Raw genomic sequence first — 288,358 nt, forward strand, 5'->3', positions numbered from 1 at the left:
CAAACATTTGGCTAATAGCAGGCAGATGCTTGGCAATATGCGGTCTCTCAGTAGTTTCAGTTCCTTGCCTGGGATTTCTGATAGTTTGTATCACGGTCACAATGACTCCATCTGCTGTGAGAGCCGGTGTGTAATACTGATTGAGCTTGATTCTATCAGTCACAAAGAACTGGCATGAAAAGAACTTCTCAGGCAATCTTAACGCAATCAGTGTTTCAAATCTCACAGGATCAGTCCATTAAAGCTCCATATCGGTTCTATTACCGAAAAGAAAAATAATAATTTCATTTCACTTATATATTTAGTTCCTGCTCTTTTTTCAGTTGGGTAAAGAAAGAAGAACCCGAGCCATGGTATAAATGAAGTCCAGACCTCCACAGGAAAGGTGAAGACCTAAAGATGTTTTAATAATGAAAACAGGTAGAATGGATTGAAAGCTAAATTACTATACTTGTACATACTGTAGTGTTAGATTAGTCAGCAGATCAATGATAGATGCAGTCTGCACATCTATGTCTTAAAAACATGTCAACCTCTCACCTCATCCCCTTACTTATCCTACTGAAATCATTCTGCTACAACGTGGTAATAACTTAAGCAGAAGTTTTCCTGTAGTCTCTCTCCGATTCCTCTAAAATGACATTTTTCTATTTAGCAAAAACTTCCTGTTTTATAATGTGGGCAAATAATATTGATATCGAGCTCAAAGACATATAACGTTTCCTTGCACAGCATTATAGTCATGGAAACTAGGGTGCCAGCCAGGTACCTCCATATAAACATGGGCCCTCACAAATGAATTGTCCCTCCTGGCACACAATTTGACACGATATCCAAGCGTTACCAGTTCCATCACCTACAGTCAGTGCCGTAACTAGACATTTTAGCGCTGTGTGCAGGAAACAGCATCGGCGCCCCCCTTTATGTAAATAGGGGCAGTGCGCGCCGTAGGCGCTCACAAAAAATATAGGGGCGCGGCTTCATGGGGAAGGGGTGTGGCCACAAAATAATACCAATTCATATTACGGTGCACAGTAGTCTCCATTATTCAAATTACGCCACACAGTAGCGCCACTACACCAGGTAGAGCCCTTTTTACACATTACGGCGGACAGATTCCCCTTTTTACACATTACGGCAGAGTACCCCTTTTTACACATTATGGCGGTCAGTCCCCCTTTTTACACATTGCGGCAGACAGCGTCCCCTTTTTACACCTTACGGGAGACAGCGTCCCCTTATTACACATTACGGCAGACAGCGTCTGCGTTTTAGATATTACAGAAGACAGTCCCTCTTTTTACACATTACAGCAGACATCGTCCCCTTATTACACATTACGGCATACAGTGTCCCCTTATTACACATTATGGCAGACAGCGTCCCCTTATTACACATTACGGCAGACAGCATCCCCTTATTACACATTTTGGCAGATAGCATCCCCTTATTACACATTTCGGCAGACAGCGTCCCCTTATTAGACATTTCGGCAGACAGCGTCCCCTTATTACACATTACGGCAGACAGACAGGATAGATAGATAGATAGATAGATAGATAGATAGATAGATAGATAGATAGATAGATAGGTAAATAGATAGATAGACAGACAGACAGAATAGATGATGAATACTTACTGTCTTTCCGCTGGCTCAGGTAGTCAGGCTCCTCAGTGCAGCAGCTGCTGGCAGATCTCAGGCAGGCAGGAAAGGAGGAGGGAGGGGGACTCAGGAGCTGCAGCAGCGCACTGTAATTGGTGGCTCTGCCGCATGCAGCTGTCCCTCTCCTTCCACATTGGCTGGCCGCCGCCGCTGTGAATGCTGGGATGGGAGAAGCACATGTGGAAGGAGATGGACAGCTGCAGCATCGCCGCCACCAATTACAGTGCGCTGATGCGGCTCCCTCCTCCCCCTTCTCACCTGTCCCTGGAGTTGCTCCTCTCCTCGAGCCGGCACACACTTGTAATGAGTCAATTGGGACCCATTATAATGCCGCTGACTTTAGGGAATGCGGGCAGTTGTGCCCTCATGGCGACTGTGCTGTGTGCCAGGCACACCTGGCACACATGTAGTTAAGGCCCTGCCTACAGTACTTCACAGCTGCGATACGGAAGCAGCGACGGAGCTTAAATAGGTCATTGCCAGGACCAACTGGAAGTGCGTGTTTTTCACAATCTTTTTATTTATTCATTCCTTTTGGGCAAAGGCGTAATCAGAAATTTGTGGACCCCATAGCAAAATATTGAAGGGGCCCCTTTTCCAATGCTTCTTGAGACACAACTCCGCAGCAGTTATTCATTTTATGCCCCATAAGAATTCCCTAGTTCATTTTCTGAACCTTAGTAGTGGCCTAGTTAATATTATGCCCCATAGTAGTGCCCTAGTGTATTTTATGGACAGTCATAGTTCCCTAGTTTACACAAAGTCACATTGCAGGGCTGCCAGTACACATTATGCCAGACAGTATCCTCAATTCACATTGTGACATATAGGAGTTAATACTATGACCCACGAAAGGTAATAAGACCCCTTGTTTGGAGCACTTTTGTGCAAATTTGGGCCGCCATAAAGTACGCCCACTGGCGCGATGATTCACACCTGTGAGATAATCGAGGCTAATAGGATTGATCCCATATTCTCCCCAGTTCATATTATGCCACATTACAGTGCCCACTGTTCATACTGTACCACATTAGAGTGCCCGTGATGCGTGCTCACGTGCAAATGCATCACAGCTACAACGAGGGGGACATATCTGTATACAGTATTATGTTAACAATACCAACCTGAGATCAAAAGACACGCTAAACATTTGTTGCATCACGAAGCCAGATGTCATCTGACTAGATGAGTTAATTTATTTTTTTACAATAATGATGTCATTGAATGAAGTTGTGTGTATGAATTTCTTTTTATATACAGATGTGCTTCATATATTATTGCTGCAGTCACACCAAACAGCCCCTCTCATTGCTCAAGGTCTTGTGAAACTCTGCTAGTGTCAAGTATCGTTTTCACATTTTTACACAAAAATATATCTTTGTCACAATGCAATGCAATTAGGATGCACTAGGAGAATTTGCTGATTAATTGGTTAAGTGGCACTTGTTTGACTTCTGAATCTGTATATGAAGTGCTATGATGCAGCAGCAGCTGCTTATTTCCATGCCAAGTTCTATTGTGCTACGTACTGTTTACAAACTCAGTGTTACGCACACCAGTGCTAACAGGAGTATACCGGTGTATGAACAGAGAGGGAAGCGAAGCAAACGAACTCACAGACAGTATAACATAACATACACAGGAGGTGATTGTCAGGAATCCGCAGTCTCCATTGCGTCACTTCCAGTGAACAGGGGTCTCCTGGCTTCAGTCCTCTGTTTTCAGAGTATTCCCTGTGAATTGAACCTGTGGAACTACAGGTTCCAGCTGTTCCAGTCTGCAGTCTCCTGCAGCCCACAGCTCACTGTGCTCCACCTAACCAGTTCTATCTTTTGGTAACCACTGGTTTCAGCCAGCAGCCTGGGGTACACAGTGTTTCTAGTTAGACAGCATTAACTCCCGGTGCACTACTGATCCCAGCCAGCAACCAGCAGTGCATGGCATTAACTGTCTACAGTGTTATTCTCCCGGTTAATCACCAGCTCCAGTTAACTCACAGCTGATCTGAACACCCAATCCAGCAGGGTGTGTTCTCACAGAGATCATCCAATCATCACAGACCAAGGTGTTTAAACTCCAGTTCCTGGCTCAGTCTCATCGCCTTGGACAACACGTCACATTCTGTGAACAGGCGTCTCCTGTTTGCAGTCCTCTGTCTACAGAGATATCCCTGTGTATTGGACCTGTGGAACTACAGGTCCCAGCCGTTCCAGTTCTCCTGCAATCCTGTTTGCCTTCCAGCCTGGTCTGGATCTGGTACCTGTTCCTCCGTGTTCCTGGTTACCTACCTGTTCCTCCGTGTTCCTGGTTACCTACCTGTTCCTCCGTGTTCCTGGTTATCTGCTTGTTACTCCGTGTTCCTGGTTATCCTACTACTACAGCTCCGTGGAACTACAAGCATCAGCAACTCCTGCATTCATTTACAGGCTTCACACCAATCTCCAACACAGTGTGCTTCAGTCTCAGCTGTAGAGACTCCTTCTCCAGGTGCATCTCATCACCTCACCTGTGAATCGGCTTGCAAGCTGCCTGTGCTTTCCCAATAGCACTGTGAACCCTGCATCAAGTCTTCTGCATCTGCTACCAGGTTTGCTACCAATATCATCATCTCTGCTGGCTCCACATTTTAATAATCTCTGGTTCCCATACCAGCATATTGTTTCCTTGTTCAACCATACAGCTATACTGCTATTGCCATAGACTCTCATTGCTATTGCCATAGACTCTCATTGTTATTGCCATAGACTCTCAGCTTCCACGCTGCACCATATCCATTGCACTTGTTATTATTTATTCTTGCAAGTATTTCTGCTGCCAAACTGTTTAAACTTTTCATTTAATAAAACACCATTGTGCACATGCGCAGAAATCCAATCCAGCCTTCTCACTTCTTCCATCCTACCTCCACTGACCCACTAGCGCCCCCTCCGGGGACACAAACCAAACCAAACCTGACAGTTTGTCCAAGGACCATGGACCCGGATGGTGGTCAGAGTGTGGGGTCAGTGTCACTCCAGAGTTTGGTGTCACGACTCAATGATTATGAGGCTGCATAACAACAAGTGATCCTGTTTCTACAGGGAATGTCTATCCATTTGGATACCTTGCAGCAATCCCCTCCAAGTTCTGTTGTTTCTCCAGTTCCTGTTCAAGTCACTCCTGCTCCAGTCATTTCAACTTTCCCTGCACAATCCGTTCCTGTGGATGGATCTTGCTCAAGTCAGTCCTATGGCAGTCCCTTCACAGCTAATTCTCCTGAGAGAGCGACTTCCTCCTTTGAAAGCTTCAAGACTCCTTTGTTGTCTGCTGTAAACTCTGAACCAATAAGCACTCTTTATCATCTATTGGAACAACTTCAAAGTCTCCTAACAAAAATCATTCCAATGATGCCAGAAATCCTGGGTGGTGCTTTAAACGCAGTGAAGAGTACTGCTCAAAGTATTGAGACTAGTGCGACCTCCGTGTCAACTTTTCTTCGAACTAAAGTCTCTTCTCCTATGCAGAGAGAGGGCAGATTCCAGAGCTACCTGCGCTCCAAACTCACGGAAGCTGAACGCCGGCATCGCAAGCAGCTTCACCTCTGCTTTTACTGTGGGAGTTCTAGTCATCTTATTAAGGACTGTTCCTTCCGCAACTCAAAAGTTGGTGACAGGTCCCAACATCACACTGTTTTCACCTGCAAACCTTCCAACGTATCCTCTACAGTTTCAAGTTCCTTTACCCCGGACAGGAGTGTCCAAAAAGTCTACGATTGGGGTCCTGTGACAAATAGACCCAAGCCCAAGTTCAGAAATCAACAGAGACTATCTATGTTACCCATAACTAAAGTAGTATCTGTGTCTACAGCCCGAGAAGGGGCATCTGTGTCTACAGCCCGAGAAGGGGCATCTGTGTCTACAGCCCGAGAAGGGGCATCTGTGTCTACAGCCCGAGAGGGGCATCTGTGCCTACAGCCCGAGAAGGGGCATCTGTGCCTACAGCCCGAGAAGGGGCATCTGTGCCTACAGCCCGAGAAGGGGCATCTGTGCCTACAGCCCGAGAAGGGGCATCTGTGCCTACAGCCCGAGAAGGGGCGTCTGTGTCTACAGCCCCAGGTGGGGCATCTCATGTTGTGACCCCAGAAGGGGTATCTGATGTTCAAGTTCCAGAAGTGGTATCCGGGCATGCAACTCAAAGAAGTGTGTCTGATCTATTAACCCCAGGAGGGGTCTTTGGAGTTTCAGCCTCAAGTGAGGAATCCAGGGCCAAGATCCCAGGAGGAATTCTTAAAGCCACAGATACAGACATGAACTTTTGTTTGCCAACTTCAGAGAGTGCTACCAGCTCAGTACCACTCCAAGAGGGATCATCAGAACATCCGAATTCTGTCTATACAGAGTCAAGTGTCAATGGACCTAGCCCAGTTCCAGCCGTCGGTCCAAAGTCTCCACTGGTTCCAGCCAGCCTGAGTGGCTCCAATGATGGGCAGCCTCCTTCGGTTCCAGCCGATTCCAGTAAGCCTCCTTCGGTTCCAGCCGATTCCAGTCTCTTCGGATCAAATCTGGTCCTATCCGTCAGTCCGAAGACTCCTCCGGTTCCAGCCGGTTCAAGCTTTTCTGGACCCAATCCGGTCCCATCCGTCTGTCCAGATCAGCCTCCTTCAGTTCAAGTCAATTCAAGTAGTCCTGTACAAATCCTGGATCCATCCATTTGTCCAAAGTTGCCATCTGTTCCTGACGATTCCAGTTCCTCTGAACCCGGTGTGGTTCTCTCCAGTGTTTCAAGTAAGCAACTCCTGTCGCTATGTCCAGAGTCTACAGTTCTTGCAGATATTGCAGTTGCCTCAACCCAGATGGAGGCTCTAAGCATCTCACCCCAAGATGAAGCTTCTAGCGTTCAGTCAACCTCAGCTGAGAATTCCCGTCAGTCAATCCAGGAGATGACGTCCTCTCTCCACCCTCGAGCATTTCAAGTGGATTCTACTCCTGCTTCTGAATGCTTATTCCAGTCCTCTACTCTCAAGTGTCTTACATGGTCTTCCGAGACTACAACTGACATTCAGCCTTCCAAGTGTCCACTAGATACACAAGCTCTAGTCTACTTTGATGGTGACTATGCTCAGTTCCGTGCAGTGGCGAGCCAATACCTCGCTTTTACTGAGTCAGAATCTTCAGTGAGTATTACTCCAGCTAATGCAATCAGATACTTCCTCCTGTTCTTCAAAGGTAGAGCACTGGACTGGGCGAATCCTCTCATTGAATCTAAAGATCCGCTACTGAGTGATCTTCCCGCTTTCTGCGAAGCCGTAAAACAGGAGTTTGCTCCAAAGTTTATGCATTCAAAGTCATCTGGGCATTCTGGCCAATTTGTCAACAGTTTGTCTACTGCTAAATCCTCTCCAACATCTCTGTCTGTGCAAAATCAGGATACATTAGACCAAGCTATTAAAGATTTCCAAGCTGCAAAGTCAAGACAAGGTTCTCAGACTTCAGATTTGAAAGTTGCATATACTTCCATGTCTCCATCCTACAGCAACACTACTGAAAGTATTGACTCCCCGGATTCAACATCTGCTCAGTCTTCTGATCAGTCTTCCAGTTCTCAGTTTTTCGACTCAACTTTTTCCAAACACGATCAGGTTCTGTTGAATCAATGTATCGGAGATTTCAAGAATTACAAGAATTGGAGAGCTCAAAAACCAGTTCAAAGTCTACCATCTGTTGATGTAAGTATTGGCTATGCTGCTATTACCCCTAGTCCTGGTGTCTCATATAGCTTCAAATTCACTGGTCCACAGGTTGTCTCAGATAATGTTATTCCTAAACAAAAGGCTCCCATGACCACACTAGACCTGGATGTTGACTCTGAAAGTGAGTTTGTTGATAAAGATTTAAGTTACATTATGGGAGGTTCTATCCTTCCTAGCTATGCCTTTTCCCAGGAAGTAAATTCTGTCTCAAATGACCATGAATGGTCTACTTGTTCTGACGAGGAAAATATGTCTTCTGAAGATGAAAGTTGGGAAGACTTTTGAGAACCTCTGCTTTTGTGTATTCCTAAGTTCTTTTTCAAGGTTCCTCCAAGTTCCAGCGTGGGTGTTCGGTGCCCACCCATAAAAGGGGGGGTACTGTCAGGAATCCGCAGTCTCCATTGCGTCACTTCCAGTGAACAGGGGTCTCCTGGCTTCAGTCCTCTGTTTTCAGAGTATTCCCTGTGAATTGAACCTGTGGAACTACAGGTTCCAGCAGTTCCAGTCTGCAGTCTCCTGCAGCCCACAGCTCACTGTGCTCCACCTAACCAGTTCTATCTTTTGGTAACCACTGGTTTCAGCCAGCAGCCTGTGGTACACAGTGTTTCTAGTTAGACAGCATTAACTCCCGGTGCACTACTGATCCCAGCCAGCAACCAGCAGTGCATGGCATTAACTGTCTACAGTGTTATTCTCCCGGTTAATCACCAGCTCCAGTTAACTCACAGCTGATCTGAACACCCAATCCAGCAGGGTGTGTTCTCACAGAGATCATCCAATCATCACAGACCAAGGTGTTTAAACTCCAGTTCCTGGCTCAGTCTCATCGCCTTGGACAACACGTCACATTCTGTGAACAGGCGTCTCCTGTTTGCAGTCCTCTGTCTACAGAGATATCCTTGTGTATTGGACCTGTGGAACTACAGGCCCCAGCCGTTCCAGTTCTCCTGCAATCCTGTTTGCCTTCCAGCCTGGTCTGGATCTAGTACCTGTTCCTCCGTGTTCCTGGTTACCTACCTGTTCCTCCGTGTTCCTGGTTATCTGCTTGTTACTCCGTGTTCCTGGTTATCCTACTACAGCTCCGTGGAACTACAAGCATCAGCAACTCCTGCATTCATTTACAGGCTTCACACCAATCTCCAACACAGTGTGCTTCAGTCTCAGCTGTAGAGACTCCTTCTCCAGGTGCATCTCATCACCTCACCTGTGAATCAGCTTGCAAGCTGCCTGTGCTTTCCCAATAGCACTGTGAACCCTGCATCAAGTCTTCTGCATCTGCTACCAGGTTGTTCTACCAATATCATCATCTCTGCTGGCTCCACATTTTAATAATCTCTGGTTCCCATACCAGCATATTGTTTCCTTGTTCAACCATACAGCTATACTGCTATTGCCATAGACTCTCATTGTTATTGCCATAGACTCTCAGCTTCCACGCTGCACCATATCCATTGCACTTGTTATTATTTATTCTTGCAAGTATTTCTGCTGCCAAACTGTTTAAACTTTTCATTTAATAAAACACCATTGTGCACATGCGCAGAAATCCAATCCAGCCTTCTCACTTCTTCCATCCTACCTCCACTGACCCACTAGCGCCCCCTCCGGGGACACAAACCAAACCGAACCTGACAGTGATGGAATAACTAATAAACACAAAGTGAACGGAGAAGCCCAAAGGCTCAGGAATTGGGTGTCTCCCTAGTGTCAGGAATGCTCAGATGGAATAGAGCGGACAATGAAGCGATGTGTAGTGATTTAACATGTGGAGCACCTGAAATGATGTTGCTAAGAGCAACAGAAAAAACCCCAAAGGGTTACCAACGGGTGTGGGAATAAACTCCTTGGTCAGAGATAGAAATATAGACACAAGGAGAGTATCCACAATCCTAACCCCCACTTGCAGGGCACAGGTTCAGCTTACTGCCACTAAACTGACACCTGGACGCCCTGCACAGTGAGGGAGGATTAAGCAAGCAGGTCTGAGAGTACAGCCACAAACCTGCTGGGTTCACAGAATAGCAAAAGAACCCCAGCAGGTCAAACAACTGACTCCAGTCTTACTGCTAGGTCCGGATTGGCAGAATGAAGTACTGAATCCCAAGGCCTATTCGCAGTAAGCAACAAGTAAATACAAAGTCACACAGTACTAGCTAAGTCTCTGGAACTGACAAAAAAACAAAGATTCAGCAGCATTTGCCTAGCCTGAGAGGATGGTTTATATAGCAGGTGCTGTCCACGCCCCACTCAGACCTCACAGACTGTGAGCACAAAACCAGCGCCGGATTCCCTGCCGTGCACAGAGCCTGTAACCACTACACAGTAAAAACCCGGACCGGAGTATCAGCTGCGCTCAGGTTACTTCGCTAACACTTGCCTCCCGGTTGCCATGGCGACGTGGCAGCACAGAGCAGGAGATCCTAACACTCAGATGTATAAGTGTTGCGTATAAAATTAATCAGCACAGTCTCCTGGTGTGTCCTAGTCATGTTGCGTTGCTATTCAGATGCATTTTAGGGTAAAAAGGTAAAAAAAACTCCTGTCGCTAGCAGAGTCGCACTGGACCTGGCACATCTGTATTTTCCATAACAATCTTCCTGCATCAGTTTGATAAGAGTTTTATATTATTACTGAGGGACTCCTGTACTTTGGACACATTATATAAAAAATACTGCTGTAAACTGTAAAATGTGCCCATAAAAGACACAAGTCTGTGCAAATGCTGAGGAGATGGGTCTCAAGTTCAGTCCAGCTCTGCAATAGTAGCATATAGGGCCAGATGCATCATCACTTGGAAAGTGATAAAATGGACAGTGAAAAAGTACCAGCCAATCAGCTCCTAACTGTCATTTTTCAAAGACCCCCCCCCCCCACCACCACCACCGCGGGACACTGTGGCCCGCGGGAAGGACAGTGGGACAGTCCCAAAAAAAGTGACTGTCCCTTGAAAATCAGGACAGTTAAGAGGTATGGCAATAGTAGCATCTAGGTTACAGTATCACCTGAGAGATTAAGATTTTTTGGGGCCAGGGACATTTAAAACAGGGGATCCATATAAAATGATATACATATGTGAGTCTCTGCCCCCCCTGCACCCGGCCATAAACGTCTTGTCATTCAGCCATGAGCTTTGCTGGTTTTCCAATCAGTCCATCACTGTAGTGGGAGCTATTGGATGGAGGGGAAGGGGGCGCTGTAGGCATGCATCAATGGTATAATATTTTTAAAACCTTTAAAAATTACAATAAAAAGGCTTTATTCAAAGAATAAAACTTCTTTTTTCCGAAATGATTTGTTTTTTAGGTATTGTGGTGGTACAAATAATGCTCTGATACCACTGATTGGCCCTCATTCCGAGTCGTTCGCTCGTTCTTTTTTTTTCGCATCGCAGTGAAAATCTGCTTAGAGCGCATGCGCAATGTTCGCACTGCGACTGCGCTAAGTAATTCTGCTATGAAGAAAGGATTTTTACTCACGGCTTTTTGTTCGCACCGGCGAACGTAGTGTGATTGACAGGAAATGGGTGTTACTGGGCGGAAACACGGCGTTTTATGGGCGTGTGGCTGAAAACGCTACCGTTTCCGGAAAAAACGCAGGAGTGGCCGGAGAAACGGGGGAGTGTCTGGGCGAACGCTGGGAGTGTTTGTGATGTCAAACCAGGAACGACAAGCACTGAACTGATCGCACAGGCAGAGTAAGTCTGGAGCTACTCTAAAACTGCTAAGTTTTGTTTGTTCGCAATATTGCGTAAACTTCGTTCGCACTTTTAAGATGCTAAGATACACTCCCAGTAGGAGTAGACTAAGCGTGTGTAACTCTGCTAAATTCGCCTTGCGACCGATCAACTCGGAATGAGGGCCATTGTCTCCAGAGTCAGATGGACCAGCATACGGCTCCGCCTCCCGCTTCACATAGTCTGTGACTCCAGCCTCAAGAATTGTAATGATTGATAGGACCTTGTACACAGGCCCACTAAGTTCTAGAAACGACCTGTGACCCTGTAAACATTCTAAACAGGGTCAGCTATCCTTTCTCTCTGAAATGATGGTGTCGTAGTCTTGGGAGGTTATCTTAAAAGAACAACAGAACTTCTGGTTGATGCCTCAAGACGGTGTGGATTGTGTTTACCATAATGTGTTTACAATACGATATCTAGCCCGCAGACTCTTGGGGGTATATTTACTAAAAGTCGATTTTGGTCGATGTTGAACGATTTTTGGGCGATGTTGGGTCGCTTTTTGATCAATTTTCTGTTTCAGGGTCTAAATCACACATTTACTAACAGATGATCTTTGATATTGTTTAAAAAAAATGTCAAAAATCATCTATTAGTAAATGTGGGATTTAGACCCTGAAATACAAAATCAAACACACATCGACCAAAAATTTACCCAGTTCGATTTTTTGTAAATATACTGTACCCCTAAATCCCACATTTACTAACAGATGATTTTTTACATTTTTGTTTTAAAGGGTGTCAAAAAACATGTTAGTAAATGTATGATTTAGACCCTGAAACACAAAATCAATCAACATTGACCCAAATTGCCTTTGAATAAATATACCCCTTGGTATTTAGCGTTTTCTTTCTTTTCTCACCCTCATTTGGTTATCTAAAAATTAGCTATTTTTCATAGGCATTTATAAGCTATGGTGAAGGGTGTTTAGGAAAGGTGGTTGGTCAGCCCATACCCCAGCATACTAACCATAAACTATAAATTGTGGTCCCACACGAACAGTAGATGGGGAAATTGAACAAATGAATGCTACAAGACCCGTATAGTATTTCCCACCTGGAGAATGCTGCTAATGAATTTACTGATCGTATTGACTCACAAGATACAGTACCCTACAAGTGATTCATTGGGAGGCTTATGAGAGGTAAACCTAATCAATTGGGCCTTACTTAAGCAACAACGGGGGTAATTCAGACCTGATCGCTGCTGTGCATTTTTGCACAGCGGGCGATCAGATCTGAACTGCGCATGCGTATGCACAGCAATGCGTCGGACAACTGCACCCGGCATCGGTGCCTATCCACAGGATGGTGCGAAAAAAGCAATTGCACGGGTGATCACAAGGTGATTGATAGGAAGAGGCTGTTTGTCTGTGGCAACTGACCATTTTACAGGTGTGTCCGGAAAAACGCAGGCAGTATCTGTCGTTTTCAGGGAGGGTGTCTGACGTCAGCTCCGGCCCCGATCAGCAGTATCACATCACAGAGAGTGAGTAAGTCCTGGGCTGAGCAGAGCTGTGCAGCTCTGCTCATAAAGTGATCGCACACTTGCAGAGCATTTTCCCCACCCCCTGTAGGTGGCGACTATCTGATCACAGGGCACCAAAAAACACAGCGCTGCAATCAGGTCTGAATTACCCCCAACATGTAATGAATTTGAAACTTACCATAAATTCTTCCTGGCCACAGGGCCGTCTTAACGGCAGTGTAGGCCCCTGGGCACAGCAATGCATTGGGCCCCCTACTTATCCTCCAGCGGTAGGGGTGGGGTGTGCTATCAGTGGCAGCTTTGATGTCCCACGGGCGGTAGGGGGTGTTCTATCTTCCGCTCAGCATGTAGGACCTGGAGCAGTAATTTCTGCTAATTGCTCCTTTACTGCACAGATGGGGTGGGAGTGAGAACACTAAACTGTAGAAGGGGGCATTGGGCTGAATGAAGGCACCCTGGTACATGACTTCCGGGGTGGTAGGGGGTGTTTAATACGCAGGGGAGGGGTGGCTAATGGAGTGGGCTTAATATTCATCATTTTCTGGTGGGAGGGCAGCTTGCTTGACTGCAGATATCTCAAGTTCCTGAAAATATATTTCTTAGCTTTGAATGGGATAAAAAACTAGAGAGTCCCACCTTTCAGAAGGTTCTGTGAACTTGGGGATCAGAGGTCAGGAGCCAGAGCAATCCTCCAATGAATATATAAAACTGTATACCAGGCGTGTGGAGCTGGAGCAGGGACCAGCTGCTGGAAGGCTGATATCTCTGGTTCTGGGCACAGTAGAGACAAGCTGACAGTGTCCAGTAAAAGGGGAGAGTCTCAGCTTTTGGATTATACCCTCAGAAAAACTCTAAGTCAGACAGAACCTGAGATATCTGGCTGGGAAGAGCAATTAACAGGCTCGGATGGGGACCACTGCTTTCACGTTGAATATCTCCGGTTCCCCAAGGCCGATTTTCAAAAATCTGGTACCCCTGGAAAGAGGGGACCCTCAGCTATCAGCCTAGGGCCCTTATACTCCTGGGGCCATTGGGCAAGAGCCCATTGAGCCCAATTGAGCCCATACGAAAAGACGGCCCTGCCTGGCCAATGAGATACTAGTGGAATTAACACAATTGAGAGCAGACATTAATAAGATTTCAAAAGATAAGATGATTCTGTCCTTCAGGAAATGCTAATTAGATTTTTGCAGCATTTTTTTTTTCATAGTCACCAGGAAACCATCTTTAAAAATGTCCCCTTAAATGTTTAAATTAGTCTCTAGGTCCATTTTAGGGAATGACCCAATAATGCTGACTAGACTGAATGCTGTACAGTATATTTAAGGACTGTGATCCAATTTACGTGCTGCTGGGGACAGAAAACAAACCTCCATCACCTTTTGCTCCACGAAGGAAAGGGAAGTAATAGAAATAGCTGGAATTAGTGATTTCTGTTGACACATTTTCTTAAAGGCAATAGCACAAGTCTTAATTGTTCTTTGAAAAAACGACAACCCTGCCTCTTAAAGTCCCTTGTAAATCTATCAGATTGCTCTCTCCTCATACTCTATGGGGTAAATTTACTAAGATGGGAGTTCTATTTAAGATGGGATGTGCCCATAGCAACCAATCAGATTCCAGGTATTATCTTCAAGAAGATGCTAGATAACTGAAAAGTAGAATCTGATTGGTTGCTATGGGCAACATCCCATCTTTAATAGAACTCCCATCTTAGTAAATTTACCCCTATGTATGTGTCACTCAGAGAACCCTTAAATTGTGCTGTCTTACTATTACAGGTTGAGTATCCCATATCCAAATATTCCGAAATACGGAATATTCCGAAATACGGACTTTTTTGAGTGAGAGTGAGATAGTGAAACCTTTGTTTTTTGATGACTCAATGTACACAAACTTTGTTTAATATAGAAAGTTATTAAAAATATTGTATTAAATGACCTTTAGGCTGCGTGTATAAGGTGTATATGAAACATAAATGAATTGTGTATATGTACACAAACTTTGTTAAATGCAGAAAGTTATTAAAAATATTTTCTAAAATGACCTTCAGGCTGTGTGTATAAGGTTTATATGTAACATAAGTGCATTCTGTGCTTAGATTTAGGTCCAATCACCATGATATCTCATTATGGTATTGTCACAACTGAGGGCCTGAGCTGACGGGAGGCAGCCTCAGTTGTAGGGGCTGAGATGTACCGGAACCTGGGAGGTTGTATCAGACCCCTGGACATGTAAGTAACATGAATAATAACTGCCCGAAGGCGTGACCACGACAACTTGGATAAAAGTCAATGATGTTTATTATGACAACTCCACAACACAGCAGCAGTAAAAGAAAACGTAAAAGTCAGCAAAGAATAAATACAGTTCCTGGGTACTACAGGATGGCAGGAGCCACAGGGCACTGGTAGTGTGAGATAGTTCTTATAATCTTCTAGATGGAAAGTCCTTACCAGGCCCGACTGTAGCAATGGAGATAACCCAGGATTGTGCCAGCTGGTGTTCCAGGAAAAGCTGGGTTGCTGAAGATAAAACGGCTGCTGTGGATACTGGCTGGAACCAGACTGTTGTTAGCACGGAGTGGATACTGGCTGGAACCAGTTAAATAATAAATGAACTTGGGAGCGATGAAATATGAACTGAAATGTAGAACTTGAGAGCGGAGAAATAATAATACCGGTGGAGAGTGGTAAAGTGTAGAAAGGACACCGGCCCTTTAAGAGAAGCTGTACTCTGCTGGAAGCTGAGCTGGAAGCAGGTAATGTTGTAGCTGGAAACAGATGAATCCACAATGGATTGGAGAGTCAGGCTACACCGCAGGTGGAATGCTGGTGCGGGTCTCTATGGTGGAAGTCTTGAGACAGGAGCTGGAACCTGGAAGACAATCACAGGAGAGAGACAAACAGGAACTAGGTTTGACAACCAAAGCACTGACGCCTTCCTTGCTCAGGCACAGTGTATTTATACCTGCAGCAAGGAAGGGATTGGCTAGGCAATTATGCAGATTATCAATACTGAGAACAGATTGGTGGAAATGATCAGCTGACAGAATCCAAGATGGCTGCGCCCATGCAGACACTTGGAGGGAAGTTTGGTTTGTAATCCATGTGGTAATGAAAACAGTAATGGCGGCGCCGGCCACCGGAGACAGGAGGCGCCAGGCTGACAGATGCACATCCAACCACGCGGACACAGCGGAGGCCGCGGCTGACGTAATCGCCACTCAGACACTCTGCATGCAGAAGTTCAGGGACGGCGGCGGAGGCCGCGGGAGACGCCATGCCAGGTGTAATATGGCGTTTACTGTGACAGCGTCCCAGAGTGACAGGAGAGGATACAGGAATGTACACATCAGGATAACAGATGGGATCCGGTCCTGGAGCGCTGAGCCAGCCTTAGGAGGCATCTGATGGGTAAGAAATGGCATCCAGATACCCGGATCGTGACAGCACCCCCCCCTTTAGGAGTGGCCCCAGGACACTTCTTTGGCTTTTGAGGAAACTTGGAATGGAATCTCCGGACCAAGGCAGGAGCATGGACATCAGAAGCATTGGTCCATGAACGTTCCTCAGGACCATAACCCTTCCAGTCAATAAGATATTGTAGTTGACCGTAACGGTGACGTGAGTCCAGGATCTTGGCCACTTCATACTCAACGCCTCGTTGAGTTTGGACTTTCGGAGTTGGAGGAAGTGAGGAATGAAACCGATTCAAGATCAGCGGTTTCAACAGGGAAACATGGAATGTCCTGGGTATTTTTAAGAAGGGAGGCAACTGGAGTCTGTAAGCAACAGGATTGATGACTTGTTCAATCTTGAAAGGACTGATATAGCGAGGTGCAAACTTCATACTGGGAACTCTTAACCTCAAATTCTTCGTGGATAACCATACCCGATCACCCACCTTGAGAGCAGGAACTGCTCGACGCTGTCACAACTGAGGGCCTGAGTTGACGGGAGGCAACCTCAGTTGTAGGGGCTGAGATGTAACGGAACCTGGGAGGTTGTATCAGACCCCTAGACATGTAAGTAACATGTAGAATAACTGCCCGAAGGCGTGACCACGACAACCAGGATAAAAGTCAATGATGTTTATTATGACAAACTCCGTAACACAGCAGAAAATAAGAAAACATAAAAGTCAGCAGGGCAATAATACAGTTCCTGGGTACTACAGGGTGGCAAGGGCCACAGGCACTGGTAGTGTGAGACAGTTCTAATAATCTTCTAGTTGGAAAGTCCTTACCAGGCCTGACTGTAGCAATGGAGAGAACCCAGGATCGTACCAGCTGGTGTTCCAGGAAAGGCTGGGCTGCTGAAGATAAAACGGCTGCTGTGGATACTGGCTGGAACCAGACTGTTGTTGGTACGGAGTGGATACTGGCTGGAACCAGTTAAATAATAAACGAACTTGAGAGCGATGAAATAATAATACCGGTGGAGAGTGGTAAACTGCAGAAAGGACACCGGCCCTTTAAGAGAAGTTGTACACTGCTGGAAGCTCGGCTGGAAGCAGGTGATTGCTGTAGCTGGAAACAGGTGAGTCCAGAATGGATCGGAGAGTCAGGCTACACCGCAGATGGAATGCTGGTGCGGGTCTCTATAGCAGAAGTCTGGAGACAGGAGCTGGAACCTGGAAGACAACCACAGGAGAGAGACAAACTGGAACTAGGTTAGACAACCAAAGCACTGACGCCTTCCTTGTTCAGGCACAGCTTACTTATACCTGCAGCAAGGAAGGGGTTGGCTAGGCAATTATGCAAATCAACAATACAGACAGCAGATTGGTGGAAATGATCAGATGACAAAAACCAAGATGGCTGCGCCCATGCAGACACTTGGAGGGAAGTTTGGTTTGTAATCCATGTGAGAATTGAAACAGTAATGGCGACGCCGGCCACAGGAGACAGGAGACGCCAGACTGACAAGCGCACATTTAACCACGCGGGCACAGCGGAGGCCGCGGCTGATGAAATCACCACTCTGACATTCTGCATGTGGAAACTCAGAAACAGCGGGATCCGGTCCTGGAATGCTGAGCCAGCCTTAGGAGGCATCTGAAGGGTAAGTAATGGCGTCCAGATACCCGGATCGTGACAGCACCCCCCCCTTTAGGAGTGGCCCCAGGACACTTCTTAGGCTTTAAAGGAAACTTTGCGTGGAAATTTCGGACCAAGGCAGGAGCATGGACGTCTGAGGCATTGGTCCAAGAGCGTTCTTCAGGACCATAGCCCTTCCAGTCAATGAGGTATTGTAACTGACCGTAACGGAAACGTGAGTCCAAAATCTTGGCCACCTCGTACTCGACTCCCCGTTGAGTCTGAACTTTGGGAGCTGGAGGAAGTGCGGAATGAAACCGATTCAGGATCAGCGGTTTCAACAAAGAAACATGAAATGTCCTGGGTATTTTCAAGAAGGATGGTAACTGTAACCTGTAGGCAACAGGATTGATGACTTGTTCAATCTTGAAGGGTCCGATGTAGCGAGGTGCAAATTTCATGCTGGGAACTCTCAACCTCAAATTCTTCGTGGACAACCACACACGATCACCCACCTTGAGAGCAGGAACCGCTCTACGCTTCCTATCGGCAAACTTTTTATACCTGAATGAGGCTTTAAGCAGGGCTGCGCGGACGTTCTTCCAGTTATTTGAAAACTGACGCAAGGTGACATCCACTGCTGGAACAGAAGTTGCGGGAAGCGGTTGGAATTCTGGGACTTTAGGGTGGAATCCATAATTAATGAAGAATGGTGTAGAAGAAGATGAGGAATGGTATTGATTGTTGTGGCTGAACTCGGCCCAAGGAAGGAGTTGAACCCAGTCATCTTGAGAGGAAGACACATATATACGGAGGAAGGCCTCCAAGTCCTGATTCACCCTCTCGGTTTGACCATTGGTCTGAGGATGGTAAGCCGTGGAAAACTTTAACTTGACTTGGAGGGCTTGACACAAACTTCGCCAAAATTTGGCTACAAATTGTACTCCACGATCCGAGATGATCTCTTCAGGAAGACCGTGAAGTCGGAAGATCTCTTGTATAAACACTTGAGCCAACTTGGAAGCTGACGGAAGACCGGTGAGAGGGATGAAATGTGCCATCTTGGTGAACTGGTCAACTACCACCCAGATGGTATTAAACTTGTTGCAGATAGGTAGATCGGAAACAAAGTCCATCGACAAATGGGTCCATGGTCGACGGGGAACAGATAATGGAACCAGTTGCCCCGCAGGCGACTGGCGGGAGACTTTGTGTTGGGCACACTTTGGGCAGGAGGCAATAAATTCCATAACGTCCTTCTTCAGAGTTGGCCACCAGTAGGACCTAGAAATAAATTCAAGGGTTTTCTGAATGCCTGTATGTCCAGCAAAACGGGAAGCATGGGCCCAATGCATGAGCTTCTTCCTTAGAACTGGCTTAACAAAACTTTTCCCTGGTGGAGGCGTAGAGTCCATCCCTACCGTGGAGAATGCCAACGGATTAATAATAGGATGCTTGTCTGCAGACTCGGACTCATTTTCTTGCTCCCATGAGCGGGAAAGGGCATCGGCCTTACGATTCTGAGAACCCGGACAGAACTGGAGTTTAAAGTCAAATCTGGAAAAGAAAAGTGCCCATCTGGCCTGACGAGGGTTGAGACATTGTGCGCCTTTGAGATATAAAAGATTTTTGTGGTCGGTAAGTATGGTGATTGAGTGGGAAGCTCCCTCCAACAGGTATCTCCACTCCTCCAGAGCGAGCTTGATGGCTAGCAACTCCTGATCGCCAATGGCATAGTTGCGCTCAGCTGGGGAGAACTTCCGGGAGAAGAAACTGCAAGGATGTAGATGTCCATCTTTGGCCCTCTGGGATAACACTGCTCCTACTCCAACGGAGGAGGCATCTACCTCTAAGATAAAAGGAGAGTCGGTGTCAGGCTGTTTCAGAACTGGTGCAGAGATGAACCGTTGCTTCAGAAGGTGAAAGGCCTGTGTAGCTTCCTCGGACCACTTGGACGGATTAGCACCTTTCTTGGTTAATGCAGTGATAGGCGCCACAATGGTGGAAAAGTCTCGTATAAATTTTCTATAATAATTGGCGAACCCTAAGAACCTCTGGACCCCTTTGAGGCTTAAGGGTATAGGCCAATTCTGGATTGCTTGGAGTTTCTCAGGATCCATCTCTAGTCCGGAACCGGACACAATGTAACCTAGAAACGGAATGGTTTTAACTTCAAACACACACTTCTCCAATTTACAATAGAGGTGATTGACACGGAGACGGGAAAGAACCTCTTTTACCCAGAAACGATGATCTTCGAGATTATTAGCAAAGATGAGGATGTCGTCTAGATAAACCACGACATGGCGGTACAAGATGTCCCTGAAGATCTCATTCACGAAGTGCTGGAAGACTGCTGGAGCGTTGCTCAATCCGAAGGGCATGACGAGGTACTCATAATGTCCGTCACGGGTGTTAAAGGCGGTCTTCCACTCGTCACCCTCACGGATTCGGATGAGATTGTAGGCACCCCTCAAGTCCAGCTTTGTGAAAATGGTTGCACCACTAACTCTATCAAAGAGCTCAGTAATCAGGGGTAAAGGGTATCGGTTCTTGACGGTAATGTCGTTCAGACCCCTGTAGTCGATGCACGGACGCAGACCACCGTCTTTCTTCTTAACGAAGAAGAAGCCTGCGCCGGCTGGAGAAGAAGATGGTCGGATGAAACCCTTCGCCAGGTTCTCTTTGATGTACTCTTCCATGGAGTGTGTCTCGGGCAGAGACAACGGATAAGTTCGGCCTCGCGGTGGAACCTTCCCTGGAATGAGGTCGATTGGGCAGTCCCATTCTCTATGAGGAGGAAGGATATCAGCAGAGGCTTTACTGAACACATCCGTGAAGTCTTGATATGGAGGAGGCGGAACATCAGTTGACCTGGGGAAGGAAGAACAAACAGGAAGAACTTTGGCTAAACAAGTCTCAGCACAGGAGGGACCCCATGCCAGTATTTGCGTAGTCGTCCAGTCAATTGATGGGTTGTGGAGACGGAGCCATGGAAGGCCTAAAACCACTGGATGTGTGGCTCTTGGAATCACTAAAAAAGAAATATACTCAGAATGAAGAACTCCCACTCTCAGACGAACTGGAAGAGTCCTTAAGGAAATGACTGCGTCAAAAATCTTGCTGCCATCCACGGCAGTCAAAGAGATGGACGAGGACAGTCTCTCGGTGGGTAGGGACCACCGTTTAACATAAGCTTCGGTTATGAAATTCCCAGCTGCTCCGGAATCAAGGAGGGCAATGACGTTCCTGTAACGTTGAGCAATTTGGAGCGACACTGGGAGGTTACAGTCATGAGGAGATGGAGAGGAGATCATCACTCCTAGCCGGCCCTCTCCTTGGCGAGCTAGGATCTGGAGTCCCGGACGTTTGGGACAGGCATTGATAGTGTGCGACGGAGCTGCACAGTAGAGACAGAGAGACTCAGAGAGACGTTTTCGGCGCTCAGCAGGAGATAGACGGGAACGACTAATTTGCATAGGCTCATCCTTGGATGGAGATGGTTGACGAGAAGGAGGAGCAGAAGATTTAGGAGTAGATGATCTTCCTCGCTCGGTTGCTCTCTCTCTAAAACGTAGATCAACCTTCGTGCAAAGAGAAATTAGCTCATCCAACTTAGAGGGCAAGTCTCTGGTAGCTAACTCATCCTTGATGCGTTCTGATAAGCCATGCCAGAATGCAGCATACAGGGCCTCGTCGTTCCATGCCAGTTCGGATGCCAGGATTTTAAACTGTATAAGATACTGTCCCACGGTACGTGTTCCCTGGCGTAAACGAAGAATCTCAGATGAAGCAGATGTTATCCGGCCTGGCTCGTCGAAGATGCGCCTGAATGTAGCTACAAAGTCAGTATAGGAGGATAGCAGGGGATCAGACTTCTCCCATAAAGGTGATGCCCAGTCAAGGGCTGAGCCACTGAGAAGGGAGATGATATAGGCAATTTTGGTACGGTCACTGAAGAAATTGCCAGGTAGAAGCTCAAAGTGGATTTCACATTGATTGAGAAATCCCCTGCAGAACCTTGGAGATCCATCAAATTTTGCTGGCGTTGGAAGATGAAGATGTGGACTGGAAATGGGTAAGGTGGGTGGGGTTACAGCTGGTGTCACTGTAGTGGACGCACCGGACGTGCCAGGTCCACGGAGGGTCGTTTGAATCCCATCCAGCCGTGTGGAGAGATCCTGGAGACAGCGGATGATGTGGCCCTGTGCAGCCTCCTGATGTTCAAGTCGGGCTGCCAGTTCTTGCATCGGCCTGGCCGCTTGATCCTGGTCTCCGGCTGGATTCATTAGGTCAGTGCTTACTGTCACAACTGAGGGCCTGAGTTGACGGGAGGCAACCTCAGTTGTAGGGGCTGAGATGTAACGGAACCTGGGAGGTTGTATCAGACCCCTAGACATGTAAGTAACATGTAGAATAACTGCCCGAAGGCGTGACCACGACAACCAGGATAAAAGTCAATGATGTTTATTATGACAAACTCCGTAACACAGCAGAAAATAAGAAAACATAAAAGTCAGCAGGGCAATAATACAGTTCCTGGGTACTACAGGGTGGCAAGGGCCACAGGCACTGGTAGTGTGAGACAGTTCTAATAATCTTCTAGTTGGAAAGTCCTTACCAGGCCTGACTGTAGCAATGGAGAGAACCCAGGATCGTACCAGCTGGTGTTCCAGGAAAGGCTGGGCTGCTGAAGATAAAACGGCTGCTGTGGATACTGGCTGGAACCAGACTGTTGTTGGTACGGAGTGGATACTGGCTGGAACCAGTTAAATAATAAACGAACTTGAGAGCGATGAAATAATAATACCGGTGGAGAGTGGTAAACTGCAGAAAGGACACCGGCCCTTTAAGAGAAGTTGTACACTGCTGGAAGCTCGGCTGGAAGCAGGTGATTGCTGTAGCTGGAAACAGGTGAGTCCAGAATGGATCGGAGAGTCAGGCTACACCGCAGATGGAATGCTGGTGCGGGTCTCTATAGCAGAAGTCTGGAGACAGGAGCTGGAACCTGGAAGACAACCACAGGAGAGAGACAAACTGGAACTAGGTTAGACAACCAAAGCACTGACGCCTTCCTTGTTCAGGCACAGCTTACTTATACCTGCAGCAAGGAAGGGGTTGGCTAGGCAATTATGCAAATCAACAATACAGACAGCAGATTGGTGGAAATGATCAGATGACAAAAACCAAGACGGCTGCGCCCATGCAGACACTTGGAGGGAAGTTTGGTTTGTAATCCATGTGAGAATTGAAACAGTAATGGCGACGCCGGCCACAGGAGACAGGAGACGCCAGACTGACAAGCGCACATTTAACCACGCGGGCACAGCGGAGGCCGCGGCTGATGAAATCACCACTCTGACATTCTGCATGTGGAAACTCAGAAACAGCGGGATCCGGTCCTGGAATGCTGAGCCAGCCTTAGGAGGCATCTGAAGGGTAAGTAATGGCGTCCAGATACCCGGATCGTGACAGACGCTTCTTATCCGCAAACTTCTTGTACCTGAACGATGCCTTGAGCAGAGCTGATCGTACGCTCTTCCAGATATTGGCAAACTGATGCAAGGTGATATCCACTGCGGGAACAGAAGTTGCTGGAAGCGGTTGGAACTCAGGGACTTTAGGGTGGAATCCAAAGTTAGTGAAGAATGGTGTTGAAGCAGATGAAGAATGATACTGGTTGTTATGACAGAACTCGGCCCAGGGAAGTAATTGAACCCAGTCATCTTGAGAGGAGGACACATAGATGCGGAGGAAGGCCTCCAAGTCCTGATTCACCCTCTCGGTTTGACCATTGGTCTGAGGATGGTAAGCCGTGGAAAACTTTAGCTTGACTTGGAGGACTTGACATAAACTTCGCCAGAATTTGGCTGTGAATTGAACTCCTCGATCTGAGATAATTTCTTCAGGAAGACCGTGGAGTCGGAAGATCTCTTGTATGAATACTTGAGCCAACTTGGAAGCTGACGGAAGACCGGTGAGAGGAATGAAGTGTGCCATCTTGGTGAACCGGTCAACTACCACCCAGATGGTATTGAACTTGTTGCACATGGGTAAATCTGTAATAAAATCCATCGACAAATGGGTCCAAGGTCGACGGGGAACAGATAGTGGAACCAGTTGCCCCGCAGGCGACTGGCGGGATACCTTATGTTGAGCACACTTTGGGCAAGATGCAATAAACTCCAAGACGTCCTTTTTCAGAGTTGGCCACCAATAGGACCTAGAGATAAACTCCAGGGTTTTTTGGATACCTGTATGTCCGGCAAAACGGGAAGCATGGGCCCAATGCATGAGCTTCTTCCTTAGCATCGGTTTCACAAAACTTTTCCCTGATGGGGGCGTAGAGTCCATCCCTACCGTGGAGAATGCCAACGGATTTATAATAGGATGCTTGTCTGAAGACTCTGACTCATTTTCTTGCTCCCATGAGCGGGAAAGGGCATCGGCCTTGCGATTCTGAGAGCCCGGACAGAACTGGAGTTTAAAGTCGAACCTGGAAAAGAAAAGTGCCCATCTGGCCTGACGAGGGTTGAGACATTGTGCGCCTTTCAGATATAAAAGGTTCTTGTGGTCTGTAAGTATGGTGATTGAATGAGAAGCTCCCTCCAACAGATACCTCCACTCTTCTAGAGCGAGCTTGATGGCTAGCAACTCCTGGTCGCCAATGGCATAGTTGCGCTCAGCTGGGGAGAACTTCCGGGAGAAGAAACTGCAAGGGTGTAAATGGCCATCTTTAGCCCTCTGAGATAACACCGCTCCTACTCCAACGGAGGAGGCATCCACCTCTAAGATGAAAGGAGAGTCGATGTCAGGCTGTTTCAGAACAGGCGCAGAGATGAACCTTTGTTTTAAAAGATGAAATGCTTGCATGGCTTCTTCAGACCACTTGGACGGGTTAGCACCCTTCTTAGTGAAAGCAGTAATAGGCGCCACAATGGTGGAAAAGTCTCGTATAAACTTTCGGTAATAGTTGGCGAACCCTAAGAACCTCTGGACCCCTTTGAGGGTTAAGGGTACCGGCCAATTTTGGATTGCTTGTAGTTTCTCAGGATCCATCTCTAGTCCGGAACCGGACACAATGTACCCTAGAAACGGAATGGACTTGACTTCAAAGACGCATTTTTCTAATTTGCAATAGAGATGATTGACACGGAGACGGGACAGAACCTCTTTAACCCAAAAACGATGTTCCTCTAAATCGTTGGCAAAAATGAGGATATCGTCTAGATAGACCACGACATGACGGTATAGAATGTCTCTGAAGATCTCATTGACAAAATGCTGGAAGACAGCTGGAGCATTGCTCAATCCGAAGGGCATGACGAGGTACTCATAATGTCCGTCACGGGTGTTAAAGGCGGTCTTCCACTCGTCACCCTCACGGATCCGGATGAGATTGTATGCACCTCTCAAGTCCAGCTTTGTAAAGATGGTAGCTCCGCTAACTCTGTCAAAGAGCTCAGTAATCAGGGGTAAAGGATAACGGTTCTTGATGGTAATGTCGTTCAAACCTCTGTAGTCGATGCACGGCCGCAGACCACCATCTTTCTTTTTTACAAAAAAGAAGCCTGCGCCGGCTGGAGAAGAAGAAGGTCGAATGAACCCCTTTGCTAGGTTCTCTTTAATATATTCCTCCATAGAATGCGTCTCAGGCAGAGACAACGGATAAGTTCGGCCTCGAGGTGGAACCTTCCCTGGAACGAGATCAATCGGGCAGTCCCATTCTCTATGAGGAGGAAGGATATCAGCAGAAGCTTTACTGAACACATCCGTGAAATCTTGATATGGAGGAGGTGGAACATCAGACGACCTGGGGGAGGAAGAACAGACAGGCAATACTTTAAACAAACATGTCTCAGCACAGGAGGAACCCCATGCCAGGATTTGCGTAGTCGTCCAATCAATTGTAGGATTGTGAAGACGGAGCCATGGAAGGCCCAGGACCACAGGATGTGTGGCTCTTGGAATCACTAAAAAAGAAATAAGTTCGGAATGAAGAACTCCCACTCTCAGACGAACTGGTAGAGTCCTTAAAGAAATAACTGCATCAAAAATTTTGCTGCCATCCACGGCAGTTAAAGAAATGGACGAAGGAAGTCTCTCGGTGGGTAGGGACCACCGTTTAACATAGGCTTCGGTAATAAAGTTCCCAGCTGCTCCGGAATCAAGGAGGGCAATGACGTTCCGATAACGTTGAGCAACTTGAAGCGAGACTGGGAGATTACAATCTTGAGGAGATGGAGAGGAGATCATTACTCCTAGCCGGCCCTCTCCTTGGCGAGCTAGGATTTGGAGTTTCCCGGACGTTTGGGACAGGCATTAATGGTGTGAGACGGAGCTGCACAATAGAGACAGAGAGACTCGGAGAGACGTCTTCGGCGCTCAGCAGGAGTTATACGGGAACGGCCAAGTTGCATGGGCTCATCTTTAGATGGTGACAGTTGACGAGGAGGAGGAGCAGAAGATTTTGGAGCAGATGATCTTCCACGCTCAGTTGCTCTCTCTCTGAAACGTAAATCAACTTTCGTGCAGAGTGAGATTAGCTCATCTAACTTAGAAGGTAAGTCTCTGGTAGCTAACTCATCTTTAATACGCTCAGATAAGCCATGCCAGAATGCAGCATACAGGGCCTCGTCGTTCCATGCCAGTTCGGATGCCAGGATCTGGAACTGTATCAGATATTGTCCTACAGTACGTGACCCCTGGCGTAAACGGAGAATCTCGGATGAAGCTGAGGTTACCCGGCCTGGCTCGTCGAAGATGCGCCTGAATGTTGACACGAAGGCAGTGTAGGAAGATAGCAGGGTGTCGGACCTCTCCCATAACGGTGATGCCCAATCAAGGGCTGAGCCACTGAGAAGAGAAATAATGTAGGCAATTTTTGTACGGTCACTGGGAAAATTGCCAGGTTGTAGCTCAAACTGAATCTCACACTGGTTGAGAAATCCCCTGCAGAATCTTGGAGATCCGTCAAATTTTGCTGGCGTTGGAAGATGAAGACGTGGAGCAGAAATGGGTAAGGTGGGTGTGGTTATAGCTGGAGTCACTGTGGTTGACGCACCAGACGCGCCTGATCCACGGAGAGTTGTCTGAATCCCATCCAGCCGAGTAGAGAGATCCTGGAGACAGCGGATGATGTGGCCCTGTGCAGCCTCCTGATGTTCTAGTCGGGCTGCCAGTTCTTGCATCAGCCTGGCCGCTTGATCCTGGTCTCCGGCTGGATTCATTAGGTCAGTGCTTACTGTCACAACTGAGGGCCTGAGCTGACGGGAGGCAGCCTCAGTTGTAGGGGCTGAGATGTACCGGAACCTGGGAGGTTGTATCAGACCCCTGGACATGTAAGTAACATGAATAATAACTGCCCGAAGGCGTGACCACGACAACTTGGATAAAAGTCAATGATGTTTATTATGACAACTCCGCAACACAGCAGCAGTAAAAGAAAACGTAAAAGTCAGCAAAGAATAAATACAGTTCCTGGGTACTACAGGATGGCAGGAGCCACAGGGCACTGGTAGTGTGAGATAGTTCTTATAATCTTCTAGATGGAAAGTCCTTACCAGGCCCGACTGTAGCAATGGAGATAACCCAGGATTGTGCCAGCTGGTGTTCCAGGAAAAGCTGGGTTGCTGAAGATAAAACGGCTGCTGTGGATACTGGCTGGAACCAGACTGTTGTTAGCACGGAGTGGATACTGGCTGGAACCAGTTAAATAATAAATGAACTTGGGAGCGATGAAATATGAACTGAAATGTAGAACTTGAGAGCGGAGAAATAATAATACCGGTGGAGAGTGGTAAAGTGTAGAAAGGACACCGGCCCTTTAAGAGAAGCTGTACTCTGCTGGAAGCTGAGCTGGAAGCAGGTAATGTTGTAGCTGGAAACAGATGAATCCACAATGGATTGGAGAGTCAGGCTACACCGCAGGTGGAATGCTGGTGCGGGTCTCTATGGTGGAAGTCTTGAGACAGGAGCTGGAACCTGGAAGACAATCACAGGAGAGAGACAAACAGGAACTAGGTTTGACAACCAAAGCACTGACGCCTTCCTTGCTCAGGCACAGTGTATTTATACCTGCAGCAAGGAAGGGATTGGCTAGGCAATTATGCAGATTATCAATACTGAGAACAGATTGGTGGAAATGATCAGCTGACAGAATCCAAGATGGCTGCGCCCATGCAGACACTTGGAGGGAAGTTTGGTTTGTAATCCATGTGGTAATGAAAACAGTAATGGCGGCGCCGGCCACCGGAGACAGGAGGCGCCAGGCTGACAGATGCACATCCAACCACGCGGACACAGCGGAGGCCGCGGCTGACGTAATCGCCACTCAGACACTCTGCATGCAGAAGTTCAGGGACGGCGGCGGAGGCCGCGGGAGACGCCATGCCAGGTGTAATATGGCGTTTACTGTGACAGCGTCCCAGAGTGACAGGAGAGGATACAGGAATGTACACATCAGGATAACAGATGGGATCCGGTCCTGGAGCGCTGAGCCAGCCTTAGGAGGCATCTGATGGGTAAGAAATGGCGTCCAGATACCCGGATCGTGACAGGTATGCAATTATTCCAAAATACGGAAAAATCCGATATCCAAAGTACCTCTGGTCCCAAGCATTTTGGATAAGGGATACTCAACCTGTACTGACTATTGCGTAAACAGCACCACTGGCCGCTATCAGGTGACAGGAACGCAGGGCCATAACAGGTGAAACATGAGGTTAGAAAAAATAGAATGAATGCAGTGTTAATCAGGCCTTATGCACCAGGCTAAAAATTGTGGAATCTACTGAAATATGTCAAAGCAGAAAATGGGTTCAGTAGGCTTCTCACGTCTAATCTTTTCATTCATCAATACACCAGAGTAAGGTTAATTTACAGTGTGTAATCCTTCCGATAAATACAAATTAATTGCTACGCGCTTGTCACTAAACAGGTCTTGACACCTCTGTAATACCCAATCTATTACATATGACACTTCTGTCTGTTGCAATCTATATAATTCCAGGTGACCATTTCATATACTGTATAGTTTGCTTGTGATACAAATTGCAAATCTACATAGATAATAATGGGCAGGGGTAGTCAGAGATTAAACGTTCCATGTTTGTTAGTTAGAAAGTCTCCGTTAGGAACACTTGGTAAGGGAGAAGCTCTTAGTTTAACGTTTCCTGTCCAGCACTGCTATTTTCAGGTGGGCTGCGCTGTTCTTGGCCTGTTACAGAATTCCTGATTGTTCCTGCGTGCCTGCATGGATGCAGCCATGTTGTTTCCAAGTCAGGTGAACAAACCTTCCACCCAGATCCTGCTGTTGCACTCACATGATCCTTCCAGTAACTTGCTATTTAAACCTGCTCCTGTGGCCCAGCCATTGTTGGAATAACTCACTTCCTAAGTTGGTGTGCTCTCTGACCCCAGTCACTCTATGTGATTACCTGCCCACAGCGCCTGTCTCCAGCTTGTGCCAGTGCTCCTGTTGTCAGTACTGCAACCATCTGTCTGCATTTGTATTAAACCACTAGTGGAGTGTCAGTGTGTGGTTCATACCTGTTTCCCCTGGACACTGTCAGCTGTCCCAGCCTTCCGGATGCCTCCTGGCCATGCCTTTCCTGAGCTTCAATGTTGTAGAAAGAGAGATCGGGTAGGACCCCCCAGAGAAACCCCAACACAAGTCACTAAACGTGAGGACAGTGACTAAGGGGTCTATTTTCTAAGCCTTGGATGGAGGTAAAGTCCATGGAGATAAAGTGCCAGTCAATCAGTAACTACCTGGCATGTCACAGGCTGCATTGAAAAATGACAGCTAGAAACTGATTGGCTGGTACTTTATCTCCGTCTACTTTATCTCCATCCAAGGCTTAGTAAATAGACCCTTAAAAGTTTTATGAACTGGAGAAAGATGTCACTGATTTGGTATTTAAAAGGTTAATTTTGCAGCAAATATTCACAATAACATTAACATTATTACTGGTTATACATACAGTAAAGTGTAGGATACAGTTTAGTATTCTGAATACCTCTCAGCAAGAATGATGAAAATTTCAGAATATTAATACACTCGTAACCTGTCCTACAACTATTTTTGCAGCAAAAATACACAAATGTAAAGGTAGAAGGCGCTATCTCAGTTCCTGTGCTATAGGCCTTTCATACTAAGGGGCTGATTTATCACCATCCGCATCTGAGGATTCGGATGTAAGGTGATAAAATCGTCCCAATCCACAATGCGATTGCATGGATGTATCAATAATCGCATGAGGGACAGAGCTTGCGAGAAAGCTGGTGAGCTGACTTGATCACTGTCACTGGCTGGTACAGGCTGGTACTGGCAGACTGGCTATTTTTGACTCTGGCTGTCTGTCAGTGGCTGTCTGGGGTGACTGAGGGAAGACTCTCTGCCTGTCAGCTTCCCTAATAGTTGCCCATCTTGGCCAGCCAATCTATGTCCTCAGACGCCACACACTGTACGCGCGCTGTCTGGGATGCCAACTCTCCACCGCACTCTGATGGCTCACTTGTGTGGCGACCAATAACAAGGCTCCCACCACTTTCTGCATGCACTCTGCTCCGGCGGCTCCCTGTCAGCCTAGCCCTTACTCAATCGGATTCTTTACTGGATGATCTCTCAACAAGCTCCACCTCCCAGTTCCGCGGTCAGCCAATCGCGGTGGTTTTTGGGCCTCTCAGTCACATTGCTGTGGCTGTGCTCCCCTGGGTCCTGGTGCCTCCTGTGTTGCCACCGATGTCACCCGGTAATGGGGGTTAATCCCTTTGAGCCTTAAGTGCTCCAGCCTGAACTCAGTGACTTTCACAGCACTTCTAGTTTTGTCATCTCATCTGCTCATTGCAGGTTCCTACAAGTTCCTTCACTATCAGTACTCAGGTTCTGCTCTATCTGTCAGCAAGAATACATCGGAATCATTGCAAGCTTTTGAGATAGACTTTATCCATTGGGCCATCTGTGGTACCATTGGTGGTGGTGGTTCGTGTTCCTGGTTCTGTTGATTGGTTGCTGAGGCATCTGCTGAGTTTCTGGGGGTTGGACCAGCCCTGGGTGCTGAGGTGTGGTTTCTGGGTTGTGTCCCTACATTAGGCACAAGTGTCGCAAGAGGGGTGCAGGCCACACCTTGGTGTCACTCTTGGAGGGGGTGATGCCAAAAGACCGGCTCCTCCGCAGTGACAGGAGCCTGGTGCTGCAGTGTGACATTATCCTGCAGCAACCAGCTCATGTCACTGAGAAGGATCCAGCATTGCAGGCACAAGTCTATGGGAGCAGCCCAGCATCTCCGGGGATACTGGGCATGCCCCCGGAATTATGGAACCTGGGGGGCTTCCCACTAGGCCACACTCCTTAGTTAAATCTGCGGGGGACACCTGCGAGGCCCGTTTTCCAGTTGTACGCATCACGGACACATGAGGGAGTTACAATTCACCGCACCGGGTGACACCAAACTCTGGGCCATCACTGCATTAGTGAATATATTTCAACTGCCCAGCCTGGGTTCCTGGAAAGTGTGCAGTTTATCAGATTTCAGTCTGGTTCAGTTCCACTAGTTCAGTTTCCACAGTTCCTGGCTAAGGCTTCCAGCTTCACAGTTCTGGGGTTCAGGCCTGAAGTCAGGTTCCTCTCACTGGTTGCAGGTGGTGCGTTCCAGTTTCATGGTTCAGTAACCATCGTGGGCCAGAGTCATCCCCACTTGTTGACTTATATGCAGAAACCATATCAAGCCTTCCATGTTTTACATCTCCTCGTCAGTCTAGCCTAAGGATCCTGGCTTGGTCAGAAACCCCCAACCAGAATGGACTGCTGGCAGCACACCATTTCTCCTCCACTTCCTTCTGAAAATAAAATATTCTTTACAGTAAAGGTGACACAATTATGGGAGTCTGTAACTGAAGCATTGTGGTGGCATATACAACTAATAAGTTCAGCAATGAGCTGAATGGCTTGTATAAATGTTTCTTTCTTTATTTCTGTAACTACGGGGATTGTTGGGAAAAAGCTCCACCTAAATAAATATATATATATCATGGGAACATTATATACATTGTAACACTTTATTCCTTCTTTTATTTAGGTTCTAAACGATAATTCCTGCAGAAAAAGATGAACTGGCGCAGTCCCTGCATAGGATGACATTATTTCCATCCCAATGGCCAATCACCTACATACTACATAAACTCACTGTTATCTCTACTTGTACCGGGGGAATTATAATGTTGTTGTGGACGGTCCAGCAGTAAAACCTGTAATTTATTCACTTGTTATATATAGAGCAGTTCTCTCACTAAGCAGTCACGCACAGCCTTCAGCAGTTTAAGGGACTTAATTAGGCATGCTATTTTTAGGAAACTACATTTTGCAGAGAATAATTTGAATTAGACAATTTTCATTCTACTTTGCACTGTATTGATTTCTAAGAGATTGTTTTTCATTAGAATCTGCAGCTCTGAAGCAGTAAAGTATGTCAAGGACCAGTATAGCCCTGATGCAGCTCTGTGCTAAGGGTAATGATACAGTAGGCCTTATTCTGAGTTAGATGGAACTGATCCACGAGAAACCAGCATTCCATCTGTGCCTGCCCTCTCCAAAAGTGCTCGGTACTCTGGCTACACAATGACGGCATTCTCCCAAGATGGATCAGTTCTGTGCTATTGCACAGTCGCTTCCCAGAAACACCAATCTCATGGAAAGGGTGTGCAGCCTGGGAGTGCTCTCTACGCACAGGATGCTTCTACATTTGGACTTGCATCCGGCTATGATCCAGGCCCTATGTGTATGCCTTCTCATTAGATTAGCTGTGGCAAGTAGCAGTTCGCTAAACAAAAGATTGCTCACCTGTCAGCATACAGTACAACTAAATACTTTGCTTGCTATAAAATGCTATGGTACAACTTGGCGCAACTCATGTCAAAATCAACCATTTACAAATATTGGGGTCTATTCATGAAGCAGTGAAAAGAGTGGAGAAGTTAGTCTGTGGAGAAATTGCCCATGGCAACCAATCAGCTGCTCCGTACAACTGTATAGTATGCAAATTATAAATGTTACGTCAATGCTGATTGGTTGCCATGGGCAACTTCTCCAGTGGCTCACTTCTCCAACCTTTTCACTGCTTCATGAATAGACCCCATTGTCACCAAGGTTGTTTTAGTTATTAAACTTAAAACACAAATTCACAGAACAATGGCTACAAATTTTGTATTTAAATGACCAAAAATTGATGTTGACTGGGTGGAGTGGCAAATTAAGTGTTCTTCTTACATAGATGCAGGGCTGAATTTAGCACAGAAGGATTAGCCTGAGGGTGGTAATACCCCTGCACATTGTGCATGTAAAACATGTATTTCCTGTCAGCATAGAAAAATCAAGGAGAGTTGATATGAATTGATAAAAAGCGCACATATGGCTTTGTAAGTTTCCTGGTGAACCTAGAGAATGTTTTGTGTAAAAGAAGTGTAGGAAGTAAATAGAGCGGGCGATACAGTGCTAAGTATTGTCAACCTATAGGGTCTAAACATTTTCTTTCCCTCTATACTGTATGTGCCTGCATGCTTTATACCAGGTCTTGATGTAGTCAGATATTCGTTGGTAAGACACTTACATACCAACTGACTGGCTTGCAAATTTTGAACAAATGGTTGGAATTAGCAAACACTAAACATAGGGGTGTTCCATCCTTTTGTTCCACCTAGGATGGCAGTCTCAGTCACTAACCAAACGCTACTGTGCCTTATTGGCATAAACAATAGAAAAAGAATACTTTTTTCCGGGTGTAGTATGGTATGCCGGCGGTCGGGCTCCCGGCGACCAGCATACCGGCACCGGGAGCCCGACCGCCGGCATACAGACAGTGTGTCGAGCGCAAATGAGCCCCTTGCGGGCTTGCTGCGCTCGCTACGCTGCGGGCACGGTGGCGCGCTACGCTATTTTATTCTCCCTCCAGGGGGGTTGTGGACCCCCACGAGGGAGAATAAGTGTCGGTATGCCGGCTGTTGGGATTCCGGCGCCGGTATACTGTGCGCCGGGATCCTGACAGCCGGCATACTGAAGACCACCCCTTTTTTCCATCCCTTGCCAGTTCTCCACTCTCATAATCAATTACTGTGGTGACAGTACACTGAAGGGCAATGAAGGGGCAGTATGAATGGTGTAATGGTCAGCATTATTGCCTCACAGCTCTGAAGGCATAGGTTCAATTCCCACCATGACCCTGACCATGTGTAGTTTGTATATATTACCTCACAATTCAAAAATATACCGGTAGGCTAGTTGGCTCCTGATAAAAAAAATTAACCCTAGCGTGTAAGTGTACATGTGTTTAGTGCAGACTAGGTGGGCCAAGTGGTTCTTCTCTGCCGTCAAAATTTGTTTATAATTATGCTATAAATGTTAATAATAATGATAATCTAATAACTATCAGTTGATGTTGAGCCTTGCTGATGATCACAGAGGCAGAGGCTGATCCTACTATGCTCTGTGCTAAATTCTGCTTTGCATCTATTTAAGGAGAACACCACAAAGATTCCACAAAGACACCACAAAGATTGGGCAGTACAGATGGTGTAATGGTTAGCATTACTGCCTCACAACACTGAGGTCATGGGTTTGATTCCTACCTGTGTGGAGTTTGTATATGCTCCCCATAGTTGCGTGGGTTTCTTCCGGGTACTCCGGTTTCCTCCCACAATCCAAAAATATACTGGTAGTTAATTGGCTCCCAACAAAATTAACCCTAATGAATGTGTGTGTCTTTACATGTGATAGGGAATCTAGATTGCAAGCTCCCCTGGGGCAGGGACTGATGTGAATGGGCAAATATTCTCTGTAAAGCGCTGCAGAATATGTGTGTGCTATATAAATAACTGGTAATAAATAAATAATAAAATTCTGAGTTGGATGTAGTTACAGCTTTCCTAAGTACTTTTACATCTGCATCTGCCAGCCCCCTGTAACCACCCAGAAGCACCCAACACATTTCTAACACCCTTCTGAGGGTAACCACCATATCCAGATACACAAGCAGTGCACACTGGGAAAGGGGGACAACTAACTGTGGTTGTGTTTATTATTTATATTTCATCTTTATTTTTGACAATGCAGTTTTTGCTTTGTAAGAAAAAATGTAATTACTTGAATTGTGTTGATGAGCTGTGATGCTATTAGTATTCTGATTTGAACCTCAATGCATTTTTATGTTGAAACTGTGAGTGGAAGCTTATGGGTCCAGGCCAGCCTATCAACAAGGGGAGTCAGTCAAAACAGGACTACAGGACATCATTCCCTCCGGGTCTCAAGACAGAGCAGGGAGAGCCTTGGCTTATGTCTCTCCCTGTGGTACAATGGCATAGGTTCAACCCCTACCCAATAGACACACTTACAGAGAGGAGTCAGCAGGAGATCAGTGATCCACCCAGTGGATGACAGAGCAGCTCCTGGCTGGAACTGTGTATCATGTGCTGAGTCAGGGCAGATCGTCATAGTGCTCCTGGGCTGCTGGTATGTGGAGGTGGGGCTGCTGGGAGGTGGGATTTCACGGTCAGCCACACACTAGAGCAGGCATTCCCGACCACGGTCATCAAGGCACACTAACAGTGTAGGTTTTAGTGATATCCAGGCTTCAGCAGGGGTGACTTAATTAGTAGCTCAGTTATTTTGATTTAACCATCTGTGCTGCAGCCTGGATATCACTAAAACCTGCACTGTTGGTGTGCCTTGAGGACCAAGGTTGGGAATGGCTGCACTAGAGTGTCAGAGCCAGCAGCAGAGCTATGAGGGGAATGTGCAGCGAAAGCCGCTTCCCTCACACTCACATGAGGTCCACCTATTCTGCAGCAGCACAGGAACACAACAGCCTAGCCGAGGACATCCCTCGCTCATCTGTTATAATAATTGGTGGCAGAGGCACACAGCAATTTCATCACCACAGCTCCGGCTTGAGCTGCGGCGGCCATAATTACCTGACATTGGGGGAAACATGGCCATTATGGAGAGCAAGGGGGGCCGGCCCACCAGCAATCCATCCCAGCGGACCAATCCGCCACTGACTTGGGGCCTGAGTCAGAGATATATGGTAATGCCTCACAGCTGTGATCCTGTACCCAGCTACTGTTTGGATATATGCTAATGCTGTAGCCACCTGGAAATGAAGTCCGACGACCAGTAAACTTATGGTCACATAGAATGGCGATCGCTATATTTTTGCCGCCACTCCCAGTAACTGCCACAAAACAGATCCTGACTGTCAATCACTTTGCAAATAAATCTTCACTGTGAGTGACTTTGCAAAATTGCCTTGGCACGTACGCAGTGCGACCGTGATGCATGCACAGCCGGATGATAATCACTCAACTGTGTAGACAATGGCATTGCGTACATCTCTCATCAGTGTCTTGGTTCACTATTTCACGGAAAAATATGTTTCCACTGTACCATGGCAGTGTCACTATGCAGTGGCGTAACTACTGCCCCCGCAGCCCTCGTGGTGGCTTGGGGGGAGGGGCTGCGGGGGCGCCACTGATTTAGCGCAGATTGACATACGGATGAGCGTCCGCATGTCAATCTGCGGTCTTCTCCTTCCCTCCGCTGCTGTAAGGAGGGACGCGGAGGGCACAGCGCGCGCCTCTCCTGTGTCCCTCCTGGGTCTCCGGCGGGTCTAATAAAGGAAGTGCCGTTCGTGAGCTCTGATTGGCTCACGAACCGGCACTTCCTTTAACAGACCCGCCGGAGACCCAGGAGAGGCGAGCGCTGTGCCCTCCGTGTCCCTCCAACACAAAACAGCGGGGGGGGGGGGGCACTGGGGGAGCATATGCGGCACAGAGGGAGGGGGCTTATGTGGCACTGGGTGCATATGTGGCAAAGGGGGAGGGGGGCTTATGTGGCACTGGGGGCTTATGTGGCACTGGGGGGGTATATGTGTACCTGGCACATGGGGGGGAAGGGGGCTGTGTTTGGCACTGGGGGCATGTGAGTACCTGGCACTGTGGGGGAATATCTGGCACTGGGGGCATATGTGGCATTGGGGGGGTATATGTGTACCTGACACATGGGGGGGGGCTATATTTGGCACTGGGGGCATGCGAGTACCTGGCACTGTGGGGGAATATCTAGCACTGGGGGCATATGTGGCACTGAGAGAGCACAGCCCTAGCAACAAGCACTACCCCCTGGCAACGAGCATGACACCCAGTGCATGAAACCCCTGGCAACGAGCATGACACCCAGTGCATGAAACCCCTGGCAACGAGCATGACACCCTGAGCATGAAAACCCCTGGTAACGTTCATGGAACCAAGAGCATGAAACCCCTGGCAACGAGCAGGTAATTTAAAAGTAATTAGAAGCCTTACTGTAGGACTTAATGTGTAATGGGCATTACGGTGTGTGGCATAATGTATCACGGACATTGCAGTGTGTGTCATAATGTGTCACAGGCATTACGGTGTGTGGTATACTATATCATGGGCATTGTGGTATGTGGTATAATGTCTCAGGGGCATTGCAGTGTGGCATAATGTATAACGGGCATTGCAGTGTGTGGCATAGGGTATAACGGGCATTGCAGTATGTGTCACAGGCATTACGGCGTATGGTATACTATATCACGGGCATTGTGATATGTGGTATAATGTCTCAGGGTCATTGCAGTGTGTGGCATAATGTATCACGGACATTGCGGTGTGTGGCATAATGTGTCGGGCATTACGGTGTGTTGTATACTATATCACGAGCATTGTGGTATGTGGTATAATTTCTCAGGGTCATTGCGGTTTGTGTCATAATGTGTCAGACATTGTATGTGCTATAATATATCAGGGGCATTGCAGTGTGTAGCATAATGTATAACGGGCATTGTGATTCCTGTCATAATGTGTCACAGGCATTACGGTGTGTGGCATAATGTGTTGGGGGCATTACGGTGTGTGCATTATTGTGTGTGGCATAATGTCTAAGGGCCATTGCAGTATGTGGCATAATGTATACTGGGCATTACTATAAGGAGGAAAAATGACAAATAATGTAAGGTGCATGAATCAGGGTTATTTTTCTTTCCTGTGGTGGCCAACGTCTGGGCGTGCAGGTTGCAAAATTGGGGTATGAGGTAGTCTTTTCCTGCAATGCCACGCCCCTCTATGCAAAGCCACGCCCATTGTAACGAAGCCACGCTCCTTTTTTGCGGCGCGCACATGTTTATCCCTTTACTAGTGCCAATTATGGGGGATGGGGGATTGGGGGTGGGGGGCCAAGAATTTTTTGGTACGCCACTGTCAGTATGAATTGTGCAAAAATGGACTTGGCCACTTTAACTCTGAACACTCCAATTATTACAGCATAACGGGGTAAATGCATGAAGCAGTGATAAGAATGGAGAAGTGAGCCAGTGGAGAAGTTGCCCATGGCAACCAATCAGCTGCTCCGTACAATTGTATAGTATGCAAATTATAAATGTTACTTCAATGCTGATTGGCTGCCATGGGCAGCTTCTCCACAGGCTCATTTCTCCACTCTTATCACTGCTTCATACATTTACCCAATTATCTGTTACAGCAAATTATCTGTTTTTTTCATTTATGACTAAACTGAACCCGAGGTTTGTGAATGACACAAGCTACTTCAGTCAATGGCTTATCAGCTGGTACTATTCCTGTTTCAGTACAGCTATATGACAGTGTCCATATTTTGTTTATTATGGTATGGTGTAGTGACACTGTTTAAATCAATTAGGATGCAATCACTGGAGCACTTAAGGACGTTTTCTCTTATTAATCGATCATATATATGACAACACAGTGGGGCAGATGTATTAGCCTGGAGAAGGCATAAGGATGTGATAAACCAGTGATAAGTGCAAGGTGATAAACGCACCAGCCAGTTTGTCAATTTGCATATTAGAGCTGAGTGGCTGGTGCATTTATCACCTGGTGCATTTATCACCTTGCACTTATCACTGGTTTATCACTTCCTCATGCCTTTTCCAGGTTAATACATCTGCCCCAGTGTTACAAAAACAATTGTATTTTTATTCATCATACTTGCCCATTAATGTAAAGTGTAAAGACTGCTATTCATATGGAACATGTCCGTTGATGGGATGTAGTTGAAATCCCGATCGTCAGAATCCCGCTGGTCAAAATACTGACGCCAGAATCCCGACCACCAGAATACCGGCAGTGCCGCCACAACTATTCCCACTCCTGGGTGTCCACGACATCTATAGAGTAGGAATAGAACCTGTGGCAAGCCACCAAACCCGTGATAAAGCTAAATATTTATCGTATATGATACCCTTTATGAGGTCTAAGAACACTGTACGCTATTTATGTATGAAGTACCGTAAGGGTACGCTAGTTGCGTAACAATCGCTTTGCCGTGATCGAGACGCTCAAGCGTCACGTTCACTCACGGCCAAGAGATCACAGGCAGGCACGTTATTGGCTGTTAACTAAAGTAATGATTCGCTATAGCGTAGCGAACGCTCGGGACCACGAGGAGATCACCAGCGGAGCTGACGCTCACTATATTAAACCTTTGTATCTAAACCATAAACAGTGTATTGTGCAGTAAAACCTTAGTGTAATGTTAGAGAGTAAATGCAACACAGTATAACCTTATTACCTTAAAAGCTGTTTGAGCGTCACCGACGCTCTGAGAATACTTAATACTATAAGAAATACACAGATACCGTGCTCAGGGTCCAACGCCTAAAATATATATTATGAATGCTATACTTGCAAAAGAGTTAAACACAATACAAGTCATACACTACAATATAACATAGACTACCTAACCAGATAACTACACAGGAAATACAATACAATACAATTTAAGGGAAAATGAGTGAGAAAGAGAAGGAGAGAGAGAGGGAGAAATTGAGAGAGATTGGCCCACAATAACAAGAGAGAAACAGTATGATTACGGAGAAAAACTTACGCACAAGGGGAAACGATCGCATGCGCCTCGATATCCAGCTCCCGATTATCAGCAATGAGAACCGTTGAAGAGAGTGAACTGGATATGGTCGGCCTGCCTATTTATGCCCCACACACAATGCAATTCAATGGTCCCTACAATCTTATTGTTCATTGGACACAGGAATTCGGCTTCGCATTATAACAAAAGGTCATAGGTTGATTCATACAGGTGGGCTGTGACTATTTCCAACAGCTCAGGTGGGAGGGAAACTGGGTTTCCCGCCGCATGGGTAATAAAGTGCAAATAAAGTAAATGTTCATAAACTTCTTATGTCCATAACTATTCGCACGAGCGATTGATCTGCTTCAAACCAACACCGGAATATTTCTAATTAAATATTCTTCCGATGGATACTAAACACCACTGTATTACTCCTGTCTGACCCTTCGTATCAAACAAAGAGGGATTTCTCTGTTCATGAACATTCTATATTAACCAAACTTGCAGAATCTATCAAAGGGACCATGATCTACAAAATACATTATATAGTGAAAATATGTAATGATTGAGTCGCACGCTACGATCGCATAAACTCTACCGTAAATACGCATACCATGCGCCTGCGGGTGCCCGCGACTGTGAGTATGCGCACGTACGGGAGAGCATACGCACGCGCAGCACGGACCTGTGTGAGGTGCAAATATGGTAGTGTGCATAGAGATATTTTTCTGACTTTGACACCCGCATGGGGCTTCGTTCCGCTCACCCCCCTGCTGGCATTCTGACGGTCGGGATTCCGTTTTCGGTATTTTGACTACCAGGATCCCGTACCCAACCCCTGTTGATCTACTACTTTACCTGCATTTGTTGCTATTAATAGTTTATTGAAACTAAATACACAATGTGAAAATGCTGACACCCAAGATATTAAATAATAAAATTTATTTTAAAAGATGATCTTTTTCTGCTGCTTATGTGTTAACAAACCAGACCCTAAAGTACAAGGAGAAATGTGTGCAGGGTCTTTGATGCAATGGAAGTTTCTCATACATCTGTCAGTGTGAGGGGTCACTACTTCCTGCTCTCTGTCACTAAACAGCATTTCTAGTGTGCTGCTGGCCTGGAAGACTTCAACCTTCTGTATAATAGTAATACGTCTCAAAACTGTCCTGATTTTCACTGGAAAGTCCTGTTTTGTGGGCACTGTCCCGCAGGAGTCCTACACCATAACTCTATGATAATATACAGGACCCTGCTGTGCTACAGTCGATGCGACCAAATGACAAATCTCAGGTGATTGATTTATGCTTTGTAAAGGATAAACTGCACAGCTTTAACTGGAGTGCATGTATGCCACAGTCACAAGTATGGCACTATGCTGCAGAGAGCATCTGTGAAGTGAATAGAAATCATTCCCCAAAACGATTTAAAATATTTCCCCTTATTTGATTGGACTAAGGTCTTAAAATATGTGGTGGATGATGTGGAGGGTTATGAGGGGTGGGGGGAGCAAGGAAACTTGAAAATGTTAAGTAGAGATGAGCGGGCTTGGTTTTCCAAAAACCAAGCTCACCCGAACTTCAGTAATCCAAGCACGGTGCGGAAAGAGCTGTGTGCCTCCAATGTCCGTGCTGACTCCAAGCTAGTGCCGAGCTGCATTATCTGTCTGCTCCAGGCTGAGCTGACCTATCTGTCCATCCTCCACTGCAGAGCTACTGAGCTGATCTGAATGTCCACTCCAGTCCCCTTAGTGTAATATTGGCCTATATAGATATACTCTGTAGGCAGAGCAAGCCATTGTTTATTATTTTTTAGAATGTGTGCTGTATCCCACTATATTCACATCACATAAGCAGTGTGACTGGTCATTTTTGAAATAAAGTTAAAATAAATAATACTATTATACTATACTTGGTTTTTGTACAACTTGTGTGCTGTACCCCACTGAATTCAAATAAATATAAGCACTGTGACTCCAGAGTGTGAGTTTTCATTTGCTAAAAATACCAAAAACTTTTTTTTTGTATGACTTGTGCATTCAATAAAGCCCAGTAAGTGCCATGTCCCACTGCATTAATAAATATAAGGCAATATGGATCACGATAAGTCAATAGAAGAGTAGGAGCAGCAACCAGGTACTAGTGCTGTGGCTATTGCCAGTCATGATGATCGTGATGTTAATATGTAGTACTTCAACATCAACTAAAGCTGGTGCTCAAGGGCGTAGAGTATCGGTCTTTACCCTGTGGCCCTCCAGCTGTTGTGAAACTACACATCGCAACATGCCTTGCCTCAGTTTTAGCATGCCTCAATAGCAAAACTGTGGCAGAGCATGCTGTGATGTGTAGTTCCACAGCAGCTGGAGGGATGCAGGTTTAAGACCCATGGTGTAGAGGTTTTAAGATAGGGCACCTGAAATCAAAACAATACTTGACAGTGCTAAAGAAAAAAAAACACCTCTAATAAAGGGAAAGTTTACTGTTGAAAAATATAAAATTGCTAACACTGGAATCCACCATTACAGAAGTCTCTGTACTTTTTTGCTGCATTGGACGGCAATTCTATCCTTATAGAATTTGTAGTTCATTTTATGAACATGAGTCTTTTTTCACATTTCATAAATTGCTATTTCAAAAGTTTTTCAATAGCTTGCTAAAACAGAGAGTATTCTCCAGTGTGTGGGAGTAGGGTACATACCCCCTCTTCTCCCTATGTTATAGGTTATTGTGTAGGTTTTGATGGCTTGTTGCTGTTCCTCCATTTGCTAAAGAATATAAAGCGTGCAATAACACCTGGTCACTACCTATGCTACAGATGGAATCATGGCAAATGTAACTGTTCTTTTACATGCGGGTGCTGAATAAATGCCGAAAATGTCCAGACATTTTTGGCCCACAGACAGCATCTCCTGCACACCTCGGTCATTTTTAAGAATAATAGAATTGTAAGTTGTGCACAGTGCAACGTAAAAGCAATCTACAGATTTGTGTGGCATAGAGTTACAAAGTAAAATGCCATTCAGTAAATACAAAGCTACATCAAGCAGTGGTGACAAGGATGAAATGGGCTGGGTTAGTTTTCTTGACATTTATCATGCCGACAGTCATAGGACAGAATTCAATTGATTATAGCGCCCGACCTCCTGTCTAAAGTGACGGGAGATTGCGGGTTGTGCTATTCTATTGAGTACCGTTATCACGCCGATAGAGGTCGGGTTTAGCTGCTTTACACGTGAATGAGAAAAGTGCTGTTTCAGTGCCCAACAGGTCACTTTTTGTGCATTTTAGCTCGCCAGCCCCTGGGGAGTGCCAACTGGAATGCAAACGGCGGTAGTCATTGTGCTCGAATATAGCTACAATTGAATAGCGCCATTTGGGCGCCATCTAGTAGCAGCCGGCAGGATTAGATTTGAAATCCACCCATAATGTCATCATGAGAATGTTGACATTGACCATGTCTGCATTAATCATGTTGACAAAGCTGTGTGTCCTGTTAGGGCAGAAATCACTTACCTGGTAGCAGCTAGGTGGCTTCAGCAATGCAGCAGTGTCTACTGGGTCCATTAGTCAGCTGATGCAGAGTTCTGATGAGGTGGCATTGAGTAGGGTATTGCTATCCTAATGCTCCCATCCTGCAGCCTAACACTAACGTCATGTTCTGCAGATTTGTGAATATGTTGAACTTTTACAGAAGCCAGCATTGTTCCATGGGGTCTATGTACCCTGGAGAGAGATAAAGCGGATGGAGATAAAGTACCAGCCAATCAGCTCCTGTCATGTTATAGTCTAGGTTTGAAAAATTAGTTAGTAGCTGGTTGGCTGGTACTTTATCTCTGTCCACTCTATCTCTCTCCAAAGCTCAGTACACAGACCACCATGTCAACATTTTAACAACTGGTGACATTATGATTATCAGCATGGTGATGATGAAACAGTTAGGGAACTAGAGGCAGCTGCCATTTGGAAAGCACGATGATCATATAAGAATGACCCACCAATTGCAGCGAACACAACAAAACATTATACTGTACTGAAAAGCGTCATTTCTCATAAGCAAAGTAAAACCGATAGGGGTACTAATGGGAGGCAATCACGAGACTGCCTGTCGGGATCCTGGCGGTCACAATGCCGATGCCGGAAACCCGACAGGTCTTGAAATGCCGCCGCTGGAATCCCAGAGCCACAGGCTTTTCTCTATCTGTGGGTGTCCACGACACCTATAGAGGGAGAGTAAATCTTGTGGCAAGTGCAGCTAGCCACCGTACCTGCAGCGTGGCGAGCCTGCAAGCGGCTTTTTAGCGCTTGCCCTGCTGCCAGCATACTGGTGGCTGGCATCCCGCTGTCAGGATCATGACACCCGGGATCCTGGCTACCTGGTAAAAATTATGTATTCTGAATCTGTACTAATACATGGCAGTAGTAAGGCAGCTATTTCTTTATTGCCTACTACCCAAGAGTCACTCGATCTTGCTAGGGAACAGCTCCAAATATTTAACCTGATCTAACATATGGAAAGGAGTCACAGTCTAGTGTGGGAATCCTGATACATTGTACATCTAGCTGATGCAGGGCAAGCAGCACTTGGAATCAGCCCCACAGTTAGCAGTTGTTGCGGAGTTGAATGCAAGCTGGCAGCAGATCCTGAAAGCTAGAGATGAGCGCCGGAAATTTTTCGGGTTTTGTGTTTTGGTTTTGGGTTCGGTTCCGCGGCCGTGTTTTGGGTTCGACCGCGTTTTGGCAAAACCTCACCGAATTTTTTTTGTCGGATTCGGGTGTGTTTTGGATTCGGGTGTTTTTTTCAAAAAACCCTAAAAAACAGCTTAAATCATAGAATTTGGGGGTCATTTTGATCCCAAAGTATTATTAACCTCAAAAACCATAATTTCCACTCATTTTCAGTCTATTCTGAATACCTCACACTTCACAATATTATTTTTAGTCCTAAAATTTGCACCGAGGTCGCTGTGTGAGTAAGATAAGCGACCCTAGTGGCCGACACAAACACCGGGCCCATCTAGGAGTGGCACTGCAGTGTCACGCAGGATGTCCCTTCCAAAAAACCCTCCCCAAACAGCACATGACGCAAAGAAAAAAAGAGGCGCAATGAGATAGCTGTGTGAGTAAGATAAGCGACCCTAGTGGCCGACACAAACACCGGGCCCATCTAGGAGTGGCACTGCAGTGTCACGCAGGATGTCCCTTCCAAAAAACCCTCCCCAAACAGCACATGACGCAAAGAAAAAAAGAGGCGCAATGAGGTAGCTGACTGTGTGAGTAAGATAAGCGACCCTAGTGGCCGACACAAACACCGGGCCCATCTAGGAGTGGCACTGCAGTGTCACGCAGGATGTCCCTTCCAAAAAACCCTCCCCAAACAGCACATGACGCAAAGAAAAAAAGAGGCGCAATGAGGTAGCTGACTGTGTGAGTAAGATAAGCGACCCTAGTGGCCGACACAAACACCGGGCCCATCTAGGAGTGGCACTGCAGTGTCACACAGGATGTCCCTTCCAAAAAACCCTCCCCAAACAGCACATGACGCAAAGAAAAAAAGAGGCGCAATGAGGTAGCTGACTGTGTGAGTAAGATAAGCGACCCTAGTGGCCGACACAAACACCGGGCCCATCTAGGAGTGGCACTGCAGTGTCACGCAGGATGGCCCTTCCAAAAAACCCTCCCCAAACAGCACATGACGCAAAGAAAAAGAAAAGAAAAAAGAGGTGCAAGATGGAATTGTCCTTGGGCCCTCCCACCCACCCTTATGTTGTATAAACAAAACAGGACATGCACACTTTAACCAACCCATCATTTCAGTGACAGGGTCTGCCACACGACTGTGACTGATATGACGGGTTGGTTTGGACCCCCCCCAAAAAAGAAGCAATTAATCTCTCCTTGCACAAACTGGCTCTACAGAGGCAAGATGTCCACCTCATCATTATCCTCCGATATATCACCGTGTACATCCCCCTCCTCACAGATTATCAATTCGTCCCCACTGGAATCCACCATCTCAGCTCCCTGTGTACTTTGTGGAGGCAATTGCTGCTGGTCAATGTCTCCGCGGAGGAATTGATTATAATTCATTTTAATGAACATCATCTTCTCCACATTTTCTGGATGTAACCTCGTACGCCGATTGCTGACAAGGTGAGCGGCGGCACTAAACACTCTTTCGGAGTACACACTTGTGGGAGGGCAACTTAGGTAGAATAAAGCCAGTTTGTGCAAGGGCCTCCAAATTGCCTCTTTTTCCTGCCAGTATAAGTACGGACTGTGTGACGTGCCTACTTGGATGCGGTCACTCATATAATCCTCCACCATTCTTTCAATGTTGAGAGAATTATATGCAGTGACAGTAGACGACATGTCCGTAATCGTTGTCAGGTCCTTCAGTCCGGACCAGATGTCAGCATCAGCAGTCGCTCCAGACTGCCCTGCATCACCGCCAGCGGGTGGGCTCGGAATTCTGAGCCTTTTCCTCGCACCCCCAGTTGCGGGAGAATGTGAAGGAGGAGATGTTGACAGGTCGCGTTCCGCTTGACTTGACAATTTTCTCACCAGCAGGTCTTTCAACCCCAGCAGACTTGTGTCTGCCGGAAAGAGAGATCCAAGGTAGGCTTTAAATCTAGGATCGAGCATGGTGGCCAAAATGTAGTGCTCTGATTTCAACAGATTGACCACCCGTGAATCCTTGTTAAGCGAATTAAGGGCTCCATCCACAAGTCCCACATGCCTAGCGGAATCGCTCCGTGTTAGCTCCTCCTTCAATGTCTCCAGCTTCTTCTGCAAAAGCCTGATGAGGGGAATGACCTGACTCAGGCTGGCAGTGTCTGAACTGACTTCACGTGTGGCAAGTTCAAAGGGCATCAGAACCTTGCACAACGTTGAAATCATTCTCCACTGCGCTAGAGACAGGTGCATTCCACCTCCTATATCGTGCTCAATTGTATAGGCTTGAATGGCCTTTTGCTGCTCCTCCAACCTCTGAAGCATATAGAGGGTTGAATTCCACCTCGTTACCACTTCTTGCTTCAGATGATGGCAGGGCAGGTTCAGTAGTTTTTGGTGGTGCTCCAGTCTTCTGTACGTGGTGCCTGTACGCCGAAAGTGTCCCGCAATTCTTCTGGCCACCGGCAGCATCTCTTGCACGCCCCTGTCGTTTTTTAAAAAATTCTGCACCACCAAATTCAAGGTATGTACAAAACATGGGACGTGCTGGAATTTGCCCATATTTAATGCACACACAATATTGCTGGCGTTGTCCGATGCCACAAATCCACAGGAGAGTCCAATTGGGGTAAGCCATTCCGCGATGATCTTCCTCAGTTGCCGTAAGAGGTTTTCAGCTGTGTGCGTATTCTGGAAAGCGGTGATACAAAGCGTAGCCTGCCTAGGAAAGAGTTGGCGTTTGCGAGATGCTGCTACTGGTGCCGCCGCTGCTGTTCTTGCGGCGGGAGTCCATACATCTACCCAGTGGGCTGTCACAGTCATATAGTCCTGACCCTGCCCTGCTCCACTTGTCCACATGTCCGTGGTTAAGTGGACATTGGGTACAGCTGCATTTTTTAGGACACTGGTGACTCTTTTTCTGAGGTCTGTGTACATTTTCGGTAATGCCTGCCTAGAGAAATGGAACCTAGATGGTATTTGGTACCGGGGACACAGTACCTCCAACAAGTCTCTAGTTGGCTCTGCAGTAATGATGGATACCGGAACCACGTTTCTCACCACCCAGGATGCCAAGGCCTCAGTTATCCGCTTTGCAGTAGGATGACTGCTGTGATATTTCATCTTCCTCGCAAAGGACTGTTGGACAGTCAATTGCTTGGTGGAAGTAGTAAAAGTGGTCTTACGACTTCCCCTCTGGGATGACCATCGACTCCCAGCAGCAACAACAGCAGCGCCAGCAGCAGTAGGCGTTACACGCAAGGATGCATCGGAGGAATCCCAGGCAGGAGAGGAATCGTCAGAATTGCCAGTGACATGGCCTGCAGGACTATTGGCATTCCTGGGGAAAGAGGAAATTGACACTGAGGGAGTTGGTGGGGTGGTTTGCGTGAGCTTGGTTACAAGAGGAAGGGATTTACTGGTCAGTGGACTGCTTCCGCTGTCGGCCAAAGTTTTTGAACTTGTCACTGACTTATTATGAATGCGCTGCATGTGACGTATAAGGGAGGATGTTCCGAGGTGGTTAACGTCCTTACCCCTACTTATTACAGCTTGACAAAGGGAACACACGGCTTGACAAATGTTGTCCGCATTTCTGGTGAAATACTTCCACACCGAAGAGCTGATTTTTTTGGTATTTTCACCAGGCATGTCAACGGCCATATTCCTCCCACGGACAACAGGTGTCTCCCCGGGTGCCTGACTTAAACAAACCACCTCACCATCAGAATCCTCCTGGTCAATTTCCTCCCCAGCGCCAGCAACACCCATATCCTCCTTATCCTGGTGTACTTCAACACTGACATCTTCAATCTGACTATCAGGAACTGGACTGCGGGTGCTCCTTCCAGCACTTGCAGGGGGCGTGCAAATGGTGGAAGGCGCATGCTCTTCACGTCCAGTGTTGGGAAGGTCAGGCATCGCAACCGACACAATTGGACTCTCCTTGTGGATTTGGGATTTCGAAGAACGCACAGTTCTTTGCGGTGCTACTGCTTTTGCCAGCTTGAGTCTTTTCATTTTTCTAGCGAGAGGCTGAGTGCTTCCATCCTCATGTGAAGCTGAACCACTAGCCATGAATATAGGCCAGGGCCTCAGCCGTTCCTTGCCACTCCGTGTGGTAAATGGCATATTGGCAAGTTTACGCTTCTCCTCCGACAATTTTATTTTAGGTTTTGGAGTCCTTTTTTTACTGATATTTGGTGTTTTGGATTTGACATGCTCTGTACTATGACATTGGGCATCGGCCTTGGCAGACGATGTTGCTGGCATTTCATCGTCTCGGCCATGACTAGTGGCAGCAGCTTCAGCACGAGGTGGAAGTGGATCTTGATCTTTCCCTAATTTTGGAACCTCAACATTTTTGTTCTCCATATTTTAATAGGCACAACTAAAAGGCACCTCAGGTAAACAATGGAGATGGATGGATACTAGTATACAATTATGGATGGACTGCCGAGTGCCGACACAGAGGTAGCTACAGCCGTGGACTACCATACTGTACTGTGTCTGCTGCTAATATAGACTGGTTGATAAAGAGATGTAGTATGTATGTATAAAGAAGAAAGAAAAAAAACCCACGGGTAGGTGGTATACAATTATGGACGGACTTCCGAGTGCCGACACAGAGGTAGCTACAGCCGTGGACTACCGTACTGTGTCTGCTGCTAATATAGACTGGTTGATAAAGAGATGTAGTATGTATGTATAAAGAAGAAAGAAAAAAAAACCACGGGTAGGTGGTATACAATTATGGATGGACTGCCGAGTGCCGACACAGAGGTAGCTACAGCCGTGGACTACCGTACTGTACTGTGTCTGCTGCTAACATAGACTGGATGATAATGAGATGTAGTATGTATAAAGAAGAAAAAAAAAACCACGGGTAGGTGGTATACAATTATGGATGGACTGCCGAGTGCCGACACAGAGGTAGCTACAGCCGTGGACTACCGTACTGTACTGTGTCTGCTGCTAATATAGACTGGTTGATAATGAGATGTAGTGTGTATGTATAAAGAAGAAAGAAAAAAAAACCACGGGTAGGTGGTATACAATTATGGACGGACTGCCGAGTGCCGACACAGAGGTAGCTACAGCCGTGGACTACCGTACTGTACTGTGTCTGCTGCTAATATAGACTGGATGATAATGAGATGTAGTATGTATAAAGAAGAAAGAAAAAAAACCACGGGTAGGTGGTATACAATTATGGATGGACTGCCGAGTGCCGACACAGAGGTAGCTACAGCTGTGGACTACCGTACTGTACTGTGTCTGCTGCTAATATAGACTGGATGATAATGAGATGTAGTATGTATAAAGAAGAAAAAAAAAACCACGGGTAGGTGGTATACAATTATGGATGGACTGCCGAGTGCCGACACAGAGGTAGCTACAGCCGTGGACTACCGTACTGTACTGTGTCTGCTGCTAATATAGACTGGATGATAATGAGATGTAGTATGTATAAAGAAGAAAGAAAAAAAAAAACCACGGGTAGGTGGTATACAATTATGGATGGACTGCCGAGTGCCGACACAGAGGTAGCTACAGCCGTGAACTACCGTACTGTGTCTGCTGCGACTGGATGATAAATAATGATATAAAAAATATATATATATATATCACTACTGCAGCCGGACAGGTATATATTATATAATGACGGACCTGCTGGACACTGTCTGTCAGCAGAATGAGTTTTTTATAGAATAAAAAAACACCACACAAGTCACACGACGAGTGTTTAACTTTTTCAGGCAATCACAATATAGTATACTTATACTATACTGGTGGTCAGTGTGGTCAGGTCACTGGTCAGTCACACTGGCAGTGGCACTCCTGCAGCAAAAGTGTGCACTGTTTAATTTTAATAATATGTACTCCTGGCTCCTGCTATAACCTATAACTGCTCTCCAGTCTCCCCCACAATTAAGCTGTGTGAGCACAGTCAGATATTATACATAGATGATGCAGCACACTGGCTGAGCACAGATATGGTATGTGACTGAGTCACTGTGTATCGTTTTTTTCAGGCAGAGAACGGATTATATTAAATAAAACTGCACTGGTGGTCACTGGTCAGTGGTCAGTCACTAGTAAACTCTGCACTCTCTAGTACTCCTAAGCTCCAGTAAATCAAGTGTCTCTGTCTCAATCTCACTCTCTCTCTTCTAATCTAAATGGAGAGGACGCCAGCCACGTCCTCTCCCTATCAATCTCAATGCACGTGTGAAAATGGCGGCGACGCGCGGCTCCTTATATAGAATCCGAGTCTCGCGATAGAATCCGAGCCTCGCGAGAATCCGACAGCGTCATGATGACGTTCGGGCGCGCTCGGGTTAACCGAGCAAGGCGGGAAGATCCGAGTCGCTCGGATCCGTGTAAAAAAAGCTGAAGTTCGGGCGGGTTCGGATTCCGAGGAACCGAACCCGCTCATCTCTACTGAAAGCATTGCATGCTTGGAAATAAATGCGCATCTGTGCCTGTTTTCAGAGCTGGCTGTATCTATTAGGTCACACCGCCCCCTATTCACCCATTTGTAAAAGTAGCAACACGCATCTACAACAGCCATATCTATGCTAAGAGATCCATCTGTTTATGCTCAACTCTGAGTAGCCCACAAAATCATCTACATACAGTACCCATGATACACCCTCAGAACAAAACTTACAGAACATGCAAAACCCAGTTACACCCACTCATCCGCATGTGTACGGCCTTAAGTTGCACATGCTTGGCTATTCAGCATGCGCGCTGTAATATTTCAAGATCTGTTAACAAAACAGACTTGCATGCGACTCTCAACCAGCCATTGTCACTAAAAAGTTTTAAATAATTCCAAGGAAAAATTCCACACCAACCATGGCTATGGCTGTCTACCATCAATGCAGGAAGTATTAGTCAGAGGGAATAGTACAGCAGGACACATTCAAGAACAGTGGTTCCCAAACTCAGTCCTCAAGGCACCCTAACTGTCCAGGTTTTAAGGATATCCATGCCAGAGCACAGATGGTTATATTAAATTGACTCTCGAGGTACTAATGAAGTGATCTATGCTCATGCATGGATATGTATAAAATTTGGACTGTTAGGATGCCCCAAGGACAGAGTTTGGGAACCACTGTTCTAGACCATGCAGCCTAAATGTGCACTTGGCAAAATGAAAGACTTGCAAATTACACCTTTTAAGTTAGTTCAATTGGCATAATTTAGGTAATTCTTTGTACAGACGACAAATGCCTAGTCTGCATTAAAACAACCTTGAGGAAGCTCCTGCTCAGCTGAGCCTTACCCAGAAGAATGACATGGCTTATGTGGATACTGGTGGCCTGAGACACGAAAGTTAGAAGTGGAGTCTCTGGACCCAAGAACTCAGGACTGGAATCTGCAGCAGAAAACTCAGGACTGGAACTGGTCATGGGACATTTAGGTGCACAGACCAGGAACTCGCTACAGGGAATTCAGAGCTGGAATGAACAGCAGAAGACTCAGAACTGGCACCTGGTGATGCAACCAACAGGAGACTGGATCCACAATGGCGTGTGTGATATGGATGCAGGAGGATGCCATGGAGAGGAGCAGTGTCACTTGGTACTGCTGACTGTATACATCAGTCAGAAACAGAGCCCTTGGTAATGCTGGTAGGAGATACTGCAGTCAGGAACAGAGCACTTCCTAATTCCGCAAAAGGATCAGAGCCAGGGGACCTTCCCCTGAGTTGTTCTGCCAGTGTACCACCAGCATTTCCTGGTTTATACAGGGAATCGTGTGCACCAGTTGTTGGAGACTCGTTTGTCAGAATGGATCATGTGATGTAGTCCAAAATAGCCACGCACATGGAGCAGAACAGCAGGGAGCGTATGTTTCCAGATAGTGACATAGGACTCTGTGGAGTGCCATAGGCAGCTGTGAGGTGACACCACCAGACCAGGTAAGTGGGGCTAAGACCCCGATGTGTGACACCTTGTTGTCCATGCTTCTACAAATGAGGGTATATTTATAGGTCAAGACATTTAAAACCTTGTGCTAAAACTCCATGACCACTAGAAGTTGAGGTACACAATAAAGACCAGGGGGTAAATTTACTAAGATGGGAGTTCTATTTAAGATGGGATGTTGCCCATAGCAACCAATCAGATTCCAGGTATTATGTTCTAGAAGGTGCTAGATAAATGAGAAGTAGAATCTGATTGGTTGCTATGGGCAACATCCCATCTTAAATAGAACTCCCATCTTAGTAAATTTACCCCCCGTAGTAAACTAGGTGACTGGTGTGTCATTCCTTTCTATGTTCATACAGAGAAGTATTTGAATTCTCACTTTTTAAGGCAGTCTACAACAGGGATGTCCAAACTGCGGCCCTCCAGCTGTTGTGAAACTACATATCCCAGCATGCCCTGACAGTTTTGCTATCAGAGAATGCTAAACCTGTGTCAGGGCATGCTGGGATGTGTAGTTTCCCAACAGATGGAGGGCTGCAGTTTGGACATGCCTGGTCTACAACCATCACTGATACAAAAGCTCTCCATTTTATTTTACATTCCATTCACTATTACATGGATGAGTGAAGATAGTCAATTTGGTAAGTTATCTACATGTTTCAAGGCTAAAAGAGGACAGGAGGATAACTATTATTCTTAAAGGAAATCTACTGGTGGCTCACAAATATGATTGTATATTGCTTAAATGTGATATTTTATACAGTAAATGAACTTAAGCAAATTAGTGTTGCATTCCCAATGGAGAAATACGAAGCACTCTGCATTCTCAGTGTAGATCAGCATAGAGCAGTAAGAAAAAGTGAGCATGGTTAGCCAATTGCGTACCCCCTACTGAACAGCCGTAAAAATGTGCAAGCATAAGTGACTCACAGCCTGAGACAGGCCCAGTAAGACCAAGGCAACATATGGCAGCACGATCTCAGCAGCAATCTATTCATTCCAGTGAATAAGTACACTTCGTACATTATCTGCCACTAAGCAGAAGACATTCTATTCCCCTATCATAGCATATTTGGAGTACACATTGGACGCCCCAGGAGAGATCAAAACAATTTATGACAGATCACAATAGCCTATTTTTTGAAAAGCAGTAAATAGTAAATATGAAGCTCCAGAACTAGGCTACACAACACAAACATCTGACACAAATGGGTGAGATACAAAATACCGGTGGATGGGATGCCAGCGGTCATAAGACCGACAACGGCATGACGATACTCAGAATTTCGACGGGTCTCGTAGGTATGCTTTCCCTTCCTCCTAACCCTCCCTTCCTGCAGCCTAACCCTCCTTTTACGGCAGCCTAAACCTAACCTCCCCACCGCGGCTTAAAAATAAGATTTTACTTTCCGGTAAATCTATTTCTCGTAGTCCGTAGTGGATGCTGGGAACTCCGTAAGGACCATGGGAATAGACGGGCTCCGCAGGAGACAGGGCACTTTAAGAAAGAATTTGGATACTGGTGTGCTCTGGCTCCTCCCTCTATGTCCCTCCTCCAGACCTCAGTTAAAGAAACTGTGCCCGGAAGAGCTGACAGTACAAGGAAAGGATTTTGGAATCCAGGGCAAGACTCATACCAGCCACACCAATCACACCGTATAACTTGTGATAAACTTACCCAGTTAACAGTATGAACAACAACTGAGCATCAGATCGAACCTGATGCAACTATAACATAACCCTTATGTAAGCAATAACTATATACAAGCATTGCAGAAGAAGTCCGCACTTGGGACGGGCGCCCAGCATCCACTACGGACTACGAGAAATAGATTTACCGGTAAGTAAAATCTTATTTTCTCTAACGTCCTAGTGGATGCTGGGAACTCCTTAAGGACCATGGGGATTATACCAAAGCTCCCAAACGGGCGGGAGAGTGCGGATGACTCTGCAGCACCGAATGAGCAAACACAAGGTCCTCCTCAGCCAGGGTATCAAACTTGTAGAACTTTGCAAAAGTGTTTGAACCTGACCAAGTAGCTGCTCGGCAAAGCTGTATTGCCGAGACCCCTCGGGCAGCCGCCCAAGAAGAGCCCACCTTCCTTGTGGAATGGGCTTTTACTGATTTTGGCAGCGGCAATCCAGCCGCAGAATGAGCCTGCTGAATCGTGTTACAGATCCAGTGAGCAATAGTTTGCTTTGAAGCAGGAACACCCAGCTTGTTGGGTGCATACAGGATAAACAGCGACTCAGTTTTCCTGACTCTAGCCGTTCTGGCTACATAAACCTTCAAAGCCCTGACCACATCTAGTAACTCGGAATCCTCCGAACCACGAGTAGCCACAGGCACCACAATAGGTTGGTTCATATGAAAAGAGGACACCACTTTTGGCAGAAATTGCGGACGGGTTCGCAATTCCGCCCTGTCCATATGGAAAACCAGATAGGGGCTTTTATGTGACAAAGCAGCTAATTCTGACACACGCCTAGCTGAAGCCAAGGCTAATAGCATGACCACCTTCCACGTGAGAATTTTAACTCCACGGTTTTAAGTGGCTCAAACCAGTGTGACTTCAGGAAACTCAACACCACGTTAAGATCCCAAGGTGCCACTGGAGGCACAAAAGGGGGCTGAATATGCAGCACTCCCTTTACAAACGTCTGAACTTCAGGAAGAGAAGCCAGTTCTTTTTGAAAGAAAATGGATAGGGCCGAAATCTGGACTTTAATGGAACCCAATTTTAGGCCCAAAGTCACTCCCGACTGTAGGAAGTGAAGGAAATGGCCCAGCTGGAATTCCTCCGTAGGGGCATTCCTGGCCTCACACCAAGCAACATATTTTAGCAAAATACGGTGATAATGTTTAGCCATCACGTCCTTCCTAGCCTTTATCAGCGTAGGAATAACCTCATCCGGAATGCCTTTTTCTGCTAGGATCTGGAGTTCAACCGCCATGCCGTCAAACGCAGCCGCGGTAAGTCTTGGAACAGACAGGGCCCCTGTTGCAACAAGTCCTGTCTTAGAGGCAGAGGCCATGGGTCCTCTGTGAGCATTTCTTGCAGCTCTGGATACCAAGTCCTTCTTGGCCAATCCGGAACAATGAGTATTGTTCTCACTCCTCTTCTTCTTATGATTCTCAGCACCTTGGGTATGAGAGGAAGAGGGGGAAATATAGACCGACTGGAACACCCACGGTGTCACTAGTGCGTCTACAGCTATCGCCTGAGGGTCTCTTGACCTGGCGCAATACCTCTGTAGCTTTTTGTTGAGGCGGGATGCCATCATGTCTACTTGTGGCAGTTCCCACCGACTTGCAATCTGCGTGAAGACTTCTTGATGAAGTCCCCACTCTCCCGGGTGGAGGTCGTGCCTGCTGAGGAAGTCTGCTTCCCAGTTGTCCACTTCCGGAATGAACACTGCTGACAGTGCACTTACATGATTCTCCGCCCAGCGAAGAATTCTGGTGGCTTCCGCCATCGCCACCCTGCTCCTTGTGCCGCCTTGGCGTTTTACATGAGCCACTGCGGTGATGTTGTCTGACTGAATCAGCACCGATCGGTCGCGAAGCAGGGTCTCCGCCTGACGTAGGGCGTTGTATATTGCCCTTAGTTCCAGGATGTTGATGTGAAGGCAAGTCTCCTGACTTGACCACAGACCTTGGAAATTTCTTCCCTGTGTGACTGCTCCCCACCCTCGGAGGCTTGCGTCCGTGGTCACCAGGACCCAGTCCTGAATGCCGAATCTGCGGCCCTCGAGAAGGTGAGCACTCTGCAGCCACCACAGGAGAGACACCCTGGCCCTGGGGGATAGGGTGATCAGCCGATGCATTTGTAGATGTGATCCGGACCACTTGTCCAACAGATCCCATTGAAAGGTCCTCGCGTGGAACCTGCCGAAGGGAATGGCCTCGTATGATGCCACCATCTTTCCCAGCACTCGCGTGCAGTGATGCACCGACACCTGTTTTGGTTTTAATAGGTCTCTGACCAGAGTCATGATCTCCTGAGCCTTCTCCATCGGGAGATAAACCCTCTTCTGGCCTGTGTCCAGAATCATGCCCAGGAAGGGCAGACGAGTCGTAGGAATCAACTGCGACTTTGGAATATTTAGAATCCAGCCGTGCTGTTGTAACACTTCCCGAGAGCGTGCCACGCTGATCAGCAACTGCTCTCTGGACCTCGCCTTTATGAGGAGATCGTCCAAGTACGGGATAATTGTGACTCCTTGCCGTCGCAGGAGCACCATCATTTCCGCCATTACCTTGGTGAATATTCTCGGTGCAGTGGAGAGACCAAACGGCAACGTCTGGAATTGGTAATGACAATCCTGTACCACAAATCTGAGGTACTCCTGATGAGGTGGATAAATGGGGACATGAAGGTAAGCATCCTTTATGTCCAGAGACACCATAAAATCCCCCCCTTCCAGGCTTGCGATGACCGCTCTGAGCGATTCCATCTTGAACTTGAACCTTTTCAGGTATATGTTCAGGGATTTTAAATTCAATATGGGTCTGACCGAACCGTCCGGTTTCGGTACCACAAACATGGTCGAATAGTAACCCCTTCCCTGTTGAATGAGGGGAACCTTTACCACCACCTGCTGAAGATACAATTTGTGAATTGCAGCTAACACTATTTCCCTCTCTAAGGGGGAAGCTGGCAGGGCCGATTTGAGGTAACGGTGAGGGGGCATCTCTTCGAATTCCAGCTTGTATCCCTGAGACACAATCTCTATAGCCCAGGGATCCACCTGGGAGTGAACCCACTTGTGGCTGAAATTTCGGAGACGCGCCCCCACCGGGCCTAGCTCCGCCTGTGGAGTCCCAGCGTCACGCGGTGGATTTAGTGGAAGCCGGGGAGGACTTCTGTTCCTGGGAACTAGCTGTATTGTGCAGCTTCTTTCCTCTACCCCTGCCTCTGGCAAGAAAGGACGCACCTCGGACTTTCTTGCCTTTTTGTGATCGAAAGGACTGCATTTGGTAATACGGTGCTTTCTTAGGTTGTGAGGGAACATATGGCAAAAAATTTAACTTTCCAGCCGTAGCTGTGGAGACCAGGTCCGAGAGACCCTCCCCAAACAATTCCTCACCCTTGTAAGGTAAAACCTCAATGTGCCTTTTTCAGTCGGCATCTCCTGTCCATGGCCGAGTCCACAGGACCCTTCTGGCAGAAATCGACATTGCATTTATTCTACAGCCCAGTAGGCTAATGTCTCTTTGAGCATCTCTCATATATAGGACAGCGTCTTTTATATGCCCCAGGGTCAGTAATATAGTATCCTTGTCCAAGGTAAGAAGTTCCTCAGATAAGGTATCCGTCCATGCTGCTACAGCACTACACATCCAGGCCGACGCAATCGCCGGCCTTAGTAAGGTACATGAATGTGTATAAATGGACTTCAGGATACCCTCCTGCTTTCTATCCGCATCTTTTAGGGTGGCCGTATCCTGTGACGGCAGGGCTACCCTCTTGGATAAGCATGTTAAAGCTTTGTCTACCCTAGGGGAGGATTCCCAGCGTAACCTGTCCGTTGGCGGGAAAGGATACGCCATAAGCATCCGTTTGGAAATCTGCAGTTTTCTATCTGGAGATTCCCAAGCCTTTTCACATAACTCATTTAACTCATGTGAAGGGGGAAAGATCACCTCTTGCCTTTTTTCCCCATACATATAAACCCTCTTGTCAGGGACTGGGGTTTCCTCTGTGATGTGCAACACATCTTTCATTGCTATAATCATGTAGCGGATGGCTTTAACCATTTTAGGCTGTAACTTTGCATCATCGCCATCGACACTGGAGTCAGAATCCGTGTCGATATCTGTGTCAACAATTTGGGATTGTGGGCGCTTCTGAGACCCTGACGGCCTCTGCGACATAGGATCAGGCATGGGCTGAGACCCCGGCTGTCCCACGGCATCAGCTTTATCCAACCTTTTATGCAAGGAAGTAACATTATCATTTAAAACATTCCACATATCCATCCAATCGGGTGTCGGCGGCGACCCCACATTCATTTGTTCCCGCTGTTTCCACATAGCCTTCCTCGTCAAACATGCCGACACAAGCGTATCGACACACCACAGTAACTTAGTGTTCACCCAGTAGCTGCTGTATATACTGTTTTTGCACCAAATTTATGTGCCCCCCCTCTCTTTTTACCCTCTTCTACCGTAATTCTGCAGGGGAGCCTGGGGAGCTTCCTCTCAGCGGAGCTGTGGAGAGAAAATGGCGCTGGTGAGTGCTGAGGAAGAAGCCCCGCCCCCTCAGCGGCTGGCTTCTGTCCCGCGTTTCTGTGTAAAAATATGGCGGGGGCCCATGCATATATACAGTACCCAACTGTATATATGCCCACTTTTGCCAAGAGGTCTCTAATTGCTGCCCAGGGCGCCCCCCCCCCCCCTGCGCCCTGCAGTGACCGGAGTATGTGGGTTTAGTGTGGGAGCAATGGCGCACAGCTGCAGTGCTGTGCGCTACCTCATATGAAGACTGGAGTCTTCTGCCGCCGATTTCGAAGTCTTCTTGCTTCTGCCACCGGCTTCTGTCTTCCGGCTCTGCGAGGGGGACGGCGGCGCGGCTCCGGGATCGGACGACCAAGGGTGCGATCCTGTGTACGAACTCTCTGGAGCTAATGGTGTCCTGTAGCCTAAGAAGCAGGACCTATCTTCAGTGAGTAGGGCTGCTTCTCTCCCCTCAGTCCCACGTAGCAGAGAGTCTGTTGCCAGCAGATCTCTCTGAAAATAAAAAAACCTAACAAAATACTTTCTTTTTAGCAAGCTCAGGAGAGCTCACTAAGTAGCACCCAGCTCGTCCGGGCACAGATTCAAACTGAGGTCTGGAGGAGGGACATAGAGGGAGGAGCTAGAGCACATCAGTATCCAAATTCTTTCTTAAAGTGCCCTGTCTCCTGCGGAGCCCGTCTATTCCCATGGTCCTTACAGAGTTCCCAGCATCCACTAGGACGTTAAGAGAAATTAGGAGATCCCGGCATCCTTATGTTAGGAATGTCGGCGGTTGGGATTCAGGTATCAGTAGCCCAAGTGACAGTATTTGGAGCGCCGGCATCTCAACCGACACAGATGTGATACAAAATACTGGTGGTACTGCAACCTTCCTCGTGTCATTATTCAGGTATTCAATTGCTTGTATCCTTATTGTGAGCACTCAGTGTTAATTATTTGGCCTTGTTACGGTGTACACAACAGTTTTACGTACCTAGTTTGTACTCTTGCCATATAAAACTATATTAATTGTATTTGATACGGTGGTTGATCAAATGTTCTCATATAAAATATGTGACTACAAACTTTACTAATGGATACAATACATATTATTAAAAAACAACTTATATCTGGCATAGAGAGGGTTAAAGAAAGGCTGTAAAATGTCTTTGGAATTTCAGGGACCTTCTAGACCTCTGAGCAGCTGTCCATGTCTGGAGCACAAAGCTCAGGCCAGGAGGAGAGCTAAATACACTCGCAGCACAGTAGAGGCTTGTGACACCGAGCAGATGGTGAAGATCCTTGAAACGTGCCTCCTTGCATGCTACTGCTGACGAGGGAGTGCTCTTCTCTGGCTGTGCTGCAACAATACAGCCAGAAGTACTTGTAGTGTGACATAGAAACATAGGATGTTATCTTCATAAAATAGGATTTTGGTACTTACCAGGTAAATCCTTTTCTTTGAATCCATAGGGGGCACTGGAGTACTCTTGGGATATGGACGGGCTTCCGTAGGAAACAGCACTGAATATTTAAATTAGTAACACTCCACCCCTCCATATCCCTGAGCACTTACTCAGTGTTTTTTACTGAGCCGAACAGGAATTAAGAGAGGTTAATAATGGAGTATTACATATAACATAACTGACAATAACGAAGTTAACACATAACGTTACTGACAACTAACAGTTGACACTCTAACCAGCACTTGTAACTTGAACCAGTCGGTGAAAGTGTGTTACCATAAGATCCTCAGAACTAACCACAAGTAGGTAAAACTGCTCTGGGTGGGCGTCCAGTGCCCCCTATGGATTCAAAGAAAAGGATTTACCTGGTAAGTACCAAAATCCTATTTTCTTTTTCATCCACTAGGGGTCACTGGAGTACTCTTGGGACGTACCAAAGCTTCCCCCGTGGGCGGGAGAGCTGTTTGGCACTTGTAACACTAGGCGGCCAAAGCTAGATGCTGATGCCGCAAAAGTATCAAACTTGTAAAAGCGCACAAACGTGTGCACTGAAGACCATGTAGCCGCCCGGCAAAGCTGTGTCGCAGAAGCCCCACGACCAGCTGCCCATGAAGTTCCCACAGAACGTGTGGAATGAGCGGTTACTGACGTAGGCGGTTGTAACCTAGCATGAAGGTATGCCTGGCGTATGGTCAGTTTTATCCATCTGGATAAAGTTTGTTTAGATGCTGGCCAACCCATCTTGGCAGCATCATAGAGAACAAATAACGTATCCGTCTTACGAACTGAAGACGTTCGGGATACATAAACGCGTAATGCGCGAACCACATCCAGAGTTCCAGAATGTGCTGTCAACACAGGAACTACTATTGGTTGATTGATGTGAAAAGATGACACTACCTTTGGTAAGAAGGCGGGATTCGTCCGAAGTTCCGCTCTGTCATCATGAAACACCAAATACGGTGGCTTGCATGACAAGGCACCCAAATCTGAAACACGCCTTGCCGAAGCTAAGGCTAAGAGAAAAATTGTTTTCCAAGTGAGAAACTTTATATCCACTTGTTGTAAGGGTTCAAAATATGAAGACTGTAAGAACTCCAAAACCAGATTCAAGTCCCATGGCGCTGTAGGTGGAATGAATGGAGGCTGTACCCTGAGTACACCTTGTAGAAAAGTGCGTATAGACGGCAATAGAGCCAATCGTCTTTGAAAGTAAATTGACAAAGCAGATACCTGCACCTTTAGTGTAGATAAACGCAATCCTCCATCTAACCCTGTTTGTAGAAACAACAAAAGGCGGCATAACTTGAAAGCTGATGTCGGAAATTTCCGAGCTTCACACCAACCTATATAGGCACGCCATATTCTGTAATAATGAGCTGCCGTAACCGGCTTCCTAGCTCGTAACATGGTTGGTATAACTGAATCTGGAATGCCCTCTCTTTTTAAGAGGGCGGTCTCAACAGCCACCCCGTCAAACGCAGCCGCGCTAAATCGGGGTAAAGAAACGGACCCTGTTGTAACAGGTCTGGACGTATCGGGAGCGGCCACGGATCGTCTGCGAGTAATCCTCGAAGATCCGAGAACCAAGCTCTCCGAGGCCAATGCGGCGCCACTAGTATGACTGTGAGCGACTCTCTTTTGATCCGTTTTAGCACCAGAGGGAGCAGCGGAAACGGTGGAAACAGATACCCAAGACTGTACGGCCACGCGACAGTGAGAGCATCCACCGCGACTGCCTTTGGATCTCTTGTTCTGGACACATACTGGAGCGTTTGATGATTGTGTCGAGATGCCATCAGGTCCACCTGAGGATAACCCCATCGCTGAACCAACATGTGAAACACTTCTGGATTTAATGACCATTCGCCTGGGTGAAAATCCCGACGACTGAGATAATCCGCTTCCCAGTTGTCCACTCCCGGAATGAACACGGCCGACAATATCACCTGGTGGCATTCCGCCCAATTGAGGATTCGAGCTACTTCCCGCATTGCCATGCTGCTTCTCGTTCCTCCTTGTTTGTTGATGTATGCGACCGCCGTCGCATTGTCCGATTGCACTTGGACAGGCTGAGAGCGAATCATATGCACTGCTTGTCGTAGCGAATTGAAAATTGCGCGGAGTTCTAGAACATTTATCGACAGCAATTTCTCGTGATCCGCCCAGAGACCCTGGAGCTGACAATTTTGAATTACCGCTCCCCAACCTCTGAGACTGGCGTCCGTAGTTAGAATTATCCAATTGCAAACTCCGAACCGTCTTCCTGCGGTTAAATTGTGTTCCTTGAGCCACCATAGCAGAGAAACTCTTGCTATTGGTGACAACCTCACTCTGTGGTGAATCTGCAGATGCGAGCCCGACCACTGGGCAAGCACGTTCAGCTGAAATGGACGAGAGTGAAATCTCCCGAACTGAAGCGCCTCGAAAGCTGCCACCATTGTGCCTAACAGGCGAATGCACAAGTGTACCGACACTGTGCGTGGTTTGAGTACTAATTGTACTAGATGGCGTAGCATTTGTACTTTTTGTTGTGGTAGGTAAATCCTTTGATTGACCGTATCGAGAATCATACCTAGGAACTGAAGGCGTTGAGACGGAATCAGATGTGATTTCTTGAAATTTACAATCCAACCGTGGTGAACCAGTACATTGTAAGTTAGCAGCGCATGTTGGGTAAGTATCTGTTGAGACGGAGCTTTGATGAGCAGATCGTCTAAATACGGAACTATTGTCACTCCCAGGGATCTGAGGTGAGCTATCATCACCGACATTACTTTGGTGAATACCCGAGGCGCTGATGACAGGCCAAACGGCAGAGCCTGAAACTGGTAATGGTTCTGGCGTATTGCAAATCGTAAGAATTTCTGATGAGGCTGCCAAATTGGAATGTGTAAGTACGCATCCTTGAGGTCTAGCGCAATCATAAATTCCTTGGTCTCTAACCCCGCAATCACCGAACGTAGAGACTCCATTTTGAATCTGTAGTAAGTTACGTACTGATTGAGGCCCTTTAAGTTCAATATTGGTCTGACTGAGCCATCCGGCTTCGGGACCGCAAATAGACTTGAATAATAACCCTGACCCTGTTGGTGTACAGGGACCGGAATCAACACTGCCGAATCCAGTAAGGACTGAATGGCAATTTGCAAAACTGTCCTCTTGTCGTCCGACAGAGGCAAGCCTGTCTTGAAAAACCGCAGAGGCGGCAGACAGTCGAACTCTATTTTGTAACCTTTTAACACTAAATTGCGAATCCAGCCCTCCGCGGATGTGTGGAACCACGCCCCCTGGAACGTCTGAAGGCGTGCTCCCACAATTGGAGAACCGAGATGGGCTGGTAACCCGTCATGCCACTGGCTTGTCGGTAACCTTAGCGTCTTGGCGAGTTGTGTTGGTTTGATGGAAACCACGTCCTCGACCACGTCTAGCAGGCGTGGCTGATCCTCTGCCACGTCCTCGAAAGGGCTGAGGTCTAAAGGATCTGAACGAAGGTCCAGCGTACCTTCTTCTTGGCGCAGGTGGAGGCAATGGTAAGAACACAGACTTACCTCCCGTAGCCTCCTTAATCCATGCGTCCAATTCTGGCCCAAACAACTTCTTGCCATCGTAAGGCAACGCCTCTATACTTCGTTTGACCTCTGCCTCCGCCTGATAAGTACGCAGGTAGAGTGCTCTTCGTGCCGTAACTAGCGAAGATGAAATACGAGAAGTGAGCTGACAGACGTCAGTGGACGCTGTACAGAGATACTCTACAGCAGGCCTGGCCAACCTGTGGCTCTCCAGATGTAGTGAAACTACACATCCCAGCATGCCCTGTCACAGTTTTAGCATTCCCTAATAGCAAAACTGTGGCAAGGCATGATGGGACTTGTAGTTTTACAACAGCTGGAGAGCCACAGGTTGGCCAGGCCTGCTCTACAGCCTCAATCATTTGATTTACCTGAATTATCTGGTTTTCGTCCTGTAAAACAGATTTGAGTTCTGTAAGCCATATTATGAGCGCCTTAGTTACCCAAATGCCAACCAATCCAGGTCTTAGCATCACACCTGCTGCTACATACATGCTTTTTAGCATAGTTTCTATCTTGCGATCTGAAGGATCTTTAAGCGTAGTAGCTGCTGGCACTGGTATGGTTAATTTCTTGGTAAGCTTTGACACTGAAGAATCAACTATTGGTGGATTCTCCCATGTACACGTTACCGAGTCTGGAAAAGGATAACTAGACTTAAATCTGCGAGGTATAGAAAACCGTTTATCTGGATTCTGTCTTGTTTCTACTAACATCTGATTTAGAGAATCCGACACAGGAAAACTTACTGGCGTCTTCCGTCGTTTAGTAAATACGACCTGATCATTGGTGAGAGGCTGTTCAGCTTCAGGAAACCTTAGCGACTGCCATACCGCTCTGATGAGATCATCAATGCCGGAACTGTTAACATCCTCGCCATCTGACTCCACTTCGCCCTCCTCACCCTCATCGTGTTCCGTGAGGTCTGGGATGGAATCGTCAGAATGCAACATAGCAGACACTGGAAAATCATAAGACATATGAAAATTATCCCGTTTGCCCAAAATGGATTTGGACCGTACGCAAGGCTGAGACGCCTCCGGTAGTTCTGGCGGTCTCACCCTAGACTCAGATCTTAACGTTTCTCGTTCCAGACGAGCCGCGGTCATTTCTGTCTGAAATCTCTCCAGTACATTTACTAACATACCCCACGGAGGGTCCGGTGAGGAAATTGGTTGTAAAACAGGAGGCGAAATGGTATTCTGAACGGAATCCACAAAACATACTTTACATGTGGCAGATCCATCCGGTAACACACTGCCACATACTTTGCAAATATGCTTTTTAGTTTTTGCTGGTGCCTTACTCATTATGGCGACAGACAATACAATACACAAAAAACAGACACTTGCACGACTCAGTAAAATAGCAGTAAGGTGTCTCTGTATATAAATCTGGCCAAGTGCAGTACACGTGGCCAGTACTATGAAATTTGATCCCAAATTCCCACTAACACCCCTGTGCCTCCGGTGGTGTAGAGATGTAAGACAGGAATCTTCTGGAATCACAGAGGAAGATACAGGAAGCATGTTAAAAATGGCTGCCATGTTATACTTATACATATAATCACAGTGCTGGTTACATTCACTGATTATACTGTAACAATTCCCCTGCTGCTGCAATATTTCTCTGCTTTATTATTATTGTCCCCCATGTAAAGGCTGCCTGCTCTTTTAGCTTATTACAGCGGCAGCGCAGCGTGTGGGCCCCCAGCGGGTATCGTAGAGCGCTATGTGCCTCGTGTTTCCCAGCGGTGGGCTCCTGTATAATAGCTGGCGGTTAGCTAATCAAGCTAGCGCTGCGGCGGGCGGCGGCCTGTGAGAGTCGATCAGAGGTGCCTGCACGGAGGTCTGTGGCCGAACGTGCGGGCGCCTGAGCGGGGAGAGCCGCGGTGCCTGCACGGAGGTCTGTGGCCGAACGTGCGGGCGCCTGAGCGGGGAGAGCCGCGGTGCCCGCACGGAGGTCTGTGGCCGAACGTGCGGGCGCCTGAGCGGGGAGAGCCGCGGTGCCTGCACGGAGGTCTGTGGCCGAACGTGCGGGCGCCTGAGCGGGGAGAGCCGCGGTGCCTGCACGGAGGTCTGTGGCCGAACGTGCGGGCGCCTGAGCGGGGAGAGCCGCCTGAGAGGGGAGAGCAGCGCGTCATCAAACACTATGTCCCCACACGTCGGGGCGGCAGCGGGAGCTGACCGCCCCGTTTCACATACCTTACTCCTGCAGACGTGCGGAGGCTCCGACGGGGCTTTTCAGTAAGCGCCGGCCAGCCAGTGCAGGAGGATGTGAGGGCTGTGAGGGAGCTCTTTCAGAGAGGCCCGACACGCCCGTGCTGCTATCAGCAGCTGCACTATCCCTGACCCTGCCTTTTGGAAGGGGGAAAGGGATGTGTACAAATAGTAGAAAAAATAAAAATAAAAAGTTTCTTCAACAAAACCGTGACTTCAGGTATTAAGCTGCTACCACGTTCAGCACAGAAAAAACACTGAGTAAGTGCTCAGGGATATGGAGGGGTGGAGTGTTACTAATTTAAATATTCAGTGCTGTTTCCTACGGAAGCCCGTCCATATCCCAAGAGTACTCCAGTGACCCCTAGTGGATGAAAAAGAAACACTAGGCAGCACAAGCTCTCATCTATTTTACATGCTTACCTCAGCACCACCGCCTGTGGTGAGAGCAGGGTGCTGGGATGCTTAAAATAGCCATGGCTTCTCAATGAAATTTGGTATGCCATAATGCAGAGGTTCTCAAACTCTGTCCTCGGGAGCCCACACAGTGCATGTTTTGCAGGTAACCCAGCAGGTGCACAGGTGTATTAATTACTCACTGACACATTTTAAAAGGTCCACAGGTGGAGCTAATTATTTCACTTGCGATTCTGTGAGACATGCAAAACATGCACTGTGTGGGCCCCCGAGGACCGAGTTTGAGAACCTCTGCCATAATGTATTTGTATGTTAATGCTAGTTACATTGCTCTCAAATGCTGCTATGTTGGCGCCCTAAAGGAGCTACTATCCCTGGCAGAGGCACCCAACGCGTGAGGTTTAGTCATGTCAAGCTGGCAGTGTCAGTAAGACCCTACCATAGTAGCAGAGGAGCAGAACATGGGACTCCATGAATATAGCGCTTTTCATTGGGCTATTTAGTTGCCATGTTTTGCTGTTTACTTCATGGTGATTCATCTTCAAAGTAGTGATTATTTTGTGGGGTTTTTTTTGCAAATGTTCCAGTTAAACTCCATTGCTAAATAAGGGTGAGCAATGTTGGATCAAAGTGGTAAAAGAACTAAACTCCCATTCTCACTTCAGTATCAAAGAGTGTGAAACTCACCGCCATCTTGGAAAAATTGTCACTTTATCCCTGAAATTACTTAAATATAAATGCACTGTGATAGATAGGAATAGTTTGCCCATTATCTGGCTATAGGGAGTCACAAAACCTGGACACAATCCTTAGGTCGACACTCAATAAGTAGACAGACATTTGGTCAACACCTGAAAAAGGTCAACATGGCAAAACATGTGTAATGTAAGCTACCAAATGTTTTACACCAAAGTTAAGTTTAGGCTAGCAATAACTAGAAAATAGAAAGTTACAAGAAAGGTCTGTTGTAGGGAACACGTAATTTGTTACGTATACTGCTCTGCAAGAATTGAAAAAGAGGCTTGCCTGATCCATGAAGCACAGCCAGGGGCTGCTGATCTTATGATTCAATTCATAAGGGTCTTATGATTCAATTAATCAAAATTTTAAAATTTGGGCTAATTACGCAGGGTTTCTGAACACTGTCCATTAAGCAAAAGGCTGGTCATGTGTAAGGTGTTTATCTATGAAGTGGCATCTAGTAAAATTCTCAGCTTCCCAGGGTTTTTAGCCCAAAATATAAAAAGACAATAATTTAAATATCAAAACACCCAATGCGTTGCTCTTATAAGCAACTGTTTAATAAATAACTCCGGTGGCACTGTCAAACAGAGGCAGGCTGAGGCTTAACCATGGTATGGGCTTTTGCTGCTGCCACCCTGAACCAAAAGGGCAACCACAGCATTTTATAGCACCATGCACTCCCATACGACTAGTTGACCAAGGGTTTGGTTCACCATACAGTAAGATAATGACCCAAAACAAACTGTTGGGGTATGACTGTGGTTCCCAAAACTGTGTGCCTAGTCACCCTGGGGTGCTGTGTGTTTGTGGTCCAGGACCAAATTCAATTATTTATGGTCAAAGTTACAGGCAAAACCAGTGCTAGTGGCTATCAATCATAACACGTGGACACTCAGAAGCACAACTGTACACCAGTACATAATTGAACCTAAGGATTAACTGGTACAGTAGGCACAATTTAATATATTTTTTTTCAAAATATATTAATAAAAAAACTCTTATCCTAGGTGTGCCGCGAAAAATATGCTGACACTCTACTTTAGGGCACTATGATTCAAGAAAGTTTGGGAACCACTGCCATTCAGGCTTTAATTTTTGGAGCGGCCAGCACAGTCTCAAGACTTAAATCCGATCGAGCTGGTTTGTGATAAATTTGTCAGACGGGTGAAAGCAAAGCAAATCTACAAATGCAATAAATTTGTGGGAACTTTTGTAACAGTGTTGGGAAGACCTTTCAAAACAATGAGTTATTTTTTTTCTTCTAGAAAGAATGCCACGAGTATGTGTGGTGGTTATATCGGAAAGGGTGACTTCTTTGAAAAGCAAAAAATGTTGACTACATTTTGTTATTCAAAATGACTGATATATTTTAATTTCCAATTGTTTGTTCTATGCTTTGAGTACACTGAAATATTAAACTGCATAAATTGTAATAAAAATGTTAAAATGAGGGTGTTCTAAAACCTTTGACCAGTAGTTTACATATGTCAGTAATCTAAAGGATGTCAGCACATTTAGCCATCAGATGAAGATGCCAAGAGCTTGGTCTGTCTCGCACTGCAACAAAATCGACCTTTAGTAAATATACCCCTTAAAGTCCAACACAAAGCTGAACTCTGGTCCACTATCACTAAATGCAGCCTTTTCTGTCACTGAAGACCATCACCTCCTTTTTAACCCACAATTCTCTAAATTTGGCCAAGATTACTGCCTCACCTAGTACTTTCAAAAGGTGGAGTGAGTTGTGGAACTGATGATTGTGTGTACAGGTTTCTTGTAGGTTGCATTTCAGTATACGGCCTTGAGGAAACCGCCGACAATCTGAGGTGGAGAAATGCATCAAGGATTCTCATTTCACCCTGTGTGGTTATTCAGTCTGGGGCTGCATTTTACAGACATAGCGATCAACATCAGGTTTTGGGGCGGTAGCGTTGGCAAGCGCATATACACTTGCCAATGCCGGCAGCAACAGCCATGCTTCATTCAGAGACCACCGCATCACTTTGGAGGATCTAGGAAGCCAGGGGAGATCCGTTCTGCGCTTGTGCAAAACAGATCTAATCTAAAACCGGGGGCACGCGTCACATGCAATGACACTTAGCAGTACATACACCTGGATCTGGTCGCCTCACATGTGACAATGCCAGGCAAGTGATTAATGAATAGGCCAGAGATTTAAAGGATATCCATGGCTGAGCACAGATGGTTAAATGAACCAATGTAATTAATGCACCTGTGCTCAAGCGTGGCCATCCTTAAAATCTAGACTGATATGGTGCCTTGAGGGCTTAGTTTGGGAAACTCTAGTATAGGCACTTTAAGTGAAATAAGCTACCAAAGGCTGCCTTCTATTAAAGTGCAGGAACCACTCTACTCACATAGCACCCTGAAAGCCAGATGTCACATCTTTCCATGAACAAGCACCTTACTGTAGATAATCTTATGCCCGAACGTCTCTCTAAAGTCATCGGTCTGTATAGAGCAATTATTTAATACAACAGCAGTCAGAAATATCACTGCTCCCACTAAGGTCTAGTCTGTGAATACAGTAGTTTATTATTTTATTCACATGCTACACAAAAATATGCAACATAAGGCAAGGACATGATTCACTTGCTGCATTTGTATTAGATATAATTTTAATGGGAAAAAAGACATCTTATTTGGCACAAAGATCTATAATCAGTAACATTAGTATTAAAGATGCTCTGGCTTTAGAATGCATTTACAAAAACAAACCACAAACAGCTCCAGCTAATATCTGAACTATATCAGGAAGACTCCACACTATGTAAAAGAGCCAGCATGTTATTAAGAAATTATAGCTCAGACACAACTGTGCAACACTACAGGAAGAAAAACAAAGCCTTGGGCTAAATTAACATAAAAGCATATCCTAATAGTTTCCTTTCCAAAGCAGGAAGATCCCACAATTAAACAGTAGAATGTGGTGTGACCCAATAGGCTGGAACAATATTCTGTGGTTCTCCTTCAGCAAAAGGGGTTAATAAACAGAGAATTGTGCATGTCCCCCCAGGCGGTGAGCAGATTGGAATATTACGCCAATACCCAGTCTCATTTCATTACATTTACTCCGTTTGTTTGTTAATCGATTCTAATTTGACCGCCGGGATCGTTTAAAAAGCAAAAATGCGAAGAGTCTAGTTCCCAAGCTGTTCCCTGCTCCTTCCACGGACGAAACACAGCCACTGCCTTGGGGCAAATACAATTTCATCTAACAAATTGAATTTGCTTTGTGATAATAGTTCTCTGGCTGTGATGGGAAGTTATGGCTGTGAGCCGTGTGTGTGCGAGAGAGACATACGTTGTCACTAGCTATGACACCAAACAGATCCACCACCTACAAAGGCAGCATGCTGTGAAGGCTGCCAGAAATAGAAGGTACTTTATGAAGTACAGAGTGCCAAAATTACAGCACAATTCTCTTTTTTTTGTGGTGCCAAAGCAGAAGGGTATATACAGGCCAATGGGCAGCCCTGTCAAGTATGGCTAGAAGCACCGGGGTAGCAGTGGAAAGACAACATACAGTATACTGCATAGATTATTGAATTGAGGCATAGGAGAGTTCAATCATGGCAGAAGGTTGAAAAAAAATTATTGCAATTGTGTGCATGCTCTGAGCTGGTAAAGCGTGACTCTCTAGAAATAGGACTTTCCAGCTGCACTTTGTTGAAGCGTGCTTTCCTAGACAGACCAGGTCAAAAAAAAAAAAAAAAGGTTTAACTGAATTGCATGGGTGGTAGGAGACTTTGATGTGACATACTGTATACACCACTTATGAACAGCACGTTATTCTGCACAACTACACTACTATAGCGCTGGGGCATTTCCCATAAGCATAGAATAGCGTGCAACTTGAGCATCTGAGGAACGACCACAGTGATTTAGAAAACATGCATAAACAACAACATTGTTTGGTGGATGCCCAGTGTGCTTTGGAAACCAGGTGGATGCTTTAAGAATGTTGATTTTTGCTGAAGTTTTGTGCAGCTTGCCAACGCACACTTGGAAATCTGTAAATTTTGCATAATACTGTATTGTAAGCCATATTTAGAGGTAGTCCTTTTCTTCTTGCATAGGATCTAGAATATACAAAATATTACCAGTTTTGGTGCGCAAAAAAACCCCTATATTGCAGCTAGTTATGTATATCAGAGTAGCGCATCCAGGTTACTCAGAAACAGTGAATAGAAGAAAAGATAGATATACACACTCCAGCGCTAAGGAGAATACCACATTCACAATTTATATTCAAAAAACTCCATGCAAAAACACTTATCACCAGTGTGAATAATGAATCAATTAGTAGTACTTAACGTTTAGGGAAGTAATCAACACAAGAGCAGATTATTCTTAATCCGTAGATTGCCACAGCTTACCATGTAAAAAGAAAGAATGTATAATAGTGCATTTTATTTCAAAAAAGAGTCAGATTTTATTAAAGAGATTACAAACACAAAGTTTGGATTGAGCCTGATATTATTCCCGTAATGGCAAATACAGCATCTAGCGGGTGCATCAATTCCAGGTTTGTAATAGGTCTTTCATGCAGACTCCATGGTGAAGTACACGGCACCATAAAAAAGAAATATAGATAGTGCAAGTATGTAAAAACAACCAAAGTTTTAATACAAATATGCACTTACAAACACTTGACAAAAATACAGCATAATGGGTTCCCCACTGGCAAAGCAGCATAGGTAAGTTCCTGATGTCCGAGGAATTTTCCAACACCCACTTCCGGAATGTGAGTGCTGTATCAAACCCACGATCTTTAGCCACGCAGGGTATCCCTCCTAAAGCCACGCTAGACGCGTTTCAGACCAAAGTCCTTCCTCAGTAGCGTGGCTTATGCTCTCCTAAACATCCTTATATTAAGAGGAAACAGGTGCTACCAATTCCCGCTGATCTGCGCCGTCCTCGCGCCCAGCATACGCGTCACGACCGGAACCGGAAGTGACGTCACGGTTTGCGTTCCATTCAGTTGGAAGTGGTCCGCATGCGTTCCACAGTCCAGTTCCTCTACTTGAGGCGTGTGGAACATACCTGGATCTAGTTCTGCTGTGCTTGCGGAATTTCTTACTGGCCAGTTGGACCACTGCAGACAACAACATTCACAATGCTCATTTGACTCCTGCCATAGATACGGACTGTGGAACGCATGCGGACCACTTCCGACTGAATGGAACGCAAACCGTGACGTCACTTCCGGTCCGGTCGTGACGCGTATGCTGGGCGCGAGGACGGCGCAGATCAGCGGGAATTGGTAGCACCTGTTTCCTCTTAATATAAGGATGTTTAGGAGAGCATAAGCCACGCTACTGAGGAAGGACTTTGGTCTGAAACGCGTCTAGCGTGGCTTTAGGAGGGATACCCTGCGTGGCTAAAGATTGTGGGTCTGATACAGCACTCACATTCCGGAAGTGGGTGTTGGAAAATTCCTCGGACATCAGGAATTTACCTATGCTGCTTTGCCAGTGGGGAACCCATTATGCTGTATTTTTGTCAAGTGTTTGTAAGTGCATATTTGTATTAAAACTTTGGTTGTTTTTATATACTTGCACTATCTATATTTCTTTTTTATGGTGCCGTGTACTTCACCATGGAGTCTGCATGAAAGACCTATTACAAACCTGGAACTGATGCACCCGCTAGATGCTGTATTTGCCATTACGGGAATAATATCAGGCTCAATCCAAACTTTGTGTTTGTAATCTCTTTAATAAAATCTGAATCTTTTTTGAAATAATCTGCACTATTATACATTCTTTCTTTTTACATGGTAAACTGTGGCAATCTACGGATTAAGAATAATCTGCTCTTGTGTTGATTACTTCCCTAAACGTTAAGTACTACTAATTGATTCATTATTCACACTGGTGATAAGTGTTTTTGCATGGATTTTTTTGCATATAAATTGTGAATGTGGTATTCTCCTTAGCGCTGGAGTGTGTATATCTATCTTTTCTTCTATAGGATCTAGAATGTAGCAGTTACCCAATGACCCTATAAACCATTATAGTTTTACATTATCTTCAAAGTTAATTGCATAACCACATGTACGGGATCCTTGAGTCCACAAGCTGCTACCCAAATATAAGACGTCATTTTACATTTTCTACAGTTTGATGGAAAACACCAACACGATCACTAAGTGTCTTCAACAATAGGTCATGGGGCGGAGCACTGCTAATACACAAGGTAATGAGGAAGGGTAATACTGGGAGTATTGTGCAGAGTACTGCTAATACTCCAGGTAATGAGGACGGGTAATGCTGGGAGTAAAGGGGGTCATTCAGAGTTGTTCGCTCGCAAGCTGCTTTTAGCAGCTTTGCACACGCTAAGCCGCCGCCTACTGGGAGTGAATCTTAGCTTATCAAAATTGCGAACGAAAGATTAGCAGAATTGCGAATAGACACTTCTTAGCAGGTTCCGAGTAGCTCCAGACTTACTCGGCATCTGCGATCAGTTCAGTCAGTTTCGTTCCTGGTTTGACGTCACAAACACACCCAGCGTTCGCCCAGACACTCCCCCGTTTCTCCAGCCACTCCCGCGTTTTTCCCAGAAACGGTAGCGTTTTTTCGCACACACCCATAAAACGGCCAGTTTCCGCCCAGAAACACCCACTTCCTGTCAATCACACTCCGATCACCAGAACGAAGAAAAAACCTCGTAATGCCGTGAGTAAAATACCTAACTGCATAGCAAATTTACTTGGCGCAGTCGCACTGCGGACATTGCGCATGCGCATTAGCGACTAATCGCTCCATTGCGAGAAAGAAATAACGAGCGAACAACTTGGAATGACCCCCAATGTGCAGAACACTGCTAATGGACAAGGTAATGAGGAAGGGTAATGTGCAGAGTACTGCTAATACACAAGGTAATGAGGAAGGGTAACGTCAGGAGCACTGCTAATACACAAGGTAATGAGGAAGGGTAATACTGGGAGTATTGTGCAGAGTACTGCTAATACTCCAGGTAATGAGGAAGGGTAATGCTGGGAGTAATGTGCAGAGCACTGCTAATGGACAAAGTAATGAGGAAGGGTAATGCGCAGAGTACTGCTAATACACGAGATAATGAGGAAAGGTGATGCTAGGAGCACTGCTAATACCCAAGGTAATGAGGAAGGGTAATGCTGGGAGTAATGCTAGGAGTACTGCTAATACACAAGGTAATGAGGAAGGGTAATTGCTGGGAGTAATGCTAGGAGCACTGCTAATACACAAGGTAATGAGGAAGGGAAATGCTAGGAGCACTGCTAATACACACTATAATGAGGAAGGGTCATGCTGGGAGTAATGCTAGGAGCACTGCTAATGCACATTGTAATGAGGAAGGGTCATTCTAGAAGCACTGCTAATACACATTGTAATGAGGAAGGGTCAAGGAAGAGTAATTCTTAGGAGTTATGTGCAAAGTACTACTAACACATAAGGTAATAAAGGAGGATAATGCCGAAAAGGAATGTGAGGAAACACGGGGAATGTTTAAACATATTCCAATCAAATATAAGCATGGTGCTCAAAATTGAGGAAAACACCATTATTCAGCATACCCAAAGTCCCAAGCATTCCAGATAGTAGATCTTAAATCTGAGTATTACACCCTGAGGTTAGGTCAGCACAGTATATCTAACAAATACAATATACAATTTTTTGTGCTCATTCAATAACGCAATTGAATAAAGAACATGAAAATATACAAAAATAAATCAATAGGACTCCCACATAGTAAATATTCTGATAGTTACCATGTTGTAAATCAACAGCAAAATGAAAAGAGGGAATTTCGGCAACACAGTGGATGTTACTGCTTTTATTGAGTCCCTAGACACTGAGTCTACACGTTACTGAATGAAAGTGAGCATCTGAAGTCGTGGTGGAAGTGGGCTGCACCACAATCAGAGGAGAGAGGAAAGGCGCATGAAGAATGTAACGTGATGTAAGTAAATGGAGAGGTTTTTATTAAAGAGACAGGACAGGAGATGGCAGAGAGCAGTATGGTCCAGATTTCTCCTCATGAGAAGTCAGATGTCTAGCGTTCCTCAAATCCTGGCATAGGGAACACACGTGCAAATTTCTCTACACGCTGACGTAGATCTGCAATCCGCTGCACTGTGTCGTGGTCTTCAAGAAGAAAATTCTTGAAATCTTGGAGCTTGGCTGGAAAAACAAACAAACACAGCCAACATTTTTTTTTATTAAAAAAATTAAAATTAAGTATTGCACATTTTATTGCATAAATGACATGCATTTTCAGAGTAAAGTAAATTATTAGTGCAACCACAACATTAGGATGAAAATAAACAAAAACAAATCAAGTTTAAAAATCACAATTTCCCGTGAAACTTGATTCAGACTGTATCAATGAATGTTTCGGTTCCCAGAGATGTTTGTTATTTTACGTGATGAGAAAGTAGCTTCCAGTGAACTGGAGAAACACTGAGAACTGTGGCTGGGCAGATTTGTTTAGTCTGTAAGTAGCGATCCTTCATTTTCATTATTTTAAAATGTACATTCTCACATAACACCACCAGAACAAATACAAATAAGGATGAGCACGAAAGCACTAACTTAGCATTTTTTGAAATTACATAATGAAAAAAAGAGGAGAGATTTTGTCAACAAGCTAGTAAATATGGGCAGTAAGAAAGCCATGATCTTCATGGCTGTATTTACCAAGAGAGCAGAGGCCTCGGGCAGCAGAGAATGTTTCCGTATAACTGGTGTGTGCAATCAGAACCATGGAGAAGACAGTATTTGAAAAAGCGCAATGAGCAAATTACTGCACAATTACTAGTTCCTGGTCGGGTCAATTTAGAATCTGTAAATATAGCCCTAGCAATGCCTTCTGTCCTTTCTATTCTGCCAACATCTTTCATGGAATTCTATTTTACCTTTTTGTGGCAACTTAAATGCCCACAACAGATGAATTTAAATCAAGTTTCAGGAAGCATGCCTTCCTGAAACTTTGGATTAACACATTTTTCTAACTTCTGTGCTGTTCATGGGTTTATTTGACAAAGTATAAATATAAGCGAGGACAACTATATTAAAGGTGGCTTGTACATGAGTGAGCCCACAGTTTCATCCACACGACCTCAACACAGAGAGCGCAGGCACTGAGGACTAATCATTAGACCCCCCCCTCCCCTTCTGCAGCTGATCTCTGCCCACGCATAGTTGTGCTGGAGGGGGAACTATGCACCCCATCTTGCACTTTTAGTACCAGCGCATGTGCCCGAAAGTGGCACTTACACAGCATTCTAGGGAGCGATTTCTGGAGTGATGTTGGGGGGTCACAGACTGCATCATCACTCCCAGGGGGCCGCAGCAGGAGAAGGAAGTCTGTTCTGCATTTCCTTCATACAGATGGGGGACACCGCACTGACGTATTGGATACGATCTGGTCTGGTAACGCACTCCTGGCTACAGTCATATCCATTACTTTAGTGTCAGTTAGGTGTAGGGAGACAGCCCCGGCCCCTTAGGCTGGTGTCCATTGTCACAACTGTCATATTCCATGCAAAGTGACACCGCAAACACTCTCTCCATAGCCCCCTACTATTCTACACTGAATGACCAACACCGCATCTGTGATTATATGGTGTACAACATACTGTCAACAGCACAAAAAAAGTCACCTTATGTGCACACAGCGGCCCCTCCATAAACCAATACAAACCACGCACACTGAATACCACAGGCCTAAAAAGAGCTGCTGTGGCCCAGCGTCCCTCCACAGGATGAAAATGACGCTGAGGGTTTACAATTAGATAAATAGTATCTACACTTACAGCTGTGAAATAACCAAAAGATGCTCAGTATCGTAAGATGTAAAAGTTAATAAAGAATCTTCTTTTTTTAACCTTCAGGTAGGACTGGTATGTATGTGAGATTTGGCGAGTGGCTGATCTATAGCTGTCCACATATTTCCACAACTGGGCCAGAATCTATAACTGCCATTTCTTCTCACTGACTAATTGGATTATATATATACATGAATATTTATCAAGTCTTCAGTCTGCACTCACATGTCTTGCTCTTCACATCGAGCCCAATCTGGATACCTTCATCAATAAAATCAACCACTTTTTCAAAGTCGGCCTCTCTGAAGTTCCGGGATGTAAGAGCAGGGGCACCTTACAGAAAAACACAAGGAATACGGACATAAGCAGAGAAGCAATGTTTCACAGTGAGACCATCTCTACTGCACACAGCATTTGCTATATTAGCACATATAAAGCAAATCCCATTTTTACTTTTGTGTAGTTATTGCTCTTATTGGTGTACAAACTTGCGTGTGACTTCCTCATCTCTTTATTCCAATAAAAGTAGATACATGAAAATAGAATGAAAGTATCTGAAAGACTTGGACAGGGGCAGCCTGCTGTACTCACTCACGCGCCGGGCTCTGAAGGATACGTCTGGAACATTACATGGTTTCGCTGAAGGACTCTTCTTTCATCGAGTATTGATTAAACAGGGCCCTGGTGGGTGCTTCCTGCATCTACATAACCCAATGTTAGATCAATTCTTCTACTGACCTGACCTTCACTTATCTTGTAAAGTTACCTTGAAAATTATTACATATTTTTTGAAACCATTATAATACAGTGCTATACTTATGTCTCTGAAGATTTATCAATGTCCTAGTGTATTAGAACATAAAGATGCTTCTATCATATGCATTTTGCATGGCGTCCGTCACAAATACAAATAATTTACAACACGACCACAAATAGGCAGATAGCCAGATTTGGATAGTTGAAAAATAAAGGCTTGCTGAAAGCTTTTGTAGTGTACTATCCATTCTATAGACCTGGAGTACAGTATGTTATCTAGAGCGTATTTTATCATGTAACACAAGTGTTTGTACTTGTTAACCAATTACCATCTAAATCATCAGCAGAAAGATATCTGATGTTTATAATATAGTATTCTAGTACCCCTTTATCGCGTACTAAGGGGGTAATTCAGAGTTGATCGCAGCAGCAAATTTGTTGGGCAAAACCATGTGCAGTGCAGGGGGGGCAGATATAACATGTGCAGAGAGAGTTAGATTTGGGTGGGGTGTGTTCAAACTGAAATCTAAACTGCAGTGTAAAAATAAAGCAGCCAGTATTTACCCTGCACAGAAACAAAATAACCCACCCAAATCTAACGCTCTGCAAATGTTATATCTGCCCCACCTGCAGTGCACATGGTTTTGCCCAACTGCTAACAGATTTGTTGCTGCGATCAACTCTGAATTACCCCTTAAGTCCCTCCCAGTGTACAGACTCATTTTATTATATAGATCATGGTTGAGTCACATTATGATGAGCAACTCCTACATGACATCGGCAGAGCGTAGCCCATGAAGTACGTCACATGTCATGTGCTGGTTTGGTGGGTGCATAAGGTGTGCAATAGGCCATCTGCGCATATATCACTCATTGATGTCATGGGTAAAAGGGGCAATTTATTCAAAGTAAAAAAAAGAAAAAAAAGATAATTCAGCTTTCGGGCCAAGGCTGGCGGTTATTTCTGAAACAGCGCAGTTTGTGAACTGTTCGCGCGCTGCTGTGGTGAAGGTGTATAGTGACTGGACAAATGGCAGTATTCCGAATAACCATCGTGGGAACTGCAGTGCACCACTGATGTGAGAGGTGAACGTCGGCTACAAGGTTACGTGAGGGCCGACACACGCTACAGTGTAGAAGCTCACGGTTAAAATTAACCTGGGGTCTACTAAAACGACAGTTCTGCACTTCTAGCTGCTATCCGTGCTGCACATGGTGGTTACTCTGATTAATACCCTGCAGCTATGCAGAAATATATGGCAAGCTGCAGTTCACCTTATTAATTTAAAAGTTTTAATTCAAAATATCCCTTAACAATTGTGTATGTTTTATTATTTGTTCATACATTTGATCACATTTTGTATTTCTATTTGATGTATCCCTAGATTTAGAACCTGTGTATATAGATTTACTTATGAGCAGTTTATCAAATCCACCAATCAGCAGCGTTGACCGATCATTTTACAATGGCAAAGGAAATAAATGCAAAACCAGGCTTGTTTACCATTTATTTTTGTTGCCGTTCTGAAACTATTGGTGAAAGTCACTTGATGAGCGGCTTTGATAAACCACTTGTTATAATATATTATAATAATAATTTTATTTATATAGCGCTCTTTCTACAGTAGGACTCAAGGCGCTTAACAGATACATAGCATAATATAGTACAGAAAATAATGAAGTACAGAACAGCTTTTCATAAAATACAGAAGCATGTAGATACTACGGGACATTATGGAAATGCTTGAGTAAACAGGAAAGTCTTGAATCTATTTTTGAGGGATTCTATAGTTGGGGCCTCTCGCACTGTGCGGGAAGTGAGTTCCATAGAGTCGGAGCCACATGACTAAAAGCTCGACCCCCAGATGAATTACAGGAGATTCTAGGTACTGCTAAAACTCCTTCATCTACAGATCACAGTATTCGAGTGGGGCAGTATGGAATCAGAAGCTGCTTCAGGTACCTTGGGCCTTGGTCATGTAATGCTTTGAAACTCAGTAAGCCAATCTTGAAGATGATTCGCAATCGTACAGACAGCCAGTGAAGGGAGTAGAGGATGGGTGTTATATGGCTAGAACAGGGCTGGTTGGTTAACAGCCTGGCAGCTGTGTTTTGCACCAGCTGTAAGCGGTGCAATTGTTTTGCTGGGAGACCAATGTAGAGGGCAATACAGTAGTCCAATAGAGATGATACAAATGCATGTATGACTTTGGGCAGATCTGAGGGAATTAAGTGCTTGATTCTGGCTATGTTTCTCAGGTGAAAGAATGAGGATTTGATTGTGACTGATATCTGATGTTTAAGTATCAAGCCACCATCCAGGACAACGCCAAGATTCAGCACACGATCAGTGGTTTATAATTCTGAATCCCCAAGTGTAAGACCAGTTGGTTGGCTATGCTGCAGTCTTGTCCTTTGATGTTGCATTCCTATCATAAGGACCTCTGTTTTATCAGGGTTCAGTCGCAGCCAACTGGCACTCATGCACTCCTGGAACTCAGATAGACAGCCATTTAGGGTTGCTATTGTGTCATCAGTGCCCATAGTTACATACACCCTACCGCCTACACAAATTCACTCAACTAGATTACTTAAAGACACCATTACACCAATTCCGCCCTGCAAGAGACTACTCTTACTTTAGGAACTCTCCAGGCAAAAATGCATTAATTTTCCTGTAGGGGTACACAGAGAATAAGAGAAGATGGACTTATAGCAAAGGGCCCCTTAGTATAAAGAATGCAAAGCAACATATGACTGATGGGTCTTAGATACTATGTCTGTAATGTAGAAGACCAATATATTTGTATTTAATGTATGGTATGCAGAACAGAGCATAGTGCAACATATGTTCACTACCTTGTGGGGTTTGATTGCTTACGCTAAATATCAAATTATTTAACTCTGAAGTTTGTTTCTTCAATTAGTTAATCTAAAAGGGACTATCCTCCATTCACCACATCCTTCCAGTACCCATTACCTTGTCGCAAGGTGACGAGGCCATTAGGTGATCTTCCCATAATGCACCAGGCCTATGTACTAAGCCTTGGAGAGAAATAATGTGGATGGGGTTAAAGTACCAGCCAACCAACTCCGGTCATTTTTTAAACACAGCCTATAACATGGCAGCTAAGAGCTGACTGGCTGGTACTTTATCTCTGTCCACTTTCTCTCTCTCCAAGGCTTAGTACATAGACATCCAAGTACCAAATGCAGCTTACATCACAGCTATCAATTGTTGATCTTCATATTTTTAGATCGACAATCTACCAATATAAAACACTACTGTACACAGCTGACAAATGCACCTTGTTTACTACATCTGGACTGCCAGTTCCAGTATTATGCTGTATATATATATTTATATATATATATATATATTTATATATATATATATATATATATATATATATATATATATATATATATATATAACTGTCTATATTGCAGGGATAGCTGTGGGATACTGTAACTGCAAATTAAAAGAATTCAGCAGACAGGTGATAACTGCAAGATCTTTAGCAACACTTAAAACTATTCTAAAAATGTTTATTTGACAAAAATCCCCAGATGGAATGAGGTGTGATTCATTTTTAATCACTATCCATTAGGTGTATAAGCAGAATCTGTCCAGATCTATATATGGGCCAATAATTACTAAAAAAATCGAGTTTGCCCGATTTGTGTTTTTTTTTCTAAGTCCCAATCCGGGAATTCACTAAGCACCAATCTCGGCAGTGTTTGGACTATTTGTAATGGTCTGAATGACAACGTTCACAAATACGAATGAATAGACCATCGGTCAAACGCGGCTGTTATTTCATAGAATACGGGCATTCACTATTCATTCGTATTTGGGTGTTAGTTCAAGTGCGGGTCTGTTTTTTTTCGATTCGTTAAAAAAAGCAGCAATAAAATAGACCTGCTTTTTCCAGTCGAGTTTGGATAACCATGCACGGATCAGTGAGATCTGTGCATGGTTATCTATGGGAAAGGGTCTGTTTAGTGTAAAATCTGAAAAAAAAATGCGTGGGGTCCCCCCTCCTAAGCATAACCAGCCTCGGGCTCTTTGAGCCAGTCCTGGTTGAAAAAATATGGGGGGAAAAATGACAGGGGTTCCCCCATATTTAATCAACCAGCACCGGGCTCTGCGCCTGGTCCTGGTTCCAAAAATACGGGGGACAAAAAGCGTAGGGGTCCCCCGTATTTCAGAAACCAGCACCGGGCTCCACTAGCTGGGGAGATAATGCCACAGCCGGGGGACACTTTGAGATCGGTCCCTGCGGCCGTGCCATTAAAACCCCAACTAGTCACCCCTGGCCGGGGTACCCTGGAGGAGTGGCAAACCCTTCAATCAAGGGGTCCCCCCCCCTCCAGCCACCCAAGGGCCAGGAGTGAAGCCCGAGGCTGTCCCCCCCATCCAAGGGCGGCGGATGGGGGGCTGATAGCCTTGTGTGAAATTGTGAATATTGTTTTTAGTAGCAGAACTACAAGTCCCAGCAAGCCTCCCCCGCAAGCTGGTACTTGGAGAACCACAAGTACCAGCATGCGGTGGAAAACCGGGCCCGCTGGTACCTGTAGTACTACTACTAAAAAAATACCCCAATAAAAATAGGACACACACCGTGACAGTACAACTTTATTACATACATGCGCACCAACATACACACATACTTACCTATGTTCCCACGAGGCTCGGTCCTCTTCTCCATGTAGAATCCTAGGGGTACCTGTGAAAAAAATTATACTCACATAATCCAGTGAAGAATCCGGCCTTTGAATAATCCACGTACTTGGCAAAAAAAAAAAAAAACGGAAACCCGACCACGCACTGAAAGGGGTCCCATGTTTACACATGGGACCCCTTTTCCCCGACTGCCAGGACCCCTTCCCTGACTCCTGTCAAAGAGGGTCCCTTCAGCCAATCAGGGAGCGCCACGTCGTGGCACTCTCCTGATTGGCTGTGTGCTCCTGTAGTGTCTGTCAGGCAGCACACGGCAGTGATACAATGTAGCGCCTATGCGCTCCATTGTAGCCAATGGTGGGAACTTTGCGGTCAGCGGTTGACCGAAAGTAACCTCATCGCTGACCGCAAAGTTCCCACCATTGGCTACAATGGAGCGCATAGGCCACTGTATCTGTGCCGTGTGCTGCCTGACAGACACTACAGGAGCACACAGCCAATCAGGAGAGTGCCACGACGTGGCGCTCCCTGATTGGCTGAAGGGACCCTCTTTGACAGGAGTCAGGGGGGGTCCTGGCAGTCGGGGAAAGGGGTCCCATGTGTAAACATGGGACCCCTTTCAGTGCGTGGTCGGGTTTCCGTTTTTTTTTTTTTTTTGCCAAGTACGTGGATTATTCAAAGGCCGGATTCTTCACTGGATTATGTGAGTATAATTCTTTTCACAGGTACCCCTAGGATTCTACATGGAGAAGAGGACCGAGCCTCGTGGGAACATAGGTAAGTATGTGTGTATGTTGGTGTGCATGTATGTAATAAAGTTGTACTGTCACGGTGTGTGTCCTGTTTTTATTGGGGTATTTTTTTTAGTAGTAGTACTACTACTACTACTACAGGTACCAGCGGGCCCGGTTTTCCACCGCATGCTGGTACTTGTGGTTCTCCAAGTACCAGCTTGCGGGGGAGGCTTGCTGGGACTTGTAGTACTGCTACTAAAAACAATATTCACAATTTCACACAAGGCTATCAGCCCCCCATCCGCCGCCCTTGGATGGGGGGACAGCCTCGGGCTTCACCCCTGGCCCTTGGGTGGCTGAAGGGGTCCCCACTCCTCCAGGGTACCCCGGCCAGGGGTGACTAGTTGGGGTTTTAATGGCACGGTCGCAGGGACCAATATCAAAGTGTCCCCCGGCTGTGGCATTATCTCCACAGCTAGTGGAGCCCGGTGCTGGTTTCAGAAATACGGGGGACCCCTACGCTTTTTGTCCCCCGTATTTTTGGAACCAGGACCAGGCGCAGAGCCCGGTGCTGGTTGATTAAATATGGGGGGAACCCTGTCATTTTCCCCCCCATATTTTTTCAACCAGGACCGGCTCAAAGAGCCCGAGGCTGGTTGTGCTTAGGAGGGGGGACCCCACGCAATTTTTTTCAGATTTTTAAAGACTTTAATCAACTTTTTAAGGTACACAATGAAGCCCTGCATGGATCTCACAGATCCGGCCGGGATTCCTTGTGTTTGGTCAGGCAGTGTTTTACTCATCACTCCCGTAAAACACTGCCTGATATTACGAATCACATCGACATCGGAAAAAACGATTGTGTAAAACTCGGCAGCTTAGTGAATGATCGTATCAGGATTCAAAAAGTTGCAGTAAAATGCACCCGATAACATTCGAGTTCAAACACCCTTCAAAACGGCCAAAACACGAATCTTTGTAAATATACCCCATGGAGTTATTTTAGTTGTATTTATAAATCCACTTGATTCTACGTTGAGAAGAGATCAATTCAAGATAATTATTTCAAAAAAGAAAGGATACCCTCTACTTGTTTGTTGCTTTTTGTTCTGCCCTCCTCCACGATTTTCTAGGGATCAATATTGCATATTTACTTTGTGCGGTGTCAGTATTTATTTATTTTATTTAAGGAGGCTGTGCTATAGTGCCTGGATTTTGTCTACTCTACATTCAAGCTAAGGATGGATGACTGGTACAACAGCGGGTTGGATATGCCGAACAGCTGCCAGCTTCTGCTTCTTGATGTTCTTAACAAGTTCACTACACTTGAGCTCAGACAAGACATCAGCAATATGTAATAAAGACAACCCTACAAAAGAATGGTGCTGACCAGAAATAAAAGTACAATATGAAAAGCAAAATAGACAGTCACCGATTTACTGGGCAGTTTCGAAATAAGGGGTCTATTTACTAAGGCTTGGATGGAGATAAAGTGAACGGAGATAAAGTACCAGCCAATCGGCTACTAACTGCCCTGTCACAGGCTGGGTTTGGAAAATGACAGGAGCCAATTGGCTGGTACTTTATCTCCATCCAAGGCTTAGTAAATAGACCCCTACGTCTCTACTGGCCAGCTTCCGGGCATCCAAGTGTCCAGACTTAGGATGTTGCTATAGAATACTTAACATAAACGTATTAAAACCTCCAACAATTACTATTTCAGACAGAAATGTCTGAATTACCCGGCATTTCAGTGCCGGGAAATTTTGCCGGCCCCTGCCTGACCCACCTTTCACACCGTCAAGCAAATTACCGGGCCAAGAATTTCTACCTGGTAATTTGTGGATCAAAACGTGTATTTTGTCTGTGTGAAAGGTTCAACCCTGGTAAATTATTGGGTCGAAGTCTTGGGAATTTCAACCCGGGTTGACCCTTTCACACAGAAAAAGAACCTGCGTTTATCAGCAAATTACCAGGTAGAACTGCTTCCCCCAGGAAGTTGCCATTCTGTGTGAAAGGGGTATAAAGCAAGCTATACTGTATATGCTTAAAAAAGGTATTTCAACTATTTTGTATCTTTTGCTTTCTTACTGGAGACATACAGGGGGGTATTCAATTGTTTGAAATGTCAGTTGGGTATCTGTTTTATCCTATCTAATAGACAGGAAAAAACAGACACTCAACAGACTTTTCAAACAATTGAATACCCCCCTAAGAATTTGAATAAAATAAGTGACATTTTAAAGATTATATAATTATGTCCCAAGCCTGAAAATGTGGTTGCCTTGAGTAGAACACTGGTCAGAAGAGACTTCTTTAACTTCTCAAATTTTATTAAAATATAATTGGCTTTTTCTTTTTGTGTTGTACATTATTCTGAGGCACACCTCCATTGTGTAATCAATTGTAGTAATTACAATAAGGGAATAGATAATACATTGCAATGATCCTGTGCAGGTGTACACATCACCCCTTTTATTGGCCAAAAAATAATAGTAGTTAGACATTAATAAATATTTGGATATAATTCTCTTTTAAGTTTGTAAGATTACCTGCAAATAAACAACTCCACTAACTCCAGAATAGCAACAAGGGGGTGCCCACAGTGTGGTCAGTGCAAGCAGGGTACAGTCAGACTCATGGGGAGATATACTAAGCAGTGAAAAGAATGGAGAAGTGAGTCAGTGGAGAAGTTGCCCATGGCAACCAATCAGCTGCTCCGTATAATTTTATAGTATGCAAATTATAAATGTAAAAGTGGGTACACACTGATATACATCTATGGACGGATCGGGCAGTGTTCTGTGCATACACACTGCCCGATCTGTCGGGGACTGACATCATGTACACACGCCCGCCCAATTCAGCTGTCAATAACCGCCGGCTGCAGCAGCATGTGTACAGGCGGTTGGCCGACCGTCCGTACACACACAACGACGCGCCAATATATCGGACCAGCGATATATCGGCCGTTCAAGAAAACGGCCGATATATCGGCCAGTGTATACCCACCTTTGCTTCATTGCTGATTGGTTACCATGGGCAACTTCTCAACTGGCTCACTGCATAGTACATCTCCCCCTCAGTCAGGAGTGGACTCAGCAGCAGGCAGGCACTGTCATTCCGCGTTGGCCTGGGCGGTGGTAGTAGCTGTCTGCAGGCCAGGCAGCAGCAGGGCTCTCTCCTCCTCCAAGAGCAATAGGGGGTCAGGTGCCCACAGTGCGACGATGTTGCGAGGAACTGCCAGGTAGGCCCAGGCAATAGGTAGGCTGGCAGCAGCAGGGCTCCCTTCTTCTCCCATCCCTCAAAGTCCCGACTGGCAGTGGCACTACTGGCAACTAGTGAAGAACAAGTGTGGCTGCATGAGTGAAAGGCAGTCATGGTGATGATGCCTCACCCACAGACCACGCAACTGCGAGTCACCCTTACTAATGACAGACAGCAGCAGCTCACCCCCGCACACCATGCAGCTGCTTACTGTGTGCTACTGTCACTGGGAGTGGGTCTGTGAGACTCTGTGGTGTCACACCGCAGCCCTCCTTGTCCTCTCCTCATACCTCCACTTACAATGACTGGCGGTGGGTGCGGCTGAAAAGGCAGGCTGGTGTGTGGCTGCTGGTGTGTGCGATAAATTACCTTTTTCGCCCAATAACTCATGGGATCTGGAATAAGTTACCCATGCGTTATCGCTGGAAAAACAGGTCTTGAAGGGCTGCTTATTGGGGATTCTACTTCACGTGCTAAAGGTTAGGGGCTAATAGGATAGCCTTGGGGGAACAGCGGTGATTTACCAAGGTTAGTTGGATATCCCCCTTAATTTTTATTATTAACTACATAAGTCGAAAGAGCCTATATGTATTTCTAAAAGGAAACCTTTAGTGCCAAGCTTATTTTAGTACGGATTCATTTTGCAACAGAAAATAAGAAACCTGCTACAAACTGCGTCATTATTTCCTATAGCGTTCCAATGACAGTTTTTACATGAGCAAGTTGTGCTACATTTATCTTATGGTTCATTGGAGGTCACCAAAGACTCAAAGGAGGGAAAATGCATACCTAGCCGCAGACCTCCAGGAGTGAGAGCACTCTTATCTCCAGGACATGTGTTCTTGTTGGCAGTTATAGACACAAGTTCTAGCACCCTCTCTGCTCGTGCACCATCCATATCCTTGGGTCTCAAGTCTACTAAAACCAGATGATTATCAGTTCCTCCTGAAAAAAAGAAAAAGTAGGCAGCTAAGATGGCTTCATGAAAGATTTAAGCTTCTCTATATAACTTTTTCTATATAAGTTTTGTACAATAACAAAACAAAAAAAAATCAAGGTGAGTGAAACATACATATATAAAAATACTTGTGTTAAAAACTTATTAAAAAAAAAAAAGATATAAAAAGTCACAAATCAATTATACTGGTCTGGTATTCAAAATCGTTAACAGGACTGAACATAGATTTCAAGATAATTACATAAAAACAAATAAACCAAAAATACAGCTGCTAAGTAACAGGTCAAGTTGAGTTTTTACAGTTTAACATGTGGCAAATGTAACACGTTCTTAAAATTTTAGACAAGACCGTTTTAGAATATTAGATCTGCAAGGATGTTATACAATTTAGTGCTTTAGTAATTTAGTGGTCTATTTATTAAAAAGACTTAACTCTTTCTTCAAGCAGTGGTTCCCAAACTCGGTCATCAAGGCGCACTAACGATCCAGGTTTTAAGTATATCTATGCTTGGCCACAGGTGACAATCACTACCTCAGTCAATATGATTAACCATCTGTGCTGAGCCATGGATATACTTAAAACCTGGACCATTAGGCCTCCTTAAGGACAAAGTTTGGGAACCACGGACCTAGAGAAAACAACAAAAAAGCTGGTATATATTTATCAACCAGTGCTAAATCATGGATTTCTCTGTGGCATTTATAGCGCACAATGGGGGATTTACGGAAAGAAGAAAAAAAAAAAAAAACATCATCTACTGATAGCATTATGGCGAGAGGAGAAAGACCAGTGAAAAGTGTGATCTCACTGCTTCCTCCTCACGCTTCCCCTTCTCCTCTCCTGGGCAGCAGCTAGGAAGTCCAACTGGTTAGTGCTGATACTACCCAATCTTAGTGTACCCACAATTAAAAATAGGGCTGCAGGTTACGGGGGGGGGAGATATGGTACAGATGGGGCTGTGAAATTGTGGTGAACACACTTGTCTTTTTGCAAGTGGTCAGGCTCCGTGTTAAATGTACTTGCCCTTAGTGTCTCTAACTCCATTTTAAATTGCTTTTGCCTCAACCAATCTCTTATTTGTTTAGGGTTCCTCCTTCATTTTAATGCTAAAAGCAAAGCTCCATTCATTACTCCCTAACCCCTGGCATTTCTCTTTCTGCATTATCCTGCCTGTACGCACATGCATGGCTTGGCACATACACATATTAATAAACCTGCTACAAAGAAGTCTTTTGCATTTGAGAGAGAAGGGTGAGGAGCATATCGCAGTGCTTCTCCAGGACAGCGGTTTTTCACAAGTGCTATCCCAATGTGGTGAAATTGGGAAACACCAGCGATCTTGGGGGGTGAAAATGCAGATAATGTTTGGAAGAAAAAAACAAGCATCATAATAAATTAGACCCCCACAATGATACAATCACTACAATTCATCAAATAATCCAACATGTGCATGGTGGATCTATCCATGGTTACAATACCTGATACTAGTGTGTAACCCTTCTCGAGTAGGGCTGCTGCCATAGACTTGGCGTTTTTAAGGACCTGTATGGCATATTCACGGAACATGGAAGTACTGGCCTGTGGATTCAAAAATATTTCAGTGCATCTGTTATTCTTATCTACATTTCTTTAATTATTATTAAGTTATTTATATAGCATTTTATCCAAAAAGGAGGACTCTGTTTTACTTTTGTATAAACAAAAAAAGAATTAAAAAAAAGAAACCACTACAAGATACAGAATAAGCTTAAGAGGAAAGAAAACTAAGCACTGGGGTTGTATTTATTTTTTTATTTTTGGGGGGCCTAAAGGGACATTAGTAAAATAGTAAAATTAAAGGTTTCTAGAGTGGCTGCCTCTAGAAATGTGCGGGGCAGCAAGTTCCACAGAATTGGAGATGCATATTTAAAAGCTCGATCCAAATATTTTTTTTATATCATTAATAGTTTGTTATATAGCGCAGCATATCCCGTTGATCCCCAAATGAATTCAGGGAGATTCTAGGTACTGCTAATGCGTTCGGTATGATGAACCGCCGGTCGAGATCCCGGCAGTCAGGAAACAGACGCCGGAATGCCGGCAGCGATCCCCTTCGCAAGCTTACAGTGCTCGCCAAGCATCAGGCCTAATGGCGTGCTTCACTCGCCACATTATTATATTCCTCCTCCGGAGGTGGTTTGAACCATCACCCGAGTAGGAATACCGGGCTTCGATCAGGATTCCGGCTGCCAGCATTTGCCTGGCTGTTGGGATTCTGGTGTCGATATCCTTAACGCCAGGATCCCGACAGCCGGTAAATTAACCGCATCCCATGTTAATAGTCCTTTATCTACAGATCACAGTAAGCAAGAGGGACAATGAGGAATCAGAAGCTAGGAGTAGAGAATGGATGTTATGTGGCTGTAACAGGGCTGGTTGGTTAACAGCCTGGCAGCTGCATTTTGTACCACCTACAAGCAATGCAAATCTTCTCATGGGAGACCACAGTAGAGGGCACTGCAGTACTCTGGGCGCGATGGATACAAATGCATGTATGATTTTAGGCAGATATTCTGATGGAATTAGCTGCTTGATTCTGGCTATGTTCCTCAGATGAGAGAATGAGGATTTGATTGTAGCTTATATCGGATGTTTGTGTGTTAAACCACGATCCAGGACAAAACCAAGATTCTGCATATATTCAGTGTTTTCTAATTCTGAACCCGCAAATGCAAGTCAAGTTGGTTGACTATGCTGCAGCCTTGTCTTTTGATTTTAAGCTCCTATCATAAGGACCTCTGTTTTATCAGCATTCAGTTGCAGCCAACTGGCACTCATCCAGTCCTATAACTCCGCAAGATAGCCACTTAGGATTGGCACTGGGTTCTCAGTACCCAACGCGAAGGACAGGTACAATTTGTATCATCCGCATAGCAATGGTAGACCAGGCCATGATGTCTGATTATTTCACCCAGTGGTAACATGTATACAGTAAAAAGCATGGTAGATGGTGTAGAACCCTGTGGAACAGTGACGCTGGTGACTATGATAATTCAGAAGAAACACTCCGTGACCTGACGGTGATAAATTATTTGAACCAGCTAAGGACTGTGCCATCCAATTCACAGAAATTTTTCAGGCACATAATTGATCCACAGTATCAAATGCTGCTTGCAGACCCAGAAGGATTAGGACTGAATAGTCCAGGGCTGTTTCAGTGCTATATCTTCTAATGAATCCTAACTGGTATGGATCATACATTTTTACAGATTTTGACAGATTTTAGGCATGGAACCAGCACACCAATACAATTTAATAACCAATTTACCCATTAGGTTAGACAAACATGAGAACAGTAATTCGCAGTTGAGATTGGGGTAGCAAAAAGGGTCTACAAGTGCAAATAATACTAGACCCTACAGTACTCCCACCTGTAACAAGATAGGTTTTATTAAGAATTTAAAGATTTAAAGGCTGTGGAACATATCAATTAGATAGCGAATGGCACAGGTCGGTAGGTAGGTCGGTAGGTAGGTAAGTAGGAGCATAGAAAAAATGTTGTAGGGGAAAATGTGAAATTATAATCAGATGATTGGAAGTTAAGGTCAAAGGTAGATCTAGTAGAGGGCTAAGAGGGCATTTGTGTAAGTATCTAATGTTTAGGGTGCATGAATTTTGGATGACATCAGTAGGGATTTTGCAGAGTAGTGCAGTGGATGTAAAGTGGCGAGAGTAATTGTGTGAGGTGACTGTTTTGTAGCTGCAAGTGTCCCAGGTGATCACAATTTGACTAATAGCATTTCCTAGTTATTTCACCTGCTTTTGTATAAATAAGCTCAGATAACTTGCTTCCAGGAATACTTTACAGTACAGAATGGTAAATGGCCTTCATTTTGTTGAGTATGAGATAAATGGCCTTCGTTTTGTCGAGTATGATATATGTGCGTCCTGAACACAACAAAATAAGCTTTTATACCAGTTGAGGACAGAAGTGGACAACAGGCAGTCTGGCGAGCCTGCATCCGTGTGCCCCATTCTGGCTATTGTGGAAAAGACTTATTCTCTGCACTTTATAAAGAAGACAATAAGACTGGAACAAGCAGGTCAGGCAGCATACCCGGGGAGGAGATGGGAGTGTAGTATGCTCACCCACATTGCTCTGTAGTCATGACAGATTGCAGTAATTAGTTGTAGAATACCTAAAACTTAAGTAAAACAGGATTTTTAATCACCAGTAAAATCAATTCCTTGAAGTCCATCTGAGGGATTCCATTACCTGTGGGTTATGCCTTAGATGGGTTGGAGGCGGGCACTAACTAGTTCAAACTGACTCCCCACCCCCTATATAACCCCTCCCCATAACCTGGATCCGCAGTCCAATGTTTAACCAAGCCTGGAGAAAACTCACAAAAGAACTGAGAACCCAAGTAATAGAAATTAGTCTGAAATCCATGGATGGACTCCAAGGAATTGATTTTACTGGTGAGTAAAAATCCTGTTCTCTTTAAATCAGCCATCTGGGGGATCATACCCAAGCAAGCCAAATAAAGGGGAGGGAGCATCGGAAACGACTGCTCTCAAAATGTTCCGTCCTACACTGGCCTCACTAGTGCCGAATGTATGGAAACAGTAAAACTTTGTAAATGTACATACGGAAGACCAGGTGGCTGCTCAGCACAACTGTTCTAGCGAGGCTCCATGTCATACTGCCCAGAAAAGCTCAGACCGCAGGGGTCGAGTGGGCCCGAATTGAGGCCGGAACTATCACACTGGAGGACACATAAAGCCTGCCTAATGGCAACTGTAACTCATCTTGCAATGGATCCTTTAGAGGCTGTCCAGCCTCTATTTGGAGCATCAATTACGACTAACAGGGAATATGTATGTTGGAAAGACGCAGTACGTTCCACGTTAATACGTAAAGCATGGACCATTTGGAACAAACTTAACGGGGAGGCTTCATTGTCTGAAGCCTGCTGAAAACTGGAAGGACTACAGATGTGTCTACTTACAGCTTTGCTCCGTGCGCTAAAAGTCACACTTAACACGTGAGTGCCGTGTGACTCCGTAGCAGCGAGCGTCTTTTGCAATAGGACGCACAAGCAGCTACTGCTGATTAAAATAATATGTAGCATGCCTATATTCTGTGTGTGACTACGACTGCATTTGCATACAAAAAGCTATGCTAGTGTATTCATGGAAAACATAAACGTTTCACTTTGGACGCAAATAGAGCCGCTAATACACAAAGAATATAGGGGTTCACTACGATCTGCCGGCGGCAGGCCTCCCGGCGACCAGCATAAAGGCGCCGGGAGGCCGGCCGCCGGCTTACCGACAGTGTGGCGAGCGCAAATGAGCCCCTTGCGGGCTCACTGCGCTCGCCACGCTACGGGCACGGTGGCGCGCCATACTATTTTATTCTCCCTCCAGGGGGGTCGTGGAGCCCCACGAGGGAGAATAAGTGTCGGTATGCCGGCTGTCGGGCTCCCGGCGCCGGTATGCTGGTCGCCGGGAGCCCGACCGCCGGCATACTGAAGACCACCCGAATATAGGCATGCTGCATATCATTTTTATTAGCAGAAACTGCTCGTGTGTTCTATTGCACAGGTTCTCAAACTCGGTCCCCAGGACCCCACACAGTGCATGTTTTGCAGGTCTCCTCACAGAATCGCAAGTGAAATAATTAGCTCCACCTGTGGACCTTTTAAAATGTGTCAGTGAGTAATTAATACACCTGTGCAGCTGCTGGGTTACCTGCAAAACATGCACTGTGTGGGGTCCTGAGGACCGAGTTTGAGAACCAGTGTTCTATTGCATTACATTGCATCTAAATTCGCCGCTGATAGATGTGTTTTGGTGAATTCACGGGCGTTTTCGCCCATGCCAAAAAGTGAAACGACATGGGCGAAAATGGATTAAAAAACGGGCAACTGAATGCCCTGTGTTGAATTAGTGCAAAAAATCGCCACTTAATAAAGAGCCCCCAAAATCTGACAGACAACACTCAGACTCTTAGGCCTTACCTGTCTTAATGCAACTGCCACCGCTGCGATTGCATGATTGTGAGGTCCTCCCTGGATGGAAGGGAAAACCGAAAAATTTATTTTATCCTCAAGGTTGTACGGGATTTCTCTTCCAGTTTTCTTATCCACAGATTTTGTGCCTTTTCGGTAAAATATAAGCCCTGACCTGTTCAAGAGCACAAAAAGTAAAAAGTAAAAATTAAGACCAAAAACTTAAACGGAAATTAAAAACAGGTCACCTTTATATAAAAAGTACTAGTCATGAAAAGAAACTTAAAATACTAAATATGTAGTTCTATATGCCCCCTACACCTGGGAAATAAGGTCACTTATTAGCATGTGCTGCTTTTTAAAGACATAATTTGACTTTCTAATCGGGTCACATTCAATGTTATTCTCACTCATTGCAGTATGCTGGGCAGTAGTAAAGCTGTAAATCTGCACTACATAACCCAGTGTCCTGCATTTTCTGAAATCTATCATTATTGATGCAGCTCGAGTATAAAAGGGAGTTTGTACTTAACATTAAATCTCTAACTCCTCAGAACGGTCTGCTCCTGCTAAGTTTTACAATCTCACCAAGATGACATTAAAAAGGAGCAGAGTAGCAAAGGCATCATATATTCCTGGGTGGACTGGTCTGCCACCACTAGGCTCCACCTTTGGAAATGAATATATGCTGAATTAGTTCTTTAATACTTATTGTCAATTAATCCATTCTGTGTGCTTACAATGCATGAGGACGTCTGGGTAGATGAAGGACATGTAGGGGATGGCTTAAAACGTACACTTTGTTCTGATGGTTACAGGTACAGTAGTAATTGTTTACTTGCTCAGTAATGGTCATCTAAAAAGAAGTGGGATATACAAATTTACATGAGCTTCTAGCTGGTCTTATATATTTTATATACAAGAGGATCAGCTTAGCCAATTTGTTTTCATCTATCTTTTACGTTTCCTCCAGGCAATACGTTTCTGGACTCATCAGAACACATCTGGCACTTCCACTTTCCTTTTGTGGGGGGAGCATAGGAGTGTAAGCCTGATACTGACACCCATGTCTTGATGTCACTCTTCATTACAAACAGTCACCCAGTCCTGTCACCGCCACCATCTAAAAAGGGCCAGAACAGGCCATACAACTCCTCCAGAATCCATTCAAAATTACTCACACTCATCTACACCAAGACCCTTTCATACATTTCAATCATTAGCTTAAGATTTGCTCTTCACATACTCTTAGCTCTACCCATGTACCGAACTTGGAGAAGATGATCGGGAACTAGCCACCAATGTAGAGAATGAAGTGTTGTCTAACAGAACGAGAAACTGAGATGAGAGGGATGCCGAGCACGCAGTGCAATTTTGGAGACTAACACTGGAATTCCAGCGAATGGAACCTGGCATACTGAATGGTTTAGAAGGTGGAGAACATCGTGCCCAACGGCTTCATGCACAAGATTGTCAGACGAGGTACTGACGTGACCAAGTTCTGAAGGGTCACCGCCAAACGGAAGAGCTTCCAAGGAACATTTTGATTCCGAATCCACAGTGCAAGCGATGAGCGTGTGCCCTCGCCAGCTTTGCAAGGCCAGGTGAGACAGCCCCGGATGCCTGCGCAACACTAGGGTCCACATGACAGTCCGCGCACAATGCAAAATTACAAATCAAAGTACTATAAATATACTATCTATAAAAGAGGCTGCTACAAACGTGCCCTAACTCCACGAGGCATCTAAAGGACACTGGCATGATGATGTTGGAGAGAGGAGGAGCTTTCAATTAAAGTTACAATAGTTTTAGTGCCACACCCTAACCCAACCATGGTCCAGTGTCCCACCAGCCGTGCATCCAGAAACTTATTGCATACCCCTTGTATGTGTTGATGCATGTAGGGCCACTTTTGAGTCATTGGAAGCAGTACAATGTGCAAATCGTACAAAGCCTGTAAACAGATCAGTGATGGGACTGTGTACTAATCTGTATTTTTTTTTTTTTTTTTTTTGCCGTAATGTAGAAACAGAAGGGGAAAAAAAAAAAAGTTTTAAGAGTAGTGGCTTTCATCTTGCAGCTCTGAGGAGCAGGGAAAGGGTGAATGAAGCCCAGCGTGAGGACAGAGAAGCCCTGCTGCTCAGTTTCACAGTTTCCTACTTCACGCTCCACTCCAGGGTGTGAAGCTGACAGAAGCAAGAGGCGCCAAAAAAAAAAAAAACTCCAGAGATCAGGAAGAAACAGTGGAGGTGAGGGCAGAATCATGGGTGTGCTGAGACCTGATTGTTAATTGCCATGATTGGAAGGTGAAGAGAGTGGTACATAGAAATGCTGCCAGAGTTCTCACCAGTCTGTGAGGATAATAAAAACTACAGAGCAGCATACACAGCTAATAGCAAAATACTGCTATGTTTTATTATTAGAACCTACACAGAAAATATGTACTTACAATTTAGGATTGAAATAAAATGTCTGACCGAAGTACAGGGTATTGATTAAGGCACCAGTTGACAGGGTCTGTGTACTATGGGCTTAATTCAAGGTTGATTTAAAAAAAAAAAAAAAAAAACATTTTCCTCTGATGGGCAAGATCATGTGCACTGCAGGTGGGGCAGATATAACATGTGCAGAGAGTTGGATTTGGGTGGGGTGTGTTCAAACTGAAATCTAATTGCAGTGTAAAAATAAAGCAGCAAAGGAGTTTTTAACCAAGGTTAAAAATCGGGCGCAAGTTGGGCTGGTGTTCTAATTATAGCAGCTGCTATATAGCAGGTCTAGTCAGTCCTGTAAACACTATAGACAATAAACAACAAACAAAGTAGCAGCGCTGTGAGATTAAATATATAAATCAATAAATATATTCATTAATCATGGTGGAGATAAAGACACGTGGAGCTGAATGGACTAAGGGTGAAAAAGGCAATAATTTAATAAAAATAATACATACAATGTATCAATAAAAATAATGATTAGTTGAGAATGATGATAAAATTACAGCAGACAGAATCACCATGGAGCTGCCTTGGTTGTGCTATCCGTTTTCTTAATTATTGTGGACTAGAATGACAGTATTTGGAGTTAGGTGACAACTGGACTTTTTAGCACAGTCCTGATGGCAACAGTGCCACATAAATTACCGCTGGAGGAGGGGGTTCTCTGGATAGCGTCCCTTAAAACGGGTAGAACCTAAGCAATCTTGTATCCTCACCAGTATGCGGAGTCCTCAGTGCTGAGTAGCAGGGCTGTGTTACCAGTTGGCAGGTTGTTCACCTGTTCCTCTGTACGTGATTCGTCGAAGTCCACTAAAGATCCGGATATCGTAAGTGCAGCTCTCAATTGATGAAGTACCTGCAGCGAAACGCGTCAGGTGTTTTGAATCAGGATCACCTTCATCAATTGAGAGCTGCACTTACGATATCCGGATCTTTAGTGGACTTCGACGAATCACGTACAGAGGAACAGGTGAACAACCTGCCAACTGGTAACACAGCCCTGCTACTCAGCACTGAGGACTCCGCATACTGGTGAGGATACAAGATTGCTTAGGTTCTACCCGTTTTAAGGGACGCTATCCAGAGAACCCCCTCCTCCAGCGGTAATTTATGTGGCACTGTTGCCATCAGGACTGTGCTAAAAAGTCCAGTTGTCACCCAACTCCAAATACTGTCATTCTAGTCCACAATAATTAAGAAAACGGATAGCACAACCAAGGCAGCTCCATGGTGATTCTGTCTGCTGTAATTTTATCATCATTCTCAACTAATCATTATTTTTATTGATACATTGTATGTATTATATTTATTAAATTATTGCCTTTTTCACCCTTAGTCCATTCAGCTCCACGTGTCTTTATCTCCACCATGATTAATGAATATATTTATTGATTTATATATTTAATCTCACAGCGCTGCTACTTTGTTTGTTAAAAATAAAGCAGCCAGTATTTACCCTGCACAGAAAAAAAAATAACCCACCCCAATCTAAAGGGCCCTACACACTTGCTGATGCATAAAATTTTGACGATGATCGATCTGAATGATGACCGATCATCGCCCAAATTGACTTGCATTGCAAAGCGACGGAGAACCAACGATGATCGACCAGGGGCAAAAGTATCGTTCATCGTTTGTGCATACACACTGAGCGATATAATTTCTCGTTCATTACTGAACAAGAACGTTCATATCGCCCGCACACATCGGCAAGTGCAAGTGCGCTTAATTCTCTCTGCACGTTATATCTGCCCCACCTGCAGTGCATGTGGTTTTGTACATTAGAGGAAAAATAGGAATTTAATACCTACTGGTAATACCTTTTCTCGTAGTCCGTAGTGGATACTGGTGATCTGTACTTTAGTACCATCGGGTATAGATCGGATCCACTGGAGCCTCGCACTTTAAAACCTTTAGTGTGTGTATGTGTGTGCTGGCTCTTCCCCTCTATGCCCCTCCTACCAGACTCAGTCTAGGAAACTGTGCCCGAAGAGACAGCAGTGAGGCACTAAGCCAACACACAACCATAACCGAAAGGAGGGCGCTAACCAGAACAGAGGACAGCAACACCAACCTAACCAAGATAGCAAAGCTATCCCAACAACAAAACGGGACCGCAATGGCGGGCCAACCAAACACTTGCTCAGGTAAGCAGGAATCGAAGCACTGAGGCGGGCGCCCAGTATCTACTATTCCTACTTTCTCTTACGTCCTAGTGAATACTGGGGATCTGTACTTTAGTACCATGGGGAAGTCTCAAAGCTCCCAAACGGGTGGGAGTGTGCTGAGATCCCTGTAACACCACCTGACCAAACTGAAGGTCATCCTTGGCCAAGGTGTCAAAACGATAGAATTTAACAAAAGTGTTCGAACCAGACCAAGTAGCAGCTCGGCACAACTGTAAGGCCGAGCAACCCCAGGCAGCCGCCCAGGAAGAGCCCACAGATCTCGTCGAGTGGGCCTGAATAGACGTCGGCAAAGGCAGAGCTGCCGAAGTATAAGCTTGTTGAATGGTCAACCTGAGTCAACGAGTAATTGATTGCTTAGAAGGGTATCCGGTTGATGGACAGTGTCTTATTAGACAGTCAATAGATACCATATGCTAGACAGACATTAGGTCGACAGGGTCAAAAGGTCGACATGAACAAAGGTAGACCGTACAAAAGGTCAACATGAAAATGGTCAACTGAAAAAAGATAAACATTTATTTTTTTAATTTAACATGTGTTTTGACTATTTCATACCTTCTCTATCCATGTCGGCATAGAGTTGGTTATAAACCTTATGGCGAGCGCAGCGAGCCACCGAACCCGAAGCGTGGCGAGCCTCACGAGGGTATGACTTTCTACAATTGGGGGTCCCAGATGACAAAACTATCCACACAAACCACAAAAATGCAAAACACATGGTGTCTACCTTTTTCATGTCGCCCTTTTGACCCTGTCGACCTAATGTCTGTCTAACATATGGTGTCTATCTATTGACTGTCTAACTAGACACTATCAACTCACACCCGCTTAGAAGCCGGACGACCAATCTTGGTGGCATCATAAAGGACAAACAGAGAGTCAGATTTCCAATCACGAGCAGTCCGTTTGACATAAATCCTCAGAGACCTCACCACGTCTAAGGACTCTGGACCAACGGATGCGTCAGACAACACCGGAAACACAATGGGTTGATACACGCGAAAAGCAGACACCACTTTTGGCAAAAACTGAGGTCGGGTCCTCATGAAAAATCAAATAAGAGCTCTTACAGGATAAGGACCCCAATTCAGAGACACGTCTGGCAGACGCCAATGCTAACATCATCACAGTATTCCAGGTGAGAAATTTCAACTCCACCCTATGTAAGGGTTTAAACCATTCCGATTGAAGAAAGGACAGAACCACATTGCGATCCCACGGAGCCGTGGGAGGTAAGAAGGGCGGTTGCATATGAAGAACTCCTTTTAGGAAAGTTTGTACTTCCAGCAACATAGAAAGTTGTTTCTGGAAGAAAATAGAAAGCAACCCTCTTGCAGGAAAGTAGAAAGCGAACCATTCTAAATTCCACAGGAGAAACCTTTCTACTTTCACACCAGGAAACACACTTTTTCCGGATACAATGAATGTTTTGACGTAACCATCTTCCTGGCATGGACGATGGTGTTAACCCAGGAGGGAAGACCTTTTCTAGCTAGAATCTCCCTCTCAACTTCCAAGCCATCAAACGTAGCCGCTGTAAGTCTGGATAGACGAACGGAACTTGTTCAAGGAGATCCCTTTGAAGCGGCAGAGGCCAGGGATCCTCCAGAGCCATGGTTAGGAGGTCCAAGTACCGCGCTCGTCAAGGCCAATCCAGGGCAATTAAAATTGCTTGAACGCTTTCCCTTCTTAGTCTTTTTAGAACCCTTGGGATTAGCGGTAGAGGAGGTAACAGGTACACAAACTGGTATGTCAATGGTGTCGTCAGTGTGTCCACAGCTACAGCCTGCGGATCCCTCGTTCTGGAACAGCAATGGCATAGCTTCTTGTTGAGACGAGAAGCCATCCGATCTATCTGTGGACAGTCCCACCGGTGAGTTAACTGTTGAAACACCTGGGGATGTAGGCCCCATTCCCCCGAATGGAGGTCGTGTCTGCTTAAGAAGTCCGCTTCCCAGTTGTCCACTCCTGGAATGAATATGGCTGAGATGGCCCTTGCGTTGGCCTCCGCCCAGCCGAGTATTCTTGACACTTCATTCATCGCTTCCCTGCTTTTTTTTCGCCCTTGTCGGTTTATGTACGCCTCCGCCGTGGCGTTGTCCGACTGAACCTGGATCTCAGTCAGGAGAAGGGAAGCTTGCAGAAGAGCATTGTAAACTGCCCTAAGTTCCAGAATGTTTATCGGTAGAGCAGATTCCTGAACTGACCATATCCCCTAGAACTGGGCCCCTTGAAATTCCTGCCTTCTACCAGGTGAGGAACCTGTAGCCACCATAACAGAGAAATCTGGGCTTTTGGAGATAAGGTCACTTCCTGATGCATGTGAAGGTGAGACCCAGACCATTTGTCCCGCAGATCCAGCTGAAATGGCCGGGCATGAAATCTGCCGTATTGGATTGCCTTGTAAGCAGCGACCATCCTGCCCAGCAAGCGTATGCAAAGATGTATGGATACCTTGTGAGAACAGAGCACTGAGCGGACCATAACCTGGATAGCCCGGGCCTTGTCCATCGGAAGAAACACCTTTTGAGACACTGTATCCAGTATCATTCCCAGGAACTGAAGACGTTGGGTCTGTTCCAGGTGAGATTTCTGGAAATTTAGGATCCATCCATGATCTGTAAGCAGGCGAGTCGTCAGATCGATGCTGTGCAATAGACGCTCCCTGGACATAGCCTTCAGGAGATCGTCCAAGTAGGGGACTATGTTGACTCACATCATGCGTAGTTGCAGCATTATTTCTGCCATGACTTTGGTGAAGACCCTCGGAGCTGTGGACAGGCCAAAGGGCAAAGCCTGAAACTGGAAATGGTCATCTAAGATGGTGTACCTGAGGTAAGCCTGATGAGGCCACATAGGAATGGGCAGGTAAGCATCCTTGACATCTAGCGATACCAGGAATTCCCCCTCCTCCAGACCGGACACCACTGATCGCAGGGATTCCATCTTGAATTTGAACAACCTCAGATACGGGTTTAGAGACTTCAGGTTCAAGATGGGTTGCACCGAACAGTCTGGTTTTGGAACGACAAATAGACTGGAGTAAAAAACCTCTGTTGCGTAACAGAGGAGTTACTGGAACCACCTTCACTGTCTGCAAAAGTTTTTGAATAGTCTCTTGCAAGGTAACTTGAAAGGACTGCACACTAAAGGACTGCAAGGAGGGTCCTGTTTAAGAACATCTAGCAGGTGGCGCAGTCGACGGCAGATAGGTAGACTTACCCGCCGTTTCCTGGGAGATCCATTTATTTAATTTGTCGCTAAACAAGGCATCACCGGTAAAGGGAAGATTTTCTACACCCTTTTTGGAATCAGCGTCCGTTGACCATTGACGCAACCACAGAGCTCTGTGTGCCAAAACAGCCATAGCAGTAGTACGGCCATTTATCTTGCACAATTCTTTTATAGCCTCGCTCATAAAATTTGCAGCATCCTGTATATGTTGCAGCAGAGTAATGACCTCATCCCGGGGCAGAGTCTCTAAACCATCAATAACAGAATCAGACCACCTGACTACTGCCCTGGAAATACACCCACAAACAATTTAGGGGCGCTGTGCTATGCCTGCTGCCATATATTTTGCCTTGAGAGTGGTCTCAATTTTACGGTGAGCCGGCTCTTTTAAGGATATAGCCCCTGGCACCGGCAGTACCAATTACTTAGATATTCTAAACACAGACGGATTGATTGATTGATTGATTGATTGATTGATTGATTGATTGGGGGGTTTCCCATATCTTCCTGCTCAGCTGGGAGGGAAAAAGTAGCTAAAAACCTCTGAGGAATTTAATTTTTTTATCAGGGATTAACCATGCCTCCCTAGACAGAGAATTTTATTCTTTAGACACAGGAAAGGTAAGTGAGGTCTTTGGTCCTGATCTGGTATGTGAAGAACCTCTCTTTACAGCATAAATGAGGACTTCCACCCCAGGGAACAGAGCTGTGGCAGTGAGCGTTTATGTGAAACCAACAGAGGGGGCTGCAAAGCCTTTCTGGTATCTGCTGCTTTAGCCATACAATCAATAGACTGTTTCAACACCTGCCTCTCCTTTCTCCGGCTGGGTCCACAGGTTATCCACAGGATAACATTGGGATATGATGAAGCGACAGCAGATTTGCACCAATCGGTCAAAGCTTTTCGGCCTCCCAGCATGCAACGGGCTCGTCCATATATCCCCACCTCATGGCTCAGGCAAATCAGTTTTTTGTTTGCTGCGGCAGGAGCTGGACCATGGTCAGAGGGCTGCTGGTTTTTAGCAGCCCTAAAGCTTTCTTATTTTTATTTTTATAGTCTTACTATTTTTTCTTGAGTGATCTTTCTAAAAGGCGCCTTATACGTACCTTAGAAAGAGTCGCTCCACCAACTCTCCGCCAGGTTGCGACAGCGCTAACCCACAAGTACAGTGCTGTTTCGGCGGGCGTCTGTGTCGGGTATATTAGCAGGTACAGCAGACGTTACCAGGCTGTGGCCGGAGCACGGGAAGAAGGTAAGGCATCGGTTCCGCTTAGAAGGGGAATACGGACACAGCCGCACTGTTTTGGGAGCAGAATACCAAACAGTCGCTGATGCGGCTGCCCTCTCGGGTGCACCAGCGCTAGGCCTTAGAGATCATAGGCTCCAGGAATAGTATGAGGCCGCGATCCCTAGGGCTAATGTCAGCAGTAGGTAGTCAGATGCTCTCCTGGTTGCCCCTCCCCCCGGTTCATGACCAGTTTCCTCCGAGTCTCACACCATGAACTGTTTTCCCGCTTCCATCTGAGACACTGTATACGAAAGGGACCTAGTCGCAGCATAGGCGGCTGTGTGACTGGTGCGTCTGTATTCACTGAGCGTCTGTGTCCACTATAGGTTCATGGTGCGGCAGTGTACACTAGTAGCGTCTGGATCCACTCAGCGCTCGCAAACATATTGATCGGCCCGGGAAGCGGGGTGAGTGTCCCTGTATCCCACTCTACTGAGTATGGGTAATACAGCACTAAGTCTCTATCTACCTTTTGAGTACGAATAGTTCCTATTGAATAGGAGTCTGTACTGTGGTTTCTTTCGCTATGCGTCTGAATACGGTAGATCTGTTTAAACATGATTCGGTAATATGTTCTCCTACATACTTGAAATGTAGTTGTAGTTGATGATGTGCTCTTATTGCTTATTATACTAATGTATAACGTGACTGACTGCTAGTGTGATTTCTGACTTTACTATATATTCTATCAGTTTGTTCAATTCCAGTCCTCAATGCTGGTGCATGGGTAGGGTCGGATTGTATGTCACTTTAAAAAAGCTTAAAGTGACACGGTGGAAGTGTTGATTATTTATGATGTCTAAGAGCGGCAAGGGTGAGGAAGATACACTCACAGCAACACCAACACTCATAACATGTTTGTCTTGCAAAGTTGGGTTAACCTCTCAGGATCTGGTTCAGGATGGTTTGTATGCAAATTGTTTTAGCTTTTACCAGGGTCTCTTGAAAAATACAAGGCAGATTCAGGTGCAGGTTAATCCACCTTGGGCTATGTTTGCACAGACATTATCCAGTATAGCTGAACGGATAATTCCAACTCCTGTACCAGGGAGAGGATACACGATTAACCCTTACATGCAGCTTCACACCTGCGGTTTATCACTTCTAGCAGCAGCCTCTCAAAAGAAACAGGCTGATAAGCCAGTGGTAAATAAATCTTCATCCTCACAGGCTACACATGTTTCAGATGAGGATTCATCGGAGGATGAAAGCTCAATAAACTCTGCTTCAACATACGCAGAGGAGGAGGAAGATCTCAGCTCAGTGGATATAAATATATATATATATATATATATATATATATATATATATAGAATACTGTGTACTCGGCACTCACTCATGGAATAATAGGTGCTGCGGTGCCCTCCTGGAGGCGAAGACCTCTGAATATAAGCAGGTAAAGAAGGCGGCATTCAAACAGGCGTAGAAAGCAGTAAAACTTTGGTCAGTTTATTCCAACATGTTTCGGGGTAAACCCCCCGTCCTCAGGGTCATCATAACCAAACTGAACAAACACCATACATATATACACACATGACAATTACCATTAAGACTCTAATCCTACTCACCTGCTTCCACGCTGCTCTAAGCGTTCGAAAAGGGAAGTAGTGATCAACCCTTTGCACGACACTGTTTGCTGTACAAACATGGGGTACCCAGTATTAGGGCAATATTGATTGACCATGTCCCCAGAGATCTCAGAGGGGGTGATCGTGATAGAGTCCTCCTTCAGAGGGAGTCTAGGTGGATTTTCAAATTGGGCACGCTATCACCGCGGGGCCTTAATGAAAATCTGGGATTAAATTGTTTCATGTAAGTCATTTAAATTGTGTCATGTTAATTACAATAGAGCGATCAGTACTGCCATTATGAGCTCTGGCTGATGTTATGTTACTTTTTTTGCTATTTTTTTGCTATTTTTCTACTTTATTAATATATACTAATTTAATAGTACTGTTACCAGCTTGTTATTTAACCATTGACAGGTGGGGGTGGGACAATTCTTGATTCTTTATAGCACTGTATGTGTTAATGTTTCTATGTCACGATGTTTGTTTTGGTTTTTTTACTGCTTAGGCACCTCCCTGCATCAGTGTAGCCTGACACCGCTACGGGCCGGCAGCGTGGAGTCCCTAGTTACATCTACAGTGTACAGAGATCGTGCCCGGCGGTTCCCATGGTTACCGGACGGAGGCGCGTCCCAATGACGTCACTGCTGAGCAACGCGGAAATGCTGCCGAGCGTCCGGCGGGTCAGAGCAGCGTGGAAGCAGGTGAGTGAGTCTTAATGGTAATTGTCATGGGTTTATATGTATGGTGTTTTGTTCAGTTTGGTTATGATGACCCTGAGGACGGGGGGTTTACCCCGAAACATGTTGGAATAAACGGACCAAAGTTTTACTGCTTTCTACGCCTGTTTGAGTGCCACCTTCTTTACCTGCTAATATATATATATATATATATATATATATATATATATATATATAAAATTATATAATACTAATAATCATCATCAACAAAACACACACACACACACACACACACACACACACATATATATATATATATATATCACTTCACAAATCACGGCACTGGAGACAGGTTTCAAATGCAATAAAAAGCTTGTAATGTAGGTAGACGCACGTTTCAGAGCTTTCGCTCCGTCCTCAGTACCATACAAGATAAACACAACTCGACAATACACACATTTAAATACCTGTGTAGGTCCCGCCGAGCACCGCCGCCGTCCCCCTGGCTCCCGTTCACCGCCGCTGCTCTCACTTCCGCTTCCGACGTCATGTTGCCAGGCAGAGCGCGGCTTGCGCGTCACCAGCCCCACAGTCTGCAGAGCGGGACGTCACTGATATTGCAGCTCCGGAACTGGTTCCCCCGGGGTCTGCAGCACACGCCTGACAGGGACCTGTTCTTTATAGTTGGTACCCCAGCATTAGTGGTATCCGGTGATGGGGTATACAAGTATATGTATAAATTGATCCGCATTTAGTAGTGAGAAGATGCTACTAGGTATGATAATTATGTATGTTTAATGTAATTTAATGTAATTCTTTTCTTTTAGTGTCTGTATTATGTGTTGTTTTTGTTATAGGTCCCTGTCAGGCGTGTGCTGCAGACCCCGGGGGAACCAGTTCCGGAGCTGCAATATCAGTGACGTCCCGGCTCTGCAGATTGTGGGGCTGGTGACGCGCAAGCCGAGCGTTGCCTGGCAACATGACGTCGGGAGCGGAAGCGGAAGTGAGAGCAGCGGCGGTGAACGGGAGCCAGGGGGACGGCGGCGGTGCTCGGCGGGACCTACACAGGTATTTAAATGTGTGTATTGTCGAGTTGTGTTTATCTTGTATGGTACGGAGGATGGAGCGGAAGCTCTGAAACGTGCGTCTACCTACATTACAAGCTTTTTATTGCATTTGAAACCTTTCTCCAGTGCCGTGATTTGTGAAGTGGTGTATGTTGATTTACACTGGCACGGGGACCCATTGCTGATTGAACACCAGAGTGCCGGCTGCTATGGACAATATATATATATATATATATATATATATAATTAAAGCAATGAAAGCCATTCTATCCTTAGAGGATTTGGCAGAGCCGGTATTAAAAACCAAGGTACCTGGGGGCGTGGCTTGGCATGGAGTAGCAGCTTATTGCTACAGCTCCCTCAAAAATTCTGAATTTCATCCTGTTCCCTGGCGGATTTCCTCCTGTAAACCAGTATACAGAGGGTGGAATACTCCCTGTACTCTCCGATGCATGTAGCAGTGATCTGGCGGCAAGATCTCCCCTACCAACCCGCTGTAGTGTGACCTGCGGCTGGGATGCCCGGCTGTTGTGAGACGCGCTGCACACCGTTGTGCGTCCGGCCGCGGCTGTCTCTTATCTTCGCCCCGGAGATTACTGCGAGCCGGCTGGCGGGAGGACAAGTCTCCGTAGGGGTCGAGGTGGCGGCTGTCCCTCTGAATACTGTTCGCGCCAATTACAGTGGTGCTGTCCCGCCCTGAGGACGCCATCTCCTGCTCCCTGCTAAAGGACGTCTGGCTAGGGAGGCGGCAGGTACAGAGTATAGTCTGCAGTCTGCTCTCCACACTGCATATTGGGTGAGACATTCTCTGGCTGTGGGCTCTGCCTTCCGGACCTGGGTGGCTGTACATGTGCAGTGGAGAGAAATATTCACTGGCAGCCCTGCAAGCTGTTTGTGTGGATGCCATTTTAGGCAGGAATTGGATGCCTTACTGATGTATGGAGCCCAGTCTTGGTCTGCACAAGTGTTGTGCTTGATAAACAGCACTGAAGTTGTGAGATATCAGAATTTTCCTGTTATATTATATAGGGGCTGCTGCTCCTGCGGCACTACAGCTGTTTTCCTGTTATATTACTACAGTACTGCTGCCCTCCTGGACATTACAGGCATTATCCTGCTATATTTCTTCTGTGCTACTGCTCCTGTGACACTACAGGAGTTATCCTGTCATATTATATCAGTGCTGGTGCTCTGCTGGACACTACAGGCGTTATCCTGTTATATTAACTCAGCGCCGCTGCTCCTGTGACACTACAGGCGCTCACCTGTCATATTATATCAGTGCTGCTGCTCTCCTGGACACTATGGGCATTAACCCGTTATAATGTCTGTATGAAGACGTAATTTGCTGTGTTTGAATAAAAATGGTGAAGGGCAGACAAGCGGCAGGAGCAGCGGCAAAGTTAGAAAAATTTGCTAGATCCTCACAGACTTCTCAATCTGCTAGACATGGAGACTTGAATCCACCTTCTCCGGCACAGGATGAGAATGTCTCTGCTTCGGCTGACCATGTACATTCTACCCAACAAATACTACAGGCAATCTCTACGTCTGAACAGAGGATCACTAATAAAAATCGGACAAGTGCAGATGGACGTCTCTCTGTTTCGACAAGATCTGCAGAAAATACGAGAAAGAGTGGCTGAAAATGAGCACCGAATCTCGGCTCTTGAGGATACGACATCTCCACTAAAAAAATAAGAATTTACTTACCGATAATTCTATTTCTCGGAGTCCGTAGTGGATGCTGGGGTTCCTGAAAGGACCATGGGGAATAGCGGCTCCGCAGGAGACAGGGCACAAAAAAGTAAAGCTTTACTAGGTCAGGTGGTGTGCACTGGCTCCTCCCCCTATGACCCTCCTCCAGACTCCAGTTAGGTACTGTGCCCGGACGAGCATACACAATAAGGGAGGCATTTTGAATCCCGGGTAAGACTCATACCAGCCACACCAATCACACCGTACAACTTGTGATCTAAACCCAGTTAACAGTATGACAACAGAAAGGGCCTCTTAAAGATGGCTCCTTAACAATAACCCGAATTAGTTAACAATAACTATGTACAAGTATTGCAGATAATCCGCACTTGGGATGGGCGCCCAGCATCCACTACGGACTCCGAGAAATAGAATTATCGGTAAGTAAATTCTTATTTTCTCTATCGTCCTAAGTGGATGCTGGGGTTCCTGAAAGGACCATGGGGATTATACCAAAGCTCCCAAACGGGCGGGAGAGTGCGGATGACTCTGCAGCACCGAATGAGAGAACTCCAGGTCCTCCTTTGCCAGGGTATCAAATTTGTAAAATTTTACAAACGTGTTCTCCCCCGACCACGTAGCTGCTCGGCAGAGTTGTAATGCCGAGACCCCTCGGGCAGCCGCCCAAGATGAGCCCACCTTCCTTGTGGAGTGGGCTTTTACAGTTTTAGGCTGTGGCAGGCCTGCCACAGAATGTGCAAGTTGAATTGTGTTACAAATCCAACGAGCAATCGACTGCTTTGAAGCAGGTGCGCCCAACTTGTTGGGTGCATACAATATAAACAGCGAGTCAGATTTTCTGACTCCAGCCGTCCTTGCAATGTATATTTTTAAGGCTCTGACAACGTCCAACAACTTGGAGTCCTCCAAGTCGCTAGTGGCCGCAGGCACCACAATAGGTTGGTTCAGATGAAATGCTGATACCACTTTAGGGAGAAAATGCGGACGAGTCCGCAGTTCTGCCCTATCCGAATGGAAGATTAGATAAGGACTTTTATAAGATAAAGCCGCCAATTCAGATACTCTCCTGGCAGAGGCCAGGGCTAGTAACATAGTCACTTTCAATGTGAGATATTTCAAATCCACCTTTTTCAATGGTTCAAACCAATGGGATTTGAGGAAATCTAAAACTACATTTAGATCCCACGGTGCCACCGGAGGCACCACAGGAGGCTGTATATGCAGTACTCCCTTGACAAAAGTCTGGACCTCAGGGACAGAGGCCAATTCTTTTTGGAAGAATATTGACAGGGCCGAAATTTGAACCTTAATGGATCCCAATTTGAGACCCATAGATAATCCTGATTGCAGGAAATGTAGGAAACGACCCAGTTGGAATTCCTCCGTCGGAACCCTCCGATCCTCGCACCACGCTACATATTTTCGCCAAATGCGGTGATAATGTTTCACGGTGACTTCCTTCCGTGCCTTAATCAAGGTAGGAATGACTTCTTCTGGAATGCCTTTCCCTTTTAGGATCTGGCGTTCAACCGCCATGCCGTCAAACGCAGCCGCGGTAAGTCTTGAAAAAGACAGGGACCCTGCTGTAGCAGGTCCCTTCTCAGAGGTAGAGGCCACGGTTCGTCCGTGAGCATCTCTTGAAGTTCCGGATACCAAGTCCTTCTCGGCCAATCCGGAACCACTAGTATTGTTCTTACTCTTCTTTGCCGTATGATCTTCAATACCTTTGGTATGAGCGGCAGAGGAGGAAACACATACACTGACTGGTACACCCAAGGAGTTACCAGTGCGTCCACAGCTATTGCCTGTGGATCTCTTGACCTGGCGCAATATTTGTCCAGTTTCTTGTTGAGGCGAGACGCCATCATGTCTACAATTGGTCTTTCCCAACGGTCTATTAACATGTTGAAGACTTCTGGATGTAGACCCCACTCTCCCGGATGAAGATCGTGTCTGCTGAGGAAGTCTGCTTCCCAGTTGTCCACGCCCGGGATGAACACTGCTGACAGTGCTATCACGTGATTCTCCGCCCAGCGAAGAATCTTGGCAGCTTCTGCCATTGCACTCCTGCTTCTTGTGCCGCCCTGCCTGTTTACATGGGCGACCGCCGTGATGTTGTCCGACTGAATCAACACCGGCTTTCCTTGCAGGAGAAGTTCCGCCTGGCTTAGAGCATTGTAGATTGCTCTTAGTTCCAGAATGTTTATGTGAAGAGACTTTTCCAGACTCGTCCATACTCCCTGGAAGTTTCTTCCTTGTGTGACTGCTCCCCAGCCTCTCAGGCTGGCGTCCGTGGTCACCAGGATCCAATCCTGAATGCCGAATCTGCGGCCTTCTAATAGGTGAGCCTTCTGCAACCACCACAGAAGTGACACCCTTGTCTTTGGTGACAGGGTTATTCGCAGGTGCATCTGCAGATGCGACCCTGACCATTTGTCCAACAGATCCCTTTGGAATATTCTTGCATGGAATCTGCCGAATGGAATTGCTTCGTAAGAAGCCACCATTTTTCCCAGGACTCTTGTGCATTGATGTACTGACACTTTTCCTGGTTTTAGGAGGTTCCTGACCAGATCGGATAACTCCTTGGCTTTTTCCTCTGGAAGGAAAACCTTTTTCTGAACCGTGTCCAGAATCATTCCTAGGAACAGCAGACGAGTTGTCGGGATTAAATGGGATTTTGGAATATTCAGAATCCACCCGTGTTGTCTTAGCACCTCTTGAGATAGTGCTAAAGCTGTCTCCAGCTGTTCTCTGGACCTTGCCCTTATTAGGAGATCGTCCAAGTATGGGATAACTAATACGCCTTTTCTTCGAAGAAGAATCATCATCTCGGCCATTACCTTGGTAAAGACCCGAGGCGCCGTGGACAATCCGAACGGCAGCGTCTGAAACTGATAGTGACAGTTTTGAACAATGAACCTGAGGTACCCCTGGTGTGCGGGGTAAATCGGAACGTGTAGATACGCATCCTTGATGTCCAAGGATACCATAAAGTCCCCTTCTTCCAGGTTCGCTATCACTGCTCTGAGTGACTCCATCTTGAACTTGAACTTTTTTATGTAGAGGTTCAAGGACTTCAGATTTAGAATAGGCCTTACCGAGCCATCCGGCTTCGGTACCACAATAGAGTGGAATAATACCCCTTTCCTTGTTGTAATAGGGGTACTTTGACTATCACCTGCTGAGCGTACAGCTTGTGAATGGCTTCCAACACCCTCTCCCTTTCGGAAGAGACGGTTGGTAAGGCAGACTTCAGGAAACGATGAGGAGGATCCGTCTCTAATTCCAACCTGTACCCCTGAGATATTATCTGCAGGATCCAGGGGTCTACCTGCGAGTGAGCCCACTGCGCGCTGTAATTTTTGAGACGGCCCCCCACTGTCCCCGAGTCCGCTTGAGAGGCCCCAGCGTCATGCTGAGGTTTTTGCAGGAGCCGGGGAGGGCTTCTGTTCCTGGGAAGGAGCTGCCTGTTGGTGTCTCTTCCCTCTTCCTCTGCCTCGTGGCAGGTACGACAAGCCCTTTGCTCTCTTATTTTTGTAGGAGCGAAAAGGCTGCGGTTGAAAGGTCGGTGCCTTTCTCTGTTGGGGAGTGACTTGAGGTAAAAAAGTGGATTTCCCGGCAGTAGCCGTGGCCACCAAGTCTGATAGACCAACTCCAAATAACTCCTCCCCTTTATACGGCAAAACCTCCATGTGACGTTTTGAATCCGCATCGCCTGTCCACTGTCGTGTCCATAAGGCTCTTCTGGCTGAAATGGACATAGCACTCACCCGAGATGCCAGTGTGCAAATATCCCTCTGTGCATCACGCATATAGATAAATGCATCCTTTATTTGTTCTAACGACAGTAAAACATTGTCCCTATCTAGGGTATCAATATTTTCAATCAGGGATTCTGACCAAACTACTCCAGCACTGCACATCCAGGCAGTTGCTATAGCTGGTCGTAGTATAACACCTGCATGTGTGTATATATTCTTTTGAATAACTTCCATCTTTCTATCTGATGGTTTTTTGAAATTATCAACTTTTTATCAGGAGCAACCCACGCTTCATCACACACGTCATTTAATTCTTCTGATTCAGGAAAAACTGTTTGTAGTTTTTTCACACCATACATAATACCCTGTTTTACGGTATCTGTAGTATCAGCTAAATGTAACGTCTCCTTCATTGCCAAAATCATATAACGTGTGGCCCTACTGGAAAATACGTTTGAATTTCTACCGTCGTCACTGGAATCAGTGCCCGTGTCTGGGTCTGTGTCGACCGACTGAGGCAAAGGGCGTTTTACAGCCCCTGACGGTGTTTGAGGCGCCTGGACAGGCATTAATTGATTGTCCGGCCGCCTCATGTCCTCAACTGACTGTTTAAGGGAAGATAAACCATCACGTAATTCCACAAATAAAGGCATCCATTCTGGTGTCGACCCCCTGGGGGGTGACATCTGCATATTTGGCAATTGCTCCGCCTCCACACCAATATCGTCCTCATACATGTCGACACCACGTACCGACACACACCGCAAACTCACAGGGAATGCTCTAATGAAGACAGGACCCACTAGCCCTTTTGGGGAGACAGAGGGAGAGTCTGCCAGCACACACCACAAAGCGCTATATATACAAGGGATATCCTTATATTAAGTGCTCCCTTATAGCTGCTTTAATATATATATATATAGCCATTAATGTGCCCCCCCTCTCTGTTTTACCCTGTTTCTGTAGTGCAGTGCAGGGGAGAGACCTGGGAGCCGTTCTGACCAGCGGAGCTGTGACAGAAAATGGCGCCGTGTGCTGAGGAGATAGGCCCCGCCCCTTTTTCGGCGGGTTCTTCTCCCGCTATTTTTCCAGTCAGGCAGGGGTTAAATATCTCCATATAGCCCCTATGGGCTATATGTGAGGTATTTTTAGCCTTGTATAAGGTTTATATTTGCCTCTCAGAGCGCCCCCCCCCAGCGCTCTGCACCCTCAGTGACTGCCCAGTGAAGTGTGCTGAGAGGAAAATGGCGCACAGCTGCAGTGCTGTGCGCTACCTTATGAAGACTGAGGAGTCTTCAGCCGCCGGTTTCCGGACCTCTTCACGCTTCAGCATCTGCAAGGGGGTCGGCGGCGCGGCTCCGGGACCGGACTCCACGGCTGGGCCTGTGTTCGATCCCTCTGGAGCTAATGGTGTCCAGTAGCCAAGCAGCAAATCCACTCTGCATGCAGGTGAGTTTACTACTTTCCCCCTAAGTCCCACGTTGCAGTGATCCTGTTGCCAGCAGGACTCACTGTAAAGAAAAAAACCTAAACTAAACTTTCTCTAAGCAGCTCTTTAGGAGAGCCACCTAGATTGCACCCTTCTCGTTCGGGCACAAAATCTAACTGGAGTCTGGAGGAGGGTCATAGGGGGAGGAGCCAGTGCACACCACCTGACCTAGTAAAGCTTTACTTTTTTGTGCCCTGTCTCCTGCGGAGCCGCTATTCCCCATGGTCCTTTCAGGAACCCCAGCATCCACTTAGGACGATAGAGAAATAAAGTGTATGACTTGTCGTCCCAGATGGTATCCATGAAAGCAAAACTATCTGATATAGAGGGGAGACTTAGGCGCAACAACATTAGATTTGTTGGACTCCCTGAAAGATCTGAAGGTGCGTCTCCCGAGACATTTCTTGAAAACTGGCTGGTCAAGCTGTTTGGTCGAGATGCATTTACTCCTCACTTTGCTGTGGAACAGACACATAGGCTCCCCTTATGCCCCCCACCACCAGGGGCACCAGCTAGGACCTTCATCGCTCGTTTATTATATTACATTACATTACAAGGATCAGGATGCTGTTCTCCGTTTGGCTAGGACACAAGGCCCCTTGCAATTTGAAAATCATCCTCTGTCTTCCCGGACTTTGTTCTGGAAGTGCAGAAAAACCGTTCACAGTATATTCAAGTCAAAAGAAAGGAAAGCTTTGAGATCAAAATATTCAGTATTCAATGCTTTTTCCAGCAAGGTTACGAGTGGTCTTTAACAATTCTACTCAGTTCTTCGCCAATCCGAAGGATGCTTAGGACTGGTTAGAGAGACAGCCGCGTGCTCCTTGCTGAGGGACATAGCCTCCTTTTTCATTGACAACCCTTTTTTTCTTTTTTTTTCTTTTCTTTTTCATATTATGCACTGCTAGAGAGTGGTAGGTGCATGTAACGTGAGCCTCCACTACGTCTATGGTAATATGTACCTGTTTAATTGTGAGGGTTTTACTGGAAGAACAAATTAATTTGCATAGGTTACATGTTGTAGTATTCTGCTGGGGAACTATACCTCCTGTGGTACTATATAGGGAGTTCCTGCTGGATATAGTGTAGAGATCCTTTCCCTATCCCCTGGAGTTGGTCTTCACTAGGTTTAATTATTATTATTATTATTATTATTATTATTTTTAAGAGTTCTTTGGTTATGGGAATTAGGTATGCCTTCTGTTCTCAAGGTTATACAGGGTGGGTGTGGATGGGGTTAGTTTTTTTTTTTCTTGCCATCATTCTGTGCTAATGTGTGTATCTCTTATAACTATGCTCTGTGTGTTGGGAGACGCTATGTTGATGTGTGGTCCTGGATATGCAATGTTATTCATCAAACACCTGTGGGGTACAATCTGCCTCTTAATTATATATCCTGCTATTCCCTTTCTCTTAACTTTTTATGGCTACTGATACTGGGGGGTTCCGCCTGCTCAGCTGGAATGTCAGAGGTTTAAATTATAAGATTAAGAGGTCTTTGGTTTTATCCCAGGTCAAAAAATATCAAGCAGATAAAATCTACGCATTTACTGGGCAGCAAGGTTATGGCGCTCAAGAAGCCCTGGATAAGTCACGTTCCATTCTACATTCTTTTGTAATGCAAGAGGTGTGTTGGTGCTTATTAGAAAAACTGTTCGATTCCATTTAGAGTCCAGTGAAGTAGATACTAATGGTAGATATGTTTTTTGTGTGCCCATGTTAAATAGTAGTTTGCTGCATATATTAGCCTTTTATGTTCCTCCTCCATACAACAATGAGATTCTTTGGCAGGCCGCCAAGTTTGTAGCTCAATCCCCAGCGACCTCTACAATCTGTCTGCGGTACTTTAATAATGTAATGGATAAACACCTTGATTGGTGGAGAGAAGTTACTATGCCTACTCCTCAGTCTCCTTCTCTTATTCCGTTTGCACAACTGGTTGCAGAGATGGGGTGGGTGGATATATGGAGAACTCGTAATATGGGACTAGTCAATACTCATGTCACTCTGCCTCTTTCCACACACTGTCTCGCATAGATCCCGCTTTAATTTCTTCTGATTTGTCTCCAAATGTGCTGGGGGTAGAGTATTTTACTAGGGGAATCTCTGATCAATCTCCTGCATCTCTCACCTTGAGTATGCATAAGGATAGTGGAGCTTGAATGTGGAAACTCAACCCATTTTGGTTAAATTTACTGGGAGCAGGCTCAGCCCAGTTGCATCCTGCAGTTCGGCATGATGTCTTCAAAGCTCTTATGCGAGGCTCATTTATTAAAAGAATCGCAGAACTTAAACTATTCAGTCAGCGAGAGGAGACTCGCTTGGAGACTTTATGCCGACAGCTGGAGGCTAAATACATTTTATCTCAATTGCAATCTGACAGAGCATTATGACAGGACGCACAGAAGGAGCGGTCGAATTATCTGTTTGAGAAGTCCAAACGTAGGTTGCTGTTTTCCGCCCATGAGCAATACTTTCAGGCTGAAAGGGGGGGGGGGGCGGGGGGGAGTTATTTGGCCTTTTTAGCTCAAGGGAAGTCTAGTTGTAATGTTCAATGTATACGAAACTCTCAGGGTCAGCTATGTTGTTCTGGGGCAGATGTGGCAGAAGTTTTTCGTGGCTACTATTCATTATTGTACACCTCTTGGGTCTCCTACTCTACTGAACAGCACAGGTTACGTTGCCAGGTCTGTCTCAGGAGGCTGTCGACTTCTTGGATGCTCCATTCACATTGGAGGAGGTAGAAGCGCCAATCTCTTCACTGCATACTTCAAAGGCCCTTGGATGTGATGGACTTCCTGTGGAGCTGTACAAGAAATTTAAAGAGTTCTTCATCCCTTATTTGTTAGAACGGTTTAACTCGCTGAGTGGGGAACTATTTCTCAATCTCTGTCAGAGGCTAATATTGTTTTGGCGAAGCCAGGGAAGGATTCTACATTACCTGACTCCTATCGACCAATTTCTTTTTTGACCACAGATGTTAATGTCTTAGCAAAGGTATTGGCAACTCATTTAAATTCTGTTAACACGTCCATTATTCATTCAGACCAGACAGGGTTTATGCCTGGCAAATCCACCACCCAAAATTTACACAGAATGATCTGCCATTTAAAAAGGAGTGATTTAGTAGAGTCGGGGGCAGTGGTGGTGTGACTTGACGCTGCCAAGGCCTTCGACTCCGTAGAGTGGTTGTATCTTTGGGGTGTGATTAAGAAATATGCCTTTGGGCCACGGTTTAGAAGCTTCATCCAACTGTTATACTCCTCTCCTATGGCTCGTATGTCGGTAAATGGGTTTACATCAGCCAAATTTCCGTTCGAGAAAGGAACCCGTGTCCAGGGTGTCCTCTGTCGCCAGCACGGTTTGCAATCGCTACTGAGCCATTGGCTAGTCTATTGCGTACAACCACGGATGTATGTGGTGTTAAGGTTGGCGAGGTTATGGATGTGGTGGTTCTGTATGTAGACGAGAACGAGTTTTATGGTAAGAACTTACCTTTGTTAAAACTCTTTTCTGCGAGGTACACTGGGCTCCACAAGGATTAAACAATGGGGTGTAGACTAGGATCTTGATCCGAGGCACCAACAGGCTCAAAGCTTTGACTGTTCCCAGAATGCACAGCGCCGCCTCCTATATCACCCCGCCTCCCAGCACAGGAGCTCAGTTTTTAGTTAACCAGCCCAATGCAGTAGCAGGAAAAGAGACGACAACGGTTAGTAGCCACATACACCACACTCTCACGACAAGAGAAGTGTCACCGGCTAATGCCATACCAACCCAAAGAAGCTAAGTGCGTCAGGGTGGGCGCCTTGTGGAGCCCAGTGTACCTCGCAGAAAGAGTTTTACAAAGGTAAGTTCTTACCATAAAACTCGTTTTCTGCTGCGGGGTACACTGGGCTCCACAAGGATTGGACAAAGTGGATGTCCTAAAGCAGTTCCTTATGGGAGGGGACGCACTGTAGCGGGCACAAGAACCCGGCGTCCAAAGGAAGCATCCTGGGAAGCGGCAGTATCGAAGGCATAGAACCTTATGAACGTGTTCCCGGAAGACCACGAAGCCGCCTTGCACAATTGTTCAAGGGTCGCACCACGTTGGCCGCCCAAGAAGGTCCAACAGACAGAGTAGAATGGGCCTTAATGTGAACAGGAGCAGAGACACCAGCCTTCACATAAGCATGTGCAATCACCATTCTAATCCATCTGGCCAGGGTCTGCTTGTGAGCAGGCCAGCCATGTTTGTGAAATCCAAACAAAACAAAGAATCAGATTTTCGGATTGAAGCAGTTCTCTTCACATAGATACGGAGAGAGCCCGTACCACATCCAAAGACCGCTCTTTGGGAGACAAATCAGGAGAGACAAAGGCCGGAACCACAATCTCCTGATAAAGGTGAAACGAAGAAACCACCTTAGGTAAATGTCCGGGACGAGTCCTAAGAACCGCCCAGTCACGGTCAAAAATAAGAAATGGGGAACTACAAGACAAGGCACCCAGATCCGACACTCTTCTAGCAGAGGCAATTGCCAGCAAGAACACCACCTTAAGGGAAAGCCACTTAAGGTCAGCTGAACCAAGGGGTTCAAATGGAGGCTCCTGCAACGCCTCCAAAACCACCGACAAGTCCCAAGGAGCGACAGGCGGGACATAGGGAGGTTGGATACGCAACACACCCTGAGTGAAAGTATGAACATCAGGCAAAGTCGAAATTTTTCTCTGAAACCACACCGACAAGGCAGAAATATGAACCTTTTGGGAGGCCAGGCGCAGGCCCAACTCTAGGCCTTGCTGCAGAAAAGCCAAAAGCTTGGCTGTACTAAACTTGGAAGCGTCATAATTGTTAGATGCGCACCAAACAAAGTAGGAATGCCAGACCCTATGGTAAATCCGAGCAGAAGCCGGTTTCCGGGCCCGCAACATAGTTTTAATGACCTCTTCAGAAAAACCCTTAGCCCTCAAGACGGAAGCTTCAAGAGCCACGCCGTCAAAGACAGCCGGGCTAGGTCCTGGTAGACACAGGGGCCCTGAACGAGGAGGTCTGGGTGTTGTGGAAGTAGAATTGGACGCTCTGACGATAGGCCTTGCAGGTCTGAGAACCAGTGCCGTCTGGGCCACGCTGGAGCTTTGAGAAGCAGATTTCCTTTTTCTTGCTTGAACTTCCGAATTACCCTGGGCAGGAGTGACACCGGAGGGAACACAAAACGGCAGCCGAAACCTCCACGGCACCGCCAGCGCATCCACGAATGCTGCTTGAGGATCTAAAGACCGTAACCTTGTGATTGTGTCGAGACGCCATCAGATCCACGTCTGGAAGACCCCACTTTTCCACGAGGAGTTGAAACACTTCTGGATGGAGGCCCCACTCGCCGGCATGCACGTCCGGACGACTGAGAAAGTCCGCTTCCCAATTCAGGACTCCCGGAATGAATATTGCCGATATGGCTGGTAGATGGCGTTCCGCCCAACGTAGAATCCGTGAGACTTCCTTCATTGCCAAATGGCTTCGAGTGCCGCCTTGATGATTTATGTAAGCCACTGTGGTGGTGTTGTCCGACTGTACTTGAACAGGACGGTTCTGAATTAAATGCTGGGCCAGGTTCAACGCATTGAAGACCGCCCGCAATTCCAGAATGTTGATCGAGAGGAGAGATTCCTCCTTGGTCCACCGACCCTGAAGGGAGTGTTGCTCCAGCACCACGCCCCAACCTCTTAGACTGGCATCTGTCGTCAACAGGACCCAGTTGGATATCCAGAAAGGATGACCCCTGCACAGTTGTTGGTCCCGGAGCCACCAGTGTAGCGACAGACGGACCTCCGGAGTCAAGAAGATCATTTGAGATCTGATCCGGTGAGGCAGGCCGTCCCACTTGGCTAGAATCAGCCTCTGGAGGGGGCGAGAATGGAATTGAGCATACTCCACCATGTCGAATGCGGATACCATTAGGCCCAGCACCTGCATTGCCGAATGTATCTACACTTGCGGACGAGAAAGGAAGCAAAGAATCATGTCCTGAATCTTCAGGACTTTCTCCTGAGACAAGAACAACCTCTGGTCGTGAGTGTCCAACAACGCTCCCAGGTGCACCATGCTCTGAGCAGGGACCAGGGAGGATTTCTTCCAGTTGATGAGCCTCCCGTGCGCTTGTAGAAACCGGACCGTCATATCCAGATGACGCAGGAGAAGATCTGGGGAATTTGCCAGGATTAACAAGTCGTCCAGATACGGTAGTATCCTGACCCCTTGACGGCGGAGTACCACCGTCATCACTTTGGTGAAGACTCGCGGAGCCGTTGTTAAACCAAAAGGTAACGCCGAAACTGGTAATGTAGGTTGCCAATAGCGAACCTCAGGTATTGTTGATGTGACACTGCTACAGGAATATGCAGGTAAGCATCCTGTATGTCCAGGGAGACCATGTAGTCCCCAGGTTCCAAGGCCAGAACTATAGAGCGAAGGGTTTCCATACGGAACTTGGAAACCTTCACAAACCTGTTCAATGCCTTGAGGTTGAGAATGGGCCGGGAGGACCCATTCGGTTTCGGGACTAGAAACAGCGGAGAATAGTACCCCCAGCCCCTCTGAGCAAGAGGCACCTGTACGACGACTCCTGTATCCAGGAGGGTCTGTACCACCGAGTGTAGAGTTTTTGCCTTTGTCTGGTCCAAAGGGACGTCTGTCTGGCAAAATCGATGAGGGGGTCGGTATTTGAAGGCTATGGCGTAACCTCGAATGACTACTTCCTGTACCCAGGCATCTGAAGTGGTCTTCAACCATTCCTGGGTATACCCTGAAAGCCGGCCCCCCACTCTGGGATCCCCCAGGGGTAGGCCAGCCCAGTCACGCGGCAGGCTTATCGGTCTTGGCAGCTGGCTGACGGGCAGCCCAGGCTCTTTTGGGCTTCGGCTTACCAGGTTTGGAAGTGCGGGCCTGCTTATGGTACGCCTGACCTTTTGCTTTACCTGAAGGACGAAAGGGGCGAAAGGACGTACCTTTAGCCTTCGACACAGAAGGAGCGGTATTAGGCAGACAGGCAGTTTTGGCAGTAGCCAAGTCAGCCACTATCTTATTTAAGTCCTCCCCAAACAGAATATCTCACTTGAAGGGGAGTACCTCCAGGGTTTTTCTAGAGTCCAGATCCACAGACCAGTATCTCAGCCACAATATCCGGCGAGCCAGGACTGACGTAGTAGAGGCCTTGGCTGCTAGGATACCGGCATCAGAAGCCGCCTCTTTAATATATCGAGAAGCTGTGACAATATATGACAAGCATTGTCTAGCATGGTCAGAAGAGATTTCAGCTTCTAACTCCAAGGCCCATGCTTCAATAGCCTCTGCAGCCCATGTAGCTGCAATAGTGGGCCTTTGTGCAGCACCCGTGAGGGTGTAAATCGCTTTCAGACAACCCTCCACACGTTTATCCGTAGGCTCTTTTAGAGACGTGACGGTAGTGACAGGTAGAGCTGAGGAAACCACCATCCTAGCCACATGCGAGTCCACTGGAGGCGATTCCTAATTTTTAGACAGCTCTGGCGCGAGGGGATAGCGAGCCAGCATCTTCTTTTGAGGCACAAACTTCGTACCCAGGTTTTCCCAGGGTTACTCACGTATATCCACTAAGTGGTCAGAGTGAGGTAAAACTTGCTTAACCACCTTCTGACGCTTGAAACTATCTGGTTTCTTAGGAGGGACGGATGGCTCGGGATCATCCGTAACCTGCAGAATTAACTTAAAAGCCTCCAAAAGATCAGGAACATCCACATGTGAACTACCCTCCCCATCAGCCGTCCCCGAGTCGGAACCTGAGGGGTCAGTATATGTGCCGTCTTCATCAGACGAGGGGTCATTGACAGCAGTGGATTGTGAGGAGATAAGCGCTCGCTTAGAGGACCTCTCGGACTTAGGCGAGCGTTGCTCAGACTTTAGTAGTCAAGGACTGGTTCAACTTCTTTAATTGAGCAGATAAATTGTCCGCCCACGGCGGGTTAGCTGCAGGGACCACATACGGTTGTACCGGCATTGGGGGTCCCATAGGGGGAGTTAGTTTATGAACTAGCGTATGCAGAAGCGTGGAAAAAGCGGCCCACGGTGGGTCAGTATGTGCCTCCGTTGCCACAGTCCCACTGGGGGGCAAGGAGCCCCCAGAACCAGAGCCCACAGCTGCTATATTCTCCTCATATGCCCCCCGTGGCGTCAGCAACACCGGCAGTGTGTTCAGCCCCAGAACCGTTACCCTCAGAAGCAGACATGTTATAACTTGCAGTATGAGGTTAACAGTACAATTATCAGCAGCACTATACCTCTAAACCCAAACCCCTGCGCAGTGTAGTCAGCAATAGCAGAGATAAAGGAGAGATATGGTGACTAAATCACAGAGAAAAATAAGTAATATAGTATATATTTGTGAAAATCCTATATTAGATAATACCTGACGCACCAAGCCCCCTCAGGTTATGGAATATAGGGATAGCAGGTTGAGTAAAAGACACAAAATGGACACCACTCAGCTATCAAATGCACACACAGAAAGTCACAGTTTGTACAATGCAGAGGTTATTACTGACAATAGTACTGCACTGGACTAGCTTACACATCTATATAACAATAGATATAACAGTACACAGTAAGAACTGGATGTATATCACAGGGTAATTGTACTATAAAACCCTGACTAAGTGCACTCTTTCTTAACTATCACTGTCTTAAAAGGCAGGTAGAATACTTAAGTGTCATGTAAAGGCACAGCCCTGACAACCAGGCGGCTTTACATAGGAGGATTTGCCCAAGCAGTCCCAGGGGGCGGTCTTCAGTATGCCGACTGACGGGATCCCGGCGCACAGTATACCGGCGCCTGGATCCCAACAGCCGGCATACCGACACATTCTCCCTCGTGGGGGTCCACGACCCCCCTGGAGGGAGAATAAAATAGCATGCACCGTGCCCGTAGCGTGGCGAGCGCAGCGTGCCCGCAAGGGGCTCATTTGCGCTCGCCACACTGTCGGTAAGCCGGCGGTCGGGCTCCCGGCGCAGGTATGCTGGTCTCCGGGAGCCCGACCGCCGGCATACCGTAGTGAACCCGTCCCAGGAACAGTGAGCTGAGGGATAATGGCGCCGCAGACACTGACAGGGAGTGAGGAAAAGACAGATATGCAGCTCCAGGGCGGGAACACTTGCTAGAAATGGCGCCCTGGGGCTGGGGGAGGGGCTTCAGGTTTAAGCCTTATCCCCTCTGCTGGCAAAACCACCGGGTACTGTGGGCGATATAAGAATTAGTTTAGAGAGAAAACCTGACCTGCGCCCATGCCCTGGTGATCTAGTGGGATCGCCTGTACTGCCACAGTGTCCACCGCCAGCGCGCACGGCCTGCCTCCCACTGACCGCGCCGTATCGCGATAAAGACCGGGTCCCTCAAGCGGGACCCACTCACCACCTCACGAAGCGCGGCCACGCGATCCTGGAGAGCCCCAGCCGTGTGTGTCTAACGTGAAGAAAACCGGAGCCTCCGCTGTAGGTACCCGGCAACCAGGGCTCGGGAGTGTACAGCGCCGCTGGGGAGAGCTGGAGCTGCAACAGTGAATGTCACAAGACATTTACCACCGCTGCTGCCCTTGAAGTCTTCACTTTTTACCTCATAAAAAGCTTTTCTTAGGGCTGCCTGGAGCAGCCCCTCTGTTAAGTGCCTGCTTACTGCAGCACCAACTTACAAAACTGAGCTCCTGTGCTGGGAGGCGGGGTGATATAGGAGGCGGCGCTGTGCATTCTGGGAACAGTCAAAGCTTTGAGCCTGTTGGTGCCTCGGATCAAGATCATACTCTACACCTCATTGTCCAATCCTTGTGGAGCCCAGTGTACCCCGCAGCAGAAATGCTATTTTTGCAAGACGCAGAGGGACACTTACAATCTATGGTGGTCATTCCAAGTTGTTCGCTCGTTGCCGTTTTTTGCAACAGAGCGATTAGGTGGAAATTGCGCATGCGCATGGTACGCAGCGCGCATGCGTTCAGTAATCTAACACAAAACTTTGGAGATTTGCACAAGCTCGAGCAACGTTTTTTCATCGGTCGAGTGATCGTAATGTGATTGACAGGAAGTGGGCGTTTCTGGGAGGTAACTGGACGTTTTCAGGGAGTGTGCTAAAAAACGCAGGCGTACCAGGTAAAAACGCAGGAGTGGCTGGAGAAACGGGGGAGTGGCTAGCCAAACGCAGGGCGTGTGTGACGTCAAACCAGGAACTAAACGGACTGAGGTGATCGCAATCTAGGAGTAGGTCTGGAGCTACTCAGAAACTGCAAGGAATTATTTAGTAGCAATTCTGCTAATCTTTCGTTCGCTATTCTGCTAAGCTAAGATACACTCCCAGAGGGCGGCGGCCTAGCGTTTGCAATGCTGCTAAAAGCAGCTAGCGAGCGAGCAACTCGGAATGAGGGCTTGTGTTACCAATAGTTAATAGTTTTGGTACCTATTCAGGTCTATTAATCAACTGGGATAAGGTTGAGTATTTTCCCTATTCCAGGCCATGTTCCTGAGGATGCTCATACAGCACATCCCCTACAATGGACGCTGCGGTTTAAATACCTAGGTATTTGGATCGCGCCGCAATCCTCAAAGTATGTGACCCAAAATATTGACCCTGTTGTGGCACAATTTAAGGTCATGCCTGGAGAAAGCTACCCTTATCAGTATTGTAACATATTAATTTATTTAAAATGTCTATCCAACCTAAATTTTTATATATTCTACAGAACTCTCCTGTGTATATCCCGAAGAGAGTGTTTAGTGGAATTGAGTGTTCCATCATCATTTACCCTGGGGTAATAAGCCAGTTGGTGGCTATTAAAGTATTGTATAAATCTAAAACTTTCAGGGGGATTGAGTCTCCCCAACCTTAGGTTTTATTATATTGTAGCTCAGCTGGCTCATTTATCTAGCTGGATAAAAGGCACAGTAGACCTATGGTGGGTTTTTTGGCAGAGCAGGTGGGGTCCTCTTTTTTCTCTTCTCCTTTGCTATTTCTGCTTTCTGAACTGCCGGTTGTTGGTTTTCCCCAGCTGCTACGTCAGGCCCTACTGGTTTGGCGGTTTGCACATATGCTCTATGACTGGTCGCATCATTAAGACAACTCTCCATCATGGTTTAATGCTCTATATCCTGAACTCTTTAAAATGTTGTTGGATAATATTTAGCTTCCGAAAAGTATATCATCGATAGGTCAATTATACAGTGGGGATGTATTTAAGTCCTTTCAGCAGTTGAAGGTTGAATTTGATATTCCCAATACAGCTTTATTTAGTTATTAACAACTGCGACATGCAATACAGGCTGTTTCCCCGGGGAGCCCCGACCGTGTCGGCTTCACCTATTAGGGTGTTGCTGACTGACATGGGTTCGAGGGGAAAGGTATCTTATATCTATGCCGCTATTAATGATAAGTTATACCAAGAACAACTGGATGCCCTTAAACTAAAGTGGGAGACAGACTTGGGATGTTTCTCTAATGATTGATCCAAGAATTTGGATCCACTGCTCAAGTATACCACTCCCTGTATTAGATATCAGCAAGTGTTTTTCTATGTGCTACATAGAGTTTATCATACACCTGTAGCCCTGCAGCGAGCTGGGCTTAGAGCTGGTTCTCTTTGCCCTAAGTGCCGGGCTGAGAATGCTGGCTTCTGGCATATGATATGGGACTGTCCATCAGTCTATTCCTTTTGGGAAAAAGTTTGGAAGGGTGTGCTGTTGACGACCCCTTCCCTTCCTGGTCTAAGTCCAAAACTCTGTTTATTTGATCTTAAAGAGACGCACTCTTTGTTATTATATAAATATGTACTGTGTCTCACTACATTAGCTAAAGTAAGAACAGCGAGAGTCTGGATCTCAGTGGACACCCCTGATGTGCACAAGTGGAGAGCATTGGTTAATGATGTGGCTCATCATGAAAGGCATATGTTTAAAACGCGTAACTCTGAGCCCAGGTTTCACGAGCGGTGGGATAGGTGGTGTTGCTCATGACTGGGTAGGGAGAGAGGGGCAACCACAATTTCCTGATAAGGGGTGGTAGGATGTATGGAGTGTAACACCTTAACACTGGCTGGTTCTCTTTTACTCAAACTGTGTTAGGACATTCTTCTCTATTATGTTTTGGTTTATGTGGATAATTGATGAAGAGCATATTTGTTACTATGTGTACGCCCAATGTACGGGCAACAAGACGAAGAGGACATAAAATCAGGCACACATAGATTTGTTTCTGAATGTGAGTGTTTACTGATGGCAATTCATGTTATTTTTGTTAGCAGAGTTTCTGTATTGTATTTTTTGAAAACGTCAATAAAAAATACCTGATTTAAAAAAAACAAAAAACAAGGCAACTGTGTTTAAACGCCCCAAAAAACAGTTAAGACTGAGTTTTCGGGGTCAGTTCAGCTGACAGAAATCATGGAAGGGGCTTGGGCTATGCCCAATAAGTTTAGAATTCCTAGGAAATGGAATTCCAATTATCCTCTTCCAGCTGGGGATTGTTTAAAAAGGGAGGTGGCTCCTAAAGGTAGATGCGCATGTGATTCGATTAGTGCGAAAATCTACATTACTTTTGCCTTCAACATCATTAAATGATGTCACGGATAGTGGAGTGGATGGGTTTTTAAAAATTATTTTTTCCCGGTCTGGGGCAGTAATAAGGCCAGCAATGGCTTCAGCTTGGACGGCAATGGCAGTGGCTGCCTGGGCTGATGCATTGGAGGGGGATTTTTCAATAGCATTTAGAGAGTAAAAATCCCATATAGCACATATAAAACAGGATGCAATGTTCTTGGTAGAAGCAGCATTGGATATGGGTACTATTGCCTCCAGGGTATCAGCTTCAACGGGTGGTCTTCTGTATGCCGGCGGTCGGCCTCCCGGCGCTCAGTATACCGGCGCCGGGAGCCCGACAACCGGCATACCGACACTTATTTTCCCTCGTGGGGGTCCACGACCCCCATAGAGGGAGAATAAAATAGTGTGGCGCGCGTAGCGCGCCACCGTGCCCGTAGCGTGGCGAGCGCAGCGAGCCCGCAAGGGGCTCATTTGCGCTCACCACGCTGTCGGTAAGCCGGCGGTCGGGCTCCCGGCGCCGGGATGCTGGTCGCCGGGAGCCCGACCGCCGGCCAGCCGTAGTGAACCCGCTTCAACAATAGCTGCTCGCAGAGCAGTTTGGCTACGTACGTGGAAAGCTGATTCAGAATCTAAGAAAGTTTTGGAATCTTTGCCTTCTTATGAAGATATTCTTTTTGGTAAAGAATTGACAGATATTTTGGAGTCAGAAGCAGACTCCAAGAAGGTAAAGTTTCCTTCCACATACAATTTCAAACCTAAAGTTCCAGCTTTTCGGCCCTTTCGGTCTCGGGGAAAAGCTAAAGGAAAAAGTCATGGCAGGCAGTCCCAATAAAAAAATAAATAAATAATAAAAAAAAGACTCTGGTAAGACTAAAAAGCATTGGGCTACCAGAGGACCAGTTGGTAAAACAGATGATAAGCCAGATGGTGCGGGCCTCAGACTTCTTCAGTTTGCACAGATCTGGCAGCACTCTACAACAGATGCCTGGGCGCAGGAAGCGCTATCTGTAGGCTATGCGTTTGCCTTCAAGAAGCACCCTCCTCAAAGGATTTTTTGTACAAGCCCGTCTCGGGTAGAGACGTAGGCCAGGGTTTTGCAAGAGGCAGTTCAGAAATTGCTTCAGTCAGGAGTAGTCATTCCAGTTCCTCCTGCACAACGAGGGTGGGGTTTTACTCAAACCGGTTTCTAGTTCAGAAACCAAATTGGTAATTTCGGCCCATTCTCAATCTCAAAGTGCTGAACAAATACATTTGGGTACCTCTGTTTGATATGGAGGCTTTACGTTTCATCATTTTGGCCATGGAGCCAGGGGATTATATGGTATCTCTGGATATACATGATGCTTACCTACATGTTCCTATAGCACTGTCCCATCAGTGTTACAGTATCTTAGGTTCGCTATCCTCCAACAGCATTTTCAGTTCCAGGCCCTACCTTTTGGGTTAGACACAGCCTCCAGAGTATTTACCAAAAGTATGGTGGTAACGGCAGCTTATCTCCGCCAGCAGGGGATAAGAATTTTTCCATACCTCGACGATCTTTTAATCCTGGCACAATCGCAGGAATTGCGTCATCTGCAACAGACCATAACGTGTCTGCAAAGGCACGGTTGGCTCACAAATTGGGCAAAATAGTCTCTGGTTCAGTCACAGCGGATGACTCACTTGGGGGCTGTACTGGATTCAAGCAGAGAGTAATTTTACCTCTGATCAAGGATACAGGAGTTGCTACACAGTCAAAAGGTATCCATTCAAGCAGCAATGCGTGTGATGGGATTGATGTTGTCAACATTCGACATGGTGGAGTATGCAGTTCCACTCTAGGCCTCTGCAGCATCTGATCCTTGACAAATGGAATGGGTTGCATAAGACCATAAAAACGCAGACTATGGTTCTTACGATGGAAGTAAGGTGGTCATTAGCCTGGTGGCTACAGACATCCCTTCTGGACAAGGGCTGGGGAACAGTGTCAGGAATGTTGTGTTTCCAGGGGCAATGGACCAAGGAAGAAGGTTGCCTGCTTCAGTCAAAGGACATTCTTCGGGGAAAACCAGTTCAGATCCGCTCGGACAATGCAACAGCAGTAGCATACCTCAACCATCAGGGTGGAACTCACAGCCGAAAAGCTATGAAGGAGGTAAGTCACACACTAAAGTGGACAGAACTTCATCAGCTGGCTTTGTCCGCATTGTTTGTTCTGGGAGTCCTAAACTGGGAAGCGGATTCTCTCAGTCGACAAGACATTCAGGCAAGCGAATGGGCTCTACACACGGAGTTCTTCCAGACTCTAGTAGACAAGTGGGGGTTGCCAGAGATAGATCTCATGGCGTCCCGTCAGAACAACAAAGTTCTCGCATACGGGTCAAGAACAAAGGCTCCCAGAGCGATCTTTCTGGATGCCCTGTCGGTGAGATGGGACTTTCACCTGGCCTACGTATTTCCTCCAATCACCCTATTACCCAGGGTGGTGAGAAAGATAAAGCAAGGAAAGGGTGCCGTGATACTAATAGCTCTGGCTTGGCCGTGAAGACATTGGTACACAGATCTGCAGAGAATGTCGATGGATGTTCCACTCCTGCTCCCTCAACATCCAGATCTACTGATGCAGGGTCCTTATTATCACAGACATCTGGATCAACTGTCTTTGACGGCGTGACTCTTGAAACCTCTATCCTAAAGTCAAAAGGATTCTCACAACAAGTAAATTCAAACAATACTCAGAGCAAGGAAACCTTCCTCAGCCCGCATTTATCACTGAAAACGGACGCTAAGTCTTTCAGAGTTTCCAGGGTCTCAGCATTCCTTCAGGCAGGAATGGATCAAGGTTTGAAGGTGGCTTCCTTGAGAGTGCAAGTGTCAGCATGGACTGTATGGTTCCAAGAGAAAATTGCCAACTTACAGGATGTGCGTACTTTTTTCCAGGGAATGCTGCAGATTCAACCACCTTTTGTTCCTCCTACAGTGCCTTGGAACTTAAATTTAGTCCTAAAGTCCCTTCAAGTTGCCTCATTTGAACCACTTAATAAAGTGGATCTTAAATGGCTGACAGCTAAAGTTCTCTTTCTACTGGCCATGGCATCAGCTAGAAGTGTGTTAGATTTAGGGGCATTGTCATGTCGTTCCCCATTTCTGTTTTTTTATCCAGACAGAGCAGTTCACAGAACTAGGTCTGGGTATCTTCCTAAGGTGGTGTCTAAGTTCCACCTTAACGAAGAAATTGTCGTCCCGGCTTTCCAGGTACTGGGCCTTTCTGCGGGAGATGCATCGCTGGATGTGGTCCGTGCCTTAAGGATCTACGTGGATCGTACCAGTGCCATCAGAAAGACAGATTTTCTCTTCATTCTCTACGGATTTCACAAGAGAGGATGGCCTACTGATAAGCAGACACTGGCAAGGTGGCTGCGGATGAGATTTCAGAAGCATATTCTCAGGCTGATCTCCCTGTTCCGGCTAATGTCTCTGCTAACTCTACTTGTAAGGTAGGTCCATCATGGGCAGCACAATGTGGTGCTTCAGCTGAACAGATATGTAAGGCAGCCACATGGTCTTCCATTAACACATTCATTAGACATTATGGATACCTTTGCCTCTCATGACGCTGAATTCGGGGAAAGGATTCTCCTGTCCATTCAGGAGCGTCCCCACCACTAAATTGTTTTAGGAATTCACAATGTTATCCTTTGGATAACCTGTGGACCCTGCCGGAGAAATATACATTATGGTAAGAACTTACCATTGATAACGATATTTCTCCTAAGTCCACAGGTTCCACAGGGATCCCACCCTGACGCACCTGATTTGAGGATCCTTTTACTCACTAACCTCTTCCTTCTTGTACGGAAGGGTGTGCATGCGTGTTCTTCTCGCCTGATTACGGTTATCTATGATGCTCCTGCCTTGAGCTTTGAGAATACAACTGATTTGCCTGAGCCAGAAGGTGGGGATATATAAATGGGCCCGTTGCATGCTGGGAGGCCGAAAATCTTTGACCAATTGGTGAAAATCTGCTGTCGCTTCATCATATCCCAATGTTATCCTGTGGACTTAGGAGACATACCGTTATCAACGGTAAGTCCTTACCATAACGTATAACGTATATTTTTAGCTGCAGCTAATTCTGAATTTACATTCTGAATCAAGCTTTAAAATTATCTAACCAGTCAGGTGCCTGTGAACTGTGTCCCTGTCGAGATAAGGAGCACTATTCACACGAGGGACCCCGCTGATAAAGGATTAGAGCTACAAGCAGCACACATAACCATGTCCACAGACATATTTTTACAACTGTAATACAGGGCAGCTCACTAAACACCTCCACACAAACCCCTGGAGTGACACGGAGGAACGGAGATCAGCACACAAAACACAGCGGCACAGAGTGTGAAATTATGTGTACAACCTGATATAAGTGCAGCGGCACTACCGCTGGTGTGCACCACCCCTGCTATGACCCCATGATACCAGTACAGAGTCTGTAACAGCGTGGGTCCCATGCAGCCTTGATGATTCGCAGCAGCAGGAAATGGCGCCTTCCCGCCTCTAGTCTCACTCTGGGAAGCCCCGCCCCATGCAATGGCGCGCTGTCCATTCGGTTTTATAGTGGCCATGTTAAAACACAAATATATATAACAGTACAGCCTCGCAGTGCATAAGCCCTGTGCTAGTCTAGTCTGCGGCAGGCACCGCAGCTCGTGGCCGCCGCGTGACATTCCACCAAAACTGCACTGGGGACCCACTAACCAGGATCCCGGTCTTAAAACTCACCGCACCTATCGATCTTCGGCATCTGTTAGAGGGTGGCGGCTAGCTGCTGGCGTGGGCGCACACACTTACGGTGTGTGATCAGCACCTCAGGAGCTCAGAGTCCTGTCAGCTGGGATTACAAACCATTAATCCTCAGGAGGTTGGTTCGGTCCCCCCTCTAAGTCTCACGAAGCAGGTAGACTAGTTGCCAACCAGTACTACCTGAAAATAATAAACTAAAATTAAAAAAAAATAAGATTTTACTCACCGGTAAATCTATTTCTCGTAGTCCGTAGTGGATGCTGGGGACTCCGTAAGGACCATGGGGAATAGACGGGCTCCGCAGGAGACTGGGCACTCTAAGAAAGATTTGGTACTATCTGGTGTGCACTGGCTCCTCCCTCTATGCCCCTCCTCCAGACCTCAGTTAGGATACTGTGCCCGGAAGAGCTGACACAATAAGGAAGGATTTTGAATCCCGGGTAAGACTCATACCAGCCACACCAATCACACCGTATAACTCGTGATACTATACCCAGTTAACAGTATGAAATATAACAGAGCCTCTCAACAGATGGCTCAACAATAACCCTTTAGTTAGGCAATAACTATATACAAGTATTGCAGACAATCCGCACTTGGGATGGGCGCCCAGCATCCACTACGGACTACGAGAAATAGATTTACCGGTGAGTAAAATCTTATTTTCTCTGACGTCCTAGTGGATGCTGGGGACTCCGTAAGGACCATGGGGATTATACCAAAGCTCCCAAACGGGCGGGAGAGTGCGGATGACTCTGCAGCACCGAATGAGAGAACTCCAGGTCCTCCTCAGCCAGGGTATCAAATTTGTAGAATTTAGCAAACGTGTTTGCCCCTGACCAAGTTGCAGCTCGGCAAAGTTGTAAAGCCGAGACCCCTCGGGCAGCCGCCCAAGATGAGCCCATTTTCCTCGTGGAATGGGCTTTCACTGATTTAGGATGCGGCAATCCAGCCGCAGAATGCGCCAGCTGAATTGTGCTACAAACCCAGCGAGCAATAGTCTGCTTAGAAGCAGGAGCATCTATCTTGTTGGGTGCATACAGGACAAAAAGCGAGTCAGTCTTCCTGACTCCAGCCGTCCTGGAAACATAAAGTTTCAAGGCCCTGACTACATCCAGTAACTTGGAATCCTCCAAGTCCCTAGTAGCCGCAGGCACCAGAATAGGTTGGTTCAAGTGAAAAGCAGATACCACCTTAGGGAGAAACTGGGGACGAGTCCTCAATTCTGCCCTATCCATATGGAAAATCAGATAAGGGCTTTTACAAGACAAAGCCGCCAATTCTGACACACGCCTGGCCGAAGCCAAGGCCAATAACATGACCACTTTCCACGTGAGATATTTCAGATCGACAGTTTTAAGTGGTTCAAACCAATGTGATTTTAGGAAACTCAACACCACATTGAGATCCCAAGGTGCCACGGGAGGCACAAAAGGGGGCTGAATATGAAGCACTCCCTTTACAAAAGTCTGAACTTCAGGCAGTGAAGCCAGTTCTTTCTGGAAGAAAATCGACAGGGCCGAAATCTGGACCTTAATGGAACCCAATTTTAGGCCCATAGTCACTCCCGACTGTAGGAAGTGCAGAAACCGACCCAGCTGAAATTCCTCTGTTGGGGCCTTCCTGGCCTCACACCACGCAACATATTTTCGCCAAATACGGTGATAATGGTTTGCGGTTACTTCTTTCCTGGCTTTTATCAGCGTAGGAATGACTTCCTCCGGAATGCCCTTTTCCTTTAGGATCCGGAATTCAACCGCCATGCCGTCAAACGCAGCCGCGGTAAGTCTTGGAACAGACAGGGCCCCTGCTGTAGCAGATCCTGTCTGAGCGGTAGAGGCCATGGGTCCTCTGATATCATTTCTTGAAGTTCTGGGTACCAAGCCCTTCTTGGCCAATCCGGAACCACGAGTATCGTTCTTACTCCTCGCCTTCTTATTATTCTCAGTACCTTTGGTATGAGAGGCAGAGGAGGGAACACATAAACCGACTGGTACACCCACGGTGTCACTAGAGCGTCCACAGCTATCGCCTGAGGGTCCCTTGACCTGGCGCAATATCTCTTTAGCTTTTTGTTGAGGCGGGACGCCATCATGTCCACCTGTGGCCTTTCCCAACGGTTTACCAACAGTAGGAAGACTTCTGGATGAAGTCCCCACTCTCCCGGGTGTAGGTCATGTCTGCTGAGGAAGTCTGCTTCCCAGTTGTCCACTCCCGGAATGAACACTGCTGACAGTGCTAAGACGTGATTTTCCGCCCATCGGAGAATCCTTGTGGCTTCTGCCATCGCCATCCTGCTTCTTGTGCCGCCCTGTCGGTTCACATGGGCGACTGCCGTGATGTTGTCTGACTGGATCAGTACCGGCTGGTTTTGAAGCAGGGGTTTTGCCTGACTTAGGGTATTGTAAATGGCCCTCAGTTCCAGAATATTTATGTGTAGGGAAGTCTCCTGACTTGACCATAGTCCTTGGAAGTTTCTTCCCTCTGTGACTGCTCCCCAGCCTAGAAGGCTGGCATCCGTGGTCACCAGGACCCAGTCCTGTATGCCGAAACTGCGGCCCTCTAGAACAGGCATTCCCAACCACGGTCCTCAAGGCACACCAACAGTGCATGTTTTAGTGATATCCAGGCTGCAGCACAGGTGACTTAATTAGTAGCTCAGTTATTTTGATTCAACCATCTGTGCTGCAGCCTGGATATCACTAAAACCTGCACTGTTGGTGTGCCTTGAGGACCGTGGTTGGGAATGCCTGCTCTAGAAGATGAGCACTCTGCAGCCACCACAGTAGAGACACCCTGGTCCTTGGAGACAGGGTTATCAGTTGATGCATCTGAAGATGCGATCCCGACCACTTGTCCAAGAGGTCCCACTGGAAGGTCCTCGCATGGAACCTGCCGAATGGAATTGCTTCGTATGAAGCCACCATTTTTCCCAGGACTCGTGTGCAGTGATGCACCGATACCCGTTTCGGTTTTAGGAGGTCTCTGACTAGAGACAGCTCCTTGGCTTTCTCCTGCGGGAGAAACACTTTTTTCAGTTCTGTGTCCAAAATCATCCCCAGGAACAGTAAGCGAGTGGAAGGAACCAGTTGTGACTTTGGAATGTTTAGAATCCAGCCATGCTGTTGTAGCACTTCCCGAGATAGTGCTACTCCGACCAGTAACTGCTCCCTGGACCTCGCCTTTATAAGGAGATCGTCCAAGTACGGGATAATTAAAACTCCCTTTTTTCGAAGGAGTATCATCATTTCTGTCATTACTTTGGTAAACACCCTCGGTGCCGTGGACAGTCCAAACGGTAGTGTCTGGAATTGGTAATGGCAACCCTGTACCACAAATCTGAGGTACTCCTGGTGAGGAAGGTAAATGGGGACATGCAGGTAAGCATCCTTGATGTCCAGGGATACCATGTAATCCCCCTCGTCCAGGCTTGCAATAACCGCCCTGAGCGATTCCATCTTGAACTTGAATTTTGTTATGTAAGTGTTCAAGGATTTCAAATTTAAAATGGGTCTCACCGAACCGTCTGGTTTCGGTACCACAAACAGTGTGGAATAGTAGCCCCGGCCTTGAAGTAGGGGTACCTTGACTATCACCTGCTTGGAATACAGCTTGTGAATGGCCTCTAGCACTGCCTCCCTGCCCGAGGGAGTCGTCGGTAAGGCCGATTTGAGGAAACGGCGGGGGGGAGGCGCCTCGAATTCCAGCTTGTACCCCTGAGATACTACTTGAAGGATCCAGGGATCCACCCGTGAGCGAACCCACTGATCGCTGAAATTCTTGAGGCGGCCCCCCACCGTACCTGGCTCCGTCTGTGGAGCCCCACCGTCATGCGGCGGATTTGGAAGAAGCGGGGGAGGACTTTTGGTCCTGGGAACCGGCTGTGTGTTGCAGCTTTTTCCCCCTTCCTCTGCCTCTAGACAGAAAGGATCCGCCTTTTCCCCGCCTGTTTTTCTGGGGTCGAAAGGACTGTACTTGGTAATACGGTGCTTTCTTAGGTTGTGAGGGAACATGGGGCAAAAATGCAGACTTCCCAGCTGTTGCTGTGGAAACAAGGTCTGAGAGACCGTCCCCGAATAACTCCTCACCCTTATAAGGCAAAACTTCCATGTGCCTTTTAGAATCTGCATCTCCTGTCCACTGCCGAGTCCATAAGCCTCTCCTAGCAGAAATGGACAATGCACTTATTCTAGATGCCAGCCGGCAGATCTCCCTCTGTGCATCTCTCATGTATAAGACTGAGTCTTTTATATGCTCTATGGTTAGCAATATAGTGTCTCTGTCTAGGGTGTCAATATTTTCCGACAGGGAATCTGACCAAGCAGCAGCAGCACTGCACATCCAGGCTGAAGCAATAGCTGGTCTCAGTATAACACCAGTGTGTGTGTATATAGATTTTAGGATAGCCTCCTGCTTTCTATCAGCAGGTTCCTTTAGGGCGGCCGTATCCGGAGACGGTAGTGCCACCTTTTTAGACAAACGTGTGAGCGCTTTATCCACCCTAGGGGGAGTTTCCCAACGTGACCTATCCTCTGGCGAGAAAGGGAACGCCATTAGTAATTTTTTTGAAATCACCAATTTTTTTATCGGGGAAAGCCCACGCTTCTTCACACACATCATTCAATTCCTCAGATGGGGGAAAAACTATTGGTAGTTTTTTCTCCCCAAACATAATACCCTTTTTAGAGGTACATGGGTTTATATCAGAAAGGTGTAATACCTCTTTCATTGCCTCAAGCATGCCACAAATGGCCCTAGTGGACATTAAATTTGACTCATCGTCGTCGACACTTGCATCAGTATCCGTGTCGACATCTGTGTCTGCCATCTGAGGTAGTGGTCGTTTCAGGGCCCCTGACGGCCTTTGAATCGTCTGGGCAGGCACGAGCTGAGAAGCCGGCTGTCCCGCATTTGGCATGTCGTCAAATTTTTTATGTAAGGAGTCGACACTTGCACGTAATTCCTTCCATAAGTCCATCCACTCAGGTGTCTGCCCCGCAGGGGGTGACAACACATTTATAGGCATCTGCTCCGCCTCCACATAAGTCTCCTCATCAAACATGTCGACACAGCCGTACCGACACACCGCACACACACAGGGAATGCTCTTAAAGGAGACAGGACCCCACAAAAGCCCTTTGGGGAGACAGAGAGACAGTATGCCAGCACACACCAGAGCGCTATAATAATACAGGGACTAACTGAATTATGACCCTTTATAGCTGCTTATTGTATTAAACTGCGCCCAAATTTAGTGCCCCCCTCTCTTTTTTACCCTTTCTGTAGTGCAGACTGCAGGGGAGAGTCAGGGAGCCTTCCTTCCAGCGGAACTGTGAGGGAATAATGGCGCCAGTGTGCTGAGGGAGATGGCTCCGCCCCTTTTTCGGCGGACTTTTCTCCCGCTTTTTTCTGTATTCTGGCAGGGGTAATTACCACATATATAGCCTCTGGGGCTATATATTGTGGTTATTTTGCCAGCCAAGGTGATATTATTGCTGCTCAGGGCGCCCCCCCCCCCAGCGCCCTGCACCCTCAGTGACCGGAGTGTGAAGTGTGTATGAGGAGCAATGGCGCACAGCTGCAGTGCTGTGCGCTACCTTGGTGAAGACTGAAGTCTTCTGACGCCGATTTTCCGGACCATCTTCATGCTTCTGGCTCTGTAAGGGGGACGGCGGCGCGGCTCCGGGAACGAACACCAAGGACGGGTCCTGCGGTCGATCCCTCTGGAGCTAATGGTGTCCAGTAGCCTAAGAAGCCCAAGCTAGCTGCAAGCAGGTAGGTTCGCTTCTTCTCCCCTTAGTCCCTCGATGCAGTGAGCCTGTTGCCAGCAGGTCTCACTGTAAAATAAAAAACCTAATTTAAACTTTCTTTCTAGAAGCTCAGGAGAGCTCCTAGTGTGCAACCAGCTCGGGCCGGGCACAGAAATCTAACTGAGGTCTGGAGGAGGGGCATAGAGGGAGGAGCCAGTGCACACCAGATAGTACCAAATCTTTCTTATAGAGTGCCCAGTCTCCTGCGGAGCCCGTCTATTCCCCATGGTCCTTACGGAGTCACCAGCATCCACTAGGACGTCAGAGAAATAAAGGAAACTCTCTGGAGCTCCAGAGAAATGCACCTGGCTCCTTGGGCACATTTTTCTAAACGGAGGTTAGACATAGGAGGGGCACAGAGGGGAGGAGCCAGCACACAAATACAGAAAAAGGAGGAGATTTATAGTAGACTTACCATAGTTAAATCTCTTTCTGCGATATACACTGGGTTCCACAGGGAATACATCAGGGTGTAGAGATGGCTTTTGATCCAGAGGCACCAATAGGCTAAAGCTTTAGACTGTCCCAGGATACTTTGCGGGGCCTCCTCTATATAAAACTCTGCCTCCAGGCACTAGGAGCTCAGTTTTAGTTAACCAGTCCAATGCAGAAGCAGGAAAAGAGACGGCAGATGTTAGTCGCATAGAAACACATTCTCACGACAGAAGAAGGGACAAGCGGCTAATGCCATACAAACCCAAAGAAGCCAAGTGCGTCAGGGTGGGCACTCTGTGGAATCCAGTGTACCTTCCAGTAAGAGATTTAACCATGGTAAGTCTACCATAAATCTCCTTTTCTGCAGCGGGGTACACTGTGTTCCACAGGGAAATCATCGGGGATGTCCTAAAGCAGTTCCTCAAGGGAGGGGTTGCACCTTAGAGTGTATGAGAACCCGGCGTCCAAAGGAAGCATCCTGGGGAGCAGAAATATCAAAGGCATAGAACCTAATGAACGTGTTCACAGAGGACCACGTAGCCGCCTTACACAATTGTTCTGCTGACTCGCCAAGGCGGGCCGCCCAAAGACCGAGTAGAATGGGCCTTAATAGCAGCAGGAGCACAGCCTGCGCATAAGCTTGTGCAATCACCATTCTAAGCCATCTGGCCAAGGTTTGCTTATTCGCAGGCCAGCCACATTTGTGGAAACCAAAAAGTACAAAAAGGGTATCTGACCTCCTGATAGAGGCAGTCCTCTCCACATAAAACACGGAGAGCCCTTACCACATCTAAGGACCGCTCTTTGTAGGACAAGTCAGAAGAGATGAAGGCCGGAACCACAATCTCTTGGTTAAGGTGAAAGAGGACACCACTTTAGGTAAGTAACCTGGGCAAGTTCTCAGAACTACCTGGTCACAATGGAATATCAGAAAGGGTGGACGACAGGACAAAGCGCCTAAGTCCGACACCCTCCTAGCTGAGGCAATAGCCGGCAGAAAAAAGACATTGGCTAAAATGGAGACTCTTGCAGGGCATTCAGGACAACAGACAGATCCCATGAAACCACAGGAGGAACATAGGAAGGCTGAATCCGCAGTACGCCCTGAGTGAATGTGTGATCAGGAATAGACGCAATTTTCCTCTGAAACCACACCGTCAAGGCAGAAATGTTAACCTTGAGGGAGGCCAGACGAAGTCCTAAATCCAGGTCTTGTTGCAAAAAAGCCAGAAGTCTGGAAGTACTAAACTTGTAAGCATCGTAATTCTTAGCAGCACACCAGGTGAAGTAAGAATTCCAGACCCTATAATAAATCCGTGCAGAAGCCGGTTTGCGGGCCTTTAGCATAGTTTGGATAACCACCTCAGAGAATCCTTTGTCCCTCAGGAGTGAAGCTTCAAGAGCCACGCAGTCAAAGCCAGCATGGCCAGATCCAGGGCCCTGAACGAATAAGTCTGGGCGTTGAGGAAGTAGAAGAGGACGCTCTATCGATAGACCCTGCAGGTCTGAGAACCCATGCCGTCGGGGCCACACTGGAGCGACTAGACATAGTATTCCTCCTTCTTGATTGAACTTCCGTAGTACACTGGGTAGGAGTGCCACTGGAGGGAACAAGTAGGGCAGCCAAAAGTTCCATGGAATTGTCAGTGCGTCCAAGAACGCTGCTTGAGGATCCCTTGTCCTTGATTCGAAGATCGGAACTTTGTGATTGTGTCGAGACGCCATCAGGTCTACATCTGGTAGGCCCCACTTGTCCACTAGGAGTTGAAAGACTTCCGGATGAAGACTCCACTCTCCGGCGTGTACGCCCTGATGACTGAAGAAGTCCACTTCCCAGTTGAGGACCCCCGGAATGAACACTGTCTATACTGCTGGCAGATGGCATTCCGCCCCCAATAAAAGTTTTTTGATACTTCCATTATTACCATGCAGCTTCGAGTGCTACCTTGATGATTAATGTACGCCAACAGGCCTGTTCTGTATCAGAGGCAGGGCAAGAGTCAAAGCATTGAACACTGCCCGCAATTCCAGAATGTTTATCGGGAGGAGAGATTCCTCCCCGGTTCACTGACCCTGGAGAGAGAGTGTTGCTCCAGCACCGTGCCCCAACTCCTCAGACTGGCGTCCGTAGTCAGGAGGGAATCCAGAAGGGACAGCCCCTGCTCAACTGTTGGTTCTGTAGCAACTAGCTCAGCGACAAACGAACCCCCGGAGTCAAGGAGATCATTTTAGACCTGATCTGATGAGGCAGGCCATCCCACTTGGAAAGGATTAACCAGCAGTAGATGGCGCCCGGAACTAGTGGAGGGGCTACAGGTCAAGCAACTTATCCCCTATGCTGGTCCTCCCCACCTGGTACTATGGAGCCTTATTATAAATGGATAGTGTATTATGCGACCTGTGCTCCCCTGCCCTGGTGAATACAGTCCCTGTATGGCGACAGTGTCCACACCAGCGTCGCGGTCCGTCTCCTAAGACCGCGACCGGAACGCGATTTAATGGCAGGTCCCACCAGGGGCACCCTCTTACCTCCTCCCTGAGAAGCAGCCAAGCGATCCAGGAGAGCGTCTGCGGTGGTGTGCCTAGGAACCGGAGTGTCTCCGCCGCAAGTACCCGGCAACAGAGCCAGCGGGAGTATGCAACGCCGCTGAGCAGGTGATGGAGCCGCAGCACAGTATGTCACACTGACATATGAAGTGCTGCAGCCCTTGAAGTCTTGTAAATAGCTTTTTCAGGACTGCCTGCGCAGCCCCTCTGTTAAGTGACCTGCTTATGCAGGCACCAACTCTAAAACTGAGCTCACGGTGCCTGGAGGCGGAGTTATATAGAGGAGACCCCACAAAGCATCCTGGGACAGTCTAAAGCTTTAGCCTGTTGGTGCCTCTGGATCAAGATCCATCTCTACACCCCAATGTATTCCATGTGGAACACAGTGTACCCCACTGCAGAAACTAAAGGTTTTAAAGTGCCAGGCTCCAGTGGACCCGATCTATACCCCATGGTACTAAAGTACAGATCCCCAGTATCCACTAGGACGTAAGAGAAATGTTTTGCAATTAACCTTGAATTAGGCCCTATGTGTAGATATTAGTAAAGCTTTTACGTTACTATTGACTATATAAGGTTTTAAAAATGTAACACCTCCAGCAGCATAACTGAACATTCGCTCGTTGTCCTCAGTCTCATTTAATCAGTACAAATGAACCCAGGCTATAGTTATTTCAAGATGTTAAACTTGATCTATCGCTAACCAGGTATTGTATTTGCTCTCAGGAATGCTTGATACGTTAAGGAGTTTTCTGAAGTGCTTTCCCTATAATCAGAAACACCATGCCTTAAATATTCTAAGTGTAGAAGTTTTTCCCTACTCTACACTTGTCACACTGGAATACATACGGGAGACCGGCAGTAGGATGCAGGCTGTCAGTATACAGACAGCGGCATCCCATCATCCAGAATCCCCGGCTGAGAGTCCGCTCGCCATGTTTCAGGCCCGGAGGAGAGCTTCGCTTGCCACAGTTTATATTCCCACTCGGGTGGTGGCGTGGACCCACCACCCAAGTGGGAATACGGGGCTGGGTTTGGGATTGCGACTGCCAGCATTTCAGACTGTATTCTGAACGCCGGGATCCTGACAGCCGGTATATTACCTGCATCCCGTCACACCATTGCTGTAATTTGGTAATGAACTCTGTTTAAGCCTCCAAACATTCCATTTCAAACAAAACAAAATGACATATGCAACAATTCTTGTTCAAACACAGCACAATACAGATTTCACTCATTCAATCTCATCAGAAATTAGGCATCAGCTTAAGTAGTCATTTTGATACAGTATTTGGCTGTAAAGATTTTGGGAGCATTTGGTGTTGAGCTAAATGTAAATGCCCTAATGCTCCTAATTCTTCTATTTATGTACCGTTTTTGGCTAAAGTCTGCTGTTATTTTTGCTTGAAATAGAACCCACACAAATTAGCAAAAATCCATAATAATGACAGACTAGTTCTTGTGCTCCGCTAGTCAATAGTGAATTGTAAAACAAATCATTAAAAAGATAATTGCAACAAAGAACTTAAAACGGAATAATTCTCTTATGTAGGAAAGCTACATACAGTATCTACACTTTCAACCCCAATGAAGACCCAAATCCATCACACTTTAAAGAATTCATCCTGACACTTTTCACAACGTAGTCTTGATTACTGCACACCACTAGTTCATTTTTAAAATACTTAATTACTTTGGGCAGGGGGAGGGGGAGACGGCGAGGCCCCTTTTCTCTGCAGTTGTTACAATTTTGATCTGTAATTTTATTCTTTATTGTAACAGACCTCTATATGTTGAAGCCTATTGGTTCCTTACTTTGTCTTGATGACTTATGTATCCCATGTAGTACACCATTGTCAATAATCTTTGTCATCTTTAATAATTGCACGATGTATGTAACACTTGATGCTTCAATTAAAAAAATAAAAAAATTATAAGCAAAAGGATAATTGCATCCAAAATGGAAGTACAGGTGTTCCTCATGCCTTGCTCCTACAGTGACTCAAAATATCCCTTCTCAGTGCCCCAGGTTCAATGAGGCTCAGCTCTGAATGTGCGTCTTAATCGCAATGTGACAAAACCACTACACAAGACTGCACTGACTCATTTGCTATGCGACACTTGTATATTTGTGTGAGAGTCTGCATAAGTGCGTACTCTGATGCATTAGCCCCAGCTTTTTTTTCACCTCAAGTTCCCTAAGTTCTCTTGAGCTTTGTATACAGATATAAGTTTCACGTTATCAAACTAATCAGTGCGATGAAGCAGTTTTGTTACATCGCACTGCAATGAAGATGCACAATTCAGTGAAAAGAAGCTACTCTGCTCGACCCCAGCTCACTCACACCACGCATCTCATTCTGTAAGCATATTGAGGCTACAGTAGGTGTAAGAGCAGACAAGGCCAAAGCTATTAGCCTGCAATATGTGATGAGTGCCAAGATTTCAGAACTTTAGCCATAAGGTTTAAAGTGGCATTTACTGTATTCATTTATTTTTCAAAGGCAAAACCAGGTTGGTGGGGCTCTAAAAAACGTTGGGCTTTACAAATCGCAGCTGCACTGCCAAAATCTTGCTACAACTCTCACGTCATTACATTTGACCCATGGTTTTTCAGACAGCTAGTGTGTTGTCCACAGGCAAGCTGATAGTGATGGTAAGCAAGAGTCCGCAGAACTGCCCCAGGCAGACACAAGAGGTTGGTGGACCTTACAGACCTTGGGGGTAATTCAGACCTGATCGTAGCAGAAAATTTATTAGCAGTTGGGCAAAACCATGTGCACTGCAGGTGTGGCAGATATAACATTTGCAGAGAGTTAGATTTGGGTGGGTTATTTTGTTTCTGTGCAGAGTAAATACTGGCTGCTTTATTTCTACACTGCAATTTAGATTTCAGTTTGAACACACCCAACCCAAATCTAACTCTCTCTGCACATGTTACATCTGAGCCCCCCCCCCCCCCCCCCCGCACTGCACATGGTTTTGCCCAACTGCTAATAAATTTGCTGCTACGATCAGGTCTGAATTACCCCCCTTGTGAATTTTAGATAACCAGCAAACAAACTTTTAGGAGACATTAGTTCTTACTACACGCCAAAAAAAAAAAAAAAAATTTTATGAGTATTCAAGCTTGGGTGAAATTGTCATTTAAAGAGCAAAACAAATCTGTAACAGAGAGATGATCACTCCCTCATTAGCAGTTACTACAAAGTCAATTTCCTTGCAGTCAAACACATATTGGTGTTGTTTGAAACTATTATTTTTCTTTTAAGAAGGTACACCAAAAACAAGAAATAATTTCAGGTAATTCTTAAATCCTCAGAAGGCATAACAAGCTTAGTTCATCTCATCAGTAATAGAATAACCAGAACATTAAAAAAAAAAAAAAAAAAATAGCTCTCTGTACAAAAGGATACAAAGTATGTATATTTAAATTTATGATTAAGAACCAAAAGAATGACCAACCATCGACTAATACTTTCCGGGTTTCCCAAACAATGCTAACAGTGAAAACCAAACTTAGCCTAAATGTTAAAACGTGCACAAGTATAATGTATATAATTCTCGTTGCACTATTGAATGCAAGCTGTATACAATGTTCAGCTTGTACGAAGTGGAAAAATGCCTACGAACACTCAATGGAATAAAAAAAAAAAAAAAAGTAACACTATTTAAAATGGGATCATACACATTTAAAAAAATAAATAAATTAGAATCTGGAAACCACAACACATTTACCTGGCTCCCCGTAGGGTCTTGTGAGTTGTGGTGGTGACTACATCAGCATGATCAAAGGGAGATGGGATGACACCCGCTGCTACTAGACCACTGATATGAGCCATATCTGCCAGGAGGTAGGCCTTCACATCATCACACACCTATAGGAGAGAAGGACGACATGGGAGCACTTTATGTAACTGCCAAAACAAGGTCACAACACAATGCATAGAGTAAAATGCTCCCTCTTATAAACATAGAACTGACTTGACAAAGCTAAAGAAATACAGAAACAAGGCTCAAGCCACTCCTTGCCTGTGTAAAATATCTTTATGTACTTTTTTCTTTTAACAAAAAATAGAAAATGGATAAAATAAGAAAGTTTACATAAATTAGGAGATACCAGATTGGTGCAGTTATATTTAATAGCGCATTAAATCTAATAAAAAGCAAAAATGAAAAAGAGAAGATCTTAAAGACAGCTAGCTGAAATACCCGACGTTTCCCAAGTTGAAGACTGGACGTTGAAGATTGGACATTGAAGTACATATACAGCCTTCAGCCTTTTAAATTGTCCTTGCCTATGACCCCATTCTATTAATCCTGAAAAGGACCCCATTGTTTGTCAACATTGTGTTAGCAGTGAAAAAAGACCTATCTAGCCATTTATCCGGAGTACTTAGACACTGTTACCGCAACACTGAGGTATAAATGATGTTTGTTTTTTCTATTAGGAGCCACAATGAAAATGCTGTTGGAAGCTCCCACTCTTGAACATGCCACATACAACTGCCTATGAGAAAAGCACACACTTTAGGTCAATGTGTGCTACCTTCAAAAATTGACCTTGGGCCTTATTGATGGTCATTGCAAAAGAAAGACATATTGGAAATTGCCATCTCTTGGCATGAAAGGGGTGCTAGGAATGAACACTCACTCCTTTACCACATACTGCCATTACAGTAGCTTCAATAACAACATCTTGTACCATTGCAAAGCTTTGGAGCATCCAGATTTATAAGCAGCATGAATGGCGCATCGACTGTTACAAATAATTTGTGCAGAGGCATCAATGGTCTTTTCCTAGCAGTTCAGAAATTCAGTTATTGGCTACCAGTGAATAAAGATGGTAAAATAAATGGCTGACCAATGTTGTCAGCATGGCCACTTTCTCCATGGCATCACATAAGTTGCTCTAAGTGTCTTTTGGTTTATCTTGAGGTATCCAAGTCTTTCACTTTCAATCTTGACCCACATAATCAACTACAATGTCATGGAAAAGTGGTCCTCATCGATGCAGAAGGTTAAAACTCGTTGATCTTGTCATTAACCTGCAGGCATTTAATTGCACTGATGTAACCTTGTGACCCTCAATGAAGTGAAAATTGTATCCATCTCCCTGCCAAAAAAGCAATGGATTTTGCAGTGAATCATATGCTCTGTTAGTCTCTGCAATTGATTGACATCTCTGGAGAACGATGTCACTACTTTGATACTCTTGGCCAAAAATAATGATTGCTACGTCATTCGGGCATTGAATCACCTTGATGTTCATCACCAGGGGGGAGATTCAATTGTGTGAAAAGTCAGTTGGGTGTCTGTTTTTCCTATCTCATAGACAGGAAAAAAACAGACACCCAACCGACTTTTCAAACATTTGAATCCCCCGACCCCCCCCAGGTGTCCTGTCAACATGGATGATCATCTGATTGCATGTTTCTAAGGCATTCTTAAAGCTTGTGATGTAGTCAACGGTAGTATGCAACATTTCCTGCAACTGAAAGACTATGTGGAAAATCAATGCCAGGAATATTTTCACGTCCCCTTTTTGCTTCATGATTCCAATCTCCAATGAAATAAATTTGAAGGAGTTTATGATTCTTATTGGGAAGTGGCAGCAGTGATCATGCTCGATGGTACACTTAACCCTAAACTTAAAAATTACCCATACATATATGCTGTCATCCTCTGGACCTGCTGATTCAAAGGATGTCATTTGTAGAACAGTTATATTTAGAATGCCTGAGCAGTACACCTGTTTTATTGTGTGTTCCAGCAATTAGTCCAAGAGTGGAGGAAATTTCACCTTGCCCCCACACCAACACATACCAGGTGCTTCTCTGTCCCATGTCTTAGCACTGCAGTGCATGCATTGCCAATATTTAACTAAGGGTGCATCTCATTGAAAATAAGCATCATAGTGAAATGCAGCGCATTTAAAGTCTTGCCATGGTTTTAATCTGAGAACATAAGTTCCTGCAGCATTAGCAAATTGTGGAATTTACGTTGCTAATGGAAACTCCACAGCTCTCGAGGCTGCAGGCTGTACAGCATTGGCGGACTTGCAGGTTTGTCTTGCAGCTGCCAACTCCATGTCCCATGAGGCTGCATGTCCACCAGCATCAGCAGATTGGCAAGCCGATTCTCTCTAGAGTAGCTGTGGTCTCTCTTGCTGAGGTGCCAAGCGTGCTTGTGCCTACTCTGAGGTCTCCTCACATCTTGCACTGTTTTACTTCTAGCAACTGATGAGCTGTGACCCAGACTGGATTATTTTTTTGGTGGGTGGCATGGCTTTCAGAAACTTAGGGGTCTATTTACTATGCCTTGGATGGAGAAAAAGTGGACGGAGATAAAGTACCACACCTAACTGCCATGTAACAGGCTGGGTTTGAAATATGACAGTTATTAGCTGGTTGGCTGGAACTTTATCTTCATACAAGGCTTAGTAAAAAAACAACAACAAAAAAACAACCTTAGTCTGACAGTGCTTTAACAGTGAAAGGTCCTGAAAAGGTATACATTTATGAAGGCCGACACGTGAAAAGAAGTACATTTCGTATGAACGATATATTCTAAAGGGTTAAGTTGAATAACAGTGCAAATTAGGAGTAAATGACAGTGCAGGCAGGCGTATTCTCTGACTGTTTGGAATGGGGTATATCAGCAGCAGACTTACCTACAGAACAGAAAGCAGTATAGCTTTCAAAATCACTGCAGAATAGAAACCAATGCGAGACTATCTCTCTGCAGATCAACATTGGAGATCATAGCTAGTAACTCAAACTCACTGCTATTCCACTGGAGCTCTAAGTACCCATTGCAGACAGTTTAGGTGAGCCAGGAGTCCAAGCTAATTTAAGCACAGGGCTGAAAGCCTCTGTATATTGGATGCTTTTTCTTTGTGCCCACTTTCCATTGAGATACTTCTAGTGCAATCCAGCCGCTGTTGTCCTTTCCCATGGCTAGCCACAATGACGAATTGTGGACACATCTGTAAGCAAAATTTTATAGTGAAGGTCTACCTCTACAGACCCTTACAGCCAGGGACAGAGAAATAACAATAAAATAAGGCTTGCAATGAAGAGCCATCAAATGTGCACAAAATACCATAATTTTTAAAGCAGTATCTCTAATTTCAAAGTACTTATAGTATGGTGAGAAGGGCGGCGTAATTTTATACTTCGAAGAAAATTAAAATAGTAATTTGATATGTAGCCTATTGCAAAAGCGGTGATCAAGGGCTACTTCCTAAATCTGCTTTTTTTTCCCTCTAACGTCCTAGCGGATGCTGGGGACTCCGTAAGGACCATGGGGAATAGACGGGCTCCGCAGGAGACTGGGCACTCTAAAGAAAGATTTAGTACTACCTGGTGTGCACTGGCTCCTCCCTCTATGCCCCTCCTCCAGACCTCAGTTAGAATCTGTGCCCGGCCAGAGCTGGGTGCTTTTATTGGGCTCTCCTGAGCTTGCTAAGAAGAAAGTATTTTAGTTTAGGTTTTTTTATTTTCAGAGAGCTTCTGCTGGCAACAGACTCTCTGCTACGTGGGACTGAGGGGAGAGAAGCAAACCTACTAACTGCGGCTAGGTTGCGCTTCTTAGGCTACTGGACACCATTAGCTCCAGAGGGATCGAACACAGGTACCTAACCTTGATCGTCCGTTCCCGGAGCAGCGCCGCCGCCCCCCTCGCAGAGCCAGAAGTACAGAAGCAGCAGAAGCATGAAGACATCGAAATCGGCGGCAGAAGACTCCTGTCTTCACTTAAGGTAGCGCACAGCACTGCAGCTGTGCGCCATTGCTCCCGCAGCACACCCGCACACTCCGGTCACTGTAGGGTGCAGGGCGCAGGGGGGGGGGGGGCGCCCTGGGCAGCAATTAAGGTACCTTTTGGCAAAATAACATATATCCAGTCAGGCACTGGATATATGTTCGAGCCCCCGCCATTTTTTACACATAGAAGCGGGACAGAAGCCCGCCGCTGAGGGGGCGGTGCCTTCTTCCTCAGCACACCAGCACCATTTTCTCTTCACAGCTCCGCTGGAAAGACGCTCCCCAGGCTCTCCCCTGCAGTATCCAGGTGCAAAAAGGATAAAAAGAGAGGGGGGGCACATAAATTTAGGCGCAAAACAATAACAAACAGCAGCTACTGGGTAATCACTAAGGTACAGTGTAATCCCTGGGTTATATAGCGCTGGGGTGTGTCCTGGCATACTCTCTCTCTGTCTCCCCAAAAGCCTTTGTGGGGTCCTGTCCTCAGTCAGAGCATTCCCTGTGTGTGTGCGGTGTGTCGGTACGTCAGTGTCGACATGTTTGATGAGGAAGGATATGTGGAGGCAGAACAAGTGAAGGTGAATGAGGTGTCGCCGCCGACGGTGCCGACACCTGATTGGATGGATATGTGGAAGGTGTTAAATGATAATGTAAGCTCCTTACATAACAGGTTGGATAAAGCTGTAGCCTTGGGACAGTCAGGGTCTCAACCCATGCCTGATCCTACAATGCAGAGGCCGTCAGGGTCTCACAAGCGCCCACTATCCCAGATGGTTGACACAGATGCAGACACGGAGTCTGACTTCAGTGTCGATGACGATGATGCAAAGTTGCAGCCTAAAAGTAGGATTTTGGTACTTACCAGGTAAATCCTTTTCTTTGAATCCATAGGGGGCACTGGAGTACTCTTGGGATATGGACGGCTTCCACCGGAAGAAGGCACTGAATAAATTAATTTTTGAGACTACTCCTCCCCTCCATATCCTCGAGCACTTCAGTGTTTTTTACTGAGCCGAACAGGATCGATAGAGAGATTGACAAAAGGAGAATTACCTATAATCTCACGGACAACAATAAAGTTGACACAAAACGTAACAGACAACTAAACAGTTGACACCCTAACTGATTAACCTTTGTTAAATTTAAACCAGTCGTGAAAGTGTGTTACCATAAGAACCACTGAACTTCCTAAAACAGATAAACTGCTCTGGGTGGGCGTCCAGTGCCCCCTATGGATTCAAAGAAAAGGATTTACCTGGTAAGTACCAAAATCCTACTTTCTTTTTCATCCACTAGGGGTCACTGGAGTACTCTTGGGATGTACCAAAGTTTCCTCCGTGGCGGGAGAGCTGTTTGGCACTTGTAACACTAAACGGCCAAAGCTAGATGCTGATGCCGCGAACGTATCAAACTTGTAAAAGCGCACAAACGTGTGCACTGAAGACCAAGTAGCCGCACGGCAAAGCTGTGTCGTAGAAGCCCCACGACTCGCTGCCCATGACGTTCCCACAGAACGTGTGGAATGAGCTGTTACTGATGTAGGTGGCTGTAACCTAGCATGAAGGTAAGCCTGACGTATGGTCAGTTTGATCCATCTGGATAAGGTCTGCTTAGAGGCTGGCCAACCCCTCTTAGCCGCATCATAGAGAACAAACAACGTATCCGTCTTACGAACCGTAGACGTTCGGGATACATAGACGCGTAATGCGCGAACCACATCCAACGTTTCAGCATTCTCTGTTAATACCGGAACTACTATTGGTTGATTGATGTGAAAAGACGACACTACCTTTGGTAGAAAAGCGGGATTCGTCCGAAGTTCCGCTCTGTCATCATGAAAAACTAAATACGGTGACTTGCACGACAAGGCACCCAGATCTGAAACTCGCCTAGCCGAAGCTCAGGCTAAAAGAAAAATCGTTTTCCAAGTGAGAAATTTAATATCCACTTGTTGTAAGGGTTCAAAGTAATCGGACTGTAAGAAATCTAAAACCAGATTCAAGTCCCATGGTGCTGTAGGTGGAATGAAAGGAGGCTGTATCCTCATTACACCCTGTAGAAACGTATGTATTGACGGCAACGAGGCCAATTTCCTTTGAAAGTAAATTGACAACGCAGATACCTGCCCCTTTAGTGTGGAAAGACGTAGTCCTCCATCTAACCCCATCTGTAAAAATAACAAAAGACGGGATAAATTAAAAGATGATGTCGGAAACTTCCGAGCTTCACACCAACCTATATAAGTACGCCAGATTCAGTAATAATGAGCTGCCGTAACCGGCTTCCTAGCTCGTACCATGGTTGGTATAACAGACTCCGGAATGCCCTCTCTTCTCAAGATGGCCTTTTCAACAGCCACCCCGTCAAACGCAGCCGCGCTAAATCGGGGTAAAGGAACGGACCCTGTTGTAACAGGTCCGGACGTAGTGGGAGTGGCCACGGATCGTCTGCGAGTAAACCGAGGAGATCCGAGAACCAAGTTCTCCGAGGCCAATGAGGCGCTATTAGTATGACTTTGACGGACCTTCTCGATCCGTTTTAGCAACAGCGGGAGCAGCGGAAACGGTGGAAACAGATACACGAGGCTGTACGGCCACGCGGCTGTGAGAGCATCCACCGCCACTGCCCTTGGATCTCTTGTTCTGGACACATATCGTGACACCTGATGATTGTGGCGGGATGCCATCAGATCCACCTGAGGGTAACCCCACCTCTGGATCAACATCTGAAACACTTCTGGATTTAATGCCCACTCTCCTGGATGAAAATCCCGACGACTGAGAAAATCTGCCTCCCAGTTGTCGGCAGTGTTCATTCCGGGAGTGGACAATATCACCTGGTGATATTCGGCCCATCTGAGGATCCGAGCTACTTCCCGCATTGCCATGCGGCTTCTCGTTCCTCCTTGTTTGTTTATGTATGCGACTGCCGTCGCATTGTCTGACTGCACCTGAACAGTCTGAAAACGAAACATGTACACTGCTTGTCTTAGAGCATTGTAAATCGCCCTGAGTTCCAGAACATTTATGGATAGCGATCTTTCGTGATCTGCCCAGAGGCCCTGGAGCCGATAACTCTGAACTACAGCTCCCCAACCTCTGAGACTTGCGTCTGTTGACAGAATTATCCAATTCACGACGCCGAATCGTCTCCCTGCAGATAGATTGTGTATTTTTAACCACCAGAGAAGAGACACCCTGACTTGTGGCGACAATCTCACCCTGTGGTGCATCTGCAGATGTGATCCCGACCATTGCGCTAACACCTCCAGTTGAAACGGACGTGAGTGAAATCTTCCGAACTGAAGTGCTTCGAAAGCCGCCACCATTGTGCCTAAAAGGCGAATGCACAAATGTACTGAGACTGTGCGTGGCTTGAGCACTAATTGCACCAGATGACGAATGACCTGTACTTTCTGTTGTGGCAGGTAAACCTTTTGATTTACTGTATCGAGAATCATCCCTAGGAATTGAAGTCGTTGACACGGAATTAGATGTGATTTCTTTAAACTGACTATCCAACCGTGCTGAACTAGTACATTGTACGTTAGCAAAGCATGCTGGAGAAGCAATTGTTGAGACGGAGCCTTTATGAGTAGATCGTCCAAATACGGAACAATTATTACTCCTAGGGACCTGAGATGAGCTATCATCACGGACATTACCTTGGTGAATACCCGAGGCGCTGATGAGAGGCCAAACGGCAGAGCCTGAAACTGGTAATGGTCTCGCCTTATTGCAAACCTTAAGAAACTCTGGTGAGGTGGCCAAATCGGAATGTGTAAGTACGCATCTTTGAGATCCAGTGCAATCATGAATTCCTGTGGCTCTAACCCTGCAATTACTGACCTGAGAGATTCCATCTTGAATCTGTGGTAAGTGACGTAATGATTGAGACCTTTTAGGTTCAATATTGGCCTGACTGAGCCATCTGGTTTTGGTACCAGAAACAGACTGGAATAATAACCCTGCCCCTGTTCCTGCACGGGGACCGGAATTACAACTGCAGCATTCAGCAGAGACTGAATGGCAACCTGCAGAACTGCTTTCTTGTCGTCCGACACAGGCAGTCCTGTCGTGAAAAATCTTCCTGTCGGAAGATAATCGAACTCTATTTTGTAACCCTCTAATACTAAATTGCGGATCCACCCATCTGTGGACGTCTGCAGCCACGCCCCCTGAAAGCTCTGAAGGCGTGCTCCCACAATTGGAGATCCGAGATGGGCTGGGAGCCCGTCATGCCACTGGTTTGTTAGTGGTCTTAGTGTCTTGACGACGTGCATTGGATTGTCGGGCACTACGTCCCCGACCTCTTCTACCAGGCGTGACTGCTCCTGTGCCCTGCCCACGAAAGGGCTGAGTTCTAAAGGATTTGAACGCCGGACCAGAATATTTCCGTTTAGGTATAGTTGTAGGCGATGGAAGAAACACAGACTTTCCTCCAGTAGCCTCAGAAATCCATTTGTCCAATTCAGGACCGAAAAGCTTCTCGCCATCATAAGGCAATGCCTCTATACCTTTTTTAACCTCCGTCTCCGCCTGCCAAGAACGCAGCCAAAGTGCTCGTCGTACTATGACTAGCGATGAGGACAGGCGAGAAGTAAGCTGACAGACGTCAGTAGAAGCTGTACATAGATATTCAGCAGCTTCCCAGATTTGATCCGCGAGAAGTATAAGATGGTCATCTTGCAGAGCCGACTTGAGCTCTTTTATCCATACCATTAATGCTTTAGTAACCCAAATGCCAACCAACCCAGGTCTCAGCAGCACTCCAGCTGCTGTATACATGGACCTTAGCATAGCCTCTATTTTACGATCTGCAGGGTCTTTAAGCGTAGTAGCAGTTGGTACTGGTATGGTTAACTTCCTTGTAAGTTTAGATACGGATGAATCCACCGATGGTGGGTTCTCCCATGTAGCTGTCATGGACTCTGGAAACGGGTAACTCGATTTAAATCTACGAGGTATAGAAAACCGTTTATCCGGATTCTTCCGTGTTTCCAGTAACATTTTATTAAGAGATTCCGAAATAGGGAAACACATCGGAGATCTCTGTCGTTTAGTAAAGACTACCTCATCATTCGTCAGGGGCTCCTCAGTTTCCGTAAACTCCAGCGACTGACGTACTGCTCTGATGAGATTATCAATACCTGGGCTGTCAAAATCGTCACTATCTGACTGTTGGTCTATTTCGCCCTCCTCATACTCATGTTCAGTGAGGTCTAGTATCCCAGAGACTGGAAAATTATTAGGAAAAGGAAACTTATCTTTTCCACTCAAGGTGGACCTCTGACCAGATTGAGACTCCCCTGGTAACTCAAATGGTCTCATTTTAAACTCAGATCTTGCCGCCTCTCTTTCTTCACGAGAGGCGGCCAGCTCTGATTGTAAACCAACTAATACATCTGCAAGTAAAGCCCATGGAGGGTCCAGAGATGCTGGCTTTACTTCTGTGGAAATCGTATTTGTGGCTGTATTAACAACACATGCTGTACATGTGGTGGATCCATCAGGCAACACACTCTTACAGACATGACATGAAAAATGTTTCTTAGATTTTGCTGGTGTCTTACTCATTATAAAGACAGACAATACAAACTACACACAGACAGTCTGCACGACTCAGTAATAACACCAAAGTTCCTTGTATATATCAGGCAAGTGCAGTGCCTGCCAGCAATAAGAAAACTGACCCCCAAATTCCCCTAGTACCACTCTTAAGCCGAGATGTAATATAGGAATCCTGGAACAGACAGGAGAACATTAAACATGTTAAGTACCAAGTTTTTCTACAAAGCTTAACACTGCCAATACTGCTAATGTCTCCCCCCACCCCCGCGACCTCCGTGTACAGCACCGGGTCGGGGCCTGTGGAACTTTGCATAGGGCCGTGTGAGCGGCCTGTACCTGTATGCCAAGGCAGCGGGGAACTCCTCGGCTGATGCGGGCGGTCAGCGGGAGCAGAGAGCGTACTGCATAGAGCCGTGGAGCGGCCTATGCACACGCGCTCCCGGCCCGCCACACACAGCATAGAGTGGAGTGGCCTCCTGTGTAGCCAGGCAGCGGGGAACATATCGGCTGCTGCGGCGCAGGGAGCAGCGGTCTGCTAGGTAACTTAAGATGCTGGGAGCGGCAAAGAGTGAGAGCGCGCTGCATAGAGCCGTGAAGCGGCCTATGCACACGCGCTCCGGGCAGCGGTCGTTAGTGAGTAAAACATGCCCAATACAATCCCCAATAGTGGGGCGGCAGCATAAGCTGACCGCCCCTACCCAACATACCTGGACCGTAACAAAAGTCTATGACGGGGCTTCTCATCCAAGCTCCGTCCAGCTTTTTGCAGGCAGCCTGCAGGTGGAGTGAGGGAGCTCTTTACAGAGAGGTCCGACACTCACGGCTGTTCTCAGCCGCTTCCACTGTCCCTGACCCACGCCTGTTAGAAGGGGGGAAAGGACGTGGAAATCCTTGAAAGGAAAAAAAGAAAAAACTTAGAAAAAATTCCAATACTTTGTGGACGAGCTCCACTATGCCTTCTAACTGTGTCGAGCACAGAAAAAACACTGAAGTGCTCGAGGATATGGAGGGGAGGAGTAGTCTCAAAAATTAATTTATTCAGTGCCTTCTTCCGGTGGAAGCCGTCCATATCCCAAGAGTACTCCAGTGACCCCTAGTGGATGAAAAAGAAATGACTAAAACCATCCGCTACATGATTATAGCAATGAAGGATATATTGCACATATCAGAGGAAAACCCTATCCCTGACAAGAGGGTTTATATGTATGGGGAGAAAAAGATTACTGATGGCGTATCCTTTCCCGCCAACGGACAGGTTACGCTGGGAATCCTCCCCGAGGGTAGACAAGGCGTTGACACACTTATCTAAGAGGGTGGCCCTGCCGTCTCAGGATACGGCCGCCCTAAAGGATCCTGCGGATAGAAAGCAGGAAGCTATCCTGAAGTCTGTTTATACACATTCTGGTACTCTACTGAGGCCAGCAATTGCTTCGGCCTGGATGTGTAGTGCTGTAGCAGCTTGGACTGATAATCTCTCGGAGGAGATAGATACCCTGGACAGGGACACTGTTCTACTGACCCTGGGACATATCAAGGACGCTGTCCTATATATGCGCGATGCCCAGAGGGACATTTGCCTGCTGGGCTCTAGAATAAACGCAATGTCCATTTCTGCCAGAAGGGTCTTATGGACTCGGCAATGGACAGGGGATGCAGACTCTAAAAAACACATGGAGGTTTTGCCTTATAAGGGTGAAGAATTATTTGGGGACGGTCTCTCGGACCTAGTTTCCACTGCTACGGCAGGGAAGTCAAATTTCTTGCCTTATGTTCCCTCACAGCCGAAGAAAGCACCGTATTACCAAATGCAGTCCTTTCGTTCGCAAAAGCGCAAGAAAGTCAGAGGGGCATCTTTTCTTGCCAGAGGCAGGGGTAGAGGAAAAAAGCTGCACCATGCAGCTAGTTCCCAGGAACAAAAGTCCTCCCCGGCTTCCACTAAATCCACCGCATGACGCTGGGGCTCCACATGTGGAGCCAGGAGCGGTGGGGGCGCGTCTCCGAAATTTCAGCCACCAGTGGGTTCGCTCACAGGTCGATCCTTGGGCTATACAAATTGTGTCTCAGGGATACAAGCTGGAGTTCGAGGTGACGCCCCCTCACCGTTACCTAAAATCGGCCTTGCCAGCTTCCCCCATGGAAAGGGAGGTAGTGCTGGCGGCAATTCACAAACTATACCTCCAGCAGGTGGTAGTAAAGGTTCGCCTCCTTCAACAGGGAAGGGGTTACTATTCCACTATGTTTGTGGTACCGAAACCGGACGGTTCGGTCAGGCCCATCTTGAATTTAAAATCCCTGAATATTTATCTGAGGAAATTCAAGTTCAAAATGGAATCGCTCAGAGCGGTCATTGCAAGTCTGGAAGAGGGGGATTTCATGGTGTCTCTGGACATCAAGGATGCTTACTTGCATGTCCCCATTTATCCGCCTCATCAAGAGTACCTCAGGTTCGTGGTACAGGACTGTCATTACCAATTCCAGACGCTGCCGTTTGGCCTGTCCACGGCACCGAGAATATTTACCAAGGTGATGGCAGAGATGATGGTGCTCCTTCGGAAGCAAGGAGTTACAATTATCCCACACTTGGACGATCTCCTCATAAAGGCGAGGTACAGGGAGCAATTACTGATCAGCGTAGCAGGAAGTGTTGCGGCAGCACGGCTGGATTCTGAATATTCCAAAGTCGCAGCTGATCCCTACGAAGCGTCTGCCCTTCCTGGGCATGATTCTGGATACAGGCCAGAAGAAGGTATTTCTCCCGACGGAGAAGGCTCAGGAGCTCGTGACTCTGGTCAGGGACCTCCTAAAGCCAAAACAGGTGTCGGTGCATCACTGCACGAGTCCTGGGAAAGATGGTGGCGTCATACGAAGCCATTCCCTTCGGCAGGTTCCATGCGAGGATTTTTCAGTGGGATCTGTTGGACAAGTGGTCCGGATCGCATCTTCAGATGCATCGGCTGATCACCCTGGCCTCCAGGGCCAGGGTGTCTCTTCTGTGGTGGCTGCAGAGGGCTCACCTCCTCGAGGGCCGTAGGGTCGGCATACAGGACTGGGTCCTGGTGACCACGGATGCAAGCCTCCGAGGTTGGGGGGCAGTCACTCAGGGAAGAAACTTCCAAGGGCTGTGGTCAAGTCAGGAGACTTGTCTGCACATAAATAGCCTAGAACTAAGGGCCATATACAACGCCCTAAGCCAAGCGGAGCCTCTGCTTCGAGACCAACCAGTGCTGATTCAGTCAGACAACATCACTGCAGTGGCCCATGTCAACCGACAGGGCGGCACAAGAAGCAGGGTGGCGATGGCAGAAGCCACCAGGGTTCTTAGTTGGGCGGAGAATCTCGTGCAGGCACTGTCAGCAGTGTTCATTCCGGGGGTCGACAACTGGGAAGCAGACTTCCTCAGCAGACACGACCTCCACCCGGGAGAGTGGGGACTTCATCAAGAAGTCTTCACGCTGATTGCAAATCGATGGGAACTCCCACAGGTGGACATGATGGCGTCACGCCTCAACAAAAAGCTAAACAGGTTTTGCGCCAGGTCAAGGGACCCTCAGGCGATAGCTGTGGACGCACTAGTAACACCATGGGTGTTTAAGTCGGTCTATGTGTTTCCTCCTCTTCCTCTCATACCCAAGGTGCTGAGAATTGTAAGAAAAAGAGGAGTGAGAACAATATTCATTGCTCCGGATTGGCCAAGAAGGACTTGGTACCCGGAACTGCAAGAAATGCTCACAGAGGACCCGTGGCCTCTGCCTCTAAGACAGGACTTGTTGCAACAGGGGCCCTGTCTGTTCCAAGACTTACCGCGGCTGCGTTTGACGGCATGGCGGTTGAACGCCGGATCTTAGCGGAAAAGGGCATTCCGGATGAAGTTATTCCTACGCTGATAAAGGCTAGGAAAGACGTGACTGCAAAACATTATCACCGTATATGGCGAAAATATGTTGCTTGGTGTGAAGCCAGGAAGGCCCCTACAGAGGAATTCCAGCTGGGTCGAAACCTGCACTTCCTGCAGTCAGGAGTGACTATGGGCCTAAAATTAGGGTCCATAAAGGTCCAGATTTCGGCCCTATCCATTTTCTTTCAAAAGGAACTGGCCTCACTGCCTGAGGTTCAGACGTTTGTTAAGGGAGTGCTGCATATTCAGCCCCCTTTTGTGCCACCAGTGGCACCTTGGGATCTTAACGTGGTCTTGGGGTTCCTGAAATCCCACTGGTTTGAGCCACTTAAGACCGTGGAGCTAAAGTATCTCACATGGAAAGTGGTCATGCTGTTGGCCTTAGCGTCGGCTAGGCGTGTGTCAGAATTGGCGGCTTTGTCATGTAAAAGCCCCTATCTGGGTTTTCATATGGACAGGGTAGAATTGCGGACTCGTCCGCAATTTCTACCAAAGGTTGTGTCTTCGTTTCATTTGAACCAACCTATTGTGGTACCTGCGGCTACTCGTGACTTGGAGGATTCCAAGTTGCTGGACGTGGTCCGGGCTTTGAAGACTTATGTTAACAGAACGGCTGGAGTCAGGAAGACTGACTCGCTGTTTATCCTGTATGCATCCAACAAGCTGGGTGCTCCTGCTTCAAAGCAAACTATTGCGCGCTGGATCTGTAACACGATTCAGCAGGCTCATTCTGCGGCAGGATTGCCGCATCCAAAATCAGTGAAAGCCCACTCCACAAGGAAGGTGGGCTCTTCTTGGGCGGCTGCCCGAGGGGTCTCGGCATTACAGCTTTGCCGAGCTGCTACTTGGTCGGGTTCAAACACTTTTGCAAAATTCTACAAGTTTGATACCCTGGCTGAGGAGGGCCTTGTGTTTGCCCATTCGGTGCTGCAGAGTCATCCGCACTCTCCCGCCCGTTTGGAGGCTTTGGTATAATCCCCATGGTCCTTACGGAGTCCCCAGCATCCACTAGGACGTTAGAGAAAATAAGATTTTACTCCCCGGTAAATCTTTTTCTCGTAGTCCGTAGTGGATGCTGGGCGCCCATCCCCAGTGCCGACTTTCTGCAATACGTGTATATAGTTATTGCTTAATAAAGGGTTATGTTATATTGGCATCCTTTGGTTGATGCTCTGTTGTTTGTTCATACTGTTAACTGGGTAAGGTTATCACAAGTTATACGGTGTGATCGGTGTGGCTGGTATGAGTCTTACCCTGGATTCCAAAATCCTTTCCTTGTAATGTCAGCTCTTCCGGGCACAGTTTCCTTAACTGAGGTCTGGAGGAGGGGCATAGAGGGAGGAGCCAGTGCACACCAGGTAGTACTAAATCTTTCTTTAGAGTGCCCAGTCTCCTGCGGAGCCCGTCTATTCCCCATGGTCCTTACGGAGTCCCCAGCATCCACTACGGATTACGAGAAAAAGATTTACCGGTGAGTAAAATCTTATTTTTTGTGCCCACTTTCCATTGAGGTACTTTTAGTGCAAGCCAGCTGCTGTTGTCCAGTACCATGGCTAGCTAAGGGTTACACTGCCTGTAGCAGATCACAGTGTTGGATCGACACAACTTAGGTTAACAGTCATTAGGTCGACCACTACTGGTCGACATGCAATAGGTCGACAGGTCAAAAGGTCAACATGGTTTTTTAAAAAACTTTTTTTTGGTGTGGTTTTCTTTGTAAAGTGACGGGGAACCCCAGTTAGTGCACAGTGTTCCCTAGCATGCTTCGGGCAGGTTACCGCTCCCAACTGTAGTCCACGTGGATCATAAAGTATGAAAAAGGTCAAAAATGTAACAACTCATGTTGACCTTTTGAACATTCAACCTAGTACATGTCGACCTAATGACCATGTCGACCTAGTGACCCTGTCGACCAATAGTGGTCGACCTAAGTGGTGTCGACCTAATGACCGTATCCCACAAGTTCATGAGCCTGGAATGGACTAGAACAGTCCCATGTAGGGAAAACCTTTATTAGAAAAAGGTAAGAATGTTGGGACACTGTGCAGAATCTCTGACGCACCCTTCCTAATGAATAATCATGCTCTTGGAGGAGTTTATAGGGAATAATTTGAACAATAAAAACATGTCAGTTTTCATTGGGCCGGATTCAATTAGCCTCAATATATTACCACAAGAGGAAAAGGGTTGTAGCCTCTGACTTTTATGGCCAAAACTATTCAGAGCCAGACATGCGAGGCAGACTGAGAAAATGATCATAGATGTGCTACGATCAGATCTGAATTAGGCCCTTACTGTTCGGGCAGCAGGAGGAGGGGGAACAGAAATCGGTGAAGCCTGCAGGCTTATAACTGGCTGTAACTGCATAGCCCCAGGCACTGTGGCTAATTTTAACATCAAGACTGATTTCCCCACTTTTCATGCACTTCTCCTAGGCGGTGTGTGATGTAAGCGAGTTTCATTAATAAATGGGCTTTCGCAAACTTGCTCCTAATAGAACTGACCCCAAAGAGTCTTAAAAGCTTAATATCCTCCCAGTTACATAAATATTTTTCTAACAAAGTCCCATGGATAGAGCAAAAGAGTAGAGAATAAAGTTTTCCAACAACAGAGACAAGAACATTGTAAATGTTGGGCCATCCAGTGTCCCATTAGACACAGAGAAATGACTTTCATCCATGGGGGACCGTGGAGTACTAGGGACATACCAAAGTTGTTGTTATGGGAAGGTTTGTTCAGAAGTTGCTGTGTTCAATGATGGTATGGTCTTAGTAAAGAGAACATTTAAAATTGATGGCAGTGATTACCATTTTGCTGTAGACTTGTTTGGTAAAAAATAAGACAAGACTACAATTTGCAGGAGACCTTAGCCTCAACTAGAAGGCTTCCTAACTGACGGGGAGGGGAAGAGACTTATTTTTCTTCTTTTTAAATAAATTAAAGAGAATCATTAATTTGTCCTTATTGCCAGCTTCCCCTCTTCCCAGCCTATTCTCCAATGTAGCAGATTACCGATTACAAATTCATGAGCCTGGAATGGACTGGAGCATTCTCAGACTCCTCCTTCCTGCAGAACGCTATTAATATACAACTCTTGCTATATTACCTTAACAGGTTATCAAGTTCACCATAAGACTCCTGCAAGTGTGTGATTTCTTAAATATTTTTCTGTGCCCAGGTGGAAACCAGTGAAACAGTCATGCCCCCCTCTACCCAGGCACCTAATTTCCAAACTTACCACTAATCGCTGCGAAGATCAGTGACTGGCATTTCATGCTCGCTGGGGGCTGAACACATTACAAGTAAACATGGCACTTCCATGCTATGGTAGCAAAGCTGATTACCTCCCAATAAAATAGATTCAATGGACTGCAACTATCTCACGTTCTTTGAGAATATAAAGCTTAGAACCCTGTTGTACATTCCTGAATGTTGCTAAGTGTTCATTCGAGTAAGAGCAACTTGTTCTTTAGTACACACAAATGTTCTCATTTACTATTTCAGAGTTCAGATCAATTCCACTTTCATACATCAGCTGTAAATTTAGTCCTTATTCAGCCTTTACAGAGATTTTAGGCTGGTAACTCTCAGGTTGCGACTTCTCTGATTTTCCTAGTAAAACTCCAGAGAGTTTTGTGCTCAGGCTGGCAATATTTTGCTTAAAATAGCTAAACATCCTTATTCCAGTCTATGATTTATACCCAAAGGGTCTCGAGACAATGAAAAACCCAGCCAAGACGCGGCACCGTCTGTTGTCTCATTCAGCATAGACAGTGCAGCAGTACACAAGCATGAATCAGGTCCCTCAGGTACTCACAGCTGATAAACACTCTACCTTATATGGGGGATTCTATCGGCAACGTGCACGTTTTACTGTTGTGCTCAAATGTTCCACACAAGATGAAACAAAAAGAATAAATAAGATGTGAATAGCAATAATCCAAACCAGAAAACAGAAATAAAATGTCTGTTTCAGTCACACAGTGGAATAGCTGCTGCATTCACATTTTACAAATGGTAAACACTTTAAAATAAAAGCCTACAAAATTAGACATTTTAGCCATGGGTCTCTTTTGTACTGAATGTGCTTATATTAATAAATATTTAAGACAAATGTATATTTGCAGATTTGTTAAAGGATCCTTACTACACAAAGTGCGCACAAACTCCCCTCCAATCAGGGAAGGCAACCAAGGTCCACACAAATTTAGAGGAAAAGATTTACTAGAAGTATAAAAATCCCATTTTCTGTGTCATCCTACGAGGGACATTAGACCATGGGGCACAGAACATTGCGGCCGAAAGTAGCATTCTGGACCATAAAATGTGAAACTGTAAATAATATTTATATAGTACTTTTCTTCAATAGGACTCAAGGCGCTTTACAGATAGTATGAACTAATACAGTGATCAAGAATACAAAAGCAAAGCCGCAATTTTGGGTCATCAGTATGGTACTATTCATTTTACTCATGAAGGATCCAGATGAGGCAGACATTTTAGGCGCATTACATAGGATTCCACTGGGCAGAATAGGCAATGCTTGGAAGAGATGGCAGATGGTGGTGAAGATAAAAATAATAGGAGAGATACTTGCAAAAATCATCAGAGCTATGCACTGTTCATACTATAGAGTTCCTGGCGAGGCAGCCATATTGGGCGAACTACATCGGTAACCATGACAATGAAAGTACCAGGTGAGTCAGCCACCTATGGAGTACTACATAGGTTACAGTGGGCAGGATGAACAATTCATAGACGTGTAAAATGCAGCGAGAAATTACAGAATAAAAAAATAAAAAAAGTACAGTAAATTAAAGTGGGGTGGAGAAACTGGATAAGTGGGACAGGAGAGGAACTGAAGGATAGTGATTCTATGATGCGGCAGACATATAAAGCAGTCAGTGATTTGCACATAGAAGTATAAGGTAAATGAATTAATAATGCGAGTAGCCATGTTGCAAAATGTGGGCAGACAGAAGCAATAACAATAGACAATGTTAAGCAACAATGGGGGCAAATCAATAGTGGCGTATGCCCCCTTGTGAGCATCTATACGAATTGCCATCTATCGAAGCTATTCAATTGTTGCTGCGATCAGACTCCCATTAGCATTTAATGTTCCTGACATCTCCGGAAAGCAACTAAACCAGTCTACAGATCTTGATTGGGCGTCTAAAGTCCGGGTTTAGGTGCTTTAAGCTCCCAAACTACGGACTTTTCACACATTTATTTTCTTGCACCTCCGGTGGCAGCAAGAAAAAAGTGTGACATCCGCAGCCAAAAAGGTGTCTGATGGGAGCAACAATTAAATAGCTCCGATGGACGCCCATTTGTATAGATGCCCAGCAGGGGGCGTGTGCCACTACTGAATCGTCCCCAATGTGTCAAATTACAGGGTGAGGTTGTAGGAGGCTGAAATGGAGTAGTAGCAAGAAGGGTTTGAAATGCTAGAGAAATTTACTTTCATAAGTATAAAAGACTTTTCATATGCATGACCTTTGCCTCACATGCAGTGCACAATGCATCTGTCCCAGAATGGGCAAAGGGCAGCTTGGAATGGCATCTGGATCATTACAAATCTACTGCCACTTCCGTCCTCTAGGTTTGGCTCTGGATGCCCTCCTCTTCCCAGACATGGATAAAATAAGATTTTACTCACCGGTAAATCTATTTCTCGTAGTCCGTAGTGGATGCTGGGGACTCCGTAAGGACCATGGGGAACAGATGGCTCCGCAGGAGACTGGGCACATCTAAAGAAAGCTTTAGGACTATCTGGTGTGCACTGGCTCCACCCCCTATGACCCTCCTCCAAGCCTCAGTTAGGACACTGTGCCCGGAAGAGCTGACACAATAAGGAAGGATTTTGAATCCCGGGTAAGACTCATACCAGCCACACCAATCACACCATATAACTCGTGATAGGAACCCCGGTTAACAGTATGATAACAATGGAACCTCTGAATAGATGGTTCGCAATAACAACCCGATTTGTGTAACAATAACTATTTACAAGTATTGCAGACAATCCGCACTAGGGATGGGCGCCCAGCATCCACTACGGACTACGAGAAATAGATTTACCGGTGAGTAAAATCTTATTTTCTCCGACGTCCTAGTGGATGCTGGGGACTCCGTAAGGACCATGGGGATTATACCAAAGCTCCCAAACGGGCGGGAGAGTGCGGATGACTCTGCAGCACCGAATGAGAGAACTCAAGGTCCTTCTCAGCCAGGGTATCAAATTTGTAGAATTTTGCAACGTGTTTGCCCCTGACCAAGTAGCAGCTCGGCCAAGTTGTAAAGCCGAGACCCCTCGGGCAGCCGCCCAAGATGAGCCCCCTTCCATGTGGAATGGGCTTTTACAGATTTAGGCTGCGGTAGTCCCACCGCAGAATGCGCAAGCTGAATAGTGCTACAAATCCAGCGCGCTATAGTCTGCTTAGAAGCAGGAGCACCCAGCATGTTGGGTGCATCTAGGATAAACAGCGAGTCAGTTTTCCGGACTCCAGCCGTCCTGGAAATATAATTTTTCAGGGCCCTGACTACGTCCAGTAACTTGGAATCCTCCAGGTCCCTAGTAGCCGCAGGCACCACAATAGTTTGGTACAAGTGAACACCTGATACCACCTTCGGGAGAAAGTGAGGACGAGTCCTCAACTCTGCCCTATCCATATGGAAAGTCAGGTAAGGGCTTTTTTATGACAAAGCCGCCAATTCTGACACATGCCTGGCCGAAACCAGAGCCAACACATGACCACTTTTCATGTGAGATATTTCAAATCCACGGTTTTAAGTGGCTCAAACCAATGTGATTCCAGGAACTTCAAAACCACATTGAGATCCCAAGGTGCCACTGGGGCACAAAAAAGGGGCTGAATATGCAGCACTCCCTTACAACGTCTGCACTTCAGGCTGACATCCTTCCTGGCTTTGATCAGGATAAGAATGACTTCCCCCGGAATGCCTTTCTCACTCAGGATCCGGTGTTCAACCGCCATGCCGTCAATGCAGCCGCGGTAAGTCTTTGAACAGACAGGGCCCCTGCTGCAGCAGATCCTGTCTGAGTGGCAGAGGCCATGGGTCCTCCGAGATCAACTCCTGAAGTTCCAGGTACCAAGCCCTTCTTGGCCAATCCAGAACCATGAGTATATAGTTCTTACTCCTCTTTTCCTTATTATCCTCAGTACCTTGGGTATGAGAGGGAGAGGAGGGAACACATAAACCGACTGGTACACCCGCGGTGTCACTAGAGCGTCCACAGCGATCGCCTGAGGTTCCCTTGACCTGGCGCAATATCTTTTTTATTGAGGCGGGACGCCATCATGTCCACCTGTGGTCTTTCCCAACGGTTTACCAGCATTTGGAAGACTTCTGGATGAAGTCCCTATTCTCCCGGGTGGAGTCTGCTGCGGAAGTCTGCTTCCCAGTTGTCCACTCCAGGAATGAACACTGCTGCCAGTGCTACCACATGATTTTCCGCCCAACGGGGAATCCTTGTGGCTTCTGCCATCGCCCTCCTGCTTCTTGTGCCGCCCTGCCTGTTTACATGGGCGAGCGCCGTGATGTTGTCTGATTGGATCAGTACGGCTGGTGAAGCAGGGGCCTTGTTTTGCTTAGGGCCTTGTAAATGGCTCTTATCTCCAGAAAATTTATGTTAAGTGAAAACTCCTGTTTTGGACCATAGTCCTTGAGATTTTATTCCCTGTGTGACTGCACCCCAGCCCCGAAGGCTGGCATCCGTGGTCCCCAGGACCCAGTCCTGTATTCCGAATCTGCGGCCCTCTAGTAGATGAACCCTCTGCAGCCACCACCGCAGCGACACCCTGGTTCTTGCCGACCGGGTTATCCGCTGCTGTATCTGGAGATGGGACCCGGACCATTTGTCCAACAGGTCCTACTGGAAAATCCTTGCGTGGAACTTTCCGAATGGAATTGCTTCGTACGAAGCTACCATTTTTCCCAGGACTCGTGTGCATTGATGTACCGACACCTGTCCCGGTCTTAGGAGGTTTCTGACTAGAGATGACAACTCCTCGGCTTTTTCCATTGGAAGAAACACTTTTTTCTGGTCTGTTTCCAGAATCATTCCCAGGAACAGAAGACGTGTCGTCGGGACCAGCTGTGACTTTGGAATTGAGAATCCAGTCCTGCTGTTGCAGCACTTCCCGAGAAAGTGTTACCCCCTTACCAACTGTTCCTTGGACCTCGCCTTTATCAGGAGATCGTCCAAGTACGGGATAATTAAAACTCCCTTCTTGCGAAGGAGTATCATCATTTCGGTCATTACCCATGGTAAAGACCCTCGGTGCCGTGGATAATCCAAACGGCAGCGTCTGGAACTGATAGTGACAGTCCGGTACCACAATCTTGAGGTACTCCTGGTGAGGAGGGTAAATGGGGACATGCAGGTAAGTATCCTTGATGTCCAGAGAGACCCTGTAATCCCCCTCGTCCAGGATCGCAATAATCGCCCTGAGCGATTCCATCTTGAACTTGAATCTTTTGTTATATGTGTTCAAGGATTTTAAATTTAAGATGGGTCTCACCGAACTGTCCGGTTTCGGTACCACAAACATTGTGGAAAAGTAACCCTTTTCCTGTTGAAGGAGGGGTACCTTGATAATCACTTGCTGTGAATACAGTTTTTTGGATAGCCACCAACACTGCCTCCCTGGCAGAGGGAGTTGCCGGTAAGGCAGATTTTAGGAAACGGCGGGGGGGAGACGTCTCGAATTCCAGCCTGTACCTCTGAGATACTATTTGAAGAACCCAGGGATCCACCTGTGAGAGAGCCCACTGTGCGCTGAAATTTCTGAGACGGGCCCCCACCGTACCCGGGTCCGCCTGAGCAGCCCCAGCGTCATGCTGTGGACTTACCGGACGCAGGGGAGGACTTCTGCTCCCGGGAACTAGCTGTGTGCTGCAGCTTTTTCCCTCTACCTTTTCCTCTTGGCAGAAAAGATGAGCCTCTAGCCCTCTACTTTTCTGGGGCCGAAGGGACTGTACCTGATAATACAGTGCTTACTTTTGCTGTGGGGTAGCTTGTGGCAAAAGTTTTGATTTCCCAGCCGTAGCTGTGGAAACGAGGTCTGAAAGACCATCCCCAAACAGTTCCACCCCCTTCTAGGGCAAACTTCCATGTGCCGTTTTGAATCGGCATCGCCCGACCATTGCCGAGTCCATAACCCCCTTCTGGCGGCAATGGTTTTACATAGCGCTTATTAGTGATGCCAGTCGGCAAATATCCCTCTGTGCATCACGCATGTATAAGACAGCGTCTTTTATATGCTCTATTTTCAGCAAAATATTGTCCCTATCTATAGTATAAATATTATCCGACATGGAATCTGACCACGCAGCTGCCGCACTGCACATCCATGCCGAGGCAATAGCAGGTCTCAATATAATGCCCGTGTGTGTGTATATAGCTTTAAGGGTAGTTTTCTGCTTTCTATCAGCAGGTCCTTCAGGGCGGCCGTATCCGTGACGGTAGTGCCACCTTTTTTAATAAGCGTGTAACCGCTTTATCTACCCTAGGGGTTATTTCCCAACGTGACCTATCCTCTGGCGGAAAAAGGTACGCTGCTTAGAAATTATCAATTTCTTATCGGGGGAAGTCCACGCTTCCTCACACACCTCATATCAATTCCTCAGATGCAGGAAAACTACTGGTAGTTTTCTGTCACCAAACATAATACCCTTTTTTTTGTGGTATCTGGGGTATTATCAGAAATGTGTAATACATTTTTAATTGCCTCAATCATGTAACGGGTGGCCCTATTGGAAGGTACACTAGTCTCATCGTCGTCGACACTGGAGTCGGTATCCGTGTCAACATCTGTGTCTGCCATCTGAGGTAGCGGGCGTTTTAGAGCCCCTGATGACATGTGAGACGCTTGGACAGGCACAAGTTGAGCAGCCGGCTGTCCTATGTCGTCAAACCTTTTATGTAAGGAGTTGACACTGTCACTTAATTCCTTCCATAAGTCCATCCACACCGGTGTCGACCCCGCAGGGGGTGACATCCCATTCACAGGCATTTGCTCCGCCTCCACATCATTATCCTCATCATACATGTCGACACAGCAGTACCGACACACAGGGAATGCTCTGACAGAGGACAGGACCCCACAAAGCCCTTTGGGGAGACAGAGGGAGAGTATGCCAGCACACACCAGAGCGCTATATATCACAGGGATATCACCTATAGAGAGTGTTTTCCCTTATAGCTGCATAATATATATATATATATATATATATATATATATATATATATATATATATATATATATATATATATATATATATACTGCGCCTAATTTGTGCCCCCCCTCTCTTTTTATCCCTTTTCTGTAGTGCAGGACTGCAGGGGAGAGCCAGGGAGCGATCCCTCCAGCAGAGCTGTGAGGGAAAATGGCGCCAGTGTGCTGAGGGAGATGGCTCCGCCCCTTTTTCGGCAGGCTTTCTCCCGCTATTGTAAAAGTTCTGGCAGGGGTTAATAAACACCTATATAGCCCCTAGGGCTAAATATGGTGTCAGTTCGCCAGCCAAGGTGTTAATATTGCTGCTCAGGGCCCCCCCCCCCAGCGCCCTGCACCCATCAGTGACCGCAGTGTGTGGTGTGCATGAGGAGCAATGGCGCACAGCTGCAGTGCTGTGCGCTACCTTGGAGAAGACAGAAGTCTTCAGCTGCCGATTTTCCGGACCACCTTCTTGCTTCTGGCTCTGTAAGGGGGACGGCGGCGCGGCTCCGGGAACGGACGACGAGGTCGGGTCCTGTGTTCGATCCCTCTGGAGCTAATGGTGTCCAGTAGCCAAGAAGCCCAAGCTACCACCACTTAGGTAGGTTCGCTTCTTCTCCCCTTAGTCCCTCGGTGCAGTGAGCCTGTTGCCAGCAGGTCTCACTGAAAATAAAAAACCTAACATATACCTTCTTCCTAGGAGCTCAGGAGAGCCCCTAGTGTGCATCCAGCTCAGCCGGGCACAGAAATCTAACTGGGGCTTGGAGGAGAGTCATAGGGGGAGGAGCCAGTGCACACCAGATAGTCCTAAAGCTTTCTTTAGATGTGCCCAGTCTCCTGTGGAGCCGTCTGTTCCCCATGGTCCTTACGGAGTCCCCAGCATCCACTAGGACGTCAGAGAAATATGAGGAATCACCCTGCAAAGAGAAGGGCAAAAGGAGCTGCTGCTATTGGTTGTTTTGTCTTTTGGCAGGCAAACCAAGATGGTGGTGCTGGATAGCCTCCTTGTGCTTAGTGTGAGTCTGTCCCACCTGACAACCCCCATGTCACAGGGGACATGGAGACTGCAAATAATCAACTTACACTACATTGTACTGTATATTAAACATTTGATAATATTTCCCAAGGGAATAGAATTCTCCGTGCACTATAACACAACTTAAAAAGGTGACAACCTTTAGTTGTGGACTTTGGTCAATTCTCTCATTTTGTTTTTCATACTATTATAGTAAAGGTTGCTTTGTGCATCTTCTGTTCAAGGGAGACACTTGGTCTTTTTTCAGAGAGTCCTGTATTTCATCTGAAGTTATTTGTGGATATTTCTTTGCATCCCGAACAATTTTCCTGGCAGTTGTGGCAGAAATTTTTGTTGGTCTACCTGACCGTGATTTGGTTTCCACAGAATCCCTAATTTTCCACTTCTTAATTAGAGTTTGAACACTGCTGATTGGCATTCTCAATTGCTTGGAAATCTTTTTATATCCCTTTCCTGTTTTATACAGTTCAATAACCTTTTCCCGCAGATCCTTTGACAATTCTTTTGCTTTCCCCATGACTCAGAATCCAGACACGTCAGTGCAGCACTGGATGAAAGATGCAAGGGTCTTTCAGGAGTCCAGAAACTCACTGACCTTTTATACACACACACTGATTACAAGCAAACAGATCACAGTTGAGGATGGTTACCTTTAGTAGCCATTCAAACCCATTTATGTCAACTTGTGTGCATGTTATCAGGCCAAAATCTCCAGGGTATGTAAACTTTTGATCAGGGTCATTTGGGTAGTTTCTGTTGTCATTATGATTTAAAAAGAGTAAACACAGTTGTTTGACAATAAATGGCTTCACCCAACCAATAACCATGAGTGAAAGAAAAGTTTGTGAGTTATCATTCATATTCTCTGACAAATGGCCAGAAAATCACAAATTCTGCTAGGGTATGTAAACTTATGAGCACAACTGTATAGTAACACTAAAAGAAAGTTATTAGTGTCACAACAGTTTATATGCATTTAACACGAATTAACAAGACTTTAAAAATGCCAGCGGCCATAAAACCAGTATAAACTCCTGACACCAAGCGATGTACCATTATACAAAGACCCCCTTCGGATAGATATGCATTACCTTTTACATCTATTTCTGCATTCTGCACAGAGCAACATATTTTAGTTCAGTTTTGACCTGAGTGATATAGATCATTGTTTGTTTAAGGTTTCAGGATATTAATAATTTCCAGTACAGAAAACTTTAATAAAGTGTTAGTAGGATGGAGATATTGGAAAGGTCACACAATGCATAAAACACATACTGAGGAAGATCCTGAGAGACGTGGGGTGGGGGTGATAAAAACAATGAAACGTGATCTTTGGTGGGACAGCTAGAGATGCAGATGGGATCATACAATGGGGCACATTAAAACACAAAAACAGAATATATCAGAAGGCAATATGTGCAGTATAATATTCGTTACAACACCACAGATACTTTGGGGGGGGGGGGGGGGGGATAAATGACATTGTCAGATAGTAAAAACTAGAGACTTTCTGCCTACCTTCCTCATCCTGGCATAATCAATCAATCGAGCATAGGCACTGGTCCCAGCAATGATGAGTTTGGGGCGGAAGAGGCGGGCGGTCACCTCCAGCTGGTCATAGTCTATTAACCCCGTTGCTGGCTTTAAAACAAAAAAGGGTACAAAAGAGGTACAGTTCACATTCTTACTCATTACACAGTCTTCATATCCTGTACAATATACAGCACGCTTATAAGAAAAACCCCTAGTGGTGTTTCGGATTTATGATCCATCAAAATATCTTCTTGGCAAAGTTTTCCCCAAAAAAATCTGGGAGATCTGCAGGTGGAATGCTGCACTGCCTCACAGTCATTATAATCTCTGGACTAGCCATGACAGCAAATATAAACGTGATCAACACTGGGCAAGACAGGTGAGGCACCGGTGTAACCTGGCTGCATTATTAGGTTACAGGCTAGTGGATGTTGGTGTTTGTAGCTGTTCAGCTCATCTAATTAAAACAAGGACAGGTGCATCATGTCAGCTACAAGCAAGAAATATTGTTTTTACTTTATGGAGGCACAAATCAAGCAGCGAGACAGGACTAAACATCATGGCTGGAATGCTGGAAGTCACACATAATATCAGACACTAGTCGTGAATGACAGCATGTAACTAAATTGGTTTAATGGGGTTACACCTGACACTTTTTCCTACGGGAATACAGACCTACATTTTATAGTGGCAAAAAATATATATATTATATATAAAAGTACGCAAAAGAGGAGAAAGTATATTCCAGGCAAGAACAGAACAAGTGGTGAGGGTAGAAAGTTTATAACGTAAGGATAGTTATTGTAGTTAATGAAAACATGTATATGTAGAAACATAATAAATATACATATCACAAAATTGCATGGCTTGGACTGACAAAACGCACATGAAATACAATATGAAAGCAACACAGACACAAACATATACACACGTTATATAGCAGTGATGGGGAATCTTTGGCACTCCCGCAGTTGAACTACATTTCCCAGCATGCCCTAATACAGTTTTGCTATTTGGCCATGCTAAAACTCTAGCAGGGCGTGCTGGGATGTGTAGTTCAACAGCTGGAGTGCCAAAGGTTCCCCACCACTGTTATAGAATGTTCGTTCTTGGTGCAAGTAAGACGGCATATTTTTTACATTTTGAAGGGCAAAATTCCAAACGCAATGAATACATACACACACGTTAAGAAATTCTCAAGCTGTTCATTGATGGATATGCTTGGGTTTGGTTCTGCCTCTTTAAAAGAGTGAGACAGGGCCTAAACCCACGACAGAAGCATACTGTGTATTTAAAATCCAAAAGATGCCTGGGAGCAATGCTCAGATTTTTGAAAGATAGTGCAGGGACTGACCAACAAGGAATGGCTGTGAAGGGGCTGGTCAGCTTAACAAACTACTGCAATACTTTTGAATATTCCCTGAATTATCTATCTATATTTTTATTATTATTATTATTATTATTATTATTATTATTATTATTTATTTATTTGTTTATTTTTTTCATACATTCAATAAAATAGTCAAGTCACTGCAGATAAATAAATACAATCTTTACAGTTGCAGGTTTAAAAAAAATATATTTTTGAATGAGACCCCAGGGACAACCTTAACAACATGGTGTCCACAGCACAACCAGGCTGGACAAACAATAGGAGGACCACTACTAGCAAAATCCCCTTGGACGTCCACCAGTGGATATGGGAACAATTGGGTGACCAAGTCCTTGCCCGTCTGTTATTTCTCCATGCACATTGCTTATGTATAGAAGGGTCCCTGGCACTCATGACCCGGGGGCAGGCTCCATAATGCCCCACAGCCCATGCAGGGAAGTGAGCTGCTCTCAGCCACCCAGTAAGGTGCCAATTTCTACCCCCTCACTACCACTGCTTACAGTACCGCAGCCCTGAAAGACTGAGAAGTGTATAAAGAGGACAGCCTAGCGATCAGAAACAGAAGCACATAACCAGTGTCATCTCTTTTAATGATTTAATGAAAAGTGCGCTATGCTGAAAGGGACTGGATAAAAGAGAATCAGTCTGAGCCACATCTTAATGGCTGAAGCATGTCCCATAAGATCCACTCCGTTCTTACAAATGAATCCCTCACTGCCATCTCAGAGTAAAAGTGTGCATTTGTGAACTAACACACTAAACTGCTGGCATACGACAGTGATAGTAGCTTATGCACTAGTATGGTGTTAGATAATAAAACTATTGCTACAGGACTAATGCTGATTCATTTACTTTAAGGCTGTCATAATGGAGACTTGATTGCTTTCACACCATTATTGAAGTGATAGATTCACTGCACACTTTATTAAGAAGTGATATAATATAGGGGGTAATTCAGACCGGATCGCTGCTGTGCGTTTTCACACAGCATGTAATCAGGTCTGAACTGCGCATGCGTCTGAGCTGCAATACGCAGGAGCGACGGAAAGCAGCTATGGGATCGCTGGTCAGCGACGGGATTGTGCTAAGGATCCACTCGCACGGGCGTTCGCAAGGAGATTGACAGGAAGAGGGAGTTTGTGGGTGTCAACCGACCGTTTTCAGGGAGTGTCCGGAAAAACGCAGGAGTGTCCAAGCGTTTGAAGGGAGGGTGTCTGACATCAAATACGGCCTCGATCAGCAGGAAACAATCGCAGCGGCTAAGTCCTGGGCTGCGCAGAGACTGCACAAAATCCATTTGTGCAGCTCTGCTACACATCCAAACGCACACTTGCACGGCGATTTAATCCTCCCCCAGTAGGCGGCGACTATCTGATCGCAGGCCTGCTAAGGACTGGCATATTCCCTGCACTGACCAAACCATGATTAGCACTAAAACTGAAAGAATGAAGATCCGAATTTACAAAGCTACACTATGTAGACAAAAGCGACTGGACACTGACTGCAAATAGATCAACGAAATGTTATTGCGTCGGTACCTTGTAAGTAATTACTGCAGACACCCTTCTTGGTAAACTGTCCACAAGTTCCTGGACAACAGCCATCGGTATGTTTTGCCATTTCGCCTTAAGTACAGTAACAAACTAATACACTGAAGAAGGTCGAGATGGCCTAGAACACACCCGTCACTCCAATTCATAAAAGAGGTTCTCAATGGGGTTAAGATCAAGGAGTAAATTTACGAAGATGTGAGTTCTATTTAAGATGGGATGTTGCCCATAGCAACCAATCATTCTACTTCTCATTTATCTAGCACCATCTAGATGATAATACCTGGAATCTGATTGGTTGCTATGGGCAACATCCCATCTTAAGTAGAACTCCCATCTTAGCAAATTTACCCCCTGGACTCTGAGCTGACCAGTCCATCCGGGTTCCCGAATTATCTGTATACTAGTCCAGCGTTGCACTGGAAACATGACAGGTGACATTGTTGTCATGATAAAAACAACATTTGCTGTTTTCGTAGAACTGCCAGTGTAGGGAGCACAGAGTTATCAAGAACATCTCTATACTTCAGAGTCAATGTGACCATATACATTACAACTAGTGGATCCATGCCAAAATAGGTGTGTCCAATCACTTATCTACATACTATACAAATCAATTTTTACCACTGACAATTGATTAAAAAGAAAACCAAACCGCCTTTTCTAATGAATTTGATCTAAATACCACTGCTTCCAATATTGTATTTTCTATAAGAGATTAAAGGGGGGAATTCAATTACCAGCAATAATTAATCTCTGGTAATTGTATCACCGGGGGCAATCCAATTAGCTTATCTGGGATTTTGTTTCTCTTGCCTCAGACAGGTAACACCAAATCCCTGAAAACACACACCCATTTTCGGCTGAACACGGGGCCCTTTCTAGCGAAAACACACGTTTCACTGAATCTGTGTGTTTTCAGGAGAATCTGTGTGTTTTCAGGAGAATCTGTGTGTTTGACAACCAAATTGGAGTGACCCCCAAAGAAACATTGGAGAAACATCGGGATAAATCGCGTTTTTCACTCCAGATGTTTCTTCTCACCTACTTGAATCCCCCCTTAATCATATACACAGGAAACAACCACTAGGTTGTTTCCACTTGGCAAAGGGTCAATCCATTTTGCACAGTGCACTGTTGGCCTGATTTTAAGGTGGGAGGAAAGAAAGAGCAAAAGGAACTGTGCACATGGACAAACGGGTGTGGTTCATAGGGTCGACCACACTTCGGTCGACAGTGACTAAGTCGACAGCCAAAACAGGTAAACACAAACATTAAGTCGACATGATCAATTTCGACATGATGTTTGGGGGGGGTTTTGTGTCATTTTCATCGTAGAGTGACTGGGAACCCAAATTAGAGCACCATGTCCCTCACATGGCTCGTGAGCTTCGGGCAAGGTGCCTAGCTGCGCTCGGCACAGGTTGCCGTTTCCAACTGTAGTCCACGTGGATCGTAAAGTATGAAAAAGTAAAAAAAAAAAATTAAAACAATTGTGAAAAACTCATGGCGATCATTTGTCATGTTGACCTAGAGACCAGATACCGGACAAAACAATGATGCAATGCAAGGGGAGCATTTTTTTTTCTATGCAGGGTAAATACTGGCTACTTTTGCATGTAAACCACATATACTGGACAGCTTTATATTTACATTGCAACATAGATGTGATTTCGAACACACCCCACCCAAATCTAAATCTTATTGCACATTTAAAATCTGTACCACCTGCAGTGCAATATGGTTTGCTAAGGTGCACAGTTAATTGCTCTTTTTAGTTGTACTCCCACATCAAAACAAGGTCCTGTGTGTTTGAAACATAAAAGAAATATTACATTCTGCATTTTAACATGATGGAAATAGCAACCACACACTAAACCTGCATCTATGCTGTGTTTTAGAAATATCTGCTCAAGTCCTCTCTAATACCCCTTTTCCACTAGCTTAAAAAAGACGGGTAAATGCACGGGGGCGCGCATTTACCCATGTTTTTTTGCAAGTGGAAAAGGGTCCCCCCCCAAAAAAAAACCCCCGATCAAGTGACCCGTGAATCCTACCTGGATAGGACACGGGAATGATCCGGGTAGTGTAAACGGGAGCCATGTCGATGCGACGCGGCTCCCATTTACACTGTATGGAAGGGCGGCGCTGGGAGATCATGTGATCTCCCAGCGCCGGCCCTGCTGCGTCACTAGCAGCGTCACCAACTCGGCAATATGCCGAAATGGTGAGCGCAGTGGGAAAGGGGGCTGAGCACGGGCCCGTGCTCATAGGTGGAAAAGGGGTATTACTCTCCATTAACCCATTATGCCTTGCACCATCGTTTATATGGGAGAGGGAACAAGGAAACTTTTCATTCTCCCAAAGGGGCAAATCTACCTACGTACAACTCTGGTAACAAGCATGTTAGGGGTCTATTTACTAAGCCTTGGAAAAAGATAGTGGAAAAAGATAAAGTACCAATCAACCCACTCCTGTCATTTTCAAACACAGCCTGTAACAAGACAGTTAGGAGCCGACTGGCTGGTACTTAATCTTCGTCCACTTTATCCAAGGATTAGTAAAAAGACCCCTTAGGGGCAGATGTACTAAGCAGTGAAAAGAGTGGAAAAGTTGCCCATGGCAACCAATCAGCATTAACGTAATATTTATAATTTGGATATTATAAAATTATACAAAGCAGCTGAGAAGTTCCCCATGGCAACCAATCAACTGGCTCACTTATCCAGTCTTTTCGCTGCTTAGTACATCTCCCCCTAAGTAATAAAGCATCCAGTACAAATGTCCTCAACAACTCAGTATCAAAATTAATTTTGTGCAATGAACTCTTCCCCATGCGCTACGATCTAAATAAAAATAAAAAGTTATTTCTATAGGACTGATATTGCTTTACCTTTGCATTTAATTTACTCCCAGTAGGACTGAAAGTGCTTTACCTTTGCATAACAAAATTTTTTACAATACAGCATTTGGCTATATTTTTTTTTACAAACTAAAGAGACGGGTCTTGAATCTGTTTAACAAAGTTTCTAGATGCTTCTTGTAACGTCCAAGGAAGCAAGTTCCACAGAGTCGGGCCGCTAAGCTAAAAGCTAGACCTCAAAGATGAATTAAGGGAGATTTTTCCCATCAAAAAACTTTATTTTTTTATTTATCAATAGCCCATTATATGTACATTTCTTTCATGTGTTTTATTTGATTAGTGAATGTGTTTACTTCGTTTTTACCTTATTAAATTGGGAGTGTATAGTTGCTTGATTGTATTGCAAATTATTTAATTCCACACACTTCTGCTATGCAGTATAGTATCCTGCTTTATGGGACATATGTCTTCTTATATAAACGGTTTCTAATCACAAAACATCACATTTTCCCACAAATGTGGATTTTCATACAGGCCACTTAAAGACTATATGGCACATTTTTAGATTATCTTGGACTCTTTAATAAAGATACATCCCCAACATTTAGACAAATGTTAAAAATTGTGTTGGCACAAGGACAAAGATACTAAATAGCAAGGATGTCAGTCATCCTTTAACCCATTAACCTGTGTGGAAGTCCTCTAGTCAGCATGTAAGGAGTAGTGTTGGAAGATCTGGTTTAGTGTGGATCATGACTCCTAATCAGCTTTAGCAAATTTAAAAAGAGATATGGCATTAAGCTCAAAGGGGAGGTCCGTTTCTTAAGTGTCTGTATCTGGTGGCATTCAGCTGTTTCCCCCACAGACTTAATAGCGACAATGGATCTTACATAGAACACTATGTCAGAACATACCAAGTTTTGTAAATGCAGCAAGAAGCTTAGACAACTTGTACGGTTAGTCGTACCCAAAATAAAAATAGTGTGTATGTTCCACATACAGAAAAATTATGTCATCATTAGTCACGTTATAGATTCACAGATTAGGTGTAATAAAATCTTGTGTGCATATAATAGTCTCATGTTCTCTATAAATTAATTGCAGAAAGACAACTTATGAGTCAAATATTTCTATGATGCCGTTGTCTGAACAGAACACATCATGTAGGTCTCGGTACACAGATTTGCATAAAAATATTGGCGTTGTAATTGGCTGCTTCGTTTCGGAGTTACATGGCAAAACATCCACCTGCCATTTTTCCACTCTGGAAAATGTGACAGTTGGTGAACCCTCCCTGTGCACTCGCTGGCTGGTCTGGAAACTGTGACAGTCTTTAACAGCCACACACTAAGAAGGGGGTTTTCAAAATTCGACCCCTAAGTGTGTGGGTGGCCAGCAAACCTTTGCTCGGTTGAAACTGGGAACATCAGCTAGTTTGTAATAAATATTACACAGATCAGCTTTTCCCTTCTTTCTATACATGTATCTGACTTTATAACAAATTTAAATACTAAGTTTCACCCCTTGCTATGGTGCAAAGATAACTGTAATGTAAACTAATTAGCCCACATCCTGACTGACTCTAAACCAATCTATTACAGCCATTACTGAATACCAACTTAAAGTAGCTTCATCACATCTCACACAGTAGAGTGCACAGTCTAGCCACTGGAAGACATACTAAATGTTCTATTTTGGGCTCAGTGTGGCTTACAGTGGATAGTGAAACAATACCAGTGATCACACAGAGTTCAAAATTGTGCCTGTCACAGAGACCCATGATTTTAAAAAAAACTTGCGGTCCTAGATCACCGTTTCTGGATCCATCATAATTCACGATTTTGTGCAAAATGCCCTTATGTGCCCATCAAACCTTTTCCACCATACACTTAAATGCACATCAGACCTCCCTCCCCACATGCTCCTTAAGTGCCAAACACACCTTTCCCCCATGACATGAGACCAATCCAACATGCCCTTTAAATGCCAGTCACATCACCCCATATAGTCAGAGCCACCCCAACACCTCCTGGCCCCCAACAGCCTCTTTAGTGCCATGCAGGCCTACCCCATAACCTGCATTTCCCACAGGATCTAGAAACCGGCAAAGTATCTTAACTGGTGCAAAGATCAACAGCTTTAAGTTCACCCTGGTCCCTGGAGCGCATTTGACTTTCATTTAGTAGAAATCCAGTGTATAGTCTGTTCTACAGAAGCACTGACGGTAGTCAATTGTACACAGTAAAAGCCACCTTTTTTTGGTACAATTTTATTTGATTCTTGTAAAACTAGCCCTGGAAACGGGAAAGAAATTATGAAATAATTAAAAAAATTATTAAAACAAGCATCTGAAGACTTTATATCTTGCATCAGCTTTGAGTGAGTACTGGCACCTATCATATAAAAAAGTATTCTACAGTAACTGTTTCCATATAGAACATTTTCTTACACCTCCCTTCCCAACATATCACCCCCTCTGTCATTGTAATTCCCATTATCTTCCAATACATTCATTAGTCACACAGAACATATATACACCATATACAGGTATCCTGTGGACGCAGGCAGGGCACATGGGCAACATACACACTGTGTGGCCCAGTCTGCATCACAGATAAGGGCGTGCCCGGTAGACGATGTCACTAATGGGTTGTGCCCAGCACTGGCAGCGTCAATGGCACGCTGCTTTAGCAGGGTGCAGTTAAAGGGGCAGGGCGCATTTTACAGTTTAAAAATCTAGTAGGGCTGCAAAAACAACGTGAATACTAGATAGTACTTGTGTTTTAGCTGCCCAGTTACTTCTTCCCCCTCAGTCTATGCTCAACATGGCCTATATTCCTTCTGTGATGACAAAATAATTAGTACCATGGGGTATAGACTGGTCCACTAGGAACCATGAGCATTTTAAGAAATTGATAGTGTGGGCTGACTCCTCCCTCTATGCCCCTCCTACCAGACTCAGTCTAGGAAACTGTGCCCGAGGAGACGGACATACTTTGAGAGAAGGATATAAAAGGATAGTGGCGAGATTCTGAACCAGCACACACAAACTAGAGGAAAGCCAAGCTAACCAAACTTTAAACCAGGAACAGCAACCAACAATACTTAACCAAGTAACAGTGCAGGAAGAAACGAAGCACTGGGCGTGCACCCAGTATCCTCTACGGACTACGAGAAAAGGATTTACCAGTAGGTAATTAAAATCCTAATTTCTCTTACGTCCTAGAGGATACTGGGGTCCACATTAGTACCATGGGGATGTACCAAAGCTCCCAAACCGGGTGGGAGAGTGCCGAGGCTCCTGCAGAACTGATTGGCCTCTGAGGACCTTCAGGTTGGTCAAAGTATCGAACTTGCAGAACTTAGCAAACGTGTTCGAACCTGACCAAGTAGCTGCTCGGCAGAGCTGTAAAGCCGAGACACCTCGGGCAGCTGCCCAGGAAGACCCCACCGACCTAGTAGAGTGGGCCTTAACAGATTTTGGACATGGCAAACCTGCCGTGGAATAAGCATGCTGGATAGTAAGCCTGATCCAGCGTGCAATTGTCTGCTTTGAAGCAAGACACCCAATTTTATTGGGCTCAGAGAGAACAAACAGCGAGTCAGATTTTCTGTAGCGAGCTGTCCGCTTTACATAGATCTTTAAAGCCCTCACAACATCCAAGGACTTTGAAGTAGCAGAGGTGTCGGTAACCATCGGAACCACAATAGGTTGATTGATATGAAACGCAGACACCACTTTAGGAAGAAATTGCTGACAAGTTCTGAGTTCAGCCCTATCTTCATGAAAAATCAAATAGGGGCTTTTGTAAGACAACATCCCCAGCTCCTACACACGCCTCACAGAAGCCAAGGCCAACAGCATGACGGCCTTGCACGTAAGAAACTTGACGTCAACGTCCTGTAAAGGTTCAAACCAATCCGTTTCCAGGAACTGCAACACCACGTTGAGATCCCAAAGTGCCGTAGGAGGCACAAAGGGCGGTTGGATGTACAGAACCCCTTCAAAAATGTCTGAACCTCAGGGAAAGAAGCCAATTGTTTCTGGAAGAAAATTGATAAAGGCCAAAATCTAGACTTTCAAGGAGCCCAAATGTAGGCCCACATCCACACCCGACTGCAGAAAAAGGAGAAAACTTCCCAATTGAAATTCTACAGCTGGAAATTTCCTGTTCTCATACCAAGAGACCTATTTTTTCCAAATACAGTGGTAATATTTAGACGTTACCCTCTTTCTGGCTTGGATCAGGGTTGGAATAACCTTATCCAGGATCCCTTTCCGGGCTAGAATTTGACGCTCAACCTCCATGCCGTCAAACGTCGCCGTGGTAAGTCTTGATAGACCAACGGCCCCTGTTGGAGAAGGTCCTCGCGAAGCGGTAGAGGCCTCGGATCTTCTAGGATCATCTCCAGTAGATCAGCTTACCAGGCCTTTCTTCGCCAGTCCGGAGCAATGAGAATTGCTTGAACCTTTTCCCTTTTTATTCTTTTGAGAATCTTTGGGATCAATGGGAGTGGTGGAAACACGTACACCATCTGGTAGACCCATGGAGTCACCAGAGCGTCCGTCACTGCTTGTGGGTCCCTCGACCTGGAACAATACCGCTTGAGTTTCTTGTTGAGACGAGAGGCCATCATGTCGATTTGTGGAATTCCCCACCGACGTGTCAAGCAGCCAAACACTTCCGGGTAAAGGCCCCACTCTCCTGGGTGTAGGTCATGTCTGCTGCGGAAGTCTGCTGCCCAGTTGTCTACTCCCAGAATGAAGATCGCGGACAATGCTGCAATGTGTCTTTCTGCCCAGACGAGAATCCTTATTACCTCTGACATTGCTGCTCTGCTCTTCGTTCCGCCTTGTCGGTTTATGTATGTTACCGCCGTCACATTGTCCGACTGAACCTGGATGCCTCGATCTTGAAGAAGATGCGATGCATGTAGAAGGGCGTTGTATATGGCCCTTAGTCCCAGAATGTTGATTGGAAGAATGGCTTCATGACTTGACCATTTTCCTTGGAACTGTTCCCCCTGGGTGACTGCTCCCCAACCTCTGAGGCTTGCGTCTGTGGTTAGCAGAATCCAATTTGGAATCCCGAACCTCCATCCTTCGGTCAGGTGAGAAGTCTGGAACCACCACAGAAGAGAAATCCTGGCTTTTGGTGACAGACTGATCCTCTGGTGCATGTGAAGATGCGATCTGGACCATTTGTCCAACAGATCCAGTTGGAAGGGCCTTGCGTGAAACCTTCCGTACTGCAGCGCCTCGTAAACGGCTACCATCTTTCCCAGAAGGCGAATGAACAGATGCACAGATATCCGGGTTTGCCCTAGAACATCCCGCACCATCGACCGGATCATCAATGCCTTTTCCAACGGAAGGAACACTTTCTGTGCCTCCGTATCCAGTATCATCCCCAGGAACGGAAGCCTCCGCGTTGGCTCCAGATGAGATTTTGGTAGGTTCAGAATCCATCCATGATCCTGGAGTAGTCAGATTGAGATGGCAATGTTGACTAACAACCTCTCCCTGGATGGTGCCTTTATCAGCAGATTGTCCAGGTACGGTATTGTGTTTACTCCCTGTTTGCAGAGGAGAAACATAATTTCTGCCATTAGCTTGCTGAACACCCTCGGTGCCGTAGAGAGGCCAAATGGCAGGGCCTGGAACTGGTAGTGACCGTCCTGTAAGGCAAACCTTAGATAAGCCTGATGAGGCGGCCAAATCGGAATATGAAGGTACGTATCCTTGATATCCAGAGACACCAAGAATTCCCCCTCCTCCAAACCTGAGATCACCGCTCTCAAGAGACTCCATCTTGAATTTGAACACCCGTAAGTATGGGTTCTATGACTTGAGATTTAAAATGGGTCTTACCGAACCGTCCAGTTTCGGAACTACAAACAGGTTGGAATTATAACCCTGGTTTTGCAGCTGAAGTGGAACTGGAACAATGACATGAGTTTGTACCAGTTTTTTAATTGCTTCCTGTAAAGTCATACTTGCTTCTTGAGAAGCTGGTAAGCCTGATTTGAAGAATCTGTGAGGTGGGAGTTCCTGAAACTCCAGTCTGTAGCCCTGGACTATAAGATCTTTTACCCAGGGATCCTGGCATGACATTGCCCATATGTGACTGAAGAATCGCAAACGAGCTCCCACCTGCCTGTCTTACAGGCAAGTGCGGTCCACAGTCATGCTGAAGGCTTAGAGGAAGGGTTCTGTTCCTGTGAACCTGCAGTTGCTGGTTTTCTGGGTTTACCTCTATTGCCTTTGAAGGCAGTAGAAGAACCTTTGGTTTTGTTTTTACACTTCGCTATCCGAAAGGACTGCAGAGTTGGAGCAGTGTAGGATTTTCTAGCCGGGGGAGCTGCGGAAGGAAGGTATGTAGACTTACCCGCCGTAGCCTTGGATATCCACGTATCCAGTTCATCTCCAAAAAGGGCTTCACCTGTGAAAGGTAGACTTTCCACGCCTTTCCTGGAATCCAAGTCCGCAGTCCCCTGGCATAGCCACAAGCCCCTGCGTGCTGACACTGCCATGGCAATGGTGCGTGCACTGAGTAAACCAATTTCCTTTATGGCCTCCACCATAAAGTTATCAGAATCCTGTATATGCTGTAGGAGTAAAATTATCTCCCCCCTGGATAAGGAATCTAACCCATCAATTAGATTACCTGACCATTTTGCAATGGCCCTAGAGATCCATGCCCAAGCTATAGTGGGTCTCTGGGCCACCCCCGCAGCTGTGTACAGAGATTTGTGAGAGGTCTCAATCTTGCGGTCTGCAGCATCCTTCAAAGAAGCTGCTCCAGGAACAGGTAAAACTAACCTACGAGAAACAGATGCGTCAACTATCGGTGGGTTTTCCCATTTTTTCCTATCATCCTGAGGGAACAGGAAGGATGTGAGTAACTCTTTTGGGACCTGAAACTTCTTGTCAAGATTTACCCAAGTTGCTTCAAATAGGGAATTTCATTCCTTAGATGCAGGGAAAGTAGCTGAGGATTTCTTTTTCACATTAAAATAAGATTCCTCCTCGTCCTCTGACACCTTATCAGGAATGTGCAGGACGTCTCTAGTAGCTTCCATCAGGGCCTGTATTCCCTGTGACAAAGCTGCATCCCTCCCTCCCGAGTCCAAATGGCAGGGGTCTGAGACGCTGGAATAACCATTGAATCTCTATGCATCAGGTCATCAACAGATTGCCTTAAGTATTGTGTCTCCTCCTCATTTTGGGATAATTTATTTGAAATAATCCCTTTTAATGAATCTAACCATACTGGTTCAGATCCGCTAGCCTGAGAATGTGTACTATCCTGAGTACACAGCAGTGAGCCCCCAGATTGAGAAAAACACGCTGCTGTGCATGATACACACTCCTTTGACATATTAAATGTGAGAAAACACACACATACACACAGGAATAGGTTAAAACAGTTAACCCACACAGAGCCCTTCTAGGGAGAGACAGAGTAAAATGGAGCCAGCCACATAGCGCCCCAATAGCTAAAGTGTAAGTTCAAGTACCCTTAGTAGTGTTTAGTACACCAATAAATTGCTCCCCCCCTTTGCTATGACCCACTGGTACCGGTAGGTGCTCTGGAGTTCTTGTGGAGGAGCTACGCTTCCCTGCCAGTCTGCCGAGTCAAGCTGCATAGGGAAAATGGCGCTGGTGAGCTGCTGGATCCGCTCATAGTAAAGCCCCCGCCCCCTTAGTGGCGCACGGTCTTCCCGTTTTTTTATACTAGCTGAGGTGAATAATGTAGTCTACAGTGGGTTAAAACCCCTGTAGTGTAGTGCCAGTGTGGGTAATAGAAGAGGCTTCAGCTCGCCCCTCACAGCGGTTTCACAGTGTGCCTGGAGCGCAGCATGCATGCAGCGCTGCTACCCTTGTGCCGCCATTACCGCCGGCGACCCGCTAGCCGTGACGCCGGCTACTTACTCACCACTCTTCAGTCTTCTGGCTGTTAGGGGTGGCGGCGTGCTGCGGGTCTGTACGCTCACCGTGGTGAGGCTTGCGAATAGGACCCTCAGGAGCTCAGTGTCCTGTCAGCGGGGAACGGTACCATTAACCCTAGGGAGGTTGGGACATATTCCCCCCCTAAGTCCCAAGAAGCAGGCACTCTGGTGCCAACCTGCCCTGCCTGAAAACAACAAATAGAAAATAAATACAGAAAACTCTTCAGGAGCTTCCAAAGCGTGACCGGCTCCTCCGGGCACATTTTCTAAACGGAGTCTGGTAGGAGGGGCATAGAGGGAGGAGCCAGCCCACACTATCAATTTCTTAAAGTGCCCATGGCTCCCAGTGGACCAGTCTATACCCCATGGTACTAATGTGGACCCCAGTATCCTCTAAGACGTAAGAGAAAGTATGCTTAATTTTCTCACAACCCATCATAGCCATCTGCAGTTCGGACACCCATGGACTACACCATTATCAAATAGAGGACACAGATAGGTCAATTACTACATAAGACAACCAACAGGAGATTTTACAGTTCAACATTCACTTTTCATCTCTTTGTACTTACATTGAGTTTGTAAGGCATGGACTCAAAGTATATGGAGGTAGCAGATATTCGTTTCACATCAGACATGTACCCATGAGTCAGGCTTTGAAGATAAAAGACATTGTGAGATTAAACAAAATGTTTTACTAGGTTCTATGATTTCATTGAATATGATATTACAGGATTCAATTGAAAAGCCCACATACAAATAATATTTACTGAAATCATATTATACAATAAAGGAAAAAAATAAAAACACATATTTGAAAGTCACCTGCCAGGATATGACATAGGCGGAGATGTATCAAGCCTTGGAGACAAATTAAGTGGAGAGAAATAAAAGTACCAATAGTCTTAACTCTCCTTTTACTACACTCAAAAAAAAGAGGTCAGAAGCTTATTTGTTGCTACTTTGGACCCTATTCAGTAAGGACCGCAAAATCTGCTTTTTAGTAGAATTTGCAATCCTTTTGCTCACGTGCTGGGGGACGCCCATCGCAGGGCAAGGCCACCCAGCATGCTAACCACCGATCCCCCTCTGCAATTTCGCTGAAATTTGTGGTCATACCACAATTTCAGCATGATTGCAGAAATTGTGGCTGCGCCAGCAGGAGGGCCGCCGCCATCTTTGTAACTGGAGCAGCTGCATGTGACGTCACGCAGCCACCAACACCATGCCCCCCAGTTCGCCCCGCTTCCATGCCGCCGCCCCTGCAACGCTTCGTCTAGGAAACTGAGCATTGCCGCCCCCCTTCCACTCCGCGAACACCTCTGCCTGATTGACCGGCAGAGGCGTTCGCATTTACTGTGGGGCGCCCGCAGTCCAGCAGTTAATGCAGGTACATGCGCAGTACGGGCCCGCATCGCCACTGTATTTTTTGTACTTGGATCACAAGTTGCGATCCAACCTGAATAAGCTCCTTTATCTCTTTCAAAGGCCTGATACAGTACATCTCCCTCAAAGTAACATAAGAGAAAAAACAGTTGGGTGGAAAACAGATTCCATCCAGGAATGTCGAATGAAAGGAACAGTACAGATAGGATTCAACCACAAGTGATCTGAAGAAATAGCTGGTACCACAGTCTGGTTCTATGTCACAGTGGTAACATCTACTGAACATTGTTAGTTTTCAACACTGCAGTAATATTTCTCAGAGGCAGCAGTATGGAAACAGCAGAGGATGCAGAGGATGAGAGCACAACCAGAAATCATGTTTTGTCATTTTTATCTAATCACTGTACAGATAAACTAGTGAGCTGGTGCATACTTACTGTCCTCCATCTGGAAGATCAAGCCCCATGAGGCGGTCATGCGGTTGCAGCAGAGCTGTGTATGCTGCAAAGTTGGCTGGAGAACCAGAATACGGCTGCACATTTACACCCCATTTTTGCGGGTCCAATCTGAATGCGTCCAAAGCTCTCTGCTGGCACAGCAACTCAATTTTATCCACCACTTCAGCCCCCCCATAATACCTGAGGCACAGAAAGAAGCAGAATTAGAAATCCTATCTTGTTGTTTACTGGCTGTGCTTCATGTTTTTTTAGGAGATGCACATTAGAATGACAGCAAAGTGGCACAGTGGTTAGAATTGCTCTCTCAAAGCACTTCAATCACAAGTTCAATTCCTGACAAGGGGCCTCTATGTATGGAGTTTGTATGAAGCTCTGTGTTATGGAATGTAGACTGTAAGCTCCAGTGGTGCAGTGACAACAACAGAACACTGCCTAAAATGGTGGCAATATATAAATTAACTATAACGAACTGAGGAAATAGCATAAAAAGCGTGGGACACCATAAAAAAGTGGATAATCCCATAGCTATAGTACAACATAAAGGATCAGCCAAGTAAGCTTGAAAACCAAGGAACTGCACACCCTAAGTGTAAGCTACAGTATATGATGATTATATTTATATCTTACTTGCGTGATGTAAAGACCAAAAACCTGAGCTGCATCCAAAATTACTTTATTAGTGACTAAGAAGGAAATGTACTTAGCAGTGAAGAGTGGAGAAGTTGCCCATGGTAACCAATCAGCATTGAAGTAACATTTCTAATTTGTATACTTTACAATTATACAGAGCAGCTGATTGGTTGCCATGGGCAACTTCTCCACTCTTCACTGGTTAGTACATCTCCCCCCAAATCCCATCTGTGGGATACTTTGCAAATGTATTTTCTAAAAAAGAAGTTTAACACTAATCAATTATGACTTTCACAAAATACCCTCTATGCCCAAGAATAGGTTCTCAGTGGGGTCGACTCAATTCGGCAACAGATGAATAGCGCCGGGAATTTGCTCCCGATGCTATTCAATTCAGCTAAAGTTAAGTCGGCGAATGCCCATTCTCGCTGACTTAACAGGTAGTTTTGTCGGGAGAACGGGCATTCTCCGACTTAACTACCCGCGGCGATGCTGATTCCTGACAGAATTAGCCTCGCGCCGGCCGTGCGGCAGCACTTTTGTCGGTTTTCTTCTCTCACCCCCCGGGGGTGAGAGAAGAATCACAGACAATTGCGGGTAACTAGTAGCTGAATTGAATAGCATCGGGAGCTAATTCCCGCCGCTATTCATCTGTTGCCAAATTGAATCGACCCCAATGATGATTCTTCCTCATAACCTGACTGAGCGCCTTACTAAGCTTGGTCCTGCCACCTACATATACTGTAGGCGAGAGATATTTCAGTGCTACCCAGCATTCTACAGTGCAGAGTTCAGTTTTACCTTCCATAATGTGTCGGATATCACCTACTACAAACATCCAAAACCGTACAGGCAGTGATCAGCAGACGTTCCCTCCAAAGACAACAAAGGGAGGTGGGCTACTTCTGTTACTATTAGTAAGTCAGGAGATTCATATTTCATATGGATAAACAGTAAATGATGGTAACTGTGGAGCAGGGAACCTCACCTCTTCCCAGGGTAACCCTCAGAATATTTATTGTTAAGACAGGATCCAAGGGCTTCCAGAGCTGCTCGACTGCAGAAATTCTACGGGAAAAGCAAAACAGAAACACTTCCATCACTTTGCAGCAAGCATGACGCAGCAATACCAACGAAAAGCAGCTTTTGTACAAAAATCAAAAGACGCAGTGCAGCTCTGTTGTCATGTGGCATATTGAAGCACCGGTTACATGGTGCACTGAGGAAAGGGTTAAGTACAGAATGCCTACAGATCTGTGGTTACTTGATCTGGTGCACCTTCTATACACTGCAGACTCCTACTCCATAGCATCTATCAGTATGGTCCATTTACTGGTTCACCACCTTCCATACTGGATCGGTATTGGCTGTCCCCAGTTGACTGCTCGCTGTCGCTATCCTTTTGCCGAAATTGAAAACTGGTACATGAGCAGGCACAAAATACAGGGTTTAAAAGGTTGTAATCTATCTTTAAAGTGATATTCAATGAAAACAGTGCATCTAAAAACTGCACCATGGAGATGACCACCAAAAGGCAGTCATTTTAAAAGCAGTCCGAGAATAGGGCAAAATTTACAAAAACATTATTTTAGGGCGACAACCATCTTCAAGGTTTAAGGTAAATGAAATAAATGATTGGATCCCAAACACCTACCTCAGAGGCGATCATCTCCAGACCACGGCACTGCCTGTCCTTCTCCTGCTGCACAAGATTCCACATTTCAGGGTCATTTTCTGACAGACTTTCTTGTCCATTCCACTGGTTCCCAGCCTGGGATGCTGGCTGTGTGTGCTGGGCCCGAACATGGCAGCATCTCCGTAGAGGCTAGGATAGACAATTACAGTCATTTGTAAATCATAGCTCTGGCCAATAGTTCTGCGATTGCTCTTGCATAGGGTGTGTACACACGGTGAGATCCTTGCTATGCCCGATTTTCACTTGCGATTTCCCTTGAACTCCCTGGAGCCCAGATAGTCCATATCTCAAGAAAAGTTAGTCAAAATCTGTGCTATGTGTGCTTATGATTTTAGCTTATGTGAGATGTCATTGACATGTGAGATGAACTAGATAGTACACCGATCTAGCAAAGATTGACTTGCCTGCACAGTCTATCTTTTCTTACGATGCCGACCTGGCGGGACCGCACATCGGGATCGAATCGGGATCGCTAGGTGACTTTCACTTTTCTTGCGATTTTGACTATATAGTCAAAATCGAAAGAAAATATCTCACCGTGTGACAGTACACACCCTTAATATCGAGTAGACCTAGTCATAAACTGTCAACATGTGACAATGTTTTAATGAGGGCACTTTAGGCAGATGCTCCCATGACTTCACTCCCCGTCAATAGTAAATAAGGAGTGTAAATTAATGTCCTTAAGATAAGGCAGCAACTGCAAAAGAATAAGCTTGCATGGGACAATGTGTATATGATTTATGCATATGCAATCATAATAAGGAGGTGTAACAGGAACCACTCATTAATTTATTTACCATTTATTAAAAGTGCACACTTGCTGTGCTTTACAGAGAACAATTATTCATGCATATCAGTCCCTGCCCCAGCAAGTTACATTTCATCAGAATTAATGCAAATGAACCTACCAGTGTGCTAATGGAATGTGGGACAAAATCGCAGAAATACAGGGAGAACATGCAAACTAAACAGACTTGGCCAGTAATTAATTTCATAGACTCAGTGCTGTGAGGTAGTAATGCTTACCACTGTGCCACCACAATACTCATATCGGACATGCAAAATGTAAGGTAGTACAACTCTGTTAAGCAGATATGGTCACGCTACAGGACTGCATGCAGCATTTTGCAATTACCCACATAAGTCTGTGATGTTAGAGTCTCTGATCAATGAAATCCCTGGATGTAAAGCCGTAGTTCTCACAGATAATGGCTTCATATGTAAATGACCACTAATCCTGCATCTGAACAACTTGTACACAGATGAAAAGTTACAATGTACATAACAAAACCCTGCTTTCTATTAATTCCACAAATATCCAATTTATATTTAAAAACCACCATTACAGCATTAAAATATTTTTGACAGGAACAGCTTGCTAATTTATTAAAGAGAACATTGTGATACAGGTCAAGTGAAACTGCAGAGAAATGGCAATAGCATCTCCATGTGAGAATACAAATGCCAGCAAGTTTAGTCCTGCAATAACTACAGCCAAGGAGCTTCTGAAATGATGAAATCCTCATCTGTGGGTTGCATCAGCAGCATAAACGGCTTCCAGACCTCAGCAAAGAACTGAGATACTGCTTACAGTAGTCTTATAAAGTGTTCACTATACTTAACCACATGCAGTACTTGTACAATGGCCGACTGTAAAACATTTAGGCACCAGAAAGATACGGAGAACAAAACTGTCTCAAACTGTAAAAGAACTTTGCACCAGAACATTTGATTTCTAAAGGGTCACATTACTCAATATTGAAATTGCAGCTTTAGTACACAACTACACTTTAGATCAAGTTCAGTAAATAACTTTAAAGCAGTAAAACAGTATACATGATGCAATTTTCCTACTTAGACAAATTCTAAAGAGGGAATACAAGGGGCTTAGCGTGGCTTTTAACTCCCAGGATAAAAGCCCAGAACTATTTCATTACTGACCACGGAAAGCATCAAGGGTGCACTTAACGCAAATTCTGTTCACACTTCAGAAGGGTGCAAACGGAAATCCGTGTTTTGTGCACCCTCTGTGCTAGTTACGGGCTTACTGCGCACAGTACTTGCCTAGTGGTAGGAAGCTGTCGCACTGTCAGGCTAATTACCCTGTGGCTTAGTGTTTGCTGGAAAAAAACAAAACAAAACAACAACAGCCCCACAAGTACACATATGCCTGTAAAAAGGCAAATAAATGCTATCCATATTATGTCGTTTACGTGAGCAATGCTTGCGGTGAATACACGCACGTGTTTGCACACGGACCACAATTATAAAATAAAGCATTAAAGTAGATAAGAATTCCTCAAAACCTTGTTCCCCAATTAACAAATCATATTCTTGTATTCCAAGGGGATTTTCTTCTGGTAATCCAAGGGGAACAAATACTGTAATCAAAAGGAATTATCCTTGTAATTCACATTAAATGTTTTTAATTATGTAACCCAAGTAGAATCCTCATGTAATACAATAAATCTGAATACTTTTTTTAAACCCAGGCCAGGATGCACTATCCTCAAAAATGCGGTCAAACCTCAGAAAATGACATTTTCGGACGTTTGACCACATTCTCCAAATGCAAAACTTTCCAAAGCTTGTTCCCAATATGCGACACCATCGCCTAATACAGGCATGTCCAAACTGCGGCCCTCCAGCTGTTGGGAAACTACACATCCCAGCATGCCCTGACACAGCTTTAGCATTCTTTGACAGCAAAACTGTGTCAGGGCATGCTGGGATATGTAGTTTCACAACAGCTGGAGGGCCGCAGTTTGGACATGCCTGGCCTAATAAAAGTCTATGGGCTTCTTACAGCACACTTTCCCGAGAGGGATCCAATAGGATCCCCACCAGTGTCCCCGTGGCTTGTACATGCACAAAGGACTCCTGGGTCACAAACCTGGAACGTAGTCATCACAGCACAGCTTATCGTAAGAGCTGACCTTTGTGGTTTTAACAGAAATTGTACATGCGTGCAATAAATGGAGGGATGCATCACAGTCAACATGCCATCAGTGATGCAGACTCCGCAATCACAAAAATGCACCATGATGCGTATTTTACCCGAATATGGGGTATATTCAATTGGTGTTGAAATTGCAGTCTTGTCGAAAAGACGTCAGTTTTCGACTTTTTCAGGCCAAAGGGGGTTCTGACCTATTCAGTCTCCGGCTTTTTTATCCGACAAGTCGCATTCCCCGACTTGTCGGATAAAAAAGCCGGAGACTGAATCGCTACCGATCCGCGTGCTTCTATCGGAAACCGGGCCAAATCCGACAGGTTTTGGCCCCGTTTCTGACCATCTCAATCGGATTGAGAGGAGGGTGCTGAGTGAGAGCAGCGGCAAGCCGGGGGTAAGCAGCGGGGAGACGGCGGAGAGCAGCGCGAACCAGCCCTCACGGCAGCGTCATACCCGGCCCAAGCAAGCGAGGTCCCGCTTGCTGGAGCCGGGTGGATGTTGCAGTGAGGTCTGGCGGCGGTGACCTATCCTCCGGCTATGCTGCTGAAGCCGCTGCTCACCGCCGTCTCCCCGCTGCTCTCCCTCAGCATTGAATAGGTTCTGTCGGAATGGATCCGGTTTTAATTGAATATACCCCATATGAGGACCTGAAACTCAATTTTCTAAAGTGGATGGGTCCCCAGGGATGCACTCCACAGCAGCCAATCCCTAGCGGCCATTTGAATGATTTATGCTGACCCGGCTGCAAGGTATAAAAAGAGGAGGTAGAGCCTTTCCAACTTGGGGTCCAGCCATGGTGCACTTCGTCACGGGTGAGTGTAAGTAACAAGCGGGTGGTGGCTGGGCTTGCTGTCAGGGGAGGTTCCCACAGCGTCTGGGGTGGTGGCTGGACGTGCTGCGGCAGCTGGGTGGTTCCTGTGGTGGGGGCTGGCTGGAGGTGTTGTGACCGCTGCTGGGGGTTCCTTCGGGGGGTGCTGGCGATGGTGGCTGGACCGGCTGCCTCTGTGAATTCCACTGGCGGTTCCCCATGGGGTCCGGGCATGGCGCAGCTCCCTGGCTAAGTGTACGGAACTGCCGGGGAGTGGCTGTGTGACAGTAATCGGGTCGCGTGCTGTGGGGTTGACATCAGGTAGCAGCTGCGTGTGAGTCAAAGTGTAACAAGCGGTGGTGGATGGGCTTGCTGTGATGGGTTCCCGCAATGCCATCTTAGGAGAGGGGGACTGGGGGTCTGAGTTGATGGCTGTGCTTGCTGCGGGGGGGGGGGGAAGGGGGGTTACCCCCCCGCATCTGGTGGGGTGGAGGTGCAATGTGTAGAACGTGCTCTACCTGGCGCAGTGTGTATAACGTGCTCTACCTAGCGCAATGTTTATAACGTGCTCTACCTGGCGCAATGTTTATAACGTGCTCTACCTGGAGCAATGTGTATAGGGGGTTCTACCTGGTGCAATGTATATAAAGGGCACTACCAGGCGCATATGTATAAGGAGCACTATCTGGCGCAATATGTATAAGGAGCACTACATGGCACAATGTGTATAAGTGGCAATACTATGTGGTGTAATGTGAATTGGTACTATTATGTGGCCCAGATTTTAAATGTGGGAGGGTGAGCCTGCCAAAGGGCACCGCAATGTCTAGTTACAGCTCTGGTGCAGAGTGTCCTGTATGCTACACAGCCCAGCAGCATTGTCAACCCCTAACCCCCCCATGCAACACTTTTGTAGTGTCCAAATCAAGTCTATGTTTTTAGATTTGAATAGTGAATAAGATTAATAAGAACCTTCATTCCAATGGGACCTAGAAAAGGACAAGTAGTACCCCAATTATTTAAAGTGCCTAGGACCCACTTGTTTTTGGCTCAGCGCGATCACTGCATACTGCAAGCTGGCCATTTATCTAAATAGTTATTCATGTAAGTTCAGTGGTTCTCAAACTGGGTGCCACAGGGCACTTGCAGGGGTACCTTGGATTGGTAGTCCAGGACCAATTCAAATGATTTATAGTAAATGTAATAGACAAAACCAGTGCTAGTGGCTATAAAATATGTGGAGAAACAGAAGCAAATCTTGTCCCTTACCACACAACTGAACCCAAGGAAGACCTATAAAACACAATTTACTTAATTTAATATTTTCAATAAGAAAGTTTTGGCCTAAGGGTACTGTGAAAATAATTTGGATACTCTAGGGCGCCATGATTCAAAAAAGCTTGGGAACCACTGGGCTAGTTGCGTAGAATAGTTTAACTGAACCTGCTAGCATGAAGAACCACTTTCTGCCATATGAAAGCAAAAGGCCAGTTAATGTTTGCTCCCATACATTACCAGACTTTACCGTACCAACTAGCAAGCTGGCTGGAATTATAAACTTTTAATGTGTGGCCATCTTCACAAGTTTTCCATACACTCTTGCTGGAGTACATGTGTGTAGTGGATGATGCATTATAAAAGAGCCATAGGTGGTAAAAATGATTTCACTTGTGACTGATGAGATTATGAAAATATGGACTGTTCGGGTACTCTGAGGATTGGATATAGCAGAGACACTGCCTAAAACACTCACAAAAGGGTTAGACCAGAGGTTCGCAAACGCGATCCTCCAGGAACCCCAACGGTCCAGGTTTTAAGTTTATCCATGCTTAGCCACAGATTACTTCATTAGCACCTCAATCAATTTGATTTACTCATCTGTGCTGAGCCATAGATATACCTAAAACTTGGACCGTTGGAGTGCCTTGAGGAACGTGTTTGAGAACCTATGGGTTACACACACATCACAATAAGACTGGCTGGAGGCAAGAGAAGTGTTAAGGACTGTCTGTTTTGATCATATATTAAAAGATCAATGGACTCTCTACTGATGTGGAAAAATAAGAATTTACTTACCGATAATTCTATTTCTCATAGTCCGTAGTGGATGCTGGGAACTCCGTAAGGACCATGGGGAATAGCGGCTCCGCAGGAGACTGGGCACAAAAAGTAAAAGCTTTAGACTAGCTGGTGTGCACTGGCTCCTCCCCCTATGACCCTCCTCCAAGCCTCAGTTAAGATACTGTGCCCGGACGAGCGTACATAATAAGGAAGGATCTTGAATCCCGGGTAAGACTCATACCAGCCACACCAATCACACCGTACAACTCGTGATCTGAACCCAGTTAACAGTATGATAACCGTAGGAGCCTCTGAAAAGATGGCTTCCAACAATAAACAACCCGATTTGTTTGTAACAATAACTATATACAAGTATTGCAGACAATCCGCACTTGGGATGGGCGCCCAGCATCCACTACGGACTATGAGAAATAGAATTATCGGTAAGTAAATTCTTATTTTCTCTGACGTCCTAGTGGATGCTGGGAACTCCGTAAGGACCATGGGGATTATACCAAAGCTCCCAAACGGGCGGGAGAGTGCGGATGACTCTGCAGCACCGAATGAGAGAACTCCAGGTCCTCCTCAGCCAGGGTATCAAATTTGTAAAATTTAGCAAACGTGTTTGCCCCTGACCAAGTAGCTGCTCGGCAAAGTTGTAAAGCCGAGACCCCTCGGGCAGCCGCCCAAGATGAGCCCACCTTCCTTGTGGAATGGGCTTTTACAGATTTTGGCTGTGGCAGGCCTGCCACAGAATGTGCAAGTTGAATTGTACTACAAATCCAACGAGCAATCGTCTGCTTTGAAGCAGGAGCACCCAACTTGTTGGGTGCATACAGTATAAACAGCGAGTCAGATTTTCTGACTCCAGCCGTCCTGGAAACATATTTTCAGGGCCCTGACTATGTCCAGCAACTTGGAGTCCTCCAAGTCCCTAGTAGCCACAGGTACCACAATAGGTTGATTCATGTGAAACGCTGAAACCACCTTAGGGAGAAATTGAGGACGAGTCCTCAATTCCGCCCTATCCGAATGAAATATCAGGTAAGGGCTTTTATAGGATAAAGCCGCCAATTCTGATACGCGCCTGGCTGAAGCCAGGGCCAACAGCATTACCACTTTCCATGTGAGATATTTCAAATCCACTGTGGCAAGTGGTTCAAACCAATGTGATTTTAGGAACCCTAAAACTACATTGAGATCCCAAGGTGCCACTGGAGGCACAAAAGGAGGCTGTATATGCAGTACCCCTTTGACAAACTTCTGAACTTCAGGCACTGAAGCCAGTTCTTTCTGGAAGAAGATCGACAGGGCCGAAATTTGAACCTTAATGGATCCTAATTTTAGGCCCATAGACAATCCTGCTTGCAGGAAATGTAGGAAACGACCCAGTTGAAATTCCTCCGTAGGGGCCTTCTTGGCCTCACACCACGCAACATATTTTCGCCAAATGCGATGATAATGTTTTGCAGTTACATCCTTCCTGGCCTTGATCAGGGTAGGGATGACTTCATCTGGAATGCCCTTTTCCTTCAGGATCCGGCGTTCAACCGCCATGCCGTCAAACGCAGCCGCGGTAAGTCTTGGAACAGACAAGGTCCCTGCTGGAGCAGGTCCTTCCTTAGAGGTAGAGGCCACGGGTCCTCCGTGAGCAGCTCTTGCAGCTCCGGGTACCAAGTTCTTCTTGGCCAATCCGGAGCCACGAGTATCGTTCTTACTCCTCTCCTTCTTATGATTCTCAGTACTTTTGGTATGAGAGGAAGAGGAGGGAACACATATACCGACTGGAACACCCACGGAGTTACCAGAGCGTCCACCGCTATTGCCTGAGGGTCCCTTGACCTGGCGCAATATCTGTCCAGTTTCTTGTTGAGACGGGACGCCATCATGTCCACCTTTGGTTTTTCCCAACGGTTTACAATCACATGGAAGACTTCTGGATGAAGTCCCCACTCCCCCGGGAGGAGGTCGTGTCTGCTGAGGAAGTCTGCTTCCCAGTTGTCCACTCCCGGAATGAACACTGCTGACAGTGCTATCACATGATTTTCCGCCCAGCGGAGAATCCGTGCAGCTTCTGCCATTGCCCTCCTGCTTCTTGTGCCGCCCTGTCTGTTTACGTGGGCGACCGCCGTGATGTTGTCCGACTGGATCAATACCGGTTGACCCTGAAGCAGAGGCCTTGCTTGACTTAGGGCATTGTAAATGGCCCTTAGCTCCAGGATATTTATGTGAAGAGACGTTTCCATGCTTGACCACAAGCCCTGGAAATTTCTTCCCTGTGTGACTGCTCCCCAGCCTCTCAGGCTGGCATCCGTGGTTACCAGCATCCAATCCTGAATGCCGAATCTGCGGCCCTCTAGAAGATGAGCCTTCTGTAACCACCACAGGAGAGATACCCTTGTCCTTGGAGATAGGGTTATCCGCTGATGCATCTGAAGATGCGATCCGGACCATTTGTCCAGCAGATCCCACTGAAAAGTTCTTGCATGGAATCTTCCGAATGGAATCGCTTCGTAAGAAGCCACCATTTTTCCCAGGACTCTCGTGCACTGATGCACTGACACTTGTCCTGGTTTTAGGAGGTTCCTGACTAGCTCGGATAACTCCCTGGCCTTCTCCTCCGGGAGAAACACCTTTTTCTGGACTGTGTCCAGAATCATCCCTAGGAACAGTAGACGTGTTGTTGGAATCAGCTGTGATTTTGGGATATTTAGAATCCACCCGTGCTGACGTAGCACTACCTGAGATAGTGCTACTCCGACCTCTAACTGTTCCCTGGACCTTGCCCTTATCAGGAGATCGTCCAAGTAAGGGATAATTAATACGCCTTTTCTTCGAAGAAGAATCATCATTTCGGCCATTACCTTGGTAAAGACCCGTGGTGCCGTGGACAATCCAAACGGCAGCGTCTGAAACTGATAATGACAGTTTTGTATTACAAACCTGAGGTACCCTTGGTGAGAAGGGTAGATTGGGACATGGAGATAAGCATCCTTGATGTCTAGAGATACCATATAGTCCCCTTCTTCCAGGTTCGCTATCACTGCTCTGAGTGACTCCATCTTGAATTTGAACCTTTTTATGTAAGTGTTCAAAGATTTTAGATTTAAAATTGGTCTCACCGAGCCGTCCGGCTTCGGTACCACAAACAGCGTGGAATAATACCCCTTTCCCTGTTGTAGGAGGGGTACCTTGATTATCACCTGCTGGGAATACAGCTTGTGAATAGCTTCCAATACTGCCTCCCTGTCGGAGGGAGACGTTGGTAGAGCAGACTTCAGGAACCGGCGAGGGGGAGACGTCTCGAATTCCAATTTGTACCCCTGTGATACTACCTGCAGGATCCAGGGGTCCACTTGCGAGTGAGCCCACTGCGCGCTGAAATTCTTGAGACGGCCCCCCACCGTGCCCGAGTCTGCTTGCAGAGCCCCAGCGTCATGCTGAGGACTTGGCAGAAGCGGGGGAGGGCTTCTGCTCTTGGGAAGAGGCTGCATGGTGCAGTCTTTTTCCCCTTCCTCTGCCCCGGGGCAGGAACGAGCGGCCTTTTTCCCTCTTGCCCTTATAGGGACGAAAGGACTGGGTTTGAAAAGACGGTGTCTTTTTCTGCTGAGAGGTGACCTGGGGTAAAAAGGTGGATTTTCCAGCCGTTGCCGTGGCCACCAGGTCCGATAGACCGACCCCAAATAACTCCTCCCCTTTATACGGCAATACTTCCATATGTCGTTTGGAATCCGCATCACCTGACCACTGTCGCGTCCATAACGTTCTTCTGGCAGAAATGGACATCGCACTTACTCTAGATGCCAGGGTGCAAATATCCCTCTGTGCATCTCGCATATATAGTAATGCAACCTTTAAATGCTCTATAGTTAATAATATACTGTCCCTATCCAGGGTATCAATATTTTCAGTCAGGGAATCCGACCAAGCCACTCCAGCGCTGCACATCCAGGCTGAGGCGATCGCTGGTCGCAGTATAACACCGGTATGTGTGTATATACCTTTTAAGATATTTTCCAGCCTTCTATCAGCTGGTTCCTTGAGAGCGGCCGTATCAGGAGACGGTAACGCCACTTGTTTTGATAAGCATGTGAGCGCCTTATCTACCCTAGGGGGTGTTTCCCAACGTGCCCTAACCTCTGGCGGGAAAGGGTATAGTGCCAATAATTTATTAGAAATCAGCAGTTTTTTATCGGGGAAAACCCACGCTTTATCACACACCTCATTTAATTCATCTGACTCAGGAAAAACCACTGGTAGTTTTTTCACACCCCACATAATACCCTTTTTTGTGGTACTTGTAGTGTCAGAAATGTTCAATGCCTCCTTTATTGCCGTGATCATGTAACGTGTGGCCCTACTGGACATTACGTTTGTCTCGTCACCGTCGACACTGGATTCAGTATCCGTGTCAGGGTCTGTGTCGACCATCTGAGGTAACGGGCGTTTTAGCGCCCCTGACGGTGTCTGAGACGCCTGAACAGGCACTAATTGATTTGTCGGCTGTCTCATGTCGTCAACAGTTTTTTGCAAAGTGCTGACATTGTCACGTAATTCTTTAATTACTACCATCCAGTCAGGTGTCGACTCCCTAGGGGGTGACATCACTAACACAGGCAATTGCTCTGCTTCCACATCATTTTCCTCCTCATACATGTCGACACAATCGTACCGACACCCAGCACACACACAGGGAATGCTCTGATAGAGGACAGGACCCAACTAGCCCTTTGGGGAGACAGAGGGAGAGTTTGCCAGCACACCCCAGAGCGCTATATATATACAGGGATAAACTTATATAAGTGTTACTCCCTGTTATAGCTGCTGTATTTATATATTAGCTGCCAATAGTGCCCCCCTCTCTGTTTTACCCTGTTTCTGTAGTGCAGGACTGCAGGGGAGAGTCAGGGAGCCGTCCTTCCAGCGAAGCTGTGAAAGAAAATGGCGCTTGTGTGCTGAGGAGAAAGGCTCCGCCCCCTTCACGGCGGCCTTTTCTCCCGCTTTTTTCAGGAAACTGGCAGGGGATAAATGCATCCATATAGCCCAGGAGCTATATGTGATGCATTTTTTTTAGCCATATAAGGTTTTTATATCGTTTTTATTGCGTCTCAGGGCGCTCCCCCCCAGCGCCCTGCACCCTCAGTGACCGGAGTGTGAAGTGTGCTGAGAGCAATGGCGCACAGCTGCAGTGCTGTGCGCTACCTTATTTGAAGACAGGAACGTCTTCTGCCGCCGCTTTCTCCGGACCTCTTCGCTCTTCTGGCTCTGTAAGGGGGCCGGCGGCGCGGCTCCGGGACCCATCCAGGCTGAACCTGTGATCGTCCCTCTGGAGCTAATGTCCAGTAGCCAAGAAGCCCAATCCACTCTGCAGTCAGGTGAGTTCGCTTCTTCTCCCCTTAGTCCCACGATGCAGTGAGCCTGTTGCCAGCAGGACTCACTGAAAATAAAAAAAAACTATTTAAACTTTTACTTCTAAGCAGCTCAGGAGAGCCACCTAGCTTGCACCCTTCTCGTTCGGGCACAAAAATCTAACTGAGGCTTGGAGGAGGGTCATAGGGGGAGGAGCCAGTGCACACCAGCTAGTCTAAAGCTTTTACTTTTTGTGCCCAGTCTCCTGCGGAGCCGCTATTCCCCATGGTCCTTACGGAGTTCCCAGCATCCACTAGGACGTCAGAGAAACCAAGGTAACAAAAGGAATATTTAATTGAATGCAGCTGTAACCTTCATATACTCAACACTGCCCCCATTCATTAATGGGTTTTCACCTTTAAGAGAAGATACACCAAACCTACAAGAGAGAACGTGGAGAAGTTGCCCATAGCAACCAGCTATCATTTCAGATTACTCCAGACAAATGGCAGCTATAAGCGGACTGGTTGCTTTAGAAGCCTTCTCCACTTTATTGTGCAAGGCCATTTAAATGAATGATAAAATACTGAACAAAATGGTTAAACAGCTTGTGTTAACCCTGGTGGGTATGTACATAAGGGGTAATTCCAAGTTGATCGCAGCAGGAAATTTTTTAGCAGTTGGGCAAAACCATGTGCACTGCAGGGGGAGCAGATATAACATCTGCAGAGAGAGTTAGATTTGGGTGGGTTATTTTGTTTCTGTGCAGGGTAAATACTGGATGCTTTATTTTTACACTGCAATTTAGATTGCAGATTGAACTCACCACACCCAAATCTATCTCTCTCTGCACATGTTATATCTGCCCCCCTGCAGTACACATGATATTGCCCAACTGCTAAAAAATGTCCTGCTGCGATCAACTTGGAATTACCCCCATAATGTGCTCTATAGAGATCACTGGACTTGTTACGTGTGGTGACATGCTTTGACAGCAGTGAAATGGAGACAACATCCAAAAACAACAAACACATAGGGCAGGATTCAAATGCTGTCTCCCCCCTTCCGGCCGCTATCGCGCCCATCTGCAGTATACTAATGTTACTGCCGACAGGCGCGATAAATTCATTTCAGCTCACTACCCCTGCAGGTAGTAAGCTGAAATGTGCGTAGAGAGACCCGTTTGGGTGACCAAACGGGTCTTTTCACCATCGCACCCATTAGTTTAGTCGGGTTTAGGGGCTTGGTGCGCCTAAACCGTTCTGTACTAGGGTGATCAGCGCAATAACAAGGGACATTTGAATATCACCCCCATATCTCCCGTCACTTTATATAGGGGGCTCGTAAAGATTTGAATTCCCCCCCAATTAGCAGGGTTTTAGCTCCCACCTTAAGTTCCCAGAGCTATTCAATTATATCCCACAGTGAGCCCATGGCTAGCGCACGAGAAGCCATAGCTCCTGGGTTAAGTGCCCAGAGCTATGCAATTACTGCCAGCAGTAACATAGCAACTACACCGGGACGCACTAATTAACATCAATTTCTGTTCGCACTTCAGGAGAGTGCGAGTAGAAATCCTCATTAAGTTCAACCTTGGGACTAGTGAATACAACACATGGATAATAACACTGATGAATTGTTTAAATATGTGCTTTAATATTCAGGTGTGCTGATGGCGGAAGTCCTTATATGGTATGTACACATTTTATTGATGAATTGTTAGTGGCTTAATCACAGGTGTTTAGGATGTGTTCAGATGGATATAGGTATTTCCTGTGTTGGAATTAGTAGTTTGGCAGTCCTGGAGGAAGGTGGCATTACCACCAAAACAGTATCGTTGACTGTATGATGGGGGATTTTGAAACCCTTACTATGAGGATCGAGTGACTATATATACATGCCCATGTTTTGACTGCATTATGATGAGATTCTGTTTTTATGCCGAGGCATTGGTTTGCTATAACCATTAAACATTGTTTGCATATGATTGGTGTGCTGGCTACCCGTGCTTTGTCCTGTACCAGCAGAGGCCCGGGGTGGCATGGAATTAATTATATATATATATATATATATATATATATATATATATATATATATATATATATATATATATATATATATAATAAGAATTTACTTACCGATAATTCTATTTCTCGGAGTCCGTAGTGGATGCTGGGGTTCCTGAAAGGACCATGGGGAATAGCGGCTCCGCAGGAGACAGGGCACAAAAAGTAAAGCTTTTCCAGATCAGGTGGTGTGCACTGGCTCCTCCCCCTATGACCCTCCTCCAGACTCCAGTTAGGTACTGTGCCCGGACGAGCGTACACAATAAGGGAGGATTTTGAATCCCGGGTAAGACTCATACCAGCCACACCAATCACACCGTACAACTTGTGATCTAAACCCAGTTAACAGTATGATAACAGAGGAGCCTCTGAAAGATGGCTCCCTAAACAATAACCCGAATTAGTTAACAATAACTATGTACAAGTATTGCAGATAATCCGCACTTGGGATGGGCGCCCAGCATCCACTACGGACTCCGAGAAATAGAATTATCGGTAAGTAAATTCTTATTTTCTCTATCGTCCTAGTGGATGCTGGGGTTCCTGAAAGGACCATGGGGATTATACCAAAGCTCCCAAACGGGCGGGAGAGTGCGGATGACTCTGCAGCACCGAATGAGAGAACTCCAGGTCCTCCTTTGCCAGGGTATCAAATATGTAGAATTTTACAACCGTGTTCTCCCCTGACCACGTAGCTGCTCGGCAGAGTTGTAATGCCGAGACCCCTCGGGCAGCCGCCCAAGATGAGCCCACCTTCCTTGTGGAATGGGCCTTAACAGATTTAGGCTGTGGCAGGCCTGCCACAGAATGTGCAAGTTGAATTGTGTTACAAATCCAACGAGCAATCGACTGCTTAGAAGCAGGCGCACCCAACTTGTTGGGTGCATACAGTATAAACAGCGAGTCAGATTTTCTGACTCCAGCCGTCCTTGAAATGTATATTTTTAAAGCTCTGACAACGTCCAACAACTTGGAGTCCTCCAAGTCGCTTGTAGCCGCAGGCACTACAATAGGCTGGTTCAGGTGAAACGCTGATACCACCTTAGGGAGAAAATGCGGACGCGTCCGCAGCTCTGCCCTATCCGAATGGAAAATTAAATAAGGGCTTTTATAAGATAAAGCCGCCAGTTCAGATACTCTCCTGGCGGACGCCAGGGCCAGTAACATAGTCACTTTCCATGTGAGATATTTCAAATCCACATTTTTTAGTGGTTCAAACCAATGGGATTTGAGGAAATCTAAAACTACATTTAGATCCCACGGTGCCACCGGAGGCACCACAGGAGGCTGTATATGCAGTACTCCTTTGACAAAAGTCTGGACCTCAGGAACTGAGGCCAATTCTTTTTGGAAGAATATTGACAGGGCCGAAATTTGAACCTTAATAGATCCCAATTTGAGACCCATAGACAATCCTGATTGCAGGAAATGTAGGAAACGACCCAGTTGAAATTCCTCCGTCGGAGCACTCCGATCCTCGCACCACGCAACATATTTCCGCCAAATGCGGTGATAATGCTTCGCGGTGACTTCCTTTCTTGCCTTAATCAAGGTAGGAATGACTTCTTCTGGAATGCCTTTTCCTTTTAGGATCTGGCGTTCAACCGCCATGCCGTCAAACGCAGCCGCGGTAAGTCTTGGAATAGACACGGTCCCTGCTGAAGCAGGTCCTGTCTTAGAGGTAGAGGCCACGGATCGTCCGTGACCATCTCTTGAAGTTCCGGGTACCAAGACCTTCTTGGCCAATCCGGAGCCACTAGTATCGTTCTTACTCCGCTTTGCCGTATGATTCTCAATACCTTTGGTATGAGAGGCAGAGGAGGAAACACATACACCGACTGGTACACCCAAGGTGTTACCAGCGCGTCCACAGCTATTGCCTGCGGATCTCTTGACCTGGCGCAATACCTGTCCAGTTTTTTGTTGAGGCGAGACGCCATCATGTCCACCATTGGTCTTTCCCAACGGTTTATTAGCATGTGGAAAACTTCTGGATGAAGTCCCCACTCTCCCGGGTGAAGATCGTGTCTGCTGAGGAAGTCTGCTTCCCAGTTGTCCACTCCCGGGATGAACACTGCTGACAGTGCTATCACGTGATTCTCCGCCCAGCGAAGGATCCTGGCAGCTTCTGCCATTGCACTCCTGCTTCTTGTGCCGCCCTGTCTGTTTACATGGGCGACTGCCGTGATGTTGTCCGACTGGATCAACACCGGTCTTCCTTGAAGCAGAGGTTCCGCCTGGCTTAGAGCATTGTAGATTGCTCTTAGTTCCAGAATGTTTATGTGAAGAGACTTTTCCAGGCTCGACCACACTCCCTGGAAGTTTCTTCCTTGTGTGACTGCTCCCCAGCCTCTCAGGCTGGCGTCCGTGGTCACCAGGATCCAATCCTGTATGCCGAATCTGCGGCCCTCCAATAGATGAGCCCTCTGCAACCACCACAGAAGAGATACCCTTGTCCTTGGAGACAGGGTTATCCGCAGGTGCATCTGAAGATGCGTGCATTGATGTACAGACACCTTTCCTGGTTTTAGGAGATTCCTGACCAGGTCGGATAACTCCTTGGCTTTTTCCTCGGGAAGAAAAACCTTTTTCTGAACCGTGTCCAGAATCATCCCTAGGAACAGCAGACGAGTTGTCGGCATTAATTGGGATTCTGGAATATTCAGAATCCATCCGTGCTGCTTTAGCACCTCTTGAGATATTGCTAATCCCATCTCTAGCTGTTCTCTGGACCTTGCCCTTATTAGGAGATCGTCCAAGTATGGGATAATTAATACGCCTTTTCTTCGAAGAAGAATCATCATCTCGGCCATTACCTTTGTAAAGACCCGAGGTGCCGTGGACAAACCAAACGGCAGCGTCTGAAACTGATAGTGACAGTTTTGTACAACGAACCTGAGGTACCCCTGGTGTGAGGGGTAAATTGGAAAGTGGAGATACGCATCCTTGATGTCCAAGGATACCATAAAGTCCCCTTCTTCCAGGTTCGCTATCACTGCTCTGAGTGACTCCATCTTGAACTTGAACTTCTTTATGTACAGGTTCAAGGACTTCAGATTTAGAATAGGCCTTACCGAGCCATCCGGCTTCGGTACCACAAATAGAGTGGAATAATACCCCTTCCCTTGTTGTAGAAGAGGTACCTTGACTATCACCTGCTGAGAGTACAGCTTGTGAATGGCTTCCAAAACCGTCTCCCTTTCGGAAGGGGACGTTGGTAAAGCAGACTTCAGGAAACGGCGAGGTGGATCTGTCTCTAATTCCAACCTGTACCCCTGAGATATTATCTGCAGGATCCAGGGATCTACCTGCGAGTGAGCCCACTGCGCGCTGTAATTTTTGAGACGACCTCCCACCGTCCCCGAGTCCGCTTGAGAAGCCCCAGCGTCATGCTGAGGCTTTTGTAGAAGCCGGGGAGGGCTTCTGTTCCTGGGAAGGAGCTGCCTGTTGCTGTTTCTTCCCTCGACCTCTGCCTCGTGGCAGATATGAATAGCCCTTTGCTCTCTTATTTTTAAAGGAACGAAAGGGCTGCGGTTGAAAAGTCGGTGCCTTTTTCTGTTGGGGAGTGACTTGAGGTAGAAAGGTGGATTTCCCGGCTGTAGCCGTGGCCACCAAATCTGATAGACCGACTCCAAATAACTCCTCCCCTTTATACGGCAAAACTTCCATATGCCGTTTTGAATCCGCATCGCCTGTCCACTGTCGCGTCCATAAAGCTCTTCTGGCCGAAATGGACATAGCACTTACCCGTGATGCCAGTGTGCAGATATCCCTCTGTGCATCACGCATATAAAGAAATGCATCCTTTATTTGTTCTAACGACAGTAAAATATTGTCCCTGTCCAGGGTATCAATATTTTCAATCAGGGACTCTGACCAAACTACCCCAGCACTGCACACCCAGGCAGTCGCTATAGCTGGTCGTAGTATAACACCTGCATGTGTGTATATACTTTTTTGGATATTTTCCATCCTCCTATCTGATGGATCTTTAAGTGCGGCCGTCTCAGGAGAAGGTAACGCCACTTGTTTTGATAAGCGTGTTAGCGCCTTGTCCACCCTAGGAGGAGTTTCCCAGCGCTCCCTAACCTCTGGCGGGAAAGGGTATAATGCCAATAATTTCTTTGAAATTATCAGCTTTTTATCAGGGGCAACCCACGCTTCATCACACACGTCATTTAATTCTTCTGATTCAGGAAAAACTATAGGTAGTTTTTTCACACCCCACATAATACCCTGTTTAGTGGTACCTGTAGTATCAGCTAAATGTAACGCCTCCTTCATTGCCAAAATCATATAACGTGTGGCCCTACTGGAAAATACGGTTGATTCGTCACCGTCACCACTGGAATCAGTGCCTGTGTCTGGGTCTGTGTCGACCGACTGAGGCAAAGGGCGTTTTACAGCCCCTGACGGTGTTTGAGGCGCCTGGACAGGCACTAATTGATTGTCCGGCCGCCTCATGTCGTCAAACGACTGCTTTAACGTGTTGACACTATCCCGTAATTCCATAAATAAAGGCATCCATTCTGGTGTCGACCCCCTAGGAGGTGACATCCCCATATTTGGCAATTGCTCCGCCTCCACACCAATATCGTCCTTATACATGTCGACACACACGTACCGACACACAGCAGACACACAGGGAATGCTCTAAACGAAGACAGGACCCACTAGCCCTTTGGGGAGACAGAGGGAGAGTCTGCCAGCACACACCAAAAAGCGCTATATATGACAGGGATAGCCTTATAATAAGTGCTCCCTTATAGCTGCTTTATATATATCAAGATATTGCCATTAAATTTGCCCCCCCTCTCTGTTTTACCCTGTTTCTGTAGTGCAGTGCAGGGGAGAGACCTGGGAGCCGTCCTGACCAGCGGAGCTGTGAGAGGAAATGGCGCCGTGTGCTGAGGAGATAGGCCCCGCCCCTTTTTCGGCGGGCTCGTCTCCCGCTATTTTGTGAATACAGGCAGGGGTTAAATATCTCCATATAGCCTCTGGGGGCTATATGTGAGGTATTTTTAGCCTTTATATAGGTTTACATTTGCCTCCCAGGGCGCCCCCCCCCAGCGCCCTGCACCCTCAGTGACTGCGTGTGAAGTGTGCTGAGAGGAAAATGGCGCACAGCTGCAGTGCTGTGCGCTACCTTTAGAAGACTGCAGGAGTCTTCAGCCGCCGATTCTGGACCTCTTCTTACTTCAGCATCTGCAAGGGGGCCGGCGGCGCGGCTCCGGTGACCATCCAGGCTGTGGGAAAACGGAAAAGAGTGAACTCTGGCGCAATGGGATTGGTCAGCCCAATCACATCCCTATACCTGCCCACAACACAGGTAAAAATACAAATGAGAGAAAAAGGGGTGAGGGAATGTGATCAAAGGCGCCCAAAATTTAGGAGGAAAGTTTGGTAAAGATGTAAGTCATAAACAATAAACAATAAATGTTACATAAAATGGAAATGGTGGATGCAACAATACTTGTGAATTCTTCTAGATGTTCTCAATCAGCTGTCCGTCTATGATTTAAATCCTCAGACAATCCTCAGTTGATATGTGAAAACAAAAATGTAGAACAAAAACCAATGTGTAGTATAATTGTTGAAATGTCTTAATAAAGGTGTCCAGAAAATGAAACTCTGGTGAATGAGGGGCTTGATAGTAGAAAGGATAGATTCTCGCCACCACCAATATTCTCAGGGTTCAAGACGTACCGAAACTCACATAATGTATAGTAGGAATAAACATATAACGGTATCTTTGTATGATTTTAGGTACAGCGTACCTCACTCACATGTCCAGCAGGTGTTCTCCACATATAAAGGTATCTTTAGCGGTCTTTAATAATGGTCCAAAGCGGTGAATTTTTGTAAAAGAAAAAGTTTTTATTTGACATAAGTCAAAAAGAGTAAAAAAGTACAGGTAATTACAATTTGACCTTATTCGTCGGGCAGAAGAATGGGGGTATCGGGAGATAAGATTGAAAGAAATCTCCAAATACTAGAAGGTGGTCCGGAATCCCCTCTGTATGCAAAGACCCCCAAAAAAATACCTTAAGATGGTCAAAAAACCTGTTTAAAAATGTGAATCCACGCTCAGCATGCACCAACGACGTTTCAACCGTGTCGGTCTTTTTCAAGGTGTGTGAGCTGAGTGTGGATGAAAGCTATTTATCCTATTACACAGGAAATGAAGGTTTTGCAATGCATGATGGTAACAAAAAATTATTTGACTTTCTAATAATAACAGTGGGTATAGGAATAAGGACAAAGGCTTATAAGGTGACCGTGTGTATGAATGTTTCATATGAGGAAAAACTGGACATTGTGAGGGATAAATATTAGAGCAAAAGAAACGCCGGACCGGAAGTGACTGTGGTCCGCATTGCGTTCCAAATACCGGAAGTGCGTTCCACACAACCGGAAGTGCGTTCCACTGACTGTGCGCTAAACCGGAAGTGACCACGGGTAGGCACAGTACATGAAGGGAAGAATGACATGCGTTCCACCTAACATGAAATTGCGGTCCACAAGCTTAGAAATACATGGATACATGGCAATATATACAAAAAAAAGTGCATTTGATATGATTAATGGGTGGAAGGGAACATTATAACAATTTTGACCATTTCAGATATAACATAATTATACACATATATTTTAATAAAAAACCGGAAGTGCGTTCCACTGAATTTACACCAAACCTGAAGAGACTGCGGCCTGGTGTAAACAAATGGATTTATGTGGATGGAATTATATCGAACCATTGTATTTTATATGGTTAATTAATAAACATCCTATGCTGTTAAAAAAATATAGGACCTGATTTTAAACACATATACGAATGAAAGAAAATAAAAATAAATAAAAATAAATAAAAAATAAAAAATAACGAATAAAAATTAAAATTTATAACCATAATTAATGCATAAAAGACCGAAAGAAAGTAAAATTCAGAAAAAAAGGATGAAAATGGAGATGAAGGAAAGGGGGCGTATCACAAAAACCATTTTAACTCAAAATCGGAATTAAGACCGGCGGGCATAATTGTATTGAGTTTGAAAATCCATTGCATTTCTGCCCTGGCGAGATTCCCGTCCGTATCTCTGTCCTTCCAAGTTGCTTTGACGTGTTGTATGCCAATAAAGGACATGATGTGTTTTATGGATGAGTTATGTGTTTTTAAAAAATGATCAGACAGTGTATGGGTAGTAACGCCTTTTTTGATGTTTCTCAAATGTTCGGCAAGGCGTGTCATGAGTGATCTCCCAGTTCTTCCTATGTAGACTAAACCGCAGCTGCACTTTATGTAGTATACCACATTAGTTGTGTGGCAAGTGATGAAATCTTTTATTGTGTAATTGTTGTTATTGTGAGTGAATTCAGTATATTTTGAAGTGGTTGATGGTACGGACCTGCAGACTATGCAGGTCCCACATCGATGAAATCCCTTCGTTCTAATGGGATTGAGGGAGTCGAATGGCAGGGAACTTTTTACTAATGTATTTTTTAAATTATTGCTTCTTCTGTATATGAATTTTGGTCTGTCGGGTATGATGTTCTTCAAAACTGGGTCTCTTAATAGTAAATGCCAGTGTTTTTTTATGATCTGTTCTTGTTTTCTGGAATCAATTTCAGACAAGATCAGGGACCTTTTTTAGGACAGAGAGAGAGGTACAGGAATACCAGGTTCCAATAAAGAAAAAGAGGGGTAAACGAGGGGGGAGAAATAATAGACGCAAGAAATCCGTCAAGTCTATAGACAACAATTCAGCTAACTCAGACCAAGTCAAAATTTTCAATTTGAGCTCCAGGACCCTCACTACAGAGGAAACACACATCCTCCAAAAGGGCTTAAAATTTGCCCCCACAGCAAAAACGAACCCGTTTGAGGCACACATCGATATTCATAAATTCTCAAGAAAACTCCTACTAAAGAAGTTTTTTGCCACCAATATTACCGAGACACCAAAAGAAGATGAAGGTGTAACACCATTTAGGAAAAAATCCACCTTTCACCCAGTACACCTGAAAGGGTGTATGATAGACAGTTTTACCAAATCTGTCTTAGAAGACGTCCATCATATGAAATCGTCCAAAACACCCTCAAGAAATCGTTCACGAACCAATATCTCAATCAGGGAGAAACAGGCACTTAAATCCCTTAAAGAAGATATGGAAATTATAATAAAACCCTGTGATAAGGGAGGTGGCATCACGATCCAAAACAAAATTGATTACAAGGAGGAAATGTTATCTTTAATGAAGATAGTGAGGTCAAGAAAATTGATGGTTTCTTGACTGATAGTGAAAATCAATTGGATATTTAAAGAATTCGAGTTTAAAGAGGAGCAGAAAGTATCTAGCTCCAAACGGTCTCCATGCCAAATAAAGAGGATATCATCAATGTATCGGCACCATGACACCAGGCTCGCACCAGCTAAAGGGCTGTTCCAGACTGCATCTTCTTCCCACTTAGCCATAAATAAATTGGCATAGCTTGGTGCGAACCTGGTGCCCATAGCGGTGCCGACCTTCTGAAGAAAATAGTCCCCCTGGAAAAAGAAAAAATTGTTTTCCAAGATAAATGCGATGCTTTCAATGACAAATTCAATTCTTTCCGTGGTCATGGCGGTTTTCTCTAAATGCCATTTCGTGGCTTCAATACCAGCCGTGTGGTCGATAATGGTGTATAACGAAGTGACATCAGCTGTTACTAGGTAGTAGTTCTCTTCCCATCGTATTTTATCTAGCTTGTTAATTATATCGGTGGTGTCTTTTAAGTACGATCTACCTTGAATTACTATTTCTTGCAAGAAAAAGTCGACCATCTCTGATAGGTTGGTGGTTAGGCTGCCAGTCCCCGAAATGATGGGTCGTCCTGGGGGTTTCTTCGCATTCTTATGTACTTTGGGTAAAGTGTAGATGGTGGGGGTTTTTGGGTGTTGTGTGTTTAAAAATTCAAACTCCCTTTTACTCAGCACCCCTTTTTCCAGATATTTGCTAATGAGTTTCCCATAGTTGGTTTTGATTTTAGCAGTCGGATCAGTTCGTAATTTTTGATATGTCCCGTTGGAATTGAGTTGCGATAATATTTCCTCCTTGTAATCAATTTTGTTTTGGATCGTGATGCCACCTCCCTTATCACAGGGTTTTATTATAATTTCCATATCTTCTTTAAGGGATTTAAGTGCCTGTTTCTCCCTGATTGAGATATTGGTTCGTGAACGATTTCTTGAGGGTGTTTTGGACGATTTCATATGATGGACGTCTTCTAAGACAGATTTGGTAAAACTGTCTATCATACACCCTTTCAGGTGTACTGGGTGAAAGGTGGATTTTTTCCTAAATGGTGTTACACCTTCATCTTCTTTTGGTGTCTCGGTAATATTGGTGGCAAAAAACTTCTTTAGTAGGAGTTTTCTTGAGAATTTATGAATATCGATGTGTGCCTCAAACGGGTTCGTTTTTGCTGTGGGGGCAAATTTTAAGCCCTTTTGGAGGATGTGTGTTTCCTCTGTAGTGAGGGTCCTGGAGCTCAAATTGAAAATTTTGACTTGGTCTGAGTTAGCTGAATTGTTGTCTATAGACTTGACGGATTTCTTGCGTCTATTATTTCTCCCCCCTCGTTTACCCCTCTTTTTCTTTATTGGAACCTGGTATTCCTGTACCTCTCTCTCTGTCCTAAAAAAGGTCCCTGATCTTGTCTGAAATTGATTCCAGAAAACAAGAACAGATCATAAAAAAACACTGGCATTTACTATTAAGAGACCCAGTTTTGAAGAACATCATACCCGACAGACCAAAATTCATATACAGAAGAAGCAATAATTTAAAAAATACATTAGTAAAAAGTTCCCTGCCATTCGACTCCCTCAATCCCATTAGAACGAAGGGATTTCATCGATGTGGGACCTGCATAGTCTGCAGGTCCGTACCATCAACCACTTCAAAATATACTGAATTCACTCACAATAACAACAATTACACAATAAAAGATTTCATCACTTGCCACACAACTAATGTGGTATACTACATAAAGTGCAGCTGCGGTTTAGTCTACATAGGAAGAACTGGGAGATCACTCATGACACGCCTTGCCGAACATTTGAGAAACATCAAAAAAGGCGTTACTACCCATACACTGTCTGATCATTTTTTAAAAACACATAACTCATCCATAAAACACATCATGTCCTTTATTGGCATACAACACGTCAAAGCAACTTGGAAGGACAGAGATACGGACGGGAATCTCGCCAGGGCAGAAATGCAATGGATTTTCAAACTCAATACAATTATGCCCGCCGGTCTTAATTCCGATTTTGAGTTAAAATGGTTTTTGTGATACGCCCCCTTTCCTTCATCTCCATTTTCATCCTTTTTTTCTGAATTTTACTTTCTTTCAGTCTTTTATGCATTAATTATGGTTATAAATTTTAATTTTTATTCGTTATTTTTTATTTTTTATTTATTTTTATTTATTTTTATTTTCTTTCATTCGTATATGTGTTTAAAATCAGGTCCTATATTTTTTTAACAGCATAGGATGTTTATTAATTAACCATATAAAATACAATGGTTCGATATAATTCCATCCACATAAATCCATTTGTTTACACCAGGCCGCAGTCTCTTCAGGTTTGGTGTAAATTCAGTGGAACGCACTTCCGGTTTTTTATTAAAATATATGTGTATAATTATGTTATATCTGAAATGGTCAAAATTGTTATAATGTTCCCTTCCACCCATTAATCATATCAAATGCACTTTTTTTTGTATATATTGCCATGTATCCATGTATTTCTAAGCTTGTGGACCGCAATTTCATGTTAGGTGGAACGCATGTCATTCTTCCCTTCATGTACTGTGCCTACCCGTGGTCACTTCCGGTTTAGCGCACAGTCAGTGGAACGCACTTCCGGTTGTGTGGAACGCACTTCCGGTATTTGGAACGCAATGCGGACCACAGTCACTTCCGGTCCGGCGTTTCTTTTGCTCTAATATTTATCCCTCACAATGTCCAGTTTTTCCTCATATGAAACATTCATACACACGGTCACCTTATAAGCCTTTGTCCTTATTCCTATACCCACTGTTATTATTAGAAAGTCAAATAATTTTTTGTTACCATCATGCATTGCAAAACCTTCATTTCCTGTGTAATAGGATAAATAGCTTTCATCCACACTCAGCTCACACACCTTGAAAAAGACCGACACGGTTGAAACGTCGTTGGTGCATGCTGAGCGTGGATTCACATTTTTAAACAGGTTTTTTGACCATCTTAAGGTATTTTTTTGGGGGTCTTTGCATACAGAGGGGATTCCGGACCACCTTCTAGTATTTGGAGATTTCTTTCAATCTTATCTCCCGATACCCCCATTCTTCTGCCCGACGAATAAGGTCAAATTGTAATTACCTGTACTTTTTTACTCTTTTTGACTTATGTCAAATAAAAACTTTTTCTTTTACAAAAATTCACCGCTTTGGACCATTATTAAAGACCGCTAAAGATACCTTTATATGTGGAGAACACCTGCTGGACATGTGAGTGAGGTACGCTGTACCTAAAATCATACAAAGATACCGTTATATGTTTATTCCTACTATACATTATGTGAGTTTCGGTACGTCTTGAACCCTGAGAATATTGGTGGTGGCGAGAATCTATCCTTTCTACTATCAAGCCCCTCATTCACCAGAGTTTCATTTTCTGGACACCTTTATTAAGACATTTCAACAATTATACTACACATTGGTTTTTGTTCTACATTTTTGTTTTCACATATCAACTGAGGATTGTCTGAGGATTTAAATCATAGACGGACAGCTGATTGAGAACATCTAGAAGAATTCACAAGTATTGTTGCATCCACCATTTCCATTTTATGTAACATTTATTGTTTATGGTTTATGACTTACATCTTTACCAAACTTTCCTCCTAAATTTTGGGCGCCTTTGATCACATTCCCTCACCCCTTTTTCTCTCACCATCCAGGCTGTACCTGTGATCGTCCCTCTGGAGCTGATGTCCAGTAGCCAAGAAGCCAATCCATCCTGCACGCAGGTGAGTTCACTTCTTCTCCCCTCTGTCCCTCGTTGCAGTGATCCTGTTGCCAGCAGTAATCACTGTAAAATAAAAAACCTAAGCTAAACTTTCTCTAAGCAGCTCTTTATGAGAGCCACCTAGAATTGCACCCTTCTCGGCCGGGCACAAAAATCTAACTGGAGTCTGGAGGAGGGTCATAGGGGGAGGAGCCAGTGCACACCACCTGATCTGGAAAAGCTTTACTTTTTGTGCCCTGTCTCCTGCGGAGCCGCTATTCCCCATGGTCCTTTCAGGAACCCCAGCATCCACTAGGACGATAGAGAAATATATAAATATATATATATATATATATATATATATATATATATATATATATATATATATATATATATATATATATATATATACACATACACACACACATATACACACACATATACACACACACACAGGTTGAGTATCCCTTATCCAAAATGCTTGGGACCAGAGGTATTTTGGATATCGGATTTTTCCGTATTTTGGAATAATTGCATACCATAATGAGATATCATGGCGATGGGACCTAAATCTAAGCACAGAATGCATTTATGTTTCATATACACCTTATACACACAGCCTGAAGGTAATTTTAGCCAATATTTTTTATAACTTTGTGCATTAAACAAAGTGTGTCTACATTCACACAATTAATTTATGTTTCATATACACCTTATACACACAGCCTAAAGGTCATTTAATACAATATTTTTAATAACTTTGTGTATTAAACAAAGGTTGTGTACATTGAACCATCAAAAAACAAAGGTTTCACTATTTCACTCAAAAAAGTCCGTATTTCGGAATATTCCGTATTTCTGAATATTTGGATATGGGATACTCAACCTGTATGTGTGTGTATATATATATATATATATATATATATATATATATATATATATATATATATATATATATATATATATATATATATATATTAAGAATTTACTCACCGGTAATTCTATTTCTCGTAGTCCGTAGTGGATGCTGGGAACTCCGTAAGGACCATGGGGAATAGACGGCTCCGCAGGAGACTGGGCACATCTAAAGAAAGAATTAGGACTATCTGGTGTGCACTGGCTCCTCCCCCTATGACCCTCCTCCAAGCCTCAGTTAGGACACTGTGCCCGGAAGAGCTGACACAATAAGGAAGGATTTTGAATCCCGGGTAAGACTCATACCAGCCACACCAATCACACCGTATAACTCGTGATAGGAACCCCGGTTAACAGTATGATAACAAAAGGAGCCTCTGAACAGATGGCTCGCAATAATAACCCGATTTGTGTAACAATAACTATTTACAAGTATTGCAGACAATCCGCACTTGGGATGGGCGCCCAGCATCCACTACGGACTACGAGAAATAGAATTACCGGTGAGTAAATTCTTATTTTCTCTGACGTCCTAGTGGATGCTGGGAACTCCGTAAGGACCATGGGGATTATACCAAAGCTCCCAAACGGGCGGGAGAGTGCGGACGACTCTGCAACACCGAATGAGAGAACTCCAGGTCCTCCTCAGCCAGGGTATCAAATTTGTAGAATTTTGCAAACGTGTTTGCCCCTGACCAAGTAGCAGCTCGGCAAAGTTGTAAAGCCGAGACCCCTCAGGCAGCAGCCCAAGATGAGCCCACCTTCCTTGTGGAATGGGCTTTTACAGATTTAGGCTGCGGTAGTCCTACCGCAGAATGCGCCAGCTGAATAGTGCTACAAATCCAGCGCGCAATAGTCTGCTTAGAAGCAGGAGCACCCAGTTTGTTGGGTGCATACAGGATAAACAGCGAGTCAGTTTTCCTGACTCCAGCCGTCCTGGAAACATAAATTTTCAGGGCCCTGACTACGTCCAGTAACTTGGAATCCTCAAAGTTCCCAGTAGCCGCAGGCACCACAATAGGCTGGTTCAAGTGAAACGCTGATACCACCTTCGGGAGAAACTGAGGACGAGTCCTCAATTCTGCCCTATCCATATGGAAAATCAGATAAGGGCTTTTATAGGACAAAGCCGCCAATTCTGACACACGCCTGGCCGAAGCCAGGGCCAACAGCATGACCACTTTCCACGTGAGATATTTCAAATCCACAGTCTTAAGTGGTTCAAACCAATGTGATTTTAGGAACTCCAAAACCACATTGAGATCCCAAGGTGCCACTGGGGGCACAAAAGGAGGCTGAATATGCAGAACTCCCTTGACAAAAGTCTGAACTTCAGGCAGGGAAGCCAGTTCTTTCTGGAAGAAAATCGACAGGGCCGAAATCTGGACCTTAATGGACCCCAATTTGAGGCCCAACGTCACCCCTGCTTGCAGGAAATGCAGGAATCGACCCAGTTGAAATTCCTCCGTTGGGGCCTTCCTTGCCTCACACCAAGCAACATATTTTCGCCAAATGCGGTGATAATGGTTTGCGGTGACATCCTTCCTGGCTTTGATCAGGGTAGGAATGACTTCCTCCGGAATACCCTTTTCCTTCAGGATCCGGTGTTCAACCGCCATGCCGTCAAACGCAGCCGCGGTAAGTCTTGGAACAGACAGGGCCCCTGCTGCAGCAGGTCCTGTCTGAGCGGCAGAGGCCAAGGGTCCTCTGAAAGCATCTCTTGAAGTTCCGGGTACCAAGCTCTTCTTGGCCAATCCGGAACCACGAGTATAGTTTTCACTCCTCGCCTTCGTATTATTCTCAGTACCTTGGGAATGAGAGGCAGAGGAGGAAACGCATAAACCGACTGGTACACCCACGGTGTTACTAGAGCGTCCACAGCGATCGCCTGAGGGTCCCTTGACCTGGCGCAATATCTTTTTAGCTTTTTGTTGAGGCGGGACGCCATCATGTCCACCTGTGGTCTTTCCCACCGGTTTACCAGCATTTGGAAGACTTCTGGATGAAGTCCCCATTCTCCCGGGTGGAGGTCGTGCCTGCTGAGGAAGTCTGCTTCCCAGTTGTCCACTCCCGGAATGAACACTGCTGTCAGTGCTAACACATGATTTTCCGCCCATCGGAGAATCCTTGTGGCTTCTGCCATTGCCCTCCTGCTTCTTGTGCCGCCCTGTCTGTTTACATGGGCGACCGCCGTGATGTTGTCTGATTGGATCAGTACCAGCTGGTTCTGAAGCAGGAGCCTTGCTTGGCTTAAGGGCATTGTAAATGGCCCTTAGCTCCAGAATATTTATGTGAAGCGAAATCTCCTGATTTGACCACAGTCCTTGGAAATTTCTTCCCTGTGTGACTGCCCCCCAGCCCCGAAGGCTGGCATCCGTGGTCACCAGGACCCAGTCCTGTATCCCGAATCTGCGGCCCTCTAGTAGATGAGCCCTCTGCAGCCACCACAGCAGCGACACCCTGGTCCTTGCCGACAGGGTTATCCGCTGTTGCATCTGGAGATGGGACCCGGACCATTTGTCCAACAGGTCCCACTGGAAAGTCCTTGCGTGGAACCTACCGAATGGAATTGCTTCGTACGAAGCTACCATTTTTCCCAGGACTCGTGTGCATTGATGTACCGACACCTGTCCCGGTTTTAGGAGGTCTCTGACTAGAGATGACAACTCCTCGGCTTTTTCCACTGGAAGAAACACTTTTTTCTGGTCTGTGTCCAGAATCATTCCCAGGAACAGAAGACGTGTCGTCGGGACCAGCTGTGACTTTGGAATATTGAGAATCCAGCCGTGCTGTTGTAGCACTTCCCGAGAAAGTGCTACCCCCACTACCAACTGTTCCTTGGACCTCGCCTTTATCAGGAGATCGTCCAAGTACAGGATAATTAAAACTCCTTTCTTGCGAAGGAGTATCATCATTTCGGCCATTACCTTGGTAAAGACCCTCGGTGCCGTGGATAACCCAAACGGCAGCGTCTGGAACTGATAGTGACAGTCCTGTACCACAAATCTGAGGTACTCCTGGTGAGGGGGGTAAATGGGGACATGTAGGTACGCATCCTTGATGTCCAGGGAGACCATGTAATCCCCCTCGTCCAGGCTCGCAATAACCGCCCTGAGCGATTCCATCTTGAACTTGAACCTTTTGATATAAGTGTTCAAGGCTTTTAAATTTAAGATGGGTCTCACCGAACCGTCCGGTTTCAGTACCACAAACATTGTGGAATAGTAACCCTTTCCTTGCTGAAGGATGGGTGCCTTGACAATCACTTGCTGTGAATACAGTTTTTGGATAGCCACCAACACTGCCTCCCTGGCAGAGGGAGTTGCTGGTAAGGCAGATTTTAGAAAACGGCGGGGGGGGGGGGGGGGGGGGACGTCTCGAATTCCAGCCTGTACCCCTGAGATACTACTTGAAGGGTCCAGGGATCCACCTGTGAGAGAGCCCACTGTGTACTGAAATTTCTGAGACGGGCCCGCACCGTACCCGGGTCCGCCTGTGAAGCCCCAGCGTCATGCTGTGGACTTACCGGACGCGGGGGAGGACTTTTGCTCTTGGGAACTGGCTGTATGCTGCAGCTTTTTCCCTCTACCTTTGCCTCTCGGCAGAAAGGACGCGCCTCGAGCCCTCTTGTGTTTTTGGGGCCGAAAGGACTGTACTTGATAATATGGTGCTTTCTTTTGCTGTGGGGTAGCTTGTGGCAAAAATGTCGATTTCCCAGCCGTAGCTGTGGAAACGAGGTCTGAAAGACCATCCCCAAACAGTTCCACCCCCTTATAAGGCAAAACTTTCATGTGCCTTTTTGAATCGGCATCACCTGACCACTGCCGAGTCCATAACCCCCTTCTGACGGCAATGGACATTGCACTTATTTTTGATGCCAGCCGGCAAATATCCCTCTGTGCATCACGCATGTATAAGACAGTGTCTTTTATATGCTCTACTGTCAGCAAAATATTGTCCCTATCCAGGGTATCAATATTATCCAACAGGGAATCTGACCACGCAGCAGCAGCACTGCACATCCATGCTGATGCAATCGCTGGTCGCAATATAATGCCCGTGTGTGTGTATATATAGCTTTTAGGGTAGCTTCCTGCTTTCTATCGGCAGGATCCTTTAGGGCGGCCGTATCCGGAGACGGTAGTGCCACCTGTTTTGATAAACGTGTAAGCGCTTTATCTACCCTAGGGGATGTTTCCCAACGTGACCTATCCTCTGGCGGGAAAGGGTACGCTGCCAATAACCGTTTAGAAATTATCAATTTCTTATCGGGGGAAGTCCAGGCTTCCGCACACACCTCATTTAATTCCTCAGATGCAGGAAAAACTACTGGGAGTTTTTTCTCACCGAACATAATACCCTTTTTTTTTGTGGTACCTGGGGTACTATCAGAAATGTGTAATACATTTTTCATTGCCTCAATCATGTAACGGGTGGACCTATTGGAGGGTACACTAGTCTCATCGTCGTCAACACTGGAGTCGGTATCCGTGTCGACATCTGTGTCTGTCATCTGAGGTAGCGGGCGTTTTAAAGCCCCTGATGACATTTGAGACGCTGGAACAGTCACAAGCTGAGCAGCCGGCTGTCCTATGTCGTCAAACCTTTTATGTAAGGAGCTGACACTGTCACGTAATTCCTTCCATAAGTCCATCCACACAGGTGTCGACCCTTCAGGGGGTGACAACACACTTACAGGCATTTGCTCTGCCTCCACATCATTTTCCTCATCATACATGTCGACACAGCGGTACCGACACACAGCAGACACACAGCAAACACACAGGGAATGCTCTGACAGAGGACAGGACCCCACAAAGCCCTTTGGGGAGACAGAGGGAGAGTATGCCAGCACACACCAGAGCGCTATATACCACAGGGATATCACCTATAAAGAGTGTTTTCCCCTTATAGCTGCATATATATTATACTGCGCCTAAATTTGTGCCCCCCCCTCTCTTTTTTACCCTTTCTGTAGTGCAGGACTGCAGTGGAGAGCCAGGGAGCGATCCTTCCAGCGGAGCTGTGAGGGAAAATGGCGCCAGTGTGCTGAGGGAGATGGCTCCGCCCCTTTTTTGGCGGGCTTTCTCCCGCTATTTTAAGATTTCTGGCAGGGGTTAATATACACCTATATAGCCTCTGGGGCTATATATGGTGTCAGTTTGCCAGCCAAGGTGTTATTTATTGCTGCTCAGGGCGGCGCCCCCCCCCCCCCCAGCGCCCTGCACCCATCAGTGACCGCAGTGTGTGGTGTGCATGAGGAGCAATGGCGCACAGCTGCAGTGCTGTGCGCTACCTTGGAGAAGACAGAAGTCTTCAGCCGCCGATTTTCCGGACCTTCTTGCTTCTGGCTCTGTAAGGGGGACGGCGGCGCGGCTCCGGGAACGGACGACGAGGTCGGGTCCTGTGTGCGATCCCTCTGGAGCTAATGGTGTCCAGTAGCCTAAGAAGCCCAAGCTACCACCACTTAGGTAGGTTCGCTTCTTCTCCCCTTAGTCCCTCTGTGCAGTGAGCCTGTTGCCAGCAGGTCTCACTGTAAAATAAAAAACCTAAATTATACTTTCTTTCTAGGAGCTCAGGAGAGCCCCTAGTGTGCATCCAGCTCAGCCGGGCACAGAAATCTAACTGAGGCTTGGAGGAGGGTCATAGGGGGAGGAGCCAGTGCACACCAGGTAGTCCTAAAGCTTTCTTTAGATGTGCCCAGTCTCCTGAGGAGCCGTCTATTCCCCATGGTCCTTACGGAGTTCCCAGCATCCACTAGGACGTCAGAGAAATTATATATATATATATATATATATATATATATATATATATACACATATACATGCACACGTAGCACCAGCCATTTAACTCAAGCCCTGCGGCTACTGTTTGGCACATCCCCATAGATACCAACAGGAACGCACTGATTGGCTGCATGCCAATTATAGGACCATTCAACTTGATTGTAGGCTGGGCAGGAAACAAAACACAGTAGTGACACACACATCAGTGAAACATTTCTAAAGCTTATTTCCACTTAATAACCAATTACAGCAAGGCATTTTGAAATAAGAATAAAAAAATGAAGGTCTAGCTCTAGCACTTTAAAGTAACAATGATATGCTATATTGCAGACAATTATAAACTGCATTCTAAACTTTACAATCAAAAAAGCTGGAGTTGCTCTAAGCACATTGGCATTTTTCTGTGTAAGTGTGGACCTTTTCACTGGTAATTAATATAAGCTTTAGTAGAAGTTGTTTTAAATACATAATACTGACAACAGAATATTTTAGTTACCAATCAGAAAACGTTCGTTTCTAATAAGCTTTTTTTATGTTTTATGTTAAAAAATAAGCCCTATTTTACCAAAATGCAAATAAGCCTAATTCATACATTTAACTCACCCGTCTTCCATGGTTACAGCAGTAGAAGTTCCTAAGAGCTCACTATTCTTCTCATGTTTTTACTGTCTGCTAGTCACAACCATAGACAGTGCCAGGCAGTCTCACTGCCACTCTGCCCCCTGAAGCACCACAGCACTGACTGAAAGTCCCAGCTGATTAACCGCAACAGTTGTTATACTGTCAATCAGCACTAGGATGCTGCAGGGGAGCAGTGTTCAGATTGTCCTTTCTATCTATGATCATTACTGGCTATCAGCAACACTAAAAGAGCAGCCAGCCATTATCAGGACCTAATGTCTGCCTGCTGCAACTGTGGAAGAAATGAGTTATTGTTACAGAAACATTTAAAAATACACAAACAAAAATAATAATAGCAGGGTTTACATATCTAACTTTCGAGAAGGCCTGACTCATACATTAAATCAGCCATACAAAACTTGTAGCGCTCATCCTTATTATGGGGTGGATTCAATTCAGCAACAGTTGAATAGCGCCGGGAATTAGCTCCTGACGCTATTCAATTCAGCTAAAGTTAAGTCTGAGAATGCCCGTTCTCGCCGACTTAACAGGTAGTTTTGTCAGGAGAACGAGCATTCTCCGACTTAACTACCCGCGGCGATGCTGATTCCCGACAGAATCAGCCTCGCGCCGGCCGCTCTTTTGTCGGTTTTCTTCTCTCACCCCCCGGGGCTGAGAGAAGAATTCCCGGCAATTGAGGGTAACTAGTCGCTGTATTGAATAGCGCCGGGAGCTAATTCCTGGCGCTATTCAACTGTTGCTGAATTGAATCGACCCCAATGAGGGAAGTAACTGCCATGTTACAGACTGCATTTCAAAAAATAAGAATTTACTTACCGATAATTCTATTTCTCGGAGTCCGTAGTGGATGCTGGGGTTCCTGAAAGGACCATGGGGAATAGCGGCTCCGCAGGAGACAGGGCACAAAAGTAAAGCTTTCCGATCAGGTGGTGTGCACTGGCTCCTCCCCCTATGACCCTCCTCCAAGCCAGTTAGGTACTGTGCCCGGACGAGCGTACACAATAAGGGAGGAATTTTGAATCCCGGGTAAGACTCATACCAGCCACACCAATCACACCGTACAACTTGTGATCAAAACCAGTTAACAGTATGATAACAGAGGAGCCTCTGAAAGATGGCTTCTTAACAATAACCCGAATTAGTTAACAATAACTATGTACAATTATTGCAGATAATCCGCACTTGGGATGGGCGCCCAGCATCCACTACGGACTCCGAGAAATAGAATTATCGGTAAGTAAATTCTTATTTTCTCTATCGTCCTAGTGGATGCTGGGGTTCCTGAAAGGACCATGGGGATTATACCAAAGCTCCCAAACGGGCGGGAGAGTGCGGATGACTCTGCAGCACCGAATGAGAGAACTCCAGGTCCTCCTTAGCCAGAGTATCAAATTTGTAAAATTTTACAAACGTGTTCTCCCCTGACCACGTAGCTGCTCGGCAAAGTTGTAATGCCGAGACCCCTCGGGCAGCCGCCCAAGATGAGCCCACCTTCCTTGTGGAGTGGGCCTTTACAGATTTAGGCTGTGGCAGGCCTGCCACAGAATGTGCAAGTTGGATTGTGCTACAGATCCAACGAGCAATCGTCTGCTTAGACGCAGGAGCACCCATCTTGTTGGGTGCATACAATATAAACAACGAGTCAGATTTTCTGACTCCAGCTGTCCTTGCAATATATATTTTTAATGCTCTGACAACGTCCAGTAACTTGGAGTCCTCCAAGTCACTTGTAGCCGCAGGCACTACAATAGGCTGGTTCAGATGAAATGCTGACACTACCTTAGGGAGAAAATGCGGACGAGTCCGCAGTTCTGCCCTGTCCGAATGGAAAATCAGATATGGGCTTTTGTAAGATAAAGCTGCCAGTTCTGACACTCTCCTGGCCGAAGTCAGGGCTAGTAACATGGTCACTTTCCATGTGAGATATTTTAAATCCACCTTTTTTAGTGGTTCAAACCAATGAGATTTTAGAAATTCCAAAACCACATTGAGATCCCACGGTGCCACTGGAGGCACCACAGGAGGCTGTATATGCAGCACTCCCTTAACAAAAGTCTGGACTTCAGGAACTGAAGCCAATTCTTTTTGAAAGAAAATCGACAGGGCCGAAATTTGAACCTTAATAGATCCCAATTTGAGACCCATAGACAATCCTGATTGCAGGAAATGTAGGAATCGACCCAGTTGAAATTCCTCCGTCGGAGCACTCCGATCCTCGCACCACGCAACATATCTTCGCCAAATGCGGTGATAGTGTTGCACGGTTACTTCCTTCCTTGCTTTAATCAAAGTAGGAATGACTTCTTCCGGCATGCCTTTTTCCTTTAGGATCCGGCGTTCAACCGCCATGCCGTCAAACGCAGCCGCGGTAAGTATTGAAACAGACAGGGACCCTGCTGAAGCAAGTCCCTCCTTAGAGGTAGAGGCCACGGATCTTCCGTGATCATCTCTTGAAGTTCCGGGTACCAAGTCCTTCTTGGCCAATCCGGAACCACTAGTATCGTTCTTACGCCTCTTTGCCGTATAATTCTCAATACTTTTGGTATGAGAGGCAGAGGAGGAAACACATACACCGACTGGTACACCCAAGGCGTTACCAGCGCGTCCACAGCTATTGCCTGCGGATCTCTTGACCTGGCGCAATACCTGTCCAGTTTTTTGTTGAGGCGAGACGCCATCATGTCCACCATTGGTCTTTCCCAACGGGTTACCAGCATGTGGAAGACTTCCGGATGAAGTCCCCACTCTCCCGGGTGAAGGTCGTGTCTGCTGAGGAAGTCTGCTTCCCAGTTGTCCACTCCCGGGATGAACACTGCTGACAGTGCTATCACATGATTCTCTGCCCAGCGAAGAATCCTTGCAGCTTCTGCCATTGCACTCCTGCTTCTTGTGCCGCCCTGTCTGTTCACATGGGCGACTGCCGTGATGTTGTCCGACTGGATCAACACCGGTTTTCCTTGAAGCAGAGGTTCTGCCTGGCTTAGAGCATTGTAGATTGCTCTTAGTTCCAGAATGTTTATGTGAAGAGACGTTTCCAGGCTCGTCCACACTCCCTGGAAGTTTCTTCCTTGTGTGACTGCTCCCCAGCCTCTCAGGCTGGCGTCCGTGGTCACCAGGATCCAATCCTGTATGCCGAATCTGCGGCCCTCCAATAGATGAGCACTCTGCAACCACCACAGAAGAGATACCCTTGTCCTTGGAGACAGGGTTATCCGCTGGTGCATCTGAAGATGCGACCCTGACCATTTGTCTAACAGATCCCTCTGGAAAATTCGTGCATGGAATCTGCCGAATGGAATTGCTTCGTAAGAAGCCACCATTTTTCCCAGGACTCTTGTGCATTGATGTACAGACACCTTTCCTGGTTTTAGGAGGTTCCTGACAAGCTCGGACAACTCCTTGGCTTTTTCCTCCGGGAGAAAAACCTTTTTCTGAACCGTGTCCAGAATCATCCCTAGGAACAGCAGACGAGTTGTCGGCATTAACTGGGATTTTGGAATATTCAGAATCCAGCCGTGTTGTTTTAGCACTTCTTGAGACAGTGCTAATCCCCTCTCTATCTGTTCTCTGGACCTTGCCCTTATTAGGAGATCGTCCAAGTATGGGATAATTAATACGCCTTTTCTTCGAAGAAGAATCATCATCTCGGCCATTACCTTTGAAAAGACCCGAGGTGCCGTGGACAATCCGAACGGCAGCGTCTGAAACTGATAATGACAGTTTTGTACAACGAACCTGAGGTACCCCTGGTGTGAGGGGTAAATTGGAACGTGGAGGTACGCATCCTTGATGTCCAAGGACACCATAAAGTCCCCTTCTTCCAGGTTCGCTATCACTGCTCTGAGTGACTCCATTTTGAACTTGAACTTCTTTATGTACAGGTTCAAGGACTTCAGATTTAGAATAGGTCTTACCGAGCCGTCCGGCTTCGGTACCACAAATAGAGTGGAATAATACCCCTTTCCCTGTTGTAGAAGAGGTACCTTGACTATCACCTGCTGAGAGTACAGCTTGTGAATGGCTTCCAAAACCGTCTCCCTTTCGGAGGGGGACGTTGGTAAAGCAGACTTCAGGAAACGGCGAGGCGGATCTGTCTCTAGTTCCAACCTGTACCCCTGAGATATTATCTGCAGGATCCAGGGATCTACCTGCGAGTGAGCCCACTGCGCGCTGAAATGCTTGAGACGACCGCCCACCGCCCCCGAGTCCGCTTGAGAAGCCCCAGCGTCATGCTGAGGCTTTTGTAGAAGCGGGGGAGGGCTTCTGTTCCTGGGAAGGAGCTGCCTGTTGGTGTCTCTTCCCCCTTCCTCTGCCTCGTGGCAGATATGAATATCCCTTTGCTCTCTTGTTTTTAAAGGAACGAAAGGACTGCGGTTGAAAAGTCGGTGTCTTTTTCTGTTGGGGAGTAGCTTGAGGTAAAAAGGTGGATTTCCCGGCTGTAGCCGTGGCCACCAAATCTGATAGACCGACTCCAAATAACTCCTCCCCTTTATACGGCAAAACTTCCATATGCCGTTTTGAGTCCGCATCGCCTGACCACTGTCGCGTCCATAAACTTCTTCTGGCCGAAATGGACATAGCACTTACCCGTGATGCCAGTGTGCAGATATCCCTCTGTGCATCACGCATATAAAGAAATGCATCCTTTATTTGCTCTAAAGACAGTAAAACATTGTCCCTATCCAGGGTATCAATATTTTCAATCAGGGACTCTGACCAAACTACTCCAGCACTGCACATCCAGGCTGACGCTATAGCTGGTCGTAGTATAACACCTGTATGTGTGTATATACTTTTTTGGATATTTTCCATCCTCCTATCTGTTGGATCTTTAAGTGCGGCCGTCTCAGGAGAGGGTAACGCCACTTGTTTAGATAAGCGTGTGAACGCCTTATCCACCCTAGGAGGTGTTTCCCAGCGCGCCCTAACCTCTGACGGGAAAGGGTATAAAGCTAATAACTTCTTTGAAATTAGCATCTTTTTATCGGGGGCAACCCACGCTTCATCACATACATCATTTAGTTCTTCTGATTCAGGAAAAACTATAGGTAGTTTTTTCACACCCCACATAATACCCTGTTTAGTGGTACCAGTAGTATCAGCTAAATGTAACGCCTCCTTCATTGCCAAAATCATATAACGTGTGGCCCTACTGGAAAATACGGTTGATTCGTCACCGTCGCCACTGGAATCAGTGCCTGTGTCTGGGTCTGTGTCGACCGACTGAGGCAAAGGGCGTTTTACAGCCCCTGACGGTGTTTGAGGCGCCTGGACAGGCACTAACTGATTGTCCGGCCGTCTCATGTCGACAAACGACTGCTTTAGCGTGTTGACACTATCCCGTAATTCCATAAATAAAGGCATCCATTCTGGTGTCGACCCCCTAGGAGGTGACATCCCCATATTTGGCAATTGCTCCGCCTCCACACCAATATCGTCCTCATACATGTCGACACACACGTACCGACACACAGCAGACACACAGGGAATGCTCTTAACGAAGACAGGACCCCACTAGCCCTTTGGGGAGACAGAGGGAGAGTTTGCCAGCACACACCAAAAGCGCTATATATGACAGGGATAGCCTTATAATAAGTGCTCCCTGTATAGCTGCTTTTATAATATAATTTTTGCCACTATTTTGCCCCCCCTCTCTTGTTTTACCCTGTTTCTGTAGTGCAGTGCAGGGGAGAGACCTGGGAGCCGTCCTGACCAGCGGAGCTGTGTAAGGAAAATGGCGCTGTGTGCTGAGGAGATAGGCCCCGCCCCTTTTCCGGCGGGCTCGTCTCCCGCTCTTTAGTGTATTCTGGCAGGGGTTAAATATCTCCATATAGCCCCGGAGGCTATATGTGAGGTATTTTTTAGCCAAATAGGTTTTCATTTGCCTCCCAGGGCGCTCCCCTCCCAGCGCCCTGCACCCTCAGTGACTGCCGTGTGAAGTGTGCTGAGAGGAAAATGGCGCACAGCTGCAGTGCTGTGCGCTACCTTTAGAAGACTGAGGAGTCTTCTGCCGCCGATTCTGGACCTCTTCATGTTTCAGCATCTGCAAGGGGGCCGGCGGCGAGGCTCCGGTGACCATCCAGGCTGTACCTGTGATCGTCCCTCTGGAGCTGATGTCCAGTAACCAAGAAGCCAATCCATCCTGCACGCAGGTGAGTTCACTTCTTCTCCCCTAAGTCCCTCGTTGCAGTGATCCTGTTGCCAGCAGGACTCACTGTAAAATAAAAAACCTAAGCTAAACTTTCTCTAAGCAGCTCTTTAGGAGAGCCACCTAGATTGCACCCTTCTCGGCCGGGCACAAAAATCTAACTGGCTTGGAGGAGGGTCATAGGGGGAGGAGCCAGTGCACACCACCTGATCGGAAAGCTTTACTTTTGTGCCCTGTCTCCTGCGGAGCCGCTATTCCCCATGGTCCTTTCAGGAACCCCAGCATCCACTAGGACGATAGAGAAATGTTAGTTAGGAGCTGATTGGTTGGTACTTTCTCTCGCCAAACATGCATACACACTTGCCAATGTCCAGAGCGACGGGGGCGGCCATGCTGCATTCAGCAGCACGGCCCTTGTTAGCAACATTTGCATGGCGGACTTGCATGCAGGTCTGACCGACGATGCCCGCATGCGGGTGTAGTATATTATGCCAGCGGTAGGGCTCCCGGCAGCCAGCATACTGGCGCCAGAATCCTGACAGCTGGGTGAGCGCAAATGAGCCCCCTTGCGGGCACGGTGGTGCGCTACGCGTGCCACACTATTTATTCTCCCTCCCGGAGTGTTGTGGACCCCCAAGAGGGAGAAAAACTGCCAGTATGCCAGCGGTCGGGATTCCGGCGCCGGTATGCTGGTCGTCAGGAGCCCGGCCGCCGGCACCCTGAAGGCCACCCCCCCCCCCCCACATACGACCAGCAGGAGCGATATAGTGCGTGCACACTAGACAATGTGAATGATATCGTGTTCGATCAGGTCGACATCAGCAATGATTAATTACATATGGATACCTGTGTGCAACTGACTCTGAATTTGTATATTAAGTGCTACAACGCAACAGCCGCTGCTTTGTTTTTTCACACCAAGTCTGTTATACAGATTAACAGGACTTGTCGATTCACTTACGCCAGGCTTCTCATGCCACAAAGCATATTCGCTATGTCTCAACTTTTCCCACCCGTGGGACACTGCTGCCCGAGGGTGGGGACAGAAGAGGGCAGGCTGTTCCAGAGGGGTGCTGCAAGTAGGGCAGGGCGCATTTTGCCCTGTGCAGCTACCACCCACCTCCCTTAGTGCAAGCCATGAGAAGACTGAGCCCAGTGGGGTGGGTGGGCAGTACCACCATCGCTTGGGCACTACTGCACCACGCCAAGCCTCAGAGCGGCTATACAAACTGTAGCATGCGTAGCCTGAATGTTCGAAGAACACTCCAGCCACAACTGCAGCAGCAAAACTAGCCGTAGATGCAGGAGCAGCAAAGGTGCCACCCCCAGGCCACTCTGCCCTGTGCGACACCACCTGCTGCACTGCTCTCATTAAGGCCCTGTCATTTTGTACCATTAGAATTCCCAGAGTCAGACTATGGGGAGACGTATAAAACAGTTGTGTGAGATAAAGCAGGGAAGTTGCCCATAGCAACCAACTTCAGTCATTTTATACACCAAGGGTAGGCAACCTGTAGCCCTCCATCTGCTGTGGAACTACACACCCCAGCATCCTGTCACAGATTTTCTGTTAGGGCATACCGAAAACATCATTGTCTTGCAACCACATCACTAGAAAATACGTATCGGCCCAAAACAGGAAACCAGCACCGCATCTATTCTAAATTATCATTGTCTGGCAAGCCTGTCACCTGTAGTGACATATCGCATCAGTAAGGAAAGCCAGTACTATGTCTATCGCTTTCTGTTTAAGACCGTCACCGGGATACTGCATTACCGTAAATGCCCGGACGCTGTGCCACCGGATGTGACGCACCAAGAGGGGTGGAAGTTGCCATCTGTAATACTGAATACTGGCAGTCACATGACCGGCGACTAAATCTCATGGGGGCAACACTATTGGAGTCTCCATGACATTGATCAATAATATTAGGAAAGAGACGATTAGACGACTGGACTGTTAGTGGCATTTCTAGTCAGCTGTTTTATGTCTAGGTAGAATTGAGAATAGAATGTGATTGGTGTATTTGGACTTTTAAGGAAAGGCTGGACAGTAATTGGAGGACACTTTGCCTTGATAAAGACACCAGAAGGGGTTGAAACGCGTTGGTATTTTTAGGACCGTCTGATACCAGTATTGAAGAAGCAGATGTCTGCCGGACTGGAACCGGGATGTACTCTGGTGACTATAACACACTTTTATATAGGACTGCTCATTACCACGCCACCTTACTTAAGGATTGTCCTATTGTGCTCTGTGGGTATTTACTATCATTACCCCTGATTGTTACTCATTTTATCTGTCATGTTATTGTGATTAAATACAGTATTATGCTATGACATTGTTTGCTGATCCTATACATCATAATCTGGCGAGAACATTGGAAATTGAATTGTGGAGTTCTCATAACACTGACCAGTACCTTTGAGACATGGGAAACTTCGGTCAATGATGTACTGTATTTGATTTTTTCCCTTATAAATTTTTACATTGTAATTTATAATTTAAAATACATGTTGATTCATGCATTTGGTGAAAGTACACTGGCAGTGAAGGAGAATGTGTTGATATGGGGTAGTAATGGTGTTGCTAAAGAGATAAGGAAGTCTGTTGCTACACGAGATGTAGCAACAGCCCTATGCGGCCCTTGAAGAGTTTCAGGTTGCTCTATCACTCACTTAGCACCTTCTATAAAATTAGAGACCCATCGGGGTTTTGCACAGTAGCCCATCTCTGGCCACTGGAACAGCAATGCAAGTTATAATGCTGTGCATGGGACCTCTAATCACATGGAACAAGTCACAATGGATACCAGCAATTCAGTGCCAGGGACTTTATTTCACAGATCACATGTACCAGTCACAAGATTGTGTTTATCTTGGCTATAATGGCTGGGATGCTTCCATCAGTGCACTACTAATGTAATGGCTGACAACACTGTCATAAGCCAATAAGCCACTATTTTCTATAGCTCACTGGGAAAAAAATGCAGCTATGACTTTCTAGAGAAAGGTTTTCCTGAATGTCTGGCTATGCCAGGGAGAACGCATTTCTGTTCTAATATACGAATAGAGTCATAAAAACACACACACACACACAAAAAAAAAGCAACAAACGTATGGAACATATGAAAAGATCACAGGCTTGTATGTAACCAAAATATGTTACACACAACAGCATTGATGGCTATTAATGAATGAATGGTTCTGTAAACCCAGCACGTTTCATAATCAGCACATACTTTCACTTGATCCTTAACAGAGTTCAAGTCCAAAGAATAATGGTAAATCCCATGTTTACTACTTCAGCTCAATGTCTGCTGTGCTATTCCCCCCTCCCAAACAGACGCCATGTACTTACAATCAAGGTCCACTGCTTCCAGATAATAGGAAAAAACACACTCAATCCAGTTACACTGGGGCTAGCCAGCTGTGGCTGCTATAAAATTTAGGCAGGAGATGTGCAGACACATATACACAGCTGCAAGGTAGAGAACCAACAAAATTGGGCTATAAAGTCAGCAGAGCGTGGCATGTCTCTTAAGAGATCATAATAAACCTATTTCCAGCCACTTACTAGAACACACAACACTATACCGACGCTGTTGTGCATAATACTCGTGTATTATGAATATTAAACTTGTGCTAAGGAAGGATAACGCCAACTAAAGAACGCATGCAGATTTATAATGTGCAAGAAATACTAAAACTGCTTTAATTAATTACTTTGTTGATAGAAATACAAAACCTATTTACTGAAAAGGGTATTGTGTTTACCACTGACTGAGAAAATACTGTCCGGTATGCGGTTAGCATACTGCTCGTCGGGATAACCATACCGCTGCCGGTATACCGGCTCGGCAGGTGATTCCCCCTCTATGGGTGTCCACGACACCCATAGAGGGAGAATAGAACCTGTGGCGAGCGTAGCACCAAGCCGCAGCGTGGTGAGTACAGCGAGCCCGTAAGGGGCTTCGTTGAACTCGCCCCCAGACGGCATTTTACCGCTCGGGATGCCGATGTCTGTATAGTGACATTCAGAATCCTGTGTAGCGGTAAATCATACCGAACCCAGTGCATTCTATGACAACGGGAAACCGTACCAATGTTTAGAGAGAGACAGTAGCATTTAGTCCCACTATACAATGATATGCAATTTGCAATTGTTTAATTATGTCCATAGTTCCTGCTGAAAGTAATTACTAATGCGTAGCTCAGATACACATGGGGAATGTTGGATATAGGAACTAGATGAATTTCTACATAGAACTCACCCACTAACGACATGTCATTTCACATGTGAATGCGAGATATACCAAAAATAAAAGAAATGTTGGATACTCCATTATTTACTATGAACATAGCAGCAGGCTAAGGGTATTTGTTATATATGGATCAATTCATCTGTGCAACACCTAATTTGCAATTAACATGGTTCCATGCATCTTTACGAACAAATGGTTTTTTGTTGTTTAACACGGATAGCTCATATTTTCTTTGCGTCTACAAGGAGATGAAAACACATTAGGGGAGATGTATCAAGGCCTAGAGAGATAGAATCTTCACATTGCAAAGACTGTGCTAGAAAATTCACAGTTTGATGCTTTGGGCAAGGTCTCACCTTTAGCCCTCTCAAAGGCTTGATGCATCTCCCCTAGTATTTGGACCGTAATTGATGCAAGGTACTAAAATGGACTTAAGTGATAGTTAACATTTGGCCATAGATTGTGTAAAAGGAATTTGGTTAATTACATTATAAATAACATCTATAAACACGTGGTGGGAAAGTGGCTATCATTGCTGCTACAGCCTTGAAGGGGTGTATGTAGTAAACCTTGGAGAGACAGAAACTGGATGGCGCAAAAGTACCAGCCAATCATCTACTGTCATGTTACAGGCTGGGGGGTCCATTTACCAAGGCTTGGATAAAGAGATAAAGTGGACGGAGATAAAGTACCAGCCAATCAGGTTCTAACTGCCATGTTACAGGCTGTGTTTGAAAAATGGCAGTTAGGGGCTGATTGGCTGTATCTCTCTCCCAGGCTTAGTAAATAGACCCTTGGTTTGAAAAATGACAGTAGATGGTTGGTTGGTTGGTACTTTATCTCCATCCACTTTCTCTCCAAGGCTTAGTACATAGACCCCTTGGTTTTCTTAAGGTTCACTACCAGGGCATTATCTGCGTGGAAACTGTATGATCTGCTCAAGCTCCAGTTTCCTCCCGCAGTCCTAAAAGACATACAGTACTGGCAGGTGAGCTGGCTTCCTATGGAATGTGTCTTGGTGGTCTTGTTATATGAAGGTTACATGACAAGCTCTACTGGTGCAGGTACACATCTGAATTTGAAAGGGGAGGGGGTAAATAAATAGGGAATGGGTGAGTTGGGTCAACCATCATTTTAACAGCAGATGTGTCAAGTAATAGTCACACATATGAATTAAATAGTCACTCCACTATGTTTCATGGGCCATGTTTTATGTGACTGCAATTACAGTTACGCAACAATACCTTAAAAGAATTGCATCATGTTGTAATAGAATGGTGTGTATCGCTTTACATAACTGAGCTAGTAGATAGGCCAATTCCATAACAGAACACAAGGCTCTCTAGGAAAGCAGCCACTTCACTATTCACAGTATGAATATTACTGGAGCTCTAATGCCAAAACTGTATACGATTATTCCAGGATAGAAATCCAGATCATTAGGGGCTGATTAAGGACAAATGTACAAAGTTCTGCAAAGAACCGGTGTGGGTGATTGCCACTGTCAGTCAGGTAATGAGTTACTGGTACTGCACGGATTGCAGGGAAGGCAGCCACACACAGCAGTGCGGAGGGTGCACGGCAGGGAACACATCTACAGAGCCAGCAGATACCTGGTTACTTTCCGGCTGACAGCATGCATGCATGCAAAACAGCTGTGCTGCCCACAAGTCCCAGCAACTCGCTGCTGACCCAATCAGCTACAAGCGATGGGAGCCGTCTGTGTTAGCGCTGCACGGACACCCTACCGGCACTTACCTGGGCCAAGCGCCGTAAAGAGAAAGGCAGCATGTCTTGTGGCTGCAGCAGAGCACCTGGGACCGGGCCTCCCGCAAGGTGGTAGAGGTGATGATGGGATACAGAGAGACACGTGTGAGAGAGGCGCCTGCGCACTCCGGGGCTGCCACGCTACTGCCGCTGTCGCTGACTCCTGAGTCCTGGCAGCCGAGCACGCCGCGCATGCGCCTTACACGCTGTGTACTGTGCGGTCCAGGAAGTGGCTGGCAGGCTGTGGGCTGTAGTATGTTGTACTGAATTATGTGCACGATGTAACCAAACCAACACTCTGTAAACGAGGAAACAAGGTTTTATCCATCTCAGACAGCGTGTATCCGTGCTGTGAAGGATGAGTACAAATTTTATAGATGCTGCATTGTACTCAATGTCGCTAGGCTAGAGGCTACCCCCTCCCCCATGCTGCTGATTGATCATGGAGGAATTGAGATTTATAGTGCTAGTCAATTGCCAGTGGAATAAGAGTGAAATGTAAAATACAAATATGATCCCTGTTTGCTAGAATAGGGTTTGGTAGCGTATTTCTCATGACACCTAACTTTATATGGTGCCACAAGGGTTCCGCAGCGCCCAATTACAGAGTACATATGCACATAATCAAAACAGGAAAACTGACTTACAGTTGAAGACAATGTAGGACAAGTACAGGGTAACTAAGCATAACTACACCAGTAAACAACATAGAGATAAATTCCAAGGTGGTTAAAAAACTGCAGGATTTGGGTAGTTGAGGATTATTAAAGTAAGAGAAAGGATAAGCACATGAGGGAAGAGGGCCCTACTCGTGAGAGCTTACATTCTAAGGGGAGGGGTAGACAGACAGGGGTGACACAGATGGGGTACATTGAGAGCGTGGAACAGAGGGTTAGGATGAGATTTGGCTGGGTTTGGTAAAGAAATGGGTATTAAGAGCCCGTTTGAAGTTCTGTAGGGAGGTGGAGAGTCTCAGGGGGAGAGGTAAAGAATTCCAGAGAAAGGGAGCAGCTTGTGAAAAATCTTAGAGATAGGAGTGGGAGGTAGTAATCAGAAGACAGGAGAGTCAACGTGCATTAGCAGAGCAAAGAGGATGGGTGGGAGAGTAAAGGGAGATAAGGTCAGAGGTGTAAATGGGAGAGGAGTGGGTAAGTGCTTTGTAAGTGAGTGTGAGAAGTTTGAATTGGATTCTGAATGGGAAGGGAAGCCAGTGAAGGTCTGGTTGATTCTATTTCGGAGTGGGAGAAGGGACCTTCTGACGTATCTAGGGGAGGAGACACGTCACCAGGGGGAGGAGCTACGGGCGAACAGGGTACCCGAAAAGTACCCTCGCGGGCTCGCTTCGCTCGCCACGCTTCGGGCTCGGTGGCTCGCTCCGCTTCGCTCACCACCTGATTACTAAAGGTAATAGTTGGTGGCGTGGATAGTAGAGGACCTATCCCGCTGGCCTAGCTCCTCCCCCTTGTGTTGTGACTCCTCCCCCAGCCGGAAAAGGTCCCTTAGCCCACTTGATTCTAGCATCTACCGTGAAGGTCTTGTAGGAGGGGAGGTGGATGTAGTGCGTTTGGTGAGGAAGATGAGCTGGGCAGCCACATTGTGGATAGATTGTAGTGGAGAGAGGTAATTGTCAGGGAGGCCAGTTAGGAGGAGATTACAGTAGTCCAGTCTGGAAATAATCAGTGAGTGAATAATGATTTTAGTGGCATCATGGGTGAGAAAAGGTCTGATCCTGGAAATGTTTTTGAGATGAAAATGACAGGTTTGTGAGAGGTGCTGAATGTGTGGTTTGAAGGAGAGGGAGCAGTCAAGGATTACGCCAAGACAGCGTACTTGGGGCCTAGAGGAGATAGTCGTGCCATCAATGGATAATGAGATTGTGGGAGGTGAGGTTGTGCGGGAGGTTGGGAAGATGATCAGCTCAGTCTTAGACATGTTGAGTTTAAGAAAGCGCTGGGACATCCAGGAAGAGATAGCAGAAAGAGAGTTGGAGATTTGTCTGTGTGAGTAACTTCCCCATCAGGCTTCTCTGTGGGATTCTGTACATGGATCTGGGAGACAATCATAATGTTAACACGCACTATCATACCCTCCAACCGTCCTGCTTCTGGAGGGACAGTCCTGCCATGCCACCTGTGCATGGGGGAAGGCTGGGGGAGTATATTCTCACTGCATGCTTCTTAGAGCAGCATGTGCATTGATGCTCTGTGCATGTACACGGCCAGGTACGGATTAAGACTAGTGGGGGCCCCGGGCACAAAGGTGTGGGGGGCCCCACCAATAAAATTGACTGCACGCCGCCTCTGTCACTACGATGCCCCTTAGAGTATGAGAGAGAGTAAGGGGAGTGAGATACAAAAATGGTGTCAGGGAGAGAGAAAGTGAGAGGGGGAATTGAGGGAGACAAAGAGGGGGAAGAACGGGAAGGGGGGTCAGGGAGAGAGAGAGGGTGTCAGGGAAAGAGTGGGAATGAGAGAAAGAGAGTGTGTCAGAGAGAGAGAGAGAAGGAGAGAGCGAGAGATATAGACGGTGTCAGGGAGAGAGATAGGTGTCACAACTGAGGGCTGGCACTGGTGGTGGGAAGCCTCAGTTGCAGGGGCTGACGGATAATTGAACTTAGGAGGTGAGATGAAACTCTTAGACATGCAGAGCAGCTGCAGCACCAAAGCCCGAAGGTGTGACCATGACAACTGGAAATAACTTTTAAGACTTTTATTAAACTTATGCCACAGTGGTTATTTGTAAAAGGTATAAGACAGTTCTTGAGAGTCTCTGAGTGTTGCCGGATGAGACCGGTGCCCAAGGAACTTAGCTGGGAGTGCTTGTGGATGCTGGGGATCGCAGATGTAGCACTGAGATAATATATATTGATATGAATGGTTTTAGTAGCAAAGTCCTGATAGGAAATATAAACCAGGCACCGCTGGAAGCTGCTGGTGGGAGCTGGTAACAGAACAGAGTGCAAAGGCAGGGAAGTCAGGCTGCACCGCAAGGTGTTAAACTGGTGCTGGTCTCTGGAGAACTGAAGACTGGAACATTCACAGCAGAGGAGAGACTGGAATCACCGGAATGACAAACGAAGCACTGACAGCTTCCTGGTTGCTGGGACAGGATATTTATACCTGCTGGGAAGCAGGCATTGGTTGACAATTACCCCAGGCTCCAGCAGCACAGCAGATTGGTGGAAAGAGTAACATGTGATTACATCCAACATGGCTGCGCCCATGACAGAGTTTGAAGGGAAAAAGAACCAAATGGCGGCGAAGGCCGCGGTAACAGAAGGCTCCACACTCTTATACACACAGCGGCATAGGGATGGCGGTGGCAGCCGCAGTGCAGAAAGAACGTGCAGAAAGAACGTCACCTTCAGCTCCAATGCCGGGGCAGGATTGAGAACACCATACTGATAGTAAGTGACATCACTGAGAAGGCCGCTGAGCCAGCACTGTGGAACAACAAACAAGGTAATGTAAACAATACACTACCTAGCGAACTGAACCCCCGGCCCTGGAACGCTGAGTCAATCTCAGGAGGCACGTAACTGGCAGAAAATGGTGCCTAGTTACCCGGATTGTGACAGCACCCCCCCCCCCCCCCCCCTCCCCGTTTTAGGAGTGGCCCCAGGACACTTCTTAGGCTTTTGAGGAAATCTGACATGGAAATTCCGGACTAATTTAGGAGCATGGACATCCGAAGCTTTGGACCAGGAACGTTCTTCAGGCCTATAGCCCTTCCAATCAATCAGATATTGAAGATGACCATATCGGATGCGTGAATCCAGGATCTTGGCAACCTCATACTCAACACCGCGTTGAGTCTGGACTTTAGGAGCAGAGGGAAGGGCTGCATGGAATCGGTTCAAAATCACTGGTTTAAGGAGTGAAACATGAAATGTCCTGTGTATTTTCAGAAATGGAGGTAGCTGAAGCTTGTAAGCCACTGGATTAATAACTTGTTCAGATTCTTGGTGGACAGCCAAACACGATCACCCACTTTAAGGGCAGGAATTGCCCGACGCTTCTTATCCGCAAATGCGGATGCTTTCAGAAGAGCTGCACGAACATTCTTCCAGTTATTTGAAAACTGATGAAGAGTACTATCAACTGCAGGCACTAATGTTGCTGGAAGCGGCTGGAAAACTGGAGTTTTCGGATGAAACCCATAGTTGGTGAAGAATGACGTTGAAGAGTGATACTGGTTATTGTGGCAGAATCCAGCCCATGGGAGGAGTTGAACCCAGTCATCTTGAGAGGAAGAGATATAAATACGGAGGAAGGCCTCCAAGTCCTGGTTCACTCTTGCAGTTTGACCATTGGTCTGGGGATGATAGGCTGTAGAGAATTTCAGCTTGACTTGGAGAGACTGACATAAACTTCGCCAGAACTTGGCCACGAATTGAACACCTCTGTCAGAAATTATCTCCTCAGGGAGGCCATGAAATTGAAAGATCTCCTGAATGAAGACTTGGGCCAACTTGGAGACTGACGGAAGACCAGTAAGGGGAATGAAATACGCCATCTTAGTAAACCGGTCAACCACCAGCCAGATGGTGTTGAATTTATTACACAGAGGGAGATCCGTGATAAAATCCATAGATAAGTGAGTTCATGGACGATGAGGAACAGATAATGGAACCAGTTGCCCCGTGGGTGACTGGCGTGGTACTTTGTGTTGAGCACATTTTGGACATAATGCCACAAACTCAGTAATGTCCTTCTTCAGGGTCGGCCACCAGTATGATCTGGACACAAATTCTAAGGTCTTTTGAATGCCCGCGTGTCCGGTGAAACGAGAGTAATGTGCCCAATGCAAGAGCTTCCTTCTGAGAGCCGGTTTTACATAACTTTTCCCTGGCGGAGGCGTAGAGTCCATCCTCACTGCGGAGAACGCCACTGGATCGATAATATAATGCTTGTCAGTAGACTCAGACTCATTTTCTTGCTCCCAGGAACAGTAAAGGGCATCTGCCTTACGATTCTCTGACCCGGGACAAAACTGAAGTTTGAAGTCAAATCTGGAGAAAAAGAGAGTCCACCTGACTTGACGAGGATTGAGACATTGAGCGCCTTTTAAATACAGAAGATTTTTATGGTCCGTCAGAATGGTTATAGTATGAGAAGGGCCTTCTAACAGATATCTCTACTCTTCCAATGCGAGCTTGATAGCCAAAAGTTCTTGATCGCCAATGGCGTAATTACGCTCGGCAGGAGAGAATTTCCGAGAAAAGAAACCACAGGGATGTAGGTGGCCATCTTTGGCTCTTTGAGACAGGACTGCGCCCACTCCAACGGAAGAAGCATCCACCTCTAGAATAAAAGGTGAACTGATATCTGGCTGTTTTAATACTGGAGCAGAGATGAACCTTTGTTTCAACTGATGGAAGGCTTGAACAGCTTCTTCAGGCCATTTGGAAGGATTGGCACCTTTCTTGGTAAGAGCAGTAACTGGCGCTACAATGGTGGAAAAATCTTGAATAAATTTCCTGTAATAATTGGCAAATTCTAAGAATCTCTGGACGCCCTTAAGGTTCACAGGAATTGGCCAATCTCGAATGGCTTGAAGTTTCTCGGGATCCATCTCTAAGCCAGACCCAGACACAGTGTACCCCAGAAATGGAATAGATTAAACTTCAAAGACGCATTTTTCCAGTTTGCAATACAGATGATTGACACGAAGACGAGACAAAACTTCTTTCACCCAGAACCGATGTTCCTCTAGATCATTCGCGAAGATAAGGATATCATCGAGATAGACCACAACATGTCGATAGAGAAAGTCTCTGAAGATTTAATTCATGAAGTGTTGGAATACCGCTGGAGCATTGCTGAGTCCGAAAAGCATGACGAGGTACTCGTAATGTCCGTCACGGGTGTTGAAAGCGGTCTTCCACTCATCACCCTTCCGGATTCGGATGAGATTATAAGCACCCCTCAAATCTAATTTTGTAAAAATAGTGGCTCCACTGACACGGTCAAATAGCTCGGTGATAAGCGGCAGAGGGTACCGATTTTTCACTGTGATGTCATTCAAACCCCAGTAGTCAATACAAGGCCTGCGCCAGCTGGAGAAGATGAGGGCCGTATGAACCCCTTAGCCAGATTCTCCTTAATATACTCTTCCATGGAGTGGGTCTCAGGCAACGACAATGGATACGTGCGTCCACGAGTAGGAGTTTTCCCTGGAATGAGATCAATAGGGCAATCCCATTCTCTATGGGGAGGAAGAATATCGGCTGAGGATTTGCTGAATACATCGGTGAAATCTTGATATGGAAAAGGTGGAACATCAGGAGATTTAGAGGAAGATTTGCAAACTGGAAGCACTTTACGTAGACATGTCTCAGAACAGGAAGGACCCCATGCCAGGATATGGGTAGTCTTCCAATCAACTTTAGGATTATGAAGTCGAAGCCATGGAAGGCCTAAAACCACAGGATGAGTGGCCCTTGGGATTACCAAAAAAGGAAATCAGTTCTGTATGCAGAACCCCTACCTTCAGACGGATAGGTAGGGTCTTGGAGGTAATCACTGCATCGGAAATTTTACTACCGTCCACAGCAGTTAAAGTTATGGGAGATGGCAGTCTCTCAGTGGGTAGGGACCACTGCTTAACGAGACTCTCAGTTATAAAGTTCCCGGCTGCTCCAGAATCCAACAAGGCAATCAGATTCTTGGTACGTTGAGCCACTTGAAGAGAAACTGAGAGGTTGCAATCATTTGAAGACGGAGAGGAATTCATCACTCCTAGCCAACCCCTCCTTGGCGGGCTAGGACTTGGAGTTTCCCGGACACTCAGGACAGGCGTTAATGAGATGGGAAGGTGCAGCACAATATAGGCAGAGACGATTAGATAGACGTCTTCTACGCTCTGCTGGAGACAATCGTGAATTAACTATCTGCATAGGTTCGTCTTTGGGCGGAGATGACTGAGGAGGAGGAGGAGCAGATGGAGTCTTAGGAACTGTTGACCTGCCTCGCTCTATAGCCCTTTCACGAAACCATAGGTCAACTTTAGTACAGAGCGATATGAGCTCATTTAATCTTGAAGGCAAGTCTCTAGTAGCAAGCTCATCTTTAATACGTTCAGAGAGGCCTTGCCAAAAAGCTGCATAAAGGGCTTACTCATTCCAGGAAACTTCAGATGCCAGGATCTGGAACTGAACTAGATACTGGCCGACAGTTCGTGTCCCCTGACGTAGCCGGAGGATTTCAGAAGAGGCTGATGTCACACGACCTGGCTCATCAAAGATGCATCTAAATGTTGCCACAAAGTTGGAATAGGATGACAACAGAGGCTCAGATCTCTCCCATAGAGGTGATGCCCAGTCGAGGGCGGAGCCACTGAGGAGGGAGATAATATAGGCAACTTTGGTACGGTCTGTAGGAAAACTGCCAGGTTGCAACTCAAAGTGAATTTCACACTGGTTTAAACAGCCCCTGCAGGCTTTTGGGGACCCATCGAATTTAGCAGGTGTCGGCAAGTGTAGACGTGGAGCAGGAATGGGTACGGTGGGTGGGGATACCACCGTCGGTACTGTAGCTGGTACACTAGACGCCCCTGACCCACGGAGGGTGGCTTGAATTTCATCCACCCGGGAGGAGAGGTGCTGGAGACATTGGATAACATGGCCTTGTGCAGCCTCCTGATGTTCAAGGCGGGCTGCCAGCTCTTGCATCGGCCTGGTCCCTTGGAGTTGATCTCCGGCTGGATCCATTAGGTCAGTGCTTACTGTCACAACTGAGGGCTGGCACTGGTGGTGGGAAGCCTCAGTTGCAGGGGCTGACGGATAATTGAACTTAGGAGGTGAGGTGAAACTCCTAGACATGCAGAGCAGCTGCAGCACCAAAGCCCGAAGGTGTGACCACGACAACTGGAAATAACTTTTAAGACTTTTATTAAACTTATACCACAGTGGTTATTTGTAAAAGGTATAAGAAAGTTCTTGTTGCCGGATGACACCGGTGCCCAAGGAACTTAGCTGGGAGTGCATGTGGATGCTGGGGATCGCAGATGTAGCACTGAGATGATATATATTGATATGAATGGTTTTAGTAGCAAAGTCCTGAAAGGAAATATAAACCAGGCACCGCTGGAAGCTGCTGGTGGGAGCTGGTAACAGAACAGAGTACAAAAGCAGGGAAGTCAGGCTGCACCGCAAGGTGTTAAACTGGTGCTGGTCTCTGGAGAACTGAAGACTGGAACATTCACAGCAGAGGAGAGACTGGAATCACCGGAATGACAAACGAAGCACTGACAGCTTCCTGGTTGCTGGGACAGGATATTTATACCTGCTGGGAAGCAGGCATTGGTTGACAATTACCCCAGGCTCCAGCAGCACAGCAGATTAGTGGAAAGGGTAACATGTGATTACATCCAACATGGCTACGCCTATGACAGAATCTGAAGGGAAAAAGAACCATGTGCCAAACTACAATGGCGGCGAAGGCTGCGGTAACAGAAGGCTCCAAACTCTTACACACACACAGTGGCATAGGGATGGCGGCGGCAGCCGCAGTGCAGAAAGAACGTCACCTTTAGCTCCAATGCCGCAAGATCGTGCGCGCGGCGGTGCTGGCCGCGGCGGGACTGAGAACACTATACTGATAGTAAGTGACATCACTGAGAAGGCCACTGAGCCAGCGCTGTGGAACAACAACCGAGGTAATGTAAACAATACACTATCTAGCAAGCTGAACCCCTGGCCCTGGAATGCTTAGCCAATCTCAGGAGGCATGTAACTGGCAGAAAATGGTGTCTAGTTACCCGGATTGTGACAATAGGAACAATAGAGTGAAAAAGAGGGTGTCAGTGAGAAAGACAGAGAGTAAGGGAGAAGCAAGAGAGAGAGTCAGGGAGAGAGGAGAAAGAGGGTTGTGGTTCATCAAATCGACAGTATCTAGGTCGACAATGTTTAGGTTGACCACTATAGGTCGACAGTCACTAGGTCGACATGGATGGAAGGTCGACAGGGTTTCTAGGTCGACATGTGCTAGGTCGACAGGTCTAAAGGTCGACACGAGGTTTATTTATTTTTTTGTGTCGTTTTCTTCGTAGAGTGACCGGGATCCCCAATTAGTGCACCGCGTCCCCTCGCATGGCTCGCTTCGCTCGCCATGCTTCGGGCATGGTGCCTTCGCTCCGCTCGGCACAGATTACCGTTCCAATCGTAGTCCACGTGGATCGTTAAGTATGAAAAAATTCTAAAAAATATATAAAAAAAAAAAACTCATGTCGACCTTTAGACCTGTCGACCTAGCACATGTCGACCTAGAAACCCTGTCGACCTTCCATCCATGTCGACCTAGTGACTGTCGACCTATAGTTGTCGACCTAAACATTGTCGACCTAGACAGTGTCGACCTTCAGACCGGATCCCGAGAAAGAGAGAGTGTCAGGAAGAGAGGGACAGAGAGAAATAGGTTGTTAAGGAAGGAAACTGAGAGGGGGGAGCAAGAAAGAGATAGAGGTAGAGAGAGTCAGAGGGAGAGAGAGAGGAGGCAAGATAGGACCTAGAGCGAAATAGAGTGTGTCAGGGATGGAGAGAGAGACAGGGAGACAGAGAGGAGCAAGAGAGAGCGTGTCAGGGAAAATGAGCAGGGAAAGACAGAGAGAGGGCATGTCAAGGAGAGAGAAAAAAATGGGAGAGAGACAGAGAGGGAAGGGGGAGAGCGGGGGTGTCGGAGGGAGGGGGAGAGAGAGGGGAGCAAAGGAGAGAGGGTGTCAGGGAGGGAGAGACAGAGTGAGAGGGGGGAACAAGACATAGAGAAAGGAAGAGAGAAGGGAGCAGGAGAGAGAAAGAGAGTGTCAGGGAGAGAGAGGGGGGGTTTTAGGAAGGGAGAGAGACAGAGAGAGGGGAGCAAGAGAGAGAGTGCGTCATGGAGCGAGAGAGAGGGGAGCAAGCAAGTGAAATAGAGGGAGGCAGAAATAGAGCAGGATAAACTACTTGTTCCATTCGGCTGCAGTAGCATTAGGTCATTGATGGGGGCAGGCACTTCACTGTGTTAGGCCCCGCCCCCTTCCCCATATACCCTCGAATCGCGGCATTATGTCCGCAAGGGGCGGAGCTTACTATACAGGCAGAGACAAAGTTGTCTCCGTCTCAAATAAAAAACAGTCAGGACTCGTTCTGAGCCGACCAGGTAGGGTGCAGGGGGTCAAAGCGGGGCAGTGTATGCTGGAGTGTGGGGCCCCCGATGTGTGGGGGGGCCATGAACAGCCGCCCCGTCCACCCCGCCTATAATCCGGCTCTGTACATGGCATTTTTTTTTTCTCTTCCTTCCTCTCTTCCACCCCACCGTGTTTTTTCCTGTAATGTTTACCTCCACTGATTGCACACCCTGCCATTGCGCCCTACATATAGGGTACATCATACTACTACATAAGCGTCAGTTTTCCCATATATGACCTTGGCCCTTGTATGGCTCACCTCCCACAGTGTAACCTTCAAAGTGCGCCCAACATGGCTGCCCCATATGGTACACTTGTGGATGGGATGAAAAATACATAGGCCTGATGGTTTTGATGGAACCCTACTCTGATCTGTAGGACTCTGAAATCACCCCCATTTTGTGTCATCTCTTCTAGGGGTGGACTATTCCACCCTGGGTAATCCTACGCTGAGCGCCCAAGATGGCTGCCGCACTTGGTACCTTGTGAGGGTGGAATACACAACCCTTGGAAGTTATTATCCAAAATGCCTACACCAATCCTGCATTATGCTTTCTGTGTGCTTAAGGTTTTCTTTCATGTCTGTGTGGCTTATCTATTGCTGTATTGTTTTTGTTCATGTGCATTGTTTTTTATATCTGTAAAGTGCCTTGAATCCTGTTGGAGAAAGAGCGCTATATAAATAAAATTATTATTATTATTATTATCTAAACAGTGTGATGGGGTGAGCCTGGGTTTGAATTAAGACCACTCCCCCTTCCTGCAAGGCCTCAACCCTCTTTTGGACGTGCCCCAAAATGTAGGGAGTCCCAACTCCATGCTGCCATATGTTGTTATATATGCACTATCTAGACTTCAAAATGCAGGTGCTGGGAGCACTAGTGTGAAATGCTACTTAAAGCAAGGTTAAGCATCATGGGGGTCATTCCGAGTTGTTGTTATAAAGTTCCCGGCTGCTCCAGAATCCAACAAGGCAATCAGATTCTTGGTACGTTGAGCCACTTGAAGAGAAACTGAGAGGTTGCAATCATTTGAAGACGGAGAGGAATTCATCACTCCTAGCCAACCCCTCCTTGGCGGGCTAGGACTTGGAGTTTCCCGGACACTCAGGACAGGCGTTAATGAGATGGGAAGGTGCAGCACAATATAGGCAGAGACGATTAGATAGACGTCCTCTACGCTCTGCTGGAGACAATCGTGAATTAACTATCTGCATAGGTTCGTCTTTGGGCGGAGATGACTGAGAAGGAGGAGGAGCAGATGGTGTCTTAGGAACTGTTGACCTGCCTCGCTCTATAGCCCTTTCACGAAACCATAGGTCAACTTTAGTACAGAGCGATATGAGCTCATTTAATCTTGAAGGCAAGTCTCTAGTAGCGAGCTCATCTTTAATACGTTCAGAGAGGCCTTGCCAAAAAGCTGCATAAAGGGCTTCCTCATTCCAGGAAACTTCAGATGCCAGGATCTGGAACTGAACTAGATACTGGCCGACAGTTCGTGTCCCCTGACGTAGCCGGAGGATATCAGAAGAGGCTGATGTCACACGACCTGGCTCATCAAAGATGCATCTAAATGTTGCCACAAAGTTGGAATAGGATGACAACAGAGGCTCAGATCTCTCCCATAGAGGTGATGCCCAGTCGAGGGCGGAGCCACTGAGGAGGGAGATAATATAGGCAACTTTGGTACGGTCTGTAGGAAAACTGCCAGGTTGCAACTCAGTGAATTTCACACTGGTTTAGACAGCCCCTGCAGGCTTTTGGGGACCCATCGAATTTAGCAGGTGTCGGCAAGTGTAGACGTGGAGCAGGAATGGGTATGGTGGGTGGGGATACCACCGTCGGTACTGTAGCTGGTACACTAGACGCCCCTGACCCACGGAGGGTGGTTTGAATTTCATCCACCCGGGAGGAGAGGTCCTGGAGACATTGGATAACATGTCCTTGTGCAGCCTCCTGATGTTCAAGGCGGGCTGCCAGCTCTTGCATCGGCCTGGTCCCTTGGAGTTGATCTCCGGCTGGATCCATTAGGTCAGTGCTTACTGTTACAACTGAGGGCTGGCAGTGGTGGTGGGAAGCCTCAGTTGCAGGGGCTGACGGATAATTGAACTTAGAAGGTGAGATGAAACTCCTAGACATGCAGAGCAGCTGCTGCACCAAAGCCCGAAGGTGTGACCACGACAACTGGAAATAACTTTTAAGACTTTTATTAAACTTATACCACAGTGGTTATTTGTAAAAGGTATAAGAAAGTTCTTGTTGCCGGATGACACCGGTGCCCAAGGAACTTAGCTGGGAGTGCATGTGGATGCTGGGGATCGCAGATGTAGCACTGAGATGATATATATTGATATGAATGGTTTTAGTAGCAAAGTCCTGAAAGGAAATATAAACCAGGCACCGCTGGAAGCTGCTGGTGGGAGCTGGTAACAGAATAGAGTACAAAAGCAGGGAAGTCAGGCTGCACCGCAAGGTGTTAAACTGGTGCTGGTCTCTGGAGAACTGAAGACTGGAACATTCACAGCAGAGGAGAGACTGGAATCACCGGAATGACAAACGAAGCACTGACAGCTTCCTGGTTGCTGGGACAGGATATTTATACCTGCTGGGAAGCAGGCATTGGTTGACAATTACCCCAGGCTCCAGCAGCACAGCAGATTAGTGGAAAGGGTAACATGTGATTACATCCAACATGGCTACGCCTATGACAGAATCTGAAGGGAAAAAGAACCATGTGCCAAACTACAATGGCGGCGAAGGCTGCGGTAACAGAAGGCTCCAAACTCTTACACACACACAGTGGCATAGGGATGGCGGCGGCAGCCGCAGTGCAGAAAGAACGTCACCTTTAGCTCCAATGCCGCAAGATCGTGCGCGCGGCGGTGCTGGCCGCGGCGGGACTGAGAACACTATACTGATAGTAAGTGACATCACTGAGAAGGCCACTGAGCCAGCGCTGTGGAACAACAACCGAGGTAATGTAAACAATACACTATCTAGCAAGCTGAACCCCCGGCCCTGGAATGCTTAGCCAATCTCAGGAGGCATGTAACTGGCAGAAAATGGTGTCTAGTTACCCGGATTGTGACAATAGGAACAATAGAGTGAAAAAGAGGGTGTCAGTGAGAAAGACAGAGAGTAAGGGAGAAGCAAGAGAGAGAGTCAGGGAGAGAGGAGAAAGAGGGTTGTGGTTCATCAAATCGACAGTATCTAGGTCGACAATGTTTAGGTTGACCACTATAGGTCGACAGTCACTAGGTCGACATGGATGGAAGGTCGACAGGGTTTCTAGGTCGACATGTGCTAGGTCGACAGGTCTAAAGGTCGACACGAGGTTTATTTATTTTTTTGTGTCGTTTTCTTCGTAGAGTGACCGGGATCCCCAATTAGTGCACCGCGTCCCCTCGCATGGCTCGCTTCGCTCGCCATGCTTCGGGCATGGTGCCTTCGCTCCGCTCGGCACAGATTACCGTTCCAATCGTAGTCCACGTGGATCGTTAAGTATGAAAAAATTCTAAAAAATATAATAATTTAAAAAAAAACTCATGTCGACATTTAGACCTGTCGACCTAGCACATGTCGAACTAGAAACCCTGTCGACCTTCCATCCATGTCGACCTAGTGACTGTCGACCTATAGTGGTCGACCTAAACATTGTCGACCTAGACAGTGTCGACCTTCAGACCGGATCCCGAGAAAGAGAGAGTGTCAGGAAGAGAGGGACAGAGAGAAATAGGTTGTTAAGGAAGGAAACTGAGAGGGGGGAGCAAGAAAGAGATAGAGGTAGAGAGAGTCAGAGGGAGAGAGAGAGGAGGCAAGATAGGACCTAGAGCGAAATAGAGTGTGTCAGGGATGGAGAGAGAGACAGGGAGACAGAGAGGAGCAAGAGAGAGCGTGTCAGGGAAAATGAGCAGGGAAAGACAGAGAGAGGGCATGTCAAGGAGAGAGAAAAAAATGGGAGAGAGACAGAGAGGGAAGGGGGAGAGCGGGGGTGTCGGAGGGAGGGGGAGAGAGATGGGAACAAAGGAGAGAGGGTGTCAGGGAGGGAGAGACAGAGTGAGAGGGGGGAACAAGACATAGAGAAAGGAAGAGAGAAGGGAGCAGGAGAGAGAAAGAGAGTGTCAGGGAGAGAGAGGGGGGGTTTTAGGAAGGGAGAGAGACAGAGAGAGGGGAGCAAGAGAGAGAGTGCGTCATGGAGCGAGAGAGAGGGGAGCAAGCAAGTGAAATAGAGGGAGGCAGAAATAGAGCAGGATAAACTACTTGTTCCATTCGGCTGCAGTAGCATTAGGTCATTGATGGGGGCAGGCACTTCACTGTGTTAGGCCCCGCCCCCTTCCCCATATACCCTCGAATCGCGGCATTATGTCCGCAAGGGGCGGAGCTTACTATACAGGCAGAGACAAAGTTGTTTCCTTCTTAAATAAAAAACAGTCAGGACTCGTTCTGAGCCGACCAGGTAGGGTGCAGGGGGTCAAAGCGGGGCAGTGTATGCTGGAGTGTGGGGCCCCCGATGTGTGGGGGGCCATGAACAGCCGCCCCGTCCACCCCGCCTATAATCCGGCTCTGTACATGGCATTTTTTTTTTCTCTTCCTTCCTCTCTTCCACCCCACCGTGTTTTTTCCTGTAATGTTTACCTCCACTGATTGCACACCCTGCCATTGCGCCCTACATACAGGGTACATCATACTACTACATAAGCGTCAGTTTTCCCATATATGACCTTGGCCCTTGTATGGCTCACCTCCCACAGTGTAACCTTCAAAGTGCGCCCAACATGGCTGCCCCATATGGTACACTTGTGGATGGGATGAAAAATACATAGGCCTGATGGTTTTGATGGAACCCTACTCTGATCTGTAGGACTCTGAAATCACCCCCATTTTGTGTCATCTCTTCTAGGGGTGGACTATTCCACCCTGGGTAATCCTACGCTGAGCGCCCAAGATGGCTGCCGCACTTGGTACCTTGTGAGGGTGGAATACACAACCCTTGGAAGTTATTATCCAAAATGCCTACACCAATCCTGCATTATGCTTTCTGTGTGCTTAAGGTTTTCTTTCATGTCTGTGTGGCTTATCTATTGCTGTATTGTTTTTGTTCATGTGCATTGTTTTTTATATCTGTAAAGTGCCTTGAATCCTGTTGGAGAAAGAGCGCTATATAAATAAAATTATTATTATTATTATCTAAACAGTGTGATGGGGTGAGCCTGGGTTTGAATTAAGACCACTCCCCCTTCCTGCAAGGCCTCAACCCTCTTTTAGACGTGCCCCAAAATGTAGGGAGTCCCAACTCCATGCTGCCATATGTTGTTATATATGCACTATCTAGACTTCAAAATGCAGGTGCTGGGAGCACTAGTGTGAAATGCTACTTAAAGCAAGGTTAAGCATCATGGGGGTCATTCCGAGTTGTTCGCTCGTTATTTTTTTCTCGCAACGGAGCGATTAGTCGCTAATGCGCATGCGCAATGTCCGCAGTGCGACTGCGCCAAGTAAATTTGCTATGCGGTTAGGTATTTTACTCACGGCATTACGAGGTTTTTTCTTCGTTCTGGTGATCGTAATGTGATTGACAGGAAGTGGGTGTTTCTGGGCGGAAACTGGCCGTTTTATGGGAGTGTGTAAATAAACGCTACCGTTTCTGGGAAAAACGCGGGAGTGGCTGGAGAAACGGAGGAGTGTCTGGGCGAACGCTGGGTGTGTTTGTGATGTCAAACCAGGAACGACAAGCACTGAACTGATCGCAGTTGCCGCTAAGTCTGGAGCTACTCAGAAACTGCTAAGAAGTGTCTATTCGCAATTTTGCTAATCTTTCGTTCGCAATTTTGATGAGCTAAGATTCACTCCCAGTAGGCGGCGGCTTAGCGTGTGCAAAGCTGCTAAAAGCAGCTTGCGAGCGAACAACTCGGAATGACCCCCCATGTTTTACTAGTGTGAAATGCTACTTAAAGCAAGGTTAAGCATCATGAGTCTGTGGGGGAGATGTATTGTATTATAGCAGCACATATTGTGCCGCTATAGAACTTCCTGCTTTGCCTCTTTACCGAGGCTCTCTCATCCTCCCCATCTCTCACTTCCCCCTCTGTCTCTCAGTCGCTTTCAGTGTTCTCGTGTTAGGGTCTCCTGCCCTGTGCTGCCACGTCGTCATGGCAACCGGGAGACAAGTGCTAGCGGAGTAACCTGAGCGCAGCTGATACTCCGGTTCGGGTCTTTTGCTGTGCAGTGGTTACAGGCATGGGATCCGGTGCTGGTTTTTGTGCTCACAGTCTGTGAGGTCTATGGGGGGCGTGGACAGCACCTGCTTTATAAGGCCTCTTCTCAGGTTAAGCAGATGCTGCTGAATCTTTGTTGGTTAGTCAGTTCCTGAAAGTTAGCCAGTACTTTGTAGCTTTGTATTTTGTTGTTGCTTACTGCAAATAGGCCTGGGCATTTGGTACTACACTCTGCCAATCCAGACCTAGCAGTAAGACTGGAGTCAGTCGTTTAGCCTGCTGAGGTTCTTTTGCTATTCTGTGAACCCAGCAGGTTTGTGGCTGTACTTTCAGACCTGCCTGCATAATCCTCTCTCACTGTGCAGGGCGTCCATGTGTCAGTTTAGTGGCAGTAAGCTGAACCTGGGCCCTGCAAGTGAGAATTAGGATTGTGGAGACTCTCCTTGTGTCTATTATTCCATCTCTGACCAAGGAGTTTACTGCCACACCCGTTGGTAACCCTTTAGGGTTTTGCTGTTGCCCTTAGCAACAGCATTTCGGGTTCTCTACGTATTAAAACACAACATCTTGCTTTTTCCATCTGAGCATTTCTAATACTAGGGAGACACCCAGTTTCTTAGCCTCTGGGCTTCTCTGTTCACTCTGTGTTGGTTTTGTTACCCTATCACCTTCTGTGTACGTTATGTCATATTTCCCAGTCTGTCTGTGAGTTCATTTGTTTTGCATCCCTCTCTGTTCAGACACCAGTACATTCCTGCAGGCACTGGTGTGTATAACAGTTCAAACACCAGTACATTCCTGCAGGCACTGGTGTGCATAACATATTCAGCAGCCCAATACTCCTGTTGAAATTTTGTGGGAATATGGAGCATACCCCTCAAAATACGTTGCAACAGGTGGTCGATCAGGTGCAGGTCCTGACTCGTCAATTTAATGATTTGTCCATTAAAATGCACACCTCCCAGGCCGCTGGCGGAGCTCCCGCAGCAGCAGCACCTTCAGGGGTTAAGGAGCCGAAAGTAAATCTTCCGGATCCTTTTTCTGGAGATCGCTCGCAGTTCTTTTGTTTCAAGGAGAGCTGCAAGTTATATTTCCAGCTTAGGCCTCGGTCTTCTGGGTCAGAGATTCAGCGGGTGGGCATAGTGATTTCCTTGCTACAAGGAGACCCACAGGTCTGGGCATATGGGTTGCAGCCTGACTGTCCGTCGCTTAAAAGTGTTGATGCTTTTTTTACGGCACTGGGCATGTTGTATGATGACCCTGACAAGACGGCCTCAGCTGAGGCTCAGATTTCGATCCTTAAGCAAGGGCGAAGGCCAGTTGAGGTTTACTGTACGGAGTTTCGGAGGTTGGCCCATGATACCCAGTGGAATGACTCAGCCCTGAGACACCAGTACCGAAGAGGTCTTTCTAACCAGATAAAAGACCAACTGGTACAATATCCCTTGCCTGATAGCTTGGATCAGCTCATGCAGTTATCCATCCGGGTGGATAGACGGCTGAGAGAGCGTAGGCTTGAAAGGGAGACCGAGGTTTCCTTCTTTCCCAAGGGAACCTCAGACTCTGAGGAATTTTCCGAGGAGCCTATGCAGATTGGGGCTACCCGCCTCTCCTCGCGTGAGAAGACGCGGAGGAGACAGCAGGGGTTGTGTTTGTACTGTGGGAATAAGGGTCATGTGGTAGTATCATGCCCAGAAAAGCCGGAAAACTTCAGGGCCTGAGGGTGATGGGAAATATCCTGTCAGGCCAGAAGTCAGAATTTCCCAAGAAGACTTTCATCATTCCGGTGACCTTGAAGATCCTCGGTCAAACTGTCAAGACTGAGGCCTTTGTGGACAGTGGGGCCGACGGGGTTTTTATGGACCGCCAATTCGCCCTGAAACACTCTGTTTCCTTAGTACCCTTGGCGTCGGAAATTGAGATTTGTGGGTTAAACGGGGAACCATTATCCCAGGGTAAAATTACCTCTTGCACTAGCCAGATTTCTTTGTTTATTGGAGCCACACACTCTGAAAATTGTCCTTTTATGTGACTGTCTGTACTTTTGCCCCATTGGTGTTGGGGTTACCCTGGTTAAGGGCCCACAATCCTCAATTTGACTGGGTCTCTGGGGAGATTCTTAGTTGGGGTACTGATTGTTTCAGGAGTTGCTTGAGCCTTCCAGTCAGGCTCTCGCAGCTAAGTTTGCCAGGATTGCCAGGGTGTTATGCAGATTTTGCGGACGTGTTCTCCAAAAAAGTTGCAGAGGTACTACCTCCCCATCGCCCCTATGACTGTGCCATTGATTTGTTGCCGAATGCTAAGCTTCCCAAGAGCAGGTTGTACTCCCTGTCACGTCCTGAGACTCAGGCTATGGCAGAGTACATTCAGGAGAACTTGGCTAAAGGATCTATCAGACCTTCACAGTCTCCAGTTGGGTCGGGGTTCTTCTTCGTGGGTAAAAAGGACGGTTCATTGCGACCCTGCATCGACTTCAGGGAATTGAACCGTATCACGATTAAAAACTCATACCCACTGCCTCTCATTTCGGTCTTGTTTGACCAGCTTCGTACTGCCACCATTTTTTCTAAGATTGACCTACGCGGTGCGTACAATCTAATCCGAATAAGAGAGGGGGATGAATGGAAGACTGCCTTTAATACCCACTCAGGGCATTATGAATATTTGGTGATGCCTTTTGGGCTCTGTAATGCCCCGGCAGTCTTCCAGGATTTCATGAACGATGTGCTCAGGGAATATTTGGATAGATTCTTAGTTGTATACTTAGATGACATCCTAATCTTCTCCCATTCCCTGGAGGAACATCGGAAGCATGTACGCTTAGTCCTCCAGAAACTCAGAGACCACCGGCTTGGGGCGAAGCTGGAGAAGTGCGAATTTGAAGTTCAGCAAATCGCATTTCTAGGATATATTATCTCCCCAGAAGGTTTCCAAATGGAGGGTTCCAAGGTACAGGCAGTCCTGGATTGGGTGCAGCCCACTAGTTTGAAGGCGCTTCAGCGTTTCCTGGGCTTTGCAAATTTTTATAGACGATTTATCGCTGGATTTTCGTCTATAGTGGCGCCCTTGGTGGCACTCACTAAGAAAGGGGCGGATGTTGCTCACTGGTCTCGTGAGGCCAAAGCGGCTTTTGCCCGTCTCAAAAGGGCATTTGTCTCGGCCAAGGTGCTGCGACACCCAGATCCAGAGCGTCCTTTTGTGGTGGAGGTGGATGCCTCTGAGATGGGTATTGGGGCAGTGCTCTCTCAGATGGGAGTGTCTGATAATCGCCTTCATCCCTGTGCTTACTTTTCCCGTAAATTTTCGCCTGCCGAGATGAATTATGACGTGGGTAACCGGGAATTGTTGGCTATTAAGGATGCACTCGAGGAGTGGAGACACTGGCTTGAGGGGGCTAAGTTTGTGGTCTCAATTCTCACCGACCATAAGAATTTGGCATATTTAGAGTCAGCGAAGCGTCTCAATGCCAGGCAGGCACGATGGGCTTTGTTTTTTGCTCGCTTTAATTTTTTGATAACATATCGCCCTGGGTCAAAAAACATCAAGGCTGATGCGCTCTCGCAGAGTTTTGCTCCAATCCAGGAGACCACCGAGGAGCCGTTGCCCATTGTGTCCCCATCATGTATTAAAGTGGGCATTACCCAGGACCTCTTGTCATTAGTCCTTAGAGCACAGGAGCAGGCTCCTCCAGACCTTCCGGTAGGTCTTTTGTTTGTGCCTCCTAGGTTAAGACCGCGAGTGTTCCTGGAATTCCATGCCAAGAAGTCGGCAGGTCACCCGGGTATTGCCAGAACTCGGGAGTTGCTATCTAGGGCGGTGTGGTGGCCCTCGGTGGCTAAGGATGTGGATCAGTGGGTTCGGGCATGTGACATCTGTGCCCGAAATAAGACTCCTAGAGGGGTTCCTGTTGGCCCATTACATCCACTCTCTATTCCATCTAAGCCATGGACCCACATTTCAATGGATTTTGTTGTGGACTTGCCCAAATCCTCTGGGATGACAGCCATCTGGGTTGTCGTTGACAGGTTTTCGAAGATGGCGCACTTCGTTCCACTGGTTGGGCTGCCATCTGCCAGACGCCTGTCTGAATTATTTATGCTGCATGTTGTGCGCCTCCACGGGTTGCCACTTGATGTGGTCTCTGACCGCGGATCCCAGTTTGTGGCCAAATTCTGGAGGGCATTTTGTTCCGATCTCCAGATTTCTGTCAGCTTGTCGTCAGGCTACCATCCGCAGTCTAATGGGCAGACTGAAAGGGTGAACCAGACCTTGGAGCAGTTCCTCAGGTGTTATGTCTCCAAGTGTCAGACTGACTGGGTTGCTCATCTGTCAATGGCGGAGTTTGCCTATAACAACGCGGCTCACTCTGCTACAGGGATCTCTCCCTTCCTTTGTGTGTATGGGCATCATCCTAAGGCCAATTCTTTTGACCCCCTGGACTCCACGCCTGGTGGTTCCTCTGTCGTTTCGGTCCTTAGAGGTATTTGGAGGAAAGTGAAGAAAGCCCTTGTGTCTGTGTCATTAGTGACCAAAAGGGTTTTCGATAAGCAGAAAAGACCCTGCAGCTTCAAATTAGGAGACTTCGTCTGGTTGTCTACCAAGAATTTGAAGTTGAAACAGCCATCTCATAAGTTAGGCCCCCGGTTCATCGGCCCTTATAAGATCACCAGGGTTATCAATCCGGTGGCATTTCAGTTAGATCTGCCCCGTTCTTTGGGTATCAATAAAACATTTCATTGTTCCCTTTTAAAACGGGCGATTAGTAATCCTTCTTCCAGTGGAAGACCTTCTCCTCTTCTGATACGGGGTCAGAGGGAGTTTGTGGTTGAAAGGGTTCTTGACTCCAAGATGGTTCGGGGTCGGCTGTCATTTTTGGTGCACTGGAAGGGGTATGGCCCGGAGGAGCGGTCGTGGGTGCGCAGTTGTGATCTTCATGCCCCCAGACTGATACGCTCTTTCTTCTCGCAGTTCCCCGATAAACCCGGTGGTAGGGGTTCTTTGACCCCTCGTCAGAGGGGGGGTACTGTTAGGGTCTCCTGCCCTGTGCTGCCACGTCGTCATGGCAACCGGGAGACAAGTGCTAGCGGAGTAACCTGAGCGCAGCTGATACTCCGGTTCGGGTCTTTTGCTGTGCAGTGGTTACAGGCATGGGATCCGGTGCTGGTTTTTGTGCTCACAGTCTGTGAGGTCTGAGGGGGGCGTGGACAGCACCTGCTTTATAAGGCCTCTTCTCAGGTTAAGCAGATGCTGCTGAATCTTTGTTGGTTAGTCAGTTCCTGAAAGTTAGCCAGTACTGTGTAGCTTTGTATTTTGTTGTTGCTTACTGCAAATAGGCCTGGGCATTTGGTACTACACTCTGCCAATCCAGACCTAGCAGTAAGACTGGAGTCAGTCGTTTAGCCTGCTGAGGTTCTTTTGCTATTCTGTGAACCCAGCAGGTTTGTGGCTGTACTTTATGACCTGCCTGCATAATCCTCTCTCACTGTGCAGGGCGTCCATGTGTCAGTTTAGTGGCAGTAAGCTGAACCTGGGCCCTGCAAGTGAGAATTAGGATTGTGGAGACTCTCCTTGTGTCTATTATTCCATCTCTGATCAAGGAGTTTACTGCCACACCCGTTGGTAACCCTTTAGGGTTTTGCTGTTGCCCTTAGCAACAGCATTTCGGGTTCTCTACGTATTAAAACACAACATCTTGCTTTTTCCATCTGAGCATTTCTAATACTAGGGAGACACCCAGTTTCTTAGCCTCTGGGCTTCTCTGTTCACTCTGTGTTGGTTTTGTTACCCTATCACCTTCTGTGTACGTTATGTCATATTTCCCAGTCTGTCTGTGAGTTCATTTGTTTTGCATCCCTCTCTGTTCAGACACCAGTACATTCCTGCAGGCACTGGTGTGTATAACAGTTCAAACACCAGTACATTCCTGCAGGCACTGGTGTGCATAACATCTCGTCTGTGTCTCGCAGCCTCTCTGTGTCCCTCTGTGTGTGCGTCCCCCTCTGTCTCTCATCATCTTCCCACTCTCATCAGCCTCCTTTGCTATCTCTCATCAGCCTCTCCCCACTGTCTCTCATTAGCCTCCCTCTCTTTGGGGGTAATTCAGATCTAATAGCTGGGATGCGTTTTTTGCTGCCCCGTGATCAGATAGTCGCCGTCTACGGGGGAGGGGAATAGTTCTGTGCAAGTGTGCGATCGCTTCGTTAGCAGAGCTGCACAAAAATCAGTTTGTACAGTCTGCGCAGCCCAGGACTTACTCAGCCGCTGCAATGTAATCCGGCTGATCAGGGCAAAAGCTGAAAGTCAAACGCACTCCCTCAAAACGCCTGAGCCCTTCTGCATTTTTCCAGACACTCCTGGAAAATGGTCAGTTGCCACCCACAAACGGCCTCTTCCTGTCAATCTTCTTGTGAATGGACGTGCATGCGGATTTTTCGCACTATCCCATCGCTAGACGCCGATGCCTGTCGCTGTTGTGCGAGGCGGCGGCACATAGCGGTGCATGTACAGTTCAGATCTGAATTACCCCCTATATCTCATCAGCCTCCCCCTCTGTGTCTCATTAGCCTCTACTTATGACTCTCACTGCCTCCCCAGGTGTCTCTCATCTGCCTCCCTTGCTATCTCTCATGAGCCCCCACACACTGTTTCTCATCAGCCTCCCCCTCTGTGTCTCATCAGCCTGACCTTATCATCCTGTCTCTAGCCCCCAAGCCTTTAACTATGTCTCCCTTACCTATTCTACACATACCTAATGCTGCATGAGGATGCGGCTTCATCTTCCCGCGCAGCTCAGATGGCTCCTCTGCAGTGTCCAGTGTGGCGCAATGTCATGATGTCACACTTGCTGCATCTAGACAAAATTAACTTTATTGTGTGACTGTCCAGTGTCTGTGCTCTGCCTCCCTCTCTTCCTGTGCCCTGCAGTTTGTTCCATTTTCATGTCACACATGAAAACAGAACAAACAGGTCTGCCAGCGATATGGTGGTATGGTGTACCAGCTACTAATTTCTTAGTAGTACGCCATACCGCCCCATACCACCATACTTGCAACACTACCAGTGAGAACTATTTTTGGTAGTTGAGGACAGTGTCACACACCTAAATATTAGATTGCTATACCAAGTGCATTCAGAGTATTCAAAGTGCATTCAGGGCATTCAAGGAATATTTTGTTTGAGAGACATTGGCCCTCATTCCGAGTTGTTCGATCGGTAATTTTCTTCGCATCGCAGCGATTTTCCGCTAATTGCGCATAGCAAATTGCATAGTTTGCGCATAGCAAACTGCATAGCAAATTTACTTGGCGCAGTCATGCACTGCGACTGCGCCAAGTAAATTTGCTATGCAGTTAGGTATTTTACTCACGGCATTACGAGGTTTTTTCTTCGTTCTGCTGATCGTAGTGTGATTGACAGGAAGTGGGTGTTTCTGGGCGGAAACTGGCCGTTTTATGGGTGTGTGTGAAAAAACGCTGCCGTTTCTGGGAAAAACGCGGGAGTGTCTGAAGAAACGGGGGAGTGTCTGGGTGAACGCTGGGTGTGTTTGTGACGTCAAACCAGGAACGAAACTGACTGAACAGAACGCAGTTGCCGAGTAAGTCTGGAGCTACTCAGAAACTGCTAAGAAGTGTCTATTCGCAATTCTGCTAATCTTTCGTTCGCAATTTTACTATGCTAAGATTCACTCCCAGTAGGCGGCAGCTTAGCGTGTGCAAAGCTGCTAAAAGCAGCTTGCGAGCGAACAACTCGGAATGACCACCATTGTATACAGTTATGCTGCTATATTGAATGCACACTAACACTTATGGTACCCATCACAGATTGAGTTTGCAACAATATTATATTGTACTGTTTATTTCTATGCTGCAATTATGTGTGTAAGGGGCACTACTATTATGGGCATTATTTGTGTAAGTGGCACTACTATTATGGGCATTATGTATTTAAGGGGCACTACTACTGTGGGCATTATGTGTGAGGTGCACTACTACTGTGGACATTATGTATGTAAGGGGCACTGCTACTAGGAGCATTATGTGTGTAAAGGACACTACTATTGTGGGCATTATGTGTGTAAGTGGCACGACTACTGTGGGCATTATATGTGTAAACGGCACTACTACTGTGGGCATTATGTGTGTAAGGGGCACTACTGTGGGCATTATGTATGTAAGCGGCACTACTATTCTGGGCATTATGTATGTAAGCAGCACTACTATTCTGTGCATTATGTGTATAAGCAGCACTACTATTATGGGCATTATTTGTGTAAGTGGCACTACTATTATGGGCATTATGTATGTAAGCAGCACTACTATTCTGTGCATTATGTGTATAAGCAGCACTACTATTATGGGCATTATTTGTGTAAGTGGCACTACTATTATGGGCATTATGTATGTAAGGGGCACTACTACTGTGGGCATTATGTACTACTGTGGGCATTATGTATGTAAGCAGCACTACTATTCTGTGCATTATGTGTATAAGCAGCACTACTATTATGGGCATTATTTGTGTAAGTGGCACTACTATTATGGGCATTATGTATGTAAGGGGCACTACTACTGTGGGCATTATGTGTGAGGTGCACTACTACTGTGGGCATTATGTATGTAAGGGGCACTGCTACTAGGGCATTATGTGTGTAGAGGACACTACTATTGTGGGCATTATGTGTGTAACTGGCACTACTACTGTGGGCTATATATGTGTAAACGGCACTACTACTGTGGACATTATGTGTGTAAGGGGCACTACTACTGTAGGCATGTATGTAAGCGACACTACTATTCTGGGCATTATGTATGTAAGTGGCACTACTATTCTGGGCATTATGTGTATAAGCAGCAATACTACTGTGGGCATTATGTGTGTAAGTGGCACTACTACTGTGCACTACTAGTACACTTCATTAAAGACTATTCCCTTTGCAAGACAAGAAAAGGTGGCAAGTCTCAGCGTCTCAGTGTTTATGTCTACGAGACATCTTGTGTGTCATCTACAGCTTCAGTTTCCACTTTAATAGATAGGGGTGTCAAAAATGTTGCCCAAAATTAAACTTAAATGTGGGATTGGGGTTTTGTGACAAGAATACCCTATCCCAAGTTTGGGAACTAAAAAAGAATGTTCAAGTCTCTCATAACCAGAGTGGTGTCTGATCCTGCAGCCCCAGGAGGGCATCTGATTTGCCAGCCTCAGGAGAAGTATCCAGTGTTCTGACTTAAGATGGTGTTTCCGATGTTTTGACCCCAGGAGGGTATTTGATGTTCCAACCCCAGAACATGTGTCCGATTCTTCTTGCCTAGGAGGGTCATATGAACTTTTAGCCCAAGAATGGGCATCTGTTTTCACGGGTTCAAGTGGTGCTACAGAATGAGTTTTCCAGACTGAATACTGCTCTCCCAGCTTTGTCCCCAAGTTCCTCTGAGTTCAATTCGATTCCATCCATTTGTTCCAGTAAAGGAATTCCACCTGCTTGTCCAAGTAAAGGACTTCAGTTTATTGCTCCAGAAGGGCGGTTTGAGTCAGTTTCATTAACAGAGTGTTCCGGAGTCCACAGGCTTAGCAGGAGACACAGGTGTCTCATCTCCAGAGGTGGTTTCCACTGCCTCAGCCAAAGTGGGGGCTTCAAGCATTCTGGCCCAGAATGGGGCTCCAACTGCCCGCTGGTCCCAGTTTGGAACTTCTGCCAATCATTTTTAGAGATGACATCCTCTTTCCTAACTGTACCTCTACTTCTGTATGTCCTTCACATGTGCCAACCTCCAAGTCCCCATCTGAGGCTCCAAAGACTTTTAAAATTGGACTTTTCAAAAGTTATCTTTCCAGAAAAAGTTCATAGTTCTGCTTCTCCCAACAAGTTACACCAATTAGTTTTTGGAAGAATTTCATCCCCTTGATCTGAGGACAATTCAAGTGCTACTCACTGGCATCAAGATGTCTTTGCCATATTACCCAAGATTAAAAATAATCCACACCTTAACAGTAAGAGGAGCAGTTTCAAGCTAGCGCAAAGATCTTTGTCTGAAGATGTGTCAGCTGCATCAGTTCCCCTGAGCCCTACTCAATGTCTTTTCTGGTCAGGAGTGACCCAGGCTGAATTTTCTTCTGCTCCTGTGTATTTGTCACTTGACTCTTCCTCTGTGAGCACGTCAAATTCTTAATCTTCTATCAACTTCGATGGAGAACTAGCTCAGTACCATGTAGTGGTTGATCGATCCTTCATTGTGATGGAGTCAGATTCATCATTTGTTATTACTCCTGCCAGTATTGTCAGATACAGTATCTTCTTCTGGCTTTCAGTGGGGAAGCCTTAGGCTGGGTACACACTTGATGATGTGCATAAGATGCAACATCATCAAGGCAAAAGATATCGGACATACACACTGAATGATATCATCACCGATATCATCAGTGACGGCATCCACCCACATCCAGGTGCATGCAGTCTTGTCCAATATCTTTAGATTTCAAGGCTGGAACTAAAGATATTGGACTTCGTTAACAACCCGCAGGAGCACGCATCGTTAATGATATAGTGTGTACACACTGGACGATGTGAATGATTTATCTTCCGATCCACCGGTTCAGATGATATATCGGGTGCATATCGTCAAGTGTATACCCAGCCTTAGAATGGGCTAGTCCATTTATTGAATCCAAGGTTCCAATGCTCCAAGATTTACAGTCCTTCAGTGATGCTGTAATCAAAAGATTTGGTCCTTAGTCGGCCCATTTGGATTCATCTGAGTTTGCTTCCTTCTCCACCAAGAATCCATCCATGATACAGTCCTCCATTCCTTCACTTTCTGAACAAAATCAAGCTTTATTGGAGAAACTGCCAAACACTCAAGAGTAAAAATATCTCAAAACAGTCCAACAGACCACAGTCTATCAACTTAAGAGTTGGCTATGGTTCCTTCAGTTCTTCCTCTGGTCCCTCTGGATGTTCTGGTCCCATGCATGTGCTGGCGGACATAGACTATGTTATCCCCAAAGAAAATAATCCACTGCTCATTTTGGACTTAGATTCTGATTCCGATAGTGAGTTCATTGATGACTCAAATTACGTTATGGGGGTTCTATCCTTCCTAGCCATGTATTTTCCCCGGAGGAGGTTCCAGAATTACCAATAAGAGCGTCAGGTCCTCAGAAAAAGATTATTCAGGCATGTCATACCTATTAAAAACCTATTGCCTCAAGTACCTGGGGTTCTCGTACCTCAGTTCCTAAAGACTCTAATGTCATCCCAATAGATGTCCTAGATACAAAAAATTCTGTTTATGGTGATTTTCAATGGTCCACTTGTTCTGACTACTGGAGATGATGATTGTAAAGTTTTCTAAAGACTCCAGATTGAGTGTGATCATTAGTTATGATAATGTCGATATTATCTTAAACCATAAAGCTATACCTCTAGATACACTTTTACCGTGGAGCCGCTATGACCGTTAGACTGAATACATGTGCTACGCACTTTGTACGCTATTTGCGTACAGAGTCCCGTACGTGGTACGTACTTGGCGTCCACACGCCGCGCTGAGTGTACAGAGTACGCACAGCGCACGCACACACAATTGATAACCTTTAAACCTTGTTAGTGATACAATGTAAGGATTTGATTACACTTTAAACCCTTAGCAGCAAAGTACTGCAACGATGTTATACCTTAAACCTTAAGTAGCGCTGACGGTATAAAGTACCTGCAGTGCGTACACCTTATCAATGCTTATAAACCTTATACAGTTAAATATGCTTTTAAACCCTTGCAGGAAAGTGAGGACACAACACCGATTTGTAGTTGAAACCACAGGGTTCTAAGGCCACCGTGGATTATTTCAAAAGGTAAAACAGTACAAATCATACACTACAGGCTAACAAGATAAATCTAAAACAGAGTAATGGCTACAGTCAATGTACATACTTGAGAATGTTCGCAAGCGCAACCCGGCCGGTCCTCCGCTTGTCAGGTAGAAAGCGTTCAGAGTCTTCTGACCGGCCAGGCAACAATGGGCTTTTTATACACAACTTACATACACAATACAATGGTCACTGTAATCTCATTGTCCATTGGACACAGAGATGTGTCCTTACATTACAGGAGAGGTCATAGGTTGATTTGAAAAGATGGGCGATGTCTTTCCCCAACTGCTCTTGTGGGTGGTATCCTCTGGATTCCCGCCGCATACATAATATACAGTAAATACAGTTAATATCTATATTCTACTTTTGCACATAACTATACGCTGGAACATGCGATCTTTCTCTAACCAACACCGGAATGTTACCCTTAAAATGCCCTACAGCTGGATACTAGACATCACCTTCCAACCTTTATCTGACCCTTCCTATCATGCAAAGGCGAATCCCTTAGTCCTGGATCTGTTTAAACTGTTGATACTCGCTGATGTGGTGCAAGGGAGTTATATCTAAAATGTACACTATTTGGGTTAAATATGTAATGTTCTAATAACCCTCTACGCGCTCACAAACTCCGCCATAAATACCCATACCACGCGCATGATCGCAGGAGCGATCCTACGCAAATTGCGGATATGTGCACGCACGGCGGACTGAGTGCACGCGCAGCGGGCATGTGCATGGGGTTAGTACAGGGTATATGCATTACAATATTTTTCGACTTTGACAGTCCACCCTTTTGCAGTCAACAATAACTGCCACTATCTAAACATTAAACAGAAAAATATACAATACAATATCTACAGATGATTGGATAAAAATATACAATACATTATCCATAGATGAGTGGATGGTAGGAGGAGAGGTGTAGGCGGGAAATGTATGACCTAGTGGGATAGTAAAAGCATGTATGTATGAAATCCGTGTCTGAGGGGCATGTATCATCGTGCCGTATTCTAGATAAGCTTCGAGGTATTGCGAAGTATACATTAAATCCTTCTCATCCCGTATTAAGGGTCTGTAAGTGGGCCAACAAACACTACCGAGCTCTTTTCGGCTTCTTGTTCCAACAAATGGGGTGCACATTTAGTTGATGATACATGGAGGGGGAACACATGTGAGTGCTAGTATATGTGGATATCACCTGTCGACTATGTGTGTCACTACCTGAAGGTTGTAGAGATGAAGATAAGAAACATATCGAAAATACATTCACATAACATTTGCGTAATCATTCTTGGGTGTTGATTGAAGTCTTCTCCGGATGGGTGTATTTTTGCTGAGGGAAAACAAAGGAGAAACGGGTGAAAGAAATGGACCGTGGAATCATGTCTTATCACAACATTGTCTCTATTGATGGGTCATAAATTAAATCAGTTGCTGTAACATTGCCCCCGCTCCTCAAACTCATCACTTTGGTACCGTGCTTGCACCGCGTTAGAATTCGAACACACCTAAATATCAAGCCAATCATTATGACAACTCCCTGGATACAAAGGAGAAACTTTCCTACACTCACGATAACATTTTGAGCCCATTCTCCTAAACCTGAGAACCAATTTAGTGGGTTCAACCATGAGACCCAGCCGGTCAGTTCATTACTCACAGCAGTTAGGGTAAGGTTGTGTCTCCTCCGGAACTCCCACTTCAATTGCAAGATATCGTCCATCTTTTGATCTATGACCTCGGTTGGGTCATCAGTGTTGTTTGTGATATACGTGCAGCACTTCACACCATACTGGGTTGCCAAAGTGACACAGTACCCGCCTGTCACCGCTGTGATATAATTGAGGACCATCCTGTGCTGGATCAGTTCCGTTTTGTAAGCTTGCAACTCCTTCCCTGTATACCTGAAGGTGTCATCATACATCTCGGTGATATTATCTATCAGATTCGCTAGCGCGTGGATATACCTATAATTTATAATTCCTCTGGCGGTACGGGTGATGTCTAACGCGAGTAGGAATTGAATTCTGATGGATTCGTGGATTAAATCAGAGGCTGCGTGCTCTGTCCTATCTATAAGGTGTCTCTTAACGATGTGTTCATAGTGAGTGTGAGTGTAAGGAGCTTGAGCATTGCGGTGAACGTCTTTCATCTAATCATGGGTTATGGTCATTACTTCTGGCAATACTCTTCCAATGTAACACAATCCCTCTGAGTTTGGGGCAAGCCACTTATACGCCTTCCTCCCGCATATGAAATATGCATCATCGGGGAGAACATATGGGACAGAATATGACATTACGATATTGCAAACCTTCCAAGTGAAAAATCCTATCCCTAACTCTCTCATCTGTTCAGTACACGTATCAGGCTGTATGATATGCGCACAGTACCCTGGTGATACTTCTCCAACCCGCATGGTCCTACTTCCTAGAGTATACCTATACTGAAAATACCTTCCACCGTCGGCTATTTGGCGTATAAGTTCAGAGTCTACGGGCATTCTGTCAGCTCTGTGTGAAAATGCCATGGTTTGGTTATTCCATGTCACTTCCCAATTTCCCGGCCTTTGGGAATTGGAAATGTTGAAACATACTAAGGACCTATCTACATGGTATTGGTGGAGCTTCAAACTAGGGGGCCTAGAAATATTAAATTTCTTGTCCACCGGTCTCCCACCCCGTAATTCAAGTACCTCATCTATTGTTAAAGGATACGGTACTAGTCCTGACTTGCTCTGACCTTGAGGTACTTGTGAGCACACCCAGCATTCTGTTTGGTTTAAAACCTTACCCACTAATGAGTTATAATCACTCAATGGATGACGGTCCATGTTGATATTAAGGCTGGACTGACATCTCTGGATGCACCCGTCCTCAACTATGTTTTCACAATTTCTACAAATACAATTTTCCTCAGCCAATAACCCTTCACAGTGCCTCCTAGTTTCTTGACTACCAGATCGTTTTCTGATACTCGCCTTTGCTCGGTGGATGTGTTGCTCTTGGAATTCTACAAATTCGTCCTTGCCATCAGAACCCATTCCAGATCCTTTCTCGACCTCTCTGGTACTCTCAACGAAACAGACTGCTCTGGTCAACAACAGGGTCAACAGGAAAACCCGGAATGCAGTCTCTTGGGGTAAGTCCATCTTGTTAAGGGGAGAGAAAAGGGAGCAAGGGGGGGAAAAGGAGGGTAATGGGAGATGGAGAAAATAATAAAAAGGAAAAATAAATTTGGTGCGACAACCGCCTCTGGTCTTGTAGTTCTCCGTGCTCAGGTGCCATGACAACATTCCTGCCTCTCAACCTTCCCGGAACAGACACTCCAGTGATACGATGTTCTCTCCGAGTCAGCGTCCTTCCTGTAGGGAACATAAATCTTGCATTACAATGTGTTTCACTGTTGTGTGAAGTAAACCATCCGTGGAAGATGAAAAAGAGAGAGAGAGAATAACAAAAGAAAAATTTGTCAGATTTGCGTTCACCATCAGGCTGTCACACCATCATGTCTATCGGTATCTATGCACAGTCTCCCTTCACCAGTATTTCCACTCACCACCCTTTGTCCATGGCAAGGCACAGTGATGCTGGTGAGATATACTGGGGTTGGGCAGACCTCTGAAAAGACCGAGTAGATATGTGACGTTTGAGCTGTAAATCTGTCGGTGAACGTCAGAGATGAAGAGGAAACTTTAAAGATAAATCACAAAGTTTACCTGGCCGCCCCTGTATCTACAAGGAATGATCTACCAGCTACATCAACTGTGACCTCAGGTTCACTACCAAAGCTTGCAATCAACTTCACTGGCTGCAGACTACAGGTGTGGCCCAAATTTTTCCTATGAGATCCCTGATCCCAATTACGTGTATCATAACTTTGCTCGTGTTCTTGTCTAGGGGGTCTGAATTTATGTGTGCTGTTACAATTGCTGGCATAATGCCCTTCCCTTTTACACAGATAACAAACTCTTGGCTACCTCCATGTGCCAGGGGCCTGTGGTTTTGGTCGAGTTGATGCTTCTTCCAGTGATTGGATGCTCATCACCATCAACCGCTCTCCCTGTGCCTCCCTGGTTCTCTGGATATTACGGTCGTGCTCGATAGCGGACTCTCTTAATGCAGCCACCGAGATACCTCTCCAGTTAGGTAGAGAGGTTTGTACCCTGGTTCTTAGTGTGTCTTTTAACCCGTCCATTAATACTGACACAGCTACCTCCCTGTGATGTATATTGTCCTTAATGTCCTCGATCCCAGTGTATCTAGACATTTCCTGCAGTGCTCGGTGGAAATATTCAGATGCCGTTTCACCTTCTTTTTGTCTTATGGAAAAGATTTTGTTCCATTTGACAACAGTAGGGAAATATACTCCTAATTGCAGATTGATTTGTCGTACATTCTCCTGAGTGTACTCCTCAGTGAGAGATACTTCTGCGTCTAATTTACAATCAGTAATGAATTTCGCGGGGTCAATATTGGAAGGTAAACATACTCGTAGCACTGTTCGCCAATCTTTGTTTGTGGGTTCGGTGGCATTACCTAATTCTTTAATAAACCTCTGGCATTCGACTAGATCCTTTCTGGGATCGGGAAATTCCGACATAATTGTCCTCAATTCTGCTCGGGACCAAGGACAATGCATAGCAATGTTCCTGACGGGAGTGATTCCCTGAGCGTCAGTCCTCCCATTGGGGACTGCGATCACCCTGACGGGATTTAGTTCAATTACATAATTTTGTGTTGACTCTACAATCTGAGGTGCTCTTGTCTCTGCATAATGTACAGTACCGTACTTACCTGTGGACACGACCTCACTTATCCCTCTGCTAGGGGGCTTTACTACTGCTCTTACCGGTTGGGCCGTGCCTACCTGGGTGTCCTGTATGGTGGCTGCTAGAGAAAGTGCTGATATCGTGCTGGGTTCATCTTCTTGCTCGTATTCCTGAGGGAAGTTTAAGATGGGATACAACTTGCACGGGTTAGCATTAATATATTTATTAAGTTCACTCTTATCATCATTACTACATTTATCAATTTTACTCTTAGCATATATCAGTATGCCATTGCCTGTAGCCACTTTCTCCCCTGTAATATACGGTGGTGGTGGTGCGGTTGCCATCAGTTTCCTGCTAGGTTTGGAACCAGCTGTGTGAGCTAGTTCCCTCTGCATATCGCCCTCTTGCTGCCATAAATTTAAACATGTTGTGTGTCTGACCCTTTGCTTTTGAGATTTTATCAGACAGATCCTAAGCCTTAGCTTATGCAATACCTCTGAGTCAAAACTACCTATCCCAGGAAATGGTGCTTTATCCCCCACAGTCATTCGTGTCCATTCATCACAAAAGGTCTCAGTGTGGGGACCATACTTCCCCCACATTACTAACCGAGCTGACCCCCTGGGTCTGAACTCTGCTGTCTGAACCCTGACTGCGGAACGTCCCTGTGTTGTGCACTTGGCTTCCATTGTGGACCTTTTTAACACAGGAAAACTTCCTAAAATGCACCAAACACAGTAGTCTACCGGTGGAAGTCCTCAAAGTTCTTCCACTAACTTCTTCTGCTCCGAGTATCACTGATCCGCCTTTTTTTAGCAGACACGTGTAGCCGTTGCAGGCCCTACTTCGGCCTATATCCCCTGGGCCTTTAGGTACCCAGTGAATATCTGCCTCTGGAGGGACCAGTGAAAACTCCCTAAACTTTATTTTACACAAATCACACTTGCATGTGCTTCACACAACGCTTATGATGACGAGATTTACGCACAAATATGCAAAACTTTGTATCACGTTGCGCCGCGTATTGCCCAAACAACCGTGCGGTCCAATCGTACTGCCCATAGACACTTGCAATCTATAAGTGGTAGGATCACTGGAGTCTCCACACTGTGCTCCAAATCAGCCGGAGTGTAATACCACGAAAACTTTATCACACTCCGTTGCACGTATTCACCTAGACCAGAGGTTCTCAAACTCGGTCCTCGGGGGCCCACACAGTGCATGTTTTGCAGGTCTCCTGTGGACCTTTTAAAATGTGTCAGTGAGTAATTAATACACCTGTGCACCTGCTGGGTTACCTGCAAAACATGCACTGTGTGGGCCCCCGAGGACCGAGTTTGAGAACCTCTGACCTAGACCGTGCTGACCACGTTTTCACCTAGACCGTGCTTCACTAAGTTTCACCAAGATCACCAAGTTCACCAAGCGGGGTTCAATACATTCACACCTTATTCAGCCCACACTAACATTCTATAGTTTTCTGATCAGAAAAATATCCTTTCCTGTTAACTGATAGCTTTCCCCAGAGGTAATACAGTAAAAAGGTTTTATTTAAACTAAATTTTTGAAAACCGAGCAATTTGTGCTATTATCGCGTGGCTACCGTCTCGCGCCTAAACTAAACAATGCTATTGTGTGATTTGTACTTAGCGGTCATACCTTTACGCACGTTGCGTAAACACGCCAAGTGTATATGCCTTTACGTTGCGTACTCAGTACCGTACTTTGTCCGAGACACGTGTACAATGGCCATACGTCCGCAGTACTACAAATCCCACACTTCTATAAATGTAAGCGATATTTAACTATAATCGCTCACTTAACACAACACAGTTTCTTCTGTATAAACCTTTACAACTAGGCCAGGCTGCGTGTGCGTCTTACACTTACTTCCTTAAATATTAGCTCTATATTTTAACTAAATAGCATTTTTCAGTCCAGGTCAAAATGAATCTAATAATCAATTCTTATGGCAATAATGCGAGCAGATATGCAAAGTACAAAATACAGATATATGTGTGTGTTGTGTGCGCATTTGGCGCCAGACAGAAATTTACAGACTTTAAGAATAGCTTTGCGTTCTTACCTTACGGATCCCTCCAGCATCCCTACAAACCATGCAGTGCAGACGCTTATCTAATCAGCACTAGTGTATCCACCAACCAAGAGAAGGCTTCCGGGGGATACCTTTCCGCCCTTTGCTGATAGATAAAGTCTGCGTAAACCTGCTAGGCTGTGGGTATGAGGAAAAACCGGACGATGCCCCCAATTGATAATGTCGATATTATCTTAAACCATAAAGCTATACCTCTAGATACACTTTTACCGTGGAGCCGCTATGGCCGATAGACTGAATACACGTGCTACGCACTTTGTACGCTATTTGCGTACAGAGTCCTGTACGTAGTACGTACTTGGCGTCCACACGCCGCGCTGAGTGTACAGAGTACGCACAGCGCACGCACACACAATTGATAACCTTTAAACCTTGTTAGTGATACAATGTAATGATATGATTACACTTTAAACCCTTAGCAGCAAAGTACTGCAACGATGTTATACCTTAAACCTTAAGTAGCGCTGACGGTATAAAGTACCCGCAGTGCGTACACCTTATCAATGCTTATAAACCTTATACAGTTAAATATGCTTTTAAACCCTTGCAGGAAAGTGAGGACACAACACCGATTTGTAGTTGAAACCACAGGGTTCTAAGGCCACTGTGGATTATTTCAAAAGTAAAACAGTACAAATCATACACTACAGGCTAACAAGATAAATCTAAAACAGAGTAATGGCTACAGTCAATGTACATACGTGAGAATGTTCGCAAGCGCAACCCGGCCGGTCCTCCGCTTGTCAGGTAGAAAGCGTTCAGAGTCTTCTGACTGGCCAGGCAACAATGGGCTTTTTATACACAACTTACATACACAATACAATGGTCACTGTAATCTCATTGTCCATTGGACACAGAGATGTGTCCTTACATTACAGGAGAGGTCATAGGTTGATTTGAAAAGATGGGTGATGTCTTTTCCCAACTGCTCTTGTGGGTGGTATCCTCTGGATTCCCGCCGCATACATAATATACAGTAAATACAGTTAATATCTATATTCTACTTTTGCACATAACTATACGCTGGAACATGCGATCTTTCTCTAACCAACACCGGAATGTTACCCTTAAAATGCCCTACAGCTGGATACTAGACATCACCTTCCAACCTTTATCTGACCCTTCCTATCATGCAAAGGCGAATCCCTTAGTCCTGGATCTGTTTAAACTATTGATACTCGCTGATGTGGTGCAAGGGAGTTATATCTAAAATGTACACTATTTGGGTTAAATATGTAATGTTCTAATAACCCTCTACGCGCTCACAAACTCCGCCGTGAATACCCATACCACGCGCATGATCGCAGAGCGATCCTACGCAAATTGCGGATATGTGCACGCACGGCGGACTGAGTGCACGCTCAGCGGGCATGTGCATGGGGTTAGTACAGGGTATATGCATTACAATATTTTTCGACTTTGACAGTTAATTTTGATTCCATTTCTTTAATTACTCTTGTCTGTAGACTTTACCTCAAGTTTTCTCAGAACTATTGTGGTGTCCAGTGTCCATCCTGAAGAGGGGGTATTGTCACAATCCTGACTTTCTACACTCATGTTCTTAGTAAGTTGCCATGTGACTTACTGTTGCCACCTGTCTTGCAGATCAGGATTTCTGCTTCTCTTTGTTTTGTGAAAAGATGCACGGACGTTGCCATGTTGGATTATGTCAACTGATCACATTCCCTTTAGTCAGAGTGCTCACTGCCTCCGCTGTCACAACCAATGAGAGAGCTGCCACTCCTATGTAAGCATCTCTGTCCGTTAGTTCAGGGTCAGAGCAATAAGTCACATCTTAGGTTCCTGTTTGCAGCAAGCCTCATTGCTTTTCCTGGCTCCAGAGTATAGAAGACTAGAGTTCTCAGTTTTCCAGTTTCTTGCATTTCTGGATTCCCTGCCTGTAAAACCTTCCAACCACAGTCTTCAGAGTTCCATTTAGCTTTTCTTCTGTTAATCAAGTTACAGCATATCAGTTTCCAGTTTTGCAGCTCTACACAGACTTCACTGTTTTCTGAATTCTCCAGAACCATTTCAGTTTGCAGTAACTACAGCTTTCTGCAGTGTCTGTTTCCTATCTTACTTTGATACCTCTCAGGATAATCAGCTACCTTGGAGTTTCACAGAGTAAAAATATGTTTGACCCAGCGCCAGCTGATGATTTAAATACCTGCTGCTTTCTTACTGGGTATACTCTCCTCACTTTGGAACAAAACTCAAAGCAAAATCTCCACAAATGAAGATAAAAAAAGTGCTGGTATTTAAATATTATTAGATTTAATAATTATAATGCATTATACATATATATAAAAATAAAAGTATTATAATACAATAATGTGAATTACCGGCTGGTAAAATAGATTGTCCCAGGTTGTATATTATACTAGCCGGCTTTTATTGAATCCCCTTCATAAAGGAGCAGAACGGGACCACTGTATTATACACCTGGTACGGTGTTCAAGTGGGAGCAGCGTAATGACGGGAGCAGCCAGCTTGCAGTCGAGACTGGGGAGACGAGTGAGCTCACCGCTCCAAATGCCCGCTGCACTGTGCTGAGTGAGAGCGGCATGGTAACGGGAGACGCCGGTGAGTAACCGCAACTTTGTCACGAGTCAAAGCCAGACATTTCATTTGTTTGTCCCTCTGGATATGACCGCACCGAAAGGATTAGTCACCAGCGGCCGGGAGGACTGTATACACTCATAATTCTGTGCACGGAGATCAATCATCTGTTTCAGGTGATATAAATTCTCTTTTGAATCCCCTAAATAAAATAAGCCAGTAATTCACATTATTGTATTGTAATACTTTTATACTTTTGTTTTTATATATATATTAGGTGATTCATCGCGCCCTACGGGCGCTCTTCACACCGTCGTAAGGGGCTATGCCCCCTTAACCCTTGCACACCCTTGTGGCGTGCAGTATTTTTATTATATGGAGTATTACATCCAATCATAATTGTGTGAGTAGTTAAATATTGCATGGACAAAGGGCGTGCAATGGTTAAGGGGTCGAAGCCCCTTGCAACGGTGTGAACAGTGCACGCAGAGCCTGATGAATCACCTAGTAGGTGCTTTGGTTGGGGGAGTGGCGGGTGCGGGGAAGATGCGGATGGGACCCTGGGGTACCGCGGGAGGGGCGGTTGCGGTGGTGCCGCAGGTGGGGGAGGGGCTGGTGCGGTGGTGCCACAGGTGGGGGAGGGTGCGTGTGTGCCACGGGTGGTGGTCCAGAGCCACTGCGGGTGGGGGTGGAGCAGTTGCGGGGGTGTCACGGGTGGGGGAGGGGCGGATGCGGTGGTGTGGCCGGAGGGGCAGGTGTGGGGTTGCTGCAGGTGGGGGAGGGGGCCCGGAGCTACCGCTGGTGCTGGAGGGTGTGTGTGGGGGTGCCACGGATGGGGCCCGGTGGTACTGTGAGTGGGGGAGGGGTGAGTAATGCTTATCCTGCTTCTCCTCCTGTCAGCAGCTAAGCTGCTGTCCTCCCTTTGGCAGTGGTTCTCCCGGAGACTCGCACAGCAGTAAGTCACTATTGTTAGCGCCGGTGTCCCAACGCGCCGCATTACAGGGAAGAAGATGCACTCAATAAACTACAGCTCCCAGCAGCCCTAAGGGCCGGAATGCTTCGGCACTAAGGGCTGCTGGGAGCTGTAGTTTATTTAGTGTATTTACTTCCCTGTAATATGGCGCGTTAGGACACTGGTGCTAACAATGGAGACTGGCTGGCAGAACTGAGTGACTGGCTGAATCAATGTAAAAAGTGAGAGTACTGTGCAGTGTCAGTGACACTGCACACAGGTTCGGCGCTAGCCGCTCAGCAAAGGGATGCAGTGCAGGGAGGCACCAGGAAGGAGAGACATTCTCCCTGCTCTGCATCCCTGTGCTGAGCTTCTGCTGCTATTCCTGCTGCTGCCGGCTGCTGTCACACATGCAGCGGCGCCGGAAGCACAAAACCTTTTCTCCCCCTCGGTGCCGGCAGCACAAAGCCTCCTCTCCCCCTCGGCGCCGTCAGCACAAAACCTCCCCCCCCCCCCCTCCCCTGTGTGACATTCAGTGGCCGGGAGGGAGCCAAAGTGGGCGGAGCCAGATAGGAGTAAGGGGCGGAGCTACACGGGACCATGCTGCAGCAGGAGGATGAGCTGGTACAGCTTCGGCCAGCCAGACTTCATTGGATAAGTGTCTGGAAAAAGAGTGACTGTGTGTGTGTATATACAGTGTCTGTGTATACTGTATATATGTGTGACTGTGTATGTGTGTAATGTATGTACAGTATATATGTGTGTTTGTATATATATGTGTCTGTTGTGTGTGTGTATGTGTGACTTCTGCATAATGTGTGTAAGCGTCACTGGTACAGGGGGCGTTATGTGTGTAAGCAGCACTGCTACAGGGGGGCGTTATGTGTGTAAGCGGTACTGGTAGAGGGGTCATTACGTGTGTAAGCGTCACTGGTACAGGGGGCGTTACATGTGTAATCGTCACTGTTACAGGGGGCGTTACGTGTGTAAGCGTCACTGGTACAGGGGGCGTTACGTGTGTAAGCGTCACTGGTACAGGGGGCGTTACGTGTGTAAGCGTCACTAGTATAGGGGGCGTTACGTGTGTAAGCGTCACTGGTACAGGGGGCGTTACGTGTGTAAGCGTCACTAGTACAAGGGGCGTTACGTGTGTAAGCGTCACTGGTACAGAGGGCGTTATGTGTGTAGGCAGTACTGGTAGAGGGGGTATTACGTGTGTAAGCTTCACTGGTACAGGGGGCGTTACGTGTGTAAGCGTCACTGGTACAGGGGGCGTTACGTGTGTAAGCAGCGTTACGTGTGTAAGCGTCACTGGTACAGGGGGCGTTACGTGTCTAAGCGGCACTGGTACAGAAGGCGTTACGTGTATAAGCATCACTGCTACGGGGGGGTGACATGTGTAAGCGTCACTGGTTCAGGGGGCATTACATGTGTAAGCGTCTCTGGTACAGGGGGCATTACATGTGTAAGCGTCTCTGGTACAGGGGGCATTACATGTGTAAGTGTCTGGTACAGGGGTCATTATGTGCGCTGTGCGTTTGTAAAGTATGCAAGGATACAAATTTATAGTTTGCAGGGGGGCGCCGAACACTCTAGCACCGGCCCAGACTGCACACGCACTGCACAGCACTGTCGCCTTTTACATTGATTCAGCGTCCATACATTACCCTCCGCGATATCACCCTCTCTATCCGCTACATTAACCATCTCGGGGCTTCCAGGCTGGCAGCCCAGGTGCTGTGTTGCGGAGTCAGGGCCTCTGGGCATCTGGGTGCGGCTGTGGTGGGGAGGCACTTCTGTGACATCACACGCAGAGGAGGATCCGGGGCTCAGAGAGTATGCGGCGCAGGGAGGCCTATGAAAGCCTTCCGCTGCGCCGCTTTCATACACATCTATGCCGGTGGCCGCAGCAGCTTTTGTTCCACCTGCGGTGTGGCTAGGGAGTGGGGATTGTAGATGCCGGAGGGGGCAGGTGGACTGGCAGCAAGACATTGGTGGTCATTCCGAGTTGATCGCTCGCTAGCAGTTTTTAGCAGGCATGCAAACGCTATGCCGCCACCCACTGGGAGTGTATTTTAGCTTAGCAGAAGTGTGAAGGAAGGGATTGGAGAGCAGGTACAAAAATATTTTGTGCAGTTTCAGAGTAGCTTCAGACCTACTCGGCGCTTGCGATCATTTCAGACCATTCAGTTCATGATTTGACGTCATAAACACGCCCTGCGTTCGCCCAGCCACGCCTGCGTTTTTCCGAACACTCCCTGAAAACGGTCAGTTGACACCCAGAAACGCCCTCTTCCTGTCAATCACTCTGCGGCTGCCTGTGCTGAAAAGCATCGCTAGACCCTGTGAAAAACTACATCGTTCGTTGTAATAGTACGCCGCACATGCGCATTGCGCTGCATATTCATGCGCAGAAGTGCTGAGTTTTTGCCTGATTGCTGCACATCGAACGAATGCAGCTAGCAGCTGCAGTAAAAGGATTGTTTTTTCCCCCTATCCACAGTGCAGAGACTTGCTGCAGATGCAGTGGCATACCCTCCAGCTGCACCTTTTTGGCAGGTACAGTGCCTTTTTTTAACGTCTGTACCGATTTTTGACTCTCCAAGCTTCCATTGAAAGTGTAGGAAAAGGGGCGTGGTCACGCCGCTGTACCCGTGACCATGCCCCCTTTTCGAATTTGCATCAATGTTTATGAAAATTGTTGGAGGGTATGATGCTGCAGATGCAGTGGGACTATTTTGGGGTGTGGGGCTGGAGTTGCAGCTCCATCAGTCCCATTGCTAATCCTGCTCTGTGAAAACACAGCAGGCAAAGGGCAGAGCCTCCCATTGGATGTAACCTGTGTGGGAGGGCGTTTCTCGGCCAATCAGCTGTGGACTGGGTGTGATAGACCTGCCACTAACCCAATGAGAGCTCCTAGCCACGCCCAGCGTTAGAGACCCAGGCACAGAATCACAGGGTTATTATATAGGAGATATATATATTTCTCTAACGTCCTAGAGGATGCTGGGGACTCCGTAAGGACCATGGGATAGACGGGCTCCGCAGGAGACATGGGCACTTCAAGAAAGTCTTTAGGCCTGGGTGTGCACTGGCTCCTCCCTCTATGCCCCTCCTCCAGACCTCAGTTTGATACAGTGCCCAGAGGAGCTGGGTGCTTTCAGTGAGCTCTCCTGAGTTTGCTGATAGAAAGTTACAGCCAAAACTGGCAGAAAAGATGCTGTCATATATATATATATATATATATATATATATATATATATATATATATATATATATATATGTACAAAAGAAGCTAGCAGCGCCACAGATGTAGTATCTAAGGTATAAACGACAGTATTGGGAAAGATGTGTTCTGAAATAATTATCAGAACATAACCTGGTGGACACTCCCTTCAGACTATTAGGGCGTCAGCTTAAGAACCTCAAAAACGTATATAGGCACTGGTATATATGCCTAAAAGTTAGAAAATGGTGCAGGGGGATGAGGTATTTGCAAGCGACCAAAGGTGTCGAATTAATAGTGTAAAAACCAGGTGCTATAAAAACATAAAATTTAATTTCAGAAGACAAAGCACTAAAAAGGGGTAATATGTAAGATAATAACAATTTTTAGATGCAGCCTAGTCAAATAATATTGTTTAAAAAAGCAAAGGCAAAGCTAAAAAAATCAGAGACACTTATGCCAAAGTTCATAAAAAAGTACATAAAAACACGAAAAATAAGGTATAAAATACACAGGATAAAAGATAAAAAAAGGGGGAGAGGTAGCTTAACTTCAGAGGTTGAGTAGCACCCAACGCGTTTCGTCCCTCATGGACTTCATCATATAAAACATGCCCAAAGAGACATTAGTCTACTGGGTTCTAGAGTCAACGCTATGTCGATTTCTGCTAGACGTGTCCTGGGGAACATGCAATGGACAGGTGATGCCGACTAAAAGAGGCATATAGAAGGTTTACCTTACGAGGCTGAGGAATTTTGTGGAGAAGGGCTCTCGGACCTGGTCTCCACAGCTATAGCTGGTAATTCTGATCTTTTGCCTTATAGTCCCTCACAGCCTAAGAAAGCACGACATTATCAAATGCAGTCCTTTCGGTCGCAGAAAAACAAGAAAGTACGAGGAGCGTCCTTTCTTACCAGAGGTAAGGGCACAGCTAGTTCCCAGGAACAGAGGTCCTCCCCGGCCTCTACTACATCCACCGCATGACGCTGGAGCTCCGCTAAGAGAGTCCGCCCCAGTGGGAGCACGTCTTCGACTCTTCAGCCACATCTGAGTTCACTCACAGGTGGATCCCGGGGCAATAAAAATTGTTTCTCAGGGTTACAAGCTGGAATTTGAAAGGTGCCTCCTCGCCGGTTTTTCCTTATCGGACCTACCGGCTTCTCCCACAGAAAGGGAGATAATATTAAATACAATTCACACATTGTATCTCCAACAGGTGGTGCTCAAGGTTCCCCTCCTGCAACAAGGAAGGCGATATGACTCAACCTCGGCTGTAGTCCCGAAACCGTACGGTTCGGTCAGACCTATTTTAAAATTAAAATATCTGAACCTATACGGGAAAATGTTCAAATTTAAAGTGGAATCGCCCAGAGCGATCATCGCCAGCCTGGAAGGGGGGGATTTGATGGTGTATCTAGACATAAAGGCTGCATACCTTCATGTTCCCATTTATCCACCCCATCAGGCGTACCTGACAATTGTGGTACAGGATTGTCATTACCAATTTCAGGGTAATTGGCAGAAATAATGGTGCTCCTACGCAAGCAAGGAGTCACAGTTATCCCATACTTGGACGATCTCCTAATAAGGGCGAGATCAAAAGAGCAGTTGTTCAACAGCGTGTCACTTTCGCTGAAGGTGTCACAGCAACACGGCTGGATTCTCAATTTCCCGAGGTCACAGTTGGTTCCTATAACTCGTCTGCCCTTCTTGGGTATGATTCTGGATACAGACCAGAAATGGGTTTACCTTCAGATAGAGAAGGCCCAGGAACTCATGACTCTAGTCAGGGACCTATTGAAACCAAGACAGGTGTCAGTGCTTTACTGCACTCGAGTCCTGGGAAAAACATTCCCTTAGGCAGGTTCCATGCGAGGACTTCAAATGGGACCTACTGGACAAGTGGTCCGGGTCACATCTACAGATTCATCAGTTGATCACCCTATCCCCCAGGGCCAGGGTATCTCTCCTGTGGTGGCTGCAGAGTGATCACCTTCTAGAGGGCCGCAGATTCGGCATTCAGGACTGGATCCTGAGGACCACGGACGCGAGCCTCCGAGGCTGGGGAGCAGTCACACAGGGAAGAAATTTCCAAGGTCTTTGGTCAAGTCAAGAGACTTGTCTTCACATCAACATATTGGAACTAAGGGTCATATACAACGCCCTACGTCAAGCAGAGACCTTTCTTCGCGACCAACCAGTTCTGATCCAGTCAGACAACGTCACCGCAGTAGCTCATGTAAACCACCAAGACGGCACAAGGAGCAGAGTGGCGATGGCGGAAGCCACCAGAATTCTTCGCTGGGCGGATAATCATGTAAGAGCACTGTCAACAGTGTTCATTCCGGAAGTGAACAACTGGGAAGCAGACTTCCTCATCAGACATTCGTCCTGGAGAGTGGAGACTTCATCAGGAAGTCTTCGCACAGATTGCAGTTCGGTGGGGACTGCCACAGATAGACATGATGGCGACCCGCCTCAACAAAAAGCTGCAGAGTTATTGCACCTGGTCTAGAGACCCTCAGGCAGTAGCGGTAGACGCCCTAGTGACACCGTGGGTGTTCCAGTCAGTCTATGTATTTCCTCCTCTTCCTCTCATACCCAAGGGTTGAGAATAATAAGAAAAAGGAGGAGTGAGAACAATCCTCATTGTTCCAGATTGGCCACGAAGGATCTAGTATCCGGATCTGCAGGAAATGCTTACAGAAGATCCGTGGCCTCTTCCTCTAAGGCAGGACCTGTTGCAACAGGGCCCATGTCTGTTCCAAGACTTACCGTGGCTGCGTTTGACGGCATGGCGGTTGAACGCCGGATCCTAGCGGAAAAAGGCATTCCGGATGAGGTCATTCCTACGCTGATAAAGGCTAGGAAGGACGTGACATCTAAACATTATCACCGTATATGGCGAAAATATGTTTCTTGGTGTGAGGCCAGGAATGCTCCTACGGAAGAATTACATCTGTGCCGTTTCCTTCACTTCCTACAAACTGGAGTGAATTTGGGCCTAAAACTTAGGCTCCATTAAGGTTCAGATTTCGGCCCTATCCATTTTCTTTCAAAAAGAATTGGCTTCTCTCCCAGAAGTTCAGACTTTTGTGAGGAGAGTGCTGTATTTTCAGCCTCCTTTTGTACCTCTGGTGGAGCCCTGGGACCTTAACGTGGTGTTAAGTTTCCTTAAGTCACACTGGTTTGAACCACCTAAAACGGTAGAGTTAAAATATCTCACTTGGAAGGTGGTCATGTTATTAACCTTGGCTTCGGCTAGGCAAGTGTCGGAATTGGCGGCTTTGTCTCATAAAAGCCCCTATCTGGTTTTCCATGTCGATAGAGCGGAGTTGCGGACACGTCCTTAATTCCTGCCTAAGGTGGTATCATCCTTTCATATGAACCAGCCTATTGTGGTGCCTGTGGCTACGCGTGACTTGGAGGACTCCAAGTCCCTGGAGGTGGTCAGGGCTTTGAGAACGGCTAGAGTCAGAAAAACAGAATCACTGTTTGACCTGTATGCTGCCAACAAGCTTGGCGCTCCTGCTTCAAAGCAGACTATTGCCCGCTGGATTTGTAACACCATTCAGCAGGCTCATTCTACGGCTGGATTGCCGTTGCCTAAATCGGTTAGGACCCATTCCACTAGGAAGGTGGGCTCTTTTTGGGCGGCTGCCCGAGGGGTCTCGGCATTACAGTTGTGCTGAGCTGCAACTTGGTCGGGTTCAAACACCTTTGCAAAATTCTATAAGTTTGATACCCTGGCTGAGGAGGACCTCATGTTTGCTCAATCGGTGCTGCAGAGTCATCCGCACTCTCCCGCCCGTTTGGGAGCTTTGGTATAATCCCCATGGTCCTTACGGAGTCCCCAGCATCCTCTAGGACGTTAGAGAAAATAAGATTTTAATCCTACCGGTAAATCTTTTTCTCGTAGTCCGTAGAGGATGCTGGGCGCCCGTCCCAAGTGCGGACTACTTCTGCAATACTTGTATATAGTTTTTGCTTCAATAAGGGTTATGTTATAGTTGCATCGGTCCTGAACTGATGCTATGTTATTTCATACTGTTAACTGGGTAGTTTATCACAAGTTATACGGTGTGATTGGTGTGGCTGGTATGAATCTTGCCCTTGGATTAACAAAATCCTTTCCTCGTACTGTCCGTCTCCTCTGGGCACAGTTTGAGGTCTGGAGGAGAGGCATAGAGGGAGGAGCCAGTGCACACCCAGGTCTACAGACTTTCTTGAAGTGCCCATGTCTCCTGCGGAGCCCGTCTATCCCATGGTCCTTACGGAGTCCCCAGTATCCTCTACGGACTACGAGAAAAAGATTTACCGGTAGGTTTAAAATCTTATTTTATATATATATATATATATATATACAGGTTGAGTCTCCCTTATCCAAAATGCTTGGGACCAGAGGTATTTTGGATATGGGATTTTTCCGTATTTTGGAATAATTGCTTACCATAATGAGATATCATGGTGATGGGACCTAAATCTAAGCACAGAATTCATTTATGTTTCATATACACCTTATACACACAGCCTGAAGGTCATTTAATACAATATTTTTAATAACTTTGTGTATTAAACAAAGTTTGTGTACATTGAGCCATCAAAAAACAAAGGTTTCACTATCTCACTCTCACTCAAAAAAGTCCGTATTTCGGAATATTCCGTATTTCGGAATATTTGGAAATGGGATACTCAACCTGTGTGTGTGTATGTATATATATATATATATATATATATTATGCATTATAATTATTAAATCTAATAATACAGTATTTAAATACCAGCACTTTTTTTATCTTTATTTGTGGAGATTTTGCTTCGACCTTGGAGTTTCACCAGAGTATCCAGCCTGCTGCTTCCGAATTGCATAGTGTTAATAACAGACCTATTAACCAGTTGCTAGTTCAATGCACTACTCATACTGTTGCAGAGATCCTGAGTCCTGGTATGCAGTTAACCCCTGAATCTACAGCAAACAAGCATATGATTCTGTGTGTTTATTTCCTTTGCTCCTAGCCATGGTACCAGCACCTCAGACTTAATGGGGGTCATTCCGAGTTGATCGCTAGCTGCCGTTGTTCACAGCACAGTGAGCAGGCTATAAAACGGCATTTCTGCGCATGCGTATGCCCCGCAATGCGCATGCGCAACGTACGGGTACAAAGCCCGTTGTGGTTGTGCACAGGTTCTAGCGAAGTTTTCAGTCGCACTGACGGCCGCATGAAGTTTGACAGAAAAAGGGCGTTTCTGGGTGTCAACTGACCATTTTCAGGGAGGGTTTGCAAAAAACGCAGGCGTGTCTGAAAAAACACAAGCGTGGCTGGGCGTTCGCTGGGTGGGTGTATGACGCCAAATCCGGACACGAATAGGCTGAAGTGATCGCAAGCGCTGAGTAGGTTCAGAGCTACTCAGAAACTGCACAAACTGTTTTTGCAGAGCTCGGCTGCACATGCGTTCGCACTTCTGCTAAGCTAAAATACACTCCCCAGTGGGCGGCAGCATAGCGTTTGCACGGCTGCTAAAACTAGCCAGCGAGCGATCAACTCGGAATGACCCTTATATTCCTATGTCATGAGACTATTTTGTTTCTATTCAAGCTCTGCAATATCCAAAGCTACAGTACCATTGTACCCTGCACAACTCACACTGGTCCCAGCATGTGTCCAGTTCCACTGGTACCAGCCCGGTGTCCAGATACAGCCACCGGTTCCGACCTGGTGTTCATCCTCATTCACTGGTTCTGGCCCAGTGTCCAATTTAACCAGTTCCGGCCCAGTGGTCAGTCCAAGTGCCACCAGTCCTATCTGGCATATAGTCCAAGTGTTACCAGTCCTTCCTGGTGTTCGGTTCTATTGGTGCCAGCCGGGAGTGCACAGTCCAAGTGCCGTCAGTTCTGCCTGGTTTACAGTTCCATCGGTATCAGCTAGTGGCCAGTAATCTCATTAGCCTAATGGATAAGTAGAAGAATTTTAGAATAATGATAAAAAACTAGAGATGAGCGGGTTCGGTTTCTCTGAATCCGAACCCGCCAGAACTTCATGTTTTTTTTCACGGGTCCGAGCGACTCGGATCTTCCCGCCTTGCTCGGTTAAACCGAGCGCGCCCGAACGTCATCATGACGCTGTCGGATTCTCGCGAGGCTCGGATTCTATCGCGAGACTCGGATTCTATATAAGGAGCCGCGCGTCGCCGCCATTTTCACACGTGCATTGAGATTGATAGGGAGAGGACGTGGCTGGCGTCCTCTCCGTTTAGAATAGATTAGAGAGACACTTGATTTACTAATTTTGGGGAGCATTAGGAGTACTCAGTACAGTGCAGAGTTTTGCTGATAGTGACCACCAGTTTTATTTATAATCCGTTCTCTGCCTGAAAAAAGCGATACACAGCACACAGTGACTCAGTCACATACCATATCTGTGTGCACTGCTCAGGCTCAGGCCAGTGTGCTGCATCATCTATTATCTAAATATAATATTATATATATCTGTCTGACTGCTCAGCTCACACAGCTTATAATTGTGGGGGAGACTGGGGAGCACTACTGCAGTGCCAGTTATAGGTTATAGCAGGAGCCAGGAGTACATAATATATTATATAGTGAGTGACCACCAGACACACAGTGCAGTTTATTTAATATATCCGTTCTCTGCCTGAAAAAAGCGATACACACAGTGACTCAGTCAGTCACATACCATATCTGTGTGCACTGCTCAGGCTCAGGCCAGTGTGCTGCATCATCTATATATATTATATATCTGTCTGACTGCTCAGCTCACACAGCTTATAATTGTGGGGGAGACTGGGGAGCACTACTGCAGTGCCAGTTATAGGTTATAGCAGGAGCCAGGAGTACATAATATTATATTAAAATTAAACAGTGCACACTTTTGCTGCAGGAGTGCCACTGCCAGTGTGACTAGTGACCAGTGACCTGACCACCAGTATATATAATATTAGTAGTATACTATCTCTTTATCAACCAGTCTATATTAGCAGCAGACACAGTACAGTGCGGTAGTTCACGGCTGTGGCTACCTCTGTGTCGGCACTCGGCAGCCCGTCCATAATTGTATATACCACCTAACCGTGGTTTTTTTTTCTTTCTTTATACATACATACTAGTTACGAGTATACTATCTCTTTATCAACCAGTCTATATTAGCAGCAGACACAGTACAGTGCGGTAGTTCACGGCTGTGGCTACCTCTGTGTCGGCACTCGGCAGCCCGTCCATAATTGTATATACCACCTAACCGTGGTTTTTTTTTCTTTCTTTATACATACATACTAGTTACGAGTATACTATCTCTTTATCAACCAGTCTATATTAGCAGCAGACACAGTACAGTGCGGTAGTTCACGGCTGTGGCTACCTCTGTGTCGGCACTCGGCAGCCCGTCCATAATTGTATATACCACCTAACCGTGTTTTTTTTTTCTTTCTTTATACATACATACTAGTTACGAGTATACTATCTCTTTATCAACCAGTCTATATTAGCAGCAGACACAGTACAGTGCGGTAGTTCACGGCTGTGGCTACCTCTGTGTCGGCACTCGGCAGCCCGTCCATAATTGTATATACCACCTAACCGTGGTTTTTTTTTCTTTCTTTATACATACATACTAGTTACGAGTATACTATCTCTTTATCAACCAGTCTATATTAGCAGCAGACACAGTACAGTGCGGTAGTTCACGGCTGTGGCTACCTCTGTGTCGGCACTCGGCAGCCCGTCCATAATTGTATATACCACCTAACCGTGGTTTTTTTTTCTTTCTTTATACATACATACTAGTTACGAGTATACTATCTCTTTATCAACCAGTCTATATATTAGCAGCAGACACAGTACAGTGCGGTAGTTCACGGCTGTGGCTACCTCTGTGTCGGCACTCGGCAGCCCGTCCATAATTGTATATACCACCTAACCGTGGTTTTTTTTTCTTTCTTTATACATACATACTAGTTACGAGTATACTATCTCTTTATCAACCAGTCTATATATTAGCAGCAGACACAGTACAGTGCGGTAGTTCACGGCTGTGGCTACCTCTGTGTCGGCACTCGGCAGCCCGTCCATAATTGTATATACCACCTAACCGTGTTTTTTTTTTCTTTCTTTATACATACATACTAGTTACGAGTATACTATCTCTTTATCAACCAGTCTATATATTAGCAGCAGACACAGTACAGTGCGGTAGTTCACGGCTGTGGCTACCTCTGTGTCGGCACTCGGCAGCCCGTCCATAATTGTATATACCACCTAACCGTGGTTTTTTTTTCTTTCTTTATACATACATACTAGTTACGAGTATACTATCTCTTTATCAACCAGTCTATATATTAGCAGCAGACACAGTACAGTGCGGTAGTTCACGGCTGTGGCTACCTCTGTGTCGGCACTCGGCAGCCCGTCCATAATTGTATATACCACCTAACCGTGGTTTTTTTTTCTTTCTTTATACATACATACTAGTTACGAGTATACTATCTCTTTATCAACCAGTCTATATATTAGCAGCAGACACAGTACAGTGCGGTAGTTCACGGCTGTGGCTACCTCTGTGTCGGCACTCGGCAGCCCGTCCATAATTGTATATACCACCTAACCGTGGTTTTTTTTTCTTTCTTTATACATACATACTAGTTACGAGTATACTATCTCTTTATCAACCAGTCTATATATTAGCAGCAGACACAGTACAGTGCGGTAGTTCACGGCTGTGGCTACCTCTGTGTCTGCACTCGGCAGCCCGTCCATAATTGTATACTAGTATCCAATCCATCCATCTCCATTGTTTACCTGAGGTGCCTTTTAGTTGTGCCTATTAAAATATGGAGAACAAAAATGTTGAGGTTCCAAAATTAGGGAAAGATCAAGATCCACTTCCACCTCGTGCTGAAGCTGCTGCCACTAGTCATGGCCGAGACGATGAAATGCCAGCAACGTCGTCTGCCAAGGCCGATGCCCAATGTCATAGTACAGAGCATGTCAAATCCAAAACACCAAATATCAGTAAAAAAAGGACTCCAAAACCTAAAATAAAATTGTCGGAGGAGAAGCGTAAACTTGCCAATATGCCATTTACCACACGGAGTGGCAAGGAACGGCGGAGGCCCTGGCCTATGTTCATGGCTAGTGGTTCAGCTTCACATGAGGATGGAAGCACTCAGCCTCTCGCTAGAAAAATGAAAAGACTCAAGCTGGCAAAAGCAGCACAGCAAAGAACTGTGCATTCTTCGAAATCCCAAATCCACAAGGAGAGTCCAATTGTGTCGGTTGCGATGCCTGACCTTCCCAACACTGGACGTGAAGAGCATGCGCCTTCCACCATTTGCACGCCCCCTGCAAGTGCTGGAAGGAGCACCCGCAGTCCAGTTCCTGATAGTCAGATTGAAGATGTCAGTGTTGAAGTACACCAGGATGAGGAGGATATGGGTGTTGCTGGCGCTGGGGAGGAAATTGACCAGGAGGATTCTGATGGTGAGGTGGTTTGTTTAAGTCAGGCACCCGGGGAGACACCTGTTGTCCGTGGGAGGAATATGGCCGTTGACATGCCAGGTGAAAATACCAAAAAAATCAGCTCTTCGGTGTGGAGGTATTTCACCAGAAATGCGGACAACAGGTGTCAAGCCGTGTGTTCCCTTTGTCAAGCTGTAATAAGTAGGGGTAAGGACGTTAACCACCTCGGAACATCCTCCCTTATACGTCACCTGCAGCGCATTCATAATAAGTCAGTGACAAGTTCAAAAACTTTGGGTGACAGCGGAAGCAGTCCACTGACCAGTAAATCCCTTCCTCTTGTAACCAAGCTCACGCAAACCACCCCACCAACTCCCTCAGTGTCAATTTCCTCCTTCCCCAGGAATGCCAATAGTCCTGCAGGCCATGTCACTGGCAATTCTGACGAGTCCTCTCCTGCCTGGGATTCCTCCGATGCATCCTTGCGTGTAACGCCTACTGCTGCTGGCGCTGCTGTTGTTGCTGCTGGGAGTCGATGGTCATCCCAGAGGGGAAGTCGTAAGCCCACTTGTACTACTTCCAGTAAGCAATTGACTGTTCAACAGTCCTTTGCGAGGAAGATGAAATATCACAGCAGTCATCCTACTGCAAAGCGGATAACTGAGGCCTTGGCATCCTGGGTGGTGAGAAACGTGGTTCCGGTATCCATCATTACTGCAGAGCCAACTAGAGACTTGTTGGAGGTACTGTGTCCCCGGTACCAAATACCATCTAGGTTCCATTTCTCTAGGCAGGCGATACCGAAAATGTACACAGACCTCAGAAAAAGAGTCACCAGTGTCCTAAAAAATGCAGCTGTACCCAATGTCCACTTAACCACGGACATGTGGACAAGTGGAGCAGGGCAGGGTCAGGACTATATGACTGTGACAGCCCACTGGGTAGATGTATGGACTCCCGCCGCAAGAACAGCAGCGGCGGAACCAGTAGCAGCATCTCGCAAACGCCAACTCTTTCCTAGGCAGGCTACGCTTTGTATCACCGCTTTCCAGAATACGCACACAGCTGAAAACCTCTTACGGCAACTGAGGAAGATCATCGCGGAATGGCTTACCCCAATTGGACTCTCCTGTGGATTTGTGGCATCGGACAACGCCAGCAATATTGTGTGTGCATTAAATCTGGGCCAATTCCAGCACGTCCCATGTTTTGCACATACCTTGAATTTGGTGGTGCAGAATTTTTTAAAAAACGACAGGGGCGTGCAAGAGATGCTGTCGGTGGCCAGAAGAATTGCGGGACACTTTCGGCGTACAGGCACCACGTACAGAAAACTGGAGCACCACCAAAAACTACTGAACCTGCCCTGCCATCATCTGAAGCAAGAAGTGGTAACGAGGTGGAATTCAACCCTCTATATGCTTCAGAGGTTGGAGGAGCAGCAAAAGGCCATTCAAGCCTATACAATTGAGCACGATATAGTAGGTGGAATGCACCTGTCTCAAGTGCAGTGGAGAATGATTTCAACGTTGTGCAAGGTTCTGATGCCCTTTGAACTTGCCACACGTGAAGTCAGTTCAGACACTGCCAGCCTGAGTCAGGTCATTCCCCTCATCAGGCTTTTGCAGAAGAAGCTGGAGGCATTGAAGAAGGAGCTAAAAGGGAGCGATTCCGCTAGGCATGTGGGACTTGTGGATGCAGCCCTTAATTCGCTTAACAAGGATTCACGGGTGGTCAATCTGTTGAAATCAGAGCACTACATTTTGGCCACCGTGCTCGATCCTAGATTTAAAGCCTACCTTGGATCTCTCTTTCCGGCAGACACAGGTCTGCTGGGGTTGAAAGACCTGCTGGTGACTAAAATTGTCAAGTCAAGCGGAACGCGACCTGTCAACATCTCCTCCTTCACATTCTCCCGCAACTGGGGGTGCGAGGAAAAGGCTCAGAATTCCGAGCCCACCCGCTGGCGGTGATGCAGGGCAGTCTGGAGCGACTGCTGATGCTGACATCTGGTCCGGACTGAAGGACCTGACAACGATTACGGACATGTCGTCTACTGTCACTGCATATGATTCTCTCAACATTGATAGAATGGTGGAGGATTATATGAGTGACCGCATCCAAGTAGGCACGTCACACAGTCCGTACTTATACTGGCAGGAAAAAGAGGCAATTTGGAGGCCCTTGCACAAACTGGCTTTATTCTACCTAAGTTGCCCTCCCACAAGTGTGTACTCCGAAAGAGTGTTTAGTGCCGCCGCTCACCTTGTCAGCAATCGGCGTACGAGGTTACATCCAGAAAATGTGGAGAAGATGATGTTCATTAAAATGAATTATAATCAATTCCCCCGCGGAGACATTGACCAGCAGCAATTGCCTCCACAAAGTACACAGGGAGCTGAGATGGTGGATTCCAGTGGGGACGAATTGATAATCTGTGAGGAGGGGGATGTACACGGTGATATATCGGAGGGTGAAGATGAGGTGGACATCTTGCCTCTGTAGAGCCAGTTTGTGCAAGGAGAGATTAATTGCTTCTTTTTTGGGGGGGGTCCAAACCAACCCGTCATATCAGTCACAGTCGTGTGGCAGACCCTGTCACTGAAATGATGGGTTGGTTAAAGTGTGCATGTCCTGTTTTGTTTATACAACATAAGGGTGGGTGGGAGGGCCCAAGGACAATTCCATCTTGCACCTCTTTTTTCTTTTCTTTTTCTTTGCATCATGTGCTGATTGGGGAGGGTTTTTTGGAAGGGACATCCTGCGTGACACTGCAGTGCCACTCCTAGATGGGCCCGGTGTTTGTGTCGGCCACTAGGGTCGCTAATCTTACTCACACAGCTACCTCATTGCGCCTCTTTTTTTCTTTGCGTCATGTGCTGTTTGGGGAGGGTTTTTTGGAAGGGCCATCCTGCGTGACACTGCAGTGCCACTCCTAGATGGGCCCGGTGTTTGTGTCGGCCACTAGGGTCGCTAATCTTACTCACACAGCTACCTCATTGCGCCTCTTTTTTTCTTTGCGTCATGTGCTGTTTGGGGAGGGTTTTTTGGAAGGGACATCCTGCGTGACACTGCAGTGCCACTCCTAGATGGGCCCGGTGTTTGTGTCGGCCACTAGGGTCGCTTATCTTACTCACACAGCGACCTCGGTGCAAATTTTAGGACTAAAAATAATATTGTGAGGTGTGAGGTATTCAGAATAGACTGAAAATGAGTGTAAATTATGGTTTTTGAGGTTAATAATACTTTGGGATCAAAATGACCCCCAAATTCTATGATTTAAGCTGTTTTTTAGTGTTTTTTGAAAAAAACACCCGAATCCAAAACACACCCGAATCCGACAAAAAAAATTCGGTGAGGTTTTGCCAAAACGCGTTCGAACCCAAAACACGGCCGCGGAACCGAACCCAAAACCAAAACACAAAACCCGAAAAATTTCAGGCGCTCATCTCTATAAAAAACCTTGCATGTTTTCCTGCCAAATTGTAACTAGCACCAGCACTGTCAGCATAGACTGGTAGTGGAAAATCAGAGGGACAAAGAGCATGGGGCTCCCTGAATTTCCCACAACACGCACTAGGTTTTACTAGTTATGGCAAGTGGCAGTATAACAGGAAGACATATTGGATGGGATCCTCCTTCCATAGTGTCATACAGCCCTGGGACAGTCAGTACAATGCTTTATTTTTCTTGCAGGAGAAATCAGTGCTGATAGCAATGGGGCTGTTTTCAGCAAGCCATGTCATGTCATATGTTAATGGTTGCACAGCATGCTGACATCTGCTGTGCACATGCAAATAAAATAAAATCACACCGACACCTGATAAAGTTATTTATTGAAAAAAAAACTCCCACACTCAACTCTCACCATTTTATTACTTAGGATCCATAGGTAGCTGCTAGCATCCATGTACTTGGCACAAAAAAAACAAAAAACACTTGTGAATGATGATGAACTTGTTCCAACACATTCTGCCACACGAATTACAGATACAGCACCTATTATTCCCATTAAAATGAATGGCTGGGCTCCAGTGACGTGCGGTGAGGTCAATGGCTGGGGAGGCACCAAGTGAAGCCCCATTCTCGGGGTCAGAATATAGGATGGGGGGTGGATGGAGTGGGCTCCCAGAGGCCCTCACACATTGAAGTCCGGACTGCATTCTAAATGTGATAAACATGCTGCATCATCTGAGGGAGGATGCGGTTCACTTCCCGGCGGTTGAAATACTGACAATGGAATCCCGACAGCAGGGGAAATGCTATCAGTCGAAATCCTGACCAAAGGCCTGTATTCCCACTCGGGTGATGGTCCACACCACCACGCGAGGGGGAATAGAATAGTGTGGGGACTCACTGCCTTGATATCAGGATTCTGTCGTTAGTCTCCTGTCCGCCGGGATCCCGACCGTCGGGATTTTATACTGGGTCCAGGGAAACCTGGGGTGGAAGGGCTGCTGCATTACCTCAGTAGCTGAGTACTAGCCACAGCAGTGGCGTAACTAGAAATTTTTCTCCCCCAAGCCAAAAAATTCTTCCCCCTTCATCCCCCATAATTGGCACTAGTAAAGGGATAAACATGCACGTGCCGAAGACGCTCGCGCCACAAAAAGGGCGTGGCTTCATTGAAATGGCCGTGGCTTTGCATAAAGGGGCGTGGCATTGCAGGAAAAGACTACCATATACCCCAGTTTTGCAACCTGCACGCCCAGACGTTAGCCACCACAGGAAAGAAAAATAATCCTGATTCATGCCCCTTACATTATTTGTCATTTTTCCTCCTTATAGTAATGCCCAGTATACATTATGCCACATACTGCAATGGCCCTTAGACATTATGCCACACACAATAATGCACATGACACAATATGCACACACCATAATGCCTGTGACACATTATACCCCACACCGTAATGCCTGTGACACAATATGCACACACCATAATGCCCCCGACACATTATGCCACACACCGTAATGCCTGTGACACATTATGACAGGAATCGCAATGCCCGTTATACATTATGCTACACACTGCAATGCCCCTGATACATTACAGCACATACAATGTCTGTGACACATTATGACACACATCGCAATGACCCTGAGACATTATACCACAATGCCCATGATATAGTATACAACACACCGTAATGCCTGACACATAATGACACACACCGCAATGTCCATGATACATTATGCCACACACTGCAATGACTCTGAGACATTATACCACATATCACAATGCCCGTGATATAGTATACCATACACCGTAATACCTGTGACACATACCGCAATGCCCGTTATACCCTATGCCACACACCGCAATGCCCGTTATACATTATGCCACACTGCAATGCCCCTGAGACATTATACCACATACCACAATGCCCGTGATATAGTATGCCACACACCGTAATGCCTGTGACACATTATGACACACACCGCAATGTCCGTGATACATTATGCCACACACCGTAATGCCCATTACACATTAAGTCCTACAGTAAGGCTTCTGATTACTTTTA

General features: G+C 46.2%; 1 protein-coding gene across 1 annotated transcript; it reads right to left on the reverse strand.

Moving 5' to 3' along the window:
• Positions 1-74,651: 74,651 nt before the first annotated feature.
• SHMT2 (serine hydroxymethyltransferase 2) lies at positions 74,652-231,690 on the reverse strand. The gene is made up of 12 exons (XM_063952424.1): positions 231,480-231,690; positions 186,644-186,814; positions 185,978-186,057; positions 184,339-184,539; positions 183,088-183,169; positions 168,742-168,864; positions 142,451-142,590; positions 93,065-93,230; positions 88,538-88,637; positions 86,890-87,045; positions 76,885-76,992; positions 74,652-75,013 (listed from the first exon to the last, which is right to left on the reverse strand). Exons 1-12 carry the CDS (start codon positions 231,510-231,512, stop codon positions 74,886-74,888), a joined length of 1,488 nt encoding a protein of 495 aa, XP_063808494.1. The 5' UTR covers positions 231,513-231,690; the 3' UTR covers positions 74,652-74,885.
• Positions 231,691-288,358: the final 56,668 nt, after the last annotated feature.

Source organism: Pseudophryne corroboree, chromosome 2, assembly GCF_028390025.1.
Source record: "Pseudophryne corroboree isolate aPseCor3 chromosome 2, aPseCor3.hap2, whole genome shotgun sequence".
Classification (NCBI taxonomy): Eukaryota; Metazoa; Chordata; class Amphibia; order Anura; family Myobatrachidae; genus Pseudophryne; species Pseudophryne corroboree.

Bases quoted from the DNA above. Each gene is read 5' to 3' on its own strand.
- SHMT2 (XM_063952424.1), bottom strand. From the start codon at position 231,512: ATGCTGCCTTTCTCTTTACGGCGCTTGGCCCAG. The intron at 186,815-231,479 runs GTAAGTGCCGGT...TGTCTATCCTAG, and splicing joins CTTTACGGCGCTTGGCCCAG to CCTCTACGGAGATGCTGCCA. The intron at 142,591-168,741 runs GTAGGCAGAAAG...TCTCTCCTATAG, and splicing joins ATTATGCCAGGATGAGGAAG to GTGTGTGATGATGTGAAGGC.